Raw genomic sequence first — 288,358 nt, forward strand, 5'->3', positions numbered from 1 at the left:
ACCATTAAATTCTGCTAGGAATGTGTCCCACATGAGTAGGTCCTGCTTGACCCCTGCCCCCAGCCTGACGTGTTGGTGCTTGTGAGTGAGCCCGGCTGTTAGCTGTGTAAGGCACCTGGCGAAGACCCTGCCTGCTGGAATGACCTTGGCTGCAAAATTGAGCTTGCCAATCAACTGCTGGAGCTCGCGGAGGGTTGCCTTCTCCCGGCCGCGAAAACCCCTTATCTCCTCCCTAAAATCCCTCACCTTCTCCTCTGGGCAGTCGGGATGTTCCCGCAACTGAATCTAGCTCTATCCCCAGAAATGTGAGTTTGGTTGAGGAGCTTACTGTTTTCTCGGGGCCTAATAACTCCCCCCCTGCAGATATCTTGCCTCCGACTGCTGTTTTCCCTTATTGGGGGGTTCGTAAATCGCCTGCCCCATGGTCGGGAGGTTTGGTACCTCTCAGGTGCACCTTGGGCATAACCGGTCGCCCCCATCTGCTTCTGGGCACTGCAGATCCTTCCGGTGGCTCGGCGGCTGTTATGGCGCTGACCCACGAGGCCTTCTTTGGGGCGGGGCCTCTGCAAAAACATGTGTAGGAAGGTTCCTGCTCCTCCACAACCATGTACATTTTCTCCCTTCGTAGTCATTCCAAAAGCTGTTCAATTGTGTGCATGTATAGTAGATCCAGTGAAACATTTTCAGCTGTTCCAGCCTGAATCCAACCTGTACTGCAACCTCCCAGGGGAGCCTACAAGCCTCTTCCAGTTCACATCTTCTAAATTTCAAACATCCCTCTGCCTTTGGATCATTAAGCTCCCCCCCCTGGGGGTTGTAGAGTGATGTTTTATATTGCTAAGATATTGTCTAACTTCTTATCAGTTCCAATAACACTGTGTAGTCCAGGGGGAGTTATCTTCATGGTTCAAAAGTTCCTCCTTGTATTTCCACAGTGTGTTTCAATTGGATATATTGATAACATTATAAATCCTGTAGAGAAAACTCCACTTTCAGAGTCTCAAACAACCTCCTCTCTCATTTGACCCAAACATCCCCTCTTATCTATAAGTATACCCTCCATTTCTTAAAAACAGGATGGTTTCACATCTCCAGGAGAGTGCTCCTGTTCTATACGGAGCCTTGGTCGTAATTTTCTCCTCCCAATCAATAACTTTCAGTGCCCTGTAGTACATCCTAGATCAGGAAGAGCAATACCCCTGTCATGGACACCCCTCTATAGTGTGCTCAGTGCTATTCTAGTAGCAAGCCGAGTACTTTGTCCACTCTTTTAAAGAACTTCTTCGTGATGGGCAATGAGGACTTCTGGACTACATCCAAGAGTCTATGCAGTGAGACTTCTGGACTACATCCAAGAGTCTATGCAGTGAGACCATCCGGCGAAGCATAGCTAGGCCTAGCACTGACTGCAGTAGTTACCTCAGTGAGTTGAGATACAGCATTTTGGAATCACCTCCAGGTTGGTGGAGGTGAACTAAGACTCATTTTCTGTAATGTGAATGCCTAGGTATTCGAAAATCCATCTCTGGTCACCTGGGATAGACACTCCAGACCCAGGGCAGGTTACCACCTGATCATCTATTAAAAGAGTGGTTTGTCCCAGTTTATCCTAAACCTGAGTATCTCCCAAACACTGAACACCTGCAGCAATCTCTGCACTGTCAAGTCATGCTTTGCTACATCTCATTGCAGATCGTCTGCAAATAGGGAAATTCTGTTGTCTCATCTGCCATCTTGCCAAAGCCTCTTGACCGGTGCACACTGTCTGACCCAGCTCCCCAGTTATTGTTGGCATTTATGACATAATTTTGGGATAATGACTGTGGAAATCCCTGTAAGGATAGATCATTCCTGACATTTGAGGATGATAAATGGGCATAAAAGTCTAAATCTGTCAGTGTGCCAGAAAATAGAACTTGATGAAATTGGTATGATAATATTCAGAGGCCAAATGTGTACTTCTCAAGTATGAAAAGTGGGTGCGTCTGGAAAGAAATTCAGCTTTTTATGAAATTGGATGTAGTTCATATAGGAAACGTCAGTAGTTGATATTGAATTATGTCTATTTTTTTAAAAATGGCAAACTGATGTTTGAGGACAAATGGTTAGGCTTCCGATGTATATGTCAATCTGATATTTTACTGATAATTCATATTGAGTTTTAGAGTATTATTGCGGGTTTTAGTTCCTTGTTATCAGAGGGCGCTTACGACTATAACTGCCATTTTTAGTTCTTGCTTCAGACAGTTTTACTTGTCTAACAGGTCTCATGGCAGCAAACATAACAAGATCACACATATAAAGGGGGTGTTTGGGTCAGCCCGCTCCAGCTGTTGGCTTGTTCGGGCAAACAACCTTAGGGCATTGCCTCGTTTGGGTCTCCTTCATGTTTTGGAACATTTCACCGCATTTCGTGGATGTCTACATTTTTCCAAAAACAGATTTCACCTTGGTAAATAGGTTGAAAGTAGTCTGTCGGAAGCATGCATCTAAGAGTTGACCTGCCTTCTCCACAGAGTCTCTTCTGCCCCAATGTGTCACATTTCCACAGGATCGTTGATGCTGGAGGGATATCTTGTAGAGGGCAGCTACAAGCATGGGTAACAGGCTATCACCACCACCTCTACCATGGTGATTGGATTTAACAATGAATGGCAGTCATCTTGGAGCTGGATTTTCCTCTGATGGTAAAAAACACAACATTCGAAGATGGCTGCCAATTTTCATATACCTCAAGATTTTAAACATCTTGTATGTTTATTCTCCTTTGCAAAGTGCATGCCCCTTGGAAGGGAACATTCCAAATAATGTGCATTCTTTTGTTTCTTGATTCAGGGACTTTATCAAATAATACTGCCAAGGAAAATTGAGAGGGATTGAGCAAATGATATTGTACAGAAAATTATGGGATTGCAGTTGTTCTACTAAGGTCTTACATGCACTGTCTCCCAGACAGAAGAATTAGGATCTGCTTCCTTCTTTCCTAATCTTCACTAGGCCTGGGTGTGAAATTCCCCTTGGCTCACAGAGTTTTTCCCACTCCATGTAGCGGCGGAGCGGAGATTTTTCTTCGCTCGCCAAACTGAAGTTGGCGAGCACGAGTGAGGAAAATCTTACTCCAGACCACCGCAAGATTTCTCAGCACGGGCGGCCGCGGATGGCCACTACTACTCGCTTTGAGAAACCTTCCGTTCACGTTGACGAATCTGCCACTCGAGTAGAACATATACTCGAGCTGCAGAAAGAAGCAGCGCCCTCTGTTGCGGCGCATGGTGCCATTCGCGCTGATTTGCCAGCGTGGAACAAACACCCCGTGCTAAAAATCAGCGCGAACAGCCCAACCTAATGCACTTTGCCGCTTGCGTGACTCCACATAGCAGGGCTGAGTTTTTGGGTCGATTTGCAGATTTCTGCATAGCGGAACTCTGCGAACTCCACCCAGACCTAATCTTCATAAACAGCTACTCCTGTGAATGTTACCACACTACACAGGAATTCATTGTGCCCTGTTCAGAAATTAACTTTTGAAAATATGGGCATTGTTTTGATTTATAAATTTCATGAATGGGATATTAGCATGGAAAACTAAAGACTCCTTCAGTACTAGTGGGGACATTATGCACCATGCTCTTTCAAAGACAATACGGCAGCAACAACTAAAAACCTTTTCTAGTACTTATTGCTATTAAGAAGTGTATTTTTTCATGTGCGAATGAAAAAGAAGTGCTTGGAAGAGTATAATGGAGTCTGGGCATGGAGATGTGGTTCACAGGTGTTTGGGCTTGCAGATGTTCTGATAAGAAGACCTTGTCCCCTTCCCTTGTAGAAGAACCTGGCTCACCGTTTTTCTGTAATTATCTTCTCAAGCTTCTTTGAAGGGTGCTTACTGGAGAACTGAGATCAGGTGAGCAGCTATTTAATCATATCTTTAGCTACAAAAAAAAACATGTGGCAAAATACTTTTTGCTGATGCTGCACAGCATCAGAAAAAAAGATGCAATGATGTGACCGCTATTGGTAATACCACCCTGGGTGCATGCATGTGCCACCGGGCATGTGCGAGCATAGTGAATGATGATGGCAGAGTTTTCCCTTTTTTCAATTGACTGATCTGATTGGCTGATGGGGGCTGTTACTTAGATTAATTTAAAAAAAAATTAAATGCCCACAAGCAGTAGAGGAGCACCGTAGGAGTGGGTGGGAGAATCAAATGGTGGATAAAATACACGTAAAACCAATGAATTGGAGAGGCAAGGCAGCACATGCAGGAGAGAGAACACAGAGCACAACTGAGAAAGAGACGAGAAAGATGGTAGCACACAAGGCATAGAGCAACCAGCCGCAGTCCATGCATGTAACAGCGGCGAGGCGGAGTAAGGGAGGATTTCAAGGGACGATGCGGAGGGAAAGTTAAATAAATAAACAATGTTCTCTTTGCATCGTCCCTTGAAATCCTCTCTTACTCGGCCCCACGGCCCCACGGCCCCACCGCTGTTACCGGCACGGACCGCAGCTGACAGCAACACAGTGCACAGGGACTGTGGAAGAAGCACAGGAGAGAAAGAGCAACACCAGAGAGAGACCAACATGGAGCACAGGAGAAGTCTGGTGTTTGGGGAGAGAAGCAGCTTACAAGGGAGACAGCTATAAAATGCTGGCACTCTCATGGATTGCTGAATAAACACAGTATTTCCCTAAATGTGAACAGTGAAAATGTATAAGCAATACATTGAAAAAGATGGTAAAGGGGTTGTGCTCCAGGAGAGGGACAACAGATTAAGGAGAGAGCAGGCTTCCAATAAGAAGCAAGTACATGAGAGTGACAGTAAAGCCAACCAGTGGTAAGCATTAGGCAGGCTCTAAGCGCACTGTACTATATTTACTTAACAGATAACACAGTTGTATGTTTTATTTGTATTAATGTATTGTTTATTCCTGGCATATGAAAACATTGATCAATACAAATGAAACAATACAGTAAATATCAAACACACAGTAGTTAGCTATGGGAAAAGATTTTGCAGATTCTGATGATAACCCATATTGAAGGTTTTGCACAGACAGTGTTGTTTATAAAATTCTGTATAACTGCAGTACAATACTCCTTTATGTGCATGTCCTAGTATTTCCTAATATTAACTGCTTAAAAATAACTTAATTTTTATTAAGAGTTTCATAAACCATGATTACAATATATAAAAATAAAAAACATTCTGTTTCCCCTTTTACGCTGCTAAAAAACAGGAGGTTCATAGTCAACAAAAATCTTGTTCTACCCTTTGTACTGCACCCCAGTGCTGCTAGCTCAGCAGCATGGGTCCTCATCCTCGGTCCAACGCCTTTGGCCTGGGACGACTCCTGGTGGCCGACCGCCCTGGGAGCAGCTCCAACACCCACCGACCACGCACGCAACCTGGGATTCATCCTGGACTCTAGACTCTCCATGACCAAACAAGTCAACGCCATCTCATCCTCCTGTTTCAACACCCTCTGCATGCTCCGAAAGATCTACAAGTGGATCCCCACCGACACTAGAAGAACGGTCACCCAGGCCCTCGTCAGCAGCAGACTGGACTACGGAAACGCCCTCTACGCGGGAGCCCCGGCCAAACTGCTGAAACTACTGCAACGCATACAGAACGCCTCTGCCCGCCTGATCCTCGACATCCCTCGCCACAACCACAACACACATCACCTGAGACCTGCACTGGCTTCCCGTCAACAAGAGGATCACCTTCAAGCTCCTCACCCACGCACACAAGGCCCTCCACAACACCGGTCTAGCATACCTCAACAAACGGCTCACCTTCTACACCGCGAACCGCCAGCTCTGCTCCACCGACCTCGCCCTCGCCACCGTCCCCTGTATCAGGAGAACGACCACCAGTGGCAGATCGTTTACCTACCTCGCCGCCATGTCATGGAATACCCTCCCCATCCTCCTACGGCAGACCGAAGAACTACTAACCTTCAGGAGGCTACTCAAGACCTGGCTGTTCGAGCAGTAGCAGCACCCCCCTCCCCCACCAGCGCCTTGAGACCCTCACGGGTGAGTAGCGCGCTTTACAAATGTCTTGATTGATTGATAGTTAATGGCCAAGGTATTGCACCACTGTTCTGTTGCCTCAGCAGGGAAATCTAGTTAGGGTCTATAGGACTGCGCCCATATACTGCTGCTTCAACTGGGACTTCTAGTACCAGCCTGTGATCGAGTACTCTTGTTCTACTGACCCAGCGATCTCCAAAGTCGGTTCTAGACGACCCAATCCATGCCAGATTTTTAGCATATACACATTTAGATAAATGTTGTTGGTCTCTTAAAAATCTGGCACGGATTCGGCACTCCAGGACCGACTTTGAAGAACCCTGACTGACTTAACTGTGAAATCTAGTAATAACCAGTAGTGGTACCATTTGTGGTGACACTCACCTTATAGCAGCGTGTGCTATTACACCGATCTTCTAACTGCACATAGAAACCTAGTAAGGGTGAGCAAAATATTTTGCTGAATGGGTTGGTTTTAAGCTCTTTTTAAGCAGCCTTGCACCCCACCACTTTCTCAACAGAATTAATAGAAATAAATGCAGGTTTCTTTTAAAGGTTCAAGCACATGTTCTCGCCTCCATTAACTCAGCAGACCAAGGCATCGAGTGCAGCTTCTCATCCTCCGACGTGGTCCAGCAGACCGGCAGATCAAAGCTCCAATATTGTCTTTAGGCATATCCACCACTCTGTGCTTGGCAAACCTGGACTCCTTTCTTGTTCATTAAAACGTTAGCAAAACCCTGAAACTGGAGGGGCGTGAACAGGCGCCGACGAAGATGGCTGCCTAGGTATCGAGCTCCGCTGAGCTAACTGTGCTGCCCGCGAAGATCCGTTCATTTATCCGGGCTGCGTGCATCAGAGTCACGGCGCTACCTTCCTGAAGGGTGGCACGGCTGATTGAGGCCGGGAGCGTCGTCCAGAGGCGACGGGGAGATCGGCGGCGACGGCTGTTTGTGTCGCGGCGGAATCAGTGATCGGCTGGAGCCTGAGGCGCGGGCTGGCCGCCACTTGAGGTCACGGCGCGCGGCCTCTACTACCTGTGGGGCTGGAGCGGGACGGACTGTTGTGGGCGGAGGCCGAGCTGCTGCCGGTCGGCGGAGGCCCTGAGAAGCACGCCGGAGCGGGGGCTGACGCCGCTGAGGGCCGGTGGGGGCGGCTGACATCTGCGGCGCTGGGCTCCGGGCGTGGAGCTCAGCGCATGGACAAGTCCGGCCTGTGAGGAGAGGCTTATATCCGCGGAGGCACCACTTCGGGCTGGCGGTGGGAGTGAGGAGTGCGACGGCCCTGGGCAGTCAGGTTCAGCGGGTAATCACGGCCCGCGTGGTAGGACTGCAGGAGGGGAGACGATCGGCGGCGGCAATGCAGATGAGCCGGTGGGGCCTGCCCTGAGGGTGTGGCGTGGACGGACCCACGACCCATCGTCCAGCCTTTGAGGGACCCCGAATGTGGCTACCGCCCGGTGGGGGCGGAGACAGAGGTGGCAAGCGGTCAACGGGAGGAGCAGTGTGACAGCCGGTGATCATATCACGAAGAGGTCGCCGGCCGGAGGGGCGGCGGCGGGACGCTGCCCGGGCGGAGAGGAGGTGAAAACGAGGAGCCGGGGGTGCTTGCCGGCGTCCGGGCTGGGACACGGTCCTTGGCGGAGCGGCAGACTACGGTCACCATGCGTCCGAAGGTGGGGAGGCCCACGCAAACCAACAAGCTCGATAAATACGCGGTGCCCACCGGTCTGGCGCTTTCTGGGGCAACGGTGGACGCCAATATGGAGAAGACGGAGCCCTCCCTGACTTCCATCATGGCCGCGATACAGACGCTGGGCACTAACCTCGAGACCAAAATGGACAAGATCTCGATTGAGGTCAATCTGCTGCGCACGGACCTCGGCAAGACCACGGAGAGGTCAAAAGCCAATGAGACGGACATTAAGGCCCTGCAGGCCACAGAGAAACGGCTTGAGGGGCGCATCAATGAGCTCGTCCTCCAGCACCGCCAAATGGCCCTGCGGCTCGAGGACCAGGAGGGGAGGGCGCGACGGAGCAACATCCGCGTCGTAGGTGTGCCGGAGGGGATGGAGAGGTGCAGCATGGAGCTCTTTCTTGAGGACCTCATTCTCCACCACTAAAAGCCCGGAAGGCTCTCGAAGCTCTTCACCGTCGAGCGCGCTCACCGGGCCCGATCCCTAAGCCCAGACCGGGGGCCCCGCCTAGGACAATTATCGCCAAGATACTGAACTACCGGGACTGGGACGCCATCCTTCAGGTGGCCAGGCAGCAGGGGGATCTTCAGTACGAAGGGGCCACCATCAGATTCTTCCCTGATTTCACGCTCCGGGTTCAGCAGGAGCCCCGCTCGTTCCTGGGTGTCAAGGCGGCGCTCAGGGACCGCGGTATTAAATATATGATGTTCTTCCCCGCCAAACTGAAAATCATCGCGGAGGGCAAGTCGTACTTCTTCACCTCGCCGGCGGCGGTCCAGGAGTGGCTCGATACGGCGACGACGGAGGCGCGCAGGAGGCGCGATCGTGAACACCCGCTGCAGGTGGGGGCGGTGTCCCCGGCTCGGTGGAGTGGGGAGAGCAGAGCGGAGCCGGGGGTCGTGGTGGTCCAGATCGAACAGCCCCCGATGGGACTCTCCCCCGGACACGGCGATGCGCTGAACCTTCTGCCCACTGCCTCAGGCCGCACCGAACAGTAATGTATATGGCCTGAACTGGGGTCCCGTTAGCCGTGGCTGAGATGTGGGGTGGGCGTGGGTGCTCCCTCCCTTAATGACATCGAGATGGTCCCCTGATTGCCTCGCACACTTGAGGGAACAATAGTTTGGGGTAGCACAGTGGTGGCGGCGGCTGGAGTTGGAGCCGGCCTAAGTTCTCCCTAACAGAGTTTTTCCGGGGGAGGGTGGTTACTCTCTCCGGGATGGGTTGGGCGACAGGCGCTCTGCTAATTGGGGCAGTGGGTAGTTTAAAACCTGCGGAGCAGGGGGCAGGGTGGGGTGTGGGGGGGTTTGTTTGGGGGGATGTTACAGTGGATGTCGTAGGGTTGGTACGAACGACGGTTACGGGTCCACTTGAACTGGTCCTAATTGTCGTATGCATTGCTGTGGGTTGTTGGGGGGGTGGGTGGGTTGGGGGGGACGTTGGACGGTTGGTATGGTCACACACTGATGGTCGGCAAGGGGTGGCGGGCAGCGCCGGTTCTCGGAGACAGGCGGGGTTCTACAGTAAGGACTATGGCTAGTTGTGGGGAGGACAGCCTTAGGGTCCTCAGCTGGAATGTCAACGGGCTGGGGGATGGGCTCAAACGTACCATTGTCCTGCAGTTTATCAAACGCCACCTCACGGATGTAGTGTTCTTGCAGGAAACGCATTTGATGGGGAATACATGTCAGGCCCTCAATAGATGGGGATATACTCTAGCGGTACACTCCGGCTTCACCTCTGGTTCTAGGGGAGTGGGGATCCTGCTTCGCCGTTCCCTGCCACTCCACATTGACCACACGGAGACAGACCCACTGGGCCGATTTGCAGGCCTGTCGGGGAGATGGGCGGGTCGCCGGGTTAACTTCATTTCTACATATATCCCCCCCGGCCTTCAGACTCAGGCGTATGTAGACTTGGGTAGACTCTTGCTCTCCCTCCCTGACGGGAAGTTGTTCATCGGGGGTGACTTTAATGCTGTGGTCTCCGGAACCCTTGACAGACATCCACCCAGGGAAACGCCTTCGGGGCAAAGGTGGTTGGCGGATTTCCTCGAAGCTTTCGGGTTCACGGACATCTGGCGGCTGGTGCACCCCACGAGTAGGCACTTCACCTTCCACTCTGGTCCACATCGCTCTTTTTCCCATCTGGATTACGTCTTAACTTCCATACAGCCGGACATGACCATACGGGAGGCCTCCCTCCTTGCGCGCGGCATTTCTGATCACTCGCCAGTATACATACAGGTCGCGCTGCGGGGTGGCCTGGAGGGATGCGTCTTCCCCATACCCGCTTGGTGTCTCAGGAGTGAGGACATGCGGAAAAAGCTGTCTAGCTCCATTGAGCGCTACTTCGAGCTCAACGTCGGATCGACGAGCTCCTCGGTCGCCCTGTGGGTGGCTTTCAAGGCGGTGCTACGGGGAGAGGCCCTTTCGGCCATCTCCGGCAGCCGTAAGGAAAGAGTGGCGCAGGTCGCCTCGGTTGAGGCGGACCTAAGAGCACTTGAAGAGGTCGCTTGTGCGGATACGGAGCCGGGAGTGCAACATCGGCTGCGCCTTAAAACCGCGGAGTATAGAGAGCTGGTCACGCACGCTGCCCAGACTGGCATTCAGCACAAGGTGGGCAGGATATATGACCAGGGAGACAAGGCAGGCAAACTTATCGCCTGGCTGGAAAAAAAACAGCGGGCCACGACAGTGGTGCCGGAGGTCAGGACGGCGTCGGGAGACACGGTAACGGAGCCCAGAGAGATTGTTGCGGAATTCGCAAGGCGGGGTCTGGGCTGTGAGTGCCGTCTCCGTGTGCTACCCCCTTTTGTCAGGCCTACTCACCCTGCCGTAAGGCATCCCAATGTGAGTGGCCCTACCCCTACACACCACCCTGTCGGTGTGTCTCCATAACCAACCATTGTACCTTTACTTATCCGCCTGTCTGTTTGTCCAGCACTGCGACACCACTGTTTCTTATGTGTGGGTGGGTGTGTCAAGAACTTCTTGCTGTGCTACTCCCCGCACTCCACGATGATAACGAGCTGTACTGGGGGGAGCGGCACCTTATAACCCCCCCACTAATTTCCTGCCTCCGACGGTGATTTTCACCGATTGGGGGGTTCATAAATCACCTGCCCCCCCATTGGTTGGGAGGTTTGACACTTCTCAGGCACACCTTGGGCACGAAGGATTGCCCCATCTGCTTCTGGGCACTTTGCAGCACCCAGAACCAGATCCTTCTGGTGGCTCGGCGGCTGTTGCGGTGCCGGCCCTCGAGACCCCCTTTGGGGGCGGCCTCTACAATAACCCCTGCGCTGTGCCCACTCCAGCATAGCATGCAATCTTCTATCATCTGCATCTCTCATAAAAACAGCCAACATGCGTTGTAGTTATAGTGGTCATTCTTGGCTGCAGTTTTATTACGATTACATGCATAATCCTCTCTTCATTTTTACAACACTCTGGTCATAATTTTATGACCCTGGCCATAAATCACCATTGTGAACTGTCATATCTTATTTATCATAAATCATATGCTTTGCTTGTCATAACACATTGCTTGTCGTAAATCATGTGTACATCATAAATTTGTAAATCACCCGCCAGTTCATTGTTCTGCTCTTTTGCAGGCTTATCTCATTTCTTGCCACTTCTGGGTCATAAAATTATTCTGTTGGTTTCCACACTCCTTGCGTGTGGGGGGTAGCTGCTCTCAGGAGTTAGGCCCAAACTCGCTACCTTGTTAGTCTCATTTGTGCCCTGCCATCTGGCGGGGTCTGGGCTGCGAGTGCCTTCTCTGTTTGCTACCCCCTTTTGTCAGGCCTACTCACCCTGCCATAAGGCATCACAAAGTGAGTGGCCCTACTCCTACACACTGCCCTGTCGGTGTGTCTCCATAACCAACCACTGTACCCTTACTTATTTGCCACCCTGTCAGGGAGGCTAAAATCTTCCTGTGGCTCCCCACAGCGTCATCAGTTTTTTTGTTTTTGTTTTGTTTTTACTTGCAGCCTGCCAGAACCACACAGATTATCCCAAAACACACACATCCCTTCCTCCGATAGGTGAACCCCATCTCAACCATAGAGCCCTGGGCGGCCTGGATGGATGAGGCTGTGCTTGATGCTTTCCAGGCCATTGATTTTGCAGAACTTGTTTACTGCAATGTTCAGTTTCCTCCTCGAGTTTTCAACCGCCTTGTGCTACTCTGCCCCTCGCCAAGCCATTCTAAAGATCAACTCTAACCATATAATGGAAGTATTACTGAAGCACTTTGCCGCCTCTGTTAAGTCCGTCTGGATGGCCTGGAGGAGCACTTTCCTCCCCAGCTGGGCCAGGTCGTCCCCCCCGAGGTGTATCAAGATGTCCGGATGCCACGCTGTGTCAGCCTGTAAATCCCTTAGTGCCTCCGGCAACTGGTTCCATCTCATCCCTGGATGACCCAGCCATCAGACGCATGTGTTAACCGGCCTTTCCATCTGCTTGTAACCCCCCGCTGCCACCAAAACTGCATCCGGGATACAAAAGAGTGCCCCACCATCCATACCAGTTGGGGTCGCCTTCCTGCTGAAGCAATAATCACAAATGTCAGATGGCCTCTCGCACTGGAGGCTGCGCCTCCTCTCACATCCCCCTTTTCTTTTGCCAAGCTTTTCTACAATAATTGGGGTCTCACATAGGTCCTGTATGCCGTGGACCGCCATCTGCCGATCGCTTTGATCCCTGCCTCGGTCATCCTGTGTTGGTCTGCCGATGTTGCTGCGCCAATCCTAAATGAATGAGAGCCGAATGCTGCTGGGGGGAGCCCTGCTCTGGTGAGGGCTTGGCACATCACTGCTGTGAATTGAAATGTACTTAGGAGGCTCCTATCCTCATGTTTGAAAAGTGGGCCCTCCCCTGCTGGTCCAATTGTCATGTAAGTTAGGAGGCAGCCGACTACTCAGTATCTGTGGTCCTTGATACACTTTAACCGCACCACTGCCCCTTTGCCAGCCTGGTCCGTTTTTGACCACCGCCGTAGTAGCTCAACCTCCGGCAAGCTGGGTTGAATGTATGACGTTACAATGCATACATTTACAATGCATGCCTTTACAACGCAGTTTTTACATCGCAACATCCTTTACAACACATACATTTACATCGCATGCCACTACAACAAATTTTTTTAAACTACATTTACAACGCATTCCATTACATCACATTATACCTTTACAACGCATACCATTACAACGCATACCATTACATTGCATTTAAGGTAAGTATTGGATAGTGTAGGGGTAAAAATTACTATTCTAACTCCAGGGGGTGCAACAGTAGGGTAAGTGTTGGATAGTGTAAGGGTAACATTTACGATTCTAACTCCAGGGGGTGCAACAGTAGGGTAAGTCTTGGATAGTGTAGGGGTAAAAAATTACTATTCTAACTCCAGGGGGTGCAACAGTAGCGTAAGTGTTGGATAGTGTAGGGGTACTATGCGTTGTAATGGTATGCGCTGTAATGACATGGGATGTTATGGGGGTGCAACAGTAGGGTAAGTGTTGGATAGTGTAGGGGTAACATTTACGATTCTAACTCCAGGGGGTGCAACAGTAGGGTAAGTGTTGGATAGTGTAGGGGTAAAAAATTACTATTCTAACTCCAGGGGTTGCAACAGTAGCGTAAGTGTTGGAAAGTGTAGGGGTACTATGCGTTGTAATGGTATGCGCTGTAATGACATGGGATGTAATGCTTGCGTTGTAGTGACATACGTTGCAGTGTCATGCGTTGTAGTGACATGCGATGTAATGACTGAGTTGTAGTGACATGCATTGTAAAGGATGTTGCGATCTAATGACTGCGTTGTAAATGTAGTGCGATGTAATTACTGCGTTGTAAAGGTTGTTTCACAGCCGGGCTTGAGGTCGGCTGCTTGCAAGCAGCGCCCTGCTGGGCCAGGATTCCTGGGGGCCACCAGCTCGCTGAGCCGAAATGCCTCAAAGAACAAGGTCGCAAAGGCAGCCCTGAAAAGGTTAAGCTCAAATGTGTCCCTTGCTATTAACCCCAGTGTGTCCATGCGCCGGGTCAATCTTGTGAAGTCTATGAGTGGCCTGTTGTCTGTTTTATCCCCCTCTGACCGCTTCCACCGTTTCATAGCTGCTTTAATTTAGTGAGAGGCCGTGGGGTCCTGACCAGTGATTATCTTAGCGAAGTGAGCAATAGCTGACAGATGGGCCTGCGCCCATGATCTCAACCTTTTGCTTGTGAATGCCCACTGGATGAGCAGCTAGACTGCCCTTCTCGTCTCGACCGTATCTCCCAGTGTCTGGATTCCTCCTATTTGCATCACTGTCCCTGCGTATTTCTTGTAGCGCTTGGCCGCTTCCGGGGTGAAGGCCTGGTTTACTAGTACCGAGAAGTCTGTCCCGCCAGATCCCATAACTGCTCTGGGAAGGGGGTCATAACCTGTTCCGCCCCTGGTGCCAATTCTCTGAATCTGCTCATCTGTGCTCGTGAAAGGGCGTCTGCCACCGCGTTCTATGACCCTGGTACATGACGTGCCTTCAGATCTATATTCTCTTCCAACTGCAATTTAACCAATTGACATTAGTCTCAGTATATCTGGGCACCTGGTTAAGCCTCTGTTGATTGCCTGTATTACTCCTTTGTTGTCAGACCAAAGCGTCAGCTTCCTGTTCCTCAAATTACACCTCCAGACTGTTAGGGCCACTACAATGGGGAAGAGCTCCAGAAATGTGATGTTGTTGGGGATGCCCTGTTTATGCCATCTGTTTGGCCATTGGCCCACACACCACTTGTCACCCAGGACTGCCGTGAAACCTGTGCTACCCGCTGTGTCTGTGAACAGGGCTATCTGCTTGGCTGTCACCCAGCACTCTCTCCATATCAGGACACCAATAAATTCTGCTAGGAATGTGTCCCACATGAGTAGGTCCTGCTTGACCCCTGCCCCCAGCCTGACGTGTTGGTGCTTGTGAGTGAGCCCGGCTGTTAGCTGTGTAAGGCACCTGGCGAAGACCCTGCCTGCTGGAATGACCTTGGCTGCAAAATTGAGCTTGCCAATCAACTGCTGGAGCTCGCGGAGGGTTGCCTTCTCCCGGCCGCGAAAACCCCTTATCTCCTCCCTAAAATCCCTCACCTTCTCCTCTGGGCAGTCGGGATGTTCCCGCAACTGAATCTAGCTCTATCCCCAGAAATGTGAGTTTGGTTGAGGAGCTTACTGTTTTCTCGGGGCCTAATAACTCCCCCCCTGCAGATATCTTGCCTCCGACTGCTGTTTTCCCTTATTGGGGGGTTCGTAAATCGCCTGCCCCATGGTCGGGAGGTTTGGTACCTCTCAGGTGCACCTTGGGCATAACCGGTCGCCCCCATCTGCTTCTGGGCACTGCAGATCCTTCCGGTGGCTCGGCGGCTGTTATGGCGCTGACCCACGAGGCCTTCTTTGGGGGGGGGCCTCTGCAAAAACATGTGTAGGAAGGTTCCTGCTCCTCCACAACCATGTACATTTTCTCCCTTCGTAGTCATTCCAAAAGCTGTTCAATTGTGTGCATGTATAGTAGATCCAGTGAAACATTTTCAGCTGTTCCAGCCTGAATCCAACCTGTACTGCAACCTCCCAGGGGAGCCTACAAGCCTCTTCCAGTTCACATCTTCTAAATTTCAAACATCCCTCTGCCTTTGGATCATTAAGCTCCCCAGCAGATCTGGGGGTTGTAGAGTGATGTTTTATATTGCTAAGATATTGTCTAACTTCTTAGCAGTTCCAATAACACTGTGTAGTCCAGGGGGGAGTTATCTTCATGGTTCAAAAGTTCCTCCTTGTATTTCCACAGTGTGTTTCAATTGGATATATTGATAACATTATAAATCCTGTAGAGAAAACTCCACTTTCAGAGTCTCAAACAACCTCCTCTCTCATTTGACCCAAACATCCCCTCTTATCTATAAGTATACCCTCCATTTCTTAAAAACAGGATGGTTTCACATCTCCAGGAGAGTGCTCCTGTTCTATACGGAGCCTTGGTCGTAATTTTCTCCTCCCAATCAATAACTTTCAGTGCCCTGTAGTACATCCTAGATCAGGAAGAGCAATACCCCTGTCATGGACACCCCTCTATAGTGTGCTCAGTGCTATTCTAGTAGCAAGCCGAGTACTTTGTCCACTCTTTTAAAGAACTTCTTCGTGATGGGCAATGAGGACTTCTGGACTACATCCAAGAGTCTATGCAGTGAGACCATCCGGCGAAGCATAGCTAGGCCTAGCACTGACTGCAGTAGTTACCTCAGTGAGTTGAGATACAGCATTTTGGAATCACCTCCAGGTTGGTGGAGGTGAACTAAGACTCATTTTCTGTAATGTGAATGCCTAAGTATTCGAAAATCCATCTCTGGTCACCTGGGATAGACACTCCAGACCCAGTGCAGGTTACCACCTGATCATCTATTAAAAGAGTGGTTTGTCCCAGTTTATCCTAAACCTGAGTATCTCCCAAACACTGAACACCTGCAGCAATCTCTGCACTGTCAAGTCATGCTTTGCTACATCTCATTGCAGATCGTCTGCAAATAGGGAAATTCTGTTGTCTCATCTGCCATCTTGCCAAAGCCTCTTGACCGGTGCACACTGTCTGACCCAGCTCCCCAGTTATTGTTGGCATTTATGACATAATTTTGGGATAATGACTGTGGAAATCCCTGTAAGGATAGATCATTCCTGACATTTGAGGATGATAAATGGGCATAAAAGTCTAAATCTGTCAGTGTGCCAGAAAATAGAACTTGATGAAATTGATATGATAATATTCAGAGGCCAAATGTGCACTTCTCAAGTATGAAAAGTGGGTGCGTCTGGAAAGAAATTCAGCTTTTTATGAAATTGGATGTAGTTCATATAGGAAACGTCAGTAGTTGATATTGAATTATGTCTATTTTTTTAAAAATGGCAAACTGATGTTTGAGGACAAATGGTTAGGCTTCCGATGTATATGTCAATCTGATATTTTACTGATAATTCATATTGAGTTTTAGAGTATTATTGCGGGTTTTAGTTCCTTGTTATCAGAGGGCGCTTACGACTATAACTGCCATTTTTAGTTCTTGCTTCAGACAGTTTTACTTGTCTAACAGGTCTCATGGCAGCAAACATAACAAGATCACACATATAAAGGGGGTGTTTGGGTCAGCCCGCTCCAGCTGTTGGCTTGTTCGGGCAAACAACCTTAGGGCATTGCCTCGTTTGGGTCTCCTTCATGTTTTGTAACATTTCACCGCATTTCGTGGATGTCTACATTTTTCCAAAAACAGATTTCACCTTGGTAAATAGGTTGAAAGTAGTCTGTCGGAAGCATGCATCTAAGAGTTGGCCTGCCTTCTCCACAGAGTCTCTTCTGCCCCAATGTGTCACATTTCCACAGGATCGTTGATGCTGGAGGGATATCTTGTAGAGGGCAGCTACAAGCATGGGTAACAGGCTATCACCACCACCTCTACCATGGTGATTGGATTTAACAATGAATGGCAGTCATCTTGGAGCTGGATTTTCCTCTGATGGTAAAAAACACAACATTCGAAGATGGCTGCCAATTTTCATATACCTCAAGATTTTAAACATCTTGTATGTTTATTCTCCTTTGCAAAGTGCATGCCCCTTGGAAGGGAACATTCCAAATAATGTGCATTCTTTTGTTTCTTGATTCAGGGACTTTATCAAATAATACTGCCAAGGAAAATTGAGAGGGATTGAGCAAATGATATTGTACAGAAAATTATGGGATTGCAGTTGTTCTACTAAGGTCTTACATGCACTGTCTCCCAGACAGAAGAATTAGGATCTGCTTCCTTCTTTCCTAATCTTCACTAGGCCTGGGTGTGAAATTCCCCTTGGCTCACAGAGTTTTTCCCACTCCATGTAGCGGCGGAGCGGAGATTTTTCTTCGCTCGCCAAACTGAAGTTGGCGAGCACGAGTGAGGAAAATCTTACTCCAGACCACCGCAAGATTTCTCAGCACGGGCGGCCGCGGATGGCCACTACTACTCGCTTTGAGAAACCTTCCGTTCACGTTGACGAATCTGCCACTCGAGTAGAACATATACTCGAGCTGCAGAAAGAAGCAGCGCCCTCTGTTGCGGCGCATGGTGCCATTCGCGCTGATTTGCCAGCGTGGAACAAACACCCCGTGCTAAAAATCAGCGCGAACAGCCCAACCTAATGCACTTTGCCGCTTGCGTGACTCCACATAGCAGGGCTGAGTTTTTGGGTCGATTTGCAGATTTCTGCATAGCGGAACTCTGCGAACTCCACCCAGACCTAATCTTCATAAACAGCTACTCCTGTGAATGTTACCACACTACACAGGAATTCATTGTGCCCTGTTCAGAAATTAACTTTTGAAAATATGGGCATTGTTTTGATTTATAAATTTCATGAATGGGATATTAGCATGGAAAACTAAAGACTCCTTCAGTACTAGTGGGGACATTATGCACCATGCTCTTTCAAAGACAATACGGCAGCAACAACTAAAAACCTTTTCTAGTACTTATTGCTATTAAGAAGTGTATTTTTTCATGTGCGAATGAAAAAGAAGTGCTTGGAAGAGTATAATGGAGTCTGGGCATGCAGATGTGGTTCAGAGGTGTTTGGGCTTGCAGATGTTCTGATAAGAAGACCTTGTCCCCTTCCCTTGTAGAAGAACCTGGCTCACCGTTTTTCTGTAATTATCTTCTCAAGCTTCTGTGAAGGGTGCTTACTGGAAATTACTGGAGAACTGAGATCAGGTGAGCAGCTATTTAATCATATCTTTAGCTACAAAAAAAAACATGTGGCAAAATACTTTTTGCTGATGCTGCACAGCATCAGAAAAAAAGATGCAATGATGTGACCGCTATTGGTAATACCACTCTGGGTGCATGCATGTGCCACCGGGCATGTGCGAGCATAGTGAATGATGATGGCAGAGTTTTCCCTTTTTTCAATTGACTGATCTGATTGGCTGATGGGGGCTGTTGCTTAGATTAATTACAAAAAAAATTAAATGCCCACAAGCAGTAGAGGAGCACCGTAGGAGTGGGTGGGAGAATCAAATGGTGGATAAAATACACGTAAAACCAATGAATTGGAGAGGCAAAGCAGCACATGCAGGAGAGAGAACACAGAGCACAACTGAGAAAGAGACTAGAAAGATGGTAGCACACAAGGCATAGAGCAACCAGCCGCAGTCCATGCATGTAACAGCGGCGAGGCGGAGTAAGGGAGGATTTCAAGGGACGATGCGGAGGGAAAGTTAAATAAATAAACAATGTTCTCTTTGCATCGTCCCTTGAAATCCTCTCTTACTCGGCCCCACGGCCCCACGGCCCCACCGCTGTTACCGGCACGGACCGCAGCTGACAGCAACACAGTGCACAGGGACTGTGGAAGAAGCACAGGAGAGAAAGAGCAACACCAGAGAGAGACCAACATGGAGCACAGGAGAAGTCTGGTGTTTGGGGAGAGAAGCAGCTTACAAGGGAGACAGCTATAAAATGCTGGCACTCTCATGGATTGCTGAATAAACACAGTATTTCCCTAAATGTGAACAGTGAAAATGTATAAGCAATACATTGAAAAAGATGGTAAAGGGGTTGTGCTCCAGGAGAGGGACAAACAGATTAAGGAGAGAGCAGGCTTCCAATAAGAAGCAAGTACATGAGAGTGACAGTAAAGCCAACCAGTGGTAAGCATTAGGCAGGCTCTAAGCGCACTGTACTATATTTACTTAACAGATAACACAGTTGTATGTTTTATTTGTATTAATGTATTGTTTATTCTTGGCATATGAAAACATTGATCAATACAAATGAAACAATACAGTAAATATCAAACACACAGTAGTTAGCTATGGGAAAAGATTTTGCAGATTCTGATGATAACCCATATTGAAGGTTTTGCACAGACAGTGTTGTTTGTAAAATTCTGTATAACTGCAGTACAATACTCCTTTATGTGCATGTCCTAGTATTTCCTAATATTAACTGCTTAAAAATAACTTAATTTTTATTAAGAGTTTCATAAACCATGATTACAATATATAAAAATAAAAAAAAATTGTTTCCCCTTTTACGCTGCTAAAAAACAGGAGGTTCATAGTCAACAGAAATCTTGTTCTACCCTTTGTACTGCACCCCAGTGCTGCTAGCTCAGCAGCATGGGTCCTCATCCTCAGTCTAACGCCTTCGGCCTGGGACGACTCCTGGTGGCCGACCGCCCTGGGAGCAGCTCCAACACCCACTGACGACGCACGCAACCTGGGATTCATCCTGGACTCTAGACTCTCCATGACCAAACAAGTCAACGCCATCTCATCCTCCTGTTTCAACACCCTCTACATGCTCCGAAAGATCTACAAGTGGATCCCCACCGACACTAGAAGAACGGTCACCCAGGCCCTCGTCAGCAGCAGACTGGACTATGGAAACGCCCTCTACGCGGGAGCCCCGGCCAAACTGCTGAAACTACTGCAACGCATACAGAACGCCTCTGCCCGCCTGATCCTCGACATCCCTCGCCACAACCACATCACACATCACCTGAGACCTGCACTGGCTTCCCGTCAACAAGAGGATCACCTTCAAGCTCCTCACCCACGCACACAAAGCCCTCCACAACACCGGTCTAGCATACCTCAACAAACGGCTCACCTTCTACACCGCGAACCGCCAGCTCTGCTCCGCCGACCTCGCCCTCGCCACCGTCCCCCATATCAGGAGAACGACCACCAGTGGCAGATCGTTTACCTACCTCGCCGCCATGTCATGGAATACCCTCCCCATCCTCCTACGGCAGACCGAAGAACTACTAACCTTCAGGAGGCTACTCAAGACCTGGCTGTTCGAGCAGTAGCAGCACCCCCCTGCCCCCCCAGCGCCTTGAGACCCTCACGGGTGAGTAGCGCGCTTTACAAATGTCTTGATTGATTGATAGTTAATGGCCAAGGTATTGTAGCACTGTTCTGTTGCCTCAGCAGGGAAATCTAATTAGGGTCTATAGGACTGCGCCCATATACTACTGCTTCAACTGGGACTTCTAGTACCAGCCTGTGATCGAGTACTCTTGTTCTACTGACCCAGCGATCTCCAAAGTCGGTTCTGGAAGACCCAATCCATGCCAGATTTTTAGCATATACACATTTAGATAAATGTTGTTGGTCTCTTAAAAATCTGGCATGGATTCGGCCCTCCAGGACCGACTTTGAAGAACCCTGACTGACTTAACTGTGACATCTAGTAATAACCAGTAGTGGTACCATTTGTGGTGACACTCACCTTATAGCAGCGTGTGCTATTACACCGATCTTCTAACTGCACATAGAAACCTAGTAAGGGTGAGCAAAATATTTTGCTGAATGGGTTGGTTTTAAGCTCTTTTTAAGCAGCCTTGCACCCCGCCACTTTCTCAACAGAATTAATAGAAATAAATGCAGGTTTCTTTTAAAGGTTCAAGCACATGTTCTCGCCTCCATTAACTCAGCAGACCAAGGCATCGAGTGCAGCTTCTCATCCTCCGACGTGGTCCAGCAGACCGGCAGATCAAAGCTCCAATATTGTCTTTAGGCATATCCACCACTCTGTGCTTGGCAAACCTGGACTCCTTTCTTGTTCATTAAATGTTAGCAAAACCCTGAAACTGACCGAAGTGTCTAATGTCAAAAAAGCAGTGTGCCAGAGTAAGAGCATTCACATTCCCACCTTGCAATACACAACAGCTTTGTAAGATTAATAAACATACATATTGAAACTATGTGACTGTAAATTAAACATTACTGAGTAGTGTGGAAGAGTCCGTGATCTTCAGAATGTCTCGATCGCTTCCGTTATGTTCACTCTATGTTAGACATGTAACGCCCTTTTCATGTCACATCTTGTCCATCCACATATCTTACACCTCACTTCTTTCCTCTTCAACACCCTCTTTTCAACCTCTCCTGATTCAATTTTCGCTCATCTCCTTCACTTCACCACCCCAAATCATGCAACACACCCACTCAACTGTACAAGTACTGCATTTTATTTTAATTTCGCTTTATCAATAATCTGATAACCGTGTACTTCCTTTCCACACATTTATACAGAATCACAACTGTAATTGGAATTTATGACCCTTGCTTTGTGAGCTCTGCATAGAGGCCAGGATTACAAGGCCATATATTCTGAATACATTTTTGATGCAGTGAGCGGCATTGTCAGAAACTCACACTGCCTGCAGCATTAACTCCTGAGCTCTCAATCGTGGCCCGTTATAAACATCTGGAGGGGACACTGTTCAAAGTATGCACTACACAAAAGTAGCATGGGGTGCGAAAAACCAGAAACACAACACTCTGAAAATAGCTAGCACTCTTAGGGAATGCAAGCTTAAGCCATTCATCTAAACATGTGAAACATAAACAGGAACTAAATCGCTGATATAGATCACCTTAACGTTCTTTAGATTATTTGTTCAGAAATCGATCAGTATTTTTGCCATTAAATTCAAGGACGTGAATATTGGGGCCGATAGGGACCTGTTTCAATTTCTTTTTTTATTTACCAACGGGTCTTAGACCAAGAAGAACCTGGCCCCCTTAAAGCCCTGTATTCGTCTCTACATCCTTATGCACTGCAGATACCACGTCACACCATCCTGAATTTAGATTTGATTCCTATCAGACCTCTTGCCTAAGCGTATGGATTTCACCAAGGAGTTTTGGGTATGTTTTGTTCAACTGCGCTTATTTCCCTCAGTTGTTCTCTGACATAGTAATATTAATGTGGATGCCATGTGTTGATTAGTGTATGTCCAGTTTCATCAGACACACTAGATTGTTATAATTTATTTTTATCCTGGTCTTTTTTTTCTGATGGAGAGAAGTTCCACTCTCTGGACAGTCGAAAGCTGCTAACACTTCCTAAAATTCCTATGGTACAACATTCTATACAAAGAGATCAAGGTGAGCCCAAATTTTCAGCCACACCATTGCATTAGACTGGGATCTCAAATGTTGTGCTATTACATGGACATGTAGACCAGCTCGGATTTAAGCCCTTTCCAGGGACGAAGAGGCTACGTGTGTGGAATGCGAGATCTCCCTTATAACCTTTTGTAAGAAGGCTACTTTATGTAAACCATTCTCTTCCACTGCACTCTAGTTTATATTGCTGCAAGACTAAAACAAGAGTCTTCGGGTCTAAGATGCTAACAAAGGAGGCCTCAGTGCTGTGTTGCAAGTTGCAGGCTTGGTGCACAACACTGGCACCACAGTGTGGTTCCTGTTGATATGTTGTGATTGAAGCATCTGGCCAGCAGACCAGCTCAGTTGGTATGAGTCGATATATCCTAAAATAAGCAATGACCAACACAAGAATGAAGAACAGAGACGAGGATCTGATGATAAGAATATTACTAGTTAATGTAGGGGATTCGTCGAGTGTAGAAGGAAATATTAATTAGAGGAGGAGTCCTTGAACGGGTGGAAGATCTTGAGATGTTGGGTTTCTTATTAACGCTGTATTTTCCATTTGAAAGTTCAAGTTTGCCTAAACTCTCAATGGAAATGTATTAACAACTAAATGTTGGGGTTCTTGCCAGTCGTTTCTATTACTTCAAATACCCTATTTCTCATTACACTGACCACGATGTGGCGTCACTCAGCAAGCCGACTTGGATAGCTTCATGACAATGCAAGTTGTCTTCTTGGTAGGTCTTTCTAGGGCCCGAAGGTGGGGCAAACCTCTCCGAGGTGAGTTCTCTGAGCAAAAAAGATACAGGTGGCAACACAGTGTCTGCACATGAAAGTGGAAAGTGACTGAACTACAGAACCCGCCACACTTAGCACCTTGAGACACTCACGGGTGGGTAGTCGCTCTTTATAAGATTACTGATTGATCGATTAATACACCAACAAGCAATGACCTTTACTCTGTTAAGTGTACCTGTGAGCAGGGACACACGACACAGGTCATCTTTGCAGATAGGGTTGGGAGTGACATGTTCCTGCCACTGCTGACCTTTTCTTTGTGTTACATTATGTCACAGCTGTCAAATCACCTACATGTGGCGTGTCGCCCGCTTTTTACTGCTAAAATAGAATTTAATGGAGTCCCCCGCTTTTCAGACCCATATCATCCTCAAAAGAGGTGTCCATCCCCCACTGACCTTAATAGGACCAGTCTTCTAAACACCTGACTACACCCACATTTTTTAGACAAAGAGGTTGATGTTGGCAAGAAGTGCTGTGTTTCTGAATCTGAAACCTTCCGGGTAGCCGGTGGGAAGGGTGAAACTGTGGCTTTCTTTACAAATGGTGTCTCCCTCATCGAGCAAGAGGTGAGGTGAGCGCAGCTAAAGACAAAATCCCGGTTGTGGGCTTTTCTCGCATCCTCTTTCCGTCTGGCTCATTTCTGAGGCGCATTTCGTATAACAAGACATTTGTAGCCGGCGGGGTGGTTTGTTAAGAGAACGGAAGTACATTTTCCGACTAGATCAGACTGAGATTCTCTGGGGTACCCAAGGAGCACGAACTGGGACACGACACCAGCAATCGCTAGAATGCACGCAGGGCCCCACTTCCGCTGACTGCATCAGTTCTCAACAGTATTTGGCAATGCAAGCGCAGGGGGTCGACGGTTGCTCAATCCGCTCGCATTCAGTTTCATTTCTCGCTCTCTGCACAGGGAAGTAGAAAGTTAGGCTCCCTCCCCTCTCTGCACGTGACGTGACTGCTCGGGTTTAAACTTTGTACGGAGCGAGGCGCCCCCCTCCCCTCGCTTCACCCACTCACTAGTTACTTTCTTCCTGAACTCCATTTCCACTGACAGCAGCAGCAGCCGCCGCACTTAGCGCATCCTGAGGCACGGGAGAACCTTCAGCCGCTACCATGGGCAGCCCGACGTTGTGGAGTTTAATTCTGGTCTTATCTGGTGAGTGTAGCGCCTTGAATCGAGCCCTTTTGTTCACGATCGGTTTAGTGGACTTTTAATTATATACGTGTTGTTCGTTTTATTATTATTCACGATCCGTGAGATTGTTTCTCTGAGCTGCACGCAAGGATGGTTTGATTTTAAGTTTCCTGAGTAACGAACTCGTAACTAACTGTACACAAAGACACGCACGAAGGAACGCTCTGAACGCGACGTTCCCTGAAAGTGCACGCGCTGTACTCTTTGCTAGTTTCGGTGTTTCCACTTGGCAATGGTCGCGTGCCCTCTGTGAGCAGGAGGAACATTTCAAGGCCCTTCAAACTGCCCCCCCCCCTCACTCCCCATCCATCCATTCATTCTTTCTCTCTCTTCTTCCCTCCTCTTCTCCCTCTCCTATGCCTTCTCTCTACCCCTTTCCGTTTCTTTCTCTCCATCTTCCTCCTGGAGCCTCCCCTTGCCTGCTCACAGCAGCCAAGTTTTCAGTTTGCTTATGTGTGACATTTCCAGTCATTGGTTTGCTTATCTGTGACGTTTTAAGGCCATATGTGTGATACTTTGAGTGACCCTTTTTGTGAACTGCATAAAGCTGTTATAACAATGAAATAAGATAAATATTGGAAAACTCGCTTTGCATATCAAAATGGTTTAGAAATTGGCCTAAAACAGACCAGAAAGCTGAGCGATCTTCTGAGTAAAACAAGAACAGACTAAAGATGTCAGTTGTCCAAAGAGAGGATGACTTGTCGATCAATCAATCATTCGATCAAGTGGATTTATAAAGCGCAGCTAATCACCCAGGAGGGCATCCAGGCGCTTGCGGGTCATGGTGGCTCAGGTGACTCAGTCGCACAGCCAGTTCTTGAGTGCTGTCCAGAATTCCAGCCGATCGGTGTAAGGTCCAGTGCCGCTCAGGGAGGTCCTTCCGGGTTTTCGCCTCCAGGTAGAAGGAGTGGCCTTCTCTGGTGCTTCTGTGGATGCGCGGGGTGTGGGCGAGTGAGAGGGAGGCGGAGCGCAGTTGTCTGGTAAGGTGGTGGGACTGGTTGATGTAGGCTGGCCCTGGATGGGCCATCTCTATCATTTGGTCATGGCTTTCCACTTTCCCAGCATGACCCCGGTGCATGAGAACAGGAACACATGCACACACAAATACACACAAACAGAATTTCAGATATACAAATACACACAAACAGAATTTCAGATATACAAATACACGCAAACAGAATTTCAGATATTGCAAACTGTTCTGTTTAGTTTTGAAAAATGCAGGTCCTGTAAAAACATTTTTTTTATCAGGAAAACCATTATGATCTAGTTGGTTTACATTTTATGCTCCAAAGCAAAACACCGCCTAAACTCGGCAAATAACAATGAACACGTCTTCAGGCTGCTGAAGAGGGTACAGAGTCAAGTAATTATATTTTACCTCATTATGAACATAAATTTGCAAAACCAAGAATCTTTGAATTATATAGTGACAAAACTCTGGCAGACTACTTTGGAAACTCACCAGACTGCTCAGGAGCCTGTGGACTAGTTTCAATTCAGCAGCAATCGGGGAGGTGGCAATCAGCAGCGCTCCTTTTTTAGGGTCAAGGAGACGCTGTTGACAAATAAAATGGCTTGAAAACCCGCCTGTACTCAAAAGATGAGGATTATTTTATTGCAAAGCAACATTGTTTCTTTCTTCAGTGTAATTTCTGAAATGATGCTTTAACACATAATAATGCAGTACACCCCAAACCATCCCCACTCCTATCTGCCCCTCTCCAATCCACTCCACCTCACCCCATACCAATCCACCCAAGAACAATCCAATCCACCCCATTTCAATCCACTCGCCCCAATCCTCTCCAATCTACCACACTCCAGTCCTCCCAATTTACCCACTCCAATCTGCCCTGCTTCAATCTAAAATAATCTGCCCTGCTCCAATCCAAAACAATCTACCCCTCTCTACTCCAATCTGCCCCACACAAATCTAAACAATCTGCCCGCTCCAGTCCAAAACAATCTGCCACGGTCCACTCCAATCTGCCCCAGTTCAATCTAAAACAATCTACCCACCCCAATCAGCCCCACTCCAATTCTCCCCACTCCACCCCACCCCACCCCAATCCACCCCACTCCACTCCAATCCACCCCACACCAATCCAATCCACCCCACACTAATCCAATGCAGCCCACCCCACTCAATCCAATCCACCTCGCTCCAATCCAAAACAATCTGCACACTCCAATCTAGAACAATCTGCCCCAGTCAAACCTGCAGCAGTCCAACCTGCCCTACTCCAATTCAAAACAAACTGCCCCACTCCAATCTGCCCCACTCTAATCCGCCCAACTCCTATCTGTCCCAGTCCAATCTAACTCAATCTGCCCACTCCAGTGCGCCCAGCTTCAATCTGCCCCACTCCAATCCAAAGCAAATTCCCCCACTCCAATCTGCCCTACTCCAGTCTGCTCTCCTAATTTAATTTAAAACAATATGCCCTAATCTAATCTACCCCACAGCAATCTGCCCCACTCAGTCCACCCCACTCAAATCGGTCTCATTCCAATCCAAAGCAGTCTGCCACACTCTAATCTGCCCGGCTGCAATCTTCCCCAATCCAAAACAATCGCCCCCACTCCAATCTATCCCACTCCAGTCTTCCAACTCCAATCCCCACCACTCCAATCAGTCCCACTGTAATCAAAAACAATCTGCCCCAATCCAATCCAAAACAATCTGCCTCACTCTAATCCATCCCACTGCTATCCAAAACAGTCTGCTCACTCCAATCCGTCCACTCCAATACAAAACAATCGGCCCACTCAAGTCCATCCCACTCCAATGCAAAACAATCTGCCTCACTCTAATCCATCCCACTGCTATCCAAAACAGTCTGCTCACTCCAATCCGTCCACTCCAATCTTCTCCACTCCAATACAAAACAATCGGCCCACTCAAGTCCATCCCACTCCAATGCAAAACAATCTGCCCCACTCTAGTCTGCACCACTCCACTTAAAAACAATCTGCCCGACTCCAATTCGCTCCACTCCAATCCACCTCACTCCAATCCAACCATTCCATCCCAATTCACCCCATTCCAATCCATCACAATTCACCCCACTCCAATACTATCCACCCCACACAAATCCAATCCAATCCAGTCTAAACCAAACTGCCCCACTCCAATTCAATCCACCTCACCCCAATCCAATCTAATCCACCCCCTCCCCAGTCCACCCCACTGCAATCCAAAACAATCTGCCCACTGCAATCTGCCTCACACCAATATGCCCCACTCAATTCAAAACAATCTGCCCCACTCCAATCCAAAACATTCCACCCACTCCAATCTAAAACAATCTGACTCACTCCAATCCAAAACATTCCACCCACTCCAATCTAAAACAATTTGCCCCACTCCAATTGAAAACAATCTGCCCCACACTAAACTGCCCCACTCAATCCAAAACAATTTGCCGCACTCCAATTCTAAACAATTTGCCCCACTCCAAAACAAAACATTCTGCCCACTCCAATCTAAAACAATCTGCCCCACTCCAATCCAAAACTATCTGCCATTTTCTATTCAGCTCCACTCCACTCCAAAACAATGTACCTAACTCCAATCTGCCCCACTCTAATCCAAAGCAATGTGCCTCACTCCAATCTGCCCTACTCTAATCTGCCCCAATCCACTCTACTCCTATCCACCCCACACCAATCCACCACAATCCAGCCCAGACCAAACTACCCCACTCAAATCCAATAAACTTCACCTCACCCCAATTCCATCCACACCACTCCATCCCCAATCCACCACACTCTAATCAAGTCCACTGCAATCTACCCCACTAATCCAAAACAATGTGCCCCACTCCAGTCTGCCCCATACCAATCTGACCCACTTAATCCAAAACTATCTGCCCCACTCCAATACAAAACAATGTGCCCCACTCTAATAAACCCCACTCCAATCCAAAACAATCTATCCCACTCCGATCTGCCTCACTCCAATCCACTCCAGTCTGCCCCATACCAATCCAAAACAATGTGCTCCACTCCAATCCAAAACATTGTGCCTTACTCTAATCAGCCCCAATCCAATCCAAAACAATCTGCCCCAATTTAATCTGCTCCACTCCAATCCAAAACAATCTGCCACACTCCAATCCATTCTACTCCAATCCACCACAATCCATCCCACTCCACTCCAATCCACCCCACACCAATCCAATCCACCCCAATCCAGCTCAGACCAAACTACCCCACTCCAATCCAAAACAACAGGACTCGCTCCAATACAAAACAATCCGCCCCACTGCAATCCAAAACAATCTGCCCCACTCCAATATGCCCACTCCAATCCAAAACAATCTGCCCCACTCCAATCCAAAACACTCTGCCCCATTCTAATATGCCCTACGCTAATCCAAAACAATCTGCCTCACTCCTAGCAGCCCCACTCCAATCAGCCCCACTCCAATCCAATCCACCTCACCCTAATCCGATCCACTCCAATCCAATACACTCAACATTAGTCAAAGCTAACCAAATCTAATACACCCCACCACACCCCACCCCACCCCACCACACCCCACCCCACCCCATTCCAGTCCACCTGCTGCTTGAATGTGGATTTACCTTGAAAAAGGAAAGACAAGAGGCGTTTGGCAAAATAGGAACAGTTGGTTTAATTAAATACTGCGGCTGAGAGTACAACATACAGAAATTTATCCGAGGGCTGACTCAAAGTACAATCAATTTGGACACCATTATATACCTTTCCTGGAGCATCATAAAACAATTCATAGATCCTTTTTAGGAAGAGGAATGTGGGCTTAGTCATGGAGTCATAAATGTCTCCCACCTGATAACAAATGCAGGTGGGTCTCAACCTTGTGTGGACACAATGAGGGCCAGTGGGGAAAGTGTTGATATGTCCAGCATGGGGAGTGCATGATCACTGCATGTGCTGTGAGTGCTGTGTCCTGATTGGCTGATTGTTCCTAACTTCATGCGTCATCTAACTTTATGATATTTTGGGAACACGTGCCCCTCCCTCCATGTGCTTTTTATTGGGGCCTATCTGTGCGTTTTATCTTGGTTATTCCTGTTTGTGCATTTGGTCTGCTGGTTACATGTTACCCCGCCTGTGATCTGTCAATCAGTTCCCTCAAGCCTAGGTCGCAGGGCCTGTGTGACCACATATTTCTGACTCAGTATTGATGGGGAGCTCATAAGGGTGATATCCACAACAGTAACTGATTTCATTTTTATGTACTCATGTATCATTGCGTACATCGACATCAATATTAACACACCCCACCCCAATCAAATCCACCACAATCCAATCCACCCCACCTCAACCCACCCCATTCGAGTTCACCCTACCCTACCCCAATCCAATCCACCTCAATCCAATCCACCCCACACCTCACCCCAATCCAATCCACCCCATTTCCTCCCTAGTCCACCGCACTTCAATCCCCCCACTTTATTCCAAAACAATCTGCCCCACTCCAGTCTGCCCCACTCCAGCGTGCCCCACTCCAGGTGGCCCCACTCAGTCCGCCCCACTCAAATCCATCTCATTTCAATCTAAAAAAGTGTGCCCCAATCTAATCCACCCAGCTGCAGTCTTCCCCACTCCAATCCAAAACAATCGGCCCCACTCCAATCTATCCCTCGCCAGTCTTCCAACTCCAATCCGCCCCACTCCACTCTGCCCCACTCCAATCCAAAACAGTCTCCCCCACTCCAAACTGCCCCAATCCAGTCTGCCCCACTCCAATCCAAAACAGTCTGCCTCACTCAAATCCATCCCATGCCAATCCAAAACAGTCTGCCCCACTCTGATCCGCACAGTCCAACCTGCCCCACTCCAATCCAAAACAATCTGCCCACTCCAATCTACTCCACTCCAATACAAAACAATCTGCCCACTCCAGTCCATCCCACTCCATTCCTCCCCACTCCAAGGCAAAACAATCTGCCTAACTCCAAATTCGAAACAATCTGCACCACTCCAATCTGCCCCTCAAATTTGCCCCATCCAGTCCACCTCAATCCAATCCAACCATTCCATCCCAATTCACCCCACTCCAATCCACCCCACACAAATCCAATCCAGCCTAAACCAAACTAAACCACTCTAATTCAACACACCTCATCCCAATCCAATCCACCACACTCCCTCCCCAATCCACCCACTCCAATTCAATCCACCACACTCTAATCTAAATCAATCTGCCCCACACCAATCTGCTCACTCAATCCAAAACAATCTGCTTCACTCCAATTCAAAAAAATGTGCCTCACTCCAATCCAAAACATTCTGCCCACTCCAATCTAAAACAATCCACCCCACTCCAATCTGCCCCACTCCAGTCCAAAACAATCTGCCCCACTCCAATCTGCCCCACACCAATCTGCCCCACTCAATTCAAAACAATCTGCCTCACTCCAATTCAAAACAATCTGTCCCACTATAAACCAAAACATTCTGCCCCACTCCAATCTAAAACAATCTGCCCCACTCCAATCCAAATCAATCTGCCCCACTCTAATCAGCCCCACTCAACTCCAAAACAATCTACCTCACTTCAATCTGCCCCACTCCAATCTGCCCAACTCCAATCCAAAACAATGTGCCTCACTCCAATCTACCCAATCCAATCTCCCCCACTCCAATCCAAAACAATCTGCCAACTCCAATCTGCCCCAATCCACTCTACTCCAATCCACCACAATCCAACCCGCACCAATCCAACCCACCCCAATCCAGCTCAGACCAAACTACCCCACTCAAATCCAATCCACTTCACCTCACCCCAATTCTATCACACCACTCCATCCTCAATCCACCACATTCTAATCAAGTTCACTGCAATCTACCCCACTCTAATCGAAAACAATCTGCCCCACTCCAGTCTGCGCCATACCAATCTGCCCCACTTAATCCAAAACAATCTGTCCCACTCCAATACAAAATACTGGGCCCCACTCTAGACAGCCCCACTCCCTTCTGTAACAATATGCCCCACTCCAATCCAAAACAATGTACCCCACTCCAATCTGCCTCACTCCAATCCACTCCAGTTTGCCCCACACCAATCCAAAACAATGTACCCCACTCTAATCCAAAACATTGTGCCCCACTCTAATCAGCCCCACTCCAATCCAAAACATTATGCCCCAATCCAATCTGCGTCACTCCATTCCACTCCACTCCAGTCAACCCAATCCATCCCACCCCACTCCAATCCTCCTCACACCAATCCAATCCACCCCAATCCAGCTCAGACCAAACTACCCCACCCCAATTCAATCCACCTCACCCCAATCCACCTCCCTCCCTCCCCAATTGTCCCCACTCCAAGCCAATCCACCACAATCCACCCCAATCTAATCCAAAACAATCTGCCTCTTGCCAGTCTGCCCCATCCCAATCTGCCCCACTCAATCGAAAACAATCCGTCCACTCCAATCCAAAACAATTTGCTACACTCTAATCCAAAACAACCCGCCTCATCCCACCTGATAAAAAATGAAGGTGCGTCTCAACCTTCCGTGGACACAATGAGGGCCAGTGGGTAACGTGTCCAGATGTCCAGCATGGGGAGTGCGTGATCACTGCGTGTGCTGTGTCCTGATTGGCTGAGTGTTTCTAACTTCATGCGTCATCTAACTTTATGGTGTTTTGAGAACACGTGCCCCTCTGTCCATGTGTTCTTTATCGGGGCCAATCTCCTCGGACCATTGAGGTGCTGCTGACTATCTGTGGGATTAATCTGGGTTTTTCCTGTTTGTGTGTTGGTTCTGCTGGCTATGTCACCCCAACTGTGATCCGTCAATCAGTTGCCTCAGGCCAAGGTCGCAGGGCCTGCCTGACCACATAGTTCTGACTCGGTGTTGATGGGAAGGTCATAAGGGTGATTTGGACAACAGTAATTGATTTTGTTTTCATGCACACATCTATCGCTGCGTACATCGACATCAATATTAACACACCCCACCCCAATCAAATCCACTTCAATCCAATCCACCCCACCCCAATCCAGTTCACCCTACCCTAATCCAATCAACCTCAATCCAATCCACCCCAATCCAATCCACCCCACTCAATCCAATCCACCTCACTCCAATCCAATCCACCCCATGCCAATCCAATCCACCCCACTCTAGTCCACCCCACTCTAGTCCACCCCACTTCAGTCCACCCCACTCCAATTCCATCCACCCCACTCCAGTCTCATCTACCCACTCCACATCAACCCACTTCACTCCTATTCACCCCACTTCAGTACACCCCACCCCACCCCAATCCAATCCTCCCCACTCCAATCTAATCCACCCCATCCAGTCCACCTCACTCCAATCCAACCCACTCCACTGTAGTCCAATCACCCCACTCTATTCCAATCCACCTGCTCTACCCCAATCCAGCCCACCCCCCCAACTGCAGTCCACCTCACCACTCCAATCCAATCCACCTCACTCCAATTCAATCCACCCCACCCCACTCCAGTCCAATACACCCTACTCCAATCCAATCCAGCCCACTCCAATTCAATCCACCCCCTCCGGTCCAGTCCATTCCAACCCCACTACCCCACCCCACTCCAGACCGCCCTACTCTAATCCAATTCACCCCACCCCACCCATATCTAATCCACCCCACTCCAATCCACCCCAATCCACTCCACCTCACCCAATTTAAATCCACCCCATTCCAACCCAATCCACCCCACTCAATCCAACCCACTTTACCCCAATCCAATCCACCCCACTATTTCAACCCACTCCACCCTGTTTCTCTCCACTCCACTCTGCCACTCCACTCTGTGATGCTGCACTCTATGACACTACACTCTACGAGACTCTGCCACTGAACCACTCAGCTCTACTCCCCTCTACTCAACTCTACAACACTCTACTCCCTCTACTCCACTCTACCCCAACAAGCCCAGTCTATGACTGTCTTCTCCCCCCCCCCACTCCACTCTAGGACTCTCCACACCACTAACCTTTAGCCATGCTGAACGCAGCCACACTGGTGTACAACATGGCAAAAACACATTGCCAAAGCCAATCACTCTTGTATAGGTGAGACCTATTGGATTTGTCAATGTGTTTTTTTTTGTGTGCTGTCGCCCAAGCAACTTGGTTGGAACAGGCCTGACAAGAGACGCTGTTTTCCCCCCTGAGGCTTGGACTGGACCAAGCCTGTTTATGTGTTTTTAAAATGTGTGAAACTGGATCCACAATGCGCGAATGTCACCTAGAGGCCACCGTTTAAACAGTTTAAATGAAAGCACAAGTAAACAAACTTATGCCGGGGGCCCAGGTCGTCACCTAACAAGAAGTCACCCCTCCTCGATTTGGGCCACAGCTTCTAATTTCCTTAGGTAGCAGCGCACATCAAGAGTGCAGACTGCTGCTTTGCATATTATAGTAATAAAGTCATCTGCCTGTAGTGCCTAGCCAGGCTGCTGGGAGCTAGCTTAATATGTGTGACTAAGAATGTTAGTGCAGTGATGCGGACACCAGCACTAAAATGGGTTAGTCTAACTCCTGATGCGTGGTACTTGGCATGGAAGGTGCCGTAATATGGCAAGGAGCGAGCACAGGAACTCGCCTGACCCTTTCCAGATGGATCTGATGGTAAGAGGAAATAGTTTGCAATTTTTTTTTTTTTTTTATGTCTCTCGCCTAAGACTGCTTTTTTTTGTTTAAAAGTGTGATCAAACAATGCTTGTAACAATGCAATTTTTTCAGATATATGAGGCCATATGTAGGTAGCCTAACATTTACCGCTTCATAAATACCGAATTTTACCGATTCGGTATTTATGAAGTGGTAAATGATATGTAGGTAATCCATCGGTAATATTTACCGATTCGGAATGGGTCGGTAATTTAGAATCGGTATTTACCGATTCGGTAATGGTAACTGGCTTCCCATTGATTCCTATGGGCCAGGAGGCCCATAGGAATCAATGGGAAGCCAGTTACCATTACCGAATCGGTAAATACCGATTCGGTAATGGGGGGAGCACAATCAAGGGTGGCAGGGTGTCACAGTGACACCCTGTTGCACCCCTGATTCCTGCATGTGTGCACATGTGGCGCACATACATGCCCTAAGGGCATGTATGTCTGCCACATTGCACACTTCAAATAGCCAAAAAATGCCTTTTTACAGGTATTCGTCATTTACCACCAACTTTTAGTTGGTGGTAAATAACGAATCCCCACACCCACGACACACTCCCCCTACATCTCATTTCAGGATTCGGTATTTACCGAATCGGTAAAATTACCGAATCGGTAATTTTACCGATTCGGTAAATTACCGAATCCTGAAATGATCCCCCTACATAGCAAAAGCCTAAATACCGGTCGGTAACGGGATATTTACCGAAAATCGGCCGTTACCGACCGGTATTAGGCTTCCTACATATGGCCCATGGTCTTTAAAGCCATAATTTTTAATGGCACTTCAGAAAATCCCATGAAATATTGCTTCTAGCGCCAGCGGATCAAAAGTCATGTGATGCCACATAGCAGTAGGCACTTTGCAATAGTTGACTGGTCACCTTTCAGCTGCTGAGAGCTGTAGTTAGGTGGTAACCTTGTGTTACCGAGGTGTCATTTTTGCTCAGGCAGTATTAATGTGTATAAAATGACAAAATAGTATAATATTACAAACAAAGAATGTGGCCTTTTCTGCTGTACAAGTTGTCTTCTCTTGCCACATAATTTTGTCAACCATGCCACATAATATGTTTACCCATTATTGCATAATTCCAGTGGCCCTTCTTATAACTCTGCTGTGCCCCCTCACCCCCAACCACAACTCCATTTTCGTTTTCTATGCTGTGCTTATAAATGAATCCATCGATTTGCACATGTTTAAGTTTAGGACGTCAGTTTAATGGCATTCATCTTTTACATTTCTTTATATTGATGCCCGTTTATTTAAGCTGCATTTTTTAATTTTAATTTACGTTCTATTGAAGCTAAAGTTTCTTCAGATTAATTTTTCAGTGTTGGTTCCCTGTAGCTTGTTATAATTAGCCTTTAATAGTCCAACAATACACTCACCTGGCTACATTTACATTGTTGAACAAGAGCACGTGCAGCTATTTACGCATCACTAGGACATCTCCTCCCTTTAACTCCCCATAATGTGAATCTGATCTTCTGCTGTCATAGCATCATGATTGACAGCATGGGGAGCCAATCAAAAATATCTGTTTTACAAAACCAGACGGAAATAGGTTGTTTGCACAGATTTAAATGTAAAAATCAGTACAATCGCAATATGGGAACTTTATTTATATTTCCAGTTTTTCTAAAGTCTACTAATTCCCATCCTTCTGACATAAGATTTTGTATGTTCCTCTAGCTCCCCTTTGTTTGGGTATTTTTTCTATAAATTGTAATTCATGGAACTTCATTTTTTCTACTGTTTGGTCAAGTTTTCATATCTTCTCTCTAAATTTACCAAAGTTTGTAACCCTATTACGTATCTGTTCAAACACTTTTTTCATAGCCTTACGCCCAGACCATCTTTTGAACTGTGTAGTTCTTGATTTCTTTCTCTAGCTCTCATATTAAGTAAAATATATGAACCTTACGGCTTTTACCACTTTGTTTTCCACTGACCTTTTGTAAAATCTTTTTTTACTAAGGACAGTGCTTGGCTCAGAATCTCTATAAAGACTAATAAAAACCAAATATTAAATACATGCCCTCACAGACCCCTTCATAGTAGGTCCTTAATATTAAAATAGCGTAAGTACAGAGTCTTAAAGTATTTCTTAGGAGCCCAATGGTGGGGTGCCAATACCAAGTACGCCTCGTCTTGGTTCCTGTCAGTTTGCTAATTTTGGCTTCCTTGTTAGGAAAGAAACCTATCTTTTCAACCCTGGGCAACTAGATCAAGATCACTGTCAGTACAACATATGAGCCGTCATTTAGGACTCTATCTGATCTATCTGAAACGGTTCTAGGACGACCAAAAAGAAGAAGCCAAAGGGATATCACCATCAGCATTGTGGGGATCGTTCTCTACTTTTGCAAGATAAAGAAAGAGGTCAACCCATCATCTTTTAGCAGGGATGTGGAATTTAATAAAATATCTACTTGTCCATGGGGCAGGTTGCTTCATAAATCTACTTGTCCTGTAACAAAATCCACTTGTCCCTTTGGTTCCATGTAGTGCGGCGACAAATTATGACAGCATCTCATTATATAAGAGCTCTTATATAGCCTCTCGGATTATGCCAGGGCTCATACCATAGTAGTGTTTGAATACTTGCAATCCCCTTATGTTGTCATGTTTCCGCAGATCTACATACGGGGCTGAAGGTACTGGTAAGCAATAGTTCCAGGGTTAGAATGCTCTTTTGAGTCTGTGCAAACCTACCAACGTGCATGTTAAAAGGGTTTTCAACAACTCTTCTCTATTCTTTTCCCATACTGAGAAATGTTGGATATTTACTGACAATGGCAGACGTAAACCTTCTTACAGAGTTGGGAAAAAAGAGGTTGGAGGGAAAGTGAACTTGCAAACACAATCAGATTTTCGCATGAGCATATCTACACTTGCATATTTGCTCATGTTAAAATGCAGTACCACATTATGGATCAGGAAGGACACATGTCTATTGTGGACCCCAATCATGATAACTGAGCATATGACCAAGTGTCTTATACTTCGAGGTGAGAGTTTTGGGAATTCTGACCAGACCCAAGGAAATAAGTACCCTGGGGTTCAAACACGTCGGCTGGACTTTCATAATATATAAAATCAATTGAAAGTTTAAAGATGAAGAAGCTAAGAATAGCTTGGTTTTCAATATGACTTATTAAATATTACTGTCTCAGAGTTCATTTTGGATCGGAATTGATGACATCAATAAATTGGAATAGCAAGTGGACATTTTATCCTAAAACAGGGATGTGGAATTCCTACAGCCCAACTCCCAGGACATATTGTTTGGGGTCAAGGGCAACAGGTTTTCATGTGTATTTTGTCCTTGGGACAAGTAGGCCCAACCCCCTGCAGCACCAACCCTTTGGCTACCAGTTTGCAGTACCACATTATGGATCAGGAAGGACACCGTCTGTAGTTAAGGTAATATTTTTGTCCATATGTTAATGCTGTTCAAACTTGTATTTATGATTCATTAATTGAAAGTCTTTATTATTAGGGTGAGTGCCATAAGCAAATGTTGTAGGCTCTGACTGCACTACTGACAGTGGTTCCAGTATAAAAATGTGTACACACGTTTTCAAAGTTTGGCAATATGAGGCTATGTATAATGCTGTCACACAAGAAACGAGCCACGGGTCTTAATTGGGAGGAGGTTAGTTAACTGTTTGAATGTGATCTACCATGCAGGATGGGGGGTTTCCCTTTTCAGGACGGTTTCCCTCACACACCAGAGGTGTTATGCTTCATCATGGCGGTGCCTGCTCACACAAACAACCTAGTCTTCGTGTGGGCTACAACCCCCTCTCTATGAGGGAGGAGCTCTGGGATGTTTTTATTGAGTCAAGCGAGGTGTACTAAACTCCTATGTGAGCTTTGCGTGTGTGTAAAAAGGGAGCAGTGCTGTGATGTGAGAGTTTAAAACTGGCTACAGGGTTAGCTATATTGTAACTTTATTCAGCTACCCGGTGTCAGGATTAAAAACAGTGAGGAGCTGATAAAACAAGTGCCAACATTAGAGACAGATGTGTAGATCACTAGACCAACATGTTTTGGCCAGAAGGACCTAAATAGTGTTGCGGCCTTCTTCAGGGTCAGTTTGTTGAGCTACTTCAGAGATAACATGCAAATACGTGAAAAAAACATGAAAAACACATGAGTAAAAGAGTATAATACTGAGCCAGTAATATTGACTGTTCAGTATGTACTGCATACAACCTATATTAGAGACAAAAAGGCATGTTGTCACCAAATGTATATCCAGTATATATATAGCATGAGTCAAATATACAGTTACAAACCTCCTGAATGATGATGAATTTTGTAACACATATATATATTAGATCAATGTGTGGTTAACAAAGACGTGTGACTCACCACGGTGGGTTGCGCAATTCACTACGTCTGTCCAGGCATATTAGCCATATGGTACGAGCACCAAAACCTGCCAAAAGAGGTATATGGTATTAAAAACAAGAGATCCCAAGGGAGGGATTTAGAGATAAAGCATAAGTGCAACTTTCATTTTGTCAGATTGCCTGTGTGTAGACTTAAGCGAGAAAGATGTTGATACAGATTCGCTGTCATTGAGGGGCACAGGTATAGCTATATGCACAGGCTGGAGTGCAAGCAAAAAGCCCTAGGCGTGTGCCAGCAATTGACTTAATTCATAGACTGGTGGCAAGGGCGTAACAAAAATGGAACATAGCTCAGGGCCCCCAGGCACGTGCCAGTAGTAGACCCAATTCTTGGCCAGGGGGTTGATTGACGGGGCCGGGGGTGGTTCAGTGCCCGTGTGGGGCTGAGAAGGGGGAGGGGAATGTGAGTAGCCCTACTCCTTGAGGGTCGTGGTAAGCAATGTGGGATGGGTCTCCCTTCTGGTGCTATAGATGGCATGCTGGCAGGGTTGCACGGGGGTGTTCGCTAAATCTAAGGCACTACGTGGTGCCATGCGTTGCTGGATCGTAGCGTGGGTAGCATGGGTGCAGACACATCTAGTATCCGTGGAGGATCGATAATGTGACACGAGGCATGTTGTACCTCTGTGCCACAGGCAGCCAAAAATGGTCCCCAGCGGGCGGGGCGGTTTTAAAATGAGGGCCTCGGTTACGAGCGGCTCATGGAGCCAAAGTGCCTGCAGGTAGCCTGCTAAAGATGGTACCGAGCGGACGAGACAGTATTACAAGTGAGCGCATCGGTTGACAACGGCGTGTGGAAGGTGGAGAACCGGTGCATTACGCGGTATCTCCTACATAGAAGTGTAGCAGCTATGGTGGGCGCCGCGGTTCTTGAAAGGCCAGGACTGACGCGTGGGGCTGAAATGAATACGGGGTGGGAGGTGGAGAAAGCCGGTGCAATACGCGGCGTCTCCCCAGTGAAAGAGTGGAGGCTATGGTGCCTCGGTGATGCAGACAGCCGATGGGGAAGGGGGCTGGAACACTTACCACAAAATTGTGGATTCTTGCCAACGAGCACATCCGCGGACAGGAAAATGAGTGCTGGGACGGCTCTCGTTTAAATACACATGACGTGTATTGAAAACTTAGATCAGTTGGGTTGGAAGGCGCGTGCCCGGAAGTGGGAGCCTCATGGGATTTGTAGTGCGGGCAGCCGCTCGGAGACTTATGCCTTATGCGAGGCAAATCAGGATGGTGCTTAGTATGCACTGTCAAATTAGTATAATCATCTGATCAGTGTAATGGATAAGATACTGCGGTGAGTGCCGGAAGTGGAGGCTCATGGGAAAAGAAGTTGCTCAGGGACTAGGAATGCTGGTGGACGGTGCGGGCAATAAAGTTACACCCGCCCAGTGTGGTGGAGTAAAGGGAATTTGTGCTCGGCACGCGCGAGCAGAAAGGGATGGGGGGGGGGGGGTGCACATGCCCATGGAGTGCCTTTGAAGTTTGAACACGCCAAGCTCCCATAGGGGTTTAGTACACCTCGCCTGACTCAATAAAAACATCCCTGAGCTCCTCCCTTGTAGAGAGGGGGTTGTAGCCCACATGAAGACCAGGTTGTCCGTGTGAGGAGGCACCCCCATGATGAAGCATGACACCTCTGTGTGAGGGTAACCGTCCTGAAAAGGGAAACCCCCTCTCCTGCATGGTAGATCACATTCAAACAGTTAACTAACCTCCTCCCAATTCAGACCCGTGGCTCGTTTCTTGTGTGACAGCATTATACATAGCCTCATATTGCCAAACTTTGAAAACGTGTGTACACATTTTTATACCGGAACCACTATCAGTAGTGCAGTCAGAGCCTTCAACATTTGCTTAGAGCACTCACCCTAATAATAAAGACTTTCAATTAATGAATCATAAATACAAGTTTGAACAGCATTAACATATGGACAAAAATATTACCTTAACTACAGACGGTGTCCTTCCTGATCCATAATGTGGTACTGCAAACTGGTAGCCAAAGGGTTGGTGCTGCAGGGGGTTGGGCCTACTTGTCCCAAGGACAAAATACACATGAAAACTCGTTGCCCTTGACCCCAAACAATATGTCCTGGGGGTTGGGCTGTAGGAATTCCACATCCCTGTTTTAGGATAAAATGTCCACTTGCTATTCCAATTTATTGATGTCATCAATTCCGATCCAAAATGAACACTGAGACAGTAATATTTAATAAGTCATATTGAAAACCAAGCTATTCTTAGCTTCTTCATCTTTAAACTTTCAATTGATTTTATATATTATGAAAGTCCAGCCGACGTGTTTCAACCCCAGGGTACTTATTTCCTTGGGTCTGGTCAGAATTCCCAAAACTCTCACGTCGAAGTATAAGACACTTGGTCATATGCTCAGTTATCATGATTGGGGTCCACAATAGACATGCTCAGACCCGTCCTACTGGGATTTTTAGATTTATGTATGTTGTTACAGTCTGGATGCGGGGTCACAATTAAAATTAACTTTTGATGAAGGAGTTTTGGCATCAGTTTCACAGGTATATGGACAAAATATTGAGTTAAAAATATCGAGTGAACAAAATATCGTGTCAAGAATATCGAGGACAAACATTTTGTGAAGGTAAGTTTCTATGGGTAAGCAAAGTTTTACTGTACCTAACTCCACATATATGTACCTTGACGATATATATATATATAGGATACGTAGATGTGGAGTTAAGAATAGTAGATCTATACTTGCCTATATGCCCTTACCTTCTCAATAGGAGTTAAGAATAGTAGATCTATACTTGCCTATATGCCCTTACCTTCTCGATAGGAGTTAAGAATAGTAGATCTATACTTGCCTATATGCCCTTACCTTCTCGATAGGAGTTAAGAATAGTAGATCTATACTTGCCTATATGCCCTTACCTTCTCGATAGGAGTTAAGAATAGTAGATCTATACTTGCCTATATGTCCTTACCTTCTCGATAGAAGTTAAGAATAGTAGATCTATACTTGCCTATATGCCCTTACCTTCTCGATAGAAGTTAAGAATAGTAGATCTATACTTGCCTATATGCCCTTACCTTCTCGATAGGAGTTAAGAATAGTAGATCTATACTTGCCTATATGCCCTTACCTTCTCGATAGGAGTTAAGAATAGTAGATCTATACTTGCCTATCTATATGCCCTTACCTTCTCGATAATTGAATCCTCGATATTTTTGACCAGATCTTCTGTCCACACAATATTTTTAGCTTCAATATTCTATCAGACAACCCTATGATTCTTACTATACTGATCTAAAATGGGATATCACAAAAGGGCGTGATCTTACGCTGAAGGAACAGGAAGACCTATGAGGAAGCAATGCCTAGATTATATATCGCTAATTCCATCAATCTTTCTTTCTGCTACATTCGAGACCCTAGTCCCTTCCTTCCATCCTTTTCTGTGCACAGCTTCAGTTATAGGCTTGTATAGTTACATCTTGAAGAATTATGGGAGGTTCCCAATATTATTGGCTATATATTGGCGAGGAGGGGGAAAGGCAATGTCTAATTTGGCACCAAGATGTTGTCTGAAGAGTGGCGCCATTTCATGGTTAAGACTTGGAGCGAGGAAGGGCGAATACCAGGGATTGGATTGGCACTAAATTATCCAGGAACCAAAAGCCATCTCGGAGCCCCAGCCGAAAAGAGTAGGTGGCCCTAAAGCTCGGAAATTGACTCTGAAATCCCTAAAGTAAATTTCAAATGGAACCTGGGGTATTTTGGGATTATTGTTATTGCACAAACAGATCAATTGTACATTTGCTGCAACGAATTGTTGTCATTGCCATGAAATTATTCGATGTATGAGTCGAATATACATCGCAAAATTGTCCCCTAGTGCCAGGGTGCACCTTATACGATTCTTAAATAAACAAGTGATTAAATGCTGCAAGTGTTTACTGAAAGGCTGGTCCTGGAGGTAGGCCAGCTGATGTCGGCTTACTGTGAAGGGAATGGCGCGTGTGCAGAAAGAGCAGGTCAGGTAACGACAGGTGTTGTATTTCAGATACAACAAACCATTGGTCTTCTCTGCTTGCAAGAGCTGCCGCGTTCCGGTCTGCTGGGTGGGCGTGTTTTACAAGCACACAAAATGCTAAACTCTGTGCCAGCATTTTCAGTTCTCGCTACAACTTTCCTCCTGCGATAAAAACTAACCCCTGATGTTCAATGAGTGAGCGAATGCTCCTGAACCTGGCCGAACTGAAGCACTAGTCACATGATTCGACCAGGATCACACACTTTTGGTTAAATGTGAAGGCTGGATTTAGAACCTGCATTTCCGATTCCAAATTGAGTTAGCTACCACTTAGGTCAGATTTCTTCTCTACCTTCTTTTTCATTCGTTCCCTTCTTCTTTCCTTCCTTGCTTCCTTCCTTTATCCTCTTTCTTTCCAGCCCTTTCCTTTTTGTTTTACCCCCATCTCTGGCTACTTCCTTCCTTCTTTCTTCATTTTGCTCATTCTGTCCCTCTTTCCTGCTGTCTTAAATGCATTCTTCCTACACCCTCTCTTCATTATCCTGTTTTTCGTGTTTCATCATTCTTACATTCCTGCCTTTCCAGTACCTCATCATCCTCTGTTCCTTCAGTTGTTTCTTTCTTCACCTCTCCCCTCCTTACGTAATCCCTCCACTCGACACCATTTCCATTGCCCCTCTTCTCCTTCCATAACCCCTCTTTCATAGTTACATTATCCTTTCTCAAACCTTTCCACTTCTTTCCCTTCCTCGCTTCATCGCTTCCTCATCTTCTTTTAGCTTCCTTCTGTCCCTTTGTGACCCCTATTCCTTCTTCCGTCAAATTATCTTTCCTCCTTCTGTATTCCTTCTTCTCTTTCCCCGATACCACCCACACAGCAGAGGCAACTGATTGCATGTGGCATTGGAGAGGTAGTGAAACTGCTCCTGTTGAGACACTTTATGTAGACATCTTCTTGTGATCAGAGAGTATGTTCATCTGGAATCCTGGCAGGGTCAATGTAGCCTTTTATTTTGTTGAGATTGATAAAATACCTATGGTAGACTTGACTTATTCATACTAATATCTGTTACTGAGTGCCTATGAGTAATTACTTTTGCAGTAAGCTCCATACAAACACCACAAGACTACCATGTACTAACTGCAACTCAACCTGCTCAAACTTGTTTTCTTAAAATAAACTGATAGCAACAGCTACTTTGAGCAACACAAATCAAACTAAAGTTACAATTTTCATGACAGTTGATTGATGGGTGACAGCAGAGGGCAAACAGCCTTTACAAAGTAAGCGCTACAAAGCTTGTCGTTAAAGCGCGAAAGGCTTGTTGCAGGGGGTAGAAGGTGTTGAGTTAACTCCAACACCTTCCCTACTGTTGCACACACTGGAGTTGGAGTAGTAAATTATACTATTCCAACTTCCAGCGCACCCCGACAGCAAGTCGGGGTAAAGCTATGCGTTGTAACGGCATGCGTGGTAATGGCATGCATTGTAACGTCATACATTCCTGCAGAGTTGTCATGTTGGAAGTGGCAGAGCCTCCTTCAAGACTGCTTGGCACCTTGCGTCTTCAAGAGATAGGCGGATGTGTGCCAGTGGTCATGAACTTTGATTGGGTGGCCTGCGCTGCCCTCTGATAGGTTGCTTTGCGGATTCTAATCACGTAGAATTAGATGAGATAGGTTTTCTGGCACGCTACCATAGTTTGTATGATTTTCACTATTAGCATTGAGTAACTCTACTGCAAGTTACAATATGTGATGATTGATATCTGTGGAGGGGAAGGCGGCAAGAGGTTGTGGAGCCGGGGACATGCAACCACTCCAATGGCTGGCTCCTGAAACTGTGGTGAAGTGAATTTTAATGACGTAGCTGTTTTTAAGTGCTGGAGTTTCACAGGAAAGTAACTCAGGACATTGGCTTCCCTGGAATTATTTGAACTGCTCCTTATGGTTTGGGTAGAGGGAAGAATAAATCCACGGTACTGAGAAAGAGGATCGGATTGAAATTTCCTTCAACAAATTGCACAATGTTTCTGAAAGGTAGCAGCGGAAGAAACAAAAGTAAAAAAGGACAAATCTATTTACTTCTGGATTTTTTCTGCTGACGCAATGCTCAAAGTGTTGTGTCCTTTGGATAAATGTATCAATCCATCACTAAAAAGAAATATATTAATCTTCGGCAATAATATATTCAGAAAAATGTTTTTATATATGTGACAGTGCTGTGCACAGAATGTGAATATAGAGTGTGTCAAAATTTGGGGTACTGTTTGAGCGGGGTTAAACCCTACTCAAGCAGGAACCACGATCCTTGTCAGGGTGAGGCACAAGCAAACCCTAAATTAACCTGTGCTCAACCCTCGGTAGCTTGGCACAGAGCAGCCAGGCTTAACTCAAAGGCAGTGTGTAAAGTAAATGCAACAATTCAAACAGTAAGAAAGGGAAAATACACCGCAAAATTGATCTCACACCAGATTAGAAAAATATAGTGAATTCTAATAAACAAAACAAGACCAAAATAATAAAAATCCAATCAGTAGAACCAGAGATATCCAGGTTTAAACATTTCAATGAAAATAATGCAAAAAGCACAAAGCGCCAACTGTGGATATTTGGTCGCGCCGGACTGGGACAAAGATCACAAGTTCAGGACGACCACGATGGAGTGAGGCCATCTTAAGGCATCCAGTTAGACCTGCTGAACAAGAGTACTTTAAATACTGGTTGTGGAGCATTGTGAGGTCCTTCGTCGAGCATGCATCACGCACCTGAGGCGACATGAGGTGTGGGTTAGAGATGCTTCGGGCAGCATCAGTTCCACAGGAGCTGCGAGGCTACAATGCAAGGTCCTGCCTCTTAGTCAAGGAGGTCATCAACAGGGAAAGCTTGCGATGCAAAGTCCTTAACTATCGTTGAGGATGCATTGCCCCCTGGCAGGTTCCGCAGAGACTGCGGGGCTTGCGGGGTAAAGTCCTGCATTGTCATTGAGGCTGTCATTGATGAGGGTCTTGTGATGCAAGGGCCTGCGTTAGAGATGTGTCGTACAGCAGCAGTTCCGATGAGGTTGCGGGCATCATGGTCGATGTAGAGTCTTTGTACTGGAAGAATTCTCTCAACAGAGATGATGCATCGGCTCTGCTCGGAGTTGCGCCGCCCCGCAGAGTAGATGCGTCAGTTCTACTGGATCCACAGACAGGTTTGCAGAGTAACTTCAGGCCCAGGGTCAAGGACTTGTGTGGCACCACTTGTAAGTGTAGAACTCATAGTTGCAGGGTCTAGGTGCCCTTAGAGTCACTTTGCTGGTCCTGGGTACAGGTTACATGTCCAGTCCTCACCCAGGCAAGAGGTCTGCAGGTCAGCACAACATGGAGCGTCCATCGGGGCAGCAGTCGAGCAGAGTGGCAGTCCTTTCAGCAGCATAGCAGTCCTTCCTCCTGAAGAGTCTTCCACAGGTCCAGAAGTACATCGAAGAATTGGTGTCTAAGGTCCAATATTCATACCTGGTGCCGCCTTTGAAGTGGGAGAAACTTCTAGAAGTTTCACTTGAAGTGCACAGGTTTCCTGCCTCTCCTGCCCTGGCTCCAGGCTAACTACAGGGGGTATGCAATCATTTGTGGGAAGGCAGAAAATAGCCTACTCAGGTGGAATTGGCGCTGTGCCCAACTTTGCCCTCCTATCCTGCCAGTGCTGGCCCATCCAGGCACACCTAAGCTGTCTATTGTGTATGGTTATATCGGAGGAATACACAATGACCAATTGCCAACTATACCCTGTCATGTGACCCAGAGACAGGCTTCAGGCACTAAATGGCTAAGGCAGGGAAAAGCCAACTTTCTAAAAGTGGCATTTGCAAAATTGTAACCAAAATTCCGACTTCACCGTAAAAGAGGACTTTTCATTGCAATTCCAAAGACACCAAATATTAACTATTTGCCTGTTCCCATTTGGAAAGTACAGTTTATTAAATGTAATAAGGTAACTCCAATATTATCCTATGGGAGAAGCAGGCCTTGCAATAAATTTATGATAGTTCATGTAAATTCAGCCTTGTGTTGTGAAGTTTCAACTGTTAGGGCTACCAGTCCTCTAGTCTCATCATGACAGAATGTGAAAAGGATTAGTCAGGCTAAGAGTCTGATTAACGAAATCCAGAGAAGTAGTCAAAGGAGCCCTCTTCCAGCCACAAATGTTTAGTTGTAATTTTCAAGAAGTTCTGGCATAGGTGTGTGTAGATCTTGTCTATTGGCTTTTTCAGTGCAGATTTATTGTTTTTGCTGATCCTGCTCAACACTGGCAAAATGAAAAAAATATAGTTAATGCTGATATTGAACATAAATAGCAAAAAAAAACGTGATGATGCATATGAATGTCATTGTGCTTTCACATACATGGCTTATGACACTATGGCAGCCCTAGAGTGATGATGTATGCATGTGCATGCGTCACCATGCATGAATGTGCATAAGTCATGACATAGTGGGCATTTTGATATTTTGTTCGAATTTAGGATACAAGATGATGAACTGTACCTGCCAGGTCCTCCACAAAGAATTAAAAAAAGGAACCAACAGGGAGAACAGAGCAACAGGAGAGCTTGCTGGGTGGGGTGGTGACATTAAGCATCAAGAAGCGGATGATGCAGCACACACCAACATGAAGAGGCAGGGGACTGGTATTTGAATGGAGAAGCAGTATACGAGGGAGAGAGAGCAAGAAAACATGTGCAGAATGAAAACGAAAATAATTTTCTGAACATAAGCAGTGGAAGAATATAAGTCATCCAGTCAAAAGTATGGCAAAGAAGCTAAGCTTCAGGGGCTGGGCAAACACAAGAAGAGGAAGTAAAGCTATCGAACAAGCAAATTAGATGGACAAGAAAGCCAATTAATGGTGAACGTTGGGTAAGTACTGGTATTCTCCACAATAGATCTTCAACAACAGACAGCTAAAAGATCTCTGTGAACGAGACCTAAAAATATGAACTTGGAACATAACTTCAAGAATGATTTGTCGTTTTAGGAGTGTATTTTTCACAAAGGGAGGCAGGGGGTAGGTGTGAGCTACATTTTCCATTGACAGGATAGTTTGCTTGAAGCTCAGAAAGGGGATGGCACAACCCTCCTGCCCATGCTGCTCAATGGAAAAATACACCTCTACACATGAAAGCCTTTTGTCCACTGTCTGAGAGCAATCCACATGACACCACAGGGGAGCCGGTAACAGTAAGGTAACTAAAGACAATGGCCGAAAGGCACATTTGGCTTAGGCAGGAAATTCACAACTTTGTAAAAATGTTATTTTCAAAATAGCATTGTAAAATCCAACTTTACCATTAAATATTAAATTACTATTAAAATGGGACCTTGAATCATTTTTAAGCTGCTCTCAAACTGAAATTAAACATTATAAATTGTTATAATGTAACCAAGTTTTCCCTTATGGGAGAGCTAACCTTGCCAAGTTGGGAAAAAGTTGGGAAAAACAACTTTGGAGGTTTTTCCCTGTTAGGACATGTAATACATTAAGTAAGCATATCCTAATTTTGAGGGTATCATGCACCCTGCCCAGTGGGCATTTAGGTCCTACCTTAGGGGTGATGTATATAAATGTCTAGAAGGCTTAAGCCTGACTGAAGTTTGCCTAGTCAAAATGGCAGTTCAATAATGTTCACACAGTCAGAAAGGGCAGGTCTGGAGACTTGTTTTACAGTGCTACTGTAGTGGGTGGCACAATGAATTCTGAAACCCACTAGTACATTTAATTTAGAGACCCTAGATACATGTAGTACCATCTACTAGGGACTTATAAGTAAATGAAATGTACCATTTTCTGGTTTTATACACCCTTTGACATGAGAGGGCTTGCTCCACAACCCTAAACTGCTGTGATCTCGATCCAGAAAATTTAATAATCCGAGCATTTTAGTGAAAGGACCCTGGTGAAGCCATGGCGGGTTGAAGTATATGTTGTGTCAAGGTATTGGTTTTGTCAGTGTGATAGCTGATGGTTGTTGATGTAATGGAGGGGCACTGCAGGCTCAGGTTGATAGTTTGGTTTTAGCGTGGAGTTGGGCTGCCTTTGTGCAGGATAGCTCCTCAGATCTGCTTAAGCGCTGGGATACCCGAGTGCAGATCTTTCTACTAGGTTGCCTTTTCTCTGGGGTGTCTAAAATACCAGGTTTGTGCAGGGCTTTCTGTGGGGAACTCGATGGCAGCATTACACAGGGGATGGCATAATGTTGGGCCCCGGGGGAAGCAGAGTCGCAGACTAGTCTTCCCCCGGGGTCTTTAGCGTAGGAAGGCCAGGCTGGGGTCAGGGGGTGGGGTTTGGGGGGTCGGTATAAGAATGCAGGGGAGGAAGGTGACTTCCTCTTCCTGCATTCTGGCACTATCGGTAGGGTCTAGTTAAGAAAGGCCACCCACCCACCCTACAGTTCTACTAGGGTTCGGGAGATGGGTAGGCTGAGAGTACCACTTTAGGACAGGTTGCAGGGGTGGCGGTACTTGGGAGGGGTGAGGGAGTCTCTGGCGGGCGCACCCATCCCTCGGAAGGGGGGAAGAGTGAATGATGGGGGGATGGAGGCATGAGTGTAATGCCTGGTGATACAGGGGAGGATGCTAGAAGAGAAGTGAAGAAATGGATGAAGAACGGAACGGGGCATGGAGTGGAATGAGAGGTGACTTCGGAGTGGGTAAAGGGAGTGAATAGATGAAGAGGTTGATGTTGGAGGATTTGTTATTGGTTAATTGATGTTATTGTTTATTGATATGTTGTGCAGCCTGGTCCTAATTAATGGCCTTTTACGCTTAACCATCAGCGTAAACTGTTTATTGCGCGAGTGCTGCCTGTGTGTAGAGCTGCCAATCTCACGGCTACCTCCTTTTAACTTTGGCTTTGTACAGAAATAACTCTGTGAATGAATGCCTACAGAGTTTATGTGTACACCGTGACTTGCTGCCTGTCTTGCTGTGCTGCATTGTGTAGGCATCGCTGAGCTAAGTGATACATGCTGCACTGTCTGTGTGCCTTTGTGTTGGTCTCGCTGTAGATGTATCTAGGCTGTCTCTGTTCATGGATGCAATTGCATACGTGCCTTTTAGAAGGGTGGATTGTGGCCTGGGATATCTGCAAGGCACTCTCTTTGCCCAGGTGCTTGTGTGTCGGAATGCCTGCAGGGTTGATTATACCAAGAGGTATGCAGAAGGTCTAAATGTGGGCATGACTTATCTTCAAGGTTTTCTGTGTGCAGGGCTGCCCATCTGCAGGCTGGGTTGCAGAGCTCCCAAAGCAAAGGGTTCCCTACAGGATTGCCTTAGATAAGACTGCCTGTGTACCGGTGTGCCTTGGAGCTAGGCTTCCCTTTCACAGGGCAGCCTTGTGTAAGGCTGCCTGCAGCACATCTTGTACACAAAGCTGGCTGTAACTTTCCCTATGGGAATGGATGCCTGTGTGTTGGCTGCCTCACGCTGTCACACGCAGACGGTGCGGCGTTATGAAGAAATTGGCAAGATTACGGAAGACTAAGGCGTAAAGGAAATAGCGAGCGATCCCAGAGTGAATTGAAGCGAGTTGCAAGTATAAAGGAATGTCTGCTCCCGTGTAGGAGAGGAGAGTAGACCTCGTGTGGGAGACACACATATAGGCGAGATTGACCCGATCGGAGAGTTTATCTGACTGGTGTACTCATCGATTGTCTGCACTATTACCCCTGTCCTGAAGAGGCCTGAAGCAAATTTAAGACTGAAACGCATCTGCGTCGACATCTATGTAGGAGGAGTCTGGAGTATATCAACAGTGGCTTAAATATTGTTTGTTGACATAATAAGAGCGATAGGAAATAATTAACCTTTGTTTTGCCTTGCATGTCAACTTAGACTACCTCTCAGTGTATCACCTAGATGAAATGGTGGACACAAGTAACAATTGTTAAGGGTAGTGGCAACGTTAATTGTGTGTATTTTGGATATATTTTATTTTTTGGTAAATTTTGTTTCTTAGGTTTCATAAGTGTAATTATATGTTGATAATTGTTTAAGTGCCACAGTATATGTGTTTCTTTATTAATGAAATCATATGTGTTTTTGAAGAAAATGTGAGAGGGTAATTAAGTGTGCTCTTCTCAAAAATAAAAATATGATATTAATTCCTCCCTGCCATTTCTTGCTTATATAGATATTGTTTTATACCCAGGTAAGAGGAGGGGCATTTGGGTATACCCCGTATATATATACTTGTGTGTTGGCTGCCTGCACAGCCACCAGTGCACAGGGTCTTGATCTAGGGTGCATTTGACCACAACTGCCTGAAGGACTGTCAGTGCAACACTGCTTGTGCACAGTGGCTTCTTGTTTTGAGTGCCAGCACAATGAGGTGGAGGAAGGACTATACCTGGAGAGTGGACAAAGAAAGAATTGCTATTCTGGGACTTGAGGGAAAAGACAGAGCAAGGCTGAGAGAGTTGAGAAAGAGGGCGGCAGAAGTGGAGACAGAGGGAATGCAGGTAGTGGATGGGTGGATCTAGAAAGTGGGAGCAGGGAAGAGCGAGAGAATGATAATGCTACATCTAAACTGCATGCTGATGGCAGAGCTAAACCTGGGGTGCAGAGAAAGACTGGTCTGGAAGAGATGAGGGAAAGAGAGAGATGGAACAGAGCAGGAAGAGGAGCTGATCCAGAAAGCTAATGTAGAGGCATAGCGAAGCTAGAATGGTGATCCAGCGAGATTGTGGGGCTGGAATGGAAATTCAGATCTAAATGCAAGCTAGAATGGGAATGCAGAAGGACGACTGCGCTAGAATAAGAACGTTGAGAGACATGCGTGAGAAAGAGAGAATTGGAACGAGAAGACCCCACACGTGTAGCCAGAAGGGTCGAGAGAAGGGGGGCTTGGAAAGGACAGAGTGAAACTCGCAAATGCAGAGTTAGAAGGATAACATAATGAGAGTAGGATGTTTGAAGATTTATATATGTGTCATTTAGTGATGCTCACCTTTGGCCAAGCGCTTGGACCACCCTGAGTGTGGACAAAACCCACCGTGCACAGCCTTTGTGTGTACGGATGGTTTGTTGCAGGGCATAGCCAGCGTCTGGGTCCTGCGATGATCCACCCTGTGCACACTTCACACTCTGGGAGTATTGGTTATGCACAGTGGGCTGTTGGTGCCACCAAGCCCTTGTGCACAGGCTTGGGACATGCGCAGTGGCCTCTGGGCAACGGGTCGGACTTCAGCTGAAACCTGCACCAGCCCCAAAGCCTGTGTACTTGTCCTTCAGCTGTTCTGCTCTCTCTGGACGCAGAGCCTGTCCTGTGGGTTGGTCTGGGGCAGCATCCTTGCCATTCAACCAACTGAACCTGGCAGAGCAAGCTCTGTACACACATTATGTCACTGCAGAATGAAAGCTCCGCCTAAGCGGTCTGCCGGCTGTGCTTCTTTTAAAGACATACAGGGGCCTCTTTATGAACTTGTCACGCAGCGCAGCAAGCCACCGTGCTGCGCTGCACTGAGTGACAAGAAAAGGGCAGGAATGCACCGTATTTAAGGTAATATGGCGCATTCCTGCCTTTTCGCCTGCGCTGGTGCCCTTTTGGCAGCCTAGCGCCAACGCAGGCACCTTTGCACAATGATGCAAGGGTGCCTGTGTTGCATGCAGGTTTGTTTTTGTACAGGAGGGGACACCTTCCTGCACATAACACTCCTTAGAGGCATACTCCTCTTTCTATGTGTGCTGCAGAATGAAGAAGTAACGAGGAGAAACAAATATATTTCTCCTTGTTACTCCTCCTCCCTGAGAAGGCATATATTTTTAGAGCATTCCCAGGTTTACCAATTCTTGTAGTCTGCGAATGTGTCAAAAACCATGGGAGTTGCATGGGAACAACCAAGCAATGCCCATTGACCATCTCCCTTGTGCAGAGGAAGGCAACGCAGCGATTTGTGCTGCGTTGCTTTACTCCAGATTTATTGAGCAACTCAGGACCATGCAAAGTGGCCTTGCGTGGCTTCATAAATCTCATTCAGGACTTGCGTTGCACCACTAACTTTACACTACGTGAGCAAGGATGAATGTTAATTTGGTGAAGGGTTATCACAACAACAGAACATTTATTCACAGAATAATTACAATTTACAATATTACAGAGCTTTCATGTTCCACATAGCAAAAAGGGAAACTGGGCTCCCCATGCCCTGGTTTGGTTGTTATAAACACCACTAATTGGATTGCAGTAGGCCCCTCTTGTCCCTGTGCCCCGGTACCACTGCACCCGCTGCACTGTTGATAGCTACGCCCCCATCTTTCCGTCGGAAACAACTAAGAGCTGTGTTTTCCCCTTGGGGAAAAAACAGCTGAGTTCAACTGGTTTCACCTTCATGAGGACGTGAGGAGGAACTGAAATCAAAGATGAGGTCGGATCATTGAAAGCGGGGCACTTTACCTTGCATCAAAGCTACAACCTGGAGCTTTGCTGTGGACTGTGAAGGCACCCGGGACCGATTTAACCAGAACTCATATACTTCTGTTTTACTTTTAATCTGAGAAGGCTTGTTGGACAGCCTCTTCGGGACACTTCATTTTCATTGGTTTTTCACCAAGCCTGTCAGCGCCAGGACTCTCCTTGGGGAAGCTGTTGCGCTTTACAAATTCCATCATTCATTTATTCATTCATTCATTCAGGTACAGTGTTACCAGATTCTGAGACCAGTTAGGAGGGCACGAGGGTAAAAATATCCCCAAAACCGTATCAATTGATTAGGGCCAGTAGGGCCTTTACGAAATATTTTTTTAAGTATACCTGTAATTTGTATATTAAAAAAAATACAAAAATATAAACAGTACTTGTGATACTAAGTATAAACATTGCAGAAAAAAGTTATGACAAAAGTTTTCTATCCAGCCCCAGAACTCTATAGCCTTTAATCAGAATACGATGGTCACTAGTGGCTTAGCGTGGCTGCGTTGATGCTCTTCTTAGGGGTAAAGTTACCAGATGACTCAATGCCACCTAGAATGCTGTGCTCCAATCTAATGCTCCTAATTTTGCTAGCGTTACAACAAACAAATGATGAACGGAATGCTGACAATGCAGACATTCTCCCCCAGTCAAGAGATCTGGGTTAAATCCATCGTTCTTTTGCCCACTACACCACCCCAGTTTAGACATGGCCATATGCAAATCAGTCTTGACCCTGTGCCTCATGGGAACAGTCCAGCCCGAACTGCCAAGCCATGTCTTCCCTGGACCGGAATCAAGCATCCTAGGACCGGTTTCTGGCTATCAGCCGTCATCAGCCAGGATAGCTTGACTCCAGTGGCGTAGTGAGCACGGGTCCCACGTCTGGGAATACCCATCCCACTTAGGGCGAAAAGCGTTACAACAAACAAATGATGAACGGAATGCTGACAATGCAGACATTCTCCCCCAGTCAAGAGATCTGGGTTAAATCCATCGTTCTTTTGCCCACTACACCACCCCAGTTTAGACATGGCCATATGCAAATCAGTCTTGACCCTGTGCCTCATGGGAACAGTCCAGCCCGAACTGCCAAGCCATGTCTTCCCTGGACCGGAATCAAGCATCCTAGGACCGGTTTCTGGCTATCAGCCGTCATCAGCCAGGATAGCTTGACTCCAGTGGCGTAGTGAGCACGGGTCCCACGTCTGGGAATACCCATCCCACTTAGGGCGAAAAGCGTTACAACAAACAAATGATGAACGGAATGCTGACAATGCAGACATTCTCCCCCAGTCAAGAGATCTGGGTTAAATCCATCGTTCTTTTGCCCACTACACCACCCCAGTTTAGACATGGCCATATGCAAATCAGTCTTGACCCTGTGCCTCATGGGAACAGTCCAGCCCGAACTGCCAAGCCATGTCTTCCCTGGACCGGAATCAAGCATCCTAGGACCGGTTTCTGTGGGATGGGTATTCCCAGACGTGGGACCCGTGCTCACTACGCCACTGGAGTCAAGCTATCCTGGCTGATGACGGCTGATAGCCAGAAACCGGTCCTAGGATGCTTGATTCCGGTCCAGGGAAGACATGGCTTGGCAGTTCGGGCTGGACTGTTCCCATGAGGCACAGGGTCAAGACTGATTTGCATATGGCCATGTCTAAACTGGGGTGGTGTAGTGGGCAAAAGAACGATGGATTTAACCCAGATCTCTTGACTGGGGGAGAATGTCTGCATTGTCAGCATTCCGTCCATCATTTGTTTGTTGTAACGCTTTTCGCCCTAAGTGGGATGGGTATTCCCAGACGTGGGACCCGTGCTCACTACGCCACTGGAGTCAAGCTATCCTGGCTGATGACGGCTGATAGCCAGAAACCGGTCCTAGGATGCTTGATTCCGGTCCAGGGAAGACATGGCTTGGCAGTTCGGGCTGGACTGTTCCCATGAGGCACAGGGTCAAGACTGATTTGCATATGGCCATGTCTAAACTGGGGTGGTGTAGTGGGCAAAAGAACGATGGATTTAACCCAGATCTCTTGACTGGGGGAGAATGTCTGCATTGTCAGCATTCCGTCCATCATTTGTTTGTTGTAACGCTTTTCGCCCTAAGTGGGATGGGTATTCCCAGACGTGGGACCCGTGCTCACTACGCCACTGGAGTCAAGCTATCCTGGCTGATGACGGCTGATAGCCAGAAACCGGTCCTAGGATGCTTGATTCCGGTCCAGGGAAGACATGGCTTGGCAGTTCGGGCTGGACTGTTCCCATGAGGCACAGGGTCAAGACTGATTTGCATATGGCCATGTCTAAACTGGGGTGGTGTAGTGGGCAAAAGAACGATGGATTTAACCCAGATCTCTTGACTGGGGGAGAATGTCTGCATTGTCAGCATTCCGTCCATCATTTGTTTGTTGTAACGCTTTTCGCCCTAAGTGGGATGGGTATTCCCAGACGTGGGACCCGTGCTCACTACGCCACTGGAGTCAAGCTATCCTGGCTGATGACGGCTGATAGCCAGAAACCGGTCCTAGGATGCTTGATTCCGGTCCAGGGAAGACATGGCTTGGCAGTTCGGGCTGGACTGTTCCCATGAGGCACAGGGTCAAGACTGATTTGCATATGGCCATGTCTAAACTGGGGTGGTGTAGTGGGCAAAAGAACGATGGATTTAACCCAGATCTCTTGACTGGGGGAGAATGTCTGCATTGTCAGCATTCCGTCCATCATTTGTTTGTTGTAACGCTTTTCGCCCTAAGTGGGATGGGTATTCCCAGACGTGGGACCCGTGCTCACTACGCCACTGGAGTCAAGCTATCCTGGCTGATGACGGCTGATAGCCAGAAACCGGTCCTAGGATGCTTGATTCCGGTCCAGGGAAGACATGGCTTGGCAGTTCGGGCTGGACTGTTCCCATGAGGCACAGGGTCAAGACTGATTTGCATATGGCCATGTCTAAACTGGGGTGGTGTAGTGGGCAAAAGAACGATGGATTTAACCCAGATCTCTTGACTGGGGGAGAATGTCTGCATTGTCAGCATTCCGTCCATCATTTGTTTGTTGTAACGCTTTTCGCCCTAAGTGGGATGGGTATTCCCAGACGTGGGACCCGTGCTCACTACGCCACTGGAGTCAAGCTATCCTGGCTGATGACGGCTGATAGCCAGAAACCGGTCCTAGGATGCTTGATTCCGGTCCAGGGAAGACATGGCTTGGCAGTTCGGGCTGGACTGTTCCCATGAGGCACAGGGTCAAGACTGATTTGCATATGGCCATGTCTAAACTGGGGTGGTGTAGTGGGCAAAAGAACGATGGATTTAACCCAGATCTCTTGACTGGGGGAGAATGTCTGCATTGTCAGCATTCCGTCCATCATTTGTTTGTTGTAACGCTTTTCGCCCTAAGTGGGATGGGTATTCCCAGACGTGGGACCCGTGCTCACTACGCCACTGGAGTCAAGCTATCCTGGCTGATGACGGCTGATAGCCAGAAACCGGTCCTAGGATGCTTGATTCCGGTCCAGGGAAGACATGGCTTGGCAGTTCGGGCTGGACTGTTCCCATGAGGCACAGGGTCAAGACTGATTTGCATATGGCCATGTCTAAACTGGGGTGGTGTAGTGGGCAAAAGAACGATGGATTTAACCCAGATCTCTTGACTGGGGGAGAATGTCTGCATTGTCAGCATTCCGTCCATCATTTGTTTGTTGTAACGCTTTTCGCCCTAAGTGGGATGGGTATTCCCAGACGTGGGACCCGTGCTCACTACGCCACTGGAGTCAAGCTATCCTGGCTGATGACGGCTGATAGCCAGAAACCGGTCCTAGGATGCTTGATTCCGGTCCAGGGAAGACATGGCTTGGCAGTTCGGGCTGGACTGTTCCCATGAGGCACAGGGTCAAGACTGATTTGCATATGGCCATGTCTAAACTGGGGTGGTGTAGTGGGCAAAAGAACGATGGATTTAACCCAGATCTCTTGACTGGGGGAGAATGTCTGCATTGTCAGCATTCCGTCCATCATTTGTTTGTTGTAACGCTTTTCGCCCTAAGTGGGATGGGTATTCCCAGACGTGGGACCCGTGCTCACTACGCCACTGGAGTCAAGCTATCCTGGCTGATGACGGCTGATAGCCAGAAACCGGTCCTAGGATGCTTGATTCCGGTCCAGGGAAGACATGGCTTGGCAGTTCGGGCTGGACTGTTCCCATGAGGCACAGGGTCAAGACTGATTTGCATATGGCCATGTCTAAACTGGGGTGGTGTAGTGGGCAAAAGAACGATGGATTTAACCCAGATCTCTTGACTGGGGGAGAATGTCTGCATTGTCAGCATTCCGTCCATCATTTGTTTGTTGTAACGCTTTTCGCCCTAAGTGGGATGGGTATTCCCAGACGTGGGACCCGTGCTCACTACGCCACTGGAGTCAAGCTATCCTGGCTGATGACGGCTGATAGCCAGAAACCGGTCCTAGGATGCTTGATTCCGGTCCAGGGAAGACATGGCTTGGCAGTTCGGGCTGGACTGTTCCCATGAGGCACAGGGTCAAGACTGATTTGCATATGGCCATGTCTAAACTGGGGTGGTGTAGTGGGCAAAAGAACGATGGATTTAACCCAGATCTCTTGACTGGGGGAGAATGTCTGCATTGTCAGCATTCCGTCCATCATTTGTTTGTTGTAACGCTTTTCGCCCTAAGTGGGATGGGTATTCCCAGACGTGGGACCCGTGCTCACTACGCCACTGGAGTCAAGCTATCCTGGCTGATGACGGCTGATAGCCAGAAACCGGTCCTAGGATGCTTGATTCCGGTCCAGGGAAGACATGGCTTGGCAGTTCGGGCTGGACTGTTCCCATGAGGCACAGGGTCAAGACTGATTTGCATATGGCCATGTCTAAACTGGGGTGGTGTAGTGGGCAAAAGAACGATGGATTTAACCCAGATCTCTTGACTGGGGGAGAATGTCTGCATTGTCAGCATTCCGTCCATCATTTGTTTGTTGTAACGCTTTTCGCCCTAAGTGGGATGGGTATTCCCAGACGTGGGACCCGTGCTCACTACGCCACTGGAGTCAAGCTATCCTGGCTGATGACGGCTGATAGCCAGAAACCGGTCCTAGGATGCTTGATTCCGGTCCAGGGAAGACATGGCTTGGCAGTTCGGGCTGGACTGTTCCCATGAGGCACAGGGTCAAGACTGATTTGCATATGGCCATGTCTAAACTGGGGTGGTGTAGTGGGCAAAAGAACGATGGATTTAACCCAGATCTCTTGACTGGGGGAGAATGTCTGCATTGTCAGCATTCCGTCCATCATTTGTTTGTTGTAACGCTTTTCGCCCTAAGTGGGATGGGTATTCCCAGACGTGGGACCCGTGCTCACTACGCCACTGGAGTCAAGCTATCCTGGCTGATGACGGCTGATAGCCAGAAACCGGTCCTAGGATGCTTGATTCCGGTCCAGGGAAGACATGGCTTGGCAGTTCGGGCTGGACTGTTCCCATGAGGCACAGGGTCAAGACTGATTTGCATATGGCCATGTCTAAACTGGGGTGGTGTAGTGGGCAAAAGAACGATGGATTTAACCCAGATCTCTTGACTGGGGGAGAATGTCTGCATTGTCAGCATTCCGTCCATCATTTGTTTGTTGTAACCCCTAATTTTGCTAGGGCCACTGTTATGCGCCGGGTCGCCATAATGGGATGGCGGTTGGTTCACCACAAGTTAATAATGTCAATAGTATGCCTGTGCTATAATTATCTTAGCGATAGCCACTATTTTATCTTCAAATGCCTTGGATATATCCACCAGTCTTTCTTCAGAACTTCACCATCCCTCGTAATTTGCATGGTAAGTTACATCAACAAGTTAAACGCATGTTGATGACGCATGTCTTGATCACAAGTTCCAGTTTCTACAATGGCCGATTCACATTTCCATCCTTCACTAGAGGGTAAACTGAGCGGTATCCTGACAATTGTGTAATAACATGTTATGGCAGATTGTGTGCATCAATAAATCTTATGTAGAAGATTACTATTGTCTGGTGGTCCTTGTAACTTTCCTCACAACACAATACCTGATGTGTACAACACTTGGGAAACTGGTATGCGGTATAAAGTGCTATTTAAAAGAAATACAAATGCTATTTGCCCGTGCAGTTAAAGGTACCTGAATGCTTGCTGTGCAAACATAATTTGAACTGTGCTGTAAGTTTCTGGTGAAGGCAGCTGCTGATTTTTCTCCATACACCATACCTACTAAGATATACCGCCATTTCGACTCTCCCTCTGCTGGTGCACTTTAGGCTGCCAATGCACACACCCCTTCACTTTAGTGCAAGGTTGTGCGCGTTCTATCAAGAAAGGGTTTTGTACTGGAAGGGGACCCTTCCAGTGCACAATCTATGCTTTAATATGTTTCCCACTTTGTATGTGTGCTCTACAGTGCAGCAGGCACCAAATCCTCACTGCTGTAGTGGCTGCCATAAACCCCTGGACTTTGAGCCAGGTCGTCGCTAGAGTGTATTTTCCTAATAGGAGTTTGGGGAGATGAGAATGTAGAGTCGAGATTCTCTTATCTGGAAGGAAAACCTTGCCCACTTGCATGTCAAACCTTGACCCTATAAATGTCACTTGTTGGGATGCTGACAGTTTTGACTTCTCTTGATTGACAATCTTTTGCAACCTTTGAATTAGGTCCAATTCTTTCATGACTTCTTCCTATGCCTTAAAAAGGGAAGAAGAACACAAGAGGCGTCGTCAAGATCTAGGAAAACAGACACCTCTTTTAACTGAAGCTCAGCTATGACGGGGCAAGGACCTTCGTGAATACTCTAGGAGACCTTGTCAACCGGAAGAGAAGAGCTTGAAGCTAGAAATATCTCCCATCAATAGAAAATCTCAAGTACCTTTGGCTGTGTTTGTGTATTGATATATGGAAATAAGCATGCTTCAACTCCAAATTAGGCATGAATTAGCCCCTTGACACTAACAGGAATATCGAATGAAGGGTCACCGTTCTAAAAGTGTCTATCATGAGGAACTTGTCCAAGTCCTTGTGCCCAAGAACTGGGTGGTACGAGACACCCTGTTTGAGAAGTAATTAAAGAATCTAGCAGAAGCCCTGCGTTCTCTGATCCTTGGGCACAATTGACCCTTTGTAAAGTAGATCCTGTACGCCCGGCAACACTGATGTCCTCTTGGGAGGATCTAGTGGAAGCAGTGGCCCAAAACCAAGGTGTTGCTGGCTGATGCTTGAATTGAATGCAATATCCTCCTTTCATCATTGGAAGAGCCCAGGCATTCCAAATTGTGTCTGACCATTGTGGAGCAAAATATTTCAATCGCCACCCTTCTCGCAGATAGTCATTTTTGCTGCTGTTGATCTTACGAGGACTGAAGCTGGGATTTTTCTCCCACTGCAGCCCCCTAGTCACAAAAGTAATGTTTATCCTTCTGAGCCTGGAAATGTGGCTTCTGAAGGATGGGTTTCTTGGCTGGGAACAATTTGAAAGGTTTCAGTATTTTCTACTCTTCAGCCAAATTTTGGACAATAGGAGGATCTCTCTTAGCTTTAGCCGGAGGCTGAATATTATCTTTCAGTGGAAGGGTTGATTTTGGGGTAGCAGTTGCCGTTTGTTGGGTAGGGATAGGGGCCTTGTTTGCAACTAGTGATGCCGGAGCGTTGATTGGTGCAGGTTGTGAGGGTTTGGGATTAGTTTGTGGGGGTTTATTAATTATTGTTGTGGTAGGACCATTGCCTTTGGTGGATTTTGGTCCTGGTCCCTCTCTTGTTGTTTTGGTCCCACTGTTAACAATTTTCCTTGAGTCGGCAAGTTGCACGGTTGCCTTTTCGATGCTAACTAGTCTAGCTTCGATCTAGATAAGTCTTGCCTCAAGGGGGCTCAGCAGAGACCTAACTAGTGTGCCTATATCCTCTAAAGTGATGTCGTCTGAGGTAGTGTCTAATGGTGCGTTGCTGCTGAGTTGTGGTAGTGAGGTTGAATTGATCATTCTAGGGGGAGATGGCGGTCCTGATATATTCACAATAGGGTCAGAGGAAGCACCTTTCTCCCTTTTGCCTCTGACTTGCTTGGATTTCGGAGTTTTGGTCCTATGATCTTCTTTATTTTGAAGCCCCTGCTTCTTTTTAGGAATAGCCCCTTCCCTAGTACCCCTATTGCTATCTAAGTTGGTTCCTACAACTTTGGCTGTCTCAATGTTCTCTGTGGTTATAAGCTGGAGAATTTGGGTGTTAGGTAGGGCCATAAGGCTCATGTCCTCAAAGTCACTCGGGACCTCAATAGTGAGCTCGGGGTTGGTGGGATTAGTGACTGGGAGTGGACATGTTGCCTGGTCTGTGCTATGGCTGTTTGGAAGACCAGATCTGTTTTCTGGGGTTCTAGCTTGGGCCATAGGGCCCATTGAAGACCTCCTTACCCAGTCTATTTCTTGTGAGATTCTGCGCTCCAGAACCTCGATTTCCTCAATCAAAAGGGAGCCAGCTTTAGCAAAGTAAGTGTCAATAGGGCCTTTAACAGCCCCGGATGCAGCTAGTGAAGAAGTTTTGCTCCTGGTTTCCCGTGTACACATTTTACTAATGGTTCAAAGACCTTTGGATACAGGCAAAGAGGGGGGGCCCGGACCGGACTCTCACGTACTCGAACGGCCACAAACGGCCCGCTCTTTGCCCGGTCTTCGCCCCGTGCTCCGTCCCGCGCGCGTCCCGCGTCGCGGTGGTGCTGAGGCCAATGAAGTACAAGAAGGTTGGGGGCGTGGCCGCCGGGGGAAGAGGCAGCAGCTGTGAAGAGCTGGGGCTGCTGGTCCTCGCAGTCCCCCGGTAGGCTCCACGCACTGTGCACTTTTAAGTTAACTCGACCTGGGAGCGCGTTATTCCTCCACCGGCTGTGGAGCCGCTCACACCAGGGAGCAGAGGGTCACAGGGCAGATGAGCGGCACCCGCGAAGCGGGTGTCGCGAAAGGTAGCAGAGTTAGCAGGGCTGGAGGCAACGAAAGTCTGTCTCTCTCCTCACACGCGAAGGGAAAATCCAAAGGCACCCACTCAGTAGACACACCCAGGCGTTGATAAGGCTGAAGGCTGGGGGCGTGGCCGCCGGGGGAAGAGGCAGCAGCTGTGAAGAGCTGGGGCTGCTGGTCCTCGCAGTCCCCCGGTAGGCTCCACGCACTGTGCACTTTTAAGTTAACTCGACCTGGGAGCGCGTTATCCCTCCACCGGCTGTGGAGCCGCTCACACCAGGGAGCAGAGGGTCACAGGGCAGATGAGCGGCACCCGCGAAGCGGGTGTCGCGAAAGGTAGCAGAGTTAGCAGGGCTGGAGGCAACGAAAGTCTGTCTCTCTCCTCACACGCGAAGGGAAAATCCAAAGGCACCCACTCAGCAGACACACCCAGGCGTTGATAAGGCTGAAGGCTGGGGGCGTGGCCGCCGGGGGAAGAGGCAGCAGCTGTGAAGAGCTGGGGCTGCTGGTCCTCGCAGTCCCCCGGTAGGCTCCACGCACTGTGCACTTTTAAGTTAACTCGACCTGGGAGCGCGTTATCCCTCCACCGGCTGTGGAGCCGCTCACACCAGGGAGCAGAGGGTCACAGGGCAGATGAGCGGCACCCGCGAAGCGGGTGTCGCGAAAGGTAGCAGAGTTAGCAGGGCTGGAGGCAACGAAAGACTGTCTCTCTCCTCACACGCGAAGGGAAAATCCAAAGGCACCCCTTTCACACGCGAAGGGAAAATCCAAAGGCACCCCTTTGGACAATAGGGTTTAACTCTCTCTCAAACAACTTGAAACCAGAAAAAGGCAAGTTATGAACCACGGAGCGTTGACCAGGATCAAGCTTCCAAGGCTCTGTCCATAGAAGCTGCCTACCCTGAGTAGCTGCACCTGCGACTGTTGCCGCAGATCAGAGTGAGTCACATGAAATGTCAGAAAGGAAACAAAAATTGAGTTCCATCTTAGCCAGGATTGGATCATGATCCAATCCATCTTGAAGACAACCGCACAGTGTTTGGAAATCATTTAGAACAACTTGAGTTGCATACAAAGGGGTTTCTTTGTGATACAAAGGTTGGATAGAAAGTGGACCCTCTGATCTCTGTTTCACACAGAAATAATAAAACAGAGCCTGGGTTTTTCACCAATCTTATTTTTTTTTTCACAGGAAAATAAACTGGTTCCAGTGTCTGTCCCAGGTTACTTAGTGCTGTCAATCACCAGCCCCTCAAGCTTCCCACCCCATTACGTAATCCCTTTTCTACTCACTGGACCTCCTACACTTTTTTAGGGTCTGACTTGATGGCACAGCTATTGCCAAACAATCATGTGAGAACACCAGGAGAGGGACTTTGTCTCTGCTCACATGTTGGGAGCAAGGAGTACATGTTTTTATTGGGCACCAATTGTGTGCTTCCTCAAAAAAAAGTGCTTGCTCTCCACACAGCTGTGATCATTTTGTGTTTTTATCCAGCTGCCCGAGTTTGTTCTTTCGAAGGCCTGCACATGCTACTAAATTGTCTTATATAACTAGATAATTTATGGTTTTATTTGCTGGCAGCAGCACGGATAGGAGGAGGGCAATCATTAACCTACATTGATTTTTATGTCTGGCTTGACTGTGCAACTTGTACCTGACCTTTCAACCTGCAGCAGTATTATTCTACAGTTCTTTGCTGCTACACAAATACATCTGCATTCTCGCGCTATCTATTTGTAATACTTCACATTACCATAAAACATTCTTTAAAGCCAGACCTCTTGGCTTTGCCAATGCTTGTTAATTTAGGTAGCAATAGCAGGGAAAACCATTTTGGAATTGGAGCTCTGCTGCATGTGCAATCAACCCATGAGACTGGGAGCACCACTTTCCTCCTGACATCACTGACACCACCACAAGGCATGCATTAGCACAACAAGCATCAATGACCTTTGCACTTCTATTAGACAAAATCTTAAAGCTCCTGCCATGGCCGTTAAGGGTCTGGCCGCCAAACCCAGAGCCATCTTGTAGCAAGACTGCAGCACACCAAGCCTTTCAGGAGGAATCGCCAAGAATTATCATCAACATTACTACTGCCAGTATTAACAAAGCACAGCTTCTACCCATTCCACCGCCACCAATAACGCACCACCACCATTATCACACCATCACCATTTCCATGCTCCATCAATATCACCAGCAACACCAATGCCACCACCACCAAACACCACCAAAATCACCAACAAGACGCTCTGCCAGTGTCTATGGAAATGTATCTTAACTCTGGCCCATCTAAGTGGTTTTCAGGACTGCCCCCGAGAATTAGAAGGGGCAAACTTCATGGCAACTCAAATGCAGTAGGGAAGCACCACTACTGGTCTGTATGGGTGCCCCTAAGGAGAGTGTCTCTTCCCTGATGTTTAATAGGACTGTTGTATTTCTTTAACTAGAAAACATATGCAAGTGACTGATTGGATATGAAGTAGTAGGCATGGCCAATCCTGCTTTAGCCCAAAAGAATTGCACCTGCAGGATACATTTGAAATTGCAGAGCTAATAAAGACGAGCCTGTTTAATTAAATGGGTTTGTCTTAGCATGGCATGCTTCCTTTTCCTGATCCTATCTTTTTGATTAAATAATGCAGGAGTGTACTTTAAGAGTCAAGACTGGTCCGTTGTTAGTTTTCATAAAAATGTTCTAGTATCTGTTTCACAGACAGGACTTTCTCTTATATTAATATTCACACTCTGAAATAGCATGGGCTTGGCCACACTTCACAGTGGTGTTAGCTTGCCTATAGGAGGCTACACACACTCTATAAATAAACAAAAATAAATAAACTAATGAGAACATATAAAATATCCTGTTTTTTGTTATAAAATAAAAATTGCTCTAAACTCATTTTAGTCTGTTTTTTTTGCAGTATTTTCAAACTACAAAGTTGCTGGCGATGTAGGGAGTTCGGACAGAGCAACGCCTGCACTGCTGACACCGCCTCCAGCCTCCAGTAACGCTATCACACATTCATCCATCGAACCCACAACTGCACCATCAGAGAACAAAAAAACAACCAAACCTGCACCCACCACAAAGCCTACCACCCATACAACAACAAATGTGACACAAGCACCTACCACGCCAGCAACCACAACAAAGATCACAACTGCACACACCGTGAAACCTACCACTCACACAACCACAAATTCAACCCAAGCACCTACAAGTCCATCAAATACAACAGTCCACACAACTGCAAACACTACGCAGACTACGAACCACCCAACTACAAATTCAACACAAGCACCAACAGCGACCGCTAACACAACAGCTCACACAACTGCGATTACCTCAGTGCCGACTAACCACACAACAGTTAATTCAACTGTAACACCAACTCTGCCAATCAACATAACCACCACTATTCCTGCTAACCACACAACAACAGTTCCAACCAACATAACGACACACACAACAGCAAATGGCACTCACACAACCACCCACATAACTGTCATACCAACGCCTACATACTCACCCAAACCCTCTCCTCCTACTACTGGAAACTACTCTGTCTCAGACAAGGGTGCTAACTGTATTATGGCACTTATGGGACTTGAACTCGTCATTCATGCCAAAGAGGTAAGTTTTTTATTTTTTTAGAACATCCTTTCTTATTTCTAACTGTTTGTGATTATTTTTCTCACGTAACCTTATAATAAGGCATTTCCTTTGGTTTGGAAAACATATACAAACTATAAGTGCATCTAACCATGTTGCTGATAGTGCTCAGATGTTTATGCCACCATCTTAACATGAAAAAATTATGTTAAACGCATGTTTGGAAGATAAAGATTCACTAATGCTCCTATATATTTTAGTTATTCTAAACAGATTTAATTGTTTTCATGCTCGTTAGCTTTTTGTGCAGGTCTTTTGTCATATCTCCTTGGCAAAACTTTAGAAGTTACATCTGTTATTATATTGGATATATATTTTACATTGAATACTTGCAGATGTCTAAGTTGGCACCAGGTGCCGGATGTAGTAAAAGACTGGTCGCATATGTGGTTGCAGTCTTTTAATTTTACAGTGCAAGTAATGCGCTAATAACTACAGGACTCACAGAACTACAAGACAAAATCCTAAACTTACTACCATTTTGGTATTCACAGAAGGCACTTACTTATTTTGGTATTCGCAGAAGGCACTTACTCATTTTGGTATTCACAGAAGGCACTTACTCATTGATGAGTAAGTGACTTCTGTGAATACCAAAATGAGTGAGTGCACAAATACCAAACTGAGTAAGTACCTTCTGTGAATACCAAAATGAGTAAATGGTAGTACGTTTAGGATTTTGTCTTAAGTTAGTTCTGTGAATCGGGTCCCCGAATCACAAATTGTAATGATTATTAATGAGGTAGGCCCATATTTGTGACTCAGTGGGATGTGCTAAAAACACATCCATTGTGGCCCACAAGGAACAACAGAACACTAGTACTGTGTCTGCATTCCAAAATGGGATATATTTTTTAAAGCAGTCCGTATTAAAAGGTTTTAATGGAACCAGTGCTGCTTTTTTTTTATTTCTAATTTTTTTAATAAGTTTCCTCTTTAGGAAAAAAAATTGGTGGAAGCAGGCAGTGGCCCATAAATTTACTGCCTACTTCCCAATAGGCTGCAACACCGTTCACTTAGTACCACTTACTCTCTGCCAATCAGTTACCACCTCCTTTGCAGTGCCAGTAATTGATCAGTGGTTTGCGACCATAATTGCAATTATTAGAGTACGGTCCTTTTACGTCACTTTCCTAATTGTAATTCCAGATAGGTCATTAAGCCATTTTGCGAGTCAAAAATGCTTTCCCGAGTCGCAGCCACATACCAAACGAGATTTTCTGTAAGCAAACCCTGTGTAATTTTGTGGATCGCGGGATTTGTGATCTCAAAATGGCTTTGTACACCTGGCCTCCGATTCCCAATCATTTTGGTGCACCTTAGTTCAAATTAGGTGCACCAAAAACAATTGCAGGTATCTTTTTCCATATCCTTATAGAATATGTCATTTACACTCACCTATGGAGGAACGGCTGATGGAGTTCTTGTGGCTGATTCCGCACTGCAGGAAATTTACGATTAAGCTCATGAATAGGGGCAGGGGCATTGTGCAAACCTAAAGGCAATACAAATTATTCCTAATGTCCAAATCTCATTTTTAAGTCTCTGGGTCCAGGTGATCTTAGGGGCTTCTTTGAAGTGTAGGGCGCTGTGCTCCATTCCACCAGGTCAGCGGAGGGACGTACTCCAGTGCCCCAGCAAAGTACAACCTGCCCTATGTCGAAATCTCCACCAGGAAGGAAGAAAAATCTCTGTGCCATCATGCAGCAAAAGTGCTGACTCTTTGCTATGCTGGCACCATGTTCAGTATGCCCACTCACAAAGTTTTTAGTTCTTCTAAAAAAAACTTCCAATGCAAAAGTTTGTTGTTGAAAAACAAAACATTAATGGCCCTAACGCTGTGGGAGTTCTCCCCAAAGCTTGGGAGATTCTTAATCCTATTTCCTTGGGCAATACTATTTCCTGTTTGGAACCACCAGGCTATCCCTGTCGCTCCTGAGCAGGAAAATATGACATTGGAGCTTCTGCGTCATTCCTGACGACCATTTTCCAACAGTCCAGAATCATTTGGGTGGTTGGTCAACGGTTTCTGCCTGCAAAACCAGTGTAGGCTGTGCCCTTGGAAACATGGCTGTTCCCCTGACACTAAATAGAGTGAGGAAAACATAAGTTTACGTGCGGGGTACTGCACTACATTTCTGTTGGAGTACTCTGTCTTTCAAACTCTAGAAGATGTAAGTTCTCTTTAGACCTAACTTTTGGCCTTTTCCTAAATCAAGGGGACTAAACCTTTTTGAAGCCCTATTCTAACTGATCTCAGTGCTCCTGAAGTTCTGGAACACTTCATCGAACAAACCCTAGAGAGGCGTAGCATATTTAGAGCCTTGACTTCCCCTTCTAGGAGGGCCATTACCCAACTCGTAATGGAGTACAACTTGGTGGATGACTGTAGGCTACGTCATACGAAATAAGGGAAATAAACTGATCCAGCGATCAGGGACAAATACATTTTCACAAACCAGGTCCAATCTCATTACCCAACAAAGTCCGTCAGTCAGCAGCTTCCACCCCAGGAAATTAAAATTCACGCCTCGGCTATCCTTCCACTTCCTTCTCTCCGGTTATGTTGCAAACTTTATATAATTTTCCTCATCTGCACCTTTCGGAAGGAAGCATCCTTTCGCACGCCGACAAACTTTTGGCAGACACTCAGGACTTTCTGAAGGACACTTTTTTGTGCACGTTCCTTCTAATTCTTCAAATTTCTCTCGAAATTATTCACCCTCACTTCATGCAGAATAGAAACCCATACTCTCTTTGAAAAACAAAACATAAGCATTATTATTTACTTGTAATGCTTTTTCATTTACGCAGCCTCTCAATGCTGCATCATTCCATGCACAATCCATGTTAGTCTTTATTTTCTAGCAAACGTTAATAGTATGCACAAAAGCAGCATTAGTCTTTTAATTTTCGTTAGTCAAAAAGCATTTACGGCCTAGTAGTTTTTGCGGCCTACTTTAGCACTTTAGTACGTGCTTGCGCAATAGCCTTTTTCCCATATTAAACAATTCTTTTCACATTCATTTTCCACCGCACACTGTTAGTATGTGTTACTGAGAGTTCAGAGCAGGTTTAATGTCACAAAAATACTGCTCCATCAAAACCATCAATTTTCCAAGATATGTGACCATCTCCATGTAGAAAGCTTACTCATTCCAATACTCTTTGTACACAGGTTCATTGATTTATAGATTCTTAAAGTAGATATATCACAGAACAGACTCCCATCTTGGATAAATGCTTGAAATACACGAACAAGCTGCTTAGATCATAATGTCATATTGACCAAATCATATAAGACAACTTCCTTTTAGGTTTTACAGGCTGGATGTAATGATTCTGAGAAAGTAAGGTGCCAGGAGGATCACTCCATCGATTGAAGAGTAATAGATACGGCTATTGCAAATTTGAAATATGAACGGCTCCTGGCCGCTTCTACTCTGTAGTACAAAAGCTCGAGGGCACATTGACACCGAGGCACATGAGGATTCACCGCACCCTTTGGGATGCATTGTCACACTTAACCATTACATTGGTCACTAAAAAGGACATGGTTCCACTGAGACGTGGCAGCTGCCGCTGAATCTCCCTGCTCAAAGTACACTTTAAAATCACCACCCGGCCTATTGCAGGCAGCGCCCAATGCCATACCCTCAAGATGAAACACGCAGATCAAGTTGGGTACAAGAAGATTTATGCTGCATATTGAATATTATTCACAAATCACCCAACGGAATGGTCACGCGTCCTTGATACCTGTTGGTGCTGAGAATACCATTGATTGTGTGGAAAGCTCCAGATCCTAAATGAACTGAAAGAATTTGGCTTTCAAGTTGCTTCATATATGACATGCTACGCTTTTTCACAGGAATGGACCGACTCATAGTAACGTAGTCAGCGGCATGACGATTAAGAGTAAAGATAGATGTCATTGAAGTCCCCATGGCACATCTTGAAATAAACCGCTGCTGCCTGTACTTGTCATCTGGTTAACACAGTCAGCTCAGATCTAGAAGTTCCAGTAAACTCTGAGACTTACCACTTAGGAAACCGGTCAGATTTCAAAATAACATGGAACAGGATGGGGTTCCTCCCTCCAAAAGGGGATTCAAACATCTCAGTGACTTTGCAAACGAGATTCACTTCTGCTCCCACCTTAACTTGGAATTATGTTTCAGGACACTCTGAAAGGTATGAGAATGTTGCCCTTTTTTGAAACATTAAATCAACATGGCTTTATGAGAGAATCTTCCAGTCTCACCTTTGGGTGGATTTTCTCTTTTATCCCAGAAGAATAATTTCTTTGGAATGATACATCTGATAATACCAAAAAATACTTCTAAAGCGTGTCATCACTGTTGTATAGGCTTCTGTGTGGCAACTAAACTAAGCTATTATGAGAGGCAAAGAGCAAGGTGGTTTAAGAATTTGCAGTGTAAATCTGATAGCATGGTACCGAATGGAAAATTCAGTTAATGTATGCCACTACTAGGGCTTTATTTTGAAACATTTTGACATCGCTATCGGTCAAGCTGACTGGTTTGCTGTATTTCCATACTCTGATCTTGCGACATCAGCAAAATATCTGGAGAGGCATTCACAAAGGAGAAAACATACATGTCTGCCTCACTTCCACCTGTACTATCTGGCTACATGACCACATTCGCATTGATAGCCGATTGATTTACTGGGGGGATTTGAATGGTAAGAGAGTTAGACAATTAAACCTATGCTTCCTTAGTGGAGTAATTGCTTCTTTGAAAATTTTCAAAATATTTGTAGGCCGGGAACGGAAGACCTTTCAAAGTTTGTGCAGCCGCAACGCTGCACAAGACCACTGCCCCACTGAACCACAAGGAGGAAGTCAGGAAGGATCAGTATGTGTTACTCTTTGGATCTTGGAAATATGCAATCATGTGTGCCTATGCATTTCTGCAGCCAATGATCAACAACCCTACATCACGAATTGAATGCAAATCAAAAGATCTGGTTTTGCAGATCCCAGAGGGGTCATTGCTTGATGAAATACAGACCAGGACAGATGTATGAATGGGTTTTAAATGTACAAAGCCTGTGCTGCAGAAAAGTGCATGCAAAACCACAAAATACATTCAAAAAAGTAAAACGAATGAAACAGCAATTAGCAGAAACAAATGTGAATTGCAGTATCAACAATGAGAGTGCATGTGAGTTGCAAGTGAAATGGGGTTCTAAGGTGCTGTCTCCTCCTGTTGCAACTGTCAAAGAAATTTAGCAGTCTCTTTTAGATGCTCCTGCAGTTGCGAAGCATTGAACAAATGTTTTCTTTTAGAGGCAGCCCATAATATTTCATTCAAATACATGCCTATGACTGAGGGACAACTACCGGCAACAGTAGTGGAGCGGGGGAGACAGCAATTGGATGGACGGCTGCATCTGCATGCTATCGCTAACATCCTATTCACGATGGGCAATGCACAACTGTGTGGACCACGGATGGCGAGTCCTAAATCCTCATCACAGAAACTTAGAGCAGCACTTCCGTGGCATACTTGGATACCTGGAGACCATGATCCTGCTCCAGAAAGCAGATCAATGTCAAAAAGATTTTGAAGGTTGGCTGGCTAGACACTTAGCGGAGAAAGAGGGGATGAGTTTTCACACTAAGTGGGTGGCATCTGTCAATTACCTTTGACGGGTATAGTTGGGTTGCAATACATATGATGCTGTGTTTTGGCCTTTGAGGGCCTGAATCCCTCTTCCATGAATGACATGTGCAAATGAATTCATCATCAAACGCACATTCTCTTTCATAATGTCAAATTCCTGCACACATGACAATCAAGTTTACATGAATATATATGTTATGTCCCTGTAGCTCCGAATAGGAGGTCAGTTGGCTGACCCTTGGAGTCACTTGAGCTAGGGATGTAGGGTGTAGGTCCAATCTTCCTCCTCAGCAAGCAGGACAGCAGAGTAGCAGGGCAGGAAAGTGGCAGTCCTTCTGTCAGCAAAACAGCAATTCTTCTTCTGCAGTATCCACAAGTCCAGGAGTGTACTGCAGAGTTTGTGACTAAGGTCCAATATTTCTACCTGGTACCTTCTTTAAAGTGGGAGAAACGTCTATATGATTCCCTTTTGAAGTGCTCAGGTTTCCCACATCCCCTACCCTGGCTCCAGACGAACTACAGAGGGTATGCAAGCCTTTGTGTGAAGGCGGGCACAGCCTATTCAGGTGGGACTGTGCCTAACTGCGCCCCATCATGGCTGTAATCTCCCATCCAGCCACACCTAAGCTCTCTATTGTGTGTGGCTGTCTAGGTGGAATACATAAAGCCCAACTGCCAACTACACCCAGTCATGTGATTTAGTGACAGACTGTAGGCATGAAATTGCTAAGGCAGAAAAATGTCAGCTTTCTAAAAGTGCGATTTTCAAAATTGTAATTTAAGATCCGACTTTACCATAAGAGAGGATTTTTTATTACAATTCCAAAGACACCAAACATGAACTGATGACTTGTTCCCATCACTAAATGTAATAAGGTAACTCCTTATTATCCTATGGGAGAGGCCGACCTTGCAGTAGTGAAAATCCAATGTAAGAGTTTTCCACTACTAGGACAGGTAAAACGTAAAGGTACCTGTCCTACTTTATAAATACACTGCACCTTTCCCTCTGGGCACGACCTACCCTAGGGGTGACTTATATGCAATAAGAAGGAAGGTTTGGGCCTGGCAAAGGGTTAATGGTAGTTTAAAATCTGCGCAGACATGCTGCATTGGCAGGCCTGAGACAGGTTTGCAAGGCTACTTAAGTGGGTGGCACAACCAGTGCTGCAGGCCCATTAGTAGCATTTAATTTACAGACTGGGTACATGTAGTAGCACTTTACTAGGGACTTATAAGTAAATGAATTATGCCAATTGGGGACAAGCCAATGTTTTCATGTTTTAAGGAGTGAGCACATGCAGTTTAGCACTGGCTAGCAGAGGTAAAGTGGCCAGAGTCCTAAGGCTAGGAAAAACAAGATAAGCAAAACTGGGGAAGGAAGGCTAAAAGTTTGGGGGAAGACCACCCTGAGGCTAAAAGGTCTAAAACTAAGTTTGACACAATTGATCAAAGTAGGCCTATCTTCATAATGGAACAATGAATGGGCATTAGAGCAAACACCCTAAATGGTTTTATTACATTTTCTCAGGACAACTTCAGCAGATATAAATTGGTTAACACGCCTCTACTCGGACCAGATTGACATGCACTGTCCTCATGGCCCAATCCATGCTTCAACTCTCCTCAATATTTACATAGCTATTGGGTCTAGTAATGAGAGACTCGGGTAGAAACCTGCACCAATATTTTAATAAAAGTCATCTGTATCTAAAACATCTCGCATACAGAATTTCTTCTCCTTTCCACATTGGCATTGGTAAAAAAGCTTAATCTATTTCCCCTGAGCCTTCTAAACCTCAGCTGCTTCACTGATTCTTCTGCATCATCAGTCATTCACCACTGACCCTACCCTCACACTGATACCACACTAAGAAGCATATGTACATATGTACGCTCATGGTTTAACGCCTCACTCTGCCACTATTTACAAGAATATGGTGCAGCCTTCCGTTTTCCCCTGCGCTGCCTAGTTCCAACGCAGGCACTCTTGCACCATAGTGCAAGGGTGTCTGCGTGCAGGGAAGGATTGTTTATGTGTAGGAAGGTGTCTTTAAATGCTGTTTTGTCACTTCCTTATGTGCTGCTTAATACAGCACACATGGAAGTTACAAAATGTCATTTTTTTAAAGATTGTTCATGTGCAGGAAAGTACACCTTCCTACACATAAACAATCCAGCGTGTTTTGCTTTTTCCACGTGTGCTTTACAAGGCCGCACACATGGAAAAAATCAAAAACGAGGAGAAATAAAGCATTTCTCCTCATTTCGCTAAGTTAAGACCAGGTTTTTCCTGGTCTTAATTTTGGCGCTGCCTCCTATTTACGCCACCCTTGTAAATAGGGGGCAGCGTCAAAATCAATGGGTGTTGCGGTGGAACGCCCACCGTGTTCCACCGCAACACCCTCAGCATCTTTAAGCCACGTTAAGTGACTTAACACCGCCTTGTAAATAAGGCAAAGCCCCTATCGCCACAGGAACATAGGAAAAAGTGACGTTCCCGTGGCGATGGGGACTTGTACATATGCCCGTAAAGTAGAGAATTTCCATCTGTATATGATGAAGAAAATCGAATTCCTCAAGTGAGCGGTGCAGGCGCATGTCATACCCAGATTGGACTCTGTGAAAGCCATACTAGCTGGAGCTGTGAAATTACACCTGACTCCAATAAAAGTGTTCTTTCACTCGGCAGACAGATTTCTACATAAAGCAAAAAGAAATTGACAGCCTCACTCCTATTCTTTATGACCTCCAATGGCTACCTCCACAGCCAAGGATATGCTTCAAGCAATGCGTCCTCATCCGTAAGCGGAAAATAGAGCTTACTTAGCTGAAGGTCAGACCATCTTATGAGGATCCAGAGGCCTTAAAAGCAAGAATTCTTAGCTGTTGAAAGTCCACAAATGTAAATCTTCTTTAACAAGGAAACCATCTTACTTGGGGCCAGTATCTACTGCAAGGAATTCTCTACTGATCAATGTCAGAACGCTCATACCACTTCTTGCTTTTAGGTGGCAGATCAAAACTCATCTCTTCAAACAAGTTCTGACACAATCCTAACCCTATCCCAAACAATGACGCCTCACAACAATGAAACCAACCTAATAGACATTGAAATTCTCTTCTAACGAGATGATATATGAACTATAGGGTTCTAAATGTTTCTTCTACCGTCTCCTACCTCAATGTATCCCTCATTCTCGGGTCATTGTTACATGTATAAATAATTACATTAAGGTGTCGGATCTTGCTTGCCTGGTCTTTATAAGTCTTCCTGCAGATGGTTTGTGTGTCCTTGCTCAGACTAAGTGTGACGCTGCAAATGGAATTTGAGGATATCGCTGAGGTGGACATGCAGTCTCATGAGTTGGATAAGGAAGCTTATCAGAAAAGGACCACGCTGCTGGTTGATCATTTTCTATGTAATCTGCTGCTACTCCGGTACCTGATGGGTACATTGGATCATGAATAAAGAAATACCATTAAAGCAAGAGAGGCTTGCTTTATCCATGGTGTCATCCGCTTGATTTGCCACTTTGTGTCTCAGCTTGGTATCATCAGCATAAATTTGGAGCTGATATATGTCGTGAGCCAGACGTTGCTTACATTTTTTCGAATTGATTTTATTTATTGAGCACTTAATCACCAAAATATTTTATGGTACTAAAAACAAAACCTGATTACAGCCATTACGCTAACCACTTGTCAAACCTTCTCCTACATCACTCCTTAAGTGTAGAACGACCAGCCGCTACTCGTAAGAGCCTCCTTAGCACTTCTTGAATTCCGCAAGAAGCTGAAGACCTGGCTTTTCAAGTAGTCCCACTAGGCTCTAGGTTCGGCTAGACTCACACCTGCCCCGCTCCTGGATACCATCACGAGTGATAGTGTGAATGAATGAATGAAATTATATTTATATAGTGCGTAGCTACCCGGAGGCCTCCTAGCGCCTCCGGGTAGCTACGTGCTGTAGTGTGCTCTACAAATCTGCATAACATAACATAACACTTATCAAACTCAAAACCTTCTTTCCTGAAAACAGCTATGTTTTCATATTTTCTGAAAGATAATATGGTCTATCTGCAAACGGAGGCCAAGGGCCTAGTTCCGGGGTCTAACGGTTTGGATTCTGAATGCACATCCATCTGTGTATATCCTGCAGAAAGAGTTGGTTTATAGAAGAGGTTGCTATGGGCGACTTAGGCTTCAAACTGAGCAGTAATGACGATATGTGAAAATCAATAAATTGGGCCAATGTCTTGTTTTTAATGCATTGTGCACTTTCCAAAGGCTTTGAATTTAACACATTGTTTCACAGACAGGCAGCGGCACTTAGGAAGCAATGACGGTTTTAGGTAATCTCAGATGGAAACCATTACTGTAGTCTAGCCTGGAAAGGACCTTTACACCTATGTCAAGGAAGTTATTTACCTATGGAAGAAAAGGGAAGATCCATTGGAGAACTATTATTTAGAATTTGAGGATCTCGCTACTATTCCCACTTGAGCAGTAAAGGTCAGTTTTTGCGATCACAGACTACTGGTTCAGATTTAGGCCGAATGCTTAGTGAGTTTGTTCATATATCTGTAGTCCAGACAGAGTGATCTCAATAATTCAGGACTTCCATTGTCCTCTGATTCTGCATCTAGGCAAAACTTTAAAGGATGTGCACACTGGGTTTGGAAAAGTCAAGATGTGTGTAAATCTTCTGCAAACAGAAAAAAAGCCTAGCCCTTTATCAAAAATCAATTTAGCCAAAGATGCTCATATAAATGTTAAATAGCAAGAAACTCAGTGCAGAGCCCTGTGAAACCCCCATGTCAACCTTCTCAGGGCAGGTATAAAATATCCAAGCCTTACCTGACCTACATAGGAAGTATGTGAGTCACTCTATTACTGTACCACAGCATCCCACTTCCTTGATCCTTCATAGTAGGATCTAATGATACAAGGACCGAAAATGCTCCTGCGAGGTCTCATAAATAGCAGCACACACACACGAACATCAGACTTTATAATGCGGGTCTGTACCCGGCATGCCTTTACTCTGTGGGCATTTCAACACGTTGACCTTCTCAATGCGTTGTAATACCGTGCAGGGCTTTAGAACGTATACCTTTGCCCTGGAATTCTGATCGTCTTCTGTTGTAAATTCCATTACTGATTCCATTTTAGTAAGGCCAAGTTACTATGTTTCTTCATTTTACCCTCCTGAATATCTTTAGCTGAAGGTGTGAAGGTCTTGTTTATTGTTTTGAGTGACAGATGCCACAATCATAACATGACTCCTTACTGTATAAGTTTCTAGGTATTAACAATGGTTGCTTGCAATCAACATGCAGACAGAGCTGACAGATTTTGTGTCCTGATAGTTTAGTCTGTTAAGAAACTAGTGTCTTTGAGCCCTGCTTTATTTTGTAAATATGAGATAAAATCAGGGGTCCAATTCTAGAACAGGTTATGACCATTGATTAGGAGAGGTCTTTGCGCTAACATTATTGCCAGAGGTCACACCAGATTGTTGGTCAAGGACTCTCAGTTGGAGAGCTGAGTCTGGAAGCCTAGCAGAGGGTGCTCTCTTGCCCGGAGCACATTTCCTCCCCCTTGCAGTGCTCTGATAACTGACAGCTGCATTAGCTATCAACAGAGATGATGTAAGACCATCCTTAAGAACCTCAAGAGGTAAAAGTAATGTAGTGTTTAGAAATAGCTAGAGGGTGCTAGGATAGCAGGAAGTTTCTAAACATGCTAGATATATTCATTGTATTCTTGACACTTATGACATGCATACCTGCTTTCATATGTTCATGCTGTATGGTTACAGGGCACATTTAAAGTACTGGATTAAGACTTTTAATAAAGGTTTTTAAGAAATCCCTGTTGCTCGTAGTCCTACTCATTATACCTGATTTTGTTGTTGGAGAAGAAAAGACTGTTTGAATAACCACTGTGTCCCTGAATCTTGAATGGGATTGATAAGTAACTTAACATTGCTGCCTTCACAGAATTGCTTGGTAGGTTAGAGACAGGACTGGGGTTGAAACAGTTTGTTTTCATCATTGTAGTACATTGAAAAACGTTCTTGCACTCATGGATTAGAAATCCAATCCCTGTAGATCTGGGAAACCCCAGAATTCATATCATCTGGTGCCCAACATGGGAGTTTGGTTTTTCTGGGCTTCTGAATAGTTCTTTGGTAAACATACTCAAAAGGACCAAGTACTACAAATATACAGAGATGTCCGTTGTACTCTGTCAGATGAAGTAGGAAACCCCTATTAACTGTAAGTTAGTCAACATTGACTCTTAAGAAGGTTATGCTGACCCCTTCAATGAGCCAACTTTTGACATTTTGGTGTTCTGAACCACTGACAAAGTCAGGAGATCTTTCTTACTTAAAGTTACACCCATTATACTGTAACATCACATAGTCAGCCTTGCATACCTGCGGGGTTTGGCGATGGGGTCTGCACGTATTGCCCCACTAGAGGCCGGGTCAACCTGCCAATCCCACGGCTCACAGGGCCAAAGGCAATGCGCGGCAGGAGTTGGCTGCCCGCGGGGTTAAGCCGCAGGGCCTTGTTGAAGGCCATTCTCTGCTGCCAACCCATGTGTGGCGTGGGATTTGCTTTTCATATGGTAATTAAATATTACTTTGCATTAAGAAAAACTAGAAACTCACTGAAAAAATAAAGGTTAAAGAAATGTTATAATGAGGTGAAAATTTCAGTGATAACATAACATTTTAAACTCGAAAAACCACTGAAATGAACCAGTCATAGTTATCACAAGTAACTATAACTTGTTCGCTAAAGTGATTATGACTCGCTCCCTCGCCATGCACTGCTTGTGACACCACATATTACATCACTCATGACATGTTTAGTGACATCATCGATAGCATTACTGATGACAACTTAAACTGCGATCATTGATGACAACACTGTGTATGGCAGGGGCGCGAGTTATAGTTACCCACCCTGAACCCTAAAAATCCCTTACCTCCCTTTAACTCTATACCCACTTCTAAACCCTAAAACATCTTACCTTCCTTCCCCTTTATTCTCCATTAGCTTTAGCCATCCCTTAACCATTGCCCACCCCTTAACACTTAAATTCCCTTTTTTTAATTGCATAATATTTATGTCATTAGATAAACATAATACTTGTCTGCGTAGTAAAGTACAGCAGGGTAAAATACCAAAGAGGGGCCTCCACGGTTCTTACCTGCGTGTTACTTGCCTGCGCGATAACATCCTGCGGGGTAAAGAGTGTGGGGATAAAAACTACACACACACACCACAGCATCAATAATCATTCTTAGGTGATCTACCTCAGCAAAGGCAATCTATTCAGTGCTGCTCCCTGGTCTGAAACCTGCCTGATAAGGTATGAAATTATCACCTTTATCGACAAAGATCTTTATCAATAAAGGATTGGAGTTGCCAAGTGACAGCTGACTCCAGTAGCTTTGCTAAGGAAGTCAGATTGGAAATTGAAAATCAGTCGAACATTTTTTAGGTTCTGTAGGGTCCAATGAGTGATTTTTGAGAAGTAGGGTCACAACAGTGGCTTCAAAGTCCTGCTAGAATGTTTCCTACTTCAGTGACATAAGACTCAGTTTTTGTCCTTTAGAAAAATAATAACATTAAACTGCCAGGTTTTTAAAGATTAAAAAGTACTACAATGTGCTCAGTGGCCCAATTAGGTGCATGTAATTCAGGCTTTTCTAGACGACAGATTTAATAGATTTATTTTCAAATATTAATTTTCGGGTATATTATACAATTACAGATATTTACATTGGACATACTCATTGTATTGGGAAATTAAACGATTATCTGTGAATTCACAAAACATGAATTTGCACATATAAAAGGATTTACTCAGGTGTTAATCTCTTCCTGGTGCAGGCATTGTGTGTTCAAGGATGGGGCAGACCCTTAAACTTTGTGCACACACAGAAATTCATAACTTTGTCTGTAATTACAAACCTTTCTATTACTCATTCGCACTCTTGAATAGTCAGACATTTACTTCAGGCAATTAAAAAAAATATGATAAACTTTGCTGTACTAATGCTAGCAGGAGATCAGCCGGGGCCGCTGCAGGTAAGAGCAGTGGGGCAGTGGGGCCGGCTGAGGGGGGTTTCAAGAGGCGACCACGAGGGACAATTAATTATTTATTTAATTTTCCCTTGTGGTCGTCTCTCGAAATCCCGCCCCCCCCCCAGCCGGCCCCACCGCTCTTACCTGCAGCGGCCGCGACTGCAGGAGATACACATTACTGTTTGAAGATCAATGGTAAATTTGGTGAAATAATAGGGGTTGTAACCCAGCCAGCAGTGTCTTCGAACAAATAGCATCAGGGTAGTATTTGCTACACCTTGTTACCCTATTGAAAGGGTATGTAACCTTTGCAAAGTGGCAGCAACCGCTTTGTCGTTTTATGTGCGGCACAGCTTCCATAGGAAGAACATTTATTGTTTGCTATTTACTTGCCGCTGTTTGACAAACCTTCAAGAAATGTTCCAAATGTAAAAGTCCATCCACCTCAGCTCCTTCCGGGAAAGTTTTGAAGTGATCCCTAAGTGGGCGGGGTGAGAGAAAGGGGGTTCCCAAAAACTTTTTCCCCTCGCATTTTCTGTAGGCAAAATTAGACAAGATACAGAAAAAATGGCTGAACAGAATTACACCAAATTTGCTAGAAAGCTAGATCTTTACTCAGAAAGTGTGATTTGGTGTAATCTGTTCTGTAGTTTTTTAGACATTAAGGTTTAAAATGTATAGATATATTGACAGTTGGTCGTTCAAGACCGCAATTAAAACAAATAGAGCATTTTGATTGGTTGCAAGGGCTTTCTGTCCCGCAGGACAGAGTGCTCTAATTTGTTGGTGCAACTCTTCCTGCAAAAAACTATCCTAACCACAGCGCAGGCACCCTTGCTCCATGGCACAACGGAGCCTTGTTGACGCTAGGCAGCCCAAAGTGCGCCAGTTCAAAAAGAGAGCTGAACGACGCCACATTTTTATAAATATGATGTAGTTCTGCTCTCTCCCATTCACATAGCGCAGCACAGAAACTTTCCTTGGTCTGGTATGTTGCTTAAATCTTAGTGAATCCAGACCTTGTGTGATAGTGTTGGGTAGTGTAATTGTGTAGCATATTTCTGACTCATCAAAAGACACAGGACAAAACAAAGTGGTATTTGACATTTTTAACAATATCTGCTTACAAACCTGAGTATGACTTGATGTATTCACTCTAGAACATAAAATTACCTGCTTTGTACGTTCTTTTTGTCTTGCAGGATAGTTTCTTCAATATTGTACCTACTCAAACAGATTATTTTGGAAAATGTGGGCCTTCCAGTTCCAACCTTAACATAACGTTTCATGGAGGGTTCATTAATCTCAACTTCATGAAGGTAGGTGGAAGTATTTTTTGTGTGTTTACATTTTGAGATGGTCCCATTAAGAAAGCATTATGATTTTGTTCTACCTGCCTAATATTTTAAAATTTCAGGAAGACTGCCAGACAGCTGCTTATTTCACTGTTGGGTTTTAACTTCCATATTGTGAATAACCTTCTTAAAGTGGTTCAAACGTTGCTATAAAAGAGAACCTACTAACTGGGATTAGCGGCGGGGATCTTGCAGGTGTAGCGAACGACACTTGGCTTGTGTTATCCATGTAGTGAAGCACAAGCCCATAATTTTGCTTTGATTCTGCCCTTTCTTCTGTTTACTTTTGAGTTGGATTTCCAGAAGCCCTCAGTGTGATCACCACTGTCATGTCCAAGTTCAGCGTAAGTCTATTCTGGCTCTTCCAAGCACTGTTTGCTGGCTTAAATTTCCTGATTTCAAAGGCAGAGGTGATCAAGTCTCAATCCAAGTGCTTGGCTGTCATTAGCAAAACATAAAACTAACAATCAAATTCAAATCTCTAGTTAGAAGAAAAGATCGGAGCGGTGCACCACCAATTTGCTTATTTGTATATCACACCCAGTGGTCAATTGTTTGAAATAGTTCAAGCCAAGCCAACGCGTTTCGTTCAAATTGAACTTCGTCAGGGCATGTGTGAAGGCAAGAGTGTATTCCAAAATTATGGTCGTCGTCTGTGTAAATAAATATCCGTCTCGAGAGGAGCAGTCTTATAAGCGTCGTGTTTCCAAAAGATAATAATCCTAATTGTAATCCCAGTTGTAATCCCCGTGCCACCTTGATAAGAGCACTGTACACGATTCTGTGTATCGTCAGAAGTCCGTTTTCTCCCCTCAAAGTGTCCTGTATTATAGGAGGCAGGGAAGGCTAATGTGGGACTCCACATGATAGGGTTCATGTCACAAGAGCATTGCAGCCCCATGTATCTGGTTCCATTTAAATCTTGACTAATTGCTGATATGAAAACTAGATCCTTGATCCTACTGCTGTGCAACACTTTATCACTGCTGGTTTCCTTTGGGGGGCAGGGGGTACTTCCCTAGTCCCAGTACGTCACTGGTGGTATTCCCTGCAGTGATTGGGGTAAAGACCTTTTGCCCCTCTATCTTGAAAGCAGTTTTTTTTTCGAATTGGTAATATGTAGCAACAGTTTTAGCACATTAAACTGAAAGCACCTGAAGTAGCAACACACAAAGAAACATGAATAAAATTATGTTGTGTTTTTGGGTTGATTTGATTTTTTGGATGTAGCAAGATGTTTTGTGTTGTTGTGTTGTGCTGGGATTGTGCGTTTGTTGTGTTTAGTTGTGGGTTGTTGAAAAAGTAATGGATTGTAGTAACATGTTGTTTTGTGTCAAGATTTTGTTGCGCTTAGATTAAATGAGGCCCTGCTGCCGAGATTGTGTTCTCTCGTTGCATCGGATACTGCTGGTGGGGTCAAGATCAATGCTGTTGCAAACCTGACTAGGTCACACCATGATTGACAGCCGAGATTGCCTTGGAGTGGCACCAGTAGTATAGATGCCGTCGAGGGATTTAATCCTCCATTCACCTGTGGCCCCTCAGTTTTGGGAAATCAGAGACTGCAGATTCCCCACTGCATTGTGTGTTGGCGGCATTTGCTGTTATTGCACCTTGTCTAACGGAGAAGTAAGACACTCATTTTTTGCATCCAATCCCTGGAACGCCCCTTTCTTCTACTTCATCTTCATCCTTTCAGGACACTGGTTAGTTCCTGGAGCTTGCAGTGTGAAGAACTCATTCATTCATCCTTTGGGCTTGTCTAGTCCAACATCTGCATTGTTTTTGCTCACCCTGGTTATTTCCTCTTTGCTTTACTGGAGACCTGACTGCTTCACTTACCCCTCACAGTCTTCCTTGGACTCAAAGGCCACAAACTGTGTAACCTGCCTTGGATCCACAATATTTCTCCAGGACACTCTACTTTATTATAACATCCCCTACTTTAATCATCAACTTGCAACAACACTTGAAGGTGGGGCACGCGCTATGGTAGAGCACTAGGTACTTTAGGCCACATAGGTGTTTGTTTGTAAATGAATGCACTATTGCACTGGCCATTGCCTCCCCTGATGTGTGGACAATAATCCTATTTGTTCCTTAGATGCTTTCTCATTTGAGTTGTCCTGTATACTGTGTGTATGTGTGTTTTGGGGTGTGTGCACATGTGTGTGTGTGTGTACATACCAACAAGGGTTGGGAAATGCTCCATAAACTCCAATAGGGGAACTCTAGTTTCTGTTCCCTTCTAAATGTATAACTATACAATTCCATCACTGAGCCCAAGCTACCTCCACGAGGATGGTGTAGCAGAAGCGTTTGCTCACAAGTTCCCAGAACTCTGCACAAACATGCTGTATCAGTGATTCCGAAACTTTTTCGACCCACGGCTCCCTTGACCTATTGGCTGTTGGCCATGGCTCCCCATTATGTTACTTTTTTTGGGCGAGTGGGGGGATGTAAGCCTGGCCTCACGAGTACTTCCATTTTTCTCCCTGAAAATAATCTGGATGAATCCTATGAAGGTATTATAATCAGATTGTTACAATAAAACACCTTGTGGGTGCTTTGGCTATTGGTGTCTCAGCTACATAGTAAAACATATTTATATTGTAAATAGACATTGAGCAGTGCTAAAACAAGCTTGAGTCTAAAATTGTCTACAAGGCACTGTACTGAGCAAGGTCACAAGGGTAGGGGAAAGTTAAGTCGTTTGCATTTTAACGTTAGGACCTGTACAAAAGTAAGGGTTTGGGGCACTGATTGCTGGGTGCTTGATACTGGCAAAGTGCAAACTGTGCATTCATAATGACTCTTTACCGAGCAGTAACACCCTGCAAGTACAGTGCAATTATGGGTTAAACCCTTCGGAATGGAGAATAACTGTTCAGACTTTGCATCATACTCCCTTTTTTGCGAGGGGGTTGAACGCAAACAGTTGCCACCTGCTCTGAGCAGCTGGTAAATGTGTGTGGGGGCTTCTGTATGGGGCAGGTGTGAGAGTAGCATGGAGTAAAGGTAATCGAGGGAAAGAAAGGGAATGAGACTATTAGTCCTGTTAAAGGGAGGATTTAATGTTCTACCCTTGCCTAATAAAAAAAGTTGGGATAGAGCTCAGGACTGCTGGAAGTGGCGCCTGACACAAATAAAAAGTGGCAGGGTTGGGGAAGGAGACGCGGGGGAGCATTTAAAAATAAATAAATAAAACTTACCTGATGCTGCCGGTCGCCTTGCACTTCGGTGCTCCTCTGCTTCCTGCTGCCAGCTGTCCCTGGGACAGCATCTGAGACTCCCCATCGAATCCCTGCACTGCTCTCATGCTATATTACCAAGCATGAGAGAAGCACAGGAATTGTCCTGAGCGGGCTGGATTAACGGTCGCTCAGTCAAAGGGAGTCTGTGCTGTTTCTTCAACCGGGCTGTGCGATACACCCCACCCCATATGCCATGGCCCGGCCCCACCCTTTCCTACACACGCTGGCTCAGCCAGCAGCTGAAAAATAAAATGATAATAAAATATTGTTTTCTTCTTCAGCTGCTGGCGCTGAGCCAGTGTGGCAAAGTTTCTCTGCCATTGCGGAGGAACTGCCTCTGACTGCTGGGCAGGGCTGCTTTTGCACTCAAAGCCTAATGCAGGTTTACAGGTTGGTAAAATTGAGTCTTTAAGTTCCTGCACCCGGGTACGGGAACACTAGGGGGCATATTTACAAGCCAGGACCTTCGAGCAAAGCTGAGCCTGACTGAGCAGCCCACAGCCCCAGGTTACTGAGCAACCTTGGCTTTGAAATCAACTCTGTTCTGCAAATCTTGGAAATCTCTATGAGAGCCCGTTGGGACCATCTATTAAAAAATAACAGCCTGAAGCTTCTCGCTGTAACATATTGGTGCCATCACCTACCCCTTCCCCTTCCATCACGTTGGTCCTGATGAAGACCCCACGTTAAGGCGCAAGCTCCCTGTTGTTCATAGGGGTCGAAACGTCGACAGCTTTGTTAGTGTGTCAAGCATAGATGACAGAGAATGTATATCTGCATCAAACTATGTATGTTATGATTTTCCATAGGTGTTTAGGCCAGACATTTGGCTGGATAGGTTGAAATAATTCAATGCTGATGTGTACAACTTGCACTACCTCCCCTCCCCACATCACTCACAAGTCCGTCCTGTGCACTTGTCACCTTCCCACTTGTGCACCATTTTTTAATGTTTAAATGTGACATGTAATATGTCCCTTGACTTAATTCATTTATGCATTTTGTGATGAATTAAAATCACATTCATTTTTGAAAACCTATATGGTGATGCTTTATTGTGACTAAATTTTTAAGATTGAGTCTTTGTTCATGTACTTATGTTGTGTAACAGTTTTCCACTGTGACACACATTTTTTAGTACCTCTTCAAAAAATACATCACATCACAGTGCCTTAACAGTCCATGACCCAGCTACCTCTCCTATCACTTGTTGATTTTATGCTTATTTTTAACGCTGCACAGCACTCCGCTACCTGTTGGCTAGGTTTGCACTATAGAAATACCACATAGATACATGCATTCTGTATCAAGCTTCATTCTTTTTTCTCATAGGGTGTGGTGTAATCTGAGCACATTACAATCCTCCTTCCATTTTGGTTTAAACAAATCAGCAATTGCGTCTAATGGCAAATGTATAGTCAGGTGTCCAAAAGACAACTTTGGCTAGCTTCCCTGCCTAAGCATGTATGCAACTCTCCTACTGGCCCATTTAGCTGAGCAAAGTGATACATCCTGGCGATGTTTCTCCTGCCAGGATATTCAACAGTTTACAAGGAGTTAAGAGACTTAGGGCGTCATACCTTGTTGCTACATCATAGTTTCATTCAGAGGTAAGTGGGATCAATTGTAAGGGGGGCATTTCAGTCTAACAAGTCCAACAAGCTCACCCAGTCCATTGTCTGCAACCCAGATCATATTGCATCTGGGACCATTCTCGTGGCTGCCGCTTAAGGAGTCTTGCCTATCATCATAATCGCTCGACTTCTGTACCGGTCAGATTAAGGAAGTCCTAAACAGAAGGAACAAGCAAGAGGAAGACTAGAAACAGAGAGGGAGGCTGAGGTGGTGTAGAATGTCAAACCAGGCCTAGTTTTAGACACCCCCTGCTGCGTTGTTGACATTTTCTCCTATGCCATTCTCCATTCAAACTGCTATTCTCCTCACAATATTATCCAATATTCAATCAACTGGCACAAAAGAAGCATATCCCAGGGCTTGACTAATGCGTACAAAAGGATACGATTGACCACCCAAAGATCACTGCCTTTTCAAAATCTAACTCTTCAAGCATTTTTTTTAGACTGATCTAACCGATCTAATTACCAAACAGCATTCCCAAAAAAGCTAACCACTAATGAGGGGCTTGGTTCTGAAAGAAAGAAATGTGAACTAAACCCTGACAGCCCAGTCTCCTCCCGAAACTACAGCCACCTCAGCCGTGCAGTGAAGCACTGGCACAGGTTACTGGGTTGTTTGTGATTCCGTAGGTATCTTTGAGACTATATAGTGACAATAAAGGGCTTGATTACGATGCTCGTCCGACCGGCACCACAGCAGGACTGGAACCGCTGGATTATTAGTTCGGCGGTTCCACCCGCAGGATTACGATTACATCCATTTTACTATTGCAGCTTCTTGGCGTCCGGAAAATGGGCCACAGTACAAGCCGCAATACAAAAATGTATGTTTTCAAAGAAGTGCACCCTTAAACATCCCTGCACCATGTGGCAGGCACCGCATGGTGCCTGCCACATGGTACAGGGATGTTTGAAAACACCAATTTTTCTATTGCAGCTTGTACTGGAGCCATTTTTCTGGCCGCCGCACAAGCTGCAATAGAAAAATGTATGTTTTCAAACATCACTGCACCGTGTGGCAGGCACCGCATGGTGCCTGCCACATGGTGCAGAGATATTTAGGGGTACACCATAAGTGCCCCCTGGCGGAGGGCCATGGGAAAAGCAGGCCCTGCTAGGGGCCCCCAAAGTCACTTTTTGCCTTCCTTTTCATGGCGGGCAGACCGCCATGAAAGGGCAGGTGGAAAACGACATTGTAATCCCAACAGCTGTCATTTTGGGATTACAATTCTTCCCGACGGTCTCTGTGAGTCTGTCAGAAGTGGAGTGGAATTCCCCTGCGGGTTTCCCTCTGGCCGCCGGTATTATAATACGGCGGTCGGATGGAAACCTATGATGTTGGGCTCACCCCACACTATTTTAATTTTGGATTTCTTCAAATGGCATCACAGTAGGGAAGGACAGCGCAGAAAACTTCAACCACATGTGAACTGTGTAGTAGGCTTTGGGAGAATTGAAATTAGAGGACGAACAGAATCAATGAAGCCCCTGGGAGGTGGCGGCCCCTGGGGCTGCGGCGGAGGGTCCACGTGCCCCCGCACTTATTTTCATTAAAGCCCTGGGAAGGTGGTGGTCCCCATGGCAGCGAGGGAGGCCTTACGAGCTTCAACCACATTAATGTTTCAAGAAGCCCCAGGGAGGTGGTGGTCCCCAGGGCATAAGCTCCAGGAGGAGGCACATGTGCGCCCCCCTCCTATAATTACAAATGCCTCAGGGACCTGGCCCACCTGCGGGGCGATAATGAACAAAGTGCAGGAGCCCGTACTTCGTTGGTTTTTGTTTTCTACTTTTCGGCATGATTGTAGGATCTTGCCAAATATTTTTTTAATGCTGTTAGGGGGCCTGCAGGGTCCCAGTGGGACCCCCCCCCCCCCCACACACACACCCTCTGCCCACAGAGGCCTAGGGGTTTAGGGTGTTTCTACCCTGCACCCTTTTCTTTTTTTTTTACTTTTTGTGTGAGAGTTGGTTCAACCGCATCCCAAGATGGCTGCCAACACTTCCTGGTTGAAGTGTTGGCAGCCAGGCAAATTTCAGTAGGCTTTCAGTAGGCTGTTGGGCACCCTGATATCTATATCTCTGAAACTACTTAATGGATTTGCACCAAATCACAAAAAGTACGCTTTCTGAACCAACATCTTGCTTTCTGTCAAATTTGGTGTAATTCAGTTCAGTGGTTCAGGCTGCAGTTGTGTTAAACAAATGAAAAATCCCCATAGACATAACATGGGGAAAACGCGGTTTAGGAACCATTTTTCTTCTCTGCATGGTGTGCAAGATAACGATGGACTAGGATGTGGCCCGAGTAAATAGCAGTGGCTGACATTCATTCAAACATTCTATCCATAACGTTTTGTATACCTCAACTAGAACAAGCAATGTCAAAGCTAGTGGACCTATTGGCTTTGCTGATGATTTTAGCTATGCTGCAGAACATTCCTAAAACCAGGCGAGGGAAAGAACGCAGGTGGGGGAGAAAGAAGGAGGCCATAATCACAGAGGGCATGGGTGGGGGGGAGGAACATGAAGGGCGCGGGGAGTGAAGGAAACAAAGATAGGGTAACTTGGATGGGGGGTGCGAATGAACAAGATACAGTGCACGGTTGAAGTTAAAGTGCACAGGTGGGCGGCACGAAAGGCAAACCTTTATGAAAGTGATAGAGTACATAAGAGCAGGTCAATGGACAAAGTTTGGAAAATGAAATTGTTCTAATCTTTTGAAAAGAAAGTGCTGAGAGCAATTGGAAAACACAGAGAATGGGGGAAAGGACTTCACTCTCATGGAATGCTCTCAGAAAAAGGAAAAAAAGTTCCAGAAAAGCAGACACTTGTGGAAGGATAAAAGGAGCCAATCAGAGAGATGCTAAACAGGCTATGTTCAATGGAGGGTGGGGGCGGGGGGCAAGGACCAAACAAATGTGCTTAAATAAACAAAAGCATCAAATAGAGAGCAAGAAAATAAGAGTGACAAAACAAAAAGCCAATGGAAAGAAATGAGCGGAGTTGCTTTCAAGGTCAGCTATCGACATGTCCCCTATCATTCTTTCGCAACCAGACAGCTGCTTTGTCTTGCAGTCTTCGACCTAAAAATCACTCCGAAAACCACACTGTGCAACTCGTGGGTTGGCCCCTGGTGTCTGTATGATTTGACATTCTATCTTTATATATTATTGGTATTGGTAATATCTGCAAGCATTATAACATTAATTGTCTCAACTTACATATGTATTTACAGAATTTCTTGATGGTGATGAGGACAGCTGTATTATAAAACTTGCTTATACCCAGGAAAAAGGTATCCTGGTACTAGTGGAAAAAAGCCTTAGCCCGGCGGTAACCAGAATTTGACAAAAAAACAAAGAAATATGAGGAGACTAGAAGTCCAGTAGGAGGCTGTTGAACCAGTTTAGACAGCTGCCAAGATCCCTCCCGTGTCCAAATATTTGAGGTAAAAGTTGAGTTTTGAGAGATTTCTCAAATCCAGTGAAACTGCTTTCTGACCTTAAGACTGAGAGGAAGGTCATTCTGTCTTTTGGCTGTTACCGCTGAGGACCAACAATTCTGGAATTTAGGAATCTGGACAAAAAAACAGATATGGAGCAAAGAACCCTGGTTCAAAAGTAGGGGACAAAAGAGAGGTCAGGTAGTCATGACAGGTGGAGTAAAGCTGTCTTTGGCAGACAATGTTTCTGCACAGGGAGCCTGTGAAACGTTTAAGGGATAGAGAAGTAACTAGTACATTTGTGGAAACTTAATTCCAATTTAGTATAACCCCGCACTGAGTTTGTTTTGCAGTGTTTTGCTGACACTTTTGTGACACAAATCTGGCGCACAGTGTTAGGATGGGATTTACTATCCAATGCAAATTAGGATTTACATTGGATAGTATCCCAAAGTAACACAAAGTTGTGCTATGCTCGGCTTTGCGTTGATTTGCGTCAACCACCCATGGGTGGTGCATGGGCGTTCCCATGCAACCACCCAGGGGTTTGATGCAAATCCTTATCTACAAACATTGGTAGACCGGGATTTGTTCCAAAATCTTATGCCGCCTCAAGGCAGTTGTCCTTCTTTGTCTAGCTTCGCATGGGTGCTGCATTGTGGAGCACACACATATAAAGTGGGAAAAGCCTTAAGGCATAGGTTTGTTCTGGAGGTACAACTTCAAGTAGAAAACCTAAGCTTCAAAGAATGAACATGCCTTTGCACTATGGTGCAAGTGTGTGTGCACTGGCGCATGACTGACAAAAGTGCGCCAACTCCACGGGAGAGAAAAAATGCACCATATTTTAGTATAGGTGGCGCTGTTCGGCTGTCTCCACCTGCCTTCAAAACGCAGCACAGCAACTTTAGTCCAGCGTTGCCTGCGTCAAAGAATAGCAAATCTAAGCCCTAGTGTTAAGGAAACAGCACTGGAACCTGGCTAAGAGAAAGAGAGACAACAGGGCTGCAAAAAGTGACTTACCCTGGTGAAGCCTGGATAAAATACAACAGGGCTGCAAAAAATGACTTACCCTGGTGAAGCCTGGACAAAATACAACAGGGCTGCAAAAAGTGACTTACCCTGGTGAAGCCTGGATAAAATACAACAGGGCTGCAAAAAATGACTTACCCTGGTGAAGCCTGGACAAAATACAACAGGGCTGCATAAAGTGACTTACCCTGGTGAAGCCTGGATAAAATACAACAGGGCTGCAAAAAATGACTTACCCTGGTGAAGCCTGGACAAAATACAACAGGGCTGCAAAAAGTGACTTACCCTGGTGAAGCCTGGATAAAATACAACAGGGCTGCAAAAAATGACTTACCCTGGTGAAGCCTGGACAAAATACAACAGGGCTGCAAAAAGTGACTTACCCTGGTGAAGCCTGGATAAAATACAACAGGGCTGCAAAAAATGACTTACCCTGGTGAAGCCTGGACAAAATGAGAGCTTGGAGTATGGTCTTCCTAGCCTATTAGGAAGGATTTTCTTAAAATCGTCAAATAGGAAGAAACATGTAGAAGTTTGTTTAATTTGTTTATCAGAAGTAAGTTTGTCATCAACGAAAAATAGAAAGAAGAAAAAAAGAACAGGTATATGTGACAGACAGTAATATAAAACGAAAAACGTGGCTTCTTTTTTTTGCATCCTGTTGAAGATCACAAACAGTGGGGAGCATAGATGTCATTTAGAGTTCATCAGGGGTTGCAGCTGCGACCCCTGACACTTCTTTTGCTGGCTTCATAGGTGGCAAAAGCAGTGCCTGTAACACAGCAGCAGGTCGATTGGGGTCCCTCTCATTGTTTTCTGTCTTTTTTCTATTACACTAATAGTGAACTATATTTCATTGTGCACTATTAGACTTTTAAAAAATGGAGCACATTTAGCTGGAATATGACCTTCTCTAGCAGCTGAGGTCAGTAAAAACATGATTCTAACTGTATGTTGTGCGTGTGCTTGCAAGTGAGTGTGTTTATGTGAGTGTGTGTATGTGTGAACGTGTGCATGAGTGAAAGTGAAGGTCAAAGGGCGTGTGATTTCACATCCCCTACCCCAGGAGTTAGGCTCAATTGACGTCCATGGTGGGGAGGAATGTACTTTAGTGATCAAACACAGAGGGGTGAAAAAGGAGCGAAGCTCTGCGTCCAACCCAAGCACAGGAGTAAATAAAAGAGAAGAAAAAAGAGGAAGCAACAAAATCACTGAACTTCTGTAAATACTGAAACCTCATTACAATGCTATTTAAGGAAGTAGGCTAGTTTCTAAAAGGGGAAGTGTGTTTCAGCAGACCGCTTGCAGCTTGCAAAAAAGAAAAAGATCATCGGACATGCGAATCTGTGTTTTCATTGCAGGTTTCATTGAAGTGGCGGGAAAAGAGGCAACTCAGTGCTCAGGGCTGCCTTTACCATTTCTGGGTCCATGTGTTTATTTCATATTTATTCATCACTCAGGGCCATATGTAGGAAGCCAAATACCGGTCGGTAACGGCCGAATTTCGGTAAATATCCCGTTACCGACCGGTATTTAGGCATTTGCTATGTAGGGGGCTCATTTCTGGATTTGGATATTTACCGAATCGGAAATTAAGAAATCGGTAAAATACCGATTCGGTAAATACCGAATCCAGAAATGCTATGTAGGGAGCACTCTAAAGAGTGCAAATCAGTATTAAGAATTCGTTATTTACCACCAAATACAGGTTGGTGATAAATAACGAATACCTTGCAAAAAGCAATATTTTGCTGATTTAAGAGTGCCATGTGGCAGACATACATGCCCTTAGGGCATGTATGTGCGCCACATGTGCACACATGCAAGATTCAGGGGTGCAACAGGGTGTCAATGTGACACCCTGCCACCCTTGTATATGCTCCCCCCATTACCGAATCGGTATTTACCGAATCGGTAATGAGGCATACCTTCCCATTGATACCTATGGGCCTCCAGGCCCATAGGAATCAATGGGAAGGTATGCCTCATTACCGAATCGGTAAATACCGATTCATAGTTTCCGAATTTTACCGATTCGGTAAACATTACCCAATCATTACCTACATCACATTTACCGATTCATAAATACCGAATCGGTAAAATTCGGTATTTATGAATCGGTAAATGTTAGGCTACCTACATATGGCCCTCAGAGATTAATCATGGCTCATTAATTTCAAACGCCAATAATTAACATAACGTGTGTTTGTAAAGCACACTTTCACCCGCGGGCATCTTGGCTCTGAATAACAGATGTTTGTTACCCAAATCAATGGTACTCATTTTATCGACCTCAGAAGGATGAAAGGCTGAGTGGACCCGCCGGGATTTGAACCTGTGACCATGAGGTTGAACAAAGGCCCCTACAATGGAAGCATTAGTCCACTAAGGCTAGTATGGCCAATATGCTTCACCCCTTTCCTAGATATTGAAGAAGAATTCTTACAGACCATATAATACCTTAAATAGTGGCCTAGTTGAAACTTCACAATCAGGCTCATCTAGCTTCTATGTGGATTTTCTTTTATGTTGTCTTATCACGATTTCCTATGAGATAGTCCTTTTCTATGTTAGTTACTCTGCTATCCAACACTAACTCCATGTCCTGCTGTCGCGCCTATAACTTTGCATATCTCAAAATAATGGTATTCCTCGTCAACGAGTTTATCCAAATCCCTCTTATGAATATTTAGATCTGTTTTGTGTTCTTGCATTTCTTTTTTAGAAAAGGACTTATTATTTTTTACTTCTTGCCTTAAGAGTAGACATGACACGCAACTGCAACCAGTAGCATATTGATATATAATTTATACATTCTTTAGAGGCTATGGCATAGATTCCTTCAAAGTTTTAGTATTATGTCATTACGGCATTATTTCTGTTTGCATATTTTCCACTATCAACCTCTCTGAATGGGGGATACATGTTATGGACAATCATCAGGTGGGCCAAGAAGGACCAGTGTGAGATATTATTCCAACGGCAACCAATTCCGTCGGGGAACTATTGAAGGTGGGGAGGGTCTATTTAAACCTGAGAGGGTGTGGGAGGTGCTCAACATTCGTGCAGCTACAGTCGAAACCTATAAAGAGCCTAAAAGGGTCAGGGTCATAACTGCTATTTACACGGAGTCAAGTCCTCTGTATACAGTACACATATGGACCTGTGATCTCTCATTCCAGGAGGAATTAGCGCACTTGTAGGGGGGACATCCACTCATCCTACGTCAACTCTTCATTGTATCATCTTAATCTTTCAGTGATTCTTCTCAATTATTTTGACGTAAAATTTTCAGGCTGCTGATTCTGGACTATAAAAAATATTCCACCCACCATTTCTCTGCTTTTGAAAAGGAACCAACCGCTTGTCCGTCATCATTAGAAATTAGCGGATATCATTGTTGTACCCATCTTAGCTTGTGCACTATTTTGTTTGTTAGAACTAAACTTGACTCCCTAACCCCTCTTTCAGTTGAAGAATCCCACAACAGAGTACATACATGACATCCCCTTTGTCAACCGCAGCCACGGAGGTTTGAGGATTAAGCGGAGCTTTAATATGCCTCTTAGACATTAACAGTGACCTCTAGAATCACATCTATGACGTTTGTTTGGGGATGGGGGTATCTTCCTCCGGTAACCTAAAAAAATCCTCTCTGATTACTCTGGTTTTTTACTAAAGATAGTCCAACATTTGGGCGAGGGCTTACACTATTCAATGTGATAACCCGCGGACACGTATCTTCTCAAAAAAAACTTTGAGGAGTCATTGGGATTTGTAAGGACAATATCTTAAACATCTGCCCTTATATTCTTTTCAGAAAGTAAGCCAGAGGTTCCCTCTAAGCTTGTTAATACTATGAACTGGCTCTGTAAAGGCCACACGGTAGCATTATAAAGTGGGCAACAATATAACACATTTAGACCATAACAATTCCCAATTGTACCTCTTTACCACCATTCACACTCCGTTTACTAGCGATGGTAAATTTGCTAGTCATGAGCACTCCTGATCGTTCCTAGAACACTCTGACATGTTTTCTTGTTCCCTTTATGGAGATCGTCCTCTTTTGGTATATGGACAAGCGCTTCAAAGGAATTGGCCCTACATGGTGTCATGCACAATTTGAGGTACTCAGAGACATATTGTTCGTTTTTCACTCACTTCTATGAGGATGGTGTTGTTGATAGATTTGAAGTTTATGCTCCTTTAAGTGAGTGTTAGCAAAAGCACTTATTTTAAAGTTTTGTGTAGTTAAGAGAGTCATTTAAATCCTGGACGCTACACTCCAGTGTCCTAGTGGCCATACAGCCTGCCATATTTAGTTATCTCTGCCTACGTGGCAGAGATGTATATATCTTCAGAGGAGATGCTGCCAGGAAGACTGCTCTGAAGGCGATAAAAGTTGGCTGAGCAACCATCATGTTTCATGTGGCCGCTCAGCAGCCATTTTTGCTTTGCAACAAATCTTCAAAACCGCGAGTTTGTTTTTGTAAAACAAAAATGCTAATAACCCTGACAACCTGGGAGTTTTGTCCCAGGGTGTGGGCTCTTTTTTTTCTGTTCAGGACTGACAGGCTTTTCGTGGTGGTCCCTAAAAGAAAAAACGACATAAGAACATCTGCCTTAAATTGGGTGGACGATCTGAAGTACTTACACTGATGGCCGCAGTTGGGTCTGTTGGCAGTCAGTCTAAGGTTTCCACCACTGGAAGCTGCCCTTGGAAATATGAAGGTCTACTCAACCCTAAATAAAGCAGACAGACCGTCAATTTGGCAGCCAGTGCATTCTACCACATTTGTGGTGGAATACGATATCTGCCAAACTCTTTAACGAAAACTTGTTTAACTACTAGATGAGTGTTAAAAACAATCCCTCAATCTTGTCATTTTTTTTGTGAAGTGACGTTAATCAATTTGCCTAAAATTGTAAAGGGCGTTAGTTCATGGGTGTCCAGTGCTGGTGCATGAAATCGAGATTGATGTCAGCTTGTCAAGATGTCTGCATATAATAAATGTATGTGGATCATTTAGATCAGGGTTCTCCAAAGTCGGTCCTGGAGGGCCTGATCTATGCCAACATTTTAAGATAACTACATTTATCTAAATGGGGATATGCCAAAAATCTTGCACGGATCCGGCTTTGGAGAACCCTGATTTAGATTGTCAGCGGCTAACCTGAAAAGCTGGCCAGGATCCGGCTTCTTGGGCCAATATTGGACAGCCCTGGCCAGACCTAGATGCATCAGTAGCTGGTCACCCTCAGCAGTGCAAGTCACTGATGTACAGAGTCCACACTGTGTGAATAGGAGGCAACGCTGCTCATTTAAACACTTGCCCCCCCCCCCAACCCCCACCCTCCCCCACGTGCCTGCTTGTGCAATTCTTGCAAACACTGTGGACTGAAAAAAGAACTCGATTTCAACATTTACAGCTCAGCTTTGGTCCTCCCAGCTTTGTTTGAACTCCCACAAGGGTTCACGAGGACGCGGCACGTGCGACGGATGCGGGCTTGTTAGGTGGTCACGCGCCTCGTTGACGGTGGACGTGGAAAGCGGAAGTTGTCCTCGGAAGCGTTTCACACTGTTGTCAACAACATATGTGGTTACTGCACGGCTCTGTGTGATTATAAAAAGGGATTAAAAGACTTAGCTTCAAGAAAGCAGAACTGCATGCTCTGTATAAATCATTTAGAAGACTGAAAAAGACGTTATTTGTTCACTGACATAAACCCTGCCCCCTCCCACGCAGGTGAAGCGATGCATTCACCTCAGCTGTCAATCTACCACGTAGAATTTAAGGTGATAGAAAAAATCAAAGGCCATGTGTTTTGCTTGAGAGAGAATGATGGGGAGATGGAGAAAAATCAGAAGCAAGAACAATAGAAAAAGAATGTGAGAGAGTACAAGGAAGAAACAAAGCGGGAGAGGTATAAATACAGAGCTAGACTGATGACGAGACAGATCAAAGAGATCGCGAGAAAGAAACGGATCAAAAGAAAAACAGGGAGGGAAAAGGAGAGAGGAGAGAAATAGAGGAAAGACATGCCTGGGAAAGAAAGAGGGAGTAAGGGAAAGTGAGGAAGAAAGCTAGAGGGCGAAAGAAAGCAGGAAGGAGATAGGGAGAAAGAACGAAAGAGAAAGCGAGAGAGAAAGAACAGTAGTGAGGGAGAGAGTGAGGAAGTGAGACAGGGAAAGAAAAAGAGATCAGAGAGAGTGAGAGAGAGAAAGGGGGCATCATTTTATGCAGTCCCCAAGCACCGCTCTTTGCCTGCCACCACCACTTTGATTTATTCTGACCAGTGTCCGGATCGGAAGACACTTCTCTCACGCTCAGTGATTTCTGTGTGGGACCATTTCTGATCACTGCTGTGGTTCTATTTTTGTTGGCGTCATTTCCGTTATCTCTTCCTCTTTCAGCGGGTAGCAAATAGTGCATTGCTCCAGCTTTAGGCGATGCTTGGTGAGTGACTGACCATTTGCAGCATCTGACCTGCATAAGGGTGGACTTGCCCCTGAGGGATGTGAGATTTCATTAGTAGTGCGTGGTTCAGGCAGTGCGCAGTCTAGATGTGTGGATGGTAGGGAGAGGAAGCTCCGGGACAAGGTCTGGTAAGTGGGGCTGCGGCCAGGTTTTGGGGGTGTAGGGGGATAGTTTTTAGGGCTGCTTGCTAGTTTTATGGCTGGGGGGGGGGGTCGGGGTAGTTTTTAGGGCTGTGATTAAAGGCTCAGGGCAGGGGGACGGGTCGTTTTTGGGATGGGTTAGTTTTTAGGGCTCAGGGCGGGGGCTGGGGTAGTGTATAGGGCTGGGGGGACTAGAATTAGGGCTCAGTACGGGGGCCTGGGGTCATGGTAGTTTTTTAGGACTTGAGGGCTGAGATGTAGGGCTCAGGGTTGGGGGAAAGGACAGTTTTCAAGGTTGGGGCAGTTTTAGGGCTCAGGGTGGGGAGCCTGGGGTCGTTTTTAAGATGTGGGGCAAGATTTAAGGCTCAGGGCAGGGGGGAGGGACAGTTTTCAGGGCTGGGGGCAGTTTTAGGGTGAATGCGTCTTAACCAGGCATTCCTTTAGCAATCATGCCTTTACAATGAAGTTGCCTGGTAAAGGCATGCGTGCTAAACATTCGTTGGGACTGTGTTGTTGAGGCACATGTGGTTTAGCCATGGGTGCTATACGTGCCTTTGTCATACAACCGTCCTGGGGTCCCAAGTGAAAGATGCGCTGTGGAACTGAACCAGCCTCTCCTCCTGACCGCCGTGCTACCTAGCCTGCTGCTCTGCAGGGGATGCGGGTCAGATACACAAAGCATTTTTGTGGTCTCAAAACCTGCTATTCACGAAATCACAGGGTTTATAATCACTGGGGAGCTTTTCTTATGGTACAAAAGCTCTTTTACCCGTCTTTCCAACTATGTGATCCTTTCTGAATCGCAAATAGGAGAGGGCGTGAAAGGGGCGTTCCCTCCTTTTTCTGATTTAGAAAGGAATGTATCAGTTATTGGTGACCGCAATTGCATTTGCAAAGCAAGGATGACTTATGCTCAAGTTGGAGTGGTAACTGATTCACAAAGGGGAATCTTTCCGCTTGGTGAATCCTGTTGGCTCCCCAGAGGAGCAGGCAGCAGTTCAGAGTATCACTGCCTACAACCCTCCGTTGTGTTGCCAAACAAAAACCTTTCTTTAAAATCAGCACCTATGATTTTATAGGATGCGGGCTACTTTAAAAGAAAAAGTTTGCATCTTGGAAAGCAAATTCAGGAACAGAGTTTTACTGTGCATTGCTGGGCTCCATCTCTGCACTGGCAGCCAATCATCTGGGGTCAGGGGAGTAGCCAGCAAATTAAAATACCCCCGCATTGATCCATACCTCGAATGCTATTGGGTGAGCGAAGCTTGACCTCTGTTATCGGTGTCTGGTACTTTAAGAGCTTTTGTCTGCAGAGCTGCAGACAGGAAAGGCTCATAAATAACTATGAGTGTCAACACCACCCCTGCTTAAACTGCAAAAGCTTGGGGTTCACTTAATATTCATTGTGTAGATCTTTTTGAGAATGCAACAGATTAGCACATAGGTCGCATTATAAACTGCATTGTCATTTGCAAACTAGTTGATGTTCAAATGCCGGGCTCCCGGCTGCCAAAGGCTTTTGCTTGTCTGGAGAGGTCAATGGCCATCAGCCAGATGGTGGGCCACTCTTTTAATGATAAGATAGTGTCAGCCTCCTAGTTCCAGAGGCTGCTGGGACTACAGGTGTCTTTCAAATTGGTGCTGTCCCCAGCAGTTGCTGCATATTCTGCTTCCCGAAGCATTGATTGGTGGAGCATGGGTACAGGTGTCTGGATGATCAATCCAAAAATCTCTATGGATGCCTTCCTACCAGTGGTGAGAACCCCGTGGCGACGATGCACTCAGAAAACACAATAGCCTTCGTTCTCAAACTTTAAAAAAGGGGTCGTCCATTCTCCACATACATGTTGATTTGACGTAGTTCTGTGAGAGCAGACAATCGAACATGGTATATTTTTTGCAAGGCCCTATCATTGCAGAGGTCAACAACACTGGAGCAAACAGCCTTAACAGGTGTCTCTACTCTACACATGAGTTGAAGACCTATCAGAGACATCCTTGATTCCATCTCTGAGGCTGCTCAGTTGTAAATACCTTTGCTAGAAGCCTGAATTCTATATTTAATTAATTCAATTCCTAGATGGACAGGATCTTTGGTTCCCCGGGATGTCCTAATGTTGTACTGGACAGGGACCTTCCTTCATGCCTTCCATCCAGAAATGATTTCAAACGTTCTATAGAAGACCATAGACAGTCAAGGTTGGTCTATTATCCTAGTGGCACCAACTTAACCCCACCAGGTTTAATTCTCAGACTTGTACTATATGTGTTAGAAAGGCACCATCCACCTCTACCACAGCAGACACCTCCCGTCTATGCAGGGACAGAGTGAGTTGCGTCCCACTTTGCCTAGCTTATCGATCTAGTTCATGACACATGAGCTTTTGCTGACTTTGTGCTCTACAAGGAGAATCTGTACATCCTGGCTTCTGCCACGAAGCCCTCCAGCAGAGCACGGTACAGGAGCAAATAGCTGGGGTGCTTTTTTTGAGCCCTGCCACCTGTGATGAAATCTCCTTTGTCAGTGGATAATGCATCCCTCTTTCTTATTATGTGTATAGATTGACATCTGCAAAACACAAAGCAACCACAGAGGTCTATCAGAACACAACTGAACGCCCTTCTCCATAGGAAATGAAGTTGCCAGTAAACAGCCAAAGGGCCTGATGTAACGTTTTCCTCTGAACAGACCTCTTTTGGTCTCTTGGGGCCTCAGTCTGGTCCTAGCCTCACCAATGCATCAACCTTTTAAGCTTGGACATGCAGTTATCCTTCTGGAAGAAGACTTCGGGCCTCATTTATGAAAAGTGACGCATCACTGCGTGAAAACAGTGATGCGTCACTTTTCACTGCGCCCTCCCTGCGACTCCAATGATGCGTCATATTTACAGTATGACGCATCATGTCGCAAGGAGTCACAGATACGTCAGTATTTCTGACGTATCTGTAGGCGCAAAAGTGACGCATTGCTGGAGTGTGTCACAAAAGTGACGCAACTCCAGCAATGTGTCCTTTCACATGGGGCAAGCCCCATGTGAAAGGGCCTGCGTCAGTCTTACGCCTGCTGTGAGGCAGGCGTAAGATATTGACGCATTTGCACCCTAGAAGTGGCGCAGTGAAATCTCGTAGATTTCACTGCGTCACTTCTACGATGCTTACTTACGTGGGAACGCCCACCCTGCATACATTATACCTGACGCAGGTATAATGTAGCGCAGGGGTTTACAAAGTGACGCATCTAGGTAGATGCGTCACTTTGTAAATATGGCGCAACTTGGCGCATGTTTTACGCCACTGGTGCGTCACAAAAAGTGACGCACCGGTGGCGCAAAAGTGACGCAGGGGCTCATAAATGAGCCCCTTCCTTCTTTGTGGGCATAGCATCAGCCAGGTGCATAAGTGAGCTGCAAGTCCTTTAGCCTTCAGGACCATTCACTTATGGTCCAATGGGACAAGCTGGTCAGGAGGACTCACCCCACCCTTTCCCCTAATGTTCTTCCAGTTTGATGCCAAGTATTAGGTCCCAGAAATTCCCAATGGGGCCCTATTATTCCAACAGGCTATTCTGACTGCTGAATGCAGCTGAATTCTCCTTATCAAATACTGGGTAGAAAGGGTAACAACCTGGGAAATCATGACTAAAATGACTGGTCCCCCAGTAAGTCTTCATTTCATAGGACCCCTTAGGGTCCATTTTGTATTGCCCATTAACCATGCCCCCATCACTCCTCAACTAGCCCCTTCCCCCAGAGTAAACAGTACCACAGTTATTGCTAACTCCATTCGCAGGACTTATTGGGAGGTAAAGGGCCAATCATAATGAGGCCTCCAGTGGTGAATGGGAATGAAAACAGCAAGTGGATTATATATTACAAAAAATCTACATTTTATTAGTCACTAAATAAAAAAACTGAAACTGAAATTTAAAAAAATGCCATGATTTGAATTGGTATTTATTGCAATCCAAATGTTTGTACCTAAACTAATGCAAGTGTAGTGAAAATAAACGGCATGAACAAATGTAATCTTTTAAATTTAGCTTCGAGGGCTGAGTCCTAACTGAGTATTGTGAATATTTCCACAAGAGCTCCTCTTAAGCCCAGAGCGACTGACTATGAAATGCTTCCAATGCTTTTTGAGACGGTACTCTTCAACGAGCATAAATATTGTGTGCTAAGGAACACTGGATTTCAACAATGTATGTTTTAACCAGGCTTTACTTGGATTCATGCCTCACAGCAACCTGCTTTTGTACATAACGCTCTGGTGCATCATGTTGAGATCTCCAATACCTAGCTGGAGCCATAAAGGCTCCATCATGGTGATTGCTGTAGGCGGTGAGGAACGTCTTCCAGAACCCATCTTAATGTATTCTTATATGGTCAGAATGGTCCATGCCCCAAATATGGGAGCCAGAAGAAAAAATTAAAATTAACATATGGATGTACTGATGGGTCTAATTCACTAAGAAAATTGAAAAGGGGTTCAATATACCAGGAGCAAGTTTTCATTGCCATGCTCAGCTTTGATGGCTCACAAAGCTTTGCAGAACAAACTGCACAAGAAGTGCTACACATGTGACATGTCCTGTTACTCAGGCAAAATCCACATATTGAGGGCCTCATTTTACAAGGGACCTGTGCTTCTGTGGCCAGATGCAAGACTCATACGCATGGGTTTCACCCATTTGCAAATGAGGTCTGTCCACGTCGCTGACCCTCAGTGGGTTGCAGTACCCCGCCTGTTTTCTGTGAAATGGGCAGTAAAATGCCACACAATACGTAATCAAGTCCATAGAGTTTGGGGCTGTTTTCAATTTAGCTTGTCGTTGAGACGTGAACTTCTACAATAAGCATTGTTTCCATTTTAGGTATTTAAGAACTGTAAATGTCTTGAGGACTGATCATAATGGTTTTATCATTCAAAGCTAAAGACAGGGGCCTGTAAGGAGTCCCAATGTATACATTTGTAATGTACTTTGCAGCTCAAAAAGTGTGACTGGTTGAGTTAAAGTGTTCATCTTGGGGGGAGTGTCAAGTCAGTAGCTAAGGGCATGTGAAACATACAAGAAATATTTGTTCGGATCTTCACAAACATCTTTGAACTGTCTGCTCCTACCAAGTGTATGAAACCTACAGTCAAATGAGCCAATGTTCTTTGTGCAGGAAGTGAGGAAAAGTACAATAATCATGCAGGTTATTTTAGGTAATGTCAACAGAGATTTGATTCACACTGCATTGCTAGTAGCATGATCATACCAGCCTGTTGGTTCTGATACCCTTCATGTCCTAGTGTTTGAGATTCCATCACAGACTGGAATATGTTTCTGTTTGAGTTGGATGATCAGAAGTGTGTGGTAATTATTTGTGTATCTGTCTGGTTGTAAGTGTGATCTCATGATTAGTGTTTGATGTGGCTACCTGCAGAATATTACTAATTCGGTTACGTGTGTTCTCGAGGAGAGTTACATGCATTGGCCAGCTTGGGGTTTGTTTATGAGGCAATTGAGAGTATAGTGTGTAGTATAGCTGGTTCCACAGCATTCCTTTGAGTACTAATAACCTGTTATTTATAAAGCGCGAACTAATCACCTCTAAGAGTCACAAGGTGCTGGGGCCGTCAGGAAGATTAAGCAAGCCATTGTCCAGAGTCACATGGTGCTGGGCTGAGATGCCGCTGGCGTAGAGGATCGAACTGTGAGCCCTGCTCATGGCCGCTGTGCCACACCTCTTCCTACTCCACTGGCATAAGGGATAGGAATTGGGACACAGTGGGGTGGTTTGGGTCCCACGTATATACACAAAGTTTAGACAGGGGTTGTGGATCTGCTGCCTAAAACTGTATTGCTGGTTGGGTTGCTGTTATTTCCAATGCCTCCTCATGCTGATCTCCAGACACAGGCTTTGTGTAGAGTGATGCTTTTCACAGGATAGCACTGAAGCTGTCTCCAGCCTGGGGCACCCACAACAGAGGCATGAAGAGGTGTAGGGTTTCTGCACCTCTCTGTCATCAGGCCAACTGAAGGAGTAATGAGGGACAGACAAAAGGACATGCCTCACCTAGAAACTTTCCCACCTCTAACAGAGTGTAGTCTCACCTCTCACCCCAACCATCTACCGAATGGCAGTGTTCAGCAAGAGTAATAAGAAGACCTTTGCCCCTTGCTAAGAAAAGGCCACAAGGAGTTTCTTAAGGTACCCCTATAGCCATCACCCTCACACCAGTGTTTGGATTTCCAGCTATGGGAATGCAGGCAATACACTTCCACTCACTGACTGGGAGCACAGTCCTCACTTTCCATTTTGTACTGTGTCAGGGCAGGGGAATCCAAAATGTATCCCAAAGGCCTCCATTGCTTAGGGTAACTTAAACACACAGTTCATGACCACACATGTGTTACACACACCACACATGCACACATACTTGACACATACAAGAGATGCTAGTGGAAGGGTCTGGCCATACACATAATAGCAAATCTTTACACAAGTGGGCCAGTCAGCCTCACCCCCTGTGACACAAGTACAAGTGTCTTGTCACATTATTGATCCTTTTAAAAACCTTGTCGGCTGCGAACAGCGCTTGGTGCGCCTCGTGAGATCACAGGACCGGCCCAGGACCTCACATTGTCAGGGGACAGGCCTCGGCCTCTGTGCACATGCTAGATTAGTGTGACACCAGAGTCAAAACAAAAGTCAGAATGTATGTACAGATGCATGTGGTATTTCTATAGCTCGAACATAGCTAAAAGGCAGTGGAGCCAGATATTATGCAGTGGGGCACTCAGGAAGGGGGAACATGCCTATATATCATGGAGGGGACATTCCTCTCCCGACAGTGGGGTTCGGAAATTAAGAGTGAGTCAGTAGAGTGCCATTCAGATGTGTGAGAACTTTAAACAATACATACACTCACAATTTCATATATGTGAATTATGAAAAAGTTGCAACTTTCTCACAATCGGAAACCTAGTTTGTGTATTACATGAGATACTTATTTGTCTTACAGACTTGTGAACTGGCCCTCTGAAAGTCTATTTACTTTCCAGACTCCATCACTGACATTTGTCTGAATAATATATTGGATGTAATTTGCAATCTGCACGAACCATCTGAGTTTGATATTCGCAAATCATTGTTCATGTCTTTCAGTGGGCCCGGTGGAATGTCTGATTTAATAAACCGCATTTGTTGTCACTGTTTCATTTCGTGTGAACTGCAAGTTTCTCTCCGAAACCTAAGAATCTAAATAGGAATTTGAAGTCTCACTCGTGCATTACTAATGTGGGTATATTTTCACGAATCTGCTTTGTCTTAAAATGTGCTATGAGATGGCATTCTGAATTCTGGCATAGTAACCTGCTTACTTGTTAGTCCTATGCTTGGTGGACTTTGAAATCAGTGATTAAGAACAGCCTCGAACACTGTGTGCCAAATGCTCACCAGCACCCATAATGGCCCCTTTTGTTTGTAAATAAGCTCCAGGGTTTACACCAAACATAACCCCTATTTGAGGCAGGTTTAAAAAGGAGAACTGCTTTTATTTCTCGAACGTTTCCCGACTCTGCATGTGCACAGCACAAATCCAAAGTGGGAACGTTTTTAAGTTTGTCTAGGCATAATATTGTTTTCTGAAAGGGTACCCTTCCCTTACAAAACCAATGCTAGACATCATGCACGCACACCCTTGCACTATGATGCATGGGTGTGCACGTAGCGCTAGGTCCCTGATTGTGAGAGCAGGACAGTGCTATATCTTAAATATAGCGCTTTCCTGCGTTCTCCATTTCACGCAACGCAGCGAAGCAACCCTGGGTTTCGTGACATGTTTGTACATTTGGGCCTGAGTGCCAAAGGATTTTGTAAAATAAGGAAGCATTGAGACTGCAGAAGAGTCTGTAGAAGTCATGGGAAGTTGTGGTTTGCAAGCTCCTTGTTCATGATGACTTGTCATGGGTGTGGGTAATAGGGGAGGGTGCCTTCTTCCATTGTTCAGACACACTTATGATCTGGTTGTAGAGTTGTCATGCATCCGGAAACGTCAGTGGCATTAAGGTTGCATTTTCTCTCCTCTGCAGGATAAAAAGGACTATTTCATAGACCGGATCCAGGCCGTGTTACCCAATCTGAGTAAGTCCTTGTGCGCCTCCCAATCCGAGTTAACTTTATTAGTCATCCCTCGTGTACTTAGTTTTGTGTTAATGGTATTTCAGTTTGCATGTTTTATGTTTTGAACCAATGGATAATACCCACTTTAATGCTAATAAAAAAAAAAGTGAAATGTGCTGTTGACTGCAAACCTGATTGCTGAAACTATTCTTTGTGGCGACTACAAAGAAAAATACAGATTTAGAAACAGGCCTCGCTTAGTTAGCATTCCCTTAAATCATGGGCATGCTCAGTGCGAAAAACAGTCATTACCAGCGCCACTGGAATGATGTGATTCTGCGACTTCTGTTTTCCGCATAATTATTGATTTGCCACATAATCCATTATCGCTTGCATAATCTTTCAGAGTTGCGGAATTTTTTTGTTTGTTTATATCTTAAACGGATCAAACGTGTTGCTGCGCAGTGGAAGGCCCTTCGCAAAGGTTGACATTTCAGTTGCATATTCGTGGGTCAAAGTGATAATAATGAGGTGAAACCTTTGCCCAGAAAGGTTGAACATGTGCAAAAAAGGCAAAATATTTGAGGTAATACTGAGGTAAAATGTGCCGCATTACGCCAAACCATTTGCGTATCCTTGACGCATAATTTAGTTAACCCTGCTGCATTATTGGGTCCTCCGATGCCGCATAATTCCAGTAGCCCTGAGGATTACTTTACTCATTCATAAACATTTTGTAGATCTCCGTATCACTGGAAAAAGTATGTGTGTTTACCATTCTCCTACACACTTGTGATGAAATTAGCACAGTCTGGCAGGTCCAGGGCCACCCTGTTCACAACTCCCCAACCATAAAATGAAGCCACCCATGAATGAGCGTGGGGCAACTTCATCCAGCGTAGGACTAACCCCAAGGCATGCCAAGCATGGAACGAGGGTTCTGTGCAGCTCTTTCCTGGGACCAGGGAAGTGAGGATGGCCTGTTGCACACAAATGCACCGGACGGCGAGCGGGGCCACAGAGGCCTGATTCCAGAAAACACAGTACCTTATTCTGGTCAGTTCAGATCCAGCCGCCTGCACGTGCTGCGCAGCTTCAGCCTCCACACAGGACCTCTTGGCCGTATCAGGCGGGAAGCAGGCAACCGTACTGTGCTGTACCTCACGTGCTTGAGGCAGTCTCCGCAGTCCGCTGGCCAACGCACAGGCATTCTGGCTGATGATGTCTTATGGCCTGCTCCTTAGCCCAGCAAAAACACTGCGCTGCTTTTCTCCTTTAGATGGTGGTGCCTACGTCACATGTGTCACCCACATTTCTCAGGCAAAGCATTAGCTAGGAATGCGGCTTCCTTGCACACAGCATGAAGTGTGACTTATAGAGACACATTCTACACCACAGCACGTCATGTAGCTGAGTGAAGAGCTAGTTTCAAGCACAAGGGAAGTGCTTGTTCCTGTCTGTCTCAACTAGTGGAGTCAGGGATTCTTGAGTCCCACAGCAGTGAGGAGAGGGGGAATGTTTGGTGTCCCTGAGATTCCCAGAAAGCAGGGGGCAAGCCATCAAGCCCTTGGAGAACACTTGTGAAGGCACAAGAGGGTAGTAGGCAGCAGGTCAGCACATCAAGGCAAGTTGCAAAAGTGGTAGGGCCTTGTGCAACCCAGCAGGCAGCAGACCAACACAGCAAAGTAGTCAGCAAAATGGGAATTCCTCCTAGTGGCACAGCAGTTCTCTGGCAATGTGCATATGTAGAGCCAGAAGAGTCTGGTTACAAGTCTGACGCAGTGTCTGATTAGATGGGGTCAGAGCCCCAGTGCTTATAATCAAAAATACCTTTGATGTAAGGGGTGATTTCAAAAGAACCTTTAGAAGTGCACAACAATCCCTTTCAGCCCAGCCCTGGCTCCAGACGAGCAGTAGGGGTAAACAGCCCTTTGTGTGAAGGTAGGACACAACCTATTGAAACATAAGTGTGAAGCACTACTCCCTCTCCCTGCCCAGGAAGACTATCAGTATGTAGATGAATGCAGATGTATCCCCTGTCACACCCAGCCTTTCCTGTGTTGTGACTGTCTGGAGATAATGCAGAAAGTGTAGATGTCACCCGGCGCAGATGTCTATTGGAGACAGGCTGCAAAGCGCAAAGTGTTATAAGCACAGAGAAATACCCTCTTTCTGAAAGTGACATTTCTAAAATACTAATGTGAAACCCACCTTCACTATCAAGTAGGATTTATCACTACCATTTTAAGCATAACAAACAAGGCAACACTACTCCTTTTGGATCAGGAATTGCCACTTAAAAGTATATAAGGGAATTCCCTAGCCTATAAGAGGAGTTGGCATCACAGCAGTGAATAATGAAATAGGTTGTTTGCCACTACCAGGACATGCGAAACCTAAAAACAAATGTCCTGCCTTTTAGTTGCACAGCGCCCTGCCCTTAGGGTCACTTAGGGCCTATCTTAATGTTGACTTATGTGTAATAAAAGGGGCAGGTAATGCTTGGCAAGTGGTTTTAAATGCCAAGTAGAAATTGTAGTAAACTACGCACACTGGCCCTGCAGTGGCTGGCCTGAGACCAGTATGAAAGGCTATTTCTGAGGGCGGCACAATCAATGCTGCAGGTCACTAGTAGCATTTAATTTACAGGCCCTGATTATATGGTATACCACGTTACAAGGGTATTACAAGTAAATCAAATATGCCAAACAGGTGTAAACCAATCATACCATGTTTAGGGTAGCAGTCATAAAATGCCCAGAGTCCTAAAGCCAACAAAAAGAAGGTAAGAAAAAAGGGAGGAGGAAGACAACAAGTTTGAGGTTAACTCTGCAAAAAGGGCCAGGCCTAACAGGCACATAGGCCTAAGTCAGTAAGGTTTTGAGTTGGTGAGACATACTCCTTTATTACTCTTGGTTTACTTATGATTTGCTGAAGTCAGCCGAGTATACTAACTCATGGCTTATCCGTGGCTTAAACCTGGAATTCAGGAGTATTACAAGATTAGATCAGTGCAAAATCTTTGTGCGTTGGGCCCATTTATTTTTAAGGCATCAGATCACATTAAGGTAACGTATGTTGCACATGAGTTGTGCTACTTGTATGGTGTTATGACTGAAGTTAGTAACAGTGCTTCTAGTGCCATTAAAAGGAGAAGTCCTTTAAAGAGAATCCGGTCTGCGCACCCCACACATTACATTTTAGTGGCTTGGCAATTGAACCTACCTGGATTTCCCATGTGCTGTTTCCATTTAAGACATGATAAACATCACAGCCTGAGCTAGTGAAAGCTGAAGCACTTTATGAAAGATAGTTTTATTTTTGCAATTTTTTTATAGCATGGCTATGTCTTAAAGGCGCTTTGCAATAGTAGCAGGAAACATGGGTTACAACGAGTTACAGTAATTAAACTGAACGTTTACATCGGAAGATGTGTGTAGGAGTCACCACATGAGACAATTACAGCAGTTGGTCAAAGGTCATACACAGTTACGGCATCGATTTAGATGGGGGGGTCACGTAACGAAGGTAGTTCAGATCCTATCGAAGAGAATACTTATGTATAGTTGAGGGTGATTGACTAATGTGTCTGTCAAATAGGAGGAGCTTGAGGTCCTTTTTGAAGGTGACTAGGCAGGTGGTTAGGTAGAGGGAGGGAGACAGAGTTCCAAATTCTTGTGGCACTACCAGAGAACGACTTGCTCATGTATCATGTACACAGATAGTTAGTCCTTAACAAATTCATCGCCCCAAGCAGATGTAGAAACTGATGTGAATATTTGAAGTGCCAGAGTAAATTCTGCTTGAATTGAAAGTAAAGTATATTTAGGACCCCTGCAAATATTACAGAAGCAGCTTTCAGACAACTTGCTAGTAGAAACATACCACGGTCCTAAGAAGTTCCCTAGTCTTTAAAGATGAAGTATACAGCATCGAGAAAGTCCCCTTTCCATTTCCAAAAATCTTTCACAGAAACCATTGCAAGCCTGCAATATTAATGCCTCTTTAAATAATCAAACCAAAGTAGACTTTCTTATTTTTAATCTAGTTGAAGCATATTAATAAGGATAAAAGCAGATTCAGGCCCTGGTTATCCACTTCGTAACCCTGTTTCAAGCAGCCTAAAGACGAATGAAAGGAACTTTGTTTTATTTTATTTTTTAATATAATTCATAAGGATATAAAAAGAAACAGCATGAATAACACAATAACCTTGATTATAAGATTTCCAGACTAAAATAAAAAAGACCGCATTTTCATAACAAATAGCCTTATTACGTGACCTATGCTATTTTCCATCAGTAACTCCAGCCCCCAGAGTTACCGATACAGCAGGGTAGGGGAGGAATGAGTAACTCTGGGCAGAGGAGGATTTACAATGGATTGCAAGTGGGACTCTGAGGATCCTGCTAGGAATGATTAATTACTGGTGTAATCAGTAGTTCCAATCTCCATTCCCACAGTAATTTCAATATTTTTACAAATATTTCACACAGTGACTCCACCTGCAGTTATCAGGTCGAGTCTGCTGGTGAAACTTCATAGATCTGCAGAGTTTTAGGGCCAGATGTACAAAGCGTTTGTTGCTAGTCGAGCCGTTTGCAAATGAAAAAAGGAATTTTTTAATGTACAAAGGCCCAATTTGCGAATCGGTAACCTATTACCGAATCACAAATTGGGTTTATGATTCACTATTTAGAAGGGGCGTGTTTAGGGCATCCCTTCCTAATACTGAATCGCAGTGGTATGTGTGAATTTTTTGCGACCTAAATGCGGTCTTAAAACATTAGCATTTTACTGGCTTCTTCAAGTTGGTGATAACCCACTACAAATGGGAAAGGGTCCCTAAGAGACCCTTTCCCCTATGTGACTGTTTGTAAAAACATTTTGTAAGAGCAGGCAGTGTAGCCAAGGACCCATGGGCCACTGCCTACTCTTAAAAACTGAAGAGAAAACTTTTAAATTCTCTTTTTGAAATGCATCCCGTTTTTCTTTAAGGAAAACTGGCTGCATTTAAAAAAATTGCTTTATTGAAAAGCAATCACAGACATGATGGTCTGCTGATCCCAGCAGGCTATCCTCCCTGTGACTTTTGTGGTTCCCAATGGGTCACAAACTGAGTCCTAACTCATGCATAATGCGGTAGCTCTATGTGCGACCCTCTGGGAATCTCAAAACGTGTCAAAGACACATTTGTACATTAGTGTATATGATTAGCAAACAGCGAATCGCAAAAATGTTCTATTTGGTAATCGCAAACAGTTTCCTACGTACATCTGGCCCATAGTAATGACCACTGGAATTTTGTGATTCTGCTGCTGCCCCGTTTTCCGCCTGATTATGAACTTGCTGCAATTGCCTCATAATCATTATTTTCTGCAAAATGTGTAGATTGTAATACCCAAGAAATTGTTTTCAGCTCAAGCAGGTCAAACATTACTAAAAACCCTGCCATACAGGCTGTCGGGCAGTGGGCGGGCTCTTTACTGCTGAATGACAGCCATCCTTTTTTGCTGTTAGCTGAATTCAAGGGTTAAAATAACACTAATAAGGTGCACCCTCTGCTCAAACAGTGTTAACATTGTGAAAATAACCAAATAATTAAGAAATACTGCCGCAAACTGTGCTGCATTACACTGCATAATCTGCCTTTTGTTGCCAGATAATTTTGTTAACCCTGCCACATAATTTGTTCCTCCCCTGCCGCTTAATTCCACTGGCCCTGGTTATTTTAGATGTTGTAATCCTGATTTGGCCAATAACTCCAGTTACTGGCTCAATCGGGATTGCAGGGGACCTTGTAATGAAGCCGTAGATGTTTAAGAGCAAGAGTGAGGAGAAAAGACAGATAATGGTGCACCAAAGCAGAAGTGACGTAAGTGTGAGGAGGCAGAACACAGGAAAGTGGGAAGCCTTCACGTCCATTGTCTTTAACAGAAAAGAGGAAGTAAAACTGAATTTGTTTTCTTACAATGTGGTGAGAAGTGGAGCATTGCTAAAGCAAAATCTCTACAAGATGCCAATAGGGGAAATAGAGGGCTTACTGGCTGTATGATGCTGATTTTGTTAGACATTTTGGATACAAATAATTCTAAAGGCTAAACAAGTGGAAACACAGGTAGCACTGACCTACGTATAAAGTTCATACTTCCCAAAGCCTGTAAAATAAATAAAACTGCTACCAACAGGTGTTATGATTATTATCACCCAACTTCCTGGCACTAATTGAATCTATTTTGACAGGACAAAAACTGTGTTTGTTCAGCCCAGATTCAAACCTATGACTTGCAGCATCTACAAAAACCCTCTTCCTCAATTGCTCAACCCTCCTGAGCTATCTATCCTATGTCTTATTGACCTCTTGCTTTCGTCACTCGGTCTCAGGCTCCTTGAAGCTGCTTCAGGGGCATGCAGCGCGATATATGAAGCAACACTTATCTAAATCAAGTGCACGTGACATGTTATCTCTGTTCGTGCAGACTTTTAAAATGACAGATTATAGAAAACAGATTACAAAACTGTTATAAAAATAATTTACACCTAGTCTACATTCGAGCAACTGTCAACACAAGCCTAAAAGGGCAAACGTCACTGCGGCAGCCAATCACCCAATTAGTCACCTGCTGCATACAGTGTTTTTCTGTAAGTCGTAGTGCATCTAGAAGAGTATACACTTCTAAACCCCTTTCGTGATACGCTACCCAGGTAAGTGACGTGACAACACATAGTGTCTAGGCACTATTCTGCCCAGCTGCCTGACTGAAAGAGTCACGCAGAACAAGATGGTTTGGAGATGCCATAAAGGTGAAGAACGAATGCATTTTCATGTAGGCTGAGTAGGACTTTAAATCACTCTCCAATTCTACATTTTCTGGGTGTGGGAAATGCCTTGTTTAATTTGAGCCGGGGGTTTCCGGTGCCGGCACTTAATTGTCAACACCGGCACTTAAGACAGCTGCCAAATGGTGGCACAGTTTGTATAATTTAAAGATGAGCAGAACAGCAATTGTTTATTACTTCAGTATACATTAGAAGCAACTAGTACCTGCCGACCAAGCCATTTTTATAGCTCTGGGGGCATGGAATAGCCTGAATTGTCATACTTGTAGTGATACAGCGGAGTTTACCAGCTCTACACATTCATACACACAACACTCATTTGGGCCCATATACATTCATACATTCAATGAACTGGTAAATATCCACTGGTCAACAATTTTATGTACCCTAGGAAACCCTTACACCAGTATTCTTACCATTCTTGTCTCCTGAGTAAAATGTACTTTAGAAAGATCAAGTAGTAGATTAGAATAGGTAGGACAATACAATAATGCATTTAACTTTTATTTTAAAAGAACCACAGACTCAGAAGGAGTTTTTAAAAGTTTATCTGAATTAAAAAATTAATAATCAGTTTACATTAATACATTCTTGCAATGACAGCACCTGAGGAGAGAAGAACAGAGAGCAAGTACGGAACATTTACCCTACAGATATATTTACCTAGAATGGTGTGAGGACCCCGACATGTTCTGGTGTCAACATGGGCTTCTATTGGAATTCTCCAGGGCATATTATCAAGCCCATTATCGCAGCTTTGCAGCAGTTTTCTGCCGCTAAAGTGGCGATCATTTTAACGCCGTTCTTGATAATATGCCCCCTGGTGTTTCTAAGTCTACTCTATTGCCCTTAATGTTTGCAACTTCTGTATGTGCATTAGTACTATTCTGTTTGTCAGTAACCATCAGTTAGGGAATAGCTATTGCTAATATTATCCATATTACAAGGACTAATATTAAACTACATATATAGATTCTACAACACTTCTTTATACAGCTTTGTTTTGGGTTTCCAGTAACTTAATCATCAGACATTTTTGGCCAAGAAGATTTGTCTCTTCTTTAGTTCAGAACCTGGTAGGAGATAACACCTTAAGCGTCTTCTCTCTTTCAAGTCGGTCTTACTTCTTCCTCAATTTGTTCAACATTCAGCTCTTCATCACTTTCTTCATTTAAATCGAGGTTTTCAAAGTCTTCAAGCATAACATATGTCCATTCAGGACCCTTGAACTTGTTATTCAATGTCTTAAATCTTTGACTCCTTCGCTTTGGTATTACTTTGGAAGGTCCAGATTGACTAGTTACTTCATTTACTTGATCAGGTTCTTCACTGATTGTCTTAAGACGGTATCTCAGTCTCTTGATAATTCTTGGCCAATTATCACCTTTTTGACTTTTCTTAAACTTCACTGCACTGCCAGGTTCTTCAAGACTCCTTTTATTTTCTTTAGATTTTGGCACAACTTGATCAGCTTCGTCTTCAGATTTCCTCTCTATCTGACCTTGTCCAGGGCTTATTAATTTGGCCTGTTCTGTCTGGATGGGTTCATCTACCTTAATCTGACCCTGTTCAGGATTGGTGATGTCTGGTTTTTCTTCTGTATCCTGAACTTGCGTTTCTATGCCTATCTGGTCCTGTTCAGGTCTTTTTACCACTTTACCTTCTTCTGCCTGAACGTTTTCTCTAAGTCCTGACTGTCCATCCTCAGAGTCTGGAACGGGGCTTTGAGTTTCTTCTGTCTGAGTATATTGTTCTCTCCTTAGCTGTTCCTGCTCAGGCTCCCTAACAGTCGTTTCCCTACTTTCCTGAGCAAGATCTTCTATATCTGTCTGGTCCTCATTCTCTTCCTGTCTATCTAACTGTGTTTGACTTCTAGTTCTTACGAGTACTTCAGGTATGTCCACCACTGGGATCCAGTCGTCCTGATAAGTGCTCGGTTGATCTTAGGCAGCTACCTCAGGATCTTCTTCAGGAAGTTCTTCAGCTGCACAAACTTCAACATCAATTTATTGTTTCAATTGTAATTCTTCTTCTCCAGGAGCTGGTACCCTTTCGGTATGGCTTGCATGGATCCAATTAGGCAACCCTGCACACTTTACAGCTGTTGAGGTAGTCAATATAACTTGATGTGGTTTATCCCACCTTGGTGCTAGGCACGATTCTCGAGTGTGATTCTTCACAACTACCCAGTCACCAGGATTCAGGTCATGCGAGTGGCTCAGCTGTCTGTTGAAAGCGTCTTCCCCAACCTGATGAGAATGCACTCTGTCAGCCAACTCTTTGCAATACTCCAAGACCAAGTCATCAGTTATATTCAACAGCTTGTGTCCTGGTACACATGCTTGTCTCATTGCTCTTCCCATGAGTATTTCATGGGGACTCAATCCAGTATTTGTGTCTGGAATACTTCTGAGTCCCATCAGAACAAGAGGCAAAGCATCAGGCCATTCCAGTGGGGTGGATGCACACACCTTTCCGAGCCTTGACTTGATTGTGCCATTCAATTGTTCTACCACTCCAGAAGCCTCGGACGGTTAGCGCAGTGCAATTTTTGTTCGACTTTAAATGCTTTACAAATTAGTCGAACTATTTCATTATTAAATTGAGACCCTCTATCTGATTCAATCGTTACTGGAAAACCAAATCCGGGAATGAGTTATCTCAATAAAAGTTTGACCACTGTCAAACTGTCATTTCTTCGGGTCGGGTATGCTTCCACCCACTTTGAAAATAAACAAACTATGAGAAGTACATATTTTAGCCCTCGGCAAGCAGGCAATTAAATGAAATCTAACTGAAGTCTCACAAAAGGAACCTCTGCCTTTCCAATCTTTCCCATGCAGAGCACAGTTTTCCTGCCAGGGTTAATTTGTTGACATATTAAACAACTTTGGCAAAGGCTCTCTGCTACATTCCTGAACTTTGCGTTCGTTAAACTAATCTTGTCTGAAAAGTCGAATCATTGCATCTCTGCCCACATGTGTGTCCCCATGGTACATTCTAGCCATTGGTGCAAGCATACTGTCTGACATGACTGGTCTGCCATCATAACAAACCCACACACCATCTTCTGCCCTTCTTTGACATCCTATTTTCACCCACTCTTCCTTTTCTCTCATGTCTACTGCATCCTGTAGATCTTTCACCTCCTCCCAGGTTCCCACTCCTGCAAGTAGCATAAGTTGGCAGCTGTTTCCACAAGTTTCGATTTTCTTGTTTAAGGCAATCTTATGCCTTGCACAATGTTGGGCAACCTGGTCAGCATATCGGTTAACGGCTGTCACATAGTCATTTCCTGATTGGTGAGCAGCACACTTAACCACGGTCACCTCTTTTGGTAATTGAATTGCCTCCAGTAATTCTTTCACAAAAATTCCATTTTTAATGGGGGTCCCTGAAGAAGTCAGGAAATCCCTCTGTATCGATAGTTAGCCAAAATCATGCACAACCCCATAACCATATTGACTGTCAGTAAATATGGTTACTCTCCAATTTTTTCCAATTTTGCTGGCTTTAATTAAAGTGAAAGACACACAATTGATGGACGGAATGCAGAGCAAATCAAAACATTCACCCCCAGTCAAGAGATCTGGGTTAAATCCATCATTCTTTTGCTCACCATGCCACCCCAGTTTAGACCTTGCTATATGCAAATCAGTCTTGACCCAGTGCCTCATGGGAACAGTCCAGCCCGAACTGCCAAGCCAGGTCCTCCCTGAACCGGAAACAAGCATCCTAGGATCGGTTTCGGGGTTTCACCCCTCTTCAGCCAGGATAGCTTGATTCCAGTGGCACAGTGAGCCCAGGACTCACGTCTGAGAATACCTGGCGCACTTAGGGCGAGAAAGCAAAAGACACACAATTGATGGACGGAATGCAGAACAAATCAAAACATTCACCCCCAGTCAAGATTAATTTATAATTACAATTAAAGTGATCAATTCAGCTACTTGTGCAGATCTGACCTCTGGTAAATAGGATGCTTTGACTATTCCAGATAATGTACATACAGCGTAAGCAGCACTCAATCCTCCCTCCTCGTGTCTCATGCATGAGCCATCTACAAACAGTTCATGTTCTGCGTTTCTCAAGGGTTCCTCTTCTATGTCAGGACGTGGTTTGGTGCTAAGTTCAGTCGCATCAAAACATTCATGCTCAACCTCATCTTTCACTTCTTCTTTGTACGGATCAGGTAGTAAAGTGGCTGGATTCAGAACAGTACACCTCACTATTGTCACGTTTTCAGCTCCCATTATTATTCTCTCATATTTTGTCAGTCTACTGGGAGTAAGGTACTGTGTTCGGGTCCTGGTCAGTAAAATCACCACTGCGTGAGGAACGTACACCTTGGCAGGGTGTCCCATCACAATTGACTCACTCTGTTCTATGCTCACACAAGTTGCAGCAATAGCTTTCAGGCAACCTGGTAATGCGCAGGCCACAGGATCCAAGGTAGCAGAAAAGTATGCCACTGGCCTTCTCATTAATCCATGTCTCTGTGTTAGTACTGAAAGTGCACAATTACCCCGCTCACAGCAGAATAATGCAAATTCTTTTGAATAGTCTGGCATACCCAAAGCAGGTGCTTCACACAAGTACTCCCGCAACTTTCTAAAAGATCCTATACTTTCCTCATCCCATTCTATGGGATCTTTCACTCTCTTTCTGGTCATTTGTATCAGAGGTTTAGCTAGTAAAACAAACCCTACAATCCACTGCCTACAATACCCTACAACTCCAAGGAACATTCTTATTTCTTTTTTGGGTTCGTGGCAACTGCATTTGTCTTATTATTCTAATTCTTTCAGAAGTCACCCTTCTAACTCCTCTTTCTATTTGATGTCCCAGGTATTTAACTGAATTTTTACAAAACTGAAGTTTTTCTGGTGACACTTTATGTCCACCCTTTGCCAAATGATTTAACAATGCAATTGAATCACTAACACAGTCATCCCGTGTGTTTGATGCCACCAATAGGTCGTCAATGTACTGCACCAGGACTGACTCTGGGCAATACAAGAGATTCAAGGCTTCTTTCGCGAATCTGATTAAAGATTGAAGGACTTTCAGTGTACCCTTGAGGCACATGATTCCAGACATAAACATGCTCTCCAAATTTGAACAAAAATAAAAATTTGCTATCTGGATGTAATGGAATAGAAAAGAATGCATAACATAAATTGATTACTGTGAACCATCCTGCTTTCCATGGTATCTGATAAAGAATCACATCTGGATTAGGCACTACTGGGCAGCATGGTACAACAATCTTATTAATTTTTCCTAAGATCTTGAACCACCCTATATTTTCTTAATGCCAATTATAGGTGAATTACAATTACAATTGCATTTCTGCTGCAACACCTGCCTTTACTTCTGGACTCATTTTGTATTGTCGGGTATTCGGATAAACAGCATCTTCTTTCACTGTCACTTTTACAGGATCTACATTTGCCATTAATCCTATTACTTTTCCAGTAAAATCCTATATTTCTGCATTTACAGTCAGTTTGACTTCAGCAGGTAATTCATTTTGTGTCATCATTGAATATAATTCATTTACTTCTGTTCCCTGTTTGGCTAACATGAACTTAGAAACTCCGTCTTCATCAGGGGTTTGTATTGCTACACCATCCGGTGTGCAAAATATAGTGCAATTCATCTTGCACAACAGGTCTCTTCCAAGCAGGTTTACATGGCTTGAGTCACAGACCACAAACTTATGCATTTCTTTAAAATTACCAATTCGCACCTGCATGGGTTCTGTGATTGGAGTGCTAATCTGTTTGTTTGAAACACCTACAACTTGGATATTCTCTCCTGAGTGGGGAAGGTTAGGAATGTCTGCTGTTCTCACAGTAGACCTGGTGGCACCAGTATCCAACAAGAAAGTGATATCATTTCCTTTCACTTTACCTTCTATGTATGGACCTGACTGATCTACCGGTAGGGATGCGCCAAGCACGCATTCCCCTCCCCCCCCCAGGCACCGCCGTCATTCCTGATCATAATCAATCAGTGGGTCCTGCAAAAGAAACTGTGATGTTACAAAAAGTTTCTTACCACTTCCTTCTGGAAATCCGGTGTCCACACTGTACTTGGCTTGACTCACAAAATTTGACTTTGGGGCAGGTGGCAACTGACTCTGAAGATCTATACCCTGTTGCTGATGACTCATTAACACCTCATTCTGCTTCTGGGAATTTAAATTTTGATTTGGGGCGTTATTAACTTGTATAGCTTTCCACTCGTTCTTCCAATGCTCCAACTTACCGTACCCGTGACAGGGAAATTTCTTCTTTGCCTCTTCCCGATTTAATCTTCCCCTGGGCTTTCCCCCATTATTGTCACCTTGACCTTGTGCTCTTCCTTGATTTTCTGATTGTTTATTTAGTTGGAGCTCTTGCTGTTCAGCTAATTTTACTTGAGCCCACATTACTTTTTCTTCTAAAGCTTTTCGCTTGTTATCAATTTCATCCCCACAATATTTTGCATATTTTAAAATTTCGTCAATGGGCTTTGATTGCCAGCACAGCATGTGCTGCTTAATCATTTGAGATATATCCAATCTCAGCCCAGACACAAATCGATACACAAAATGAGTCATGTCTTTATTTTCTAAACTTTCAAACCCACTATACTGTTTTAACACCTGTAAAAGACGTTCGTAGTAGGCATCCTTTTCTTGGGTTGTTCTGTCTACCTTTACCCAATCGGTTTCTTTCGGGGGAATTTTACTCTTTAGAAAGGGGATTACCTGATGATACTTTTTCATTACATCCTCTGACGGCATCTGTTGGATATTCTTCACTAGGCCAATCCACAGTAATCTTACACTCTGTCCACAAATCTGCAGGTTCTACTATGTCAAACAGACCATCAAGATCCTTCAATAAAACCTTTGAAACTTTCACATACCTCTCAACTTGTCTGTACCACTTCACTGGTTTCTCTCTCAATTTTGGGAAATCATTTGTAAAAGACAAAATATCCTGTCTATTCCATGGCACATGTACGTACCCCCCTCTGGGTACTTCCCTCGTTGGATACAACCTCTCAGCTTTTTCTGTTTCTCGCATGACATATTCAGATGTCGTTTGATTTGCCTGTGCTTCTTCCTTTTTCTTTGCCCATCTAACTTTCCATCTTTCAAGATCTCCCCACTTTTGCGACAGAAATAACAATTCCCTAATCTGCAACTTTCTTCCAGACACATTCATGTTTTCCAAATCCTTATCAGAAAATGCTGCTCTATATGGTTTCTGCAGCACCTTTGATTTCCCTATGTCGATTCCCATTTCCGCCACCAAATTTGTGTTTCGTGTAATGCTTCTACAAATAAACAGTAATTCTTCCTCACTGTATGTGTTTAACCTGTCTAGAGCCACATTTCCATCAACCATTTCTTCCAATTCTACTCTCAATTTGAAAATGTCCAATAATTTTGGCTATGTCTTTGGCTTCTCTATTTCCTGAGACCATCTCTCTATATCTTCTGGGGTTACTATTGTAGCCCTTCTAGTTCCTGATGATGTTTCTAGTCTAACTTCTTTTGAACAACTGGGCAAATGTCTTTTCGGGGTTTCCATCATTGGCTCCCTTATAGGCAAATCCATCAATGATATTACTGATTCACATTCACTTGCTTGATCATCTATTATTACCTTTTCTTTTCTAGGTTCTATACTTGGGGTAGGCATTACAGGAACAATGTGATTTTTCACCATACAATGGGACTACTGGACCGATTGTCACTGGTTTGGTCAAGGCATCAGGATGTATTTTCATCTGAGTTATTTTCTGGATCAGTTCATCTTTATTCTTATTTATTGCTTCCCTTTCCTTTTCTTGACGTACCCTGTTGGCTGTGTCATGTACTATTTTGGAACCAAAGGTGTTCTTACCATTGGGGCGCTAGGGGTCATTCTATCAAATCCGTCATTATAAGGTGGAGGACTTTTCATCAATACGTTCTCTAAATACCCTTCTTCTGTTTCTCCACCATCTATCATGGTTAAGTGCTTAGTCTTCTCTGTACATTTACCTCCCACCTGCTCTTCTGATGTTAACACAAGATATAAACCTTCTGCCACCATGGCCTGTCTCCATTGTTTCATTTGACTATCTCTAGTCTCTCAGGGAAATTTTGGGTAATATTTGCTTAAGGTCCTGTTGCTTCGAGGTCTGTCACATTCAAAGGCTTCCATTTCTCATTCTTCTAAAGCCTTATATTGAGTCAATCTAGATCTGGGTTCTAACTCATTCATCCGTGTTCTTAAATTGTACAATATTCTTCCATTAAAGCTTCCATACTCAGGAAATGCTAATATTCCATCATCTTTTGTGTATTCTACCCAATTTTCTAACCATACACAGGTATGATAGCCTCTCTCCACCATCATGTCTGATGCAGGCGTATTTGGAGGAGGAATGAGAATCCCCTCTCTACTCTTAATGGGTTTGTCCTTTTTGAAATGATTCTTAACCTTTTGCATAAATGTCATTTTTCTCTTTTCTCCGTACATTGCGTGCTTGTGCTTGTTAAAGTACTGCTCATAAGCAAACCCTATAAATCTTCTATCTAGTCGAGTCCCTGTTAAAGTTGGATCGTACATGCAATCTCCTCTATCTATTATTATTCTCGGGATCTCTATTTTGATGACCAATCAAAAGCTATTGTGTCTGACCCACTAATTCAAAGAATAGTAAGATTTCTTTCACTACGAGTAAAACCCTTCCGCTTACTCTTCACACACTACGAGTAAAACCTTTCCGCTTACTCTTCACACAAGCATTAGAGAACCTGCTACTCCTTCAGTATTACCCTTTCTAGGTAATATAATACCAAACTTTCGCCAGCGAACTCTTCGATATTAATTATTCTCACTAACATACAAGACATTATTCCCTAATGTAGTGCTTCTAGTCCTGCATAACTTTCAGCACTTTCTCGATCCAGACCAATAACCTCACTGCAGTGGGGCTTCCGTTTACCACCCACTATTCAATATTCCCGGGAATTTCTAGACAACGTAAAACAATACATAACGGGTTTTGGTTAAAACATAAATCAATAATTCAAAATTTCAAATACAATCCTCACCTAACTAACTATACTAACTATGCCTCTGCTACCAAGTAAAACTGATGCAGCGGAGTTTACCAGCTCTACACATTCATACACACAACACTCATTTGGGCCCATATACATTCATACATTCAATGAACTGGTAAATATCCACTGGTCAACAATTTTATGTACCCTAGGAAACCCTTACACCAGTATTCTTACCATTCTTGTCTCATGAGTAAATGTTCTTTAGAAAGATCTAGTAGTAGATTAGAATAGGGAGGAAAATACAATAATGCATTTAACTTTTATTTTAAAAGAACCACAGACTCAGAAGGAGTTTTAAAAGTTTATCTGAATTAATATATATTTTTTTTTTGTGAGTCAATTCAGAATACACATGAATATACCAGAAGTCTCCATCAGGAAAATAGTACAGTTAGCTCATAATCAGTTTGCATTAATAAATTCTTGCAATGACAGCACCTGATGAGAGAAGAACAGAGAGCAAGTACGGAGCATTTACCATACAGATATATTTACCTAGAATGGTGTGAGGACCCCGACATCAGAGAGTCAAGGATTCAGGACAGGTTCAGGACAGGGAAAGGTGACCTCTTCTATTGTAACGCCAGCATTACACCCCTCTCTGGTGCTACTCTCTCTGGCTCAGGCTCGTCCGGACCCCTTCCTAGATGTGCCTCCTCGGTTGTTCTGTGAATTTTCCCTAGTGTTGGATTCTTCAGTCAGATTGCAGCAAAATCAGGCAGCATCTCAGCATAGCATCGCCATCTCAGCATCAACTGTGTCTAAATATCTAGAACTTACCTCTGTTATACCAATTCAAATGTATGATCCACCCCCAAATGTTTCAATTCCATGTTCACCCGCAATTATGATTCGGCCAAGCAGTGGGGTGAGGACATCACACCATACCAAGTGCATTATTTTTCTTTAGTCTATTGTCTAGCTCCCTGCCCCTTAATTTTAATACCCACAAGCTTTATTCCCACAAACATTTCATATGTGGATCGATAAGTCTATTTTACAATGTTGCTTCTTCTTCCTCTCGTAGGGTCAAGAGTTGATTTCATTTCCCATGTCCTTGCTGGGCTTAGGGTTTGGCAGCCAGTCAATTGCTTCACTTGTTCAAGACAAGCAGACGTTTGCACATGTGTAGAAGCCACAAGGAAACAGAAACGCGGTCACCCTCCAAGGCCCAATTACGAACTATTAATAAAGTCAAAGAAGAACATGTTGGAATACAAAATTAAATCAATGCACTGTATACCACTTACTTCTACTCTAACCCATTTACTTAATAAATCTTTTGCATTAATAGCTTAGTAAAACTTGCATAGGTTAGTTTCAGCACGACATGTGCATTAGTGCGTTACTTTAAAGCGGCCATATTAGAAGCTATTGCGCAGCTGCAAAGTTTTCCCCCCCAAGCGACAGAAAACGTCATACTACGTAGATGTAGACGCATGCGCAGAAGAATTCCCGCGTTTTAGCGGCCATTTTTAGGACACTCTGGTTATTCATTAGCGAAGCACATAGGAAAGCTTCCCCTGGATACAAATGTAAAATGTGGTGCACTGTTAGTACTTACAGACAGGTTGATTAAAATGGTACAGGTTATTCAAGAGGATTGCATACGAGCAAGTTTCTTTTTATGCGAAACCTTGCTCCATCAGTAGCAGTGTGATGGTTAGTAGTTATGTCGGTATAGTCTTTTGCAACGCTGGCAGTGCCAAAGGGTGGTGCAACCTGCGGAGGCCTCCTGAAGGGGGCCCTGGCACTTTTTATTTTTTACAAATTAAGCACTGGCTGGAAATTTCTCATTATTCTTTACTCCTCTCGTTTAGGGAGTGAAGAAACAAAAATTTTATACAGCTCACTGGCGTGTTACCTACTTCACTGTATTCACTGAACACCAATAAATGTGTTTTCCTTCAGTTCCAATGTAATTGTTACTTCCATGCAGCAGCAAACGGATGCATACGCCATAATGCAATTTAGGCTAGCTCATCAAAAGGGTGAAACATCTTATATTCCACAAAAAAATGAATTGCACTTAAGTAGGTGGAATTAGGGCAACATTTTAAAGAAATAAAAACAATATGTCTTGCAGATAGCAGCGCTTTCAAGTTAGACCTAAAATGGAAGGGGTTCTGGTTCTTTAGGTCTGGCAAACCTCTTGTTACTCATTTATAACTAAACTTAGTGGGGGCCTCTAGCCCTGCCCACCGCAGCACTACCCATGTACCATCATGACTGGATGGGAATGTGTATCCTGGCACATTTAAAGTTTGGGACTTTTTAGGTCTGTCTTGACAGCGCAGCTGTGGTTGGACATGATGTGATCAATAAAAGAGCTTTAGAGAGGGATCTGTGGCTCTGCCCAGATGTTGGTTCATCTGAGAGCAGCTTTTGCTTTGGCCAAAGCTGTGTTCTTCCACAGGAAGAGCACTTAACTTCCAAGCAGCTCTGATGATTTTTTTATCAAGCTGTGTGAGCCAGGGTACTTTATCAAGTCCAGTATTGCGGAACAACAGGAGAGTGACCTAAAGCCCTGTAGGTCACACACATGCCACTGTAGTTCTTCTCTGGCAGCAGGGCAGTCAGAAGGACTGTGTTGCTGTATTCCAGTCTCAAGCCCCTCCCCCTTCCCTATCCATCATCATCGTCAGAGATACTTTAAAAATGCACTGCTTGAGAGAATGGTGCTTGGCATTCTATTCCATGATGTTATAGGTTTATGACCTTGACATGCATGCAGAGGTTTTTCTTAACTCCTTGGCTGTCCTTTGCTTACTTCGCTCAACACATTCCTGCCCACAGTCTTGTCAGCCATTACTTCGTCAGCCTCTACATCACGAGTCATTACATTAAGGTTAGTAGATCGGGATAACCTTTATATCACAGTTTTCTAAATCGGCAATGCCTTTACGTGACAGCAGTGCCTAACAGGGTTGGATTGGGATTAAAACTTGGCCCGGGCACACAAAAAAACACTGCTTCGGCGAAATTTTATTTAAAAAAGGGGGGGGGGAGGGGTTTAAAAAAATGCACGGATTTGTTTACACTGGTGAAACACACCTGAAAACAAGTAAGGCCACTTCTGCTCAGACCCCCTGGCCCGCTCAATATGCATACACTAATGGGCCGGCCCAGCAGAGAAAGGGAGTGACATCTCTGCCGTTGATAAAAGGGAGGTAATGGACACCCATCTACCTCCAGAAAGGCCACCCAGGCACCCACTGGGCCGCTGGCGGCATCGAACAATGCAGAAACCACCCAAATCGGCCGCCCGGGCTGCTCAAAAAAGCAGCCCACAGCTGGAATTCGGATACCGGCCCCTGGGGCATTGCCCAAGTGCCCTCGTTACCAATCGGACGCTGGCCTAATGTATAAAAAAATATGTGCCAGGGCCGACTTCAGGACGCCACTGCAGCTTGCACTACACATTGCCCCTGCCAGCGTGGTCAATGACACCACCAACACAACAATCAACACTCACACTCCTACAAGTGTGACAATTCAGACAAGTCCATGACACTCAAAGCCATAGGAATGGCTTGGGTAGGAGGGAATGTATGACGTTACAACGCATACATTTACATCGCGGTACATTACATCGCGGTTTTTAGAGGGCGCTGGACTTAGGAGTAGTATAATTTACTATTCCAACTCCAGTCTACGTACAGTAGGGAAGGTGTTGGATAGTAAATTATACTATTCCTTGTCCTAGAGCGCCATCTAGCGCAAGTCGTTGTAACGACTTGCGCTGTAAAAACCTCGATGTAATGGCATCGCGATGTAATCCCCGCGTTGTAAACGATGTTTCCCGTAGGAGGAATTAGTAATTTGTAAAGTATATGAATTTCCTGGACAACTGTTGTTGTACACATTTAAAAAGTAGACAAACAGTGCCACCATGTGGTGAACTGTTATAAATGCCGGTGTTGACAATTAATTACTGGTCCAGAACTCTGAAAGCCACCGTAAATTAAGTGCTGGGTACAGAACTCTGGAAATCAAACTAAGCACTGCTCCACAAGTAAGTTTTTAATCTCTAACTTTATATATTTCATTTAAAAAATACTTAAATTTGAATACTCATTTTCATTTAGTATTTACTTTTTTTTATATTACATTATTATTTTTAATTTACCTCACACTAATATTATGTATTACATTTATTCATTGATTTAAAATGCTACAATTTTAAATTACTCTTCCCTGAACCCTAAAAATGCCTTACTGTGCCTTAACGCTACCTTTCCCTGAGCCCTACAAACGCCTTACTACCTACCCCTTAATGCTAACCTTCCATGAATCATAAAACCTTTAATCTACTCTTCCTGAAAACCCCTTACGAACCCTTAATGCTGCCAATCCCTAAACACTAAAATCCTATTACTACCCTTTAACGCTATCCTTCCCCAAAGCCTAAAAATTCCTTCCTGCCCCTTAACACCGCCCTTCCTGCACCATAAAACCTCTTAGTACTGCTAAATGCTATCCTTCCTTGAACCCGCAACACTCCTCACTACCCCTTAGCACTACCCTTCCACAAACCCCAAAAACCCCTTACCATCCCTTAACAAAACCCTGTCCTGAACCCTAAAAAGCTTACTACCCCTTAACTCTACCATTCTCTGAACCCCAAAGAGACCCTTACTGTACATTAGTGCAACCTTCCCTGCATCCTAAAAAGCCTTTACTATTGCTTAACTACCCCTGTCTGAACCAAGAAACCTAAATTACCCACTCCCCCCACTGTTATCCGGTATCTGTAGGTTTAGGGAGAAGTTGGATGATATCAGAGACATTGGTATAAGGCCCTTAGTGGTGTCGAGCAACATGAAAAAAGCTTACCTCTTTAAAGCTTTGCACAAATGTTTTTAGGGGACACGCTTTCAGGCCTCTAATGGAATATGTTCTGCTGTTTATGAACAGTGTAGCTGTGCAGCATTGCCATTTTGGTGAAATGAGCACCACCCCACTAATGGAGTCATTTACAGAATGTCAGATTTTTATGCTGTTATACAACGATTCTGTAATCGCGTTACCGCAACCAGCAATCATGTGAATTCAGAGATAAATGTGTGAGCACTGTTTCTGCCTGTTTTTCTGCAACCGTTGGACTACATTTAGCACTGCCTTTTTAGGTCGAGGTTTCGAGACCTCTTGTATATACTTTAGTATATACTTTAGTATATATACTTTAGTATATACTTTAGTATGTAGTTATATGTGTAGTATGTACTTTGTGGGTTCTGGAGATCAGCCCTAGGACGTGTCTGTTTCCGCTTAGGGACTTTCTTTTCTGTTTATCTGCCTCTATTTAACTGTCTTGATAGAAAATGAGCAGCAGAGGTCAGTAAAATACCCGAATTGCTTTCTGCTGAGGGACTTTCTTTTTGAAATTTTTCTGGCAACTGCCTTTATTTAACTTTCTTGATAGAAAACGACCAGCAGAGGTTAGTAAAATACCAGAATCACTTCAGCATTCTCTAAATTCCAGTCCATAGAAATTGTCTTCCACGTGCACCCGTAGACAATAATTTTTTTTCCAAATCTTGTATTTTCAGTGATATGACCACCGAACGCCCTGCTTTTATATTAAAAACAGATGTTTGGACTATACCATTTCCCGCTGAAAGGCAATATTTCTCTCCATGTGTTCCCATACCTGGCTTGTCACGCAGTTTGGTGCTTACTTTCCCTCCATGTTAAAGAACAGTAGATGTTTCAGCACCCAGGCTAATGTGCTGCATAGCTAAATACATATAAGGTCCGAAAGGCGAGACTGAATGCATTGCAAATGCTAGTTTCATGTACTCTTGCACTAATAGGCACAAAATGCAGTACTTTTCTGTGAGTGTTATAATAGCGTTAAATGCACTGAAAATCACGTTCCTCACAATTTGTTGGATTTTTTACAGCTTCCCACATACCATTATAGTTAGTGCTGAGAAACCTGCACTTAGGGCACTCCCGGATGAAAGCACCATTAATTTTATACAACAGCCATTGTTGTGAATGTTCTGCTGTCTGGAGGTACTTATACTCTGTTAGTGCACCTGTAGAGCTTTATAGGAATATGTCCGCAAATGTTGTTCCTTATACTACAAAGTTCGCTCTTCACCATTGATTATCAGAAAACAGTTAAATCCGGACTCTCATGAGGAATAGTCTGAACAGATCCATGGACACCTAGCCAACCACTTGCCTGTGGCCTCCGGTTCCTGCTTGTTCCAGGCTGATCGAAGTGACACCACCGCTGCCCAGGTTTTCCCGCTCACCGTTCTTCACGCCAACAGATGCCCGCCCACCCCAGGTCCTACTTAATGCAAGCCACAGTGGGTGCGCCACTGGAATGTTGAAGACATGAGAGGCAAGCTCATTTGGGCCCATCCGCGACTGTACGGTGCCCAACAACACGTCCCCTAGCCCTCCTGCCGACCTATACACCGTCAATCCCGGATGCCGCAACAAACTGCCACCACACCAACCCACACTCCATGATAGGCCCTTTCACCTGCACCCACAGCCACTTCACCTGCCACAGCACACACACCAGCCCACTGACCAGCCCCACCCCGAACACACCACAGACACCATCTGAACTAAAACACCAACTCAATGCAGCCTTCTCAACACACGCTCATTATGCAAACACACCACCGAGATTTGTGACCTTATCTACACCCTCACACCTGATGTCCTCTTCCTCACTGAGGCCTGGCTCAACTCCACTTCCGCGCCCAACATCGCCACTGCAATACCCAAAGGATACAAGATCACCCACCATGACCGCATCAAGAACCGTGGAGGAAGGATCACCATCATACCCAAGGAATCTATTCAATGCACCACCACAAATGACAACATCATCCCAGCCATGGAACACCTCAACTTCCAACTCCAAACAGACAGCAAAACCACAATCAGGGGCACCCTTGCCTACCATCCTCCAGGACCACATCTAGCCTTCTGCAAATTCATTGCCGATTTCATCGCCCACCTCAGCATAGACTCCAACAACTACATTTTCCCTTGAACCTCAACTTCCTTCTTGACGACCACAATGACATCAACACTACCAACCTCCTTGACAGCTTGAACAACATCAGACTCACCCAACCCATCCACGACAACACGCACATCACAGGTCACACTTTAGACCGCATCTTCACCTCCAGCTACCACATTAGGTGCAGCCACTACACAGACATCACCTGGACCGACCACTCCATTGTCCACTTCACCACTAGCTCACGGATCTCCTCCCCCAGTCTGCTCAATGCCCCCCACTGCAGCTGAAGCAAAGTCTCAAAGAACATGTGGATCAATGCCCTCTTCACCACCCTCCTGATCTCTTGCAACAACCTAGAACAGAACTTTAGAAACTTCAACAATTTGATCACCAACTGTGCTGACAGCGTCACTCCCATCGGCAAAAACTACCACAGAAGGTCCACCAAGCAGGCTAGCTGGTACATTGAAGACCTCAGAACCCCTAAACGACACTTTAAACAATTGGAAAGGAGATGGAGCACCAGCAAGGACACAACCAACAAGATCGCCCTCAAGCTCTACCACAGACAGTTGAGAGAATGGAAGAAAGAGGCCTTAGCCTCATGCATCAAGCCCCAATAACAGCAAAGAACTCTTCAACATCGTCTAAGAATTCTCCAACCCCTCAGCTGCAACAAACAACATTATCCCCTTACAGGGTCTCTGCAACAACCTTGCAAATTTCTTCCACAACAAGATCGGCAACATCTACAGAAACTTCAAATCCCAGCCCAAGAGCACCGACTTCTTCAAGCAACACAATGACCCCACTAGCACCGCAGACATCTGACTAACCGAATGGAGCCAACTCACCCCACAGGACACAGCCTCCATCAGGAACTCGGTCCACTCAGGGGCACCAACTGACCCATGCCCCCACCACGTCTTCAACCTAGGTGAAACCAGAATCAGTCATGTACTCACCACCTTGTTCAACACCTCAGTTGCCATGGCCTCCTTCCCCAAGGCCTGGAAACACACAGAGGTCAATGCCCTTCTAAAGAAACCATCTGCAGACCAAGCAAACTGAACAACTATCAACCTATCTCCCTGCCCCTGTTTTGGCCAAAGTATTAGTAAAAGCCATCAACGCCCAACTCTCCTCACATCCGGAACGGAACCTCCTACTCTATTCCTCCCACTCCAGATTCCGCAGCAACCACAGCACCGAGACAGCCCTCATCACAACTACCAACTACATTTGAGCGCTACTTGATAAAGGAGAGACTGCAGTACTGATCCTCCTAGACCTCTCAGCAGCTTTTGATACTGTATCCCACCGCACACTCATCACAAGGCTGCACAGCATAGGCACCTAAGGAGCTGTTCTCAGATGGGTCGCCTCTTTCCTCACCGGAAGAAAGCAAAAAGTTTGCCTTCACCTCCAAACCAAAGGAAATCTTCTGTGGAGTACCCCAAGGATCCTTGCTCAGCCCCACCCACTTCAACACATATATGACACCTCTGCCAACCATCGCCAAAACCTATGAACTCACATCATAGCCTTCGCTGATGACACACCATTCAATCAATCAATCATCCTCTCACTTCCAGAAGACTCCACCAACGCCAAGACCTACTTCCACAACTGTATGACAGATGTTCCCAACTGGATGCAGGAGAACTGCCTGAAGCTCAACAGGGACAAGACCGCGGTACTGATTTTCAGAAACAAAAGCTCCCCATGGGACGCATCCTGGTCGCCCCCAGAACTTGAACCTAGTCCTACCCCCACTGACCACACTAGGAATCTAGGTATCATTATGGAAAACAAGTTAACCATGATGACTCAGGTCAACTCTGTTTCCTCCTCCTGAGTCTTCATCCTCTGCATGCTTCAAAAAACATTCAAATGGCTAACCCAAAGCTCAAGGCACAGCATCACCCAGTCCCTCATCACCAGCCCACTGTACTACGGCAGCACTCTCTACTCAGAGATTGCAGTTCAACGTAACGTATCTGACGACTACAGACCATACAGAATGCCGCAGCCAGACTCGTCTTGGACCTTCCTAGATGAACCCACATCGCCCCCTACCTCAGGAAACTCAACTGGCTCACTGTACAAAAAAGATGCCAGTTCAAGCTCCTGACCCCTGGGCATACAAGGCCCTACACAACTTTGGACCCGCCTGATCTTCCAACAGCCACTAAATCCCTCCACTCTGCGTCCCTTTCTCTAACCGTCACCCTGCGCATCCGACGTAGCATATACAGAGGTCACTCTTTCTCTTACCTAGCAGCGCAGACATGGAATGAGCTACCCTTTCATCTACAGACCTCCCCACCTCTTCCAGAGTTCCAAATGTCCCTGAGAACCTGGCAATCTGGCTAATAAACTGGACCCTGCCAGTGTCTGGATACCCTAATGGGTGACAAGACGCGCTCTACAAATCTACTGACTATTTGATTGAGATCCGTATGTTGTGGACCAAAAGCAATTCTAAGTGTTAGCAAACTTTTGTCAGATAGTTTGAATGTTTTAGTTCCACATTTGTAGATAATAAACTTGTAAAACATATCACTGAAAGAAAAATCAAATAGAGAATGCACTATTAATAATTGTGTCAACTTTGTGATATGATTTTTATTTTGTGGATTTCCAGCAGTCACCTTAGTAGGGGATTACAGCCAAAAAGTCTATAAATGTAACAAGTTATATTACAAGCAATGTTGTCTTGTGCTTCCAAGATATAGGAGGATAAACCAGAGGGGCCAACAGGTCTCACTTCATTCTTTGCTACAAGTTAGATCTTTAAGAATGAAATATTATGGCATAACAGTATGTCGTGCATTGACTATTTTTTCACTTTCCTCCCAGACGTAAGGCACTTCCAACATCCCAACGGGTATCTCCGACCACTCTCCCCTCAGGGTTGAACTCAACTTTCACCAGCGCTTAGCCCGTGGCCCCATAATTATCAATCCATGACTACTCACCATTCCAGACATTATAGAAGACCTGGCCGAACATACAAATCACTACTTCACTGACAACCTAGGCTCCGTTGACTCAGCAACCACCATCTTGGAGGCCTATAAGGCAGTAATCAAGGGTCGATCTCTAGCTTTAAAAATAGGGTACCTCCAAAATCATAGCGAACAGTTAACCCGGTTGGAGAGCGACCTGCTCCTTCTAGAGATGGAGGACAGCACCTCTCCCACTGTAGCCACAGCCCACAAACTCCGAAATAAACAAATGGAATATAAAGCGTTAGCAAGAGAAAAAGCCCAAGCCAGGCTACTTCAAACACGACATAGGGTCTATGAACTCGGGGAACGGGCCGGTAAAGTCCTGGCATGGCTGGAAAAACCGGACCAGGAGTCGCGATGGGTCCCAGAAATCAAACTGGATAATGGGAGGCGGGTGACGGACCCCCAGGAGGTAGCGAATACGTTTGCGGATCACCTGGAGGCCATATATACCTCTAGGACCACGTACTCCTTTGAGGACTCTCGCCAGCTCCTGGAGGAAATGGCTCTACCAACGCTATCAAATACCGACAGGGAAGCCTTAGATGCCGATATTACTGCAGAAGATGTTTGCAAAGCTATCTTTGCTATTAACTCTGGAAAAGCGATGGGGCCCAATGGGATCCCCATTGAGTTCCTCAAGGGGATGGCTCTCAAGGTAGCTCCGCACCTTAAAAACATGTATGACGAGAGTAGGGAGAGAATCATCCTTCCCTTGAATCAGCGGCTCGCCAATATAGTAGTCATCCGTAAACCGGGTAAACCAGCACCAAATTGTGGCTCCTATAGGCCTATTTCATTAATTAGTTCAGAAGCTAAGGTGTTGGCCAAACTTCTTGCATCTCGACTAATAGCTGTACTCCTCTCTCTGATCCATAAAGACCAATCAGGATTTATACCAGGTCGGAATACCGCCCTTAATATTCGACGGGTCCATAATGTCCTTAGTCGACAACCCTATCTGCGTGAAGACGCGGTCCTACTGTCATTAGACGCCACTATGGCGTTCGACTCGATAGAGTGGCCCTATCTTTTCGAGGTTTTGGCGCGGTTGGGATTCGTCCCAAGTTTCATATAATGGGTGGCATTGCTATACAAGGATCTACTGGGTCAGGTCAGGGTGAACAATCACACTTCATGCACATTTGCCTTGCGAAGGAGCCCCAGACAAGGCTGTCCTCCTTATTATTTGCACTGACCCTCGAACCGTTAGCCTACTGGATAAGACGGGATGTTTCTATAAGGGGACTAAAGTGGTGCGAGGATACAGAAGACAAAATATCACTCTATGCAGACGACATCCTTCTATATCTGGCATCCCCTCAGGCTTCTATTAACAGTTTACTTAACGTCATCACCAAATTTGGCAAGTACGCGGGCTACGCTATTAACTGTTCCAAATCGGTATTATTGTGCTACACGATCCCCCCCCCTCCCCCCCCCCCGCCACATCTACCTCGCAGATACTCGATTCAACAAGCAGGTTTTAAATATTTGGGCATCTTTATCACGCCCAACCCCAAACTGTTCTATGAACATAATCTTTTAGGCCCCTTAAAGCGGTTACAGCACGATGTGAGACATTGGAGTTCGCTGCCCCTGTCCCTTCTTGGAAGAGCAGCTCTATTTAAAATGCTAGCACTTCCCAGATTTGTATATGTCCTTCAGAACTGCCCATTCCCCATAGTAGACAATTATTTCACCACCATAGAGGGGGAACTCCGTACCTTACTGTGGGACGGGAAAGCACCACTAATTGCCTTCAGAAGCTCACCAAGGGGTGATACGACGGGGTAATAGCCCTTCCTGATCTCCGCCTCTATTATTGGGCCTCCCAACTGGTACACGTCAACCACTGGGTCCACGGATCCCAACGAACCCAGCCTTCCACTTAGGAAAATACCAATCTGAAAGAGACACGTTAGTGATAGATTCCTTACCTTAGAATATCCCCAGGCGTCAGACTGGATCCGGAAAGTTTTATGTAGCAGTACTCCTGCACGTCAGCAGGTGGCGTCATGCGGCTCCGCGTCCATCACTTGCGTCTTAAGCGCCGAGATGACGTCACGGAGCCTACTTAGTCGCCACCCATGCGCGCTGACGTCAGTTCTTTCTTTTTCCGCGCCAGCAAGCGCAGATCCGGATAGAGCACGTACCTTAGTCACTTTTTTACTACTCTTTTGAGACTTTTGTCTCCCCTTGTTTCTCCTGGTGCACGTAGGGATGCCTGGATTTAAGTCCTGTGGGGCCTGCCATCGCAATATGTCGGTAAAAGACCCCCATGATGTTTGCCTCTACTGCCTGGAGACCGACCACGACTCCTGGGCCTGCCCCGAATGCCTTGAGGGAGCGGCGCTGGAAACTGCTGGAGGTCCGGCACTCGTCCCAACGCGCTCTAGGTCCAGGGACCGTTCCCGGGACCACTCGCGGGGCCGAAGTCATCGCTCCTCGAGCTCCAAGTCTTCACCCTCGGATTCCGGTAAGCGACGACATAAAAAGAAGTCAAAGAAGCGTGTTCGCTCTTCGACGTCCCCCCGTCGGTCCTCGGATGCGGACGAGGGGGCCAGGGGTTCTGCCTCTGTGGCTCCCTTGGGGCCTGGGAGTCCCGCGGCCTTCCCGCCTTACCCGGGTCCATCGGCAACTCCCGAACAGGTGCAAGAGTTTCTTGACACCATGGACCGCCTTTTTAGGCCTCGGGCTCCCGCCGGCGCACCTTCGGGCCTCGCTGTTCCGTGTCCAGATCCTGTTGGCCCGCCGGCAGATCCAGCTTCGGTGCCACAGGATCCTACGCCGTTGGCTCCGGCACCACGAGGTCCGGCGCTGCCGGCTCTGGCCCCAGCACCACCCTCGGCTCAGCCTTCGGCGCCGCAGTGGGTGCCGTTTGTTCCGCCCGTGCCCTGGTTCCAGGACCATTTAGTTCCTGCCTAGGATCCGCATTGGGACACAGCACCAGCCCGACCCCGGCCAGCACCGTTCATGGCGCCGTTTCCGACGCTGTTTGTCCCTTCTCCGGCTCCGGCTCTACCGCCACTGCCGGTTCCTCCTGCGACAGAGGTGGAGGATGACTGGGAGGGGTCCGAGGACCCTCTTGCCCATCAGTGTGACTCCGAGCAGGACTGGGTGGATGATCTGGAGGACGCCAGCGACCTCAATGTCTCTTCTGACCCGGGGTTTGCCTCTCCCCGCCTACAATTGAGGAGGGCGCTTCCTACACAATGGTGCTCCGTCGGGCTGCTGATGTCCTCAACCTCGATCTTCCTACGGTGGCCTTCAAAACTAACCTCCTCACCGAGGTGCTCCAGACGGCGTCTACTTCATCGGAGCCCCTGCTTCCCTTCAATGACGCCCTCACCGACGTCCTGTTGGGCACTTGGTCACGACCGGTCACGGGGGCCCCTGTGGATAAGAATGTCGCCAGGCGTCACCGCCATGTGCCTGGTGACCCCGCGTTTCTGACCACTCACCCCACTCCTGAGAGTCTGGTCATCCAAGCCTCGAAGTCGCAGAGTGCCTTTCCCACGGCTCCGCCGGATAAGGATTCTAAGAAGCTGGAACAGTTCGGTAAGCGGTTGTTCTCTTCGGCCAGCTTGGGGCTGTGGTCAGTGAACACCGCCTGCTTATTGGGCTGCTATTCCCACACGGTGTGGGATACTGTTGCTCAGGTGTTGCCTCAGTGTCCTGAGAAGGTCCAGGCTGTACTTTCCCAGGCGGTTGCTGAGGGTAAGGATGCGGCAAAGTTCACCATCCGGTGTGGTTTGGACACTGCTGACTCGTTGGGCAGGGCGATTACTACGACTGTGGCGCTGCGTCGCCACGCCTGGTTGCGATCTACTGGGTTCTCGCCCGATGTCCAGAGCTCGCTCATGGATATGCCCTTTGATGGCACTTGCCTGTTTGGTGATAAGGACTCACGAGCCACGGCCAAGTCTTTGGGTCTTTCCACGAAGAGCCCAGCCACTCCTGGTTTTCGTTCGTTTCGTGGCCAAGGCAGGGGCGCCCAGGCACGTTCCTTCAGCAAGCCTGTGCAGAACCAGCCTCAGCGGGGCCGCGGACGCGGTTTCCGCAGGGGCGACTCTGGGAATCAGTGTGGGGGTCAGTCCACCTCCTTCCCCGCTGCTTCTACCTCCAAACCTTCCTAATCTGAGCTTTGTGGAGCATCCCACGCCGGTGGGTGGCAGGATCCGCCACCACCTCCCCCACTTGCGCGATATCACATCGGACAAGTGGGTGTTGCAGATCATCCGCAGGGGTTACTCCCTTCCCTTTCAGTCCTCCCCTCCAGCCATGCCACCTCCGTGCCACCGCATGTCGGGGGATCACTTGGTGCTTCTCCAGCAGGAAGTCACGGCCCTCTTGGCCAAGGGGGCCATCGAGTGCGTTCCTGGGCCGGAAGTAGGGAGTGGTTGTTATTCCCACTACTTTCTGGTCCCCAAGAAGGACAAAGGGGGCCTGCGCCCCATCTTGGACCTCCGGAATGTCAATCGCATCCTCCGGAAGGAGAAGTTCAAAATGCTGACTCTGGCTCAGGTCCTGGCTACCCTGGAGACTGGATGGTAGTGTTGGACTTGCAGGACGCATATTTTCACATCCCCATCCTGCCGGCCCACCGGCGTTACCTGCGGTTCACGGTAGGCCCGGAGCATTTTTAGTTTGTTGTGCTCCCCTTCGGCTTTACCAGCGCCCCTCGGGTGTTTACGAAAGGGATGGCGGTGGTCGCAGCTCATCTGCGCAGATCAGGCTTCTGAGCCTGATGGCCTCCTGCATCCTGCTGGTGACACATGCCAGATGGCATATGCAGGCTCCTCAGTGGGACCTGAAGTTCCAGTGGGCGCAACATCTGGGCAACCTGTCCGATCATGTCCAGATCTCGGAGGGCACTGCACAGCAGTTGCAGTGGTGGCTCACGAATCGCGATTGGGTCAATGGCAGATCCCTCTCCCTTCCCCAACCGGAGCACACAGTGGTGACGGATGCGTCCCTCCTGGGATGGGGCGGCCACTTGGGAGAGGCGGAGATCAGAGGCCTCTGGTCTCCAGCGGAGTCCTGGCTCCATATCAACCTGTTGGAGCTTCGGGCGATCCGACTTGCACTGAAGGCATTCCTTCCCTCTGTCCGGGGAAGTGTGGTGTAGGTGTTCACGGACAACACCACCGCCATGTGGTATTGCAACAAACAGGGCGGGTGGGGTCCTGGACCCTATGTCAGGAGGCTCTGCACCTCTGGACATGGCTGGAACACCAGGGCATTACCTTGGTGGTTCAATACCTGGCAGGTTCTCTGAACGCCAGGGCGGACAAACTCAGCCGCCGGTGCTTGATGGATCACGAATGGCGTCTGAACTCGGACGTGGTGCAAGGTCTCTTTCAGCAGTTGGGAGAGCTTTGGTTAGATCTATTCACCACCGAAGAGAACGCGCAATGTCAACAGTTCTGCGCGTTGGAATTTCCAAGGCGGCGCTCGCTCGGCGCCGCTTTTCGTCACGAGTGGAGTTGCGGTCTGTTGTACGCCTTTCCACCTATACCACTTCTGCCCAGAGTGCTGAAGAAGATTCGGCGCGACCGGGCCCAAGTCATCCTTGTGGCTCTGGATTGGGCACGATACTGGTATCCCGAGCTACTCAGCATGGCGATCGATCCCCGATCGGTCTGCCTCTTCGGGAGGATCTTCTGTCGCAGCAACAGGGGACGGTTCTCCACCCGAACCTGTCCAGCCTGCACCTCCATGCGTGGAGATTGAGCGGCGACAGTTGACAGCTTTCGATCTTCCTCCCAAAATTTGTGATGTCATTCTGGCAGCCAGGCGTCCCTCCACTAAAACGGTATACGCCTGCAGGTGGAAAAAGTTTGTGGCATGGTGCACAACGAAGGCTGTGGATCCCCTTTCTGCCCCTCTTTCTGAAGTCCTTCTGTTCCTTCTTTCTTTGGCCCAGCAGGGCTCTGCTCTGGGCACTATCAAAGGTTATCTTTCGGCTATCTCCGCCTTTTTACGGCTTCCAGATCAGCCTTCTCTTTTTAAGTCCCCGGTTGTTAACCGTTTCCTCAAAGGAATTAAGCACACGTTTCCTCCCGTGCCGGTCATAATGCCTCAGTGGGACTTAAACCTTGTCTTGACATATCTGATGTGCGCTCCCTTCGAGCCCCTTCATAACTGTCCTTAGTGTCTTCTCACTCTCAAGACGGCTTTCCTGGTAGCTATCCCCTCTGCCAGAAGAGTGAGTGAGCTCCAGGCTCTTTCTTCAAACTTCCTTTCCTTTCTGTTTATCCGGACAAGGTGGTGTTACGGACCCATCCTTCTTTTTTGCCAAAGGTGGTCACGCCCTTCCACATCGGGCAGACCATCACTTTGCCCACCTTTTTCCGCACCCTTCAAGGGAGGAGAAGAGGCTCCACTGTCTGGACCCTTCGGAATCACTAATCTAGGAGACTTGATCACCAAGGGGAAAATTCTCACATTCAAAGAACTACAAGCCAAACACACTCTCGCACAAGGAGAGATCTTCCAATATCTACAAATCCGACACGCCATTTTAGTTAATATCCCCGACCTCCCTTCCTTACCAGACGCCTCCCCCTTAGAGGACCGTCTACTTATTGAACCACTTCTGACTAAAGCCATCTCCTGCACTTACCGCAAACTTTGCAATAACTTACCCGACACCTTTCAAGCTCTACGGGACCATTGGCAGGCAGACTTAGGAGAATTGGACGATGAGGACTGGCAGACCGCTTTAATGTCCCCCAGAGAATGAACCACCGCTTCCGCCTCATACAATTAAAAATACTCCATAGGTCCTACCTCCTAGGCGTCCTCTTTGCCAAAATAGGAAGCAGGTGTGATGCGTTGTGCCTTAGAGGATGCGGCCAAGACAGTACCTTGTACCACATCCTTTGGGACTGTCCCCATGTACGCCCTTTTTGGCATAGAACTACTACAAAGATGAAAGACACCCTGGGTAAACACATACAATTATCTCCGAAAATGGGGATCCTAAATATATGGGAACCCACCGACCTAACAGAAGTGGAGCAGCAATGGGTGGCACTGGGATATTTATTGGTAAAACGAGCCGTGGCAATGCTCTGGGGTTCCAACAAATTGCCGCTGACGATCGGTTGGGTGGCAGAAATGGATAAATGCATGATTGCATAGAAAGAGGTCTACAAACGAAGAGGCTGCCCTAGGAAGTGGGATAAAAAATGGAGAGGTTGGAACGCCTTTACGGGGGAAATATGTACCTCTCCCACAGAAGATATGGCAATGAGACGGACTAGAATTGAGGACCCCTTACATCCTTAACATCTGTTGTGAATAATGCCAATCCACTATACTGTATGACTGTTGTACCTCACGATGATAATGTAACAATGATTCTGTGCTTTAACTTTAGTAAAAAGTTTTCCAAAAAAAAAAAGAATGAAATATTATGTCTTAGTCTCATAGGATCATCAGCTGCTTTTGCCTTATCAATTTGAGTTTGCATTTCATTAAAATAAACATAGGAGGAATGTTTGCTCAGATTTATTTTCTTTCATAGGCAGAAAATTAATTCATGATTTAAGTAGATTTTGTTATTGATTTTAGGTGTTCGTCAGATTGCAAATCAGACTCTAATGAAGACCGAACTGGGTTCCTCCTACAAGTGTAAAGCCTTGCAGAAATTTAGCCTCGGGAAAGATTTGACTCTAGTAATGGTCAATGCCAGAATTCAAGCATTCGACTTTAAACAAAACAATTTTGGAACAGGTAAGTTAAATAATTCTTTATAAATTTCTATGCATAAATAAATAACCACAATTCTGTTAACTCTTTGACATTATGTAAGAACTACATATTTTTTTCATAGAACCATGGAATGTTAAAGAACTCTTGTTGAAATAATATGCAGCATAAAATAAATATATTTCTAATAAGAGCGTAGTACCATATTTAAAATATGCAATCACAAAACACTGGCTTAAAAATCTCTAGTTACTGCAAACGTTATATAACAGTATAGGCCAGAGAGCTGTCGGTCACTTCTCAACGAGGTCACAGGTAAGGTAGTAGTGTCTAGGCACTAGCCTGCAATTATTGTCTCGAGATTCCAGATATAGGGCCACCTGGTTCAAGAACATTGATAGTTCCCAAAACAGCATTAATATTAGTCCTTGTTGACATTCATTTGATCACTGACAGCAGGACTGCAATTGCAAGACTTTTCTGCAACCTTTCAAAAGAAAAGAATCAGGAAGGACTGTAATGTTGGAGCACCCATACACTGTACCCACTATCTCACAGAATGTCATATTGAAATTTCTGTCCTTTCTTATTAATAAAGTACAGGATTCCCCGCCTCTTCTGTTCAACAGTCTTAAGATCATGGCAGTGCATGCAGATAAGAGTCTCTGTGTAGATAACAATCAAGTTTGTGGGCTACCATTCTCTTTTAATGAGCTGTATATCAGAATATTGGTAACAAAAATATCCTGGCCTAAAGATCATTTACAAAAATATAATTGCAACGTGAACAGATTTTCTGTTAATAAGGGCCACAGTGCAATATTTCTGCAAACTGTATTTTTTCTACAAAATTTATACCAGACAATATTAACGCCTCGATATATGGTACCACACCGTTTCTTGAAACGAGTTGATGTCTGCTGCTTATGCAGCATTGTTTTTCTCTCCATCACAAGCTTCTAGGTATTCAGTAAATTATTTGTTATAATCCTCAAAAGAACAGACAGACTCTGGGTGTTTTAATGAATTGGAATAATGACCTAGAATTTAGGAACAGCAGTGAGGGTCCTGCCTCACCTGCTTGGATGAATGTTGCAAATATAACCCAGTTTTGTCCTTGCATCTGTAAAAAGTCAAAGTTGTAGGGGTTTCAACTATTATTATATTTTTCAAACTCAAGTAGGCCTCACTTACCTAGTTAGATTTTCCAGAGAAAACTCTTACATGTCTTGTATTGGTTTCAGTTGTTTGTATAGCACAAGGAATGGTTTTTTAAAATAATTTTTTATTGAAAGTTTCATAAACCAACAAAACAACATGGCTAAACATTGCTTCACGCCCCAGAATGTGAGGCCCTGTACATAGGGGAGAGGTGTGGCGCAGCGGCCAGGGTGACTGACTCCGGACGCTGGCGATCACAGTTTGATCCCCGGCACCGGCGGCAGGTCAGCCCAGCACCATGTGACTCTGGGCAATAGCTCGCTTAATCTTTCGCCGGGATGCCTACGGGTAGCTGTGCGCTTTACAAATACTGGATTTACTTTTTTACTATCTACATCACAGAGAAATAACGCAGTAAGCGTTTGTTCTGCACCTACAGTGGATAAAGCCCCATCGTCGTCACTCCTACCCCCAAACATCCCCGTCAGCAGGGCCAGCCTGATTAAATCTTGGGTCGCTGATGTGTCCACGGTTGCCATTTATTTTCCCATTTCTTGACCATCATGTACTTTTATAGATTCATTTCTCGTGGAAAGAACAGCAGTCATTTCTGTGCTCCACTGATCCAGGGTTGGAGGAGTTGAAGAGGCCCAGTATTGGACAACGTTCCTTCTAGCAACCACCAGGCCCACCCTGTAAAATATCTAGGTACAGCATGGTAATGTGACATCTCTCCATACATCAAGTATCCCCGATTTTGCAATGAGGGGATCTTACAACCCTGTAATGTTTGAAAGGCATTTTTCCACTCCTGCCCAGTACGCCTTCAATGGCGGACATTCCCAGAATGTGTGCGTTTACGTCCCTCTCGCACGAAAGCCACGGAGGCAGCTAACATCCGGAGCACCCCCAATCCTGGTCAGAACCGATCCCATTAGGTATGCCCTGTGAAAGATCTTTAATTATACATCCCTCAGTGCTGCTACAGCTTATGCCTACTCCCCGTCATAGCGCAAGGAATTTTGGGGCATATTTACAAGGAAATGACAGAGCATGGCGTTAAGCACATAATGGTAATGCCACACTCCGCCATTCCGAAAATGCAAGGATGAGACGTATCTACAAAGATACGTCACATCTCTGCGTTTTCCCTAGCACTGGCGCTAAATTAAGTGCCTAGCACCAACACAGGCACCCTTGCATTATAGTGTAAGGGTGCCTGCTTTGAGGGAAGGATTGTTTATGGGCAGGAAGGTTTCCCCTTCTGCACATAAACAATCACAAATGGCGATTTAAAACTTCTATGTGTGCTGAATTGTGCAATGCACATTGAAGTAGCAAATCTTCATTTTTTTGGTGATTGTTTATGTGCAGGATTGGACATCTTCCTGCACATAAACCATCATTCATGGTGTTTTGATGTTTGTATGTGTGCTGCACAATCGAGGCGAAATAAACCATTTCTCCTCATTTCGCCATGTTAACACCAGGTTTTCCCTGGTCTTAATTTTGGCGCCGCCTCCTATTTACACTTGTCTATGCACTAGTCACACCCCATCTTGACTACGGCAATGTCCTACTCCTAGGTCTAAGTAAAAAAGGCCTACACCAACTGCAGTGCGTGCAAAACGCTGCTGCCCGCCTGGTACTCAACCTGCCTCGTAGAGCATCTGGGAAGAATGCTCTAGCGAAGCTTCACTGGCTTCCGGTCAAGGAACGCATTCAATTTAAAGCCTTATGCTTTACGCATCGCATCGCCCAGGGCAAAGGCTCAGGATATCTGCATAAACTCCTCACAATTCACTGCCCCACCAAAAACCTGAGGTCGGCCGGAGCTATGCTGTTTAAACTCCCCCGTACCCGCAGAGCCAAGATGGGTGGCCGTTCTTTCAGATACCTGGCCCCTAAACACTGGAATGAACTACCACTTGATCTTCGAATGGAACCTTCAGAAACTAGATTCCGGGCCAAACTTAAAACTCATCTGTTTCCAATCATCTAATTCTCTCTCCTCCCTCTGACCCTTTTTCGTTCTCCCCTACTTCTGTCTCTTGAGATATAGCAGTATTCTAGCGCGGAGATACACTATTTTTAGTGCAGCCAGGCGCTTTAGAAATGGCCTTATTATTATTATTATTATTATTTACAACAGCCTTGTAGGGGGCAGCGTGTTGGAATGGCCACCGCAACACCCATTACCCACCCCTTTCACGCTAAGTATAGTGTGAAAGGGGGCCTTATTTATAAGGTGACGCCACCTTGTAAATTAAAGCGAAGCCCCTATTGCCACAGGAACGTCATTAAAAATCACGTTCCTGTGGCGATAGGGGCTTGTTAATATGCTCTGTTGTATTTCAGTTGCTTCAGAGTGCTTTCTTTCAGTTAATATAAATAAATACATACCAGCATTTGTAAAGTGCGCAGCTACCTCAGGCGAGGTGTCCGGGCGCTGGGGGCCGTCGGGAAGATTAAGCGAGCTATTGCCCAGAGTCACATGGTGCTGGGCTAACCTGCCGTCGGTCGCTGGGGATCGAACTGTGAGCCCCTGTGTTCCGGAGTCAGCCGCCCTGGCCGTTACACCACACCTCTTCCCTATAAAGGTGTACATTGGGTTACTGAATAAGTATAGGTATCCTGTGTGAAGATGGATGCTGTGCTTCACACCTCCCATGTATACCAGCCGGATGGTGGGCGTCAGTTTGGATCCCAAGTCACAATTGGGGATACTTAGCAGAAAAGAAAAAGTAGTCTATAACGTATAAGTCTTGGGCAGGTTGTCGGTTCAGTCCTCCATCAGCATTATCCAAAGGATGCATCAAATGTCTCTGATCTTGGAAGCCTGCCATTTGTTTGCACATGGGGCAATCAGTGCATGAGCTGAAGTCCCTGACTTTGCCACTTTTATCCCTGAGGAAAATCCAAGTGAGACTACTTTAGAGTAACATGAAGGAATGTGCTATGGTCCACCAGATTTGCACTAAACATCCATCCCTTCAGTATATTTAAATTCTCTTCTATCCCAGTCTTTTGATGAAGCTAAACTAAAGAAATTCTACAGGACATTTAAAACCAAGGACATTTTTGACGATGTTTCTTTTCAATTGTTTTGCACTTCTCAGTTTTGTAATAAGTCTCAATCCATCATGAAGCAATGGTAAGCCTAAGCGCGGTATAAGTTGTTTCATCAATTAAGTGTTGGATTTAATTTGCATGCATGTGGAATGATGTGATCATATGTAGCATCATTTTAGTTAAATGTAATTTCTTACCTTGCACATTTATCTGTTACACTCTAGTGAAAATGATTAGTGTTTTTTCTAGGTAACATGGATAATAGACTGCACAACGTTTTTGCAAAATATAATAGTTATATAGATTTGAATTTCTTTATTGGAACCTCTGAGTATTGTAAACCATGACAAGAAAAGACACACAGCAAATTACTAAAAATGTATTTGATTGGAATATAAGATTAATTGAGTAGGGGTACCAACTAGCATTAATGTCCATTCTTATATTTCAAAATATTTTAAATGTCCATTTTTTAGATTAAAAACACAAAAGGGTGACTGTATTTCCCAGGATCATGTCCAAAATTCTTGAACACCAACTTACTATCCTAATATCCGAGTACCTTTGCTTTAGACACTGCATTAAATGTTTTATGTTCTCATAATACTCTCCAGTAATATGCCATAATTGACTGGCATGGATAAAAAATCCTCTGTAACATGCTATTTATAAAAGCACTAAAAATATAATTGAATTAAAAAATGTAACCTTTACATTTTCAAGAAAGCGATTATAAATCTGTAACACATAATGTTTCTGCATATCAAAGCACTTAAAATCATCAAAAATACTCTTCGATAAACCTACTTTCTACATCCAGAAGGTAAGATTCATTGTTTTCCTATTTATTCCAGTGTATGTGCTTGCTCAACTTCTACCAAGATATGTTCCAGACATTAGTGAGCATCCCCCGACACCCAAATCCACTAAGAAAGCTCTGTCAGGTATTACTAAATCTCCATCACACAGGATGCCTACTTCTCTGAAGAGATACGTGAACAGATCACTCATTTCAAGATGTAAAATATCCTAAAAAAACACTGTCTGTGGAATCACACTTCTGGTGTGCCAAGCATCTAGGGGAGAACACACACTAAGGGCCTGATTTAGATCTCGGCGGATGGGTTACTCTGTCACTATGGTGACGGCTAGCCCGTCCGCCGAAATATAAATCCCAATATAATTCATTTCTACATCACAAAATCCCCCAGCCCTTGTATCTTATCAGGGTTTCCCCCTCCAACCATGTCCCTCCAACCCCCCTTCCCCGGGTGATCATAGTCAGCAGCAAAAAACACTTAATCTCTTTCTAGTGGTTTTTTTGTTTTTTATTTTACCACTACTGTGCTACAGATCAGCAAACTCCTGTTAATGGCCTGGCCTATGGATGAGACAGCTTCATTTCTGGGATAGGTGGTAAAAGCCGACTGTTGTGTTGAGGGCTTAAAATACAGTTTTTCTCCCCTGAGATAGATACCAAGGATGTCAATATCCTTCACAATGAATTACTAAACTATGGGCCAGATGTAGGTGGCTAAATTCGGTAAATTTCAGGGTTACCGACCGGTGTTTAGCTATTCCTAATCTAGGTGATGATTCGGTAAATACCGAATCTGTATTTACCGAATCTGTATAAATGCAATGTAGAAAGCACATAAAAGAGTGCTTATGTGCTTTAAGAATTCGTTAATTACCACCAACTTCAAGTTGGTGGTAATTAACAAATTCCTTTAAAAATTCACTTTTGAATATTTTTTTAAGTGCCATGTGGCACACATCCATGCCCTTAGGGCATTTATGTGCGCCACATGTGCACACAGGCACATTTCAGGGGTGCAACAGGGTGTCGTTTGGACACCCTGGCACCCTTGAAATACCTCCCGGTATTACCGATTCAGTAATACCGAATCGCTAATATAAAATGGCTTTAGATTTATTCCTATGGGCCTCCAAGCCGGTAATAAGGAATATTAAGGAATCGGTATTTTTTACCGATTCATTACCTACATAAGAAATACCGATTTCTTAATACCGAATCGGTAAAATTCGGTATTAAGAATTCGTTTTTTGTGGATTACCTACATCTGGCCCTATGTTCATACATTATATTGCCAGGGAGGTCAATGATTATTGGGGTAAAATCTTAAGGCAATTAAAGGTTGAGCAGGACCAGTACACAAGGGCCACTATTATATATGATGAGAATGTTGCTGTCTACAATGGGTATTGTTGCTGTTTGTTGGTTCAATGCTACAGTGTGCTCTGAAGTCTGGCTGGTGTAGTTTAGGACTGAGTTTTTAACTAGGAGACCACTTTCTTGCAGATATTTACCAGGCAGAATAGATTTGTGTTTGTAGTTGGTCGCATTGATGGGATTTCAGTTTGGTTTTCATCAGGAGTGAGGGGATGTGTCCAGTTTTGAATTTGTTTTTTTTAATCGTAATCTTTCATCCTGCATCCAGACAGCTACTTTCTAGTGCCAGGATGCCTTAGCGGGTAATTGTATGCTTTATAAAACACATGAATAAATAAAAACTAAAGATCAATTGATTAGCCTGGGAGACATGGCTTGTGCAAGGAGCAACTGTATTGAGTAGTGGTTTCAGCACTGTTCTGTTGAGAGTTTCACTATGGAAGATGGTAGGAGGTCATGTTTGAAAAGCGGTGGTTTTGAGAGAACAGGAGTATGTCTGTCAGGCCGGCATGGATCATCCATTTTGGAAACTGGTATTGGGAATGGGGTGGATGCCCATTGTTTGGTGTTGTCACTGAAGAAATTGATAAGCGGGATTGGACTTTTACACTGATTAGAGTGCCAGGTAGGAGAATGCAACTATGTGTTGATGGGTTTTACTTCTGTTGGATGCTTCTGTCACGTTAGACAGTTAAGAGATGGATTTCATGAAGGCCCTAGGTGGTTTATGTCCTGGTTCATGGAGGACCTGGCTTGGCAGTTCAGGCTGGACTGTTCCCATTGGAGCTGGGTCAAGACTGATGTGCACATGGCTAGGTCCAAAGTGAGGTGGCATGGTGAGCAAAACAACGATGGACTGGAATGAGGCCCTTCTAATTACCAATGGCTGAGGTTAATTCAAGAATTCCAGCCACAACTTTTTGTATACTTTAGTGCCTTTTTCTCAACATTACATTAACCGATCAGGCTTTTAGTTATGATCGTTGGCTTGCCACCATAACCAACTCAGTCCTAGAGCGAGTATAAGCTTCACCAGAAGCCAAATGGAATGGAAGGGTGATGGGACCGCAATACATTTCTCCTAGCTGCCCTCCTCTCATCTGTGCTGCTGCCAGCGAAGGACAAACACCATAAATTATCTAATTATCTAAGAAACTTTTACAGCATTACAATGCCATATGCATACATGCCAACCGATACGATTCAGGCAGCTGACTTGCGATGTTTTTAAGCTCAAAATGGCTTTATTTTCCCTGTCTGTCTTCTAAAATCCTCTATACCTCATTGCAAGTCAATGGGGAAAATCAATTCCCCCAATTTTGTTTTCAAAACCTCCCTCTTACCAGGTTTAAAATGTTATCATGTGTGTGTGTGTGTGCCCCTGAAAGTTCAACCTCAGGAAACTAGATGAATGAACAAAATGATTGCAGTTGTGTGGTAGAAAAGCACTTTTTTTGTGGAAGCACACAAAGTCTGCCCAATCAAAACAAGTACTCCTGACTCAAAGGCCCTCCCCCAGTAATGCACATATAATTGTCTGGAGACAGCTGTGCTGTCAAGCCGGGCCATTAACATGAAACTTAAGGAAAACAGCCTGCATTAAAAAAATGCTTTAGTCAGAAGAAATCACAGACATGGTGGTCTGCAGACCCCAGCAGGCCACCATCCCTGTGATGGCAGTGATTTGTGTGGGTCACAAATTACGACCTACCTCAGTAATAATCATGAGGTAAGTCGATTTGCAATCCCACTAGGAATCACTATTTTAAGAATAAGTCTTTAGTACATTAGAAATTGCTTTTTCCTAATTGCGATTCAGTTAGAATCTGCCCAAAGTTTTTATTCTGGCAATACTACAGAGTTGTGCTGTAGTAGCAAAATAGAAACTGACACTAGGTTCACTCAATGGTTTTATTCAGAGCTTCACAATTGCGTGCCTTCTTTTATCATATTCCAACCATTTCTTGCAACCAGTGTTCCAGCCCAACTTCATGTTCCACATTCTACCCATCACATTCATTTTCCAACATACGAACACTCACGCATCACATTCTCACTGAGCAATAGATTAGTACCCGAAAACCACAACTTCCACACACATCCACCAAAACTGTGTTAGTAGCAGCAATCGAATGGCAGTACAACTTAGACTCGCTCTTCGCTTCTTCCTGACAACCACACTCTTGTCATTTAAATCTTGTACAGAAGGGAATTCAACCTTGATGTGCGAAGCTTGGTCATTGAATAAATATTCTGTATATTGGCAACTTCCTTCCGTGCCATTAATCATCATTCTCTAACCTCAAACCCTGCCTGCTTCTCTACACACACAGTCCAACGGCATAATAAAATGTTGTCCATGATGCACTTCTTGCCATCCATTGTCACTCCAGTGGAATCAAATTCCAGTTTCACTTCTCATGGTACAAAAGAAAGTGACCACCCCTTACTCAGGCGTCTGAGTGCTGTGGAACAAAATCATTTTGTAAGATAAAAGAAGGCAAACCTTCTGGAGCAAATTCTCATGCTGTTGTGGCAGAAATGCAGCTCTACCATAGGTACTGGAAATGTGCCTTGTAAAACTTTTGAATACGCCCAAGCCCAAATTCACCGACATTCTGAGACATCTCCACCCTGGAAAGCCCCATTCCCACCCTGCTGAGAAATTCTGCACATGCAAATTCACATGTTTAAACATGTGAAGCAAACCATTTTTACAACTAAGTTAAAGAATGGGCAGTAGTTGTCACCCAGAATGGAAATTAGGCTAGATCTCATTTTAATGTTACCTTAACCTAGTTTAGCTACCAGAATTATATCCTTACCACTTGTCGTAGGACATGTCCATCTTATCTTTGGCCTGCATTCTTTGAGCCAACACCTAGACACCAACTTGCAGTGGTGAGCGAGTAGTCTACTGGTTCGCATTCCATTTGCCATGGGCACGTCCATAATCATTTCACACTGTACCTACAGATGTTCTTCAGTCATCTGGTCCTGTTTGTATCAGGGAATGCATGTTCGTCACTCGGGTCAACAGTCCAGTGGCAGGTGCCATCTCCAGAATAGAATGAGTTGTGTACCTGCTCAAGCTGATACCGTGCCTATCATGCAGGTTTGCCTTGGACTGTTGCAATTAATTTTGTGACCAATGTCATATCTACCCTTTCACAGCCCCAGAGAACCCCATTTCCTTGTGTTCCATATGATGTTCTACTATATAGTTTGAATCAAAGCTTTCCGACAAATTGATAGGAAAGCTATACATAAAATGACTATGCAGTCTTCACTAACAGTACAGAAACTATCCAATCCTCAGAGGGAATCATTGAAACTTTGTCCATTGATGATAAAAATTCCACCTATGGATATCAATTGTGGTCATAGATCACCACTTCCTAAAGGCAGCAGTGTCATTGCTTGTCAACCATAAGCTGAGAAACATGTGGGTAAAAGCCACCTGCATGTGAGACAAGGCACTTGACTGGATCTCATCATCTTGATCATTACATTCCAGTCTATCATGGTTGCCCCAATGGAGCGGTTGTGTGTTAACTATCTCGAAATACCAATACATTGATGCCACAACACTAACTACCTTCTTATTGTGAGTTTAAATTATTCTTACACCTACTTTGACCCCCATCTCCCTGATCCTACAATTAAATAGCTTTTTTAAATATGTTAGGTCATGAGCAGAGCATTGCAGGTGTGTTGATTATGGTTTGCAATGACATAGGAAATCACTGTGCTTTTTAGGTTTTGCATAGCAACTAAAGTGTCATCTTAACTGTAATTTGTAAGTTTATTTCTTGAGTTTTTTAGGAGCAAACTTTTATTTGTTATGGAAATTATACCTGACCTTTAGCAAAGTTTTTTTCAGTGAAAATAAACGGAGAAATATAGCCATAGATATATGCAATTGAAAAAACAGATCGCTGCGGTGCTTCATGATTTGGAGTAAATCTGATGACCGGTTGCATAACATGGTGAATTGTAAAAAGATTTATAATTTTAGACCAGTATTCCATTCAGTTTGTACATGTTTAATAAATACATGACAATTTAATGAAATCTATGAAAAAGGAGGTGCGTTAAGGATGCAAAACTATTATTTAAATTTTTGGTATTTCTCGTGATAATTCCATTTATGGGTACTTAGGAGGAAATCACTAAACAAACACTGGAAAAAACAATTTTGTATATGCAATCGTGTCCATGATTTAAAAGTGGAGCTTATAAATATTCTTGCCTTGGACAAAAGGGCTAATAAACAGTTTTCCTTTTCCTTTTTTTCCATCAGAATCTGTGTGCTTCCAAGACTACAACTCCAGGATTGCTCTTGCTGTTGGACTTACTGTGGTCATCATAATCATTTTGGGCATTATACTGTATTTCATCTACCGCAGGAAACAATCATCAGGATATCAAAGACTTTAAAAGCAGTCCAGCTGTCTCATGTGAATTTTAAAAGGGATTTTTAAAACATATTGTAAAAGAGATACTCTTTTGAACTACCTTATTAAATATTCGAAACATCTGCACCTGTGACTGCAAAAACCAAGTATCTAAACTTTAGAGGTGGTGGGAAAAGTAAAATGTGGTACGTAATAATGTAGGACAGTCGTATGCTATGATTGGTCAGCTTAAGTTCACAGTTTTGTGATGAGAGTCCAATACATTTGCAACTCAATTGCAAATTATGTCCGCAAGCCTGAATAAACCTTGCCCATGTTGACTGTGAATACGGTTTTAACCAAAAGAAGTATTTTGGGTCTCTGTATCCTTTTTTCTCTTGCCTCCTACAAATTTGCACTTTTTCAGTAGTGCATGTTACTTGATGGTTATTTTCTAGAAACTTATTCCATTAAAATGAAAATACAATGGTTAAAATACAGCCTTGCCACAAAACAGAGCCATGTGCGTATGCTGTCTTTGATCTTGCAGCTCAGTCTCCTAAAACCAATGAATCTGTTATCTGATATCATATCTCAGGGGGTTTGAGCTGATGAAGCATGTGATGAAAAGCTCAAGTGAACATGTTTCAACCTGAGCAAGTTTTATCCTTATTGTTATTTTACTGAAGGGCATCACAATACTGCGAGAAATGTGGAGTTGGGTGGAACTTAACTCCACACCTTGGGAAACCATGCACCTCACCGTTAAAGTAGAATCTCAGAAATTCATATTTAGGAAGTCCCGTCTGTTCAATAAGAGATAATCAGATTTGTATCTAAGTCCAACATTCTGCTTATAACATGACCAAGAAGAAGGTTAGTGTATCTGGTCTTCAGTTTTGGAACCTATCCACTCACATTCAAGTTTCAGGAATGGTAAAATGTACCAAGAGGGGGCTGTTGGTGTCTTTCGGTCATTCTGCCACTAGGATAAGTCATGACACTTCATTAGTATCTAAGTCTGTGTTATTTACTTTTCCTGTTTAACAGTTTGACTGCTAAAAAAAAGTATGCAATAGTATGGCTAAAGTTGTTTGTTTTTCAATAAAACTGTTTAAAACCACACTTCCTTTATATTTGTGTTGCAAGCTTTGTTAAGCTCTTGCATGTGCTTATAGGCTCTTATGGTGCCCAGCGTTGAAGAGAGACACATAGCCTATGACAAAAAAGATAGCTCTTAATACATGCATTCCGCTGTCTGGAATCCTTACATTGGTTATATTCTGAGTTACAGGAATTACTGCTAACAGTTCAACAAAAGCCTGGGATAACACAAATAACTCAACACATGGAGGGGGAGGGGTCTGTTTATAGATGGTTAACAAACAGAGGGCTGGGCATCTAGAAGCTTATTGCTGGGGCTGTATAGATGTAACAAGGGGCCCCAAGGGAGCTTGGGTGACTAGGTAAGAACAGCCAGGCCTGAGGGACAGAAAATGGTGCCAAAGTGGACAGGAACTGGGGGATGATGCATGCAGTAAAAGTTCACATGTTGCTCAGGGGTGTGGCTGACAGTTGAGGTTGAAAGATGTGCCTGTCTCAGATTCTCCACACCGACCTTGTAAAACCGTCACATCCTTCAGGTTGACCACTTGGCATCTCTTCTGGGTCTTACACAAAAAGGTGTCCTGTGACGTTTTTGGCGAAGGCATGGTTGTAGCATTTTGAAGCCCGCAAACGAATAAGACATACCCTGCTTGAACCGAGACATAGGTGACAAGAGGGCACCTAGCATTGGAGCTGTTGAGCGTGTGTGACCCAGACTAACAGAGAGGAAACCTAGAGGCACAAAGGCTATTGGCACACGGCTGAGGAGATCCAGAGCTGTCAGGAAGATCCTTGACCAGAGTACACTAGGCTTTCGACAGACTGCCGCAAACTGGTTGGCTGATTGGGGGATCCTTATTCCCATACCAGGAGGAGCTGAGCCTGCAGTGAGGTGGTTTCTCTATAGTGAAGCCTCTTGCCATGAATCAAGCGCCTCTTGCAGGCGAGGCATAAGATGTTAGCAATGCTGGACCCTTGTCCTTTTAGATGAGAATGGAATTTCACCTTGGGGGTCTTGGGGCACAATTGTGTGGGAGGTCAGTTGGGTCTCTTGGCTACCCAGCGGAGCATTACATCCCCCCACCACCTCTGCAAAGCAGCTTCCATCACAATAAACAAAACACTTGACTGAGACAAACTTTTAACTCATTGAGGAAAATAAAGAGTATCTTAAGGTGCATTTTCACAGACATTATCTACAGCATATGAAGAACACAGATCCTTTACATCTGTGCAAAGTGGATGTGCAACAATTTGTGTCTGTTCTCAAGTTGTGGAGCACTACATATTAAGATGAATAATTGGAGGCAATGTAATCCGGAAATGGAGGGTGCCTTTGTTGCTCCAGTCAATATTACTTTATAAATCTGTTTTGCCCTGCAGCACGATGGGTAAACTGACCCCGTTGTAAATATTACCACCAACTGCAGTGAATAAAATGCAGCCCATTACTACACAACTTCACCAATCAAAGCCATTGTCAGCATCCTTGAAGACAGATGCTATTCTTACACACCAAATAAATTCCATGAAGATTTTAGCACCATATACGATACCAAGAAGGCTCTCGAAAAACAGGTCGACCCAATGGCCCTGGACCGGACTTCTTAGAGCTGATCAGAAAAGCTAGTTGAAACAATAACTGAAAACAAAGATATGTTGATGACAATTGAGCTGAATGTTGAGTGTCTTCAAACACAGGTGGCATAACTGGAAAAAGAATTTGCTTCTTAGAATTGATCAGAAGATTCACAAGGCTACCTCGCAGAATATAAGACTGATAGTCCTGTTTGAAAAAGTGGAAGGCCAACAGATGGAACTATTTCTGGAAGACAGGGTAAACAAGGCAGTGGTTACCAAAGCCTTATTTAACTTCATCAACGTTGAGTGTGCCCACAGGGTACCTGTGGTTCTGGCAGCGGCTCAGGTGCCCCCCAAATGCTCAATTCCAGGGACTAAGAGTTGTTGCTTCAGAGCACTAGGCAAAGCGCCCCCTTTGACGTGGAGGACACAAGGCTTTCTTATTTCCAGACAACACTGCAAAGGTGTAGCAACAAAGTAACCCCTCCTGTGAAGTCAGAGCAAAACTCCCTAAATATCTCCTTGGCTATATGCTCCTTTTCAAAACCATACTAAAAGTCCTGGATGACATGAAATCATGCATTTTCACCAATTCATCCAGGGATACTGAATGAGTTGAGCCGGGGCCTACAAACAGAAAGAACTGCAGTTCAGACTTTCAACTCTATTACAAGAGAAGGACTGCAGAAATTGATCACAAAGCTTTAGAGGTCTACCAACAAATGAAATGAACACAGTTGACCAAGTGCTGCCTTAACTGATACTGACGCAAAGGGATCATATGCTGACTCAGATGCAAGAATATAGGTTTGGATCACTGGTGGCTCCCACTCTTCGCACCCAAATGATGCAATATAACAGCATAGCGTATCATCAGGGAAGGTTACACCATCCCCACACACGCTTCATATCGTATTTTCCATGATGAAATTGCCATAATTGGTTGCTTGGAGGGAATACGTTTCATATAATAGCAGGGCAGAGCGGCCAGTGGCAGAGTTCTCAAAAGTAAACTATTCCATCAATGTGTTTTGAACCCCTATAGGAACGATTGGTTCGGTAGGTGGAATGCAGACAGGAAAGAGAGGTGGGTTTAAAAACATCTACTAGATACTTATTTCTAATATGGACTGTTAGAGGCCTGGAAAGATTATCCAAGAGATATAGAGGGAGATTTACTAAGATTTTACGCCGTAATTGCATCACAAAATATTTTTTTTCCAATGTAATTTCCTGCGCTAAACTTGTTTAGCGCTGGAAATAACGTGAAAGTAACGCGAAGCATTGCATAGCGCTTCTTTGCATTACTTAGCACCAAGGGGACATACCATGGGTGGGGCATGGGTGTTCCTATGAAACCACCCAAGGTTTGTGACGCGAAACCCAATTTACTAAATAAAGTTGACAGAGTTTAGCGTTAGAAAACTGTGCCCATTTAAAGTAGGTGCAAGGAAGGAGAAATGCTTTCATTTTGCCTTCCTTTTCCAACTTTTTATGTGTGCTGCACTTTGCAGCACAAATACAAAGAAGGAAAAGGGTTAAGGCCAGTCTATGCTGATGGGCAGATTTACAAGGACTGGCGCATCCCTGCCTATTAGCAAGGATGCGCCAGTAAAGATGTGACACGTAGGAATACCCTGCCACCACCACGGATGCGTCGCATTTACAATGCAATGCACCGTGCTGCAAGGATAGTCAGATGCATGTCGCATCTTATGTCGTAAGGGCAGCGCATTGCTGGGGTCGTGTCGCAATTGCCACACAACTCCAGCAATGCTCAGGGGCTCCCTATACCTAACATGCTGCATCACTACTTACAACTGCTTCTAGCAGGCGTAAGGTTTTGACGCAGCAAGGAGGTAAAAGTGACTCAGTGAAATCTTGTAAATTTTACTGCCTCACTTTTACGGTGCTTCCTTGCGACAGAACGCCCACCCTGCATACATTATACCTGACATAGGTATAATGTAGCACAGGCTTTACAACGTGATGCATCTCACTAGATGTGTTTTATAGTCAACAAGGGAACCCACAAGGTAATTAAGGACCTTGGGCATCAACTTTATATTATGCACAAAGGTCCTTAAAAAACATTTATAACGTAATGATGAATATAGACCAGGATCAGTACTGTATTGTAGGATAACCAGCCGGAGAAACAATTTAATAATTCAAAGAATTGTTAAGCATATTCAAGGGCACACAGGGACATACAGTGGAACACAATCCTGCGTCCTACATACAAACAAAGGACAATTATATTTGGACATTTAGTAGTTCAGGCGAAGAAACAAAGGAAGCTTATGGTCAATGGAAATAGAAGACAAGCTTTCCATGAACAATACTCACACTGGGTTTAACACAATGGTTTAACGTGTAAATATGTTACATAGGTCGACAACGTTTCTATCCCCTTTAACTCGATATAGGGATCATCATCAGGACGGTGTAATTATTTGCCTGAGTATAACATACTGCCTTGATTAAAAGGACAGAATCCTCAATTAGAGTGAAGTGAAGATAATTAGCTCTTGCCGTAGCGGTGCGGTGATCAATTGAGGGCACCTGCGTCTTTACGCGAAGGCTCGAGAGTGAGCCAGAGTAAATGGATACAATTGGCACTGGACGATAATACGATCCGGTTCGAAGCGACAGTGGTTGCCTGATAAAGGGAATCCTTGGACGCAACATTGTCGTAAAAATGTCGCAAGGGGCTTGTAAATCTGCCCCATAGTATTTTGAACTGGAAGGGTACCCTTCCAGTACAAAACCTATGCTAGACTCACAGAGACACCCTTGCACCATGGCGCAAAGGTGTGTCTGTGGCGCACGGCAGATGATTTCAGCGCTGGCACTAGGGAAACGGGACTAGAGTGCCATTTTTCAGTACATTTGGTGCTCTCCTCCTCTCTCCTTTTCACACACCATAGCATTTGCGACTGCTGCACTGCGTGAAAAAAGTGGCAAATCTGCCCCATAGAGTCTACACCTAATTGAGGAGGAGAGGTGTAGACTTTGCCTTGTTACATTAAGCTCACCGGATGAGTTCGGAGGGAGAGAATTTGAGAAGGAAGTGGAGAGGGCTAGAAAACCATGCATCTTATTCAGCATTCGCAAGAGTCACCTTAGTGTGGATTAAACCAGGAGTACCCTTCGTACCCACCAGAAAGCAACTTGTGTAAGCTACATTTCTAGACCGATTATCACAGTATTTGGTGTTGGTGGCACTTCTACCGATTATTATGGAGAGTGATTTCAATTGTGTAACAAGTTAATCTCTGGGCTGGTCCTGTTAACCAATCCTGAATTCAGCAGTGAGCAGAACGGGAAATAAGTTGAGGGGCTTGATCCCTTATTATAAGTACTTTGTTGAGAAATAATAATAAAAATGTGTTTATAAACGTTGAGGCGCTAGAGAGAGGAATGGATAAAGAAATGACCTCAGCGCTTCATCAGCAGGAAAAGTCTGTGGAGGATAAGCAGTTGCCCTGCAGTGATGTGATGAGCAGGGATAGCAAGGGCAAACTGACAGGCGAATGGCTTACATAGAATACAAGCCGCGGCGAGCACTGCGTGGAGGCAAAAGGAAACAATCTATCACACTGAGTAAAGAATAATAAAAAGGAAAGTTAACAAGGAGGGAGAGAGTCAGTTGTGGTTCCAAAGCAACAGGGCATGCCTATGTTTGAGGGAAATAACTTGCAAGCAAACACTGGTGATAAGAACAACTGATAGTGAGCAACCTGTAATAAATCTAGAAGCCCTAAACAAATATCAAATGCAACATTACATCACACCCTCCTCTAAAACAAGCAAGAGGAAGGTCAGTATGAACACGTGAATGAGGAAGTAACTCATCTAAATAATAATCCTCCATTTTTGTGGGAATTCCTGTTTACCTCGTGCGTCTGATTGTACCACGATCCAAAGCAGAATCATTGAATTCAATATTAGGTTGAAGCTGAGCATCAGTTAATGATCTGCTTCTCACCTATGCTGTTCACTGTTAGACTCTCCCTGCAAATGCATTCCTCCAGAAGAACAATTCAAAGCAGACTTACCTTTAGAAATGTCAGAGTCTTGTGAATTATGGCTTGGCACTGCCAAACAGGAAGTTCGATGGAGATACTGGATCCACATTTTTAGTCAAAGAAGAATGTCATAATCACTTTTCAGATGATCAGGTTCAGTTACATCAAGATTAACCGTGACAATTTTACTCAAACTCCACCATGAGCAATTATTGAGTTTGGCAGAGTTTTGTTTATAAAGTTTTGTCCTGGTATAAGGCAACAAGTGAGGAGTGTTTTGTGATCTTCCGGTGTTGACCCTCTAGCCTAGAGTCACTGATTCCTGGGTAAGACTTCATTCAACATGTCTTGGGAGTTCCGCAACCCAACTCGGTCATCCTTCAGTGTTGTTTTCTGTCTTTAATCATTAGACTTGTAGATTAGTGTTTGAATTTTGCCTGGAATGGTTCCCATATCTTCATCCATTTATTAGATCCATTTATACAATCCAGTTTAGCAAATCTCTGAGCAGACTTGAGCTATTCAGAGCCTGTAGGAGGAAGGTTGGACACCCAGCTCAAGCATATTTCTCTCAGTGCAACTAATATTAATATAAGCAATTGTGACTGTGCATCAGTGTTGGGATGACCAACTCATTTAATCACTGCCCACTTGGAAAGGTAATCCATCACAACTAATGCACAGATGCTCCTGAATATCCTAGTGAAATATGGTCCTAATTAATCAATGGACACTTTTGCCAGTGTCTCTGGGGAAAATCTGAATTCCCAGTATACCAGTTTGAACCTTGAATTGAAATGGCATACACACCACATCTCCTCACATAATCTGCATTTCCTTTGAACTATATAAGACTACCATTAATATTTTTGGATTCTTCTTTTTATGAGAGTTTCCCCCAAATGAACAGCATAGGCATCTAACAAGATGTAGAAGCATATCTCCAGTAGGAGAATACTACACCATTCCATAAGCACTAAGTAGTCACCTACATAAATGTGCTCCTTATCTTTCCAATGCACTTGCAAATCACTTGACAAAATGTGTTGTCTGGGTCAACCGTGGCAAATGAATTATTTGAACTTTCGTAGGAGGCTCTCGTTCTCAGTTGCCACAGACCACTTTTTCATATTAAACTTGAAATCATATTTTTCTAAAATATACTTAACAAAAGTAATAACACAATCTTACACAATTTTTATTATTATTTGGAATATCATGTAATCTAGGTAAGCAATAAGCAGCCAAATTACATGACCCAGGAAAAAATTGATTTCAAATTATAGTCATATCATTTATAAATAATTATGAATATGCCTTACCAGCGCTATCTCCACTGAGAAGAGAAGGCCAGGGTTTGCGTTCAGTTTTAGTGTCATTTTTTTCCCATTAATAGATTTTAAAATGTTAAATTGTGTATGAGCATATTCGACCCTCCAGATCGAAAGTGGCATGATGTCAAAGATCTTCAGGCAAATGCTACTGTTTCATCACACCTGTGAACTTTTTTCATAAGGATGGCCCATAAACTCACACCACTGGTTCCCACCGATGCTATGCGCAATGCAGAGCGATGCAATTAGTTTAGGGGAGGAGATTCAGTTATGGATTTCTTCAACGAATCTGATGCTTTTGGGGTTCCTCAACCCAGCTGAAATTTTCAGCTTTTGTTAGGAGATTTCTGAAAGGTGCCTGTAAGTTAGCAAACTTGTCATAAAAAACATGAACAGTACTCTCATACACCCAAATAAGAATGAAGTTGATCTTTCTCAGCGGGACAGCTAACCAGTACCTTTGTTTGAAATGCCTACCCAACAGTGTAAATCCGTGGTGAAACAACCTGATGTGTTACTCGTTGTGGCAAAAAGAACATGGTCATCAATTTACATAGAAATTCATGGAGAGCGATCCCCCTATCCAGGAATCCTTTTACCATACACACGCAGATTTGACCTGTTCCTCTGCACCCAATGCATGCTTCTTTGTATTGCACAGAGTGCCAGAGTAAGACACTCTCAGACCATAATCCTCTGCCTCTGCAATCCAGGAAGCCGCACCTGAGTTCATCACACATGGTAGGGATTACATTTGAAGGGTTTCTCATTAATGCAAGATCGTTGATTAAACACTAAATGGAGTTCGCTGATTTTCTTGTATCACATGATCCAGATTGGGTTTTTGTTACAGAAGCATGGGCCAGTGAAGCTTCTGGTCCTGACCTGATTGATGCTGTCCCGCCGCACTAATCCATCCTCAGACTAGATTGAGTGGGTAGGTCAGGAGGGGGTCTGGCATTTGTTTTTAAAACTTTTTTATAAGTGCCACATTGAATCTAGCCTAAGCACTAGCTCTTGTGAAACCTTTCATTTTAAGTTTAAACTATCTGATACTAGCTAATTTGCTGGGATGCTGGTTTATAGGCCTCCTTGTCCTAGCACCACTTTTTTAAAGGAGTTTTTGAATCCTATAGAACCCTATCTGGTAAAGAGTGGGATGACCATTTTGGGTGACTTTAATTTCCACCTTGAAGAGAATGCTATTAAAGACTCTATGGCACTGAAGGAGACCTTTAGTGGAGTGGGGATGTTCCAGTTGGTTAAAGCACCTATCCATGAGCCAGGACATACCCAGTATGGTATATTTCCGAATGATCCTCAGGTAACATTCCAGTCCGTGTCCCCTCTAGGTTGGTCAGACCATGGAGTTGTGTTATATTCACGAATATTCCCCATTTGCGTGTGAAATGTTTTTAATCTAATGCCAAGGTGGGTAGGAAAAATTGGAAGGGAGAACCTATAGAAGCATTGGCTAATGATCTAGATAACTTGCCCATGGATATACATGATAATGTAGATAAGGGTGCAGAGGCCTTTGTATCCTGGCTGGGAGTGGCAGCTGATATGGTAGCCCCCATTTGTGAGATTAAGATGAAGAGTAACTCTCCCACGGGCCCGTGGTTTAGCAAGAGGCTGAGAACTCTTAGACAGGCCTGTCGCAGCCAGAAGCGAATATGGAGGAAGACCTACAAGGAGCAAGAAAAAGTCATTCACAGGAGTAGGATTAGGGAATACTAAATAGCTCTTACAGATGAAAAATCATTATACTGCACCAACAAAATTAATTCAGCTAAATCCTCTAAAGAGCTTTTTCGGGTGGTACAACAGCTCTCCTCACCATCGGCAGTCAGAGTGGCTGAAGGGTCGCAAGACTTCTGCACTGTTGTGGCCGGTGCAGGTAAGAGCGGTGGGGTGGGGTGAGCGTGGCTTAAGTCGGCAGACGACAGAATAGGAAGAAGAAAAAAGAAAGAAAACCACTTACCTTGCGCTCGCCCCTTCGGTCGGCAATGCTGCGAGATCAAGGTAAGTGTTTTTATTTATTTATTTTCCCTATTCCGTCATCTATTGACTTCCCCCCAAGAGACCCTCATCTGGGCATACCCTGCCAACTTATAGCAAACTAAGCAAACACAAGGAGATGATGGCCAGAGCACTGAAACTTTCCAGACACTCAACCCCAGTCCTTGTGTTTGCTTTGTTCGCCCTAAGTTGGCAAGGTATGCCCAGACATGGGTCCCTTGCTCACTTTGCCACTGGATTCAAGCTAGCCTGGCTGATAAGGGGTGTTACCCTGAAACCGGTCCCAGAATGCTTGTTTCTGGTCTAGGGATGACCTGGCTTGGCAGTCCGGGCTGGACTGCTTCCAGGAGGAACAGGGTAAAGACTGATTTGCATATGGTTGAGTCTGAAGTGAGCTAAAGAATGATGATGGAATCAAGCCAGATCTGTTACTGTGGGTGAGTATCTGAAAAGTTTCAGCGCTCTGTCCATCATCTCCTTGTGTTTCATTCCTTCTCATAAACAATCATTAGAAAAAATTACAAGTTGCAACTTCTATGTGTGCTGCATTCTGCTACACAATAAAAAGTTACAAAACTCCATTACTGATTGTTTGTGTGCAGGAAGGGACACCTTCCTGCGCATAAACAATCTTACCCTGCAATGCAGGCACCCTTGCACAATGGTTCAGGAGTGGCTGCGTTGGCGCTCGGCAGCTAAATTTAGCGCCAGCGCAGGGTTAAACACTGGGCTGTGCCGTATTGTTGTAAATACGGTGCAGCCCTGTGTTTCAGAAGAGGCGAAGCATGGCGTTAAGCTAAGAAGGCTAACGCTGTGCTATATCACTTCATTGTACATATGCCCCTGGATCTGCATTAGTGTCGGCCACAGATTATATCAGGCAGTTAGTGAATGAAGAGCATGGTGTGAACTTGATCCTATTGGATCTATCCGCGGCCTTTGATGCCATCTCCCCTTCTTTACAAATTGAACGCCTACAAGAGATGGGCATTACAGATAGGGCACTATTGTTCTCCTTCCATAAAGATCTCTCTTAAATGGTCATGCTGAATCAACACCATTCTGATGTCTTTTCCCTGCCTTGCCACCATTATCCATTCCTATGGGCTACATTCGATATCATATTCTGACGACACCCAAATCATTATTCCGATTCCTAGGAATTCTGCAGCCATTGTAGTTAATTCCTCACACTGTATGTCTGCGGTAGCAGAATGGTTGGGAAGAAACTTCCTTAAAGTCAATGGCGAGAACTTTGAGGTGCTGCTTTTTGAAACGCATACCTCAATCTGGAATGATACCTTGTGGACGGACTCCCGTGCACTTTGCCTGTCCCAGCTGATAAGGTTAAAAATCTTGGAGTGATTCTAGAAACTTAGCTTTCTCTGGATGGATGGGCCAATTATCTAGTTGCAACATGCTTCTGGCTTATAAGAAGATTAAAATAAATCTTTCCCTTAAAGCCCATCTCAGTGCAGGAGCAGGTTCCTCTGGCGTTGGTTTTGTCCAGAATTGATTACTGCAACACTCTTTGATTCTAACATCAGTACCCAAGCAAAACTGCAGGTAGCACAGAACACTCTTGCCAGGGCTATTCTTGATAGTCCCAAGCATCAATCTGCTTTTGCAGGGTTGTGTGAGCTTCTCTTGCTCCCTATCCGAAAGCGTATCAAACTTAAGACTATCTGTATGGTACATAAGGCTCTTTATCAAACAAGCCCAGCTGGAATAAGGGGGGTGTTCCAGTGGTACATTTCAGGTAGGGATCTGCGATCAGCCCATCACAATCATGTCACTTTTCCCATATTGTAAAATGAGATGGGGGCAGAACTTTCTCACTTGCTGCTGCCACACTCTGGAACTCGCTCCCTCAGTCTTTGACAATCAAAGGGCATTTACCTTTCATAAAGGCATTAAAGACCTGGCTATACACTGTATAAGCTATTTCTTTTGTTGGCCTCGTATCTGTTTGATTACCGCTGAATCGCGCTTGCTGCTGTAACTAGAGCGCCTTAATGCCTATAGGTATTTGTCGAGCTTTATAAATTAAAAAATCAAATCAATTGTCGAAATTTGCAGGGGTCTCGGAGAAGCTGACCATCCACATTTGTCCCACAGTTTACATTCCCCATTCCTAACAAATCATGAGGGTCTGACTGCAACTCAAGTCAAACCTTTCCACCAGGCTCGACCTCTCTCTTAGCTGAATAAGTATGTCGATCATGGGTTAAATGATTATTTAGTTAGAATACCAACAAGCTTAGACCAAAGCGATTTATATGACAATGGTCCCAACTATTACTCTTTATTCCTGCGGCATGCCAAACATCCTTAGATTTTGCACATGGAGGAAGGGGCACGAGTAGTTGTTAATAGACTAAATGGCATCCCGCACCACTTTTGGTCTCAATTTGGAACATTCACGGTTCTAAGAACTTGTCAAACCTCCTACGTAATCCAACAGCAGAGAAATATTCAATACTACTTCTTCAGGAGATGTGGTTGCTGGAGAGCCCATCTCGTGATGGTTATGTGATTTGTGTAAAAAATGCAATTCTAACCAAGCCAGGACATAATTCTGGTGGTCTACTGACTGGTGTCCATTCTCTGCGAGATGAAGGTCCAAAACCTGTACATAACCTATACCTGTCTGTTGGTGTGCATCATTGTTCCCTCGAATCAAGATAATTTTTCTTGGTCTGTGATCTGATTAAATATTTATATCCCACCCAGTGTAGTATCTTTTGTTGATAACTTGAAGAATTTTGACTATGACTTGTACACGCTATAATGCCTCTTTCCAGATTCTATGTTTATCTTGGCAGGCAATTTTAATTTCAATATGCCACTTCATCAGTCAGATGCCGATTCTTCTGACTTGTTAAATGACATATCTTTTGTGATTGTGGATGGGGGCGAAAATAGTGGTAGATCAGCTCAGGTGCTATCACTTGTAAGGCAACACAATTTTATCAGGTTTAATGGTCACCTAACAGGCAATAGCCCTGGGTGATCCACTGTTAGATTTAGCAACTCTAAAGCACCAACCACTGGCAATCACTCTAGGTAGCATTCTAACCCATCGAATACACCCACTGTGCTCCTTTTAGAGAGACCCACCCTAAGCAAATCAGTACTGACCTTGCTCCTCATGGGTTCATCCCATTCCGAACTGCCAAGTGCATGTTACATAACTGGGCCTAATGTAGACCTGTTGTGGGCTAGGGGTCATCAGTAACTAAATTAATGAGGATACCCACTCTGAAGCAAACTATGCCATGCTGCTCCACAAGCTTGGCCTGTGCTTGGGTGACCCAAAAATGAGATAACTCCCTAACTCCCTTAGCTGCCCAATAACAGGAGGAGAATAATGAGACTTCCTGGCCCTGGAGCAAGAGAGTAAATGGCATAAGGTACAAAACACACATGAAGTCCACAATTCAATGTCTTCTCGCCAGACTTATCTTAAGACTGCCCCTCATACTATTCATGTGCTGGGTGAAAAAGAAGGAAAGAGGGCTCTGGGTGAAAAAGAAGACCTCTGTAGAAGGCTTGTTAATCTCCACAGGGTGATGTAGTGTAGTAAGCTTGTAAAGAGATTACAGAAAAAGAGGATATTGGGGTCAGCTGGATATGTAAGTGCTGGAATTCACAGTAATAGGGTAGGCTTTTGAGGCATCCACAGCATGGTCTTGTTTTGTCCCAGGGAGCAAAATAATTCTCACCTAAATGAAGCGGAAGTAATCAATCACAAAATGCTGTAAAAATAAGGGCGAACCCTATTTGAGCATTATAGCCCGCACGTCCGCTCACCTACTCTTAACTTTCCAATGACAATTCAAAATCCATACAATTATTACCTAAATCACAGATGAAACACACTTACATAATCAGACCCTCCCCTTGCCCTACTACACATAAACACCCACTCAGCACACAAATGCATCAGACAACTGGGACCTCTTCACTTTTCAAATATTAGAACACACTTCATCTCTGACTCAGTGCACAGTCACATACACATTCATTCCTAATTTGTTGAGATCAGCACCATCCAGTACCTTAATTACACAAACCATGTGTCGGTCTCACTATTAGAAACTGCACTTATTTATTACCATTCCTAAACAATAAACCATAAAATGACAAATAAAATTTAGCCAATCTTAGGAAAAAGATATTTGAAAACATTTTATAATTTAAAAAGTTAAAACATTTTAAAAATGAATTACCATTATAAAACAGAACATCTTTAAAACAATTTGTAAAAAAGATACACTCATTTTAAAAGCTTAACATCTTACACAAAAATATTTCTAAACTTTAACTTTATTGAAAGTTTTGTTATATATTTTTACATTTTTTACAATGTAATTGTTTTATTTGTTATTTAATACTATTAATGTATATCTTCATTAATATGAAGATAAAATGTTTTAAAACTATGAATATAACAAAATTAATTCACAAATTCTAAATATTAATTTGCATTTCTTTAAAATTATTAACTTAAAATGTAATTTAAAATATATATTTTTTTAAATCTCCCCACCCTTATCCCCTAAAAACCCAACATCCTGCTACTGAAAACAAAAATTAAACAATTATTTATATGCATTAATAAAACAAAAAACATAAATTTCAACGATTTCATAACAAAATAAATTATATTACTAAAAACAAATAAATGAAAATAATAAATATATACAATCAAACACACTACAATAAATTATATACTGATTAACACTTACAACCAATATTTAATATTAAATAGAATTATATTTTCAACATCAATATTTTTACAATACTAAAAACAATATTTTTACCTTCGATATGCCTGTCGCGATATTTTTGATAGCTCAATATTCTTGAAACAATATTTTTGTATCACTATATTTTTTCTCAATATTTTGTGCAATTACCCAAGGCACACACATAACAGCAGAACTTTACACAAGAGGATCCTGTTGGCCACGTTCTAAATAATGCATATAAAATGGCCTGGTCACGCTGTCAATTGTAAAAACATATTATGCTGCCACTACTGCTTTATGTGCTAAGCCCAAGACAGGGACAGTAGTCCTCTGCACACTATTAGGGCACACTTTGTGCACATCTCCAGGTCACAGGACAGTTCCAGGACCTCGAATAGTCAGGGAGAGACCGAAGTCTCTCCACACATGCTAGATTAGCATGACATTAGGGCCAAAATAAAAGTCAGGATATGAGATATACAAGCAGTAAGACACTCGGGGCAATGGAACATATCAGTATACCTGTCCCAACACAAGGGCTCCCAGCTGTTACCTCCTGCCTAAAACCTATGTTTTGTAACTCATATTAGAATATCAATGTAGGGAGAGATGTAAAAGGGCACACATGGGACAGGCGAGTAGAAGCCTCAACGCCATCTTGAAGTTTAATGACTCCTTCCTGTCGTAACACTCCTGGTAAATGAAAATAGCATACCACACAATGGTGCTTGACACTTTTGTTGTTATTATGAGAGTTTGGCAGCATGAGAGAGTTGGGAGGCGGTTTAAAGGTTTGTTTAGAAACCATGGGAACTGAATCATGTATTGTCCCTTGAAATTCTACTTTTGGAATACCTGATTGCTCATTCGCATGTTTTCTCTTTGGGAAAACGTAATAAAACTGATATGTACAGGACCTGGGATAAAAAGTTAAATAAAACAGCTTGATATGAGCATTGCATCTGTTGAAATGAATATGACATGTATTACAATGAATATGGAACACACATAAAAAGTTGAAATAAAACAGCTTCATATGAGCATTGCATCCGTTGAAATGAATATGACATGTATTACAATGAATATGAAACACACTGGAATAAACATGAAATGCTTTGAAATTATTATATGTTAACACAAATATAGTATATTCTGAAATAAATATACCACTTGTTGAAATGCACATGACCCATTTGAAAAAGTATATGACACCAGCTGAAAGGATTAAGACCTGTTGAATTTATTATGAACAAAGTTTAAATGAATGATACACGTTGAAAGAATATGACCAACACTGAAATGAAAATGATATGCCTTGAATTAATGTGGAATGTATTCTAAGTAATACAGTATTCATTGAAATTGATATGACACCCCAGGTCCCTGTGAATAGAAATGCATGTATAGAGTGTGTACCAGAGCAAGGGCAAGACCTTCTCACCTCTTCTGTTGGACATGAATAGCAATTGATGTACAAATTTGGGCATTTGTCAATGTCTCCTGTGCACCATAGGCTGAATTGATGTTGGTATATGGAGCCAGAATCTGTTCATTTACCATGAATGCAGAAATCTTAAGAATATAAAAAACAGACACGCACAGGACTGTCATGCCCCGGGGTCCCGGCTCGTCGACGCTGCAGTATTTAAGGAACCCCGAGGCAAGTAAACGCGCTTAGCGTTCTTGCTTCGAGATTCATTTCCGTCCCACGCTTAGCTGCCTGACTTCTGGTAGAGCATTTCCTGTTTCCGTCTTCGTGCTTGTGTGCGAAGGCGGCTTGCTGTATCGTTGCCGCTCTCTCCATACGCGGCGTTTCGTCCTGCGATCATCCCCACCATCGCTAGCAGGTCGGACATCGCCTCTCTCCCCTTCGTGCAGAGAGAGAGGTTACTACGGAGTTCCTGGCTTTCTGTAGCGCTTAGTATCTGTTGTCTTTTCCAGTATTAGTGGCTCCATAGCAGTGCTAAATCCCAAGCGCTTTCTTTCCTTTCAAGCCGGGCTGTTTCCATTGCACTCCACGTTTGCTAGGGAGTGTCTTACTCCGCATTTTCCAGCACCTACTGTATCAGTTGTCCTCCTCCTTATTTTCCCCCGTTATTCCCTGCTTGTGGCACTCAACCAGTGGCGAACTCTGCTCTTTCTATCGACCAGGCGTTGTTCAGTATACGTGTAGCCTGGTAGTGTTCTTTTGGGTTGCACACACTAGTGTGGGTGTTACCATACCATTTCCTATTACGAAAGTATCCAGTCGCTCCCTTGGGATATTTGCGTGGATCACTGTGCTGACTCTCCTCCCGACAGAATCACGGTAACAGCGCAATGCGCTGCTTTATTCTTCAATAAATGTATGCTAAAAAAGAGAAGGGGAACTCAGGGGGAATCTTTATTGTTTTGACAGGTTGTGATATATGTCTCAGTAGAACAACTATCATCCACAGTGGTCTCCAGGCAAAGTAGAATCCGGGGAGTCTGTAGTCTTTCAACAGAACTACTGGGGGTAAGCTGCATGAAGGAATAGAGTAGACTCTAGTGTTGGTTCTTACTCCCTTCTAAAGTTGTGCTCTCATTTACGTAGGACGTTACAGTTGACTCCTTGACGCCTTCACTCTACAAGATTAGAAGTCACCATATAGTGGTACGTGAGGTCAAGTGTCGAGTTCTAAAGAGGGTTGTTCTTATGTACTAGTATTTACACAGTCTTTATTTTTACAGGGTGTGTGCGAGGTGTGTGTCCCCTTTCTTCAGAACCAGATGCCAGTTACGCCCTTGAAGTGCTAACCCGCCTTCCCTTGTTTGGTTTCCCTGTTTTCCCCTGGCGAGTCTTCCGAACCTCTAGAGTCTGATAGAGTCGGAAGACGGCTGAGGTATTCTCATCAGGCTCCTGACGCTCCTGCAGAACTTTCTGGCAGACCTTACAAGGACATAACAAACACCACTTAGAAGCACAGCAAGAATTGGGTCTTGATGCACCACTATTAAAAGCATGTGAGAGTTACAGTACTTCTGGAGTCACAAGGCAAGTACCAGACTCATTCAATATAAACCGAATTGAGTTGTCAAGGGTACAGCTAAAAGGATGTATGAAAGGGTACACAAACCCACCAACAAAGGTGGCTGGCATCAGTAGGGTCTGGGCAGATATACTAAAAGCACCTGCTGAAGGTTTTTAAAAGCAGTGAACAGCCATGAGCATGTACTTCACACCAACGTACATTAGCGGTTATACCACATTTACACCTACTTAAAAATATGTGTAATATTAAACACCACCATGAGGTATGTGTAGGCTGAGCAACATGAAAATTAGGTAAAGCTTGGCCACCATGAGATACACCATTGTAAATGAGGTCATGCAAGGTTAACACAAGGTCAGTATGAAGTAAAGGACGAATGTAAAGTAAGGACGAATGAAACATGTCATGCAGGCATGTTGTAATATATTTACAGGCAAAGGGAAATATGAATGTAATTGTGTATGGCTACATTGAGGTGTGTGCCAACCAAGGGAAGTGGGTGTGAGGTCTTGCAGGATTGTTAGGCAGTCATTGTAGACCAATACAGGGGCAAAGATGTCCTCCATCAGTAACTGCTGTAAGGCACAAGAAGTGTGTCTCTGTCGTGATGAGACAGGAGTGGCGGGTGCCCAACATCTTGGAGTTCGCAGTTTCATGGCAGAAAGGAGAACGGAATCTATCAAAAGAGTGAATCAACATGTTGACGTGTAAAGGTATAACAGTCTGGCGCCACATCCTTTGGTTTTTGCTTTGTTCGCCATAAGTTGGCAGGGTATGCTCAGACGTGAGTCCCTTGCTCACTTTGCCACTGGATTCAAGCAAGCCTGGCTGAAGACGGCTGAAATGCAAGAAACCGGTCCTAGGAAGCTTGTTTCCGGTCCAGGGAAGACATGGCTTTGCAGTTCGGGCTGGACTGTTCCCATGAGGCACAGGGTCAGACTGATTTGCATATGGCCATGTCAGAACTGGGGTGGCAGAGTGGGCTAAAGAACGGTGATGGATTAAACCCAGATCAGTTGACTGGGGGTGAGTGCTTGCAATGTTCAACACTCCGTCCATCATTTCCTTTGGTTTTTGCTTTGTTCGCCATAAGTTGGCAGGGTATGCTCAGACGTGAGTCCCTTGCTCACTTTGCCACTGGATTCAAGCAAGCCTGGCTGAAGACGGCTGAAATGCCAGAAACCGGTCCATATTTGAGTGCAAGTGAATCAGAATGGGGCTTTGAGAGGGCAGCTGACTGCATAGAGTTGTGCCCCTCAGGGTTATTGGGCCGATTGATCAGCCCGGGCTCCATATGGGCTGCTTTGGTCTGTAGCCATTTAGGCTTGTAGCACGCAACAGATAGAACAGGCCGCAGGCATGAGTAAAGGGAATGAGGAGGCCGCAAGGGCAGTGGCCTCTGAGCAGCGATGAGACACGGCTCGAAAAGAGTGCAAGGACACAGGGGCATGGCAGAAAACACATTCGGGGAAGGTGTCGGTGCAGGAGATGGGGAAAGGGGGTGGGCCTTTGGACCCTGCCCCCCTCCTACAAGGGGAAGGAAACTACTCCAGTAACTATAATGGGGTGGGGGGAGAGGGGTAGAATGGATAGGAGTAGAGGAGAGCATAAAGGTCCCATTGGGCATTAGGCAGGGAGGGAAGGGAGGGCCCAGTGCAGAGAGGTTGGCCCCAGGGGATGCAGAGTATGCTGGGCAGCAGCAGCGGAGAGAGATGGGAGGCAAGATTGAGGGATGCAGTAGGGATCCGGAAAGAATAGAGGGGAAAATAGGGTGGATGGGGAGGGGGAAGCGCCACAGCAATGGCCCCCAGTAACACTGGAAATGGGGGATTGGTTAGATAGGGCCCCCTGAGGGCTGCAATCATGCTGGTCAGAAGCTGGAGGGTGGGAGCAGGAGGCGGGCCCTGCCACCGGAATAAAGGTCAGGGAGGAGCACATCTGGATGTCTATGAAACCCACCAGGGCCAAAGAGTGGGTTCTGTGACAGCATTAGTGGTGGATATGTTACATTGGAGTGAAGAAGCTGAGCAGGGAGGCTGGGCAGGGAAGGCAAAAAGGGAGGGTGGAATGCAGAGGAAATTGGAATTCAGGCTACCCCACAGGATATATACCCGCCAAGTGTCAGATAGGGGCAAGGTGCCAGCACGGTGGGGAGGACACTCGACAGGAGCAGAAAGGACCAGGGCGGTAGAGTGCCAAGCGACGGGCAGCATGAGGGAGAGCGGGAAGAGGAGGTAGCAGGACGGAATGGCCAGGGCAGTGGAGGGAGCTAGTACTGGATGCCTGAAGAGATAAAAGAGTAGGCAGGCAGGGACACTATCCCCGGCTTGCTGGACCTCCCCTTTGTATTGTAGGATCATCGACACCGCAGGCATGCAGACTCGGGAGAGTCATATGCGGCTCAGAGATCCCGAGGGGAAGAGATGGCAGGGTCTAGTGCGGCCTGCCGGATGCCAACGTGGGACGGCTACAGCGCTGCCACGTGAAGGTCTGGGGTAGCCTCAGCAGTACATAACCCAGGATGGCTCACTCCGGCCTCTGAGACAGATCGAAATGTGGCAGAGCAACAGGGGTTAGGGTCACGGCCAGGAGAGCATACTATATCCTCCTGGCGTCACGCAGAAGGTACTGAAAGGTTTACACAAAAAATGGAAGGCAGTGTGGAGGTGCAGTTTGTGGTACCCACAGAGTTGAGGGCCGTGTTTAGTGATAATGCACAGCTGGATTACGACCAATGTAGCATGGAAAAAGGTGAAATAGTGCATGATGATGTGCCTGTTGAAGAGGAACACAGGTGGTGGCAAAGCGATGCATTCGAGAGGGGTTCCAATAATATGGTTGTGCCTATTATGTTACGGGATCGCCGGGATGATGGGGGATCTCGTTCCCAGGCAGCGGTAGTTGGAGACCCTTCACCGCTAGTAAGGTGCTGGGTCTGGAGCAGAGGCCGACCTTGACGCCAGGTGAGGGCACTGGCGTACTGGGTGCTGGGGGTGAACACAGGGGGAGATGGAGGCAATGGGTAAATACGACTAAGTAAAGGTTTTGATGTAAATGATGCAGGGGTGAGTACGGAGGCAGGGACGGCCATTAAGGAGATTGGGATTGGGCAAGTACAGGCCGAAGTAGTAGAGGGACGAACACCACAGGTGGAGAGTACGGACACAAGGGCGAAAGGCGAACAGACCCAGCAGGAGGGAAAGGGTGAAAGTTTGGAAGGGCAGGACCAGACAGGAGTGCAAGTGGATGGAGCAAAAGAAAGTAAGGAACTTAAAATTAAAAAATTACCCTATATGGGAGTGATAAAGCCCTTGGGAGCACGCTTAATAATGGCAACCAAGAAGAGGATAAGGATGGGAGAGTATGTCTAGATGTTGGAATTGCTACATCAAGAGCTGTGGGCAAAAGAATGGTCGAAGGAAGAAGAATTTGAACTGTCAAAGTGGCCTAAAGTGCCAACGACAATAGAGAACTGGACGGCGGCTTTCTTAATTTTCGCTAGTGCATACTGCTAATAATACCCCGAGAGGTGCATGTCATTATTCAAATGTATGGATGTGATCAGAAGAGCTCAGATCCCGAATGGAGGATATGCTTGGTCACACTACGATGAGGAATTTTGTGTGCACTTAGCATGGGAAACCCGGAGGCAAAATAGAAGGAAATTGATACAGACTAATATTAACAAACAATGGACAACATTTACAGCAAGTGGCCTTCCTTTGGTGTTCCAGCCCTATCAATCCCTTCCCACCTGGGAGGCGTTGGGGCGAGGCTGAAGAACCAGGGAGGAGCACAGGGAACATGCTACGACTTTAACCAAGGCCTCTGTACAAGAGAATATTGTAGATTCAGCCCAGAGTGCTCAAAGTGCGTAGGCAGTCACCCCCTCGTGCAGTGCTTTGGACTGAGGCCAGTGGCCAGAGGCAGCAGACAGGGCAATGGAACCAACACAACGGTAGTTATAGCAGGCAGCAAGGCAATCAGGCAACAGGTGGCAGGGGAGGACGTGGGGCACATGGGAATATAGGAAAAAGCTCACACGCTAATTAACGTACACTGTTTGGATAAGTGGTTGGCCCACTACCCCAACAGGGAGGATGCAATATTGTTAAGCAATGGTTTTCGGGAGGGTTTCCAGTTTGGATACGATGGTCTGAGGTCCTGTAGATGGGCAAAGAATTTAAGGTCAGTGCAGTCACATAAACAAGTGGTGCAGGGGAAACTATTAAAGGAAGTCCAGGAGGGCAGAATGGCAGGGCCATTTAATACACGGCCAATACCAGATTTAATCATGTCACCCATTAGGGTAGTTCCAAAAAAGGAGAAGGGACAATTTCGCCTCATACATCACTTGTCTTGGTTGGAGGGGTCTTCTGTCAGTAATTTCATGTCAGACAAGGTCACTTCAGTATCCTATTCATCAGTGGACGTGGCCAGGGCATTAGTAGAACAGGTGGGTAAAGGGGCACATATTGCAAAGTACAACATTATATCGGCTTTCAAGCTGTTGCCGGTACTTTTAGTTTTTGGGAATACAGTTCGACAGGCAGTAGTATGCCGACAAAGCATTACCCATGGGGTGTTCCATCTCTTGTGCCCTTTTTGAGTGTTTTAGCTCATTCTTACAGTGGGTGTTCACATGGCAGACGGGCAAGGAGACGGTGACGAATCACCTTGATGACTTCTTCCTGGTGGGTCAACTGGTTCAACCGACTGTCAACAGCAGTTGGCAAGTTTTCATGAGCTCATGGGTGATCTAGGAGTGCCACTCCTGCCAGAAAAGACACAAGGGCCGAGCACAGTTCTTTAATTTCTTAGTATTGAACTGGTTTCAGTATCCATGGAGGCGTGCCTCCCGGTAGACAAGAAAATGCACATGCTAATGTTGCTGGACAGTAAGTTGGCAAAGCCTAAAGTGACCGTTAAAGAAGTACAGGTTCTGTTAGGCCACTTGAACTTTTCTTGTAGGGTAGTGAGGTCAGGGAGGACCTTTTACAGGAGACTGAGCATGTCCTTAGATGGGCTCTCACTGCCTCACCACCACATGTATTTGTCTGCGGGCACAAAAGAGGATTTACGTACGTGGCGCAGGTTTCTAGAGGATTCTAATGGCATACCCACGATGGCCCCAAAAGATTGCGAATGGGATGTGCAGATATATTCTGATGCCACGGGGATATCAGTTCTGGGTTGTACTGGCAGGGCAGGTAGTGTGCAGAAGAGAGGCTGGCGAAGTGGAAGCATGGGGGCAGGAGCATCACCTTCTTTCATCTTTCCCTCTAGTGGTAGCAGTGATACTCTGGGGGCAGGAGCTGGCACACAAGAAGGTGTTGTTTAGAATCTAAAATATGGCTGTGGTACATGTGGAGAACAAACGGCCTACAAGGGATGCACAGGTGCTTATACTGCTGCATGGGTTCATCATGGGCTGTGCCAGGGGTGGACAATGACATTGCGGATGCTTTGCTTCGTTCACAGTGGGAGAGCTTCCATGGGCTTACCACAGAGGTGGACGAGGTCAAGACACCTGTGCCGATGGACATGTGGGCCATAGGCGAGAAAGGATGCTTCAGTTGGTGGTAGGGTCTCTGGCGGACTCCACCAGAAAATCGTATAAGCAGACTTTGCACGAGTTTCTATCCGGTAGGGCCAGATGGAGATCGGAGGTTTGGGACAGAGAGGAAGATGTTGTTCAGTTTATTCTAGCGTTGATGGAAAAGGGGTTATCTCGGATAACGATTACAGGGAAGCTGTCAGGGATTGCCTTCATGGGCAAGCTTTTTGGGGCTATTCGCCATCGGCAGGGGAACTGGGACGATGGATGCTAGAAAGATGTGCGAGGGAAATAGGAAGTTGTATCGGGTCAGGAGGGCATTGTCTAGGAACCTTTTCGGCAGAATATTAGGAGTTTTGCCGGTGATATGCAGCGGGCGAGTTTAGGGTGTTGGAGATGTTGGGGAGGAAAGGGGTCCTGGGGATGGAATAGGTAGATGTGGGGAGTGCGAGAGGGAAGTGGGGCAGTGTAGAGTTGCTCCTTCGTCATTCTAAGACAGATCAACAATCCAAGGGGAAGCAAGTGGTTTTACGGACTTTTCCCTCTGCGGGCCTGTGCCCATTTCAGTGGTGAGCTAAGCTGAAGGTGATGAGTGGTGGCAAGCAAGGTGCTTTATTGTCACAATAATGGAAAAAAGGTGACTTCTTTTCAGTTGCTGAGGGTAATGCGAAAGGTGCTGGCACAACTGGGGGATGCACTCGTTAAGGATTGGGGTGGCAACAGAGGCAGCCCGGCAAGGTTGGGGTAGGGGCAGGATCATGCAGTTGGGGAGGTGGTTGTCTGACTGCTTCCACTGGTATGTACGGCTGGGTAAACAAGGGTGTTGAGGTGGCTTTCTCTGACGTATGTGGCTCTTTAAAGGTGCAGTTGCTGCGCCGGAAGCAGTCAAATCATCTATTTGGATCATAGGACATTTGTTTATAACATGGTTCGAAAGGCATGACATCCAGAAAGGTCAAGGTTTGAATCTCAGGCTCGACGACCGTTTGTTGAAAGTTATAAGGCAAGGAAGAAGTGATATGAGATGGTGAGAATTGGTGCAATGTTTAAACAAATTATTGAAGCAGCATAAAAGGCCCGGCTGTGCTAGTTCTACACTTTGGGGGAAATGATTTGTAGTTATGTAAGGGATTATCGTTGTTAAAAGAAATGAAGAGGGACATGATGGAAATCAGGTGGCAGTGGTGTGGATGCTTCGTCCTGTGGATGGAACTTATCCAGAGGAGACTTTGGAGGGGGCCCCGCATCCCGCTGCCACTGACAAGGCCAGGTGTAAAATTAACAGAGATATGTTTTTTTTGTAGAGACAAAGGTTTTGGTTGGGTTGAACATCCGGAGTTGAAATACGAAGCTGTGGATTTCTTTAGGGGAGATGGGGTTCACTTGTCTCACTACTATTTGATGCAGTTGAGGGAAGCGCTGGACAAGACAGGGAACATTAAAAGGTACATTGGCTTTTCCTAGGGAGGGTGGCGGGGGTCAGAAAAGCCAGGGAGAAGGGGAGGGCCTTTTCTGAGTGGCGGTTGGCAGTTACTTTTTACATGGCTGCAAGTTAAGATTGGGGTTGTGAACAGAGGTGAATCAGGACAACAGGTAGTGTCAGGAAAGTTACACGTGAGAAAGCAACAAATTCAAAGTTATTATTTAGGATACTTAGATAGTTAGTGGTTAATAGATGTAGGTTGAAGGTTAAGGGAGTTAAAGGTCAACAGTTAAATATAGAGTAGGAATTACACAGTTGCAAGGAAAGGATGTAAGTGGGTTTGGAATGGTAGGGGTGGGGAGTAAGTGAATTTAGGTGACTAATTGTATAATGAGGTTTAGCTTTGTAAGGAGAAGGCCTAGGTTTATTGTTGTAATGTGCACCTGGCTTCAATAAAGCGGCCTTCTCACACAATAATGTATGTTGTTTGTGTTGCTCCCCTTTAGCCCAAAATAGAACAAAGTCGCACTGCATCCATCATCTTTCATTGTTCAAACAAACAATAAAAATGGATGTCATTAAATATGTTATTTAATGCCCTTGTGTTCAGCTGTTACAGTATTTAAAGAGTATCATAAACTGTTGCTAGGCATTAGGTCTATTTGTCATGCAGCAAATACAGTATACAAAGTTGGACTTGTAACAGATTATGGGGACAAGCACTCATGCTCGAGCTCTTAAAGGGGCCCTCCAGCGTGGATCAAAAACAGCTCTTTTTGCCGAGTCCCGTATCTCCAACAATCATTAACAGGCACTCCAGCATGTTCTTTGATTGGTAATGTGAGCAGGAGTTTTGAGATCTATTGCGATATTTTTCACCAGATGACCCCTTTATTATTTATTTGTATATCTTTGCTTTTTATCTTCTGAATGTACTAAATCATGCAGATATAGTTGCCTTCTACCCTGTATAGGGTTGCCACAGCTAGTATTTTACTGGCATGGCCACTATTTTCAAGACTGGGTGGATAAAAATATTTTGAAAATCAGAAAAAGCTGGAATATTCCACCTTTGAAATATAAGCACGAAATCGCGTAAATTTCAGTGCGAAAAATCACTTCAAAATAGTTTAGAGCTGTCTCAACTAGTAGTGAACTATCATTAAAGCACACAGAAGTAAAACTGTCAGGTTAAAAAATAACAAATAGAATTTTACCCCAAATCATATTCAAGTAGCAGCTCCTAGCCCACCAGAATCTGTTAACATAACAAAATAGCTTGTATGTTTCTCAATGGAATGTGGCAATCCTGTCTGTATCTATTCAGTTTTTCAGTATATTTTCTTATTTCAATAAAATGTTTAGGTACTTCTTTAGCTTTTTGTCATCATTATGTTTTGTTTTGCCTACGCAATGCCTGGTTAATATCAAACTAAGCTGTGCTGCTTTCGGGAGAACAAACAATTTGCTGATCATGTAGGAAAAACTGATTAATGTGTAGAGTGTGTGTACTAAGAGCGCCTTAGTTGCATAAGGATTAATGAATCAATTACAAATTCACTAAGATGTCCCGGAAAGGATTCCCACACTTCTGGGGCCCGATTCACAAAGGTAAACTGAGACGAAAGTCTAACTTTATGACTTTCAGTATTCACAAAGAGCATTTACGAGTGGTAAAGTTAGACTTTTGTCCCAGTTTAACTTAGGTTTGAGTCTCAGTTAAACTTAAGACCAAAACACTTAACGGTAGTCACCGACTGATACCATTCAAATTCCTTAATTGAATCTATCATACTCCAGTGCGTTTGCACAGATTTGGCCTACGTGATACAACCAATTGTGAGAGGTGCGGGGAGGGTGAGGCCGACTTTTTACACCTAGCGTGGCTCTGCCCTGCAATCGCCAGCTTTTGGCAACAAGTGTTTACAGAACTAAGCACAGTCACGCAGGTGGAGATTCGCCCTGACCCACTACTGGCTCTCCTCGGATATTCCAAAAAAGTGTCGAAACCCATCAGACGCTTGGTGGATATGGCCCTCCCGGTTGCTAAACGTGTTCTGGCAATGCACTGGTCCCGCGGCCCACTTCCCTCCCTGTCACAATGGGCTAGGGACATGTTGTATTGCAACACGCAAACGGAAGTGTATAGTGAACTGCTCCCACCCCGCAATCGCCCAAAGAACTTTTGGAGCTTATACACAACTTACATCGAGACACAGTCTCGAGAACATGCTGCACAGTCCCCCCTCACCGAAGGGTCACAACAGTCATAATAGGACTTATAGGTATTGGGAAATGTGCTGCCGGCCTAGATGTCGGTCGAGGTGTGCTTCAGTCCCCACACTACTGTGCTCCTTACTACAGGTGTTGTCGAATACCGTTGGATATCAATGTATGTATTTCTCCTTTGTGTTATTGTTTTGTTGTTTTTTTCTTCACAGATTGCTTATGACCCTAAAGATAATATTGCTGAGAGTATTGTATTTTTGATTTCCCTTTATCTTATTTATGAGTCGGTAGATTGTTTTGTATTTTTGTTTGATTTATTTGAATAAAATGGAAAAAAAACCAAAAAAAACTTAAGACCAAAACTTAAGTCAAACTGAGGCAAAAGTGTAACTTTGCTTCTCGTAAATGCCCTTTGTGAATACCAAAAGTCGTAAATGTAGACCTTCATCTCAATTTGCCTTTGTGAATCGGGCATCTAGTTTATGTAATCTACAAGTTGTTTTACCGATTTGATTCCTAACTGTTAGACCTGGTACCATGGGCGTGAGTCTCCCTTTCATTTTTTTACTGATTGCCTCCTCTGTTTTTGATATGTTTTGCTGGTTTAGATGCTTTGGGCACTGGGCCACTGCTATTCAGTGCCCCAGTGCAAGTGCTCCCTGTGTTAAATTGATGTGTTGATTAGTGACTCCATTATTGACTTATTTGATTTACTGTCAGACCCTCGTATTGTGCACCGCATGTGCCCGGGGCTTGTGAATCAAATGCTGCAGGTGGTCTTGCAGCCCCGATTGTGCCATCCACCGAAGCAGCCCGTAAAGTGTAACTCGGGCGTGCCATTGCAGAGCCCGTACGCAGTCTGGGACTGTCGTATCCACGCGGTGAGTGCACCCACTCGCCGGTCCGTGAACCTTCCCTTTTCTGCATATCAGTCACCCCTACGGTAGGCCTATGGGCAGGGTGCGTTGTATGTAAAAGGTAGGACATGCCCTGATGTGTGTGGCATGACCTGATAGTGAATTACAACCTATTTCGTTTTTCACTATTGCAAGGCTACCTGTCCCCATAGGCCAGAATGGGCAGTTTAGTTATAACATCTTATAATCCTAACTGACCCAGGGAATATGGTAGAGATTCGAGTTTAGTATGCCTGAACTCAGAATGATAAAATGCATCTTTTAGTGAAGATGGTTTTAACACTCTGTGTTTGAAAATACCACTTTTAGAAAGTAGGTATTTTCTTACCTAACCATCCAGCCTGCCTCTGCTAGCGTGTGTATTGTATGCCTGGTTTTATGAGTGACAGGGTCTGGGGGATGCCAGGAGACAGGGTGAGTCAGCGCTAGGCTGAATAGGACGATCTACCTGAGGAGTGGTGGGAGGAGTAGCACCTGGGCCTGAATAGAGCTGTGCCTGCCTTCCACAATGCGAGCTGTATCTCCTGTGGTGCTTCTGATGACCCTGGCCTTCTCTGACAATGGAAGAAGTTGTGCATGGCATAATGCACCCAAACTGGTTTGGCCTAGGTACAGGACCCTCTGTCTTCAGAGGACAAAGGATTTCTGAGTATAAATATTGGGGCCCAGACCACAAGACTTTAGATCACTTCTGGGAACACAAGACAAACCTTTGCCGAGGAGAAGAACTGAAGGAACCTGCAGGAATTGTACTGCCCCTCTGCCAGAGTGCTGTTGTGGGTTGGCCTGCAGTGGTGTCTTCATTGCCAAGGAAAGGAGAAGGAACTTTTATAGAACTTCATCATCTTGCAGAATATTTCTCCAAGGGCTTGAAACGAGCTTGCCTCCTAACTGAAGTCTCAGTGATACAAAAGACTTCACCCCTCCTGTTTGCTTGCTTCTGGAACTTGCTGTTTCAGTCGCTACGGAAGGAATCTGCAACATGAGCGCCAGTGAACGTCGCCGCAATCTGCATTGAAGTCGTAAGCGCTGCTCCGACTTGTACCTGTAGACCGACGCCTGCTGCTGTGCCGTATCGACTCCGCATCCGATATCATCACGGAGCCGATCCTCGACGAAGGTGGCCAAGAACTCATCGACCTCGTGACATCGCAAGGAACCGTGGTGCCGGCGCTATCGTAACATCAACTCCTCTCCGGCCAGGAACCGACGCCTCCCCTGCTTGTGCCAGCATCCAGGACACCGAAGCATCATCTGCCCCGAAGCAAGAAACCGACGCTGCAATGCGCCAACGACATTGCATCTCCCCGATGCCGTGAACTGTCCTTGTTGTCGCTTCTCAAGGTACTGTTCTGTGGGGGTCTGTTTTTACTCCAGGCCCGACGCTGCGCACCTCGCGGTTGGCGCCGTACTTTGTGAACTCTTTGACCTTGATATCGTGATGACTCCCTTTGGGGATATCTGTTGCTAAAGACTTTAAGTGAATGACCTATTTTTTAATTACATCTACCAATACTTGTATTGTGGACTTTTGTCGTTTGTGGTCTTGTCATAAGTCTATATAAAGAATACTTATTTTTATACATCCCGGTGGTGTGTCCGTTTGTAGTGTTTTCACTGTATTACTGTATGTGTTCACAAATGCTTAACACACTGACTCTGAGATAAGCCTGTCTGCTTATGCCAAGCTACCAAGGGGGTGAGCAGGGGTTATCCAGGAGTGTAATCCCCTTTCCCTGACTTAGTAGCAGGGGTTCCTATTTGGTCAAAGGTGTATGCCATTGCCAACTGGAGACCCACAGTTCTAACACTAACAAATCTAAAGGAGAGGATGAAAATGCAGTGCATGAGATAAGAATATAAGTGGATGTAATTTTTATATTGGTAAGTAATCTGGCCACTACCCAATTTTCTCTTTCCCTTGCCCCAGGTCTTACTACACCGGAGACAATGAATTCTAAAACTTACATCATCACAATACCGCATAGTTCAGTGCTGCTTAAGACACAGAAGAATTCAACATTAAGCAACAAAAGCCCAATCCTGGCATGTAGTGCAGAATGCAGGATAAATGCAGAGGTGTAACACAGGCACATGCAGCTCCTATGGTGGAAAAGGGCTCCCACACTCCAGGGCCTTTATTCAATCTAGAGTCTAGGCTTTTCTGTGAGGTATGGGTGGCTTAAGGACCCCACGCCACATTCTGGAGAGGCTCATCATTTTATGTGGCACCATAGATTAGTGTGTTTGGGGATGTTTTAGTCTCAGGGTGTGACATGGGCAGCCCTGGAGAATCTGTGCACACATTGGTTAAACCTGGCCTATGGCCAGACTGTCCATCCCAGGAGTCTTCCAGAGTGTGGTCCATCCTTTGCAGAAGGAGCCTAGCCTTCCCAAATGGAGATCTTCTCTGCTCACTTCTCCCTTCATATCAAACTGCATACGTTAATAACCCATAGAGCTAATCTGTGGGATGTGGATGTCCCCAGTGAGCTCCTCACTTCTCTGAAAGAACTCTTTAGAGTAACTCTCTGGAACCTACCTGGCTTAAGGAACTTATTTCCATCACTCTCCTGCCCACTCGATAAAGACCACTCACACAGCTACAATCACTGACAATCATTCAGGTATCATCTTTACCTCATGCTTTCTTTCTGACCCGAGATATGTTGTTGTGTTTTTTTCCAGATGCCCCAAAATGTTGCTGAATGGGGGCAAAATAGTGTACCTACTGCAATCCCTGATCACATGCTGAGCAAGGAATCCAACCCTAGTAGAAGAATTTTTATGCTTACATTTCATTGTTTGTTGTATTTCCTTACAACATTGTTACATTTATTGTTACATTATTTATGTTAAAAATAGGTTATCAAATATTTTATAATTAAATAATAAATACTTATGATTTTTCTAAATTTTTAACTTTCATTTATATTTATTTATATTTGTAACTATTTTAACAATATCAATTAAATGTAACTTTATTTCCTATGGGTTTTATTTTAAGTCCCTATCTCCATTATTTTCTATGGGAGGGTGTTGCAGTACCAGTGGTTGGCTATGTGTAGTGCTGGACTTGCTACAAAAATATAAGTTACAACAAAAGTGTGTGTTACTATAGAAGTGTAGTTTGTGAATATCAAAAAGTAGTAAACTTAATCAACAGTGAAGTTTGTCAATCAGGCACTAAGGGGTATTGTTGGATTTGCTCTGTGTCTATTACTCCTCACCTCTTTGAGTAAGTCAGCACCCACTCTGCCTCATTACCATTTAAAGTCAAGTGTAAACAGGCAATACATGGTAATTCAATTACCTGTCCCATAGTTCTCTGAGACCAAGAGACCCTCGTACCTGGCACTATCCAAACATGGTCCCACACCTACGTACTCTGCCATCTATCTAAGTTTTTTTCTGCTTTACCAGCACTAAAAGACACTGATTTCTTTTTTTGCATTTTAGTCATAACTTCCTTGCACCCTGGCCCTAACAGATACAAACACTTTGGATCCCCACAGTGGAAGAACCTGCTTGCCCACCTACAACCCCAAACAAAACGTTTCTGACGTTTTGGAAAGTTCTGAAGACTCACCTCTGAGGACTAAAATACTACCCTCTGGTAAAATGCATGAAACCAGAGTAGATATTGCAATAATATATCACATATCTTTCTATGTACACTATCTCCTCCATCCATACAATATGTGTCTTCTGTCTATTCCAATATAATCTCTATAGAAACAAATCCTGACCTTCAATATTCAACTCAATTCAATTCAAATAAACTTTATTCGGTTTTATAGCAGAAAACCATAAAAGTTAAAACATACAAAACATGAAACCCAATTACATTTAAACACATGTTAAAATAACAAGCCAATTACACAACCCCCGCAATTTAATATATAAAACACCAGTACAATAAAAACACAGAATATTCAACTCATTAATATTAGCAATAATAAACGTGTATTAAATCATTTAGGATTACGTCAAATGCATAAACCAAATGGACACTGTGCATCATTTAAATCAACAGCACAAGACTAGTATTGACAGGACATATTGAAGAGTGTACATGGTATGTTGTCTAATCATATGGTCAAACCAATGCAAACTCGAACACACCCTCAACATCATTTCACTCTTGAACCCAATGGTTCAAATTCTGCTACAATAGGATTCTTTAGATGCCTGCAAAATACCACTGGATCAATTATAGATTGTACCCTCTACTACCTAAAACACAAATGTTCCTGTGCGCTGTCTTACTTTACGAAAGGAATTGCTATCCAAAGTCTTCGGTGAAGATGTGGTCTTGTCAGTCATAACATTTTTATTAGTGCCCATTAAAAAGATTGTATGTTGCCTTCTACTTAAAGACAGAATTTTCGAAAATTATGCTTACTAATGAGTGACATTTACCAAATGAAATGACCATAAAGATTCCACAAAGTATCTTGCCTAGACAGCTGGCAACTGTCTTTAAAACCCTTTCTTCAAGAGAGCAGAGGTGTAATAAAGTTGTTTTCTCCTAGTCAGATGAATTGGATGCGGTGATTTCCATATTAGTGTTATGGTTTACCAAGCCGGGAACAGGACAGAACCAACCACTCCTTTCTTTGCTTATGTAAGTTCAATAAAACAAGGTCCACTCAAACAGCATACCTGTAAGGATATCGCGGCAGGGAGGCTTATGAATGTATTTAATCAAGCCTCTACTACAGTCAACAAGAATTGAGCTCTGTGGCATGCACTGATGATATGGGCACTGAATCCACGCCAAAAGCACCCGTTTCAGCAAAGAGGAGAGCAGGCCAGTTCCATTCATTCATTTATGCAATTTTGTGAAGTTAAATTTGGTCCTGTCCGTCTCAATGTTTTTTCTCATTTGCTATATTTTTTTGCAGTTGACACCATGGGGATGTGCTTTGTTTATAGCATGAGGAAAAGTCAATTTAAATGTAAATTTTCTGTCAGTTGGTGATTTTTTCTGCCATCATGATGTTGCAGGTACTTTTTATTCCAAATAAATACATTCTGTAGTCTTTTATCTTTTTTTTTATTTTACATTTCTTTTCCTGCATGCAATGATTTTATTTACATGTATTGCACTTGGTGTTTACTACAAAACCCTAGGCTTTTCCAAGAGCTAGGTCTTCTTGGTTTTATATTATGCTTTTACGGCTCCCCAAATTCTGTAAGAAATAATGGAATATTGTCCCATAAAATCCTTTAGATCCTCATCTGTTTGTATGATTTAAGGCAAGGACCTCCTTCACAAGACTCTAAATTGGACAGATGGAGTATCATTAGGATGGAGGACTTATCTTAAGCCTGTGGTTGACCAAAATTAATTTAGGAGGTTCCATGTATTGATAAAAGAGCACAGTCAAGAGATCGGAACCTTGACACATTCCATAGGCCACTGGCAAATTATGAGAGTTGGATTTGTTCAGCCAGATGATTAGATAAGAAGAGACACATGTGAAACCACTATGGTAGCTCCAAGATAGGAACATACCAAAGAGACTGTTCTAATGATGGGGACGCAGAAGGTCTTAACCATGTTTAAGGTTTTCTGTTTTTAGTGTCTATTGTTCTGCATTGTGTTTCTAATTATTTCCCAATTTATTAAATTGAAAGTTTATCAGCATTTCTAAATTGTTGTAACACCAAGTTTTTTTTATGGAAGCAGAGATTTTAAGTTTTTCTGGACACATTTGTGACCTAGAAACACATTTTTAAAGTATCATGGTTTACATTTACAGTATATGGCCCAAATTGTAAAAGTTTTTATAGAAACTGAAAACTTCACATCGCTGGTCCCATGGTCCTGCCATCACCAATCGTCTGAACTCTTCTGAGAGGTGCCTGCACTGTCCCGATTAAAGTATGACCATCATGCAGAGAAGTGCTGCCTTCAATGTAGCAAAATAGAGGTCTTTCATTCAGTGATGATCAAAACCAGGACCATTCCAATGTAAAGTTGTGGTTTAAATGGGCATTGGAGGGACTTTTACATTGGGTCAATATAATTGAGTGTGTTGTGTCTTGCAAGATGGGAATTCAAAATGAATTAAAATTCCTGTCTGATAGAAATTAAACTAAGCTGAGGAGCAACACCAACTTCTCAAATATTTGGTGAGACAGTATAGAGGTGCACCCTACAAACACAAGCAAGCTAGGTTAATCTAGCCTAAATAACTTCCTGTCAAAAGTGGCTGTTGAAGGGGTTATCACCTTCACCATGGCCATCTCCTGATGTGAACTGACCAAGAGTGGAGATAAATGCAGCAGTATGACATTCCAGACTGAGATAATGCCAGCATTGTTTTATTCAGGTCTCCTTTCTTCTGCCTAGCTTTCCCATGTGAGTAAATAACATCTAACTGTACCTCAATCATCTCATAGACACACCATCTGCCAAGATAGCAGTATGAGTGATGGCTGTACTGGAAACTGCAACCAGAGCAAACTATTGAATTCTAAATTCGCAGAAACGCATGAGCCTTGTAAGGAACTATTGCAGAAGGCAGGCATGCAGACCGAAAGAGGCTGCAAACCTACCAATAACATAAAGAAAGAGATGCTGCAAGGTGGAAATGTCTTCTAAGGGAATTGGGGCTATAAGTGCGAGCAGAGACCCAAAGACTGAAAAGAGGCATGACATCAGGTGCCATATTACACTAAGTGCCCTGGGGGTACAACTGGCTTGTGCACCTCCTTTCTGCACACCGGGGCACTTTGGTGTTACAGAAAAAGCAGAAGACACTTGCGAAGCCCCTTCTGTAATACAGATTGTGCAGGCACACGTGCAGCTCCAGCACAATGTCAAGGGGGCATTTCCTCATTTGCAAGAGGATTCTGCCCCCAAGCAAATGAGGAAACAATTTATCTCTGCACCAGGGCTATACTTGAGAGGCAAACACAAAGGAATAAAGGCAGTGAGGAGGTACACTTCCTGTGCACCATGTATAGATGGCTCAAAGGCAATGCACCCCCCAACAATGTCATGGACTACCCCAGACAGCATCCTGCAGGTAGATGTAACCATTGTTTGCACCTGGCTGCAGGGGGATCTCTGTCCTCTTTGAAAGGGAGGCCAGGTCTACAACCTGAATTGAAAGGCATGCCAGAAGATTGAAACAGCCAGACTGCCATTCACTAATGCAGTAACTCTACTGAAGGCACATACGTCTGAGCCCTTCAGGACAAGATCTCTCAATATTGTGAGTTGTTCTCTGCTAGAGACACCAGTACATCCCTCTGCTGACCTGGTGGAATGAAGAAAATCCCAAAAACCTTAAATAAGCCCCATACTATTCCAGTCCAAGAAATGATTTCCATCTGCTGGCCTCGGGCTTTTCGGTGCAGAATCCTCATACACCCCTGAATCAGCTATCTTAATAGGTCCCTCAGTTTAATAATTACGTTTTTTTTAGGTCATGCCCCTAAAACATACTCATAAACAACAATACAGCATATAACATTCAGGTAAAAAAAAACATTAAAGAATACCAAACTACGCAATAATGAAACAAAATAATGACATGAAAATACAAACAATACACATGTGCTGCCTAGCTCACGCGATGAAACTTGGTGGAGGGGTAAATATACCAACTATAACCTATTGTGCTAATGGCTAGTTCTTCTACGAGCATTTGAAGAGGTTGGGGAGAGGATGTAGCCTTACGGCTAGAGCGGTCGACCTCGAAGCTGGGGAACCGGGTTCGAGTCACAGCAGTGATGGTCAACATCCTGTGATTCTGGGCAATTCACTTAGTCTACCCGTGCCAAACAAAAATGAATGTGTCCTGTAACGAAACTGGTGCTCATGTATAGCGCTCTGATACCCGATTTCTCGGATCTAGTTCACACTATATAAAACTCTAAAGAAGAGGTTAATGCATTTTTAGGTTTAAATTTTTTTTATTGAAATAATGCCAAGTACTGCAAATTTGCAAAACCGCAATGCAATCAGTAGGGCCACGCAGAGCTCCAATGCAAACGAGTGACATATAATGTTACCAAAAAGTTAAACAATAAAATAACACCCACATGTTAAACCCACTCCCACCCTAACTCTGAAATAGAGAAAGAGAGAGAAATCTTTTTTTTTTTTTTAAATAGGAATGCGCGCTCCCTCCCCGCCACCCGCATCGCCCAGCCAAAGACAGATGGCGTTTAGACAGCAGGATTCGCCTCAGGCGCAGGGGTGTCCACTGGCACCAGGCGCAGAAGGCGCAAATATCTCGGGCAAGTCAGCTCCCTAAAGTCCTGTGCCAGGAGAGTCAGGAGTTAATGCATTTTCAGACATCGCAAGATCACTAATGAAAACCTTGTTGGCTTCCAAGCCTAGAGAAATCTCTGTGAGTTTCTAAGATCCATATTTCCTAAAACCAACAACAATCACCTGTTCTACTGGGGCAGACACAGGACAAACAATTGTAGGGATTTCTTCTCAGCATGGCAATGCAAGTTATAGCTTGTGAGTCACTCCCCTCAACCACCTACATAGCCTCAGGGAGGATTCTGCACCAAACTTGTATGTACTGAACCTTGGCTGGAAACTTTCTGCCCAGTGGAAAAACTTTTCAAAATATTTATTTACTGAACTACAATTCCACATGAATATTTAGGATTCACTCCACTTTGGTCCAATACCAGAAATTTTCATTCACTTTGGCCATAAAGGGCTAAATGTGCAAAAAGTATTTTTGTAACCAGTGAGACATTTTTATACCAAACCTATGTACTAATAGGTTGGTTCACAAAATTCCGAATTGTAGTGGGTCGCAATATGGCCTACCTCATGAACATGCATAAGCTACATCGCAAATTGCAAATTACTATGTTTGGTGACCATCACAGCGATGGTAGCCTGCAAGGGTCAGGAGATCACCATGTCTGCGATCACTTTTAAAAACATTTTTTACTAGTAATCCATTTTCTTTAAAGGAAGCGGGGTTGTACAAAGCAATTGAACTTTTTTAAAGTTTGCTTCAAAGAAGACATTTATTCCATGGACAACTGCCTCCTCCCCTAAAAATGTTTTTTAACATTCACAAAAGTGAAAGGGCTTCAAGGGGACCCCTTTCCTTTTGCTAATGGGTTAACAGCTCAACTTGGTGACTGGTAACCTTTCAATGGTTTGCAACTGCTATTACAGTCCTAAATCATTCATGCATATAGATAGGGATTGCTATTTTGAAGGGATGCCTCCAACATGCCCATTTAAAACAGCAATTCTTTATCCGTTTTAAACCCATTTCTGGAGTATAAAATTTTTACTGACTACTAAAATGGATTTATTACATTGTAAAAATAACTTTTGCAGTCACAAACTCTGAATTAGAACATTTTTGATCCTAAAAATGCTATTTATATCTGGCTCAATCTAATTCAAGATGTCCTAGAATTTGACCATAGGCGAACAGAACCAAGAGTGGTTAAAATAGAACAAATAAGGGTAGATATTTAGTTCCTTGAACATTTAAGAGCACTTTCATTACCTCACTATAGAGCTCTTACTCCATTTTGTCCCAGTTTGGATTCAACCTGTTTGGGCTAAATAAGCTTCATGTATAATGACATCAGGACGAGCCATAGGAAAAGGGGTATGATTGTTTTGCTACTAGGAAGCCTAGGTAGCCTCTTCAAAAATGAGGTAGCCAGCTTTCTACAGCTTTCCACAATTTAAATTCCCATGTTTTGGAGCTGTAAAAAGCAGCAACAATCCATGGCCCTAAAAACCTCAACTATTGGGGATACTGCACAAACTCCATAATTGGAGCTAAAATATCCTGTTCCGTGTGACAGCAGCAACAAAGCACTCTTAACAATTCAACTGGGATATTTAATTACATTCATCATTTAATAAATTATTGTTATGTTATATAATTTTATAAAACGCTTGAATACCATTAAGGTGTCTTGGCGCTAGCTGAGCAAACAACCTGAACGAAAGCAGCAGTAGCTGAGGATTAATGCAGAGTGAAAAGCCATGTTTTGAGAGCCTTCCTGAAGGCAAACAGATTGGGATGAGATTTAATAGAGAGGGGAGAGTGTTCCAGGCCTTGGATGTGTTCAGTGCAAATCCACGGCCACCCCACTTCACACATCTGAAACGAGTTAATGACAAGAGTTTAGACAAAGCTGAGCATAGAGATCTTGATGGAATACAGATAGAGAAAGCAGAGCGCAGGAAGGCAGGGCCCTGGCCATGTAAGGCTTTTTAGAACATTGGAATATGAAGCACTCTATTGAAGACAATGGAGTGCTCCGTGCAGCTACGTGCCGGTAACGGCCCGCAAAGCAACATTCCAATGTTTTCACAAAGGCCTCTCGGAGCTCGAGGGAATTTAAATCCCCTCGGGCTTCGAGAGGCCTATGTTTTATTTGTTAGAACATTCTGCCCTCTAGTGGCAGAATGTTCTAATATTAAAAAATCAAATGGGGAATGGAACACTTGCCCTGAGTAACCAGGGTTTTTTAAATTTTCGTATAATATACTGATAAAAAAACCCTCATTCACGTACAGAGGTAGCGGTGGCGGTATATCTTGGCTCTCCCCCTTTCTCTTTAAAAACGTGACAGCATCATCATCTAGTTAGTTTTTATGCTTCCTCCACCGGGAGGTGTACCACTGGTTAGTGCAGTAGTGATCAGTGATGGTAGGGTTATGTACAGTGAGTTACAGGTGTGAAAAAAAGGAATGGTTAAAATGCTCGTACAGCCAGACAATTGTTCAGGACCTAGAGTGAAAAATGTAGGAAAGGGGTGTAGTGGGAGACCTAGTGTGTGAACTTAGACCATGTGTTGTCAGGGTCTTCGTGAATCTAGGTATATTAACCTGATTCTGCTTTGGTCAGATAGTACCTTATGTCCTCGTTACTGGACATCAACGGGTTTCCAGGGAGTATGTCACCTGTCTATCAGGTTGGTGCAGCACGACTTGTACTGACTCTACTTCTGCCGGCCCGGTAGAAGTAGAGTCAGTACAAGTTGTGCTGCACCAACCTGATAGGCAGGTGACATACTCGCTGGTAACCCGTTGATGTCCAGTAACGAGGTACTATCTGACCAAAGCAAGGGGTCTCCCACTACACCCCTTTCCTACATTTTTCACTCTAGGTCCTGAAGAAAGCCCACTTGACCCCTCGGGGCAATCGCAAGGGCTGAAACATGTCGACCTTTTTATGGACATATTAGGTGCGGGAGATTCATAATAAATCCCCCTACGCACTGAACTATTTGTAGACAATCTCGAATCCAGACTTATTAAAAAAAATGTATCTGGCTGTACGAGCATTTTAACCATTCCTTTTTTTCACACCTGTAACTCACTGTACATAACCCTACCATCACTGATCACTACTGCACTAACCAGTGGTACACCTCCCGGTGGAGGAAGCATAAAAACTAACTAACTATACCGCCACCGCTACCTCTGTATGTGAATGAGGGTTTTTTATCAGTATATTATACGAAAATTAAAAAAACCCTGGTTACCCAGGACAAGTGATCCATTCCCCATTTGATTTTTTGATATAGAATAAGGAAGCTGAATGGATTGCAGTTCCTTCTTTCTCCCCCCTTCTTGATTTGTTATAGAATGTTCTAATAGCCTTGTAGCTGGGCTATACCGGCTAATAAAGTCTCGCTTCCTTGATAAAGGCCCTCGCCTTCAGCTCGGGCCTTTAACGCTGGAGCGGGCCTTTAATAGCCGGTATAGCCTGCTACGGCGGTCTAAAATAAACAATGCTTAATGATTTAAAAGTGATTCTGGCCCTAACTGGGAGCCAGTGAAGCTGTTGGATAGCTGAGGATGCTGAATGATATTTGGGAAGCTTGAATAGAGCTCTAGCCGCAGCATTTTGACCTGTCTGAAGTTTGTTGAGCACGTGTTGGTGTGCATTCAAATAAAGACTGTTACAGTAATCGAGTTTCAACCAAACCAAGGATGTTACCACATATTTTTGTAGACCAACGGGAATGAAAGGCAAAATCTTCTTAATTAATTTTTAAGTGAAAAAAAGCAGCCAATGACACAGAGTTTGCCTTAGTTGTATGAGATAGATCTGTATTAATTTTAACTCCAAGATTTCTTACTGATTTAACGGGTAGTGGTAGAGGACCAAATTCAGATGGCCACCATTTATGGGACCAGAAAGAGGATTGAGCTTTGAAGAGTAGCAACTCTATTATGGTGGAATTTAAGACAATTGGATGACATCCAGATGCTGACTGCGCTCATGTAGTCACAAAAATGGGAAGCTGTATCTTGTTTTTCCTGTGATAGTGAGATGGCGATTTGTGTGTCGTCTGCGTAAGATGTTAGGGTGAAACCAAAAGAATGGATCAGATCTGTTAGTGGCGTAACATAAAGGCTAAATAAAGCAGGGCTCAGCGAGAGTCCCTGAGGGACACCGCATGGAAAAGAAAAGGAGGGTGATGTGAAGTCTCGGAGTCGCAGTGACTGCTTTCGATCATTCAGGAAAGATTTAGGCAGGTTCCAGGCTCTTATGGACACCCCGCACACATTCAAGAGGTCAAGTAGGAGTCTGTGGTGAACCGTATCAAAGGCCGCCGAGAGATCCTGTAAAATTAAGGAAGTACTGTTTCCTTGGTCGAGAGTTGCCCTAATCTCCTCAGTGGCCTTGATAGGAGCAGTTTCGGTACAATGCGGTGACTGAAATCCAAACTGGGTGGCGTCCAGAAGATTATTGTTTAGAATGTGAGGGGGTCCTGAGGCAATAAGTGGTCACAAAGTTTCTTTCTTTGGGTATTCACTGTTTAGGAGTAGTTGAGTCAAGTTGAAAAGACTTACTCTGGGACAGAGTTCTTAAATCTGTGGGTTGCCACCCGCAGGAGGGTCATGGAGTCATGGGAAGGGGGCACGCATTCCTCGGCCTTATTGGCGGTACACAAAGGATTTATGAAAAAACATTTCCTACTTTTTGGAAAAAGACAACCATCTCCCGACGGTTAATTCCAATAAATTAAATAGTTCAAGTGTCATTCAGTGAGTCTCCTCTACTGTGAAACCAAAGCCGGGCAGACAGCTGAACAATCCTACATGCCAGGCTGACGACTTGCCTAAAAGAGATGCCAATGTGCGTTATGAGTTCATCTGCAATTGTAAAGGATACTTGCGAGCCAGTACTGGCTTTAATTGATTGAATCATGCAAAGCTTTGTGATGACAAAGATTTTTTCTTTCTGAGTGGTAGTGCAAAGAGTTTACAACTGAGCTGTAAACTGCGTGCTTTTAATTGTAATTGTGTTTACGTAGCACTTACTACCCCTGAGGATGTGTTGAAGGGACAGTTATGTAAAGAAATTGCATTACGTACAGTCTGGGTATTAATAAAATCTATATTTTGGAAGCACCATTTTACCATAAAACGTTTTGCACATGTTGTATCTTATACTGTGTGTAATACAGGTATAAAATAATGACTTGCATATTCACAGTGCTTTCTGCCATAGGCTGTGGCCTCTTAGCCCTAAGAAAGTACACAAGTAAATATTCTCCACTGCACCACCCAACATTTAATTCTGTGGATCTCTGGTTGAACACAGACCTCTGCAGGGCATTAACGATTAGAGGTTTCATAATGTACTTTTGTACATTTCCCACTGAGTGACAACGTATTGTATTTATTTTTCATTTAGGCTGGCCTTTATTTTATATGTAGCTATGCTAAAAACTTACAGAATACACTTGTTAATAATATTTACCCACCATAAAAATGATTGGCTGTGGGAAATTGGGGCGTGTATGGTTGTCGATATTGAGGAGTACCATGTTCTATAAAGTTTTGTCAGGAAGGGGTCCTTATGCTTAAAAACTGTGACAGAGGGGTCTCGGCATCAAATTGTTTGAAGACTCTGCTCTAGGAAAACAATGGGGAGGTAATATATAGAACAGCATAGTAAATAACACACAATTAACTGAATACCTAGACAGTCCATAACTTCAGACAACAATAGGGCATTTTTTAAGAGGTAGGTAAAACTAAAATATGATATACACACAAATTAATAGAAGGTGCTTTGTCTGTGGATGGGATGCATTCATAAAGGTGTTTATAGATTTTTAAAATAACATGGAGCCCTAATTACATTGTTATTTAACGGAACTGTGTTTGGGGGGCACAGTCTCCAATGTCTTAGGGGCTTGCAGTGTTTTAAATTTAATAAACATAGGGTCAGTGACATCGTACAAGGAGATAGAGTATAACTTAATGCCAATGATGCATCCGGCTACTAAAGGAATTCAAGGGCCTGCATCCTTGCTCTGGAGCAACATTCATCACAAATGAGAATTTATCATATCAGGCCTATGTTACCTTAATTCAGGAAAAATCTTCTTAGACATACCTGGGACCAAAAGCAGATTCCCATTTGCAGGTTGATCCCCAGAGTGGCTTTAAATTAGACTCTACTTAACTCAATGCCAAAAATACACCATCCATCGACAGTCACACAAAATAAGCACTGCTCAGTCCACCCACTGTCACAGCGGGTATACCACACACATCCAGGCACGGGAACATAAACTACAAATTTCCTGAAGAGAAACCAAGGCACAGCACACAATCACATCTGTTTCTGTTTTTGATCCAGTGTTCCTGAAGCAAGATTCAGACCAAATCTGCAAATTGGAATGATCTTGACTGACTCCAGCTATGAGACTTCAGTCCTACAACAATCAATCAGCACCCAACAAATGGCTGGGAGGATAACTGGATGAAACAGGGAATTGATCTTTGTTATTCTGATTAGACAGAACATTTGTGAGCGGTGTTTAACTGCAAGGCAACACGTATCGCTTCATTTCTAATCACTTTTGATTAGTTTGAGAAGGAAACCAAATTTTATTTGGTTAAAATCTGCACTTCTTGCAGCAGAAGATGAATTATGTGGCAAATGCAGTAAAGCCACATTTATGCAGGAAATGCCATGGTCACAAATTTGCATAATTTGAGTGAAAGGGTAATTGCCTCCACCCTTCTTGACTAAAATATGGCTGCCACCTGCTAATGACAATCTTGTATTGAGCCTATCATACAGGCCCCTGTTGTGTGTGGCAGGGATTTCCTGATAATAGACATCTGTTACATCCCGTATAGGTAAGCTATGTCAAAGTTGGGTCAGTAATTATTCATTAGGCACAATAGCACAATATGTAGCTAGACTATGGGAAGATGAGAATGTTAATGTTTTCTATCGGTCCAAAACAAAAAAAAGAATTGAGCAAGACTTGATTGCATTAATTGTGATGGCTATATGCATAAATCTGTGATGGAAGCAGCTAACAAAATGAAAGATTTAGAGGCTAAAAATGTTTAAGGTGATAGATAGTGACATACTTATGATAACAAAGGAACTGATAGAGTGCAACGAGATTCTGGAAATTGTAGGGGTACATTATATTCATGAATAGTCCGTTCCCGCATATATTCTTATGTATATTAATTTTAGTTAGTAAATTGTGTTGTAATCATCAATGATATATGAAGTATTAGAATGAGTAGTGTAATTCAAGAAAAGTAAAATGGCATTTAGATGGAATTATGTAATTCTCGATGTTCATTGCAACCGCTTAACAAAGTAGCTCATATGCAATGTAATGTATTAGATTTAAACGTGCACCGTATTAAAGTTTGCACACGTAGAGATGTTCGGTTGTGCTTTAAATGTGACGTAATGTAATGCTTGCAGATGCAACATTTATAAATGTGTGTTTAATTTGATGTCAGAGGCCTAGATGGAGTATTTACTCTTTCATGCTATGAAAGGCCTATTCGTATTTCTTATGTTAGCTGATTTGTGTAGGCCTGAAATGCATTTTCCACTGGTAAAGCTCTCATTTGGAGGCAGTCAGCGAATTTCATGTGCGTGCAAGGTTGTTCTGTTCTCATGTTTCTGTTTTCCGCCCTCGTTAGTCAGACTAACACCTTTTGTTTTAGGAGTTAAGTATAGAGGAGACCTGTTACAAAGTATCCAGGAATGCCGATAATTGGGAGCCGATATTCTTTCTTGCTGAGGAAGCCTGAGACCCAAGGACATATCAACCGTTGCTGGACCGAGTACAAGTTTTGGTGGAAAATTACCTATGAGGGGGTTCTGGCCAGAGGAGGTGTTTCAGGGGCGTGTTCTATCAATTGTGCGTTTTGTATTAGGGACAGTGCCCTGAGGGATGAGTTAGCAGAGAGTAGTCAGAGAGACAGAAGGAAGGGATTGATTCTTAAAAGGAAGTCTTAGAAAGAACTCTGTAGTTTTGGCTACCAACCCTTACAATATGAGTGTACTTCTTAGGAAGTCTTCACGAGCTGACACCTTTTCTCGATCTTGCCTGGGAAATGCTAAGTAGGGATGCCACTTTAGGAATAGTGTAGGGAAAGATTAACGGATTTCTTTTACAGCCACTAATGAAGACTAATATAGATGTTGGGGCAGTTATTGCCTGTTTAGTATTTTTGGAGTTGCTCATTCTTTTTATGCTGCACCAGATTAGACTGATTCGTAGAGTGGGCTTTGTATTAGTGCCTATGTATTTGTACAACCTCGTCATGAGGTGCTTGTATGTTCAGTTATTTTTAGCTTTGTAATAAAATCCCTCCCTAAATCGAAATTCGGAGTCAGTGATCTTTTCCGAGTTTTTAATCGGTTCATGCTAGTTGTCATGAATGCATTGTTTCTCCCCTTTACACTTCTCAGCAGGTAATAAAGGTCCAGTCGACTGAGGATTCTTAGCAAAACTTTATAGTAGAATCTGGCGTCATCAAAACTATATTCAGTCTCCGCATGACATTACCTCAAAAGCTTTTAAAATGTGAAAGATACAGTGGTTATTAACATGACAAAGAAAAACATAAAGTCATATTTGCATTACAAGTACTTTTATAGGTGCTGACCCAGGCAGAGGGCCATTGAATTTAAATGATGATATTGCACACTTTAAACAATACAAATTGAGAGCTGATCGGAGAATGTTAAGCAAAAGTGTCTCCATCTATAAGGTAGTCCTGGTACATGAATTTGAATTGCTCCCTTTAACCCCTTATGAAAAATCAATTATTACATGGTTAATTCATTTGCAGGTGAATGAGATAGATTGGTGGGTTGTACTGTTTCCCGTGTTTGTTTCTGTCCCGCTCTCCTGCAAGTCCATATTTTTAGTCACGCATGAATAGATCGCTGAACTGCAACAGGCAGAAGTATAAATAATACTGTTACTAAAATGATGCTTTAGTAGGTGGAATTTGACATTTAACTTGAAATACTATTAATTTAAAGGTCTTGATTTCATCTGCAGAGATCCTACTGAGGGATGGAGGTTGGTTCACTAAAATAATGCTGAGGTTTCAGGACACCAGGTCCTCTTTTAGTATAAGTCTGAAAGAGACCATGGGTAACTCTCAAAATATGTTACTCCAGGGAATGTTTGTATGAAGGCTTATTTTGAGTAAGTAAACTTTTATCTTATACATATTTCTTTACAATAATAGCAGCCACAAAAACCAAAAATACATTCAATGCATATGATCAATGATCACAATTGTGCATTACAATCATCAAGACTATGAAAGATCTAAAATTTTTATCAGTTTGCCTACAAATCGATAATCATCTGTTAAAAAGAAAAATGTGACCGCCTGATTGATTGTCTGTATGTTAGCTTTCACAAATGTATCCCTAAGATATTTTCATCTTAAGTCTAAAAGAACAGGGCATAAACAAATCAAATGTTCAATTGAGTAATCTTTATACCCACAAAGTTTACAGTTGCAAGCACACTTTGCATTTCATGCCCCCTCAAACTGGAATAGTGGAATGTAGAAAAGGAGAAAGCGCAGGTACTTTTCTTGCATCTAGGCTCGAGGAAGAGGGACAAGTAGCTGTGTTTTGCTCTATAATAAGGGTCTGTGATATATTCCACATGCTTATAGGACTTAGGCAGTAGCAGGTCCTCAAGTTTACTTTAGTCCTCAAGCCTTCCTTAATTAAACCTTTGCAGTTGGCATGAGCGGTGGATAACATCTCATAAAAAGGGGGTAGAATTTCATTTTGAGAAGGTCAGCAACTTGCATAAAGCTGAAGCTTTTTGAAGCATTTCTACAGCTGGTTAACTTGCTGACAGTAATTTTTTATAGAGGCACAGTCACAAAGGAATGTTAACAGGGCACCAGTGTGAAGAGCCAATAGTGACAGAAGTGAGAGCTCAAGGTGCAATTTCCAATGTGGTGTGGAGGGCCGAAGATTTAGTAAGGATCTAATCCCTTTCATGTAGATTTTAGCCAGTGCCATAATTGTTCAATATTATAGCTGCATATAAATAGGCTAATATGAATTTGGTGTTCAAAATTCATAGTGCCTGGTCAATTACTCGGCCTCTATAGATTTTCGTGGATCATTTTATAGAATTTACAATGATGTCGGCCTTTTTTCCTTTATTTCTGATGAGCTGTGATCGGTACACTGTAATTTGAGGTTCACCATCATAACAAGATAGTTGTATTTGGTTACTTGTGCTACAATATTGTTGTTGAGTCTCCATCTGGAAGGCCTACCCGAATTCTCAAACAACTTAACTTTAGTTTTTGCCAGGTTGACCTTTAGTTCATGAATATCGTTACATTCCTGTAGCTTTTGTTACTGAAATTGTAAAACAGCTTGAGTAAAGGGTCACCCCTTTGGATCATTAAGGTATAAAGATAAATCGAATAGAATGAAAACAGCAAATGTGCCAGGATACAGCCTTGTTTGAGCCCATTAGAAGTTTCTGTCTGTGGAGATTGAGGTTCTCTCTGAGAGTTTAACTTGTAGCCAAGAGTTGTCTTGTAAATGTACCAAGAAGAGGAGCAACTTGCTTCTCCAGTCCTTGAGTTTTTCCCAGAGTGTAAACCAAGTTACTTTTTTTTTTTAAATCAGATGAATAATCAATTTTAGCAAGCAAATAAAGGCTATTTTTGTTGTTGAAGTGTAATTGACTAAAAGATAAACTGCAACAATATTATTTAATTTGGAACAATCTGGCCTAACTCCAGTTTGATTAAATGGTAATAAATTACTATCAATAGCCCAGACAAACAGATGCTTTAATAGAAGTTTACCAAATATTTTCCCGTCCGCAGCCAGTAATGCAATTTGATGATAATTTTTCAGGTCATCAGTATCGCCATTGCTATGAAGTGAATGAATAATGGATTCTTGCCAGGAAGATGGGATTTGACCTGTCTGAAACACATAAGTAAATAAAGGCAAAAGTAATTGATTCCAAAGCTCCGGGTCTGATGAATCCTAAGTTAAAACAAGTGGATCTTTAAGCTGGCTTTTTATTACACTGTGTATATATTATTCATAATACAATTCGAAGATGGATACCTACTGCTTTGTTTAAAATGTCTATTAATTTTTATAGCAAAAACATGGTTGCCACAGTTAGGCAGTAATTGTTTTTCCAATTTTTATATTTTATTTGTTTTATATTCCACATACTTTTAGAGTATGTGGGTATGTTTTATTCTGGATGAGTGAATAGATGTATGCAAGAATGGATCAGTGGGTGGATGATAGAGTTGCCACCTGGCCAGGATTTTACCTGTCTATACCATATGTTTAAGTTTAGGCTGGAAAAAATATTGGAAAAAGCAAGTCAATCAGATAAAGAGCATCTGAGAGCTGTCCAAATCGTTTCAAAAGTCTTCTTAGAGCAACAGATGGATAATTGTCATGCAGCAAAAGAATCCTGAACATTTTACAAAAAATATTTGTTACCTACCAGCTCTTGCCTGTTCCGCAAGAGCAAATCTTAAACAACTGACTGGTATTTTTTTCTAAGAAAGTTGGTAACCCTAGTGGATGAATGAATGTATGTGTGCAAGGATGAGTAAAAGAGTTCTTGGATGAGTTTTTGTGTGTCTAATTACACCAGTGATTAGGGTTGCCACCAGTTTGGTTTTATACCAGCATGACAGGTATTTTAAGGTGCGTGCCCGTACAAAAATGAGAATATCACCTAAAGCTGGTATTTTTTCAGCTTATCAGTACATACTTATCAGTACATAACAAGAAATATTAAAAATGAATACCAGCGACATCAAATAAAGCTCTACTGCAGAATCTTATAGCATGAACAGATAGCCAGCAGTTTTCTCTGGGAAAGGCCGCAACCGGCCCCACCAGTGGCCAAAAAGGCCCTTTCACAGTGGAGCTGGAATAATTTTCTGGGTGGGGGTGCTGGACTTTGATGACACCACACAAATAGCATAGGCATTAGCAATATCTGTGTCACTGAGAAAGTGAGTACAATGAGATATCTATGATTTTCTAGGGGAGTTTAGGTGGAGAACTGTTCTGAAAAATTAGGTCAGATGATCCAGATTATAGAACATTCTTCCAAACACACTATTTAAAATGTTATATGTTTTAAAGACAATTCTGAAAGCAACACAATTACGGCATCCAATACGTCAACATTTAAATTCTACAAAAGTAAGTTTCCTGTTTCTTCAAAACTATGTGTATGATAATTAAACACTTCCTGTGCCTTTAAGACCCTTGATTCACAATAGCACATTATTAACAGGCTGAAAGTTTAAAACAGAAGCATTGTGCAACAACAGAAGTATTGCATACCAAGAGTAATTAGCACTATAAGGAATACTGTACCCAGCTGAATGTTGCATATTGTCTACATCGTTTTAACCGTTATACTTTAAATGATTTTGAGTGATTTTAACAAGTGTTTTAGTCTGTTTTCTATTTTAACCTTTATGCACCCTCTGGGTTTGTCTCAAAGTCCAGTCACTGTGCAAGAATGAAGAAACAAGGAGCTGGTTGCCAATGTCGAGAAAGAGAGAGGAAGCTGGGCAAGCTTGTGGAATGTTTAACCAGAGCAGCACCCACTCATTAGGGTTCAAATTGGCAAATATTCTAGCGATATGGCCTGTGCTGATACATCAAGGCTAATTATAATTTTGGGGAAAAAGCAAAATCTGGCATTATAAGCTCTTTCAAATCAACACTTAAAATATAAAAGTCAAAAATATGTTAATTGAAATGTGTTGGAGCGACCTGGGTCTTACTAAGTGACCTCTCAATCAAGTCGTCGAAGATTGTACTCAATAGATTTGATGGACCTTTGTAGCTGACATGAAGCATTGAAAGGGAGAAAACATCAAGAGTGAAATTTAACTTGTGAAGCCTATGTGACTGGACAATGAGGACCAGGAATCAATTAATATGATTAAAGGGTTTCATTTGGATTACCAATCAATCCAATCAATATGCAAGTCATATGTAGATACAATGAGTACATTAGCACAAAAGGCAAAGTAAAATATCTCAGTTGCTTGCACCTAAATACCATGAGAAACAGAATTGTGACAGCCACAAGAATATAATACAAATAAAAGTGAACATGTGTTCCATAAAGAAACTGCCCTTCTCTACTCTAACATGGGTCAAATATAGGCTCATCTATCGAGGGTTTCTAATTCAGGTGTTATAGAATAGGTAGGTGTCAGCATGATCAGACAAGTAGAAGTCCAAAAGAAATGGAAGTAAGTGTTTAGCTAAAAGCTTTACACTTGGGCAAGAAGAGAGGTCTGTACCTCTCAAAGTCTAAAAGGGATCTCTCCTAAAGTCTAACTCCAACCGAACTAACTAAAAAATGTGAGAACACCAATATAAAAGAGACATGAAATTCAAACATGTTATCTTTGTTCACACCACCAATAACTGCAACATAGCTCTGAATTCCCAACGCATCAAACTAAGGCTGCCGTTCTCAGCCTTAAACATCCTGCCATTCTGGTACACGGTGAACAGAAAGCTTATTCATATCAATGTTCCTCCACGTTCACTGCTAAGTCTCTGCCAGGCCTCTCTATCAGCTGTTTAATACAGACAAAAGACCTTTCAGTAGCTAACGTAAATCATGACAATGGTCCTTTAAGGGAAAAAGGAAAAACATTGTGGCACAGCAAAACGTATTTCAACTGAGGCCTGTAGTCAGGCTAACTTAAATGAGGATTTGATGTGCATTTCAGGTACAAGGTTATACAGGCACACGTGTAACTTTAAGGGAACGGCTAAACGTGAGCAAAAGAATACATGTTTACATAGGCAATATAAGTTGAAGTGTAAGTGGAAAACATAATAAAGTATACATGATCCATGTTTAAACAAACATTAGTTCACACCATGTATAAATCTCAAATTTCTACAGTGCATACATTTCAGTAGTGCATTTTAATGTTTTCACATATGTTACAAACATTTAAGGCACACAGTAAATATGTCTGGTGCATGTATATAATTGCATCTCTGTGACATGTAAGGGTGGAGTCTAAACTATGCTGCTTCAAATGTATTTTGGAACTGGGTAAACTGTATAAAGTACCACAAACATTTTATTAAAGCAAACAGATAGACAGGGGGGAAAAGACAGAGGCTTTAAAATTAATTTTTATTCCATGGCAGAATTCTAAAACGTGAACAAAAGTCAATTTTCTTCTAAGGGGAATGTGCAAATAAAGTTGAATAGTGTGTTTTCTTTTAACCAGTAATATATTAACCCATTTATTTGCATGAAAGACATTTTGTAGTTAAATAAACACTGATGATCAAATCAAATGTAAAACTGTGGTTCTAAACCTATACAGCTACATACATGGTTGAAGGAATTCAACCAACAATTCAGCAATTGGCCAAATCAAATTACATTGTGTTCCCTTCACACTTGCTTCCCCTAATCAGAGCTTCAGAGAAACTCGCTATCCTTTTACTGGCAGAAGCAATATTGGTTTGCGCGTGGCTGTAGTACTGATTTGGAGAGGAGTCGTAATTGCTATTAAACAAATATGTAACAGTATCGAGGGACTTCCAACACACTTGCCCTTTCAGACCTACCAGCATTGCCACGGTTCTTTTTTGTCGTTTAGCCGCTGTGATCTACAGCGCTTTGGCGCCCCCTAGTGCTATTGCCTCGGCATATCACTGAGAAAAACGACAAATGGAATCAGTCAACACGAGCTATAATTTATTTAAAACACAAACTTTTCTCAAATTATCGAAAAAAAGAAAAGTTGTCTAAATAAAACTCTTAAATTAAACACCCTGTTTTGCTCCACTCCTGCTCCAATCAGAAATGTTGTAAAAAGTATTCTAGCAACGTGGCGCTCATGGTCCCCTCTGATTTCCATTAGCATTGATAGAAAGGTGCGCTCTAGTTTGAAATCGGAGCACAAGTGCAGCCCTTCCGGAAGTATAAGGAAGAGTGGTTATAGTTAAACAGAAGCCCATTTTACGTGTGCAAAAACATATATAATTTATCAATCACGGTTATGCCTAATAATTAAGATACATGATTATGTATAATACGTAGGCTCTAAATGTCTGTAAACTAATGTAAGAAAACTATTAAACAGCAAATTAGTATTTACTAAATGCCTTTCATTTTATAACATTTGGTAATTAAGTAATACAAACTGAAGTACCGTGTGATTATATTTTATGTTTGCCTTTACAAGATGGCCGCTAGATTTACAACTACAAAGGCCGGCTGCATTTAAACTTGGCTATGATTACCTTGTGTGAGGTATAGTCACGTGATAGCGCTTGAATGCCCGATAAAGATGACCGCAAACTTTCTGTTAAAAGGGGGCAAGTGTCAGAATCTGACAGCATGGCTACAGCAGCATCAGTAAGTGAATTCCAAGACCGCGAGCTTGCAGCTTCGGGAGGGTAGTCCAAGACTAACACATTTGGCATACGTGCGCTCGGCTGCAGGGAATCCTGTCGCTGACATTCACTGTGGTTGACCCACGTATTTGTGACACACTGCTCGAGCTTTTACCACTGGATCTTTAAAAACTGTTTGTAAGTGCTGACGGTGGCTGTCTTGTGCTTGACCTGTGTTGCACTCTATTGTACCCGTGGGTCAAGGGGTCACCTGTTTGTTGGGTAATGCTGTGGCTGGATTGTGTGCAGACCGTCACTTATTCTACTAAAAAAATCGAGAAGAGGGGCTGCCACCAAGTCTTTGCTCAGCTTGCCGAGACTGTTAATTTCTACCAGGAGGTGTACATTACCACAGAGTCTGTTAGTGGTAGGAATAAAATCTCCGTGTTGCAAGAAACACGACTGTCTGTCCTGCGTAGTTTTCATTTATAGGACATAAACTTTGTTACGTTATTCTCTATTTCTGTGATATGCAGACAGAGTTTCATTGCATATCACAAGCAAGCACCCCTCGGAGGTATTCTACATTACTGTGATATGTACACACTTGATTAATTCTCTTAAATTAATTTTTACGTATGCTGTATACATTTCAGATAAGAGCTTTTTTTTTAACACAAATATGTTAAAAAATGCTCTTATCTGAAATGTATACCGCATACATAAAAGCTGTGCTGAGCTCAGAAATAAGATAAGTATATCAAGGACTAAGTGAGCTGCATCAGTATTTGTAGTTTGCTCATACTAATGCTGCTTTTAGTGATTCTTGACTCGCATGTAAATACTGCCTTCCTAAATAGGGCCAAGCGATTCAATTAAAATTGCACATAACAAGAGACATGCAGTACACACACCACTGCAGCTGTGTTTCTGTGGGAATGGCTTGCCTGCACTTGATCCTCCTTTTGCTAGGGTCATGATATTAGCTTTTCTCCCTAAAAGAACATTGTGTGAGGATATACCACCCTTTCCCGCACAACAGGCCTGCTGCCTCTGGTGGGTTTTGGTGTGTTTTAAAGCCTTTACTGGGTAACAGAACTTTCCTGTTTAATTCTGATGTCTAAGGTAATTAGATGACTCTATGTAAGTAGGGACACCTTGGCTAGCTGGAGTTCAAAAAATATTAAGCGCCGTAAATAGAGGCGACCTCTTTTCTGACCCATCGGGAATCGCACCCAAGGATAAGGCAGAGGTCAAACAAGCACTTTATGCACTTTTTGATACAGAAAGAATGGAAAGGGAAATATTAAAACCCACTGTAGTAAGATACATGGAGAATGACATGTGCCTGCAACCATTCCCATTATATCTTACCCTACCCATGTCCAACTGGGAGAGGTCTTTGCTATTCCGTTTAAGGGCAGGTTCTGTAAAATTTTTACTGGGTTTCCCTTTGGGTTACCATCGCTCAACTGAGTACAGTCCTTGCCCGTGCGACGGTATTAGCACACAGAATGAGTTTCATTTTCTATTTTTCTGTACATTTTATTTAAAATATATAAATTGGTTTTTAACACCATATTTTAGAAAGCAGAGACCACTCTCTCTGGAGGAGTCCCGTTCAATGTTACTTTCTCTGGAGACAGACGAATTAATTTTTCGCACCAGCACTTTCTTAAGACTTATCACTTGTGTACGTAAGACGATGGAAAATCCTTGATTTGTTGCTGTATCGGATCTTAATATTATGAAACTGTATTGGAATATTGTAATAATGAATTATTTTTATGTACTTTTATGAATTTTATGAAATTCGAATAAAGGTCTTTTGATTGATTGATAGAAGTAGGGACACAATGCTGTAGTCCTGGGATTTCCTGTTGGTTCAAACGATGCGAGCCAGGGCTGCAACTACCAGAATGCAGTAGATTCGTTGTCGAATGAAAATCTACACTAGGAGCAAGGCATCCTTGGTAACATGGGGTTATCTTGTCACCGTACTGATGTCTGTCATTGGATCCCCGTTTTCTCATCTCTAACTACATTATGGTATCCCTTCCCTATATACCGGATGGGGTTATACCTCAAACTCTTATGTCTTCCAGAAGCAAGTAGGCAGCACTCCTCACCATTAAGGCATCCACACTGCACAGGTATGAGTGCTGCACAGGTACGAGCATGGATTTGTCAACCTGCAGTCACAGAAGCATTGCTATGGATACAGAGAGCTATCAGAAGCGGCTGGAACCTTCTCCCTCTCATTTTTCCTTCATTAATGTGCCGGTCAGCCCGGGTCCAACAGCAACTACTTTACTTTCAGCACTGATCAGCAGCGTCACTGTCAATAGAGCCTTTAGTTCTGTGACAGGCTGCCTGCGGCTGGTGTGATCTGGTGCTTGCGGCAGGGCTGGGTACATAGGCACCGCTCGCCAAATGGGGAGGACTGCTCAGCTAGGGTTAACTTTTTTTATTAGGGTTGAGGCTGCTATAGTGGTCTTGAAATATTTAACATACAGCCTGGCTGTGACCTATGTGTGCCTCAGCCTCACTCTCTGCTGTCATTTCTAATATTTATATAACTCGTTACAAAGTGTCACTCATAATTACATTGAAATTATGAAAATGTCACACATGGCAATCTGAAACCTTGGCAGCTATGCTTGTGCTGGAACACTTTTATTTTTATTCAGTTTTCTGTAGCGTGGACAAGTGTTAAAGTGCTTGTACATAAGATATAGAACATTACTTAAGAAAGAACAAATAGCAAAAGTCTTAAGTAATTAGTGGAAACGCAAGATAAACCAGGCTCAGGAACGAGATGTGCACTATCGAGTGGTTGAGACGTAATCCTCAAGGCAGAAGTTAATGCAAATTCAAAGTCTACCAGTTTAAATAGAGGATAAGTTTAATACAACGTTGTTCGAATAGAAAGGCTTTCAGGTCGGATTTAAAGTTTGCCAGTGAGGTAGTGGTACGTTAGTCCTGAGATAAAGAGTTCCAGACTCGGGTTGTACTCCCTGAGAAGGATTGAGCTGTAATAGTTATTTTCTAAAGGTCAAGAGATCCAGCGGTTCAGCGTTCCATGATGGTCTAGACCCACCAGATAACTTTAGCTTGGCAAAAGGGTAATGCGGAGTAGATGTGTGATGTGCCTTGTGAGAGATGCAGGGCATTTTTTGCATGATGTCCCTGGCTTCAAATAGAAGTAAGCAGAGCTTTAACAATTATAGTAAGATGGTATTTTGTTTTTGGGCTCCAGAGATTAATCATGCTGCCGTATGATGACCTGCTTTTAGTCGAGCATCTCCCTCCACTAAAAGCAGGTCATCATACGGCAGCATGATCTCTGGGAACAAAAAAATATACTATCTTACTATATTTGTTAAAGCTCCTCTTATTTCTCGTTGTAATTGCATCTCACAGACCCGGAGTGGTGTTAATCCCCTAAGGATTTGGTTGCTCCTCAGCTGGACTTGACCAACAATACGATTCCATTCAGAAATTAATGTAAAGCACATTTGACTTTACAATGAAGACTCATAAGAAAATTAAAGTGAAACCATAAAAGTTTAGTGAAGGATTTGAAACCATAAAAGTTTATTGAAGGATTCAAATCATTAGAGAAGACAACATTTAAATGGTTGGAATCATTCAGTCATTTAAATCAAGTCAGTGCTGGTCGCAGGCTTTAGGGCTCAGCAACAGGACTTGTGGACCCCTGTGACCTTTGTAACTCTTGGGAGTAATCGGTGCAAGTGGGGAAAGTTGTGCCTGTACAGTGGAAAAGAGCTGGCAACTCTAAAGCCCTCAGGGAAAATGAAAGTTGGGGCAAGGGTAAAGGTATTGGGCCAAGATATTAGGGATCTTAGGGAAGGACTGAGTGCGCATTGTTCAAGTTTTAACCTTTTGCTTCCCAGCCTCTGGTAGATGTTTCATCCAGCTGTTCGCTTGCGGCACATACCTTAGCTAAGCTGCTGGCTTTATCAATAAAGGACTTTGTCGAGAAACATTTTCAGAACTCATGGTTACTTTAAATCATTGACCCAGTTGATGACATACTCAGTGGTAGAGTTAGTATCCAAACACGGAAAGGAGTGTTTGGGATAGGAATTGGAGAGTCCAGTTCTACAGGACAGTATTGTGCTTATAGAGCCCCACCCTCTTCCTTGCCATGTTTTTCACAATTACCCCTTTTAAGTTTATGTCACCCGAGGTAGAGATGGGCCCTGATAGAGGGATTACTGAGGATAGTGTGGGTAGTCGAGGGTCCGTACCTTCATTTGTTCTCCAATAATTTCGATCCCCCTAGCAGAGTGGTGGCAAAGGATATTTCCTTGCGTGAAGAGAACCACTCAAAATAACCATTATGATCAAAACCTGTCTGCTTCTAGTTTGGACTCATTAGTGACTGGACCTGCTCCTATGCTGGATGTACTCCTGTTGCAAAACATATTTTATATGTCATCCAGGAATCTATCGTGGTGACAAGTGATACATTAAAATCTCAAGGAAGTCTACTAAAGGAGATTGCATTAGAACTAAAAATCAATTAATTCCTATATGCCATCTTTAGTAAGACATGTAACTTTGCCGGGGTGGGGGCAGTAGTAGTAATAGGGGGAGGGTTCTTAAAAAAAAAAAAAAAAAAAAAAAAGAGAGGTGTTGGAGTGTGCATCCGTGTATGTGTCAAAGTGGCCTATGTTAGTCAATAGAGGCTATAACGCCTAAGTGGGGAAATGTTATTTGTCATGAAGTAAGGAGAAAAGGTGCATAGTGATTTACGACTTCAGTAAATGCCCCCAGGAATGTAAACCTAGGGGGAAAGGTTTCTTGGAGATCACAATGATCTTAGAGACCGTGGTAAAAGGGGGGAAGAAATCAAAAGCCACCAAAGTTAATCTTGCGTCTCGCAGGCTTCTTTGAGGAAGCCAGCTCATTCTAAAATGAAAGGTGTGGAGCCTAAGAAGCTCCAATCTAATATCGGGCAATGAATCACATCGCAGACCGATGGGGGTTAAAAGGTCGCTTTATTTCAGTAACAACAAAATGGAGTCGTAATGTAATCAATGACTTTCAATAAAGCCCCGCCACTCCTCCTTGATTTCCCCCCCCCATGAAAAGTCCCCATATCGATCCCCCAAGAGATTTCCCCCATGAATTTTTCCCCCAAATAGATCCCCAATTCTCCCCCACCTGGAACCTACCCCAACCCCTTATCTCTGTTTCCCTTCTGTCCTAAGCTATTCTGCCTGCCCCAACCCTTCCTGCCTGCCTCAATCCCGTTCCACTCTGCCTCTGATGGAAAAGTAAAAATTCCATGGAACCCAGGAAATCTCCCCGAAAGGAAAAAAGTGCAACTATAAAATTTGTACTAAAAAAGTGGGAGGGGCACAAAATAAGCACGCTGCATGCCTACTTCACTTCAGGACCCCCAACTGGCATCAAACGCCGCGTTATAAAGCAGGCGCCTTGCCTGCACCCGCTCGCTCTGGGTGAAACCAAATGCCCGAAGCTGCCCGGGGTGGACATTCTTTGAATGCCACCCCCAAGTCCCCCATTGGGCAATTAATCACATCGCAGACCGATGGGGGTTAAAAGGTTGCTTTTATTTCAGCAACAACAAAACAGAATCATAATGTAATCAATGAGTTTCAATAAAGCCTCGCCACCCCTCCTTGATCCCCATATCAATCCCCCAATGAAATTTCCCCCATGAATTTTTCCCCCAAATAGATCCCCAATTCTCCCCCACCTGGAACCTCGACCCCAACCCCTTATCTCTGTTTCCCTTCTGTCCCAAGCTATTCTGCCTGCCCCAACCCTTCCTGCCTGCCTCAATCCCGTCCCAATCTGCCACCAGGAAAAAATCCTGTAAAGGTGTTTTTCCTGTCTCTCCCAACCCCCCCCCCCCCCCCCCCCACCACCACCACCTTTTATCGTGCTTGGAGATGAATAATAACCAAATAGTGTGCAATAGTAATCTTAATTAAAATCCGTAAATCATCTTGTGAGAGAAACAAATACACTTTAATATCATAAATTTCCCCAAATAAGAAAGAAAGCCGCTTATGCAAACCTTCAACCCCACGGATGCAGGCCCAAAATAAAAGACCATTTATCTTTGATATTTACAATATACAACTCATTTGCAATGAAAGACAAATGCATTCCATCTGGTCTGAAAAATGGAAAATCGTCTTTTCCAATGTCATCGTGCGACAGCCAGCTAATGTCGTTGATGATGCAAAACTGGTGTAGTTCTCTGTTAAATTTACGCCGGGCCCTGTCGATAGCAGAAAACCTTTTAGCGCTCCTCCATACCTGCCTTGGTACAAGTGCGGTAAATATGATTTTCGCACAATTTTGGCTAAGTCGGCTTTGACGTCCAAATGTAGGCCCAGACCTGACAACTGTGCAAAGTCATTTTCCCCTAAATGAAGCAATAACACCTTAGGTAAAGGTTTAGAAGAAGCCAATTCCTATAAACTGGGCAACAGCTGACCCCACCTCATCCCACTCTTACCAAACCATGAAATGTCCGTGTCCTCAAAACTAAAGCCCAGATTTGAACCATAGTGGCTTCTGTCAGCTTGTTTGGCTGCCCATCTGACGAAAGAGTGTCCTACAATCCATACATTCGCCATGGATGCCGGTGAAGATATGTGAGAACCTAGAAGGAGATAAATGTTAGAAAGAACGAAATGGATTCTTAAAATTCATTAAAATCTCTAACATATTTTAAACAACAATTTGATGACCAATGGCTGAGTCGGCGCAGCTGCTGTAGAGAGAAACCCCTTCTGGCAGCCTCTGAAGCTGCTCCTATGCCAAAGGAATGGGTACCAAAATCTACAGGATTGAACCCCAAAACAAGCAAAGATTTTCTCAGTACCGCTAAAAGCTGGGAAGCGGTTAGTGCAGATCCATCCTAGTGCTGAAAAATAAAGTTATTATGGTAACAGGCAAACTCTTGAAATTGTAAGCAGGCAAACCATGGGCATAGTGGACCGCTAGGTTTCCGCAACACTACAGTAACCCCTTTACATCTCTGGTCTGTTTTGGATGACTCTAAATGGATTCGTAGTGAATCGGACAAGGTTGATACATTGGAATATCTCCGACATTGAATAAACGATTTTCCTAGAAGTTCATATACCCTAAACGCCCCAAAGACTAACCATAACATGCAAAGTTTAAAAAGTGCAACTTCAGACTTGGAATAACAAAGTGTAGGCAACGTTGGTATAATCCCCTCCAATAAGTCAAAAGATATAGGCTTGCGCAGTATTGTTCTGCGTTTCTTTTCATTAGACCAACCTAGTAAAATTCTTCTTCCTAACTCGCCTAAAGAAGGGTCATAACCCCAAAAACATTTTCCATAGAAAGAGTTGCCTGAAAGTTTCCCCACAATAGTGGTAGCAGCTATATTTTTATCAATGTTGCTCAAAGCAAAACGCAGTATGTCATCATTACGTAGTAAAGAGCCTGTGTGATCATTGTTACGACAAGCCGCACCTGACTGTAGAAATTCCGCCCATGCCCTTCTATAAGCTAAGCGTGTGCTGATAGCAAGAAAATGTTCCACCAACATCCTTATCTTCAGTCCACTAGCAACCATAGCTCCTGAGGAATTGGAGTCTTTTCTGGATCTGCTGTGGGTGCCAAACCACGTAATCTCTGCCACTGAGAACGAGATAACGCCTCTGCTATCTTATTGTCCAGACCAGGAATATGCTTAACTCTAAAAGTTATATTCAACATTAAGCAAGTCAGCATGAACCTCTGCAACAATTGAAGCAGGCGTTTTTCTTTTGCTCTCTGACCACATCAACTACAGTTCTGTTATCAACCTGAAAAAGCACGGATTTATTAGCTAATAACTTGCCCAGACTGACAGTGCTACTATCAAGGGAAAAAATTCAAAGAATGCGATGCTGCGTTTCTCAATTACCCAGTGCCGAGGCCAAGGCTCAGCGCACCATTTTCCATCCCAGAAAAGTCCAAAACCGTTAACTTCTGAAGCATCAGAAAAAATCTGTATGGACCACACGAAATGTTCGTCAACAGACCTGATAGGAACACCATTGAAGCTTTGCAGAAACATCAACCAGACCTCGAAATCTGATCTCATGTAAAGAGATACTCTAACCCTGTGATGCGGTAATGACACACCAGCCATGGCAAAACCCAACCTCCTGCAAACATCTCCCGGCTTTTACTACTCTGCCGACAAAGTTCAGATGCCCTAATAGACGTTGCATCTCAAATAGAGTCCGTTTTTGTGACGCCTTAGCATGATCCAAAAACGGTACAATTTCCTGCACTTTTACAATCTGTAACCTGCATTCCATTTGAACTGTATCTATTTCAATACCTAGAAATATTAGACATGTCTCTGGCCCCTCTGTCTTCTCTGTTGCCAACGGCACTCCTAATTCCTGCATCACTGTTTGGAAAAATTGAAGTGCCTTGCTGCACTGCTGTGAGCCCTTTTTACCGACAAAAAGAAAATCGTCCAAATAATAATGAGACACTTACATGTAACTTGACCTGAATGAGAAAAGCTGTTGTAAGAAAGAGCTAAAATCTTTAAACAGTTGACAGGAGACTGCACACCCCATAGGTAACGCTTTGTCAACAAAGAAATGCCCTTGGAAATGTATGCCCAGTAACTCAAAGTCTTGGGGATGGACTGGGAGCAACCTAAAAGCTGATCTTATATCGCATTTGGCTAACTCCGCTCTAGAGCTGGCCTTTTTAACCAGGTCCAGAGCTACATCCACTGAAGCGAATTGCACTACAGTGTCTTCTTTGGCTATGAAATCGTTTACAGACAATCCTTGAGACCAGGACACATGTTGAATCATACGGAATTCTCCCTGCGTCTTCTTGGGAACCACTCCTAAAGGGGAAACAAAAAGATTGGGAAGGGGCCAAGAAAAGAAAGGGCCGGCTATCTTACCTTCAGCAATTTCAGAGTAGATTTTAAATTTGAGCAAAACTGCGTTGCCTCGATTTCCTTGATTTATAAGAAATTAATCAACAATCGGGCGGATCTCCTTGTGCGTCTTAGGGAGGCCTGGACCAGAGACGGGTTGGAGTTGGATGACGAAGATTGGCAGTCCGCACTGTCCTCCCCGAAAGAGGTCGCCATTCCCGCCCGTCTCCGTCTCGTCCAGCTCAAAATTCTTCACCAAGTTTATGTGACGGGTCCTCGATTGGTTGCTATGGGTTTTTCTTCGGATGGGTTGTGTAGGCGCGGACGTGGAATGAGCGCCACCTTCCTTCATATCCTTTGGGAGTGCCGTGAGGTCGCGGCGTATTGGCACCGTGTGCATGCTGTAATGGAGTGTGTCACTGGGGTCGCTCTGTTGCCTGAGGCTCGTAGATGTCTGTTGAATGTGTGGGAGCCGAATGATTACGACGTTGTCCGGGCCCAGTGGGCGGCACTTGGGAACATGATTGCAAAAAGGGATATTGCGCAGCTTTGGGGTTCCCGACGGCCTCCCACCGTGTCAGTATGGAAGGAGAACATGGACTGGTGCATGTTTATAGAGAAGACGGTCTATCTGGCTAGGGGCAAGCCTAGGGCGTGGAATAAAATTTGGGGCCAGTGGAACACCTACCGAGGTAACATCTGTACGCCCCCCTTTAAGGACACTCCGGACATTTCTCTGTCCCCCTGATCCTGAGGTTCCTAGAATACTGTACTTCTTTTGCTGATTGTCCTGACTTCCCCACCGCCTCCCCCCCCCCTGGTAATCTCTATTGTCCTCCTGATTCTCTACCTGGTATGATAGGTCCCCCCCCATCGAAGTTCGACACCGTTTAGAATGTTTCTCGCCTTGAGTGTTGTTTTGTTGTTTTTTTTGTTTGTTCTTTTTCTTAAACTTTAAAATATTGGTATCCTGCCTATCTTCTGAGTTGCCGAGTATATATCCTGTAATTCTGCTGGACCTCTGGGGATCAGTCGCTGCTTTGTGACCTTAAGCAATTGATTTGCATATACTATCGGCCGGCCCTTGTGGTTGTAGGCCCATATTTGTAATGATGTTGTTTTGCACAATAACGTTTTAAAAAAAAATGAATAAAAAAAAAAAACTGCGTTGCCTGGGACCTTGATAACCTAGTTTGAAACCCTCCTTAAACCCCCACTTCAATCTTAAAGCTTTCTCCCTGAGAGGGTAAAACCTGAGCCAATGACATAAGTTGGGAATATCAATTGGTGTAACCGCCTTTGAAAGGGTGCCTCTTATTCTGCCTTGACCGGTAGGAAAGCTGGAGGTTTGTTTGCTAAAACATTGCAACACTGTGTGTTTGCCACCGCATTTTGAACACTCGTGCCTGTATTTGCATGGATACTTTTGACAGAAACGCCTGTTAAAATTCCAACAGGCTCCTGTGGCAAAAGCTGCGGTTTTAGCCCATGAGCCCACCCCTCCCGGAGTGGGTCTGTTAAGAAATGGCAGAGGGGTATCAGCCAGCCCACTGGCGGTATGCAATGTAGGAGGAGGCCTCTGGGGTTACATCCACTGTACCCATAACTCATTATCGACATCGGAATGAACACCAGACGAGCTCTGAACTCCTCGTCGTAATGTAGCCATGCAAAACCTCCAAATTCTGCCTAAGCCTTTCTAATTGTATCCAAATATTTGAAAATTGAGACCGAATGGTCCGGAAACTTTTCACAGTAAACGCTTGCAAAAATCAGAAAGGCTGAGGTCCAAGAATCAATGTTAGTGGGAACCCTGGGTCTCTTTGCTTGCTCCCATGCCTCCTCTCTGGAACCTTCCTTGGATTGGAGCTTTCTATGTAGCAACTTAAAAACATCTACATATTCCCCGTTCAAAATCTTATCTTTAAGTAAGCTTATTGAGATGTGAACCCAATATATTGGACAACCCCATATAGGGCAACCATTTTAAACTTGTGGTTTTGTCCTTGATGTCCTTTTCCCCCTGAGAAATTGAGCCAGGTGCCCTGTCTGGAACTGTATCTGTCTTTGGGGATACCCACTCCTGTAACCTTGTAGATTCACAATGACCACAAACCTTAACATCCGTGTCTTTCCCAGGAACTGTGACCGCTTTACGTTTTCTAACATTGGATTGAGAATGACTATCAGTGACTTGCTCACCTGGTTGAAGGGGCTTGTCCAGCGCTGCATGTCTTCCTGTATTTACTCCATCAGATGCCTTGGAAAACCGCTCTAGCTGCTTCCAACTTCTCTCAGATCTGCAAAACATTATCTCGAGAAAACTGGTTAACAAGCCCCCCGTTTGGAAAGAAAACGGTTGTTAGAAAGGTCCTCTTGACTAGCCATCTCACGCTCCTCTAATTCGGATAAGTTACCTTCATCATTGTCATGCAACCCTTGTGCAGCCCCACTAGATGAAGGCTGAACCCCATCCCCCACACCACCATCTAAAAAGCCTCCAGTTCACCGCTTTTATGAACTGGGAGAGCCTATAATCAGGTAATGGAGTTGGGAAAATTGCTTCAGCAGTTTTTACTTGAGTGTGAAAAGGTGAGCAAGATGCTGGAAACCTGCTCAACGGCGGTGCATTGCACCTGATGCCCTTCTGCAGCTTTGATGTAGCGTTGGCCTGCAAGTCGCTCCTACTTGCAGACATGTGGGGTTCTTGAAATTTGCCAGGCACCGCAAGACTGCCTTTATCCTTCCCTTCAATCCAAACCCACCTACCCGCTCCAGGAGGCTCACTAACAGCCCTAACAGAGCTAACATCGGTGCCACCAACATCAGAGGTTGAACCACTAGCCCTATTCATCTCACTAACAGGGAAGTTCAAGGAACTTAAACCAGAAGAAACAACAGGAACGCTACTTGTACCAACGTTTGCAAGGACAACTGTTGGTAACAAGCATTGCAATGCAATAGGTCTCGCATTTGTTGGAGTTGGAGCTATTGAAATTTGTAAATGCCAATGTTTTTTAGTTGTTTTTTAAGTGGAGTGATAATTTAAAGACAAAAGTGCACACTATACCATACTACAAGCTTCTATAGCAACTGTACAGTAAAGCAAAGGCTTTGTTAACTTAAAGGGGTGTAAATGGATGAATAAAAATACGAAAAAAGGATTTTAAAATGCAAGATGGAATGTATAGATGGTGAGCCTGCAGCACCTTAGGGGCCAGGGTAGGCACAGCACCCCCGCCTTCAGCACCTTGGGTGCCATGGTAGGTGCAGCACCCCCGCCTCCAGCACCTTGGGTGCTAGGGGAGGCGCTGCAGAGCAGTGATGGATGTATTGGGGCGTGCTGGGGGAGAGCCGGTGTCCCTGGGGAGGGAGAGGCTGGGGTGGGGAGCAGTGACGGGAGGCTGGGTGAGGATGTGAGGTGGGCTGGGGATGGGCCAGGGGAGAGCCACTGTCCCTGGGGAGGGAGAGGCTGCAGGAGGAGGGAGTGACGGAGGAGGCTGGCTGAGGATGTGGGAGGAGAGCGCATTCCTCGCCTAGACTGGGGACCCAGAGACACACAACGCAGCAGGCTGGCACACATACACCACCCTTGCACACACGCTGACTCGTGCTTACACACACACTGACACTCACACACAACTTGCACACATGCTGACACTCTCCCACACTCTCCCACACACAACATGCTGACACATGCACACCATAACTTGCACACACACTGACACTCATGCACACACTCATACTTCCACACACACACGCTGACACACACACACCATAACTTTTGCACACACTAACTCGTGCTGAAACCCGCACCAACAATGACACAAACACACACACCTCTTGTGAGTGCACGGCTCCATGGATGGACAGACTCACAGACCCGCGTGTGTGACCCTAGCTTGAGCTTACCAGCATGCGTGCCCACTGACTGCCCTCATGCACACACTAACTGGAGCACAGTGTCCTCATTGCACAGTTACACACACCAACGGGAGCACACTGTCCTAGTACACAGCTGCACACACTATGCTTGCAGTCAGTCTATCTCTGCGACCAGATGCAGATGCAGGTGCAGTGGGCAGCGCCTGGGGCCATCCCGCCCTTGCCATGCCCTAGAAGCCCCCACTTACACTTTCGGCACTGGGTCAGCTGGTTGCTTGTGTGCGGAATCCAGCTCTTCTGCAGGGGGTTCTGAGTGAGATCCCCAGCGCAGTGGGACATCCTCGCAGCTGCCTGGTGCAGCTCCTCTCTGCTACTAGCACCTGGGACTGCCTCTTGGCGCCTGTGCTGGTTGGCGCTAGAGAGTCTGTTGGCGCTTAAGCAGTGCGCACTGGCCCTCGCTCGGGCTTCTCAGCTCCTGTCGCTGTCTCTCGGTGACACTCCCAAATAAGTGGAGAGGACCGGCCCTAGATGTTGGTTCTCCCATTGCAAATGCTTAAGTTTACAACTAAGCGCAGCACTGCTTCACGGACACCGCGCTCGGTTTGTTTATATATTTCTTAACTTTAACACTGAGCGCGGTGTGCTTGAAGCAGGCGCTGCGCTCAGTGCTAAAGTTAAGAAATATATAAATAAACTGAGCGCAGTGTCCGTGAAGCTGCGCCGCGCTCAGTTTGAAGGGAGACAGCGGAGGAAGCAGGCTGCGGCTGACTTAGGGACTCAACGGGCGTGGTCGGTACAGGGCAAGGGCCCCAGGGTAGGCGCGCGGCGGAATAGTAATCAAGTACCTGGCAGCATCGAAGAGGCCCTGCACCCTCCCAGTTCCTCCAAGCGAAGGATAACAAAAGACGCCATGAACGTGCACATTGGCTGTCCATCCGCAACGTACAAGCGACGCCGTGAGAGTGCGAGCATGCACATCGGCTGTCCGGGCGCAAGCTGAAAGACACGCAGTGCGCATGCCCATGTGCTGTCCGGGAGCAAGCTGATAGACATGCCGTGAACTTGCACATCGGCTGTCTGGAAAAGTGCACATCTCCTGTCCCCCTTCCAAACTCAAGTCGACGACAATAGCTCTCGCTAGCGAGCAGCTGCGCTGCGTCGCTAGGCGAGACCTAAAAAGGAACCATTCGCCGATAAATTACTAGTATCAGAAGAGATGACAGGCGAAAGTGGCCTCTCGCAAGAAGCTGAGACCCCAACCTTAGATAATAAAAGTTTTGTCCCAAAGATAGGAATGTCACGACTAGTAGACACTTCTCCAGAAAATTCATTCATAACATCACCAGAATTGCTTAACTGAAATTCGCATCTCTAGGCATTTTACTTAGTGAATTATTAATCCTTTCAGGCACCACCTCAGGGGAACTGTCTGACAATTTGCAGGCAATGACTGCAGTAGACACCCCTTTTGAGGAATGCCTCTTTTCAAGAGCTAAACCGGTCCAAGCTTGACCTAAAACACCAGGGGCCAATAAATCTTCCCTTCCTGCCTGGCACAACACTCTCAGCGCCTCCCTCACTTTATCAGCAGCTTCTGACATGCTTAATTAAACCAAAAAAGCCACCCAAAGTGAAATAAATCCCACAGGAGCGGCACAAAATGAGCGCGCTGCCTGCCTACCTCGCTTACGGACCCCCAACTGGCATCAATTAGAGCGCGATGTTTAAAAACGCCGCGTTCTAAAGCAGGCGCCTTGCCTGCACGCGCTCGGTCTGGGTGAAACCAAATGCTCGAAGCTGCCTGGGGCTGGACATTCTTTGAATGCCACTCCCAATCCCCCCCATCGTCAAAAATGGCAAGCGAGGCCCAAAAAATACTGCCCCAGCAGGTAGTAAATCAGAGGGGGCGTAAATAGTGAGATCTCTACATTTCACCCTTAAACGGAAGGTAAGGGTGAGTAAATATGATTATCCTAAAAAGTCTTTAACCTGTATGAACTCTAAGGGGAGAACTGAAAATTACCTATTTATGTTTCGATGTTCATAGGGTAGGGAAACAAACTAATACATGGAATCCCTTGAACATATCAAATTTGTTGAGGGTTTTTTGGAACAGTTTTACCTTTGGGGATAAAATGTCTATCTCTATATAATGTCTAGAGATATCGATCAAGTAGCTTTCCTGAAAAATAGGAAAGGGTGGGAAGTAACCAAAGCTGGCGCCTATTCTTGTCTGATTGTAAATTTAATTCTGATCTTAATGTAATTGGCTTACGTCTTATGCCAGAAGAGGAGAATGAGAAACCATTCATAGTTGACTCTTTTCTAATCAATTATGCCGATTGGAATCCTCAACAAATGAGCTCGGGTAGTACTGATGGCCAGTGCCCAAGTTTGAATCACCTTCACCTGATATTTCTCTGAAGCTTACTGCTAAAGAGACGGGACATTACGATCCTTAACTTCCTCCCACTGGTGCATTTTCACGGACCAGATGACAGATTGAGGCCCTCCACTCCAGTGGCCTTTCATTCCATTAACGTTGCATGGCTACGTTTTTGCAATTATAGTGAATGATGTGACAGCTTCCTGATGAATGCAAAAACAACAATAGATGGACAGAATGCAGAACAATGTCATACATTCACCCCAGTACAGAGATCTGGGCCTAAATCCATCGTTTTTTTGCTCACCATGCCTTTCCAGTTTGAACCCAGCCATATGCAAATCAGTCTTGACCCTGTGCCTCATGGGAACAGTCCAGCCCGAACTGCCAAGCCAGGTCCTCCCTGGACTGGAAACAAGCATCCTAGGACCGGTTTCGGGGTTTCACCCCTCTTCAGCCAGGATAGCTTGATTCCAGTGGCATGGAGATCACGGGACCCACGTCTGGGCATACCCTTCCCACTCGGGGTGACAAATGCAAAAACAACAATAGATGGACAGAATGCAGAACAATGTCATACATTCACCCCAGTACAGAGATCAGGGCTTAAATCCATCGTTTTTTTGCTCACCATGCCTTTCCAGTTTGAACCCAGCCATATGCAAATCAGTCTTGACCCTGTGCCTCATGGGAACAGTCCAGCCCGAACTGCCAAGCCAGGTCCTCCCTTTTTCGCCCTAAGTGGAATGGGTATGCCCAGACGTGGGTCCCGTGCTCACTACGCCACTGGAGTCAAGCTATCCTGGCTGATGACGGCTGATAGCCAGAAACCGGTCCTAGGATGCTTGATTCTGGTCCAGGGAAGACATGGCTTGGCAGTTCGGGCTGGACTGTTCCCATGAGGCACAGGGTCAAGACTGATTTGCATATGGCCATGTCTGAACTGGGGTGGCGTAGTGGGCAAAAGAACAATGGATTTAACCCAGATCTCTTGACTGGGGGAGAATGTCTGCATTGTCAGCATTCCGTCCATCATTTGTTTGTTGTAACGCTTTTCGCCCTAAGTGGGATGGGTATGCCCAGACGTGGGTCCCGTGCTCACTACGCCACTGGAGTCAAGCTATCCTGGCTGATGACGGCTGATAGCCAGAAACCGGTCCTAGGATGCTTGATTCTGGTCCAGGGAAGACATGGCTTGGCAGTTCGGGCTGGAGTGTTCCCATGAGGCACAGGGTCAAGACTGATTTGCATATGGCCATGTCTGAACTGGGGTGGCGTAGTGGGCAAAAGAACGATGGATTTAACCCAGATCTCTTGACTGGGGGAGAATGTCTGCATTGTCAGCATTCCGTCCATCATTTGTTTGTTGTAAAGCTTCCTGATGAAGGCATTCCTGCCAAAACGCGCGTAGTGTCATTACACCGTCAGCCATATAAAATCCTAAGCCGTTCACAGTATGAGCTAAATTGATATTGTATCATGGTTCAGTGAATCAATATCCCTTGTTTTCAGTTAAATGTATCCATGATTTGTAGACTGAACCGGATTATATGGACCGCTTGATTACATAACTAGTCCATCAAATGTATTTATGATCTATCTCAATAATTGATTACTTTCGAGGACACTGTTTATGTAAATAATGTATCATGATATCAATTCTACATTTTAAATACTGTACAGAAAACATAAAAAATTATTTTGTGATAAAAATACTTGAAGCTTCCTTAGTCATTAAATGAATTGTAGTTAGATTGTTTATCACATGTTAGTTTAAATATTGTATGTCTGTACATTTACATTAGTTTCTTGCTCAAATTTGTTTCAAAATAATACGAAGCTTATAACATAACTGAGGCGTGTGTCCTCCTTGTACTCAAGCAAGTCGGGCTGCCGGCTCACAAAGCGCTTGGTAGTTTTAGGATTTGTTTGTTTATATGGGCGCTTTGATAGTGACACTCCAGCAGCCCAAACTTATGTGTATAGCAACCAGAAGTGTCCAATAGATTACATGTTTTTACAAGCGTGAAACTTTGAGGTGTGCCATTTCTTTAGAGTGGTTGAAATTCCAGGAAGTGATCACTGAGGCTTAAGTGTGATTTTCTGCTTGGAACCCACCCTGAGGTAAACTGTGATCTCCCTGGAAACATATTTTCCGAAAAGAATAACGACTCGTATCGATGATAGGTAAATGACACTTATATGTGATTATCAAGCCAGTAATATATTTCCAGCAGAGGGGGGAGACTATGTAGTAAGTGGTATGGTGAGATCATTAGGTAAGTCGTTAAATGTTTGGCCCCGGAAATAGTCAAATGTAATGTCATTGGTAAAGACTCACTGTGTTCCCTGGTGATTACTAATCCTTGGTTTGATCATCAATGTCAAGCTTTAAAGAGAAGGCTTGAGAAAGTGAAGCACAATAAGTGGTACCCTATGAGCTCTGGGAGAGAGCTGAGTATAACATGGCCAAAATAGAATGAGTCATTGCTATAGCAAAACAAATCAGACTAAGGCAAATTGAAAAGAAATGATATCGGCCCTAACAACTAAGGATACAAAAAAATTCTATAAGCGTGTCCAGACGGTCTGTAAATTAGTCCAAGAGCCAATAAGGCGTACGGTTCCGGAGGCGGTTTCGGTCTCTCACCTAACTAGTTTATATAGTTCTCCTGAGCATCTAAGCAGATGCCCCTAGGTTGCCCCAGAGAACAGCTCGGTAATCTGCTAAATGTAAATTCCTTGACTGAAATACTATTCTTCCTTAAGTTGACGAGAGCAGCCAGTCCAGATAACTTATCAGCACTTGTAATAAAATACTGATGTAAACTTTTTTCTAAAGTGTTTATTTCAATACCTAATTTAGGACTGTTGCCAGTTAGCTAGAAAGGGGCAGTAATCAGACCAATCCACAAGAAAAATGAATTGGTATACCCCAACAGCTTTCATTTGAAAAGGTTCAATTGATTTTGGGGCCAAATTATACTCAAAGGCTATTTTATAGCACACGAAGGAATGAATTGAGTGTAATAACCTTATTCCGAATGATCAAGGTGGTTTTAAACCAAGTCACTCAACAATTGACCATTTATTCAGCTTATTGGAAATGTGTCAGAAGACGATGTAAACCACTGATACCTTATTTTGTTGCTTTGTGGATTTTCGTTCAGCTTTTGACTTAGTAAATCGAAAAATATTATGATCCAAATTGACTGACATTGGCATCATGGTAAACATCTTGAGGATTCTTGAAAGATTACACAGTAACTGGGCGCAGGTGAGACTAGATCTCTCAAAGTCCTTATCAAGGAAAACCGACTTAGAGAATGGTTTGAGACAGGGGTGCATGTTGGCCCCTTTGCTTTTCTTCTTAATAGCTCACTGATATGCCACAGGTCCTAGCGGAAGCCAAGGCTTTCTCCACTAAAATAGGGTGAAGATGTATATATTGCCTTCTGTTTGCTAATGTCCTTGCAATTGTTTTTTTTTTTTTAACAATATTTTTATTGACATTTTCAATTACAACAATATCTGCAATACCATACGGTTTCGTTGTTACATATATCATATCCATAAACTGTAGCCATACCATGAACAGCAAGGACTTGTTCTAAAGCATGTCAGGTTTTTGCGCAACCGCATCTTCGCCCACATTAACAGTCCTTGCAATTGTTGATCTAACGCAGGTGGGGCTCTAAAGAAAGACTGAGTATTGCACGTCCAATGATGTGACCATAAATATGGATAAAACGAAAATTGTCAAATTTGTCAAGAAAAACAAACCTTACAGGGGGGTCCAGGGGGATAAGCCTGTAGAAGTGGCTACCTCATAAGTATTTAGAGATGCCATTTTCTGAGAAATTCAATTGCGTATTGCATCGAAAAATGTGGGATGCGAAGACTTTATCTACGATTGGAGGGCTATCTAAATTTAAGAAAGTTTTTGGTGATCCTCCGCTCTCCCCAGTGTTTACCGCATATAGGGCAATGATGTAATGTATGGGGCTGAAGTCTTATGCCTAAGATATGAGTCAATATGGGATAAGTGTTAAGGCAAATGTCTAAAGAAATAGCTTGGTCTACCCAGTGGAGTAATGACCCCTGCCGTAAGAATAGAATCTAATTTGCAATCCTGGAACGTCCTGGCATGTAAATCAACATTAGATTTTTGGGGGAAATTTGGCAGTGTCAATGATCTAAAAGTTTCAACCTTTTGTGCTATGGAAATTGGAAACAGCAAAATGCATTGGGCATGGAAGGTTAAAAGTAGACTGATGAAAATTACGAGAAAGTTAAATATTGGGAATTGTAATGTTGTTGAGCTCCTGTTCCTTCCAAAAAAAAGACTTAAAAGATAGTCAACCTAAAAACGTATAAAAAAAAAGAAATTGTGCTTATCAGCTCGCTGTAATATCCCCTCAATCTCTACACATTTTTGGCCCTTCCTTGTCACAGGCACTTGGCCCACCCACACAAGTGAGGTATCATTTTACTCTGGAGACCGAGGAGAACACTGGGTGGTAGGCAATGTGTCCTAGCGCAATGATCCCACACAGAAATATGAGGAAAATGTGATTTATTTATTTGTTGGATTTTTTTTTTTTTTTAAATAAATGCTAAATTTGAGGTTTGCAAGGGATTATGGGTAACAACACGTTGGGGGGGATTCACGCAAGCCACACCTCCCTAGACTCCCTATGGTGTCTTGTTTTCAGAAATGTCTGGGTTTGGTTGGATTCCCTACACGGCCAGGGGCAGATGGGGCACAGTTGCCCATATCTGCCTCCCCAATGGGGGGGTGGGCAGAAAGACTGTGCCCATATATTTTGGGGGGGCTTTGGCATGCTCTTTCAGGGCAGACCCCACCCCTGCACAAAGAGAAAAGTAGTCCCTGGTGATCGGGGGCTATTGCCCGATAGGCTCCCTGTTGGGGATAGAAAGACTATGCCCATTTTTTATGGGGGGTGGGGGCATTGGCATGCCCATTCTGGGCAGCACCCACCCCTACACTAGGGAAAACATAGTCCCAGGTGCCAAGTGGGAGGCAGAAAGACTTGGTTCCCCATTTTTAATGGGACGATGGGGGCTTTTGCATGCCCATTCTGGGCAGCCCCAACCCCTACACTAGGGCAACAAATTGTCCCAGGTGCCTAGTAGGCCTTCTGCCCCCCCTCCCCAGGAAGGGCAGATCTGTGGCTATTGCTTTACCTGCCTCCTAGGGGAGGCAAAAAGACTTTGGTCCCCATTTATGTGAGGTGGGGTTTTGGCCATGTCCATTGTGGGAAGCTCCCACCTCTTTTTTTTATAAAATAAAAAAAATCCCTATTGTCTGGTGGGCTTTCTGCCCCCGGGGGGCAGATTGGGGATAATACCACCCAAGGGGGCAAGAAAGACTGTCCCATTTGTGTTTAGAGTTTGTGGGTCATTGGCATGCTCATTTTGGGCAGCCGCCACTCCTACATAATATTAAAAAAATAATAATAATCCCTGGTGCCTAATGGGCCCTAATGCCACCCCGTGGGGACAGACCGGGAGCTAGTGCCCCCATCTACCCCCCGGGAGAGGCAGAAAGACTTTTGTTGCAATAAATTTTGGGTGCGAGCATGGTCTTGCCCATTATGGGCAGCCCCCACCCCTCTTTTATTAAAATAAAAAAATCCCTGGTGTCTAGTGGGCTTTTGGCCCACCCTGGGAGCAGATCGGGAGTAATAACCCCCATCTGCCCCCAGGGCAGGCAGAAATACTCCCCCTTTTTTGGTTGGGAGAGTGGGGGCATTGGCATGTCCATGTTGGGCAACCCCTACGTATTTAAAAAAATAAAAGTGCTCTTGGTGCCTAGTGTGCTTTCTGCCTCCCCCCTCCCCCCCCCCCAGGGGGGCAGCGAGACTGATTGTGCCAATAGACATTTGGGGGGGGAGCAAAGGCCCTTGCCCAAGGGGCCGCTTCTCCCTCCCCGGTGTCTTGTTGTGGATCCCTGCTTGGGGATCGCCCTCCTGTGTCGATCCCCAAGTAGTGGTCAACTAGGAAAGGGTACCTTTGGAAAGGGACACTTCTCCCCTTTCCAATGATGCCTCTCCCATATGTTTCGGTGCATGGGGGGGGGCTGAGATAGCCCCCCAAGCGCTGAAGCAGTGAAAGTGAAATGAGCTGATCGGCTCATTTCAGTTTCATTGTTAGTGTAATGATGTCAGCGCGCCATGTGCTTGATCGTCATTGTATTGAAAAATAATGCCTTGGGTGGCTGGGGAAGCTCCTGGGGCGAAAAAGAAAAGGATAGCCCTCTACTGTACACAGCAGACAGATTTCCTGGTTGTGTGCAGAGGAAGGAATTGTTCCGTCCTCTGCACACGACCACCGTGGCTGAGGATGGAACCATGCCGTTCTCCGCATGGAATGGGTTAGGTCGCTCCTTTTGGACTTTTGTAACCTCCCATGAGGACTGCCCCTGTTACATGTGCTCTTAATCTTTCTGTTATTTATGATTCTCTGTGAGCACTCTTTTTATGTTTGCCTGAGAAGTGCTCGTGTTTTGTTTACTTTGTGTGCCAGCTTGATGAAAGTTTCGCAGCAGCTTCATTTGCTGTGCTTGTTTATTGAGTGTCTCTAATGGTGATGGCAGCTTAAATCTCCATTGCATTACCGAGAGATCAAAGGCGGCCCTATGCACAGACACATACAATGCCCTCTTCATTTCGATAGAATGCTTTCCTGACGAGAAACTGACAGGGACCTCCAAGTCTGCCTGCAAAGCTGTGTGGCAGCAACAGCCGGGGCGCTGTAAACTAACTCAGATGCATTTCAACCACATGAAAAAAAGTTTATCTACCTCCTCGTATCGTCAGAGAAAAAACTTCTCACCTTCCGCTTCATGGGAGTTCGCAACCCAGGCAAGGAAGCCAGAAGCAGAGGCAGGAAAACAGAGTAAAAAGAGGGAAAACTCAGCATCCAGCTGCAAGCCCGAGTGCTTACACTACTGCGGGTGCACCCATGCCCGACCATGTCCCTGCTGCTGCCTGGCGGCATTCCGTGCTGTTAATTAAAACTAACTAAGCAGTTGTGATTGTTGGGTCTCTGTAGACAATCGCACACAAACTCAGATTTTATTCACTGGGGCATGTCTTTGGTTAGCAACCCGAGGGGTGATAAAGGTTTAAGACTGAACCAGCGTGCTTACCATAATCTCCCTAAAGCAAGAGCCACTTCAATTGCCCTATTTATTTAATTCGCTTTTTATTTATTTAATAAAAAATGCAACTGGCACAGTTTCAGTCTCTTGAGTTCTCAGTGAGCTTCTTAGCCTGTTGTTAAGACCGTATCTTTACTTTCCTTGTTAGGGCACACTTCTCATTATACGTTTGGTAAAACTCCAAAGCTCTTGCAGTTTACAGCCCATTGGAAGTAAACAAGCGGCACACAATTAACATCCGCAAAATCTGATCATCCAGGGCAAGGAAAAAACTTCAGATCAGAACAAAAACCACTTCACAAATCCAATTTGTCCAGGCTCATGTTGATCAAGTAACCTCTTTAAAATGCAAGACAGCATCATTTACTAACCTTAATTGAAATCACTGAGCTCCTGCCTTTCTGCAAAGCAAAACCAAAGGGGATGATGGGCGGAGTGTTGAACATTGCAAGCACTCACCCCCTGCCTTTCTGCAAGCATATTCAGAGGGTGATTGATGTATTACGATATTTACAGTAAAGTAAACAATGCATAGTTGCAGTGCGATGGAAAATGTTCAGTTAATGGTGTTTGTCAATCCTTTGTCAATTTTGCTGCCTTACACAGATGTTTTCTGAGCTGCTTCGTAAAAACAGAATCAAACTAGCGATGAAGAAAGCCTTTATCTCCCCCAGCAAAAGAGTACAAAACAAGCCTGTGCACAGCAGATGCAAACGAAAGTCCATCTGCTACCAGCTCTCAACAGCACATGGAGTTTTAGGATTGGTGCTGAAGGTACAGACATCATCAGCATAAAAGGAGGGGAAATCCAAACCTCTGCATGTCACAGTCAACTCTACAGCCAGCACCAGTGGCGCCTCCTCCACATCACCCCACTGCTCTTTTCCAGTGAAGGACAGAGAAAATAAAATGATAACTCACGTTATCATTTTATTTTCTCCTACTTCTACCCACAGCTTTGTGTGAGGGGGTGGGGGCAGGGAAGGAGTGGTAGCACCCTCCTAAAGTGCGCAATGACTGCTTGGACGGCCCACAGTGGGCCGCCCAAAACAGTCTTGCGCACTTCACATGTTCTCCATGCAGGCTGCTTTACAGCCTACATAGAGAACATACCCAGGCCTCCAGTCAGCACCTGAGCGCTGAAAAACGACACTTGGACCAATCACAATGCTGTTAAGGCAGCGTTGTGATTGGTGGACTGGGAGCCTGAGTGTGCTTTCTGTGGCCGAGCGAGGGAGGACTACTGGAGGCGAGACTGGTGAGGAAGCAGTGAAAAGGTACTTTTTACATTTTTAATGCAATTTTTACATATCCGCTTTCCAGCGTTCTCCTCCCCCCCCTACTTCACCCGTCCCTGCCCGGCCCCACCTCCGATCAGTGCCGGCAGCACCTAGCCAGCACTCCCCCAAACTGACCGATCAGAATTCAACAAACTGATGGTTTGCTGTTTTTTTTTTTCCCACCGGCGTCTTAGGAACTTTTATTTTTATAAGTTGCACGCTGGTTCTGGAAATGTAGGCTGAATAATGCACTATTTCGGTACATTTTCCCTATTTTTTAAATACCTTGCAATATAAGATTTTTATAGCCCTTCAATCCCTGGCGGCAAAGCACCCAGGATAATGTGCTACATGACTAAACACTTATAAGGTCCCAAAGGATAGACCTATTGGCTATGCCAATGCGTGTTTAGTTTGTGGGATAAAGGGAAGAACTATTAGCAGTCGTGACATTTCATGGACTTTTGTTTTGTTTCTTAAACAAATTATTCAATTAACAAGCATAGGCTATGCCAGTAGGGCTCCGATTTAAAATGCAGAGCTATTGGCTTTGTCAATACTTTTTACACAACTCCTGTATACGAAACTCATGCATGCATGGCTGGCAATATCGTAATGTGTGCCCTAAAGAAAACTCATTGAGGGATGGGTGCAGTCTGCTGTGATGCATCTGTACTCGTGCACACGTGTATGTGAATGCATCATGACCCATGCCAGCGATTCTCAGTTCACTGTAAATCAAAATGTATAAAAAGTCAGTAGCTAGTCGTATGTGAGATTAACAAGCGATTAAAAGGTTATGTAACTCTCAGAGCTTGACTCCTTGTTCTTCTTTCACCCCTTTCTTTCCTGCCTTCTTCTGTCTCTCTTCCTCTCGTTTTCAGTAAATAACGTCATGTGGGGTTAGCTAAGCAAATGTGTCATAATGTCTCAGGACAATGTTGTATAAACTGCGACTGGCTAACCTTGTAACAGAAATGCTAATGTTTTGCATAAAAATAAAAAAAATACTTTGAAATTCCAAAAAAAAAAAAAGTTAGTAGGAAGTAGACTTTAATCAAAGCGCAATAAAATAATGCAGTACCTCAGTTTGCTGAGCTCATATTTAAAAAGTCAATGGGGCAGGTATTTTAGTTTGTCCAGGAGACAGAGTAAGCTTAACCAGCCAATCATGTGACTTTGGGAAAGTCACTCTAATGTTCCTCAAAATGTAAATGTGTGATGTTAATATGTAAAAAATAAAAAAAAAAGTCACGATGCTTTGTGCTTTTTCGTGCCTTCGCCATTACATGTTCCCATCTCTCCTACCTGTTATGTCCTAGATTCTGCGGTGTTGTCTCCTCCACACCCCACACCATCCAAATGATGGGAATGGTCAAAGAAATGCTATTCAGATAACATGCTGTACACTGCATCCAACTGTTTCAATTAAAACATGTGACTGGTCCTTTGAGGTAGGCCCTTGCTACACCAAAATATCAAATGATTAAAAAAAGCATGTAATCATCCGCAGCCCCTATGCCCCATGCAAAACTGTTCTTTAATTCAAACCCACTTTTACTTTTTGTGTGTGTCATCCTCAACAGTTTTGAGCTAAGACCACTGCTGTCCCTGAGACTATGCTGCTGTAGGCCGCCAGCAGTTCGCATCTTGTTGAATGCTCACATGAACAGCACATACAGCTGATTGTATTCTTGTTAACATTGGTTCGAGGCAGCAACAGGAGGGGGGGTGCTTTTTTCGTAATACACAATGCTGCCTTTCTTTGGATTGACAGCGAATAGACTTGTGTAATGATACTATAGGCACCAGTTGCTTTCTGGCCAGGGAAGGGAGTAGGAAAGGGCAAGCTGTAGGTCTGGCGTGAGAAGCAACATGGAAAACGAAGACTATCTGGGGGAGAGGTGTGGGGGAAAGCAGCACAAAGTGCGAGGGGGAGCAGGGCCAGAGTGAAGGGGGAGCAGCGCAGGGAGAGAGAGCAAGAAATCGCATGCACTCTCATGGAGGGCTTAAAAGAAAATAAAAAAGTAGCTCCCTGACTGCTAGCAATATCAGCAGAGGAAGGATACAAGTTTACCAACCAGAACACCGTGAGACCTAAATGCTTCTGTATGGGACCAACGCAATAGGGTAGAAAGCCATCACACCAGGAGGAGGCAACTGGGATAGACAACAAAGGCATACAGGCGTGAGCGAAGGTAAGCAAAAGCCGTCTTTATGTACATTGGAAACAATAGGTCTGGTCATCAGGCCGTTGAAACTTTCTATAGCTGAGACCTAAAAAATATTGAAACTGCATGAACGTACAAAATGTTTAGTGGTAGAGTGATTTGCTTTTTTTCCTATGTTAAAAGGAATAGCATTACGGAGGAGGCGCTCACTAGTTTTTTCCTCATTTAAAAGCACAAATGCTAGTGCACGTCTTTGAATCCTGAATCTATGTGATGTGATTTTGGTTGCTGTTCATATTTTTAAGAAATATTTGATGTTTTCAATTATCTATTTTAGGAAATGTATTTGGGGAAACAAATCGGTGAGCTATGTGTCGACCACAGGTACTGAGCACTTACTCATGTATTTCATCTTTTGTTGGTCTCATGTTGTTACAAATTGCATTGGTAAATTTTTCAGCCAAAGTATATGTTATTAAGACTCTCTTTAATTTTAAGTTTAGATTAGGTCTGTGAGGTACTGACCTGAAGCTGGGGTAATTTAAAATCACATTTTATTCAAACTGATGTTTTTATGACCTACCCTTAAAATAGGAAGAAACAAAATCGAAAAAGTCCTTATCGCAAACAGAGGGGAAATTGCCTGCCGAGTGATGAGGACAGCCAAGAAGATGGGCGTGCAGTCGGTGGCGGTTTACAGTGATGCAGACAAACACTCCATGCACGCAGCAATGGTATGTCATATGTACTGTAAGTGAAGCATAGTAGGCATGCTTGTTGGATCTCTGCACGGATGTATGACGTTACAACGCATACATTTACATCGCGGTACATTACATCGCGGTTTTGACAACGCAAGTCGTTACAACGGCTTGCGTTGGAGGGCGCTGGACTTAGGAGTAGTATAATTTACTATTCCAACTCCAGTCTACGTACAGTAGGGAAGGTGTTGGATAGTAAATTGTACTATTCCTTGTCCTAGAGCACCATCTAACGCAAGTCGTTTTAACGACTTGCGTTGTAAAAACCGCAATGTAATGGCATCGCGATGTAATCCCCGCGTTGTAAACGATGTTTCCCCTCTGCACTATTGGGAAGCTCTTTTGAGGGTACACATGTCGGTCATCAGTAGGACTCAGAATATAATTGTCAAAGATCTTTGTATATGGAGCCGGGTGTAAAGTAGTTGTCTTCACTGACCATGAAGAATTGCCAGTTCATGTACCACAGATGGACTATTTCTTGGTTATGTGTGGGCTAAAGACTTGAGTAAATGGGATTCCTGTCTCTCTTAAAGAAGTATGGGTGCTCGGCTCTCCCATCTTTCTCTTCATTCAGGGAATAAAGTGTTGTATCCTTCTTGGCTTTCGTTAGACCATAAAGTGTTTTTTTTTTTTCAGGTGAGCCATATGGCTTTTTTGCCAGTAGCCGCAAAATTCAGAGAAATGCTGCACAAAACATATTATTAATAGTTTTTGCGCCTCAAAATGAACATACCTTTGGCTGTCTATGTTTGTATGTAGATCTATTAACCGCAGGCATAAAACTATATAATCACATGGAAAAAGCATTTAGAATTTGTACTGTGTCCTTCTTAAGCTCCCATATCTACCTTTTGAATGATGTAACTTACGGCCAAGCAACCAGCCTGGATAATGCTTTTTAGCCACCACATGCGTCTACATGAATACCAAAACGTTCAGGGAAAAAATAACAAATTTATTTATTTTGAAAACCCATAATCTAACATCAGTTAAAAATATTTTCTGTATATTCCATTGCACATGCAGTAGCAAAGGCAGATAGTCCATTTTACCAAAGCATGCAGGATAGTCAGTAAACCATAACACTATTGAAATAGAAAGCAGCTATCAGTTGGTGGAGCAATCCTACAAAATAGTGAAAAAGACTCACTGGTTGCATGTTAGAAGAAAGTCAAAAAGATCCAAAGACTAGATGAACATCCATCTTTTCTGATATCATAGTTCCTGTTTGTAAATCTTTGGAGAGTACAGCACAACAAATGTTCAGCTCTGCAGCACAGTTGGGCATGTGCCATTTCCTGATGGCTGTCAATTAATAAACATTTATTTTGCTATGTTTCAGTGTCGCATTAGACCAAACATAGTTGTATTCCTTTTCAGCATCAAGATAGTTAGAAGACTCTGTTTCCAAGATCAGTTGTCAAAACTATAGAGTGCTTAGAGCAAAGCATCTAGAGTCTGTCGGGTATTTAATGAAATTACCCAGGTCACACTTTCAGTATTATGAACACTGGATTTTTCTGTCAAATTTGGTGTAATTCCGTTCAACAGTTTTTACGGGAGTACTGCGGAAAAAAAAGTGTATGGAACATGCATGGGGGTTTTGCATTTTGGCCCTGCCCCATTTTTCTTGGCCTCCGCTTGACAGATCGCTCCAAAACTTTCCGTGTACAAACTAGGCAAAAAAATTGAAATGTTTTGGAAAGTTTCATGAAGATTTGTGAAACGGCTCCACAAACAAAAAAAGGCATTTCCTATAGCAACGCTGACCTAATTATAACTACCCAGTGGTGACCACGAGTAGGATATATATATATTATGACAAAGACCACGGCTGTGGTTGAAACGCATTATTTTTTTGCCAACTGAATAAATACATTCAATCAGCTGATCAGTGTGGCTCGTCAGTCTCTGTTCATTTATGGTAAGATTCCTCTTGTGATATTGATATATATATATATATATATATATATATATATATATATATATATATATATATTGGCACACTTTTCCTTAAAAAGGAATTTTTCTCACCGCACTCGTTGCTCCAATATGAATTAACAATTAATCCTCAGTTATCCAGTGATGGTTCAAGGGTGTTTATTTTCCAAACGCTGCCGAACTGTTTGTAAACTGTTCCCCTTGAGCAAGGTCTCGGACGAGACTGAAACGCGTTGGGGTTGTGCTTGGCAGCATTTAGAAAATAAACATGCGGAAGTGGTAATGTGGAAGTATCTATTGATCATGTCCGGCAAGAGATTTGCCCTTTGTGTAATGTACGTTTGGATGAGCTTAAACCTCAAGTTTCTGGGTTTGTTCCTAGCACTCTCCAATATAGCATCCCATTCCTTGGCCGGCCTCTATCTGCCTCCCATCTTTCTTTAAGTCATGTCATTGGTCTCCGCGTGTGCGTGAGAAGTGCCTCCACCAGCCAGTGCACCACATGTGACCCTGTGCCCATGACGTGTAAATATTGCACCAACAGGAGCGTCGATGGCTCAGGCAGTTGATAGAGCTTTCAGGAGGGAGGTGTGCAACAAGAATGGTCCCGCTGGGAGTTCATGGTCCTCGACTAGCGTTTCAAATGTTAATAATGCGCAGTCCCTATATAGGTCGCCCAGTGTCTCGAGCACTGCCGCGTGCTAGGCCGTGAGAGCCGCCCCTGTGCTACCCAGCCTCCACCATGGTGTCCCCATCAGTGGTAGGATTGGGGCATATGGAGGCTTTGTGTGGGTGAGATATAAGCTTCTTTTACAGCATTTAAGGGCTAATCCCAAATGTATCTGCGGTGGCCGTGGGAGTTTAGCGATGGGATGGAACAAATGACACATTGCCCAGATCTAGCTTATATTATAGCCTTGGTCATTAGCTTGCCCTTATTAATAAAGCATTGCTGTCGAAAGCAGAATCGTTTACACATGGTGACAAGACAAGAACAAACACCATAAATATCTAATTTTCTAGGAGAAGTTGTTTAACCTCATCCATGCTCATGACTAGCTGGGTTCGTCATGAGTCAGTGGAGCTGTGCTCATGACGAGCTGGGCTCGTCATAACTGCCGCGATCCGCCCACATGCGGGTGAATTAATCAGTGGGCAGAGTCGTGACGAGCCCAGCTCGTCATGAGCACAGCTCCACTGTGACTCATGATGAGCTGGACTCGTCACGAGCACCGCGGCGCCGTGGTCCCTCCCCCTCCTCCCCCCGCGCCGTGGGGGAATTACCCCCGCAGCGAAGGGGTTAATAGAATCTGTGGTTTCTGTCTGACCTTGAAGGCCAAGTCCATTCATCGCAGTGACATATGTGTGACCCAATGATCAAACACAATAGCTTTGCTTAATAAAGAGCCTGGCTGAAGCAGCTGGATAAACAAATGATTACAGCTGGTTGGATGGTAAAAGCTCTATCTTTGGAAGCTAAGTTTTTGACAAATCAGAAGTTAAGCCGAGATGAAACAGCATCTGGGCAGAGCCACAGTTCCTCCTGAAAATACTTTTTGATCACCTAAGGTCTGGAGACAGCACATTGTTAAGCCAGATCTAAAAAGTGCTTATTTCAGTAGCTTGTGTCGAAAATCCAGAACACCAGACTCCTCTTCCAGACCATGTGACTAGTGATAGAAGCTTAATTGATGTCAAATGCACATATGTTAATGCACCCTGATCTACAAAAGCATTGTAGTCCTGTGAGAATCCAGGAAGTCAAATGTAAACCAAAGAGGGTCCATTCAATGTATGTACATTCAGTGGCTTTCTGTGCTTACCTTTCCTGTGGGCTACATGTAGTGACAATTGTGCAGCATCATTTTGCCATTTACTTTGGTCTTCAGTTGGGGGTGGACATAGGAGCTTGCCATGTCTATAAATGGTCTTCTTCAAAGAGCTGGAATCTTCTGAAAAAAGGTGATCTTGGTTCAAATGGTTTAATTTGATATATTCTTAGTATTGTTTTATTCTTTGCCCTACTTTTGAAGTTTCTTTCTAAAACTGTTCTCTTTGTTGAATTGCAGGCAGATGAAGCATATTTAATTGGTCCAGCAGCCTCACAGCAAAGCTATCTAAACATGGATAAAATAATGCAAGTAGCAAAGATGTCTGCTGCCCAGGTAAATGTATATTTTAATAAGGCCTTCATTTTGTATACAACAAATGCCCGCCACCCTCACAGTATGCAACCATTTTTTTTAATATCCAAATAGAATCAACTCCATTGTGCATGAAAATGCATCAATTCAAATGTGAAGTTTCTGTGCTCTCTTTATTTCTTCATTGATCTAGCTATAAAAATTGTAGCCTTTAGCCTATACGTTTTATTTACCAAGGACGTCTTCAGAGCACAATTCTAATAGTCAGATTTCAGATGTCTTCATGCTTCCTTCTAATCTGTTTATTTATCATATCCTTGTACACAATTGTGCAAAATGTCTTTGTCGTTGAGCATTCCTTTGTAGCATCCATTTATGAGTCACGTATTCTCTTCACCAACAAATATTTCCCCTTTCTGCCGTTCAGTTGTGAGTCTGTGTATCCGGGTTCACGTGGATCCTCCTATTAGTGCGCATGTCAAACCCGTCCAGAACACCACGTTGCAATGCAACCATTCATGCTATGTGTGTCCTTGGCCTTCACTTAAAACCAAGAGAATGTTGTTCTACAGTGACTAACTCAAAATGTTTTCATTATGCCTTGTCAGATTGAAATTTGTAATTTGTGTGCTTGTAGCCTTATTCTATGCAGTGGTTATAACGTGACCCCAGTGGTCCTTCCTGGTAATCTTTGCCTCGTTCTTGGTTAGTCTTTTGATGAGTCCTGATCCACCACTAAATTGAGGATAGGGGTGTGCAGATTACTATTTGCTTTCCTGCTTCTTTGGAAAATGTCTGTTATTTCCAGAATCAGAACAAGCACATTTTATCAAAAAAGTATTTAGAGTCTAGTGTAAAATTACAGGTTCACTTATCCACTTACAATTGTTTGCAAATCATCTGTTTTTGGGCAATTTCTCTACCAGCCCCAACTGCTTACCCAGAATAATTCCCTTGTTAATATTACTGCAGAAATAATATTAATGTTTCAGGTCATGATGGTGTTATGTCTTTGTGTGGAACTCACACCATGTTGTCCTTGTTTTGTGATTTTAGAAGTGTTCTCTCAAGTTTCATGATTAATTCAGTACAGCGCTTCTTCTCCCTTTAGGCAATTCATCCAGGCTATGGATTCCTCTCTGAAAATACAGAGTTTGCTGAAATGTGCAAGCAGGAAGGGATCATCTTCATAGGCCCACCTTCCTCCGCAATTAGAGATATGGGCATTAAAAGGTATCTGTCTCATTCATTAACTAAAGGAATTGGGCAGTAGGGCTGTTGTTTTGAAGGTCAACCCTTGTAAGTGTTTGTTTTCAATGTGAGGCATTGGCTTAACATGCTGAAGTTAATGATACTGGGTTGTTGTGAAAATGATTGTAAGGTTGAGCAGATCTGGTAAGGACAGTTGGCAGTTTATTTCACTTTGATGGCTGCATGGTGTCCATAAGAGCACCTCTGGGGCAGTTGAACCAGAACCCACACATCCCCCATACTTTGGAGACATTTTAGACTGGTCATGTAATTGGACAATCACCACTGACCAGGTGACCCCAACAAACCTGCTGAAGGATGAGGCTAATTATAAAGCATCAACTCTGATGACAGCTAGGAAGAAAATACACTACAAGAAACCAAGTCCATAAGCAGTGCATCCAGCCACCAAACATCAAAGTTCCAAAAATTAGGGGCTCAGGGGCATGTAAATATTTTTGAAGGGGCCCAAAAAATATCATAATCTGCCCTGGGCAGGTTTGACCAAACAGCTGGTACTTTCCTCCTTCAGTCCCAAATTTGGCTTCTGCACTTGTCCCCATGATTTATCCTCTCCAGACGCCCCTCCTCACCACCTGTTTGATTGCAAATCACTTGCCCATCCTTATGGAATAGAAGAGTGTCAAAATGCTTGCAGGGGGCATCGACCCAGAAACAGCAAGTTGCTTGTGCTTGCACTGACTTTTATCGTTTTACATTGAAAAAGGCACCAGTACATACGTTTTCTGCCATCAGTGGAGACAAAACAACTGCCTGCTAGTGGCAGCTGCATACCGGAATCTTAATTCCAGTGGAACCCCCTGACCACGGCCTGCCATATCCAGCTAGAAGGGTCTCCCAGCTCGAAGGGCAACCCACCTCTAAACCCTTCCCAGAGACTGGCGAAGACAGGAACCTGACCCCCATCACACCCACCACAACCAACAACACTTCCTCCCAACCAGTGCAAGTCCCAAGTAAAAATAAGGGCACAGACGAAGTGCACAAACTCTGCCCCAACACGAGCCAAGCAAGGCCCTCTGAAACATACCACGGAAAGGGTGCCACGGGGGCCAGAGGAAGGCATCAGCCCATGGTGGCAAAGTTGGTTTCAGCGGGGAAAGAAGTTTGTGTTTCTCTAACGTCAGTGTTTTAGCTTTCATAGAGGTGAATATAGATTTTTGATAGGAGGGTATCGTGTACAGTTATTACACCCAAGATATTGCATATTGAACGTGATCTCAGATATGAAGTTGGCATAATGCTCATCACTGTTGCCTTTCAAGCACCTCCAAGTACATCATGTCTGCTGCTGGAGTCCCTGTTGTGGAAGGCTATCATGGAGAAGAACAGTCTGACCAGCATCTGAAGGAGCAAGCTGCTAAAATAGGGTATCCAGTAATGATTAAAGCAGTTCGCGGCGGCGGGGGTAAAGTAAGTCCTTATTTTTTGTTTGTCCTATGCAACTTTGTATTGACTATTATTTTTTTAGGAATTTAGGGCAGTTTCTGGAAATTAGATTCCTCTTCAGATCACCTCGCTCAATGCATAGATGTTCACCAAATTGTTTTCCACTCTTTCATTTTATTTTCTACATATGTCTTCATTTGTCTTTAGCAGTGATTCCCTAGCAGTACATCAGGGCAAGGAAGAGTTTCAGAGTACAGTGAAATTGAATAAATATGTGTACTATAAAACTAGACCTATCATTAAGATTGGATGTTCACAATGTATTTCGTTGAAGGTGAGGTTAAAATATGTTCTCTGTTGGCAGTGTACAGTTTACTATTCAGAAATCTGAAAATAGTAAGTGCCAATCAAATGCGTTTTTCATTTTTATGTTTTCTGCTGCTTGTAGCGTGCCAATAATCTTCTTGTGTTAACTGCTCCCGAGTGACTGGATGCTGCATATGCTTGGCATTATGGGGATTTAAATTCTACATTAACCTGTTCCATGATTATCAGCCATAATTGGGGTTCCTGGATTTGTCGGCACAGTAGCCCATCCTAGGAACCCCCTCAGGGCTGGCTGATGCAGCTTTACTTGAATAGAGAAGCCCTGGCAAGGAGGCTGTTGAGGGCAGCATTTTGTAGGGGTAGACCTGAGAATCAGGCGCTGACAGAAAGAAAAAGCTTCTCGATTTTAGGTTTACAATTGTTTGTACTCTGTTTTATTAATAATAGTCTTTATTGTTAGATTTAATTAAAATCGTTACAATGTGTAGGAGTCATAGTGAAATAACAGTACTTTAGTAAAACCCTGTGCAAGAGATGAAAATAAAACGTTGTGCTGGGGTGTTGGAATGCCCACTTACGTGCCATTCTTTAATTGTACTACTACCATAAACCTAATCCAATCTGTGAGTCTCTCTCCATTCATGGGTGATGTCCAAGACTCTACATTCATGGGTCGTTTCCAAGTGTCATGGAGTCTGATGCTTTTAACAAGCTATAGAGGGCTCTGAGATGGTAAGGTTTGGAGGACCCCCGTCCCCCGATGCACTATTGTGGTCCAAACAACAATCCGGTAGTTGTATAGTGTGGCTTATCATCCGTGAGGGTATCCAGGCGATGGGCTGCGCCTGGATAGAGCTACTGACTTCCTGTTTCCTTTTGAATAGTCCATTCAAGTGCACCTCACACAGCCTTCAGGATTGCAGAGAACTTTGGTACAAGTGCTCATGAAACAGCAGCAGTTTCAGGCTTGGCTTGGAAAGGATGCTCCTAGAGATGCCCATTTGGCATCTGAGAAGTCAGAGGGATGGTGGCCAGCAGCACCAGGAAGTTTTGGTTCTGTGTGTCAGGCCACTGATGCATTCATGAAGATCTCTTCTCTGATCTCTGTATTGCTCCAGTCCCATCTCTCCCAGTGCTGCTGCAACAGTTTCCCTCAGGTTTTGCAAGCCTGAGTGCAATATGTTTATCTTTTGGATGGGGGGGAGGTAATTAGTACAGATATTGTATAATGTTCCTCAATGTTTTGAGGACATAGTCTCTGTTTGCTTCCCTTTCTGCCAGTTCAATTTTTCAACCGCTTTTCCCTACTCCCATTTTGTGCTTTAAAGATGCTGTTTCTATATGACATGTATGAACTAAAATGTCAATACATAGGATGAAGCTTACATGGTATCTAATACAAAGAATGCTAGCTAAATAAGATGAATAAAAACCATAAAGGAACATGTGTGCATTAAATTGGGTGGATGATCCTAAGCTGGGCGGGGTCAACGCACCCGCCACCGTGCTAGATTTCCTCTTGGTTACGGGTGTCCTCTGTGCTCATTCTGCATGTGTTTCACTTTAGGGCATGCGCATTGCACAGAGCGAAATGGAGTTTTTGGAGCAGCTGGAGTCTGCCAGGCGGGAAGCCAGGAAGTCCTTCAATGATGATGCCATGCTGATAGAGAAGTTTGTAGACAATCCTCGGTAAGAGACTATTTGATTGCACTTTTGACACAAAACATATTCAAAAATTGTAAATATTTGAAAGTGGGGCTACAGTTCTCCATCCTGGCCTGCCTGTCTTATAGAGAAGTTTGTGCTTTTCCTTGCACTGTTGACATTCCCCTGTGTCCATAGTGGTATTTAAACACTGAAGAATGTTTTAGCACAGAAGGTGGGAGGATTTTGCCTTGAACGTGTGCTACATGGCTTCATTGTAATGCTTTCCCCCTATTGGTAAATTGCCTGGTTTTGGATGAAGCTCAAACCTTTCATGGAGTGTGATTCGAGGCATGTGGTAAACCAAATCTTGTTTTGAGGTAATTTGCTTTGGAAGAACCCCATACCTAGTTATTCGGTGTCATGGGGCACGTCAAAGGAGGTGTCAGGCTGCTATCAGACACTCTGCCTTTCTCTGCACATTAGGCATGTGGAAGTCCAGGTGTTTGGGGACCAGCATGGCAACGCGGTGTATTTGTTTGAACGAGACTGCAGCGTTCAGAGAAGACATCAGAAAATCATTGAAGAGGCTCCTGGGGTAAGTGTCAGTCGCAAGTGGGAATGGAAGCTGCTGGGTTAAAGCTTGCAGTGGGAGCCTATCCGTATGGGAAGGCGCAGAGGTCTTTATTGATGTTTGTTTCATCAATACCTTACCATCCATTTTCAATATAAAGTGTATGAAATTATATTTTGTAGGGAGCCGCAAACCTCACTCTTGGAGGACGACTGGTTTTTAAAAGCCTTGGGGACTCGTTGCAGTTTCAACGCGCAATATTCCCGTGATGGTTCAGCCTTGCATTTTAGGGATCAAGTTTGAAAAACAAGGATGCTCTTGGCGAAATTAATGTGTTTTGTACTAAAGGATGATAGAAAATGAAAGGCTTTCATTCCGAGAATGGATTTTTACAAGGAAAATCGTATTTTACCAGTCATTAAGGGATTTAGTGCCGCACGTATGAAGCAAAAATGCTTATACATATGTACAAAACGCAAACTGCAATTTGTATTTGCGATTTGGTATTTGGAATACCTATTGGGGCTATCCTTCCAAATACCCAATCTGAATGGGATGTATGATTGTTTCGCAACCGAATTAGTCGCAAAACCTTCATATTTTACCGACTACTTGAAAGAGGTGTTAACTCGTTGGCAAATGGGAAGGGGTCCCCAGGCCACCCTTTCGAGAATGGAAAACAAATATTTTTTTAAGAGCAGGCAATGGTCTACTGCCTACTCTTCAAAAAATGAAACTGCAACGTTTTATTTTTTATTTTTAAATGCATCTCGTTTTCTTTAAGGAAAACAGGTTGCATTTACACACACAAACAATTGCCTAATGAAAAAGCAATTGCTGACATGAATTCAGCAGACCATCATCCATGTGACTGCAATTCCGAATGAGTCGCAAATTGCGACCTACCTCAATATGCATGAGGTAGGTCTTTTGCGACCCACTAGCAATTGCTTATGAAACTCAAGAATTTCATACGTTAGGAATACCAGTTTCCTAACTGCGATTCTTAGAGAATTGGAATTAGGAAAAGGGTATTCCTAATGTTAGTACATCTGGCCCTTAGACTCTAAAGGCAAGCATATTCGTTTGACTGGGCTGCCTACAATTTTAGATTAGTCCCACAGTATTTGTATGATTTTAGGGGCATATGTATCAACATCACCATTTGCGATTCTCAAATAGCGATTTTTAAAGAATCGCTATTTGAGAATTGCAAAACGGGATGTATTTAAAAAATCGCAAACTTTTTGCGATTTCTTAATATTCCTTAATTGCGATTAGCAAATTGCGAAATCGCAATTAAGGAATACCTGCCCATTCATTTCTATGGGCCAGGAGACCCATAGGAATGAATGGGAAGTAATTCTCAAATAGCGAATTCGCAATTTGCTAATCGCTATTTGAGAATAATTTCAAAGGTGCAAGGGTGTCATGATGACACCCTGATGCACCCCTGAAATGAGCATGTGTGTGCATATGGCGCACATACATGCCCTAAGGGCATGTATGAGCGTCATGTGGCACTTTGCAAAATTAAAAATAGTGCATTTTGAAAGGAAATCGCAAATTACCACCAACTGGAAGTTGGTGGTAATTTGCGATTTCTTAAGGATAATTCGCACAACTTGGGTGCTTTTTACATATCATTTAAGAAATCGCAATTTGCGATTTCTTAAATGCTTAAGCAAAATTAAGAAATCGCTAAATTAGCAATTCCTTAATTTTGCGATGGGATTTTGCCTAATACATCCCGTTTTGCGAATTTTTGATCGCAAACGCTGTATTTTGCGAATCGCAGCGTTTGCGATTAAAAATTTGCTTGATACATATGCCCCTTAATCTTTTTCCTAGGTGTGCCTATATCAAGGTTTTATGGCAGATTGTCCACTGCAGATATTTGCGCTTTCTTGTTTAACCAGTGTGCTTTGACACTGCCTCATGTAGTAAAGGATACTTCAAAAGCCGTTTTGGTGCATTTCGCTGTCTGGCATATGTTGGTTCTGCTCACCAAGGCTTTAATATGGTAATTGATGTTCTAGCCAGGTATCAGTCCGGATGTGAGGAAAAGACTTGGAGAAGCTGCTGTCAAGGCTGCAAAGGCTGTGAATTACGTTGGAGCAGGTATGTCCAGCTTCACTGTTGGAAGTTTCTACTTGTGACTTGTTCTTCATACTGCATCAGCAAAGCATATATGACATGGGCTGGGGTTGTGCCAGCATTATCCTACTCTGCCAGTGAGCCTCAGGTATCCATTGAAGTGACTGGTCCTGCAACATGAGACTTTCTTTAAAGGCAAATACTGCTAATAAAAGCGGCAGCAGATGGCAGTTGTGTTTCCGACTGGTCGTGAACCGTGTACGCGCTTGATACCCATAGTGCTAGCTAGAATGACAGGTCAGGAAATGACTCTATTGCAGCCTTGTTCGACCTCCTGTTTCACATGGGTGCCTAATCCATGGTGTGAATTAAATGATTTTGAAGCACTTTCTTGCTCTTTTCATCAGAGTACACTAGGAAAAAATCTTAGGGGAGCCTCAGACTTTCAGTTTTCCCACACATTGAGGCATTTTGTACCTTTTTAAGGCAAGGTTGCTCTGCCCAAAAATATATATCCAATAATCGCACTACTAGTATTTTTGTGCGGCTAGTGCATTGTTTTGGAAATCCAATAAGTGGGTTTCTTAAGCTGGCTCAGTTTGAATAAAAGGATGTAGTGAACGTTTGTAACAGCAAATCAATTCCTTTTCACTGTGGACTTTGGATATTTTAGGAACTGTTGAATTTATCATGGATTCTCAGCACAATTTCTACTTCATGGAGATGAATACCAGGCTGCAAGTGGAGCACCCTGTCACTGAGATGATCACAGGCACCGACTTGGTAGAGTGGCAATTAAAGGTAAGTATATTCCTCATTGTGTGAAAGGTACAGACACCAAGATGGGCATGAATGAAGATTGATGTATTCTGGTGGGTGAGTGTCTGGTGGGGAGTGAGTAGGGAGGTAAACGTTCCTCAAATTTGATGAATCTGGTGCCTGTTTTTATTCTGTCTTGATAAGCCCCGTTGCACCAGTAGGATGGCTTTACTGATGTCGAAGTGTCCAATATTTCAACTTTAAGAAGATGTTGCTATTTTGCTCTATTTTGAAATGTGTTACGCACCGCGGAAAACGAATGAAGTTTTCATCTTTTACCACCTGGCCTTTCAATTGTGAACTGCCCTTATTTTATATGCACCTATGCTTATGAATGTATTAATAAGTGAAAAAATAGTTCTGCACTTGTGTCCCCTTCTGGAGGGTAAGACCATATATATATTTTTTTTTAAACAGTGCTTCTGTGCATTTTGAGCACTAGTGCAGTATGAATATGCCTTTTTTATGCTAGAACTTGAATTTCCATTTTTAATATTTTTGATAACAGCAAAGTTTCCCCCAAGACAGTGTGACTATACCTATCAGTCTGCAATAATATAGATACAGTAACAGAAGGGATTATAGCATAAAAAATATTTGTGAATAAACTACTCTGTCCTCAGAACAAGGACATTGTAGACTTGAAGCAAACAGCTGAGGTTCATACATTGGGAACCCTGAGCAAAGCCGGTTGGCTGGAATATCCAGGGCTGCTTTTTTAAGACTGCCTCCTTTCCAAAGGTGTTTTGGCGTTCCTGAAGCAAGCATGGCCAGCCGGGCAGCTTTGGCGAACTCTCCAGAGGAATGTGCATAATGATGTAAATAGCTGAACAAGCACCAACCCCATGTATTCCTTGTAATTATCATTTATTGCCATTGGGCCCAGTTCAGGTACTCAGTTTGGTCGCGGAACTCTGCTGATTGTTTTCATAATGCTCTCTGGCTGCCTCTATTAGGACTCAGCAGGTCACATATTACTCTGTTGTAATACTACACAGCTATGACCATGCTGGGAGTGCTCTTAAGAGAAATATTTGGTTACTCAACACTTTTTTTACAGATGAGTTTTTGTGAGCCCTGTTAATTGTCTCTATTCTCAACAACCCTCCTGTCTACCCAGAGTTGCCATATTTCAAGACTAATATTGTTCATGATTTCAGGGTTAGGGTGGACAGCACAAGGAATAGGTAATAAAGCTGCTGGTGCCCAGTAGGAGACACATGCATATTCACGATAATTATTTATATGCATTTAGCACAGTTATCAGTAAGGTGGTGCTGGTCAAACATGTAGTGAAAGGAAGTAACCTTGAACTAAGAGTACAAAGGCTACTGCAACAAGAAGGTAACACGTTTCCGCCGCCCTTCTTTGCTGTACCTTATGATGTAGTAACATAATTGACTGTTCTGTGCTCTGCGGTGTTTTATAGTAAGCGTGAGTTGCCATTGTCAGGATGCTGTAAGAAAGGTGAAGGGCTCTTGTTAATAGTATTTATTTTATTTATTTATTTGAAAAGTTTTATAATGCGCAAACGTGTGATTGAACGGCCGCACAAGGTCAATGGGGACATTAGTAAGAGGGAATTGATCGGCTGTGTTGTGTGCAGAATGTTTTAGGTGAATTAGTGACTTTGTTTCTGCTCTGTAGGTTGCTGCAGGAGAGAAGCTCCCAATGACTCAAGAGGAAATCTCCCTCAGGGGTCATGCTTTTGAAGCCAGAATATATGCAGAAGATCCCGATAACAATTTTATGCCTGGGGCTGGCCCATTGCTGCACCTTTCCACACCACCCCCAGACGTCTTCACTCGAATTGAAACAGGAGTCCGGCAAGGTAAAGCCAGTTATTGAAGACAATTGAAGTATTTCATCAGTTTTTGCTATGGCCATTTTCTGCTGTAACCGAATCCTCTGATGTGTGTTTCCTGTTTTTCTTAAGCTTGCTATGATCCCAAATGTATTATGTTGTGATCGACATAGCAATTGCGGGTGGGACAAAAAGAGCGAGACCCTAATGCTGTGAGAAAGCTAAAATAGCGAGAAGTTTAGAAGTCTCCATAGGCGAGCTGTACAGAGTTGTTTAGCATGGCTTGAAATCAGCAAAACAAAATGTTGTTTCCTCAAATGTGAGGACCGCCACTTTAAAGATGTTGTTGCCTATAGTCTTTTAAAAACTTTTTTTAATTCAGGGGTTAAGAGATATTTGAAGTGACATTTTCTTAAGCGCTATAAGAGAATTTCTTATTTGGCACTTTTCAGTGATAACCTGAAGGGCGATAGAAGAAAACCCAGCCTTCCCAGCAGCAATTTATAGATGCCCATTGGGGAATTAGTGGCCCTATATCATTTGCAACCCTATAAAGTATATGGGGTATTCCTCTCTCTTAAAGTGTATCTGGCCTATCCCGAAAAGTTCTCTCTCTTTGTTTAAATGAAAAAATAAATCTGTATCTATCCTGCATGTGCTTTTAACAACAGTTGGGCTGGTAACACCTCATGTAGAAGCAGATATATTTGGCTGAGGGCTACTTTTCACATGGGAATCATATGTGTAACTACTGATTTAGGTAATTGGCTACAATATTTAGTCAGCCCTACCCCCTCTAGATTCTAGTTGTCGTCATACACGTTTTTACAAGGCCTGTCATCTCCTGATATAAATAATAGTGCTTTTGTCATGCCTGAGCATAGCTTGGCTTAGTTGACATAGACTCTGACCTTTAGCTAATCCAGTTAGGTCAGCTGCCAACCTGCCTCTAAACCCAACATCTGCAGGCTATCACCGACGCCTGCTGTCCTCTAAATCTGAGAGGGTCCAGGATCTGAGGAATGGACCACTGCCCTTAGTGTGACGCTTCTTTTATGAGTGGGCTAGACCTCGACGATGTTAGGAACATATTAGTGTTGGACACTAAAGAAACCACTTTCCTGTTGCCTAAGACCAGTTCTTCCAAGGCAGCATACTGCTTCACTGTTGTTGTAATTAGAGTTTGAGATAACTCTGTGATTTGCCAGTCCTTTGGACAAGGTTCACATTTTTGATCTTATGGATCCCATGGCCGGTACCCTTGCTGCTCGTGGAGCCTGCCATGGCATTTCATTAAAGTAAAAGAACTACAGGAAAGCACCCCACAATTAAAAAATAATTTAGAGCCGACAATCTAGAACTCTTAAAATTGCAAAACATATTTTTTTTGAAACCGACTCTTCCTAATGAATTACATGGTAATAGAGGAAATACTTTCATGTAAGAAAGGAGGCAGATTATGATAAACTTCTCAAATTGTTATCATGACAAAATAATATAGTTTGTAAAGTGTCCCTGTCAAGTGAAGCATGATGATGGTGGTAAAAATAAAGTACCAACCTGTGGTCCGCTCACGATTTGTGGTGCATTTTAGGTGGTCCATGAACAGATCCAATACTGTTAAATAATTCATATTGTTGATGTTCTATAATAGTGACAATTGTTACTCAGCAACTGGTACATACAAGATTTTGCTCATAGTAAACAAAAAAGGAATAGGTTGTACCAGATCTACATTTCTCCCTTCATCAACATGTTAATGTCATCAGTTAAGATGTCTCTACGTGATATCCATTGACATTAATAGCTTTTAAACATTTGGTATCGGGACCATGGAATGCTTACTCATTTAAATGACTTGTCCTTCCATTACAAATGAACAACAATGTAATATAGTAATGAGTATTATTCAGTGACTGGCACATTCCTGCTTTTATCACCTATCAGGCTCATAGTATACTAAAAATTAATACGGCGATCGCTAGATAAACTGTACCATGATTTCATTACGCCACTCTACAATGGTGTTATGGAGTCTCCGTGTGACATCCATTTATATTCACACCTGTTTTTGGGGATGTCACCGCCCTAGAACGGTTTAACAGTCAAAGAGTAGACATGAGAGGTGAAGGATGTGAGTGTCAATGTGAGTGATTGGATATCCATTAAACTCCCAGACTTTGTAAGTAAAGCAGGGAGTTCCGGGGTTTGTAAGTAAGGAAGGAAGCACCTTCTCCTAATAAATTGAAATGAAGTCAAAGTTCTCCAAGGCTGTCAGGCCCACCAAATGGAGAGTTTGAAATACCAAGAGGGGTCCAGGCACTTAGTCGAAGAGCTGCAAGGATTGAAAAAGATGTAGCACAAGAAGGGGGTTCAGTGTGGTAAGCAGGAAAGAGTGAAGCCGAAAAAATAGGACTTTCATCTTTTATTATAGTTGAGTGAGGTGTGTGTGATATCTTGCTGGTTAAGTCTATATTTTTAGTGTTAATTCTATGAAATATTTATCTGTGAACCACAGATTGTTCTATGTATGGTTGGAGACCACCCTTCGTGTTTTTTGTCTGCAGGGTCATCTTTGTATGTTTACTAATCAATAGGACATTACCTACTTTGCTGAGTCAATACTTTAATCTTCTGTTGCAAGATTATGCAAAGGTTTTTTTTTTTAAAATGCTACTTTTGGCACTAATGGCATTGTAGCTTGCTCTGTTGCCTGCATTGAGTAATGTCTTTCCAATCTTGTTTTCAGGCCCATCTCACAATGTGGCGCAGTAGTCTATAATTTGTTTTGACTTGTGTGCGCTGTTACACGAAGGTACTAACCTAAAACAGATCAGTCTAGACCTGACCCTCATTGGAACTGTACAGTCTGAACTACATAGGCTAAACTAACTATGACATGATAACGAGCATGCCCAGCCAAGTTAATGCCTCATTCAGTTAAGTTAATGAAGTGTAGCTTGAGTTTCAAGCCACTGATCTATATTTGGACTACTCTCTTCTACTTGGGGAGACTTAACAGGCAAAATTAAGGTGATGTGAAAATGCTTGAGCAGAGGTTCCTTAATAACTCTGGCATTACGTTTGCGTCCTTGAGCAACAGCAACATTCAATAATTTGTCACTTGTGATCTGCCTAGTTATTGCGGTAGCTGAGGACAAGTGAAGTAGGTCGTGGATGTCAGTGCCTCATTTGATATTGATACCTAGTATTTTAAACATCCGGTCAACCAACAGTTTCTTTGTCCCTTGGCCAGCTAAAGGCCTGATTGTCAATCTACTAATAAGCAGAATGTTTATACCAAAGAGGTGCAATAGCTGTGTTTTGTAGTATTTTACACGTCAAATATGTCCGATTAGGGTATAGAAGTGTTGTCGGCATCCAGTGTTGTCTTTCCTAGCTGGCATTCTACTAATCCCACATGTAAGGGAAGATGTTAATATAATCCTTTCTCTTTTGTTGTTTTATTGAGTTTCTTTGACCTAAGCAAAATAATTCCCTTTCTGTTGAACTTGCAGGTGACGAGGTGTCTGTGCATTATGATCCCATGATTGCTAAGTTGGTCGTGTGGGCAGAAGATCGTCAAGCTGCACTAATTAAGTTGAAGTACTGCTTACGTCAGTACAATGTAGGTGATGGAAGCAAACACCAAAGACACATTTAATTAGCATAATGAAGCGTAAATGCAACTTAACGCTTACATTTAAAATTTGAATTCTGTTTTTCTGCATAGATCGTTGGTCTGAACACCAATATAGATTTTTTGCTGAGTTTGTCTAGTCATCCAGAGTTTGAATCTGGAAATGTCCATACAAATTTCATCCCTCAACACTACAATGAGCTTTTTCCACCCAAAAAGCCAAATTCCGCTGAGATTGTCTGCCAAGCTGCTCTTGGGATCATACTTCAGGAGAGATTGAGGACACAAGACTTTAGAACAAAGACTAGAGGTAAGGATATTTTTTTTTATTCGTTGGTGATAAATCCCAAAGCATCAGAGCATTTTTTTTCTAGCGTCTTAGTTTAGGTTCATTGTTTCTTCATTCACCCTAACAATTGTAATTATTAATGTTCATTATTTTGAAATGCATCCAAATGAACTTTGTGCTCCCTGTTTGAATAAGGAAGATAATTTTGTTAGTTGCTTATGATTTGGTGTCTGCATAGCTTGTGAATTTGTGAAGAATATATGAAAAGTATGAAACACATTTGTTTCCTCTTATTAACATGACCTCTAGTTAAGCCCATTGACAGATATGTACTGTTGTTTACTACTTTCAAAACTGTTTTTGCACAATATTTCGTCAGGAGACCGAAATATTATTATATCATACATTGGTGATTCTGCCAGTCCTGTTTCTCCTCAGAAAAATGTTACAATGGGATTTTTCTCATTTTATTATTTTGTGATTATGATATTGATGTATTTGCAGTCTACAAAAATCTGTGAATCCCAGTTTTCATTTTCCCAGGCCTCATTTATATAGGAACCGTGATTACCTGCATTTACTTCATATTTGCACTTTGTACTAAAAACGACTCCGATTTTGATAGCATCACATCAGCTGTGCTTTGTTGCAACATTATTGCCAATGGGGTTCCTAGAATACCACTTTCCAGGTAACTAGTACACCACACTGTCCTCTTCTGTGTGATTGCTGAGAAGCTTTTTCCTAGTAGACCAGAGTCTCTTTTTAGTCAATCAGAATAATTCCTAGAGACTTGCAATCCTGCCACATTGGCTTCTGTTCACACCTCCACAAAGCTATTGTGTGTATTTTGAGATCACAGTGGATGTTGATTCAGTCTTTTGGCGAATCTCCATTTAACGTTGTTTAAAAATGTCAAAACCCAAAGAATGTTAACGTATGTTATTAGAACTGTTCTTGAGGAATATTCCAGATAGTGATACACAATGAAGGAGTTAATTAAGTAACACTAAACTAGTAACAGAAACTCGCTGTTTTGTCGGTATAGGGTACCCCTCCCAATATTTCTATTTGATATCTTGTTAGCAAAGTAGTTGTGTTTCTTCATTTGTTTGAGGGTGGAATTTAAAAATGGGTTCCTGGTGATGGAACACAATAAAAAGATATTGTAAAAATCTTTACAAAAGAATAACATTATTAGTGAACTCCACTCCTACAATTTTCTACAAAGTACAATAATTATACACTACATAGGTCCTAGCCAATGAAGTAGACGTAATTAATTATTACACAAATTCACACAGATCTAATAAGACAAGTTTCAAACTCTTTCCTGAAGCAATATTAAGGTGGGGACATGGCTGAGACTTCAGAGATGGGAGTTTTATAAACAAGGGGTGCCTCCTAGTAAAGCCCAATTAGTATAGGCTTTGCTGTTTAAGGGAATCTTAAGGCGCTAAAGCTTTATACTCTGATAAACTGGTTGCTTCTGAATGATAGCTTTTTAGCTGAAGCATCCCCTTTTAATTTGAACATGGCTCCCAAAGGGCCAGACATTTTAAACATTTAGAGTAATTTATTTGAACTTCCTAAAGCCATTATATGGTCTTCTGATGAATAGATGATGAATATTATTTGTGACTAATCCCGGTTGGGTAAGACAAGTAAAAGCACCTTCCCACCTTCTACATGGTAGAGAAATAAAGCTTTAACCGCAGAACAAAAATTGTTGGATGGAAGAATATCTTTATTATTCTCAAATGAGGCAGATGACATTACTTTGTGCACTTCTTTCCAATAGAAGATGTGCACACAAAAAATAGTTTGCCTCTAACTGTTCTTCCTTGTTTAGGGTGTGTGAATGACTGGGCCGTAGTTTGGAGTTCATGCTTTCTAACCTACCTCCCACCCTGAAGTTTAGACCTATCTAAAATAGTAACAATCAATGCTTACTTCCATCTCTTGAGGTGCTTGCTACATGTGGTTTTCCAAGTCAGAGATTCTTTAGGGTTCACTGCCTCTTCCTCATAAACTTTCAAGTCACAATCATTTGGCCCTCAATCCACCGAGACTGCCTGCCAGGAGTGTGCCGTTAATATATCACATTGCACACCAAAGCACTTTTTATTTATTGTTCATTAGAGCTAAAGATGGGAGAGACAGTTAAGAGCATGCATCAGTTATGTTAGGAAATTTGTGTGCAAATTCTAAAACTAAAGGTAATTGGGTGGTCTTTGCAACTTACATTTATGGACCATTAGACATGACTTAGTACTAGAAAAGGCCAGGGTGCATCTTGAGAGAATTGGGTGCATTTGTAGGGCTGTCCATGGTTTTGAGACTTGGAGAAAGTGGATTGCTGCTCTCCGGTAGTGACAGAGCTGTGCTGTTCCTTGTTTTGGAACTGCTGACTGTGTTGTTGTTGGTTAGACATTATCATATTAAATGGATTTGTAGTGGCCGTATGCAAATTGAAAGGTTGGAATTGCAACCGCCATAGTTTGGTAAGGGTGGCAAGAGAATAATTGGGTCACTGTGCAGACTTCGTTGAGAATAAGGGAGCTGCAGTTTGAGCAGTGGTTGACAGAAATTGTCTCAATACAGAAAACTTTCAGAAAGGAATTAAAAATGGCAGAAATTTGCAGCTGTGCTCCTGACATAATACCGCCATGAGCACAAAGAGTTCTTCATGACACCTAGAAGCTTAGAAGGATAACCGATTGTTGTTTTTTTGGGGGGGGGGTGGAGACCTGTGTAACACACTAGGTAATGCCAACCGGTTGCTTTCCTCTTACGCCTGCACTCCAAGCAAAGCAGGAGAGCTTGGCATTCAACACTGATTTTATGATTATAGTTACATCTCTGTGGGTGTAACCCAGCTGTTAGATAATATAGTGTTCTGTTTTTTGTTGTCTTACAGATCAGTTTTCACCATTTGCATCCAGTAGTGGGAGAAGACTGAATGTCTGCTACACTAGAAATATGACTCTTCTAGATGATGAAAATAGTAAGTGTTGAACCGTAACTCGTATGCTGTAGTCAGTCCCTTTCTTTGTAAAAACAGAAGCCAAGGCAGAAGTCTTCAGTCTAGTGACATGCACCTTTCAGCACATTGTCCAATTGCCATTTGCAGTAATGAAGGATTTTCTTCAGAAATTCTGCTGGGGCCCAGAGACTTGAGCTTCTTTCCTTTCAAACTTCAAAATGGTCTTAATTTTTTGTGTGCCATTTTGAATGATCCCTTGTGGTTGCTACAAAGCTGCTGCTGTTGATATGTGGTGCTGTAGTAAAAAATCTCTTAAATACGTAACTGTTGGTAATGTGTTTCTATCACGTACTGTCAACTGCTAACGCCTCATTGACGTTAAGGGTTATGAAATATTGTGGTTTAAGACCCATTCAAATGAAGCCCTGTATAGGAGGTGAAGTTCCCTCTAAGAAGTGCGGGAATACATTCTGACAGGTTGTGCCAAGCGTCATGTAGATATGATTTGTGGTGTGGTGGACATCCACCCCCTTCAAACTTAAATGAAACCACAATCAATCCAAACTTTGCTGATGGTAATTCATTTTACACTCATGAGTCAAACCATTAGGCTATTTAGGGTGATGCTATAATAAAAAAAAAAACCTTAGTCAGTGGAGTACCTTATGGTGTTACATACAAAAGCCTTTCCACTTAAGTGAGATTATGGTCCAACTTTGCCTCTTAAGGGCTGGAAGGAATTAAACTATACTCGGGGAAACCCTCCTCCCTGGTTGAGGATTTAGCTTAAAAATGTATACCTATTAATTTCTGCATGAAAAAGTGGCATCAAAACTATGTGTTATATTCACAATAAACATGATCTTGACAAATTATGTTGTACCTTTTCAGTGTAGGCCTACAATTAAAGCTCCTCACATCACTTTTGTATAAATATAATGGTTAATTGTAATCCTGTTTAACGTAAGCCTACAAAATATTGCTTTAGGATACTTATTTATAAAGGAAAATAGTAATTTGGTTGCTTTCGAAAGTGAATCTTAGTTTACCATTGGTGAGTGTAATTTAGAACCATCTTCTTCAATGTATTCTTACTGATCTATTTTCTGTTAAATAGAAGTGGACATTGGGATTGCTTACAATCAAGATGGGTCTTTCACTATGCAGGTAAATTAGGACTTACTTTCAACTTATCTGACTGTCTCTGAACTGATGAAGTTTATGAAAGTTCATGAACTGTGCATTTTGTTTGTCACTCTATTGTAACACACTGTAATATACAGTATTGCTTACCAGTTCAGGCCTCGCAGTGCAATAGAGTTCTAGAACTGGAGCACATTTTACTTTGTTTATAATATCCTTTCAGTGCAAAAATATATGAAAATGTTGATGGGTCTTTCCATGTCTCCAGCGTGTAAGCATCTCCCTCTGCAAACTTGCGTCACTTTAGGACATGATATAACTCCCTGTTTGCCCACATTAGACAACCTCATGTTAATTTAAAATTGGGGAAGTCAACTAGGTACATAAAGTAAGTACACCATATTCATTGCTTTAGCCCACTTGGTGTGAGCAAGACACATTGAAGATTGTAATGCTTGAGGTGTAATTAAAAATTTGTTGTCACAGAAGGTGAACGATAAAAGAAATAAAGGTCACTAAATTAGAAATATCGAAAGAGCTGCAAATATATTGGAGCCACTTCACCTCCTCTGCTTTTACCGAGTTTATCAGTTGAGTAGAATAAAAGGGTAGGAAAGTAATTAGCCAAGTTCTTAGTAAGCATCAGAGTTTCAATACAAAGAACAATATCAAGAACTCTGCAATATATATCTGGCCACAAATAAGTGCAGCATCTCCCATTTGAGACCGTAATCATTCCATAGTACTCCTCACAGATAGTTGGTGACAGAGTGTTGGTAACAATGGAAGAAATACCAAGACATTGAATGCTGTAATATGTGGTTAACTAGTTCTCTTGAGAAGGATCTCTCTGGGTAAATTGTGTCAATGAGGCAGAATTGTGTTCATGAGACTTGTATGTTATTACAGTAGAACAAAACAGTAGCACTAATTTTCAACATCATTTTCAGTTTGGTGCTTTACAGGTTTGTCACCAGATTAGCGGAACCATGATAGTAATAATGGACAGAGGCAAATCATCGATCTCGGTTCTAGGATTGTGATTGCCATGCTGCCCATTATAAAAGGCTGTGGCTAATAAGTGCAGTGTGGCAAAAGATTGCTTAATCATCTATGGTGGGTTTTTGCGTAGTATATGGTTGCAAAGATGTCTTGGGGCTTCAGACTGGTTAGTGGGAGCTACTCATAGGGTGATGTTTTTGGGTAAGTGAGATATTCTCATTTGAGTAAATGTCTCTTCTTGCATATAATGCTTGAATCCTACTGCGTCGGAGGTACTGGTGGATAGTATCCGAATTCCCATAAATGTGACTCTATTGTGTTTGTGCTGTATCTTGGTTGCAGGTCCGAGATGAAATTATACACATTTTTGGAGACCTTGAAAAGGAGGGTGATTCAACATACCTGAAATGTGCAGTAAATGGAACTCTATCTAAATCTAATCTTGTTATTCTGGATGACACCGTTCACCTTTTCTCAATGGTAAAGTTGAATTTATTTTCCGTGTTTCATGTTTTTGGGAGCTAAATTCAGTTGCATAACCCAGGGACAATTTCACTTAGCATTGAGAGTCATGCTTTACCCACAGGTGTTCTTGTCTACCATTGTGTGGTATGTATAGATTTATTTATGATTTGTTTTGTATGGAGACGTTACACATAGCTTTTTTTATACATTCATTGAAAGCTTTCTGGTGAAGCTAGCAACACTGAAAAATAAATGAAATTTCACCAGTCCTGCTTCCTTGAAATGTGTTACTTTCCAGCTCTTTGCTAATGAGTTTTAAAACAAACATACAATAGCCCTACAGCCTGCCGTAGCAGGCTATACCGGCTAATAAAGGCCCACTCCAGCGTTAAAGGCCCGAGCCAAAGGCGAGGGCCTTTAACAAGGGAGCGGGACTTTAATAGCCGTTATAGCCCAGCTACGAAGGGCTATAAGGCTATTAGAACGTTCTGCCGCTAGAGGGCAGAATGTTTTAACAAATAAAACAAAAGCTTCAGGGAGCCACAGCTGTGAACAAAGTCAAATATTAGAATATTAGAGCTCCGGGCTTCTACCAGCCATTAGAAACCCGGAGCACTCCATTGTATTCAATGGAGCTCCCAACATTCCAAAGTTCTAATTTGTGATATTCTCTGACTAATTTATTTATATTAAAAAGATAACCAACCAACTGATCTTTTGCCACAGGTAAATCTGCTTTTATTTTGTTTGAAGTTATCGCCCTAAGTTTGCAACACCTGGAAACATCCTGTCTTGATAATTCTCATCAGAGTGAGAAAATTTAGAAAATGTGCAGTTTGAAAAACGTCCTACAGCTTGTCACCTAAAATCAATATCTGTTCTGAAATTATTATCCAGCCTATGTGGGCTTCATGAACATGTGGACCAAAGGATAATTAAGTGATTGGACGATTACAATTATAACAATGATAGCTGCACAATGCCGCTATCATATTTGTCATGTTCAATTAATTGTTTTCTAGAAAGATTTCTACCTCATGCATGACTGTTTTACAATGTGTTACACGGTTTGTCACTGGATATTTTCAAGCAGAGGAAAAAGCAGATGATGTTTTAATGTGGGAAAATAAAGGATTTTCAACACCTGGTTTGTTTGGATGTATACCTTAGTGGCTTTCCATATATTTGTTTAGGATAACCAAGTGTGGTACTCAGCGAAGCTCAAAGAGATGGATGATAAAATGGAAAATAAGCTAATTGTTATTTAGGATTTGAGCTTTGAACAAGCCAACCTATATAAAACAGCGAATATTTTTAAATAGCAAATTTTTCTGAAAAGTCTAGAGAGTGTATTTAAATTCCCACAAAGGTTGTAGATTTTCCCCCAAATATTCTCAAAGTTAGGGAAAATCAAAACTTAAAAATATATCACACTTAAAGGATGTTCATATCTGAAAGTATGTAGTAATGGATTCCTTACCTTAGAATTACCCCCAGGCGTCAGACTGGATCCGGAGATTATTTTTTCTTAACACCCCTGCGCGTCGGTCGACTCCGTGTCTGTCGTCGTGGTTGCCGCGATGATGTCACGGTGTCTACTGCGCGCTGAAGTCAGTTCTTCCTTTTCCGCGCCAGCCAGCGGACAACACCACCGCCATGTGGTACTGTAACTAACAGGGCGATGTGGGGTTGTGAAACCTATGTCAAGGGCATCTCTCTGGTGGTTCAACACCTGGCAGGCTACCTGAACGCCAGGGAGGACGAACTCAGCCGCCTGTGCATGATGGATCATGAATGGTGTCTTCACTCAGAGGTGGTGCAAGGTCTCTTTCAGCAGTGGAGAGAGCCTTGGTTAAATCTATTAGCCACCAAAGAGAATGCCCAAATGTATTTCAAACTGCAATTTGTGGCACCCACATGCACGCCAATGCCCGCACAACTATCGCGGTGCCGCCAAGATCCACAAGGCTTAATTGTTCTACGGTCCCACCAGCAGCGGACCCATATTATGTCAGTCGTAATGACAGGACCTCACAGCGACCCCCCCCCCCCCCGCACGTCCTCCCAATACTGGTCTTTTGTAGTCGTCCCTTTAGAAGAAACAGGGCGCCAACAAAGCGAGACACATTGTTCTATAAACAACCTGGGGGGGTGAAGAGAGGTAGGGTGCGAACCTGGAGAAGAAACCATTTCCCATCCAACCTAGTAGGGGAGGAGGCAAACAAACGGGCCTATGCAGGTATGCACATACACCTATCCACTTCTTTGATTTGGTCTTTGGTTGCTTCTCCCCCTCCCCCCCCCCCCCCCCCCCCATATCCTCCTCTAACCTTGTTACTACCCCATTTATAGATTGCAGTGGAGGACTGTTATGCGTAGGATTAATGTGCCAAGACTTACGGGAGACACATCCCATGTTTGTAATGGTTATGGATATATACCCTGGAACGATGTATGTTCGCCCCTATTTTATTTCTATGTCAAACTGTTTAAATTGTTTGAATAAGCAATAAACAAAATACAACACAAAAAACTGTAATTTGTGAATAGGCTCCTGAATTTCCATGAATAATTTTAGCTTTGTTTTTAGTTAACGTTTTGTGCCTCCCTCCTCTGACCCCGACCCCCCCCCCCCCCCCCCCCCCCCCCATCCTCCTACCTCTCCAACCGCCGAAAGGTTGCTGTTACACTTTTTGAAACTTCATCGGCACACAATCGCAGCTGGTTAGAGTTTAAAAATTGTTGGAACGCAGCCTGCAAATCACTTGATACTAAATAATTTGAGTTAAGAGTGACAGGAGAACATACATCTAAAAATATACTGGACTGATTTGAGTAAGCATAAAATTAAACCCTGACCTAATGACTATATTTCAAGTAAGCTTCATATTCACCATTATTCTAGGACAATTTGGCTTGCTCATCAGTCTTTGGTGCTATGCTTTTATTTGTTTTGGACTTTTTATGTCTTCTTACATGTAGACTTAATCTCCTTCAAACCTCTTTCTAGTGCATATGTGCAGTAATTGGGTTAGTGAGTACACAAGGGCGAGGCTGCCGAAGCCTAGTTAAAATGGGTATTACTGGTGGCGCAAAGAGGAGGGTTTTCTTCTGGTGAGTGGTCGACAACCTCTGGATAATTGTGTAGGTAGAGATTCAGCTGTCCTGATGGTGGTGGTTATGGAATAAGTGAAGGTGTGGAAAAAGTATAAATGATGCTGTTTTCTACTTTCAATTCTGTAAGCACTTGTGTAACCCCTCAGCGTTAATGTACATGCTGCAAAGTCCTTCAGGTGATATGCAGGTCTGACTCATCCATGGGAGACTAATAATATTCAAGTCTTGATATTACTATGTTAAAACATAATGCATATAATTCTGGAAGTGTTTCAATGCAGTATACGTTTTCAACTGTGACCTTAATTGCTGTTTAATGTCTTACAGCACGTCTTGCTTTGTTTATTTACTGTGGGGTTTGTTTGTTTGTTTGTTTGCTAATGTTTGGTTGTGGGAGCAATTGAATTTTAACTTTTTGGTTTAATATGTTATACACACCTTCATGGTCTGTAGGAGAAATAGTTCTTGTTCATCCCTTTTTAATTCTTATGTTTATTCTTAATTTCGTAAAGGAAGGAAGCGCTCAGATCGGTATCCCCGTACCCAAGTACCTATCTGAAGTTAGCACCACAACAACACAAGCTGGGGCAGTTGCACCGATGACCGGGACCATCGAAAAGGTACATTGGAGGGATTTTTTTTTTTTTTTAAATGACTTTTCAAAGGATAATTTTAACATGGCAAATAGCACATTTTCAACCTTCATGTCAAAGCTATTCAGCAATAATCGACCACATTGGCTAACGCATATGTGACAAGTCGCTATTAGAAAGAAAACCAAGTAATGGCTATAAGCTGTCAAAAAGATTTTAGGCTCTTCAACAAAGCATTTGCCTCATGATTGTGTGTCGTCTCCAGAATGTGTTTTTGCTATATTTGTAGATTAGCAATATTGTTTTCAGTGCCATATTTTATAAAAAACGTTTCATCCCCTCAGAGCCGGACCAGTTTAATGGTCTTCTCTCTACTTGAACTGCGACTGTCTTGTGCTTCCAGCTATCAAACAGATCTTGTCACTATTTTTGTTCTGACTGTTAGAAGAGCCTTTGTATTCTTTTCTCTCGTGCAACTTTGTTTACAGCCTATTTAGGATACAGCATACCCTTTATCAAAGCCCTGAAAGTGGTTCTCTGCTTTGCCTGACTCTGTCTACTTTAGCCTTACCATTGAGCACGGATAAAGCTTTGGTACTGTACGAGTTGTATCATTCTCTGAAGGGAACAGTCCTGCAGCACAACTGTACCTGTCCAAACCTGCTCTCCCTAGTGTGCACCTGTTAGTTACCATTGCCAGCTTAGTTTCACAGTTGAAAGTGCAGTACATCATTTTGGTAGGAAGAAAAAGATTGTTGCGATATGTAAAATCAGACTGGATTATTTTTATTTTTAATGTAATATTGCTCTTCGTGGTAGAGGAAGAGAAAAAACATTTAGTCTGCTTAACCAATAGTGTGAAAAATGTATTACTTCAGGTAAGTCTCCTTGCCACACACTTGCTTAGATATGCCCCATCTACAATAGTTGTTAATTAAAAACATAACGCTATTGAATATCTAGAGAGTTAATACAATTTATTTGACCTTGATTCTCCGCTGTGACTATACATAGAAAGCAAAAAATCTCAAGCTCTGTAAAATAATCAATAAGTTCAGTCTTCTGATGTCCTTTATATGCATACAATAGTCAGTAGTTCTTTGACGATCTCTGCACACACTAGCCAAAACGTGTTTTGTCTTAGGTGAATGCACTAACAGACTTCATCAGGACTAGAATAACAATTAATAAATCGTTCAATATGGAAAACATTTAGTATACCTCGAGACGTCACCCAGGTCAATCTGACCAGAATCACCACAAAGGTGCAAAATAGAAAAAGAAAATAAGAGCATATTAATACTCCACAGATTCCCAGGTGTCGTAGTACTGAAACTGTAAACCAAGTGTATGACTCCTAAATAAGTCATAATAAATAGCAAAAGTGTAAACCATGTTTATAATATCATAGTTCGATATTTGAGTGATGCACAGCTAGCGATTGGCACCCATCAAAAGAATAAGGAATAGAAAATCGGAAAAGAAACCTTCCAACTACCATACATGTTCAAAAGGTAATTAATATATTGTGGGCTCACCTAACATCATATAAGCTTTTCAAATCAAGAATCGAAGTTCAATTGTGTGTGTGTGTCTGTGTATGTTTATATATGTGGTCGGCGGTAGGTAGTTATAGTCAATACGTGTCACCATATTCTCGTTGGTATTTGTATTTTAAACTTTGACTAATGGCTTGTTTTCGACTACATTGTCTAAAAAAAATTAAATAGTGGATCAGACTTTATAATTTTATAACTGATTGATTTAATACATTCGATACGCGCCTGTTAGCTTTACCTTTTATGAGTTGAGGTTTACCGAGTTTTTGATTGTACTATCACTCCCTTAAATATGGCGTGACTTTACCATGCAGATTTAACTTGTGAGTATGAATAGTAGCCCTTTCTCTGATAAGTATAAATACTACTTCAAGATGGAGCAGGTACAGGACACCGATGCGGTCCTCGTGCCTTGAGACGGGAGTACTCTCCAAATGGCTAAGATCCTTAGTCCGGTGTAGGCTGATTAAAGGCTGCTTGTACCCTTGAATGTTTGTGGAGTCCTGTGTGAAATGACTAATGTGTGCTTATACCAGGAATTGTTTGAGTTGAAATCCCACAAGCTGTATGCCAGCTAATGTAAAGATTACCTAGTGGTTTGTTGTAAGTATTTGTTTGCGAGTTCTGTGGGGGCTGGCTAATTTGCCTCATCACTAATGACTGCCTATTAGTCCAAATTATACGAGTCTTATGCGGGCTATGAGTAGATTATGTGTACATGATGGTTATTTTATATATTCAGAGTTCGATAGAGTGCTATAACTAAGAACCCTGATTTGTTGTATTTTTTATTTTTATTGTTATCCTGCTGCTCTGTGGATGAGCGAATTATTCTACAATAGATTCATAGTTATTTTCTTTCAGAATTCTATAATTATAAATGCACATAATTGAACTCTGATTTTTGATTTGAGGTGCTTATATGATAGGTGAGCCTGCAATATATTAATTACCTTTTAAACACATTTGTTAGTTGGAAAGTTTCTTTTATTTTCAGATTTTTCCATTCCTGATCCTTTTGATGGGTGTCAATTGTTAGCGGTGTATCACTCAATTATCGAACTACGGTATTATAAACGTGGTTTACACTTTTGCTATTTATTTTTTACTTATTTATGAGTCATACACTTGGTTTGCAGTTTCAGTACTATGACGTCCGGGAATATGTGTCGTATTACTATTCCTCTTTTTTTCATTTAGTTTTTTGCACTTTTGTGGTGATTCTGGTCAGACTGAACTGGATGACGGTTCAATGTATACTAAAAGTTTCCCATATTGAACCATTTATTACTTGCTATAGCCCTTTTGATGCCTGTTGGGGCATTAACCTAAGACAAAATACGTGTCGGCTAGTGAGTGGAGAAAACCTCTAAGAACTGCTAACTATTGTATGCAAATAAGGACACCAGAAGACTGAACTTAAAGGAACTTGTTAGCGATAATTTTTTGAGACCTTTCTTTATGCTATGGACATTGTTCCTATTGAAGAAGACTTGGTGGCTTTTCTTCATCTTCAAGCATCTGTGATATATTGTGATTAATCAGCTGTATTGTTTTGTCTGATATTGTACACTGAGTGTGTATGCATCAAATTACCCAGCCACCATTGTTTGGAATTCATTTCTATACAAAGAAGTCACATGCTTTGAGTAGCCTGGTATTGTCAGGAAGCATTCAAATTGCGGCACCACAAAGATGAGCTTCTAGAGAGCCACAAATCTGTAAATCTGATTTTGAACCACAATTTAATTTCCATGTTTTCACTAAGTCGTTCATCTGTCCTAAACACCAGGTATTTGTGAAAGAAGGCGATAGAGTGCAGATTGGAGATCCTCTTATGGTTATGATCGCTATGAAAATGGAGGTAAGTCATGCTTTAATGTTGAACTGTATTGTGGGCGCTAATGCCCCCTCTCTTTAACTGCAATACGGTTTTAGCATTTGTGTTGCATGCAGTTTAAAAAAAAAAAAGAGGAAAAAAAGGACTTTATCTAATTAGCTGTTAAAGAAGGGGTGTGGCCTGGTGCCAGTGTAGTCTGGAGCGGTCTGCAGAGCTCCGGCCTGCGCATCCCCCGATTATAACTATCCTGAGCCCCAAGCATGCCAATTTTTTACAAGTCGAAGCTGAAAGCCCCCAGGGCATGCCGCTTCAGCATAATCCTGCAACGCGGTAAAATCGCCCGATTTTCGGCCGGAGGGAACCGTGCCAAGAGAATCAAGATGGCGGCCGTGATGCAGAGGGGTGGAAACCTCCAAGGCTCAAGGACTGGGAGAGGGGCTAAGGCGGCTGGCATCTGTGTCGGAAGGACGAGGTGGGGCCTCGGAGGCAGCAGAGGCGAGCCTCAAGAACTGACTGTCGGCAGACCACAGTGCGACGTCGGGCGACTTCCTGCGGAGCTCCGGTAAAGCCTGCGAGTGCCGCCACGAGGCATAGATTCCTATTACAGCGATTTCACACCAGCGGGGGTTGCTTTCACGTAGGTGGGCGCCCTGTGGGCATTGATGCTGGGAGCATGGTAACCCCCGCGCCGCTACTGAAGGTGGGACTGACCGAGTGGGGCAGTGACTGCATTGGTGGGGCCTCTGGCGAAGGGCAACAGGCCTGGAATGAGCGGCAAGAAGTGCGATCCTGAAAGACTGCAGGGAATCGCCCCAAATGCTGATGAGACAAAGCACAAGGCCAGGCAATTCCCTACAGGGCACTGGGAAGACCTGTAAACGACGCCGCGAAGCAGAGAATCCTGCCCCAGGGTCATCACATCAGCGGGGGTCTCTCTCGACTAAGCGGGCTCCCTGGGAACACCGTTGCTGAATGCCTGGCAACCCCTGAGCAGCTGCTATCACAGGCGGAGGGGCATGAGTGGAGGATGCAGCCACACAGATTGAGGCCTCCGGTGGGGAATACTAAACCCTGGCCTAGTGGAGAGCTGGGGGAGCAAGGCCTGCGAGGCATTGGCCCGGCGCAAACTTCGCAGATGACAGTGTGCAGCGGGCACGACCACCAGAGGTTGGGTGGCGGCCTGAGAGGACTGGAGGGAGCACTCATAGGATCCTATGATGCCAGAGGTGAGAGGCGCTGGGGTGGTTGCGGCCAAGAGAAGACAGCGCAGATAGCTCAGTTCGGAGGAAGGCGGCAGAAGTGCACTAGTGGGGCAGCCATTGAAGAGCAACCGATCGCATAGGCCAAAAACCCGTTGCGCAATAAGACTGACCTGACATGCTGTAGTGGGCCGCGGATCTGCACTGAAAAGATGCCGCTGCCATGCGGCCCACCTTGACAGACATCATGCAGGTCATTACGGCCTCCAGGGAGGCACTGGAGGCGAAAATAGATGCAATAGGAACAGATCTGAGTCTACTGAAAGACGACCACCGCAAATTGAAGGAGAGGGTGGCAGCCACTGAAAAGACACTCAATGATCTCCCTGAGATGGTAATAACCTTACAAAAATCACTCAGTGAGGTGGAGGCCAAGATTAAAGTTCTCGAAGTAAGAGCTGAGGACAATGAGGGGAGATCTCGTAGAAATAATCTTCGCATAGTGGGAGTACCTGAAAAAACAGAAGGAACGGACATGGGACAATTTCTTGAGGGATGGATCAAAGACGAGGTAGCCCCAGAGGGTCTCACCTTTTTATGTGTTGGTAAGAGCTCACAGGATCCCAGCCAGACCGCCTAGACCTGGGGCCCCTCCTCTCCCTATAGTGGTGCGGCTCCTTCATTTTAGAGATCACGATCCCGTTCTACACCAAGCCCGCCTAAAGCAGGACCTGCAGATGTACAACAATAAAATCATGATATTCCCAGACTTTACCAGGGAGGTGCAGCGTTAAAGAGCCTCGTTCCTAGCCCTCAAAAAGAAGCAATGGCAACTACATATCCCTTATGCGGTGTTGTTCCCAGTGAGATTGCGAGTGACTGAAAAAGCAGGAGTGCAGTTTTTTACTACGCTTCAAGAAGTGTGGGAGTGGGAGGAGCCAAGATGGCGACCGGGACGGCAGCGTAGACTCCCGGCTCCGTGAACCTCCGCATCCCGCACGGATATCCTGCACGAGATCCTTAACCTGTGCTACGCGGTCGTGTTTCTGAAGGAGAGTAGCACCCGACTGCGTGACTCCGAGGTTTCTGGCTGCGGTATCGCCGGAGAAACGAGCATTTGAACTTTGCGGCCTGTGCTGCCCTGGAGCCGGGACCTCAGGTGGACGCCGTGGCCGGGTGGCAGTTCAACAACAGCGGCCTGTTGTGACTGGGCGGAGGCGGTCCGCCGGAGCGGTGCCAAACTCGGCCTACATTTCGTCGTGGTCGTTTCTACTGTCAAGTGTAGCGGTCCGAGTGCATGCCCGTGGGGGCAATTCTCAGATCCTCCGGTGGCTGCCCCTGCCTTTGATGGTGAGCTGCCCGGCTGCCGCCCGTATCCTGCCCTGATCATTGCGGGCCGCCCCTGGCTTTTTACGGGAGCGGGTCCGTAGTGGGGACGACTGTTGCCCGTGACCACGCAACGGATAACTTTTCGCCTGCCCCCGGAACCCGGTCACCAGCGACGTGGCCATCGAGACGCTTGTCCCAGGGTCCCGGCCCCGGTGAGGGTCGGGCATACTTGGAGGCCATCTTGTTGCGATGAAGCCTACCATCCTGTCCGCTGGGTCGCAGCGGGCTTGTGAGAGTGCGACTTTTGGGAGTGTGGCGGCGCGATCGCAGAGAGCTGTGCTGGGGTACGGCGACCTCCTCGAGGCCCTTGGTGCTCTTCACTCCTCCTTGATTCATGGTGTCCGGGTCTTGGGGAGTAAGCTCGACGGTGTGGCGTCGGCGTTGGGGCAATGGCGGCCCGCCTGTCCGCACGTACGTAGGGACTACCCACACTGCGCACAGGAGGACACTTTGGCGGCCACCCCTGAGGTTGGTGCACGGCTGGACACTCAGGCCAGTATGCTACAGTGTGTTCGTCCAGCTGAGGGCCTGATCTGTCCCGGAGGCATTAGACCTGAGTGGGATGTGGTAGCCTCGTCCCGTACGTGCCCTCCTGCGACCCAGGGACAACTCCAGCAACTATTGTCTGCTTTGGCTGCTTCTGCCTTCCTGGACCTTGAGTGCAGTGCATATCCTGGGGCAGCACTGGGAAGCCTGTTTCTCCACGCTGCGGACTGTGTTGATGCTCAGAGACTTCCACCCCATCTGTGTGCGTCGCTTCTCGGACGTTTTTGGACAATCCTCTACCTTGTAACGTCGGATATGGTGCTGGGTCGAGGGGTAGGCATGGGCAGAATTCCAAAGAGTGGTCAGGGATAAGGCTGATCCTTCAGGGGTGGTCATCTAGTGGACGGGCGGGCTCAGGGGTTGCGTGCTCTCCTGGCATAGCTAACAGCATAATAGGTGCATAGTGCTCCCCATCTTTCTTGAGAAGATCGCTTTTGTGCTGTTTATTGTTCACTTTGGGGGAAACTTACCGTGCGGGAGGGAGAAGCCGGGGGTATGTTTTGAAGGCCCTCCTCCAGTTTATTAATACTTTCTCCACCCCCCCCGTCTGGTGGGGTTCTTTTCCTACTTCTTTTTCCCTTTTCTCCTATATTTCGGGTCTGGTTCCAGGGCGACAGGCACACTGCTGGGGGGGGGGCCGTACTCATCTGCAGAGGTGCAGGGTGGGGGGTTGGGGGAGGGGATTCTTTCGTCTTTTATCTCTTTTTCCATGGCCTCCTTTTTCTTCTCTGATTCTTTTTGTTTTTCTTTTTCTGGGATCAGCGTGATACACCTCCTTTGCTATGACTCGTTGCCGCTCCATGTGTACCACAATTTCCGGGGTGCTCTCCGGGAGTTCTGGCGGGGGACTGCAGGCGCAACTGCTTATGATACTCTTCCTCATCCTGATGTTCTTGTGTTTGCGCTATTGACCTAATAGATTGCTGTAAATCGTTTACGTCTATTACTCTGCATACCTGGAATTGCTGTTTGAAAATTGTCTGGCACCTGATCCTTCTGCTTCGTTTCATTATAAAACGAAAACCTTTTTCTCCTGGTGCCCTACCTACGCTGTTCACAGTAATAGCATCACGACTCTGCTCCCCGATGTGCTGCCTGTGTTTACACTTGCCCTTCTTTTTGCTCTGATTGCTTAGCGGCCGGCCCCCGGGGGTTGTAGGCCCATACTTGTTCTCTATTGAACTGTCAATAAAGGTTTTCAAAAAAAAAAAAAAAAAAAAAAGAAGTGTGGGAGTGGTTGGATGCTAAGCAAGGTCACGACAGGCGTAATTCCTCACCAGATCTGCCACAGAAGTCCACAGAAAAGAGCAGGAGCACGACTCGGGCGCCATCATCAAAGGAGGTCAGATCTGAAAGGCGCAAGACACTGCAAGCAGTTGCGGAAATTAGCCAAGGTGGCTCCAGTCCTGGGTCAAGCAAGAGTGCACAGGAAGCGGACAGATCCGATGGATTGCTGGCCGCCAGTGCTAATGAAGAGTCAGACACTGAATTGCTGACAGTCACACCCCAGACGGCGGACGACATTGCGTGAGGCGGGGCAAGCCAAGTAGAAGAAGCAGTTATGCACCACACTGTCAGACAGACCTGAGATTGAGAGGGTGAGCACTGGGGTCATAGCTCATATCGGACAGGCTGAAGAAGTGCAGCACATGAACCGGGGCCGAAGATAAAGTCAGGACACTGGGGGATATGGTCTGGAGGTGCTCCTGGACCTCAAGGGTACGCTGCATAGCCCCACAACCACAAGAGGATTTGTTTGCAACTTAAAATGAGTGGTGATGGGAACTAGTTTGACTGTACCTGTCCTGGGGAGGGGGAGTTGGGGTTCTTGTTCAATTCGGGGGTTGTTTTTAGGGGCCAGGCGTGTCAAAGCTGAGGTAGCCACGGGGAGGAGGTGAGACCAGCACAATGGTACCCCCATAAATCTTAAATGCGTATCATGGAATGTGCGGGGGATACACTCTGTCGCGGCGCCATAGAATACATGTGTACTTAGTGAGGAGAGACTTGCAAATCGCGCCGCTGCAGGAGACGCACATAATGGCGAAAGAAAGAGCCGCGCTCCAGCGTAGATGGTGGGGCCATGTGAACTACACAAACTACTCGGCCTTCGTCAGGGGAGTCCTAATCTGGGTGAGGGCGGAAATAGCCTTTCAGTGCACAGGGCAAATAATCGACCCTGAGGGGAGGTATGGCAATTTTTCGGGGAGATTGGATGGTAGATATGTACCATTTGGTAGCATTTATGGTCCAAACACAGATCAAGCCTCATTCCTGACTCCGCCCTCCAGAACGCTGGCTCTAGCGCCGACAGATTCGATAATATTGGGGGGGGGGGCTTTAATTGTATCACAGATGTGGGGTTGGATCGCTCCACCCTCCTCTCCCTGACGTTCCCATACATAAACTAGCAGAAGCGCGAAGACCTTGGCAGCAGCGATGGGGGTTAGTGGACACCTGTAAGGCGCAACAACCAGGGGACAGAGATTATTCCTTTTTCTCTGCACTGCATGAGCTACATGTCAGACTAGATTCCATACTGTGCTCCCCTGATATGCACAAATGTGTACAGACCAGCGAATGTCTTGCCAGAAACATTTCGGACCATAACCCTTTATTACTGGGACTAATCTGGTCCAGAGAGAGACCTAAGATCCCAACCTGACGTCTGAGACCTGAAGCGCTGGAGGACCAGGTCTTCCAAGCGACAGTGGGCACTGCTATTGGACAATATTTTGTAGAAAATAATGGCAAAGCGACAAACCAACTAATAGAGTGGGACACCATTAAAATAGTAATACGGGGCGTTGTATCTCGGAGAAGGTGGGAGTACGAAAGGTGCTTCTGAAGGACACAATGATGGCTATGCAGAGATCTAGAGAGGGACAGACCAGACAGGAGAGATAAGCAGGAGGAACTCCTGACAGCCAAGGAGTCAGTAGCTGAACAGGTGGTGAGGCTACGTTGCTTTGACTACAAAAAGTATATGATCCGGGCTCACTCTGAAGAGGACGCATCTGGGATCTTACTGGCCTGGTTGGTTAACCCAGCTAGGAGAGGCTCTGTCATACTAGAGCTAAAGGGGCAGGATGGAGAGACTCTCCACCGACAACAGGATATTAATTGCATATTCCTGGATTATTATACAGACCTATACAAGAGTAGATTGTCCCCGATGAATGAGTAACTTGACGAATTTATAGGCGACATAGAGCTATCGGCAATAGAGACGTTGGGAAGAGACATAGAACTGAGCTAGGTGAGGGGGGCCATCAAGAACATGGCCGGGAATAAAACACACGGGACGGACAGACTCCCGGTGGAGTTTTACTCCCCGTATGTTGAACTACTAGCTTCCAGACTGGTAGAACTTTATAACCAGGCGAAACAGGAGGGAAAACTCCCTGGCTCAACGAGAGAAGCGGCAATCATCCCGCTGCTGAAACCAGGAAAGCCAGCATGGGACAGAGCAGCATACAGGCCGCTCTCTGTGCTTAACCTGGATTATAACATTTTGAGCCACATTCTGGCAACCCCCCTCCTCACATATGACAACACTAATACACCAAGACCAAGCAAGCTTTATCCCCACCAGAAGCACAGCATTAAATGTCAGAAGACTACTGGAGAAGTGTGGCTCAATGGTTAGAGCAGGCAGACCCTGATGCAGAGTTCTGGCCCTGGACCAGAGTTCAATCCCCCACCTCGGCAGGTATTGGATTCAATTCCATCGGACCTGATAATTTTCGCATCGGTGCCTATTCTAATCGTGGGTCCCACGCTGCAACTCTGGGCAATAGCTTGCTTAATCTCCACAACGGCCCCCACAGCGCAAAGGATGCCTGGCTTTCACCTTGAGGTGCCCAGGAGTGGACATCTCACAGGAAATACCAGGAAGGGTTCCACTGCGGTATGAGTACAAGCGCCGGGATGCCTCAGGGTAGCTGTGCGCTATACAAATACTTCACATTTACATTCACATTTACATTTACTGTATGTATTCGAGGCCAATTCCTACTACTGGGATGAGGCGTCCATCTTTGCAGTAGATATTGAAAAGGCCTTTGATAGCCTTGAATGGGCTTCTTTATTTCAAGTGATGAGGAAATTCTCGTAGGGACCTGAATTCGCTAAGTGGACGGCACTGCTCTATAAAGATTCCACCGCCTGGGTTAAGATGGGCAGACTAATCTCTGAGGCCTGCGGAATAGAACGGGGAACCAGGCAGGGATGTCCGCTGTCACCCCTACTGTTTGCCTTGACTATGGAGCCGCTGGCAGCCAAAGTTAGAACAGGCCAGTATTTTCAAGACTAGAAGTGAACGGGCAAACGCATCGTATTGCATTGTATGCCGATGATCTACTGCTGTTTTTGGAAGATGTGCTTCAGGGGGCTAAGGAACGCCTACACAGACTAGAGAGGGGGGCGGGCCTCAGAGTGAACTGGGCAAAGTCATGCCTCTTCCCTACCATGGCTGAAAGGCTGGGGCCACAGGAGACAGAGGGTGTACAGTGGGAGACCCGGTGCCTAATATACAAGGGAACTCCGATATATCACGCCCAAGAAGACCTATTGGAAGGTAACATGAGGAGAGTTTTGAGGGGAGCCAAGGCTAGTTTTGACTTCTGGGGGACCCTTCCTACATCAGTGGCTGGCAGTCGCCCTACTGAAGATGGTGACATTACCAAGGCTATTATATTATTTCGGAGCACTGCCAGTTTGGATCCTGGCGCAAAAGTTTAGTCAACTAAAAGCACTTGTAACGACATTCATATGGGGGACTAGTAGGCGGAGAGTAGCACTCGCCACCCTTATGAGACCAAGAGCAGAGGGAGGATTGGCTGTGCCTGATTTTGAGTGCTATTACCTCGCATCACAATTACAGTGGCTTACAAAGTGGGTGGCAAGCCGACTCGGGGACAGTGACTTATGGAGACGCGACCCCAAGCCTATGGTTACTGTCGCGAATAATACTGTGACTCCTTATTCAGGATCGTGACATCCCCGCAGAATTGAAAACAGCATGCAAATGTTGGAACAGGAGGCTCCGAAGGTGTAAGACTGAATGCCCTTATGCCCCAGAGATCCCGTTGGTTATGTGTGAAGCGCTACCTCATGGGGGTGACTGGCGTAGACTGGAGGCCTGGGGAGAGCTAGGAGTGACCTCCATGGGGGACTTATATGAGGAAGGCAACCTGATCCCATTTAACGACCTTAGAGAAAGATATGACATACCTGGGGGGATTTCCTGCTGCATACTGCCCTCACGGCAGCGATACGAAGACACCAGGGGAGGGACTCACGGAACCACAGACAATCGGCAGGGTGTCAGTATGTGGTAATGGCAGCTGGGACTTTTAAGGCGGTAACATGCCTTTTCAGGCTAATCACACATGAGACACTTCCTCTTCTCAATAAATTGCTTCAGAAATGCAGGGGGAGAACAGTTGGGGGCTGTTTTCAATGTTGAGCACTGACTATTACCAATGTTAAGGGTTAAAAGGAGAGAACTCAATGGACTGATTCTGATGTAGCTTCATTTAAAGTATTCCTGTACCTTGTTGAAACTTAAACGACTGTTTGATAAAAGCTCAAAAAAGTCTGTTTCTAAAAACAAATCTAATTAGCCGTTAAAATTATTGTACCCATTCATGGCTCAGTATTATGTAACCGTTCTAGAACAAATTTGTAAACAGTTCTTCAATATTTCTGTTGTCCCCTTCTTTTTTATAAGAATAGATGTCAAACATACAAGCTTTTTTTCTTTACATGGGCTTCCCAGAGCCTTGTTGTGTACGCTGTCTATTACTATTCCCTCCTAATATGGTGTATGCTTTATGTGCTCCAAACCAGTTGATTCTTTCACTAATATTGGTAACATTAATCCCATCTTTGCGAAAACAATGAGTCAATGGCCCTGAAGAAGTTCTGTATGTGGGACAAACATCGTTGGCTGAGTTGTTGAACTGTAATTTAACTGTTTTGCTGAAAAGAGTGGAAATATTTAAAGGTTGGAATAAAAGAAGCAATTTTTAATGCACATTCTAAGTCGAGCAATAATTTATTTTCTTGCTCTAGGTTACCTGTGATATACAATAAACTGTATGCACACAATGTTTTAATTTCTTCAGGAAAATGTTTTAGTAAGCTTACGCATACTCATATTTTAAGTGAAAAAGTTTGACAATAATGATGAATGTGCATTTTATTTAACGCAGACTTTGAACAAGCATGATATGGACATAATGGCATGCTTTTTCTACAAATGTCCTCTTCCTCGTACATTTAGCTTTGAGAGAAGGTATGCAGATCGCTTACTCAGAGTGCACTTTTGCTGATGTATTTTAAGATGTGCAGATCACATACTAAGGGTGAATTTTATAGTTACATTGGATATTCATTGCAAGCACAGAACTGTTTGCTTAGCCTGAATTATAGCGTTTTGAATGTGCTGCAAAACCTGTGCTCAAGAGGTCGGAGCAAAGGTATGATCTCTCATTTTGTGCGGTGGTTTTCTCTGTGATGCTTCAATTAGCTATGTACTGCTACACTATAGACTAAACCTACATTTCCTTTGATTCAGGCAAGCCTACTTTGTTTTGGGAGCTATTTTAATTCATAGAAAGCATATTTTGTCATTGTTGGAGGATCATAATTTTATAAAAACCTGCATGGTTCTTGAACGGGCTGGAAAAACATGCAATCATACGCCTAAGGCATGTTTAGTTTTTTAACTGCTGTCTAAATTTAAAAAATAAAATTAAAAAAACACAAGCTTATAGAAGAGAAAATTCAAATTTTTGTTCGGTTTGCCTTAATCCATTTTCTACAGTTCCCATCCAGCCATACTCATTGAAATGCGTCATACATTTAGAGCGCCATCTTTTTCTTTGGGTTGCATTGTATTTCATTGAAGATCTCGCTAGATTTGTGTTTTTTAAATTAGCAGCCTGTATTCTGGTACTCCCATCTGAGTTGCAAATGAGCAATGTTATGCTTGAGAGGTACTGTCCCTGTGGAGAGGGTTGCCCCATATGTTGCCGGGGTGAGCAGCTATGTTTAAAATAATTTTCCTCCCTGAGATGCTATATGTTCTGCAGAACAAATTTTACTGTATTCCTAAGGAGGTCTTTGTCAAGTTGGTGGGTGACATGCAAACCCTGCTGCGGAAAACGGGCACACCCCAGAATTGCCCTGAAGACACTACAATGTAACCCATACAACGGGGAATAGCTTTACCCGACCTTTCGGCTTACTACTGGTCATCCATCTAATTCATATTAATGACTGGCTATTTGCCCTACTAGATACTCCACTTTTAGTCTACGGGCGAAATGGAGAGAATAGTCATGTATACACTACTGATATGGGGTAAAGGGGCGCAACATCTTCTCCCAGCCGCCCAGATACCCATTGAAGCATAGGGAAAAGCCACGAAATGTCTGGGCACTTACTGTAGACCCACACTGAAAATGCCCTTATGGGAGAGGAACTGGCTCCTAGAGATCCAGAACTTACAGGGCTTTGAAGCCTGGGATCTCCAAGATAGGATGGGGGTTTGCTAGAGAATGGAGTTATTATGCTGTTCTCCTCGCTGCAACATGAGTATGGGATGAACGCCAACCAATTCCTTAAGTATGCACAAATAAGGCATTCTTGGCAGGCCGAGGGGCTACCTGGGAAGGGCATCCCAGAGTAAGCTCCATTGGAAGAGCAGTTGTAGACAGAGAACCTGGTGGGAAAGGGAGCGGTCGCCCTACACTGCAAAACATTGAATAACAACTTGCCCAACAGTCTAAACGGGCTGCGCGAGAAATGGGTGTGTGATATAGGAGACGTGTAAGATGTCGATTGGGAGGCTGCCCTGTTGCACCCGAGTGGTGGCAATAAAATCAAGGTTACGATTGATCCAATTTAACATTTCTCCACAGAGTCTTACGATAGGCGGAGACTACATATTATGGAGAGGGCACAAGACCCGAACTGCTTGCATTGTCAAGGGGGCGACGGATCCTTTTTCACACAATCTGGGCATGCTGATTAATCCAAGAATACTGGGTGGCCATCACAGGGGAGCTCAGTAAAGCCCTTGAAAAATGTATCCCATTAGAATCAAAATTCATCCTTTTTGGGGGTCCCCAATGACCTCAACCTGCCACGGGCCAAGGACTAGGCCACGTGGTAGCGTAGAAGGACATAGCCTGTTACTGGGTGGTGTTTGAAAGGCCGACGATGCAGGAGTGTTGGTGCGGCATTGATATGTACTTGGCAGCAGAAAAAGTCACATATGCCAGTAGGGCTTGCCCCCAAAAGTACCGCAAGGTGTGGGGCGGAATGATTGGATACTATTCACTGGAGATAATAGGAGAAGGTGCGGGACAGAGCCAGGAAACCGCGATCAACCAACCACGGGTGTCGTAATATGTATATATGTGATACTTGCCTATGAACTGCTGCTGTTGACTCTGCTTTCTTTCCTTTTTAAGAATGTATCGGCTGACTGAGGTTTGGGAAGGGGCAGGTCAGTGGGGGGGGACCAGGTGTATGTTCAGTGTTAATATTTTGATTATATTGTGGACATACATCTGGTGCCTGTGCGGTGTTTTTCCTTGTTTGACGCAAAAAAAAAATACTTATTAAAAAAAAAAAAAGAGGCTCTGTCCCCTGGCAGTTGTTCCTTGCATTTTTGGTGGTTTGGCTGTTGGTGTCTATAACTCTTTTGTCCCGTTTTGTAATTTTGGTTCTCTTCAGTTCTTTATACTCCAGCTCAGTGAGAGGAAAACATTCTGCTATGTAAGCTTTTAGACCTCTGTTTAGGCCTATACATAGCTGTTACTCTAAGTTTCAACATTTGAGAAAATCTTTCTGGAAAACATTCCATGGACAGGCTTCACCACATGATTAAAAGCATAACGTCGTATGTCTTTTAAAACTGTAGAATTTATCAAAAGTTGATTTTAAATTCTATGCAAACTAGGCTGTATAAGTAACCGCATCTTTAGGACAAGAAATGTGCAGGCATCCGTTTCTTAAACCAATGTTGCCTTGATTATTTTTTCACATTATATTGACTGTTTTAATTGTATGCAATCAAGTCATAGCACAGTACCTCCACTCTTTCCTCACTTTTTAACCATACCAGCTAGTAGGAACATTGAAGTTTATTTTTCCACATAGCCAGTTATTTTTATCTTTTTCTATTCACTTCACTATCTGACCCTTCCACTCCTACATCACACTTAGTATTTAATATTCAGTGCTCCCACATCATTGTAGGTCTTAGCACGCCCCATCCCGTAGAGGGGCGGGAAGAACCCGATGACGAAGCATGCCACCAAGAGTCCTCTTGGTGGGTGAGGGTTATTTTAACAACGCTGTGTGCTCTCCCAGATTAATAGGAGTGATACATCGCATAGGTCACTGGAAGGACCTTTTGTTTTTCTGTCTAGTTCCAACTAAGGGTGGATCCTTTTGTTCATTTTATCTTCATACCAACAGATAAATCAGAACAAACAATTCACTTTTTAAGCACCACCATCCACCTGCACGTCAGTGGCTATTTCCTAAACCAGTAAACCAATCACAAGGCTTTTGCTTCACATTTCTTTCTCAGTGCAAAGTTTTTAAAAATACTCAAAAAAAGGGATTGGAACGCCATAATCGTTCTACCATTTTGAGGGCTTTGCTATCCAAGTTTGTTTTGTGAATCAGTGTGATAAACGTTTGGCTTTCTTCCTTTTGAGTTTTATGAGTAAGCCATTAGTGATTGTATTGATGTTTTTTTTGTGTCGAGATCAGTTATTTTAGCTAATCCTGAGCTTGTTGGGATGTGTTAGACCTGACAGCCCTTTGGGTGGTCCCTCCTCATCATTATTTATTTTGTCCCACTTTTGCCTCAAACCCTGTTTGAATTTTTCCTTTTTGGGAACCACCAGACTTTTTCGTGTTGCTACAGATTCAGGGAGCCATTTTAGCTACCCCTGAACCTTCTGTCTGAGGGCCCGAAGCACAAAATGGTGGCCTCCTGTGACATCACCAGCATCCACTGGAACCTACCAGCACTTTCCAGAACCTTCCAGGAGATTCCAGAACTGTGTGACAGTTGGAAACCGTTTAGAATGTTGGGAGGATAAGAGAGGCAGTTGGCAGTTGGAGCTGGCAGTTGGCACCTGACTGGTGAAGAGAGAGGAGCACAACAGTGAAGGAGGAAGGAGTGAAGCAGCAGGGGTGGAAACTTGTGCCTGGAGTGGGGTCCATAAACCCACCCTTGATACTTGTCCCTACTGATGGATCCCAGCCTATAGCCCTGTGTGGGAAGAAGACAGAAGAAAACCATCCTAAGGACCTGGACAGCAGGAACAGGCCTTAGAACCAAGAAAACAGCAAGATTCTGACCTGAGAACTGGTTTCCCTGGAGCCTGGCGTCGAGTAGCCGAAGACCTGGAGCCCGAGGTGGAGAAGCGGCGCTGACTGAGGTAGCAGACGTCGTACCCGGAGCCGCCTGAGGTCGTAAGAGGGCGCCGGCGGAGGTCGAGAGGAATACCAAGGGTCGAGAAGGAGGTGAACCGAGGTCGAGTGAGCGGCGTCATCGGAAGGGTGAAGTCCGCCCTCCGGAGTCGTCGGAGACCGAGGTAGAGGAGCACCGGGGGTCGGGAGTGAGGATCGCACTCCGGAGTCGCCCGGAACCTGTGAGGAAGAGCACCGGAGGTCGGGGGTGAGGATCGCACCCCGGAGTCGCCGGAAGTCGACAGCGAGGCCAGGCCGGCCGACGTCATCGGAGCCGAGAGCGCCATCGGACCGGAGCCGCCCGAAGTCGACATCGTGAAGAGACTGCCCGACGCCGTCGAATCGGAGGTCGAGATCGAACCGAGGCCACCGACATCGGACCGGAACCGCCTACCGGCGTCGACAAAGAACTGACACTGTGCCGAGGCCGCCGAGACCGAACCGGAACCGCCTCACGGCGTCGACGCGACTCCAGCGGCGTCGGAACATCAGAAAAGGGCAGTAAGTGGAGTAGAGGGCGCCTAAGGCCCTGTGGAGACCTGAGAGACTACTCTAAGGGGCTAGGGAGGTGCTGAAACCCACCTGACTGTGCCTGGGGTGAACTGGGACTAACCTAGAGAGGTTGTGTGGAGAGGAAAGCCAGGGCATTGGAATTCCCCCCTTTGAACTACCTCAGTTTAGGCCTCAGCCTTTGCCTCAGCCAGGGAGTAGGACCCCCCAAGCCTTCCACGCCCTACAAGCTGTGCCTGGGCCAAATCAGCCCTTAAGTATTGAAGTGTTATCTGATTCATGAGTGTTATTGTATACTTCTAATTATTTATTGGGGAAACTGTATTTATCAAATTCTTATCTATTTAATGCTGCACTGTGTGTATAGGTCCACAGGACTTGTTGGTGTACAGTATTTATTGGTACAGTATTTATTGGTACAGTATTTATTACCTCAAAGTATTTAATTGTCTGTATATATTGCACTTGTATTTATGCCCTGTTATTTATGATCACCCCTATTTATTTCAGCAAACAGCAATTATTTATTTGACCTGCTCTATTTAAGAATTTGTATATTGTGATTGCTATTTATTTTCCCAATCAGCAACTAAGAGAAAAAGATAAAGAAGGATATTTTCATAATTTTTACGGTGTAGAGTCGTTTTTGGAACGGATGCACGCATGGTTATTGTATGGGTATATTGTATGCTTAGCACTGCGCCTGTTTCCTGACCACTCGAGCCAAGCTACCCCATTGTGTTGGGAAGGTCCACCGCCACCCTGCGGAGTGGGAGTGGGGCTGTTTCCAACATAAATTGGTGTTCAGTGGTGGGATAGAGCTGTGCCTACATATACTCAACAATAACTGTGGGTAGTCCATAGGCCTACACCGGGAGTTTTCTCACAGCGGCCTTCCTAATTGTGGGTTTTTGTTTTTTTCAAATTTACTCTGGTGGTGGGAGGAGGTATTACTAAAGGTACCCCCCTGCATTGTTACTACACAAAACCTGTCCTCTAACCTGAGTGGGCAAGATGGAGTTTGTTCTTGAAAATCTAGACACGTACACTGTGGCCCAACTCAGGGAGTTTTGCCAGCGAGAGGGGGTGTACTGTCCCCCAGGAGCAAAGAAGGGTGCACTCCAAACCAGCTTAAGGGCTTGGGGGGAGGCACGCAGGGAAAGCAAGGCTGAGGAGGAAGACAGGGATGGAGAGCCTGACCCCGAGGGGGCTGAGATGTACCAACCTGAGGTGGGGAACCTGTCCGCAGGGCCCAGGACACTTTCTAGGAAGGGCAGCACTGTCTCTAGTGGGGGCTTATCCGAAGTGGAGTTAGCAGACCGGAGAGAGAAGAGACAGCTCACATGGGACTTAGCAAGGCTGGAAAAGGAGAAAGAGGAGCAGAGGATGGCCCATGAATTGCGACTGAAAGAAATAGATCTTCAGATTTTGAGAATCGGGGCACAACCTGTTCCTAATGGTGGCAGCCAAAACCAAGAGTCCACCAGGGAATCCAAACCTTACCTGCCAAAGGACATTGTAGCGAGCTATGGGGCGGGTGACGACATCGCCAAGTGGCTAGCAGCCTATGAGGTCTCATTGAGGGCCCATGGGGTTCCAGCGAAGTATTGGGGAGGGGGATTGTATAAGTACATGCCTCCAGCTGGTAGGGATGCTTTATTGGCCCTCGAAGAGGAAGAGCAAACCCACTACCCCACCATGAAACTGGCGCTCATCAGGAAGTTTGGACTAACTCCGGAAAAGTACAGACAGAAGTTCAGGGGTAGTCACAAACTGGGCACACAGAATTGGGTGGACTTCCTGGACTATGCAAAGAAGGCACTGGAAGGTTGGATTCAGGGCAGTGAAGTAAGGAACTACGAGGAGCTGTTTGACCTAGTATTGAAGGAACACCTACTCGAGAAATGTTTCCCTGAACTGCGGCAACACCTGGTGGATAGCAAGCTGACCAGTCCCCGGAAGCTTGCTGAGGAGGCGGACATTTGGGCTAGTACCCGGGTGTCCACAAGGGGGACTGGAGGGGATACTCAAAAGGCCGGACAGGGCGCCCCCCAGAAGAAAGAGGGAGGGGAAAAGAAAAAGGAGTTCTCCAAAGGCCCCCAAAATAACTTCCAAGGGAAGGGAACAGGATTCACCTCTAAGGCTAACCCACCCAGAAACCCTAATCCTGGCCAGAGTCAGCAGCCAAGGGTTGTCCATTGCTATGAGTGCGGTGGCGTTGGACACTATAAAGGAGATCCGAAGTGTCAGAAACGATCGCCCCCTCCCACTGGAGGAAAGCCCCCCGGAGTAGCTAGTGTAGTGCTCGGGGAGGAGATGCCCTTAACTAAGGGAAGGGAGTGGGCGGGTGTCACTTTAATGTCCCTGGGAGAACGGGAGATGGTTCCTAAGATCCAGGTGCCCGCAAATACTGCAAAGTATGGGCAGTGGATCACCATCAACGGCCAAAGAGGGGAGGCTCTGAGAGACACAGGAGCCAGTATGACTATGGTACGTAGCCAACTGGTGTCTCCAGAGCAAGTCATTCCCGATGTACTCCACCCAGCCGCGATGGCTGACGGCAGAACCGGCCACTATCCCGTGGCTGAGGTTCCCTTTGAATGGGGGGGGGTTGCAGGTTCACTTCGAGTTGCCGTAAGCCCTGCCGTGCCAGTCGATTGTCTGCTGGGCAATGACATGGAGCACAACGCTTGGAAGGAGGTGGAATACCGGACTCATACCGAGATGCTGGGTACACCTGACTGGGCCTGTGTTAGCACAAGGTCCGTGACTACCCGAAGAGGGAGTTCATTCCGGCTGGAGCTTGGAACAAAGGCCCAGCCAGCTGCCAGTCAAGGGAAGAACCGAGGACAGGAGGAGCCTGCCTCGGCGTCTCCACCCCGTAGGACGGATAGGCCACCGGAGGTGGTGGACCAGGAGACTGCGGAGGGGGACGTTACCAACCTGGAGGACCTACCCATCCCGGCCGAGTGGCACGTGGAGGGAGGCCCGTCCAGGGAGGAATTCTGCCAGGGCCAGAGGGAGTGCCCTACCCTTGAGGGGCTGAGGCGACAGGCCGAAGCCCAGGCAGCAGGGAACGTTGAAGGGAACTACAGTGTTTACTGGGAGGATGGCCTCCTCTACAGTGAACCCAAGGCACCCCTACATGGATCGTCACGAGCCTTGGTAGTTCCTCAACGTTATCGAGCCTTCCTTCTAGAGTTGGCTCACGAGATACCATTGGCAGGACACCTGGGGCAAGACAAGACCTTCGCCCGTCTTGTCCCACACTTTTATTGGCCTCAGATGAAAGTGTCGTCCGATACCTACTGCCGGACATGTGTGTCTTGCCAAGCCAGTGGGAAAACAGGGGTGAAGCTGAAAGCTCCCCTGGAACCACTTCCTGTCGTTAGCACCCCCTTTGAAAGGGTGGGCATCGACATTGTGGGTCCGTTAGATCCACCGACTACAGCTGGTCACAGGTTTATCCTGGTTCTGGTGGATCATGCCACACGGTACCCAGAGGCAATACCTCTGAGGACCATAACAGCACCTGTTGTGGCTAGGGCCCTGATGGGAATCTTTACCCGAGTGGGTTTTCCCAAGGAAGTTGTGTCCGACAGGGGGACCAACTTCATGTCAGCATATATGCGGGCAATGTGGAAGGAGTGTGGAGTGACCTACCGGTTCACCACTCCTTACCACCCCCAGACAAATGGTCTGGTGGAAAGGTTTAACAAAACCTTGAAAGGCATGATCAGAAGTCTGCCTGAAAGCCTGCGGAGGAAATGGGACGTCCTCCTACCCTGTTTACTTTTTTCATACAGGGAAGTGCCACAGAAGGGAGTGGGCTTCAGCCCCTTCGAGCTTCTGTATGGGCACCCTGTACGTGGACCTCTTAACCTGGTGAGAGACGGATGGGAAAGAACTCCCAGAAAGCTCCCCCAGGATGTGGTGAGCTACATGCTGGCCTTCCGGAGCCAAATGGCTAAGTTGTGGAAGCAAGCTTCTGACAACTTGGAAGCCAGCCAAGCAGTAATGAAGGCGTGGTATGACCACAACGCTCACCCGGTGGAGTTGGAGCCTGGCCAGAAGGTGTGGGTGATCGAACCAGGAGAGCTTAGTGCCCTCCAGGATCGCTGGTCAGGACCCTTTGAGGTGTTGGAGAAGAAGGGTAAGGCTACCTACTTGGTGGACCTGAAGACCCCTCGTCAGCCCCTGCGGGTGCTGCATGCCAACCGCCTCAAACCCCACCACGAGAGGCCCGAAGTCATCTTGATGATGGTGACTGACGGAGGAGAGGACGTGGAAAGCGAGCCTCTCCCTGATCTGTTTGCGTCTCAAGAAAAGGATGGGTCGGTGGAGGGAGTGATTCTCTCCCCATCTCTAACTCCTGAACAGCAGGAGGACTGTCGCCAGGTCCTGGGGCAGTACTCTTCGTTGTTCTCCCTTGTCCCGGGTAGGACTCACCTGTGCGTCCATGACGTGGACACAGGAGACAGCCCACCTGTGAAGTCCAAGATCTACCGGATGTCAGACAAGGTGAAGGCCAGCATTCATAGTGAAGTCACTAAGATGCTGGAGCTAGGAGTGATTGAACCTTCTAGCAGCCCCTGGTCCAGTCCGGTGGTGTTAGTACCGAAAGCTGCACCACCGGGTGCCCAACCAGAACTGAGGTTCTGTGTGGACTACCGGGGACTGAATTCAGTGACAAAGACTGATGCACATCCGATCCCAAGGGCGGATGAGTTGATTGACCGGCTGGGAGCTGCCCAATATCTAAGTACCTTTGACCTTACTTCAGGGTACTGGCAGATCTCGTTGACTGATGGAGCAAGGGAAAGGTCAGCCTTCTCCACGCCCAATGGCCACTACCAGTTCTGTGTGATGCCCTTTGGGCTCAAGAACGCACCTGCCACGTTTCAGCGCCTGGTAAACCAGATCCTCACCGGAATGGAGAGTTTCTCTGCTGCTTATCTGGATGACATAGCCGTCTTCAGTAACAGCTGGGAGGATCACTTGCGTCACCTGCAAGCTGTTCTCCAGGCCCTGAGACAAGCTGGATTGACGATCAAGGCCAGCAAGTGCCAGATCGGGCAGGGGTCGGTAGTGTACCTTGGACACTTGGTGGGTAGGGGAACGGTGCAACCCCTCCAGGCGAAGATCGAGGCCATCATGGCCTGGGAACCCCCCAAGACACAGACTGAGGTCCGAGCATTTTTGGGCCTCACGGGATACTATCGCCGCTTCGTGAAGGGGTACGGTACCATCGTAGCCCCTCTCACGGAGCTCACGTCCAAGAAACAACCTCGACGGGTAGTCTGGACGGAGGCTTGTCAGCAAGCCTTTGAGAAATTGAAGAAAGCCATGTGCGAGGCCCCGGTCTTAAGGGCCCCAGACTTTTCCAAGAAGTTCATTGTCCAGACAGATGCATCAGAACATGGCATTGGGGCAGTGTTATCGCAACTCAACGAAGAGGGTCTGGATCAACCCGTGGTCTTCCTATCCAGGAGACTACTTCCCAGGGAACAGAAGTGGAGTGCAATAGAGCGTGAAGCCTTTGCAGTGGTATGGGCTCTGAAGAAGTTGCGGCCATACCTGTTTGGCTCGCACTTCCTAGTTCAGACCGACCACAGACCCCTTCGTTGGCTGATGCAAATGAAGGGGGAGAATCCCAAGTTGTTGAGGTGGTCTATTTCCCTACAGGGGATGGACTTTCAGGTGGAACATCGGCCTGGAGTGGACCACGCCAATGCAGACGGTCTCTCAAGGTATTTCCGCCTTAGTGATGAGAACTCCCAAGGGGTTGGGTAGCTCTCCCCACTTTCAGCTGGGGGGGACGCGTGTTAGACCTGACAGCCCTTTGGGTGGTCCCTCCTCATCATTATTTATTTTGTCCCACTTTTGCCTCAAACCCTGTTTGAATTTTTCCTTTTTGGGAACCACCAGACTTTTTCGTGTTGCTACAGATTCAGGGAGCCATTTTAGCTACCCCTGAACCTTCTGTCTGAGGGCCCGAAGCACAAAATGGTGGCCTCCTGTGACATCACCAGCATCCACTGGAACCTACCAGCACTTTCCAGAACCTTCCAGGAGATTCCAGAACTGTGTGACAGTTGGAAACCGTTTAGAATGTTGGGAGGATAAGAGAGGCAGTTGGCAGTTGGAGCTGGCAGTTGGCACCTGACTGGTGAAGAGAGAGGAGCACAACAGTGAAGGAGGAAGGAGTGAAGCAGCAGGGGTGGAAACTTGTGCCTGGAGTGGGGTCCATAAACCCACCCTTGATACTTGTCCCTACTGATGGATCCCAGCCTATAGCCCTGTGTGGGAAGAAGACAGAAGAAAACCATCCTAAGGACCTGGACAGCAGGAACAGGCCTTAGAACCAAGAAAACAGCAAGATTCTGACCTGAGAACTGGTTTCCCTGGAGCCTGGCGTCGAGTAGCCGAAGACCTGGAGCCCGAGGTGGAGAAGCGGCGCTGACTGAGGTAGCAGACGTCGTACCCGGAGCCGCCTGAGGTCGTAAGAGGGCGCCGGCGGAGGTCGAGAGGAATACCAAGGGTCGAGAAGGAGGTGAACCGAGGTCGAGTGAGCGGCGTCATCGGAAGGGTGAAGTCCGCCCTCCGGAGTCGTCGGAGACCGAGGTAGAGGAGCACCGGGGGTCGGGAGTGAGGATCGCACTCCGGAGTCGCCCGGAACCTGTGAGGAAGAGCACCGGAGGTCGGGGGTGAGGATCGCACCCCGGAGTCGCCGGAAGTCGACAGCGAGGCCAGGCCGGCCGACGTCATCGGAGCCGAGAGCGCCATCGGACCGGAGCCGCCCGAAGTCGACATCGTGAAGAGACTGCCCGACGCCGTCGAATCGGAGGTCGAGATCGAACAGAGGCCACCGACATCGGACCGGAACCGCCTACCGGCGTCGACAAAGAACTGACACTGTGCCGAGGCCGCCGAGACCGAACCGGAACCGCCTCACGGCGTCGACACGACTCCAGCGGCGTCGGAACATCAGAAAAGGGCAGTAAGTGGAGTAGAGGGCGCCTAAGGCCCTGTGGAGACCTGAGAGACTACTCTAAGGGGCTAGGGAGGTGCTGAAACCCACCTGACTGTGCCTGGGGTGAACTGGGACTAACCTAGAGAGGTTGTGTGGAGAGGAAAGCCAGGGCATTGGAATTCCCCCCTTTGAACTACCTCAGTTTAGGCCTCAGCCTTTGCCTCAGCCAGGGAGTAGGACCCCCCAAGCCTTCCACGCCCTACAAGCTGTGCCTGGGCCAAATCAGCCCTTAAGTATTGAAGTGTTATCTGATTCATGAGTGTTATTGTATACTTCTAATTATTTATTGGGGAAACTGTATTTATCAAATTCTTATCTATTTAATGCTGCACTGTGTGTATAGGTCCACAGGACTTGTTGGTGTACAGTATTTATTGGTACAGTATTTATTGGTACAGTATTTATTACCTCAAAGTATTTAATTGTCTGTATATATTGCACTTGTATTTATGCCCTGTTATTTATGATCACCCCTATTTATTTCAGCAAACAGCAATTATTTATTTGACCTGCTCTATTTAAGAATTTGTATATTGTGATTGCTATTTATTTTCCCAATCAGCAACTAAGAGAAAAAGATAAAGAAGGATATTTTCATAATTTTTACGGTGTAGAGTCGTTTTTGGAACGGATGCACGCATGGTTATTGTATGGGTATATTGTATGCTTAGCACTGCGCCTGTTTCCTGACCACTCGAGCCAAGCTACCCCATTGTGTTGGGAAGGTCCACCGCCACCCTGCGGAGTGGGAGTGGGGCTGTTTCCAACAGGATGGCTTGCAGGTATGCAGATATTCTACCAGCGCATGAGTCAAGCTTGATGGCTTTGTATTCTTCTACCCATTGTTTTGGTTTCTTCTGTTGATTTTTCTTCACTACATGGTGAGGGAGAATGGTATTGGGAAGTGATCTTGACTAGTTGACTGGAATAGGGTTCATGGCTAATTTCACTGCCAATTATTCAGTGGTGTATTACACCCCTTTTGTGGGTAAGTGTTACAGTTTGTTTGGTTCTTACTGAGTAAGAAGGCAGATGATTCTGAGGTGTAGAAGTAATTTTGGGCCTTCCAGTGTAAATTGAAGTCCTTGATAAAGATGTGATTGGATGTAGATGGTGGTTTTTTTCATTTTTTCATAATAAAAGTCAATGATCTGTTGAGCAAAGATTAGGTTGGTGATATATAGGGTAGAATATGGTGGAGATTGGGTCATCTGGTTTCAGTTTATCCCAAGAGACAAGAGAAGGACAATAAGCTCTTGTTTTCATTTCTTTGCATTCATTGGAGGTTTTAGGTATAATTGCCATCCCACCACTTGCGTTTTTCCATTGCAATCAAGGTGGATGATTTCATATTTAAAAGGAAGAAGTCAGTCTGAAACTGGCTGCAGGGCGTCATGGAGCCAGCTCTTCATTAGAAATAGAACATATGAATCATTATTGGTGATCATATTAGCGAGCTCTAATTTGTGTTTTGCAGCAGATCTGCAATTACGAAGGAGACACTTCAAAGAGGACTTAACTGGGTTGTTTGTAGGTGTTGTGGCCTGGATTTCAGTGACTATGTTTGGGTTGCATCTCATTGTTTCGATTCAGTTAAATGTAAATGTTTTAGACTTGTAAAGCACAGAGCTGCCCCAGCAACGGGGCGTCCCGGCGCTGTAGACCGCTGGGGAACCCGTCCTGGCTATCCCTGTGAGATGGTCCCTTTCTGGGTATCTCCAAGGTGAAACCAGGCATCCCCGGCGTCTGTGGGGGGCCGTTGTAGAGATGAGGCAAGCTTAATGTCCAGAGTTGCCGAGTGTGTTCCTGGTTAGAATAGGTACCGAGGCGAGAATTAACGAGTACGTTTTGAACCTGGTCCACGACCCTGCCGCGTCGGGAATTGAACCCTGGTCGATTCTCTGCTTACGGGTCTGCCGCCTCTAACCAGTGAGCCACACCTCTCCACTTCCTGTTACGCAAAATAATGGGGATTTTAGATATCCGTTGTGGGGAGACAGTTCGTGGGTTTATGTTAACTGTGGTCAAGGAAATCCTTGATCTCTGACTTTCATTGAGATTGGGTTCGTGGTTTTTTGTTGAACCTTGGAGTGGAGATGTGATCATAATGGTAAGTTTAAAGAACATTCTAAGGTGGTAGGTGTAACTTGAGAGATGATAGTGATAATTTGATACTGCTTAGTTTGAGAGGCAGCTTATCTCTTTTAGTAGGAGTACAAGGTCTTCAAGCTAGTGTATATATGTGCTGAGATAATAGGAATTTTGAGTGCTTTTTATAATTGTGGGGGTTGAGAAGGAATGTGTATAGCTAGCATTCGAGAGTGGGTGAGTTGTGAGTCCTGACAGCGACTGTGAATGGGAGAGACCAGTGAAGTAGGCTGGAGAGACATTAAGGTGAGGTAAAGGAGGGGGTATTGTTGAGCCTCTGTGGGTGTTCTGGAGGAAGTGGGAGAGAGATCACCTGAGAAAAAGTTAGTTGTGATGTTATCCTATCTGAAAGAGATGTAATGTGGGTGGGGTGATTTGAGTGGTAGCGGAGGAGTGATGAGGGGTAATCAGCTTGGATAGGGTCGGTCTTTGAGGGGGGCAGCTTTCTTTTGGCCTTACCTGATCAAATAGGGTCTAGTTGCAAAAACAATGCCAAGTATGAATATGTACAGGCAGTATCCTTTCAAATTATTAGCTGCTGTTTGAACGAGAAATCTAATCCTGTCTTGTAGCCAGTCACACACTTGCGAATTAAGGAACTTGGATTTCTTCTCAATCTTAAACATTCAAGTCTTCTTTAATTATGAATGGTAACTTCCATTCATTCCTCAAAGATTCATGCTTGTCTCTTAGGCAGAGGATTTAATACCAATGTGCAGATCAGCTCTCTCCGTGCCACTGGGTCACTACTTGTCCAGTCTTGGGATAACTTTTTAAAAGAAATTCAGGTTATCAGTTGTTTAGTCCAAATGAGGCACTTCAACTGAGCCAAAACTACAAATTTGAAAATGAAAGCCAAAACGTGGGTAACTGAGTAATCTGGTCATCATGTCCTTCGCTCAGTAACCTTTTTACAGTATATGTACAAAACACATCCCAGGTGCTGGCCACCTTATTACATGCACAGGAGTTTCAAAAGATGCACAAAAAGAGTACCCCCATGATGTGTCTTGAGGTTTCTATGGATTTTCCAATGAGAAGCTTAAAGATGTAATGACAAAGGTATATGTTTTGTAGCTTCATTAGTGCTCCCACCACACACAAATCAAGTAACAGAGTGAACTTTAAAATACTTTAACAGGTTAACTGTTGTTAAAAGGGGTTTGTGATCATAGATCCTATAGATGTTATTTTCTGTTAGATTTGAAAGTTCTTGGGGTTTGGGGTTCAAAACGTTTACACAAAAACTGTGGAACATGTTGCCTGCATGTACATTTGACTCCTGAACCGTACAATCCTATGTTTATCGTACCAGCTTATCTGGGAGCATCAGGATAGAGTTGGACTGTATGGCATCCATCATTAACTAATGCTACCAGTTGGTAACAAGATTCATACCAATTAAATCCAATGGACATAATGCTCCCTGAATAAATAAAATGGACATTGCCCAAAACAGTTTTGAGTATCTACATTCTATTTACTTCTTTTTACGTGTCGTGTTCATATACAATGCAACCAGACACTCTGAAATGATAGTGAGGCGATTTCAACTAAAAGTATGTAAATAAATCGCACCCTGATATCCAAATGATGTAATTTTACAGAAATTGGTATTATGGTTATAGGTCTATCACTTTTTCAGGTGAGAAACTTTGAGTGTCACGCTTTTAGAATTTAGACTTGAGTTTTATCTGAAAACCACAATTAACATGTTTTCTCCCCATTTCAATACTGGGAGAATATGGTGAAGGAATGCCCTAAGTCACTAGCCGTGAATTTCAGTGAATTCCAGCAATCAGCAATATAGTAAATTTATTAAATGTGCTCTGGTCAACAGGGTATGGAAAATACAGAACAAAGGACGGTAGTGGTGGATACAGGGATCGCACATCAATGATGGAACAAGTGTAAATGGCTACCAAATATGAATTACAATTGACCAATTTGACAACAATTCACGGTGGTGCCATTGAGGGTAGAAAACACCCCACTACCTTGGGTGCAGAGGACACAGGTAACCATAGGTGACCTGTGAAACTGAGTTACAAACACATGGTATACCCGGGCACTCTAAGTGTTTGACTGATATGTATAACACTGTTTAGTCAAAACTGCTAACGATAAAAGTTGCCTTTGACACAGGAAACACAGGAGGTTTTATGTATCAAAAAATATTCGCAATTTTTATTTCTTATGTACCAAAAAATCCCTAGAAACCTTTTGTATACAATTTATAGGGACTGAAACACTTGACATTCCCAGATGTAATTGTACAATAAAGTCTCAATCGTAAAATAGTGGTCCAGTCCTTATTACAGAACACGAAAACAGCAAACACGTGTTTCGTCACATCCGTGATTTCCTCAAGGCTGTAATGACAATATTAAAAACATATATGAGCAATTAGTTTGACCTTATACTACACAATACATCTTGTCTACTTGAGACAGAAGAGTCTATAGCCAAGATTTTAAGAAAAAAAAATCCAACAACCGTGCAAAGAGAAGAAATGTGCCCGTTCAGAAAAGAAGAAACACATTGTGCATAAACAGAATTTTAAAAAACCCGGTTTCCCAACGTGAAGGTAACAAAAATCGAGAAGGATTTATGCCCATCGTGTGTGAGGATTCTTAACCAGAATATTCCTTAGTAGGGAAGTGTAGCAAAAAGGGGGTTAAGTTGTCAGTATATTCATACTTAGGACTCTGACCTCTGAAAGATATTTTTGTTGTTTGGTACAGAGATACACAGCTCGCCAATACATTCGCGTGGTGTTTTTAGAATGTTTTTGGTTCAAAGTAGACCAACAATGCTGAAAAATAGGAACAGAAGGAATTGAATTTACAGGAAATAGTTGCTATGCTAGTAGTATTGATAAGCGTTAAGTCGAAGGCTTACATTAAAAATTATGTCCGGGGCCAATCCTTTGTCTTAGTCCTAATCGTTACTGAAACAGTCAAAGAAGCCTTAGGACTAGGATACACTTCTTTCCCTTCGAAATGTGAATGAAGATGGCCGATATTCAAAGGCAAACGTACTTTCTTAAGGGCTATGATAGCTCCCTATTTGTAAATTGGGAAACCTAATGTATCCGATCAGTTGCATGAAAAACAGATGTTCCAAGCTGCTGCCCATGTCGATTACACCAATAGAGTCACTTACATGTCTCAAGAGTTAATGAAGGGTAGACCGGTATTAAACACGTGTTGGCTGTTTTCGTGTTCTGTAATAAGGACTGGACCACTATTTTACTGTTATTGAGACTTTATTGTACAGTTATATCTTGGAATGTCAAGGGTTTCAGTCCCTATAAAATGTATAAAAAAACTTTTCTAGTTTTTTTTTGGTACATAAATAAAATAAATGGTGAATATTTTTTGATACATAAAATCTCCTGTGCTTCCTGTGTCAAAGGCAACTTTATCGTTATCAGTTTTGACTAAACAGTGTTATACAGATCAGTCATAAACACTTAAAGGGCCCGGGTATACCATGTGTTTGTAAAACAGGCTATGGAAAATGTTTTTGCAGATAGCGGTTCGGGTATTATAAAAGCTCAAGGGTTAATCTACCCTGAATTCATGGGAGATCTATTATTCGGAACGTATGGCATTACTAGGCTTCCTGGGTTGCATCGCCACTTTGACAGTTTGGGTTAAAGATTCAATCTGAAAAGAATATGGGAACAGATTACATTTTTCATTGGCACTGATTAGATGGCATGCATCATGTGTTACCATTGATGTTGGAAGGATCTTCAAACCATTAATATTTGGCATATCCTCTTGACACTTGCTATCTGAATGCCTTAAAGATGCATAAAAAACTACTTTGACAAGAACTGCAGTGAAACTGCATGTCATTGTAGATAGTGCCAGTGTTTGAGGACAGAGTAATTGTCCTTTAATTGCATTCACAACTTTCATGAAAAAAATATGTGGCGATTAAGCAGGCAAAAAAAACCTAGTTCGTTTGTAGGCAGTCAGCAGACCCTAAGATCACTTATGGGCATCCCCTGAAGTTGAGGAAAGTTTGTGTGTATGCTCTGATAGTTCATTGTTACCTTATCTAATTTCAGATGTAGTCTCTGTACACTGTTTGCCTTCTATTTTGACTATTATCAAGTTGTTTTATTATTCGGTTGCATACATGTACAACAACTCGAAACATGATAAACTATCTATTCATCTCTCGGGTGATGTTCATGAAAAGAGGACTAGCATTCATTCATTTCACCCCTTGTAAAAAAAACAAGTCCACAAGAATCCAAATGCACATTTAATTTGTGTCAGTTATAATAGAATCAACTGTTCAGTGCAATGTTAGTAGGGGTGTAACACAATTGTGTTACTTGTTGAGAGGTATTCTGTTTAAATTAACAAAAGGTGCACATAAAATCGTAATTCTTGAGAACTAAATGTATAAGAATATATTATTTGCAATTCTGAAGAAAGAGTATGAGGTGAAATGCACTTGTGTATAATAGAACATAATCTTGAAATGTATTGCATCTCTTGTTACTCGTTAAGGGGTTAATGTATATTGTAATTGTATTGTAATTGCATTTATATAGCGTTATGATTAAAAGTTAAAATGCACTCTGTAGATCGAGATCTCGAGAATAATACAAAAAATACTCTGCTTTTCTATTACAATTCATGCTTTGCTTAATTTAGATTTTTTTCTTTTGTGTGTAATCTATACTTTGATTAAATGGCTAACTTTTGCAATCAAATATTAACCACAGGTATGTTTTCCTCACAGCACACCATACGGGCTCCAAAGGCAGGCATCATAAAGAAAGTGCACTTCAAAGAAGGCTTTCAGGCAAACAGACATGCTCCATTAGTTGAGCTGGTGGAGGAGGAGACTGATTCAGAATAACCTCTGAGGAATTATAAGGTTTTTTTCTTGAATTTTTACAAGAGAAAATCCCCTCCAGGTGGAATCATGTACCTCAAACAGTGAAGCTAGCTGGACATTTTGGAGCACAGCGACTTCGTTTCTAATGATTGTTTTTACAGTGGACTCCGTGTTATACAAACATTAAATCATTGTACTACAGCAAACCCAAGAAATAAAAAGAATTAACATTTTGTTTTTCTGTTCTCGAGCTTTGAGTAGACTAGTAAATTCTAAGATTATCTGTTCGTGTGACACTCCCAGAAAAGCTTCTGGTTTATACCAGCAGGTATTTTTAACCCCATATTATTCCCAGCACCACTACATGGGCAGAATATTGAGTGTCCAAGCATCTCGGTTAATTTTGAGGCTCCTGGTACTCATCCCTCACTTTTGATGGTGATTACCGAAATAATTATTGTTTTTTAATGTGTATAGGTGAACTTTCTTGGGTAAGTTTTGTGCAGATTCATCATTCAGAGTCGCGGTTCTCAACCTCAACCACAAAGTGGTGGAAGCCTTCTTAGCACTCAGTCCCAGAGGTACACTGCAAGGAGCAAAAAACTCTTTTGAAAAATTTATTTTTTTTAGTGTTGCTGCGAATTCACGGAGAGTCCGCAGCAACACTAAAAACGGCAAAAAAAAACACTGTCTCCTGCGCTTGTGTTTTTTTTAAAGTACCCCCGTGGGGGTGCACTTGGCCCACTCCCCAAACAGATTTCAGCCCTGGGGACCCCATTCCCTAGGTCAAGGATGTGTTGTTAAGAGTGGCACATCGCCGCCTTCCACAGGCCAATTTCGGCCCTGGGGACCCCCATCCCACAGGGCCTGGCTGTTTGTTTAGAAGGGGGAGGAGGCTGGGTTTGTAGCCCTGCCCTAAGGTGACTATAACTCTTGCCCTTGCAATGCACAGCTAATTACCCTTTATATTACATCACTTATGACATCTTCTTAGACATCATTGATAATATCACTGTGCATGGCGGGGGCGCAAGTCATAGTTACCTTAGAATACTAGCTATATTTTCTTTAGATAACTCTAACTATAACTGGTGAACTCTTGTTGGACAGCTGCCTCCATGCAAGAAGGTGGAATCACAACCATTTATTCAAATTCCAAAAGAACAAATGGGCACTCGCAGGGTCCTAATTTATTATTTATTTTCTCTTCAGCAGCCGTGTTTCGCCAACCATGCCTTTCTCAATGCTATGTGAAAAAAAAAATGGGACACAATTACGACAATTGCTTTTAAAATGTAAAGATGTGCTCCCACTGGACAGGTATGTACGGGCACCAAGAGGACTGCACAGTTCTAGTATCAAATACGAAGTTCTTTGGCTGCTTGTCTGAATGATACATTTCAGTTTATGCCATATGGCAGTACTGACATTCTTCCAATGGAAATTCTTCATATCCATAAAAAAACAACTGCCAACTACACCCCATCATGTGATCAGAGATAGGCTACAGGCACCAAATGGTTAAAGCAAGAAGAGTGGCATTTTCCGAAATACAACTTAAAATGTGACTTTTTCTATAAGTTTGGATTTAAAAT

General features: G+C 44.3%; 2 protein-coding genes across 2 annotated transcripts; both read left to right on the plus strand.

Annotated features, from left to right (window-relative positions):
• The first annotated feature begins 23,947 nt into the window (after positions 1–23,947).
• LAMP3 (lysosome associated membrane protein 3) lies at positions 23,948–150,768 on the plus strand. Its single transcript, XM_085635358.1, has 6 exons — positions 23,948–24,664; positions 65,168–65,880; positions 80,881–80,997; positions 105,098–105,149; positions 138,682–138,843; positions 149,550–150,768. Exons 1-6 carry the CDS (start codon positions 24,622–24,624, stop codon positions 149,684–149,686), a joined length of 1,224 nt encoding a protein of 407 aa, XP_085491484.1. The 5' UTR covers positions 23,948–24,621; the 3' UTR covers positions 149,687–150,768.
• A 50,438-nt stretch (positions 150,769–201,206) lies between these two features.
• Positions 201,207–286,996, plus strand: MCCC1 (methylcrotonyl-CoA carboxylase subunit 1). The gene is made up of 19 exons (XM_085635359.1): positions 201,207–201,333; positions 227,495–227,541; positions 227,752–227,891; positions 231,932–232,027; positions 233,118–233,239; positions 234,544–234,691; positions 236,562–236,683; positions 237,125–237,236; positions 239,252–239,333; positions 239,983–240,110; positions 241,776–241,959; positions 245,451–245,560; positions 245,666–245,882; positions 248,782–248,868; positions 249,965–250,014; positions 251,335–251,472; positions 255,087–255,194; positions 258,519–258,590; positions 286,665–286,996. The coding sequence occupies exons 1-19, from the start codon at positions 201,266–201,268 to the stop codon at positions 286,782–286,784; spliced, it is 2,151 nt and encodes a 716-aa protein (XP_085491485.1). The 5' UTR covers positions 201,207–201,265; the 3' UTR covers positions 286,785–286,996.
• Positions 286,997–288,358: the final 1,362 nt, after the last annotated feature.

This window comes from Triturus cristatus, chromosome 11 (assembly GCF_964204655.1).
Source record: "Triturus cristatus chromosome 11, aTriCri1.1, whole genome shotgun sequence".
NCBI lineage: Eukaryota > Metazoa > Chordata > Amphibia > Caudata > Salamandridae > Triturus > Triturus cristatus.

Excerpts from the sequence above, each read along its gene's own strand:
- LAMP3 (XM_085635358.1), top strand. The coding sequence starts at position 24,622 with ATGGGCAGCCCGACGTTGTGGAGTTTAATTCTGGTCTTATCTG. Across the intron at positions 65,881-80,880 it reads TCGTCATTCATGCCAAAGAG|GATAGTTTCTTCAATATTGT; the intron begins GTAAGTTTTTTA and ends TTTGTCTTGCAG. Across the intron at positions 80,998-105,097 it reads TTAATCTCAACTTCATGAAG|GATAAAAAGGACTATTTCAT; the intron begins GTAGGTGGAAGT and ends TCTCCTCTGCAG.
- MCCC1 (XM_085635359.1), top strand. The coding sequence starts at position 201,266 with ATGACCGCAAACTTTCTGTTAAAAGGGGGCAAGTGTCAGAATCTGACA. Across the intron at positions 236,684-237,124 it reads AAGTTTGTAGACAATCCTCG|GCATGTGGAAGTCCAGGTGT; the intron begins GTAAGAGACTAT and ends TCTGCACATTAG. Across the intron at positions 241,960-245,450 it reads TGAAACAGGAGTCCGGCAAG|GTGACGAGGTGTCTGTGCAT; the intron begins GTAAAGCCAGTT and ends TTGAACTTGCAG.